At 39.4% G+C, this 229,546-nt stretch overlaps 4 protein-coding genes across 12 annotated transcripts; 3 read left to right on the top strand and 1 right to left on the bottom strand.

Annotated features, from left to right (window-relative positions):
* Positions 1–6,246: 6,246 nt before the first annotated feature.
* Positions 6,247–48,505, bottom strand: ift81 (intraflagellar transport 81 homolog). Its single transcript, XM_057830985.1, has 18 exons — positions 47,875–48,505; positions 47,702–47,805; positions 47,451–47,631; positions 47,278–47,367; positions 34,167–34,232; positions 33,748–33,858; positions 30,358–30,442; positions 29,985–30,148; positions 29,809–29,904; positions 28,449–28,595; positions 17,160–17,309; positions 14,497–14,625; positions 12,882–12,971; positions 12,315–12,401; positions 12,117–12,188; positions 9,288–9,373; positions 8,976–9,021; positions 6,247–8,858 (listed from the first exon to the last, which is right to left on the bottom strand). Exons 1-18 carry the CDS (start codon positions 48,016–48,018, stop codon positions 8,676–8,678), a joined length of 2,031 nt encoding a protein of 676 aa, XP_057686968.1. The 5' UTR covers positions 48,019–48,505; the 3' UTR covers positions 6,247–8,675.
* A 500-nt stretch (positions 48,506–49,005) lies between these two features.
* si:dkey-91m11.5 (PH_BCR_vertebrate and RhoGAP_Bcr domain-containing protein) lies at positions 49,006–132,309 on the top strand. Of its 3 annotated transcripts, XM_057830982.1 has the most exons (24): positions 49,006–49,290; positions 49,448–50,787; positions 90,763–90,932; positions 91,385–91,489; positions 91,650–91,835; positions 103,896–104,003; positions 104,203–104,263; positions 104,347–104,399; positions 104,484–104,624; positions 110,449–110,570; positions 110,718–110,883; positions 114,033–114,152; positions 114,316–114,391; positions 114,477–114,581; positions 114,676–114,750; positions 115,077–115,174; positions 115,304–115,435; positions 121,883–121,942; positions 122,122–122,231; positions 123,591–123,730; positions 123,838–123,972; positions 124,039–124,144; positions 127,873–128,035; positions 130,837–132,301. In XM_057830982.1, the coding sequence occupies exons 2-24, from the start codon at positions 49,461–49,463 to the stop codon at positions 130,924–130,926; spliced, it is 3,849 nt and encodes a 1,282-aa protein (XP_057686965.1). In that variant the 5' UTR covers positions 49,006–49,290; positions 49,448–49,460; the 3' UTR covers positions 130,927–132,301. The 3 variants fall into 3 exon arrangements, with proteins under 3 accessions (XP_057686965.1, XP_057686966.1, XP_057686967.1); XM_057830983.1 differs by lacking the exon at positions 49,448–50,787 and having other exon boundaries at positions 49,012–49,290; positions 130,837–132,299; XM_057830984.1 differs by lacking the exons at positions 49,006–49,290; positions 49,448–50,787; positions 90,763–90,932; ... (12 more) ...; positions 115,077–115,174; positions 115,304–115,435 and adding an exon at positions 118,538–120,513 and having other exon boundaries at positions 130,837–132,309.
* Positions 132,310–144,043: 11,734 nt separating this feature from the next.
* Positions 144,044–184,123, top strand: specc1la (sperm antigen with calponin homology and coiled-coil domains 1-like a). 3 transcript variants are annotated; one of them, XM_057831995.1, is made up of 16 exons: positions 144,044–149,813; positions 154,513–154,675; positions 157,036–157,171; positions 160,084–161,705; positions 165,974–166,181; positions 167,924–167,997; positions 168,168–168,343; positions 170,102–170,265; positions 170,690–170,811; positions 173,513–173,603; positions 176,136–176,225; positions 176,298–176,457; positions 176,576–176,678; positions 180,405–180,521; positions 180,608–180,667; positions 183,328–184,123. In XM_057831995.1, exons 1-16 carry the CDS (start codon positions 149,782–149,784, stop codon positions 183,415–183,417), a joined length of 3,408 nt encoding a protein of 1,135 aa, XP_057687978.1. In that variant the 5' UTR covers positions 144,044–149,781; the 3' UTR covers positions 183,418–184,123. The 3 variants fall into 3 exon arrangements, with proteins under 3 accessions (XP_057687978.1, XP_057687979.1, XP_057687980.1); XM_057831996.1 differs by lacking the exons at positions 144,044–149,813; positions 154,513–154,675; positions 157,036–157,171; positions 160,084–161,705; positions 165,974–166,181 and adding an exon at positions 166,623–166,964; XM_057831997.1 differs by lacking the exons at positions 144,044–149,813; positions 154,513–154,675; positions 157,036–157,171; positions 160,084–161,705; positions 165,974–166,181 and adding an exon at positions 167,279–167,428.
* A 5,802-nt stretch (positions 184,124–189,925) lies between these two features.
* adora2aa (adenosine A2a receptor a) lies at positions 189,926–211,225 on the top strand. 5 transcript variants are annotated; one of them, XM_057831979.1, is made up of 4 exons: positions 189,926–190,549; positions 196,122–196,244; positions 196,354–196,795; positions 209,441–211,225. In XM_057831979.1, exons 3-4 carry the CDS (start codon positions 196,458–196,460, stop codon positions 210,399–210,401), a joined length of 1,299 nt encoding a protein of 432 aa, XP_057687962.1. In that variant the 5' UTR covers positions 189,926–190,549; positions 196,122–196,244; positions 196,354–196,457; the 3' UTR covers positions 210,402–211,225. The 5 variants fall into 5 exon arrangements, with proteins under 5 accessions (XP_057687962.1, XP_057687963.1, XP_057687958.1 ...); XM_057831980.1 differs by having other exon boundaries at positions 196,314–196,795; XM_057831975.1 differs by having other exon boundaries at positions 196,122–196,795; positions 209,441–209,777; positions 210,019–210,324.
* The last annotated feature ends 18,321 nt before the right edge of the window (positions 211,226–229,546 follow it).

Raw genomic sequence — 229,546 nt, 5'->3', positions numbered from 1 at the left:
CATGTTTTTTTGCTCCCGATCCGATCCCAATCGTTTTAGTTTGAGTATCTGCCGATCCCGATATTTCCCGATCCGATTGCTTTTTTTTTTTGCTCCTGATTCAATTCCAATCATCCCGATATTTTTTCCCGATCATATACATTTTGGCAATGCATTAAGAAAAAAATGAATAAAACTCGGACGAATATATACATTCAACATACAGTACATAAGTACTGTGTTTGTTTATTATGACAATAAATCCTCAAGATGATATTTACATTATTAACATTCTTTCTGTGAGAGGGATCCACGGATAGAAAGACTTGTGACTTTGTATATTGTGACTAAATATTGCCATCTAGTGTATTTGATGAGCTTTCAGTAAATGATACTGTAGCCATGCCCAAATGCATGATGGGATGTGGAACCATGACTGTGCGTAGTGCTACCAATTGATATATCTTCTCTGCGTTGGGAAATAACATACGGTGTTAAGAAAAAGATCATTTGCTACCTTGCTTCCCCACATGGCTTCCCATGATATTTCTAATCGCAGGGAGAGGGATTGTAAGGCTTTAGCCAATTAAAAAAAGGTCTAAAGGCTGCCAAAATTCACTCTACTCATTATACGCTGCCTTTTATCTCTCTATATAGGTAAAACGGCACCATTACAGATTGAGCGCGACAATGCGTGAGTGGGTCGTGCAGCGCATGCGTTAATTGCGTTAAATATTTTAACGTGATACATTTTTGAAAAAATTAATTACCGCCGTTATCGGGATAAATTTGATAACCCTATCTTAAGCCTGAACTAAAGACTCTGGATGAGTGTAACGTTAAATACAATTAGAAAACAATTTAATTAAAAAATATATATATATTAAAAAAAGGTATGGCCGATATTTTTTTGCCGATTCCGATACTTTGAAAATGACGTGATCGGACCCGATCGATCGGGACATCTCTAATTTTAATAAATGTTTTTTAAGCACTTCAAATGTAATGATTATAATAAGTTTTAAACATGTTACTGTCCCACCAAATCTTGGAGTAAACACATATAAATTACAAACTGCTCAGGATCACTTTTAGCTTTGGATGTTTATAGCCGAAAACACAACACGTCCGGCTAGCTCGAACGTCGCCAAACACACACATTCCAGCACGCTCTCCCTTATCCCCCCGCCAGCTCAAGCACACACAGAGTTTGTTGGTTCCAAGGCAGGACTCACCACCCTTCATTGAGTGAGCCTACTCAAATCCTCTCACTTACACAAATTGAGATGCCACATCAACTGTTTAACAAGTTAAACGATGATTGATGCATGCGGCGCTTTGAAGCCCATGACTCTGGCGAGATCAAACACAAACATCAGTCAACATTGTTAACTTTGATAAGGAACTCCAGTACAGTGCCGCAGTGACGAACAAAGAGCAGGGAGAGGGAGGGAGGGAGGGAGTCAGAGTGAGACTACCCGATCAGCTCGGGACAGCTCATCGTTTTTTTTTTGTTTTGTTTTTTTTTTCGAAAAAAATTCCGCGATGGACTGAGGGCGCGAAGTTTGAAGCGCCAAGTAGTGAGGGATACCTCGACATATGATCGCTTCGACACACGATCTTTTCAAAATCCGACGTAAAATTTGACTCGTTATTTGTTTCTATAGCCGACTACATGCTGGAAATACCATTTATGACAGCGCAGCAGTTTCTTTGTTTTGCAGCAAGACGGACGCAAGACGGATTTTCTTGTGAGAGAAATCAACACTGGTTCCAAGAAGGTTGTTGCAGGTGGTGAAAAAAGGAAAAAGCTGACGCTTACCATTGAAATGAAGATGGAAATGATTGAAAAATATGAGCGGGCTGTGCGCATCCATGAACTGGCTCGACAATACGGCCGTAGAATGTCTACGATCTCGACGGTCCTCCTCCAACCTCCGTTCACCAGTCTTTATAAGTTAAGGTGACAATTATTTTTGTGGTAAAAATAAATCGCCAGCTTCTTCAGGTTTTTAATCATTTATTTCACAACTTGTGCAACACAACACACCTACTGTCCGCCGCAGTTGACACCAACAACAAATCATTAAAAGAGAAAATAAAATCTTTACCGCACCTTTCTTTCTGTCATGTCAGCCACGCGGTGCATTCAGGTACAGCCCGCAAAACACGTACCCCCCATTAGAACCTTATTCGTTACATTATTACAGGAATTATTATTATCATTATACAGTATTATTATTCCGATTTTTATTTATGATTTGTTTTGCTTTGAGTAATTGCCATTTGTAATAGTCCAAGCAGCATTTATTAAGGATTTAGTGTAGGTTTTCGGGCTTTGGAACAAATTAATGGAATTATAATCAGGGGTGCACATAATTTTTTTGCCCAGGTTCTCAGAGGAGGACCTGGAGATGTGACTTGGTCCTCATTGAGCTTGAGAGCCGACCCGCCTGATGCGATAAATTTATGACAAGCTTTACTTAGAGCCAATTAACTTTAATTAATTATATTAACAATTAATGCTTGATTAACATCAACTGGCACAACAAAATTGCCATTACTTTGAAGTGAAATGTAAAGAAATAAGAAGCACCAATTCAAAATAAAGGGCATTATGCGGCTCCCACATTAACTCCAAGCCTTTTTAAAAGTGGGATATCCTCCTCATAAGACCTCATTGAACGTGCATGTTTAGCTTTGTAAAATGCGAGCAAAAACACGTTTGTCAGTGCATGTCGCTGTTCATTACCTTTATTCCGCCACTTGTCCATAGGGCGAGTGGGGTCCTGTTTGACATCGATAGTTTGCTTAATTGCCACATGCTCTCTGTTTTTTTCGTGCTTTTCAAAGTTTGGATGGCTGAAATTCTTTGACCCTACATAAAATGCGCTGCTCTTATCGGCGACATTGGGGTTCTCACGGCACATTTTGTACCGCATTTCCGTGCGAGCATCATTTGCTTCTAGCCATGGTACCTCCTGTAGCCACTTTTCAGCAAAAGTCCTTTTTTTCGGTAGCTCCGGTGACGTCTCTGTCGTCTGTCTCTCTTTTGACGGGGGTGGGGGAACACGGAAGTAATTTAGTGATGGCCAAATGAAGCCTCATGAAGCAATGAAGCTTTGCAGCCAATTGGTTTGCACATGTAGCAAAGCTTCATGGTGCTTCATTTACCCTATGGCGCCATCAAGTGGTCTAGAAGCCCAAGAGGTCAACATTGTTAAGAATTCAATGGCTATTTGCTTAAGACAAAGATATGAATGTGCTTGTGTTAGTAATTTAGTATGTGAACAAAATACAACAAGTGCTAAGGGTAATTTGTTATTCATTTTTATTTAGAAATAATAGCTTTCCGACAGTGGCTGGCTTTAAACAGTTTCTTTCTTTTTTTGGAAAATATTTCACTAGCTTTAGAAAATATTCTTTCACAAGGCACAGATGAAGCTGGGGTGCAGAGAAATGTGAGTACCAGTTTATATAAATTTGGGTAGGTATTCTTTTGTGCCTCCCAGTACACTAATGGATTGTTCATTCTGTTAATGTTTGGTTCACATAGGTACACACACACACTCACATTTATATTAAAGTAGTTTTTCTCCCTTACCTTATTGAAAGCAATCAAATCAAAATGTTCCCATACGGGGGAGGATCGCTCTTTTCGTGCAGGTTCCATCGCAAGCAAAGGACAAGGCTCGAAAAAAGATTGCACTGGTTGCACTGTTGCGCACAGATGTAACAAGTACAGGAGCCCGAAATCCACAAAATGTGAGATAACAGGCGATCGCCATTGCGTTTTGCAACCAATTTATACCGTAGTCTGTCCTGTTTTTGCAATGTGCGCCAAACGTTGGATCACTTCCGAAGCACTCACGAGATTCAGCCGGCTGCCAGCCGCCGGCCACCGGCCGCCGGCGAGGCTTCCCACGTCATCATTTCCGGGTTTTGCCGAAATGAAGCGCGCCTCGCTACAAGCTTCGTGGAAACCCCCCTCCCATTACTCGACACAAGCTTCGGAACCTCGGCTCATTTCGTCCCATCACTAAAGTAATTACTCAGTGTGGCCTGCCTCTTCAAAATTTTGAGAAGTTATTTTCTCGTGTCCGCCGCAAATACAGTGGTCAGCCATCGGTACGCAAAAGCGTATGGAAGCCGTTGAGGGCCAGTGCATTTGTCTACGTCCAGTACGCATGCGCGCATGCGGACCACTTATGTGCACCCCTGATTATAATGTATATTCTTATGGGAAAATCCCGCTCGACCTACGACCATTTCGACTTACAAACAAGGTCCTGGGACGAATTAACTTCCTATGTAGAGGTACCACTGTGTAGCTCATTGCATGCCATTGATGGTGACGTCCATTTCATTTAAACCATGAAGACTGGCCTTGAATGTTTACATTTTAGTGCCGAAAGTGTGGAGGTGCCCACGAATAATTGTCCTCTAGCACTTAGCCCCCGCTGGATGGTCCACTCGAGGGGGTCCCGTACATGTTCATCGCACCCTGCCCCTGTTCACATTTGTTCCGCCACTGGTGCATGAAATTGTAAAATTGTCAAAAGACCAAAAAAATAAATCAATAGCAAAGTGCATACGTATTCTTCTTCTGGCAAAAGAACCTGAAAAATTGATGTTTATATTATAAGCCATCAAACTCCATAAAACAGAAGCAAGATTATGGTGGTGAATTATGCACATTATATATATTTATGGTTCGAATTTTGCACAAACCCACTTTCCTTTAATCAAGGGATTTTTTTCTTTTTTTATGAATTTCAGTTGCTGTTAGCTGAGCTGATGAGTCCCTCAATTCTGTCCATGTAACAACGGAACCAGGGCTGCAGCAATCGATTATTTTAGTAGTCGATGAACTAGTTAGTTCCAATAATTGAGTAATCGGATAAGGAACACAAAAAATAAAAATACTTGAGCTGAGTCTCAAACAGTATAAAAAAATAATAAATGAGGATATAAGTACAACAAACTTACATAGAAAAAGTCTGCTAACTTAAATGCTATAAAATGCTAACTTTTACTTTTTACAATGCTCTTAACAAATAGTTTAAACACATATTCTCACAAAAAAGCAAACAAAAATAAAAAACGGCTAAATATACCTATAAACTAAATTACGAAAGCATTAAAAATATGTTGGTCTTAACAGGAAGCAGCTGGATTCAGCTATGTGAAATGAGTTATATCATATTCACTGTTGCCACTAGAGGGCACTGTATCCACGCAAATCAATAAAACTAAATGCACTTTCAAAACAAACCATTACAACGCCACCTTAATTAAACGAATACTCGAATTTAATTCGAATCTTTTTTCTATATGAATTACGCGAGTTAAACGTAACTAAATGGAACGTAACCGGCGATTAAAAAGTTTTTTTTAATTTTTTTATAGTAATAGGTACAGGAGTAAAATGTCAATAAACACAAAATTAATACAATTAAAATGAATTAAAACCTAAATACACGCTGGTTATGGGCCCCAATAACACTCTTAAGTTGATTTCCCCCCTTTAATTTATAGTGTTTAACTTATTTGTCTGCCACTGACAACAATAGAAGTCAAATCCATTAACCTGGAAGGACTTGAATTTAATGCTCCTCTCTCAGTGGCAAGACATGAAGTCCATTTTGTCTGTGAAGACTGGAAGTGATTATCCACTGCTAGCCTCTCCCAGCCAAAAAGGATAGGACACCTAGTGCCGTCAATAGCAGTCAATGACTGCCGTATAAAGGGTTAACATAGCAGTATTGCTGATTGACATTTAGATAACCTTTTGCCCCAGTCGTGCTCTTCAGGAGCTATCATTGTATGTAACTTGACAGGGATGACGTGCATCATCTGTTGTCACAGCTCAGTAAGGCCCTTAGTCGAAGATGCTTTAAAAATAACACGATACTCCACAGTTGGACATCTATGTGCACGAAGGCTGTTTGGCACAAAAGCCTGATACATTGACTGTCATCAGAAGATTAGAAAAAGGATACCTCAAAACCTCCATCAAGACATTACTTGGAACATGAAACATAAGGAAAAAACAACAACAAATCAAGTTGCTAAGCACCTGAACTTTGTTCAGCAAGTACTTTAAATAATAGGTATGAACGGCAGTATCAAAAGATGACGTCTGAGCTATGACCGAGGATCAGTTCAAAGTGTACGTCCAAAAGTAGTACCAGTACTGCATGGATTGTTTTAAAAATTTCAGTCATAAATGTATTTGATTTTTGAACATTTTAATAGTAAGTTGCTTATTACAAAAGTCAAAGTCTAACATTCTTTTACATTATACTTAGGAACATGATTTTTGTTGACTTAGGTCTGACAATTTTTGAGTGCGAATCCAAAACTGTTGTGTTTTCTTAATCAGGGCAAGTTTTTTCCCCCTTATTGTACTTACCGTATACATATGTGTTAATTTTATTCAAAGAAATATCAATAAAAAAAAAAATCAAATATCGATATATAATGAAATACAAAAGAAACAAATAAGTGCAATGTTTACTTAACACCATTATGTTTTATAAAACATTTGGCTAGTTATGTGCATGTAGTAGTGACATACCAGCTAGGTACGCTGCAGAGAAAAAACTGACCTGATAGAGAAAAACTGAAATGTGTTTTGGATTCCACACTCTAATGTTAACCATAAACAGCTGTCAAAACTAAAACAACAGGAATGTTTATCAGTCAAAATAAAAATGATTACTTCACTACATTAAACAAACATGATGCATTTCTTGAAAAACATTAATTCTATCTGGCTACAGCTATCTCCAAAATTGGTGAGAACCACAGTCCAAGGTCATGTATTCCTGCTATAAATAGTGGACGTTGGCCAACGATTTGTGTGCTGCTATTGCTGTACACTTAGATTTAAAGTATATTGAAAGACAACAATGTATTAAAAAACCTAGTGGGAAGGCAAATAAATCAAACCATATCACAAAACATACTGCTGAGCGCCTCATGAAAGAAAACCGTAACCAACTGTTCCAGTTTTGATTTCCCATTACATTGAAATAGTGCTAGTAAGGCATTTTCATTACACATAAACACTGCTGGCCAAAAGTATTGGCACCCCTGCAATTCTGTCGGATAATGCTTAATTTCTCCCAAAAACGATTGCAATTACAAATGCTTTGGTAGTAGTATCTTCGTTTATTTTGCTTGCAATGAAAAAACACAAAAGAGAATGGAAAAAAAAAATCATAATTTTACACAAAACTCAAATACGGGCCGTACAAAAGTACTGGCACCCTTTTGCTTCTCTAACTTGTGTAATGAATAGCACCTGTTACTTACCTGTGGCACAAAACAGGTGGTGGCAATAACTAAATCACACTTGCAGCCAGTTAAAATGGATTAAAGTTGAATCAATCTCTGACCTGTGTCCTTGTGTGTACCACATTGAGCACGGAGAAAAGAAATAAGATCAACGAACTGTCTGAGGACTTGAAAAGCAAAATTGTGAGGAAGCATGGGCAATCTCAAGGCCACAAGTCCATCTCCAAAGACCTGAATGTTCCTGTGTCTACCGTGTGCAGTGTCATCAATAAGCGTAAAGCCCGTGGCACTGTGGCTAACCTCCCTAGGTGTGGGCAGAAAAGAAAAATTGATGAGAGATTTCAATGAAAAATTGTGCGGATGGTGGATAAAGAACTTCGACTAACATCCATACAAGTTCAAGCTGTCCTGCAGTCCGAGGGCACAACAGTGTCAACCTGTACTATCCGCCGGCGTCTGAATGAACAGGGACTCTATGGTAGGATACCCAGAAAGACAGGCAGACAGACATAAAAAAGCCGACTGGAGTTTGCCAAAACTTACCTGAGAAAGCCAAAAATGTCTTGGAAGAATGTTCTTTGGTCAGATAAGACAAAAGTAGAGCTTTTTGGGAAAAAGCATCACCATACAGTTTACTGGGGAAAAATGAGGCCTTCAAAGAAAAGAACACAGTCCCCACAGCAAACATCGTGGAGGTTCCCTGATGTTTTGGGGTTGCTTTGCTGCCTCTGGCACTGGACTGGTTGATCGTGTGCATGGCAAGTCTGAAGACTAGTAACATATTTTGCAGCATAATGTAGCATAATAAAGCTGGGTCGCCCTCAGAGGTCATGGGTCTTCCAGCTGGACAATGACCCAAAACACACTTCAAAAAGCACTACAAAATGGTTTGAGAGAAAGTACTGGAGACTTCTAAAGTGGCCAGCAATGGGTCCAAACCTGAATCCCATAGAAGACCTGTGGAGAGATCTGAAAATGGCAGTTGGAGAATCACCCTTCAAATCTCAGAGACCTGGAGCATTTAGCCAAAGAAGAATGGTCTAAAATTCCAGCAGAGCATTGTAAGAAACTCACTGATGGATAACGGAAGCGGTTGTTCGCAGTTATTTTGTCTAAAGGTTGTGCTACCAAGTATTAGGCTGAGCATGCCAATAGTTCCGGCCCATTTTTTGGAGTTTTGTGGAAAATGATAATGATTTAATTTTTTTCCCCCATTCTCTTTAGTGTTTTTCTTGCAAGCAAAATAAATGAACATATTACTACCAAAGCATTTGTAATTGCCATCATTTTCTGGGAGAAATTGAGCATTATCTGACAGAATTGCAGGGGTGCCAATACTTTTGGCCAGCAGTGTAGATTTAAAGCATGTGTTCATATATAAATTAGGTCAGCCCTCACAGCACGAGCCTATCCTCTCCTCCTTCTTGTATGACCTGACCAACAGATGCCTCATTCTGCTTTGTTATGAAGCACTGTCTCTTACACTCCATCAGCTGCTCCAAGTCTTGCCACATCTTCATCTGCTCCATGTTAGCACTGTGGCTCTCCCTCACCAGCTTCTGCTTCTCACGTAACTTCTGCAGTCCACAGTGGGAGAAAAAGATAAAAATGTTTTTATTAATCCTTTCAAACATCGAAGCTTATCTATCCACTGAAAATAATTTTCCAAGAAATTCGCAAAGTAAATAGCTCACCTTGCCAAGTAACTCTTGCTCGGCAATGTTCTTCATGTACGCTTCCCTACAAACAACAGTATCATTCACATGAAGGCCATAACAAATTTACAAGAGTGCACCCACTGTTTTCAGACTGTGGTTTCTCTTACACACTTAAATCATATTTTTGGTAGCATCATGAGTGGTAAGAAATTTCTCATGCATCTATATGTGGAATGAAATAATGAAATGGCAGAAGCTCAACTGACTGTGATGTAAGAGGAGCTCCCTGAGTGTACAAAAGGTCATTTATCTTGCAACTAGCTGGTCGGCTTTACACAAGGTGCTCACCTGATGGCTTTTTTTCTCTCCTGAACATCAGAGGACACATAGGCCTTCATCTCCTCCGCTGCGCGCTGTATTTGCATCTCAATAATCTGTGAAAGCAAGGAGGAGAATTAGAACCAGTTAAAAGTTTTTTTTCCTAGCTGCACTTGAGGCATGAGTCTCTGCCAGCTGCCCCAGTTCAAATGATGGATTAGACATTCAGTGGTATGAAAAAGTATCTTAACCATTAGGTATTTCTCACATTTCTGCATAAAATCACCATCAAATGTGATCTGATCTTTGTCAAAATCACACAGATAAAAAACTGTCTGCTTTAACTAAAAATAGGTAAGTGAACAATCCCATTTAATATTTCGTGCCCCCCCTTTGGCAGCAACAACTTCAACCAGACGCTTCCTGTAGCTGCAGATCAGTCTGGCACATTAATCAGGACTAATCTTGGCCCATTCGTCTCTACAAAAGTGCTGTAGTTCAGTCAGATTCCTGGGATGTCTGGCATGAATCGCTGTCTTTAGGTCATGCCACAGCATCTCAATGGGGTTGAAGTCTGGACTTTAACTTGGCCACTCAGGAATGTGTATTTTGTTCTTCTGAAACCATTCTGAAGTTGATTTACTTCTGTGTTTTGGATCATTGTCTTGTTGCAGCATCCATCCTCTTTTTATTTTCAACAGTCTGACAGATGGCCTCAGGTTTTCTGCAAAAACATCCTGATAACATTTTGAAGTCATTCTTCCATTAATGACTGCATGCTGTCCAGGCCCCGAGGCAACAAAACAGCTCCATATCATGATGCTCCCTCCACCATGCTTCACGGTGGGGATGAGGTGTTGATGTTGGTGAGCTGTTCCATTTTTCCTCCACACTTGACATTGTGTGTTACTCCCAAACAATTCAATTTTGGTTTCTTCAGTCCTCAAAATATTTTGCCAAAACTTCTCTGGATTGTCTAAGTGCCTTTTTGCGAACATTAAATGAGCAACAATGTTTTTTTTAAGACAGCAGTGGCTTTCTCTGTGGAGTCCTCCCATGAACACCATTCTTGGCCATAGTTTGATATATAGTTGGACTGTGCCAGTGATTTCTGTAAGTCTTTAGCAGACACTACAAGGTTCTTTTTTACTAGAGCTGTCAAACGATTAAAATTTTTAATCGAGTTAATCACAGCTTAAAAATTAATTAATCGTAATTGAACGCAATTCAAAACATCTCTAAAATATGCCATATTTTTCTGTAAATTATTGTTGGAATGGAAAGATAAGACAAGACGGATATATACATTTAACATACTGTACATAAGTACTGTATTTGTTTATTATAACAATAAATCCACAAGATGGCATTAACATTATTAACATTCTTTCTGTGAAAGGGATCCGCAGATAGAAAGACTTGTAATTCTTAAAGGATAAATGTGAGTTTGTATATTGTGACTATAATATTGCCATCTAGTGTATTTGTTAACCTTTTAGTAAATGATACTGTAGCGATTTAACTTCTGCCCAAATGCATGATGGGTGCAACATGCATGCATGACTGTGTGTGGTGCCCGCAAATGCTATATCTTTTCTGCGTTGTATGCAATACACGTCGATTCCTACACTATTTATAGTTATTGTGTGAGAAATGTCAATTAAAAGCACGGCTGCACTGATTGCTTGTATCTACTCCACTCACTTGATGCTGTCTCTAAGCACTGTATATAAGTAAAACAGCGCCATTGTAGGCTGTTTGCGGTAATGCGTAAATGGGTCATTCCGCGCATGCGTTATTGCGTAAATATTTTAATGTGATTAAGTAAACAAATTAATTATCGCCCATTAACGCGATAAATTTGACAGCTCTATTTTTTACCTCAGAGTATTCTGCACTGAACTCATGGTGTCATCTTTAATGGACGGCCACTCCTTGGGAGAGAAGCAACAGTGCCAAACTCTCTCCATTTGTAGACAACTTCTCTGACTGTTGATTGATGAACATCCAGACTTGTAGGGATGGTTTTCTATTATTTCCTAGGTTTATACAAATCAACAATCCTTGATCGCAGGTCTTCAGACAGCTCTCTTGACAGAGCCATGATGCACACAGACAATACTTCACGGCAAGACATTTCTTACCAGGTGTGTGTTTTATAGTGGGCAGGGCAGCTTTAAACCACTCATCAGTGACTGGGCACACACCTGACTTAAATTGTTTGGTAAAAATTGGTTTCAATTGCTTTTTAAGTCTCCTTAGGCAGAGGGTTCACTTAATTATTTCCCCCCTTTCTGTCATTGTTATCATGCTATACTCATTAAAATATGAACCTATAAATGTTTGGGAGGTTTTAGTTAAACTAGAATGTTTTTTCATCTGTGTGATTTTGACAACAATCAGATCACATTTGATGGTGATTTTATTTAGAAATGTGACAAATTCCAAAAGTTTCAGATACTTTTTTATACCACTGTATTTCACTATCAATGGCCGCCAATGACTTTAATGCACTGTGTAATTGTATGTAGCTCAATGTTTTTTTTTAGCTTGTGGCAAAATGATTTATTAGGGTGAGTCATTCCTGATGCTTAGCTAATTCAGCAGTGTTGAGCTGTTAATTTTACACAGTATGCCATCTTGCTTGCTAGCTATTTTACAAAAAAATTCATCCCTGATTTCTGCTTTGCACATCTTTTTAAATTTTCACACTCCAATATAAAGAGCACTTGTGCAAGTATTTAATTGTCATAGAAAGATCCATTGCAATACACAAGTCCGGTAGGATAGTACTTCAAATGCTCTTATTTTATGTTAATATGTTCACATTTATATGTGACTTATGCTCCTTATTCTTGCCTCTGACTTGCAGTTGATGTAATGATATCTATTTTCTTCCTGTGCTGTCTCCTCTCTCAATGATTTCACCTCCTGAGAAAAGGAATAAAATGAATGTTATTGTCAAATATGAGACAATCAGAAATTTTAGTTATTTAGAAAAAATATAGATAAAATAAATACAAATGAACATTTTAACACCATAGAACAGAACTATACCTGCTCCAATTTAGATCTGTTACTATCAAGACCAGCAGCACAACTTTCGTACTGGGATTTCTTTTCTTCATATTCCTGATTTAATACCTAGTGCATATGACAATAGATAGGATGTCAATATTTCACTCAAAAAGAGAAAAAGGTCATTTTAACACAGTGCAATAATAGTACCGCTGTAAACTCAGAATTACTGTAAGCATCTTGACCAACAACGTCCTCTTACAAAGTCTATTTCTGTCCTTAGGTTGCAGTATTTCATTGGTAGACCTTAGCTAGTGAAGCGGAAGATGGAACACATGTAGGAAAATTTAATCCTCTGCCTTTAGCAGAGCAATGTGGGGGGATTTCCCATCAAGCATTTTATTTCTGGATCATGTAAATGATTGTTCAAGTACCCCGTCACAGTAATAGAAAAACAATTGATATAGATGGATAGCAGAAATCTTCAATTGTGCAACACTAATTCATAATGAGACATTTTAACCTTTTGAAAAAGTTCTCTTAATTCAAAGGTTTTATAATGGATAATTGTCTCATGTAGTTGTAATTTCACACAGTTACACTCACCTGACACTGCTGCCTTAGTGACCTCAGCTCTTTGATAATTGGAGCAACAGCCGACTTCTTCTCCGCGATCATTGAATTCAATTGTTTCACCTATGAAAACATACAGTCGGAATAAGGATTTTAAAAAAATCTTTACATTACTATTACCACATTTGCAGTCAAACGTGATCAGTGCTTTGAACTGATAATATCAATAAATGGATGAATAAACATGAAACATAGACAGTTACTTTCAGATTAATCAAATGTAAAATGGCAACCTCTCAACTAATAGATCTATTGGTTAGGCCCATTAGGGTAAGTTCAGAATTTTTGACATCAGGCTTAATCTTTGAGTTATCGATGGCTTAATTAGCTGGTAGAGTTGATTTCAACAAATTCCGTGTAGATTGTTAGTCATTTGTTACTTTCAGGGCTCTGGAGTCTCTAAGCTAGCACGAGTCAATTAGGCTGACTTAGCATATCAATAAGAAACAACATATGCTCTAATGAAAATCATCAATGACCCATGTAATCAATAGTGTTGGCTATGTTTTCAGGATAAAGTTATTAAAACTTACCATTGCATGTCAATAACTGCAGTTTGAACAGAAACATTTGTAATCCAGCAGCTCTGCAGGGGAGCAGAGCGGAGTGATAACACACTGTTTTTTTTTTCACAAACGTTTTTTTTATGTCGTAACATGCAGCAAGTAACCAGTTTATATTGATCGTCGTTCTTCATAAGGAATTTTTGGAAACTATCTTTGCCCATTTCTTCTGTCTGTTTCCACAGCCTCAAAATGCACATTTGCCAAGTTGCCGGCCGTTAGTTAACTCAGCAGACTGATGCTGCATTCGAGGGAGGAGGGAAGTCAGAGTTTCCAACCTCCAATCTGGAAAAATATCATTAAAATGCCTCCACTATTTGATCGCTTACGAGAAGGCAGGAGGTCAAAATGTCTTATGATGGCCAAAATAAAAAATAACTTGTCGTGATCAGCCATGTTTGCTGTTTACATTCGCTTGGAACGCTTTGAGGTCGCAACTGGTTCCATCCAAGAGGGATAAGTCCGACTTCCTACATTCCTAGAATGCATCATGATCACGAGTGGCCGAAGCACTCCTCTCTATTGTGGTCGTATTACGCATGTAAAAAGAATAGTTTGCAGAATGAAATGAATTACGGCAGTTTGGTGACATTGTTTTGGAACAATGATCTGCATTTTGAATTTATTCAACTATGTTGGATCTATTTGTAGGTCTGTATGGTTTTTAGTGCCATGCTAAGCAGGCACCATTGACTCGCGTTAGCATAGCCACTCCGGAGCCCTGAAACTAACAAATAACTTACAAACTGCACGGAATTTGTTGAAATCAACTCCACCGACTAATTAAACCCCCGTTAACTCGGAGATTAAGCCTAATGTCAAAAACTCTGAACTTCTACTTTAATATTCTTAAAACATGCACGTCATGCTTCACCCAAATTTCAGGTTCTCATACTCTACACGTTTATTCCATAAGTTAAATATCCAGTATCTATCAAAACAACAACACCTTTAATTTGTCAAATTAATACATTTGGATTGCAAAACTTGATGAAATAACATTAGGAAATGTTACATAATGTTACCATTTCAGACATGTCATCCAATGTGCGTCCCTTCTTTTCATCTAGCTCACTCTTGATGGCTGACACCCTCTCTAGTTCTTCCTGGGTGTTACTGTAGCCAGAGATACCCTTCTCAGCTTCCACGGTTTGCTTCAAAAAGTAAAAGGGCAAAATGTGATAAGTTAATGACATAAAAAAGGCGTCAAAAGGCAGATACTACACAATTTACTATTGTGCTTGGTATCCTTGCTATGATTATGAATCACAATTTATTTTTATAACCATTTCAATTTCATAAATTAGGCATGGTGGTCAGTATAAAGACCACATGGAAGAGCATGGCGCTTGGAGTGCAGAACAGAAGAACAGCGAAGTTAGTCTTTCCTTCACAAGTTTGTTGTTTTGGGATATAAAAAAAAAAAAAAAATCAACTTGTATGGGGGGTTACCTAAGTACTTTAATTTTGGGGTTGGCTTTTGTGGTGGCAGGATGACGCATTTTTAGTTCCCTGAAACATTGTCAAGGACTTTGGATAACAACAAAAGCCAAATCTGAACACAAAGATACAGTGAACACAGCTCATTCTGAAAAGTGACCGTTTCATAGGTACGAGTATTCTGCCAAATGCAATTGAAATATTACTTGATATGTTTAACATGGGTTTAACTAATGATTGACCAAGCACACATAAGGGGTGTGATGTTCACAATGTGGTTAATGCATGTATTTCGACATAATTGGGTTCCTGTGCCTTTAAGAAGAGCTATCAGAAATAGTGTTGGTGTAAAATGTGGAAGTAAGTTAGTTGAAGTAAAGTTGTTGATGGAAGCAAAGGTGTGTGTTTCTTCTCATCTCAAATACAACAAGGGGACATATAGAAATTTGACAATTCATAAACATTTTCTTCATACAAATAAATACATTGCTGGAATACCTGGACAATCATCAAGTGTGAAATAATGAAATACTGTACCTTACTTGGTTTTAATTGATAATGTATTATAAAAAGTCTGACATGAACAGCTCCGCAGTCACAACTAAGTGAAAAAAATTTGGGGGTGGAATGTAATAACTAACTAACTAACTAGCTGTATAATACTTAGTCAACAAAAACAAACAGGTATAAAGCTATGCTATCCACCAGTTACGAGAGTTAACTCCAGCGTGTTTAGTGTGTCTAGTGGTGGTAAAACATGTGCTTTTTCTCTGTGGCAACTGTCTGTGTTGAGAAAGCGTGTGTGTATTATGTAAACATGATACAAGTCATACACACGTGCTTTATATGGAAAATTCTGTAGAATATTTCATTTATATTTTGGAATTTATTTTAACATTATACTTATGTTACAATTTGCTAATGTGTTTTGAAAAATAAAAATCCTGTTGGATTTTTTAAACCCAGATATCTAAAAGTAACACATTTTAGAGCTGTAATTGCAATACCGTGACACCGTGAAACCGTGATTTTTTTTGCTTAAGATCATCATTCCGACATGTAAAACATGTTTGCGGCAGGTGGCTGCAGAGGAGGCAATACCTCCAATATGATTTCACATTTATACAAAATTAAAGGTTAGTAAACACTGTCATGAACGTTTCCCACCAGCTAGGAGAGTTAACTCCAGCGTGTTTAGTGAGTCTAGTGGTGGTAAAACATGTGTTTTTTCTCTGCGGCAACTGTCTGTGTTGAGAAAGAGAGCGTGTGTATTATGTAAACATGATACGAGTCATACACGTGCTTTTTATGGAAAATAATTCAATTATTTTTGTTCTGACGGTAATAATGTTGAGCTGTGGCTATGGGTTTGCACTCACCTAAAGGACAGCATTAAAAAAAAAAAAAAAATTCTGTAGAATATTTCATTTATTTTTTTAAATTTTATTTTAACATTATACTTGTTACAATTTGCTAATGTGTTTTGAAAAATAAAAATCCTGTTCAATGGATTTTTTAAACCCAGACATCTAAAAGTAGCACATTTTAGAGCTGTAACTGCAATACCGTGATACCGTGAAACCGTGATATTTTTTGCTTAAGACCATTATTCCGTCAGAATCTCATACCAGCACATGCCTAGTCATGTGGTCAGACAGCTAAGTTTGTTCCACATCCTTTTCAACAGAACAAAAACTGAGCAGATGTCTGAAAACTGACAAAAAAAAAAAGTGATCATGGTTTAACAATCTTCCTTTCTTTTCCGCGCGGTCAGGTTTTCACCCATTCGTGCGCATGCAAACAAATCAGACCTTCTGTCTCCTTCTGTAGAGCAAGTGTTCTACTAACTTGTCACATCCAAGGGATGAGACTAAAAACTGTCATAGCTTAACAACTCCCAACGAGGGATGCAGAAAGAGCAGAGGTAGCAGATGCAACTGTCAGAAATAGCAGTTCTGCATGGCTTCTTTCAGACAGCCTATCAACAAGTCAGGCGCTGGGACCACAAAGAGGTGTGAAGCAATTTCCAGGAAGCTTCCAGCACGCCAATGTTAACACGGCCAGTGTGAATGGGGAGATCAAATGCGAACCGAGTCAATGTGCAGCACACTGAGTACAGTCACAAGTGCCATGCTCAAGGGCAATTCAACTGCGATAAAATGCAAGAAATTATGGACGTCTTGAACAAAAACAAACTGTTGAGTAAAGTTTGTGTTTCCCTTATCCCCAAAAGATCATTTGTAGTTACCAGTTTCTCTTGTACAGCCTCATGCCTTTGCTTGAGAATCTCCTCTGTCCGTTGGAGAACACCATACTCTGCTTTCAATTCTGCAATCTCTTGACGTTTCTTCTTGTATACAGTACCCTTGCTCCGCAGTTTTGCCACCAAACGTTTTAACTATGGGTGGAACAAAAGACAAGTCAATACATTTGGGACCAGCCAGGGGCCACGTTGATCTATTGTGTCCCACCTAGTGCTGCAACGATTAATTGATTAACTCGAGTAATTCAAATAGAAAAAAGCTGCCCTCTAGTGGCAACAGTGAATATGACACAACTCATTTAACTTGGCCGATTCCAGCTGCACCCCGTTAAGGCCAACGTGACTTTTTGTTTGATGTCATCGTGATGTGCGCATGTGCGATAGTCCCAACACAAGGACGTGCGATAGTTAAATTTTTTTTTTTTTTATCTGCTCTGCGCACAGCCTGCCTCACAGCTTTTTGTTCCTCACAGCCACTGTGGCAGTTGCTTATTAAAGTTAAAGATGTTGCTTGTTTTTGATCTTGCCAAAGAAGCGGACTTCACACCGCAGCAATGTTTCAATCGTCGTTTAGCTCGTTAAACATTTTCAAGCCATGCTAGAATGAATGTGTGTGTGTGTGTGTGTATGTGGGGGTGTGTGCGTGTGTGTGTGGAGACGTTCGAGACATATAAAATAAACGCCAGAAGTCATCATAAGGAGTTTGTAATTTCTACATGTCACTCCAAAAGTCACAGCCAAGGTAGGTAAACAGATGCATTTAATAAAGCCAAGTATTTTCTACTACAGTGCTTTATTCTTGTTTAAAAATGATTCGGTTAGACAGTTATGTTTAAAACTGACCATAATTATTACACTTGAAGTGCTTAAAAACCATTTATTAAAATATATATTTACATATTTTTTTAAACTCATACTTTGGGGAAAAAAGTGAGAAAAAACATGTCTTATATGTATCTCTCTCAATGCTAAATGAATACATTGAGCACACGCCCATAAAAAAATAAAATAAATTAAAAAAAAATAATTTAAAAAAAAAAAAAAAAGGGAGGGGATGGAGGGTGCGCTACTTCGCGGTTTTTCACATATCGTGGCGGTTCTGGTCCCCATTAACCGCGAAAAACGAGGGATCACTGTACACTGTGGTCATCCAAAGTCTTTCCAAACAGCTATTCAAGACATCTGGACAAAATATCTTTTTAGAAAAAAAAAAAAAAAAATTCAATATATTCGCAATATATGGCAACCCCCCCAAAAATTGCAACTATATTTTTTTCCAATATTGTTCAGGCCTAGTTTTTATGCATTTGTAATGTAGCTTATAGGAATATTAAGAGTTTTTTTTTTTGCGGGAATATGTGTTTGAACGATTTGTTAGAACATTGTAAAAAACAAAACAAAAAAAAACATTAACATTTTATAGTATTTAAGCTAGCGGACCTTTGCTATGCAAGTTAGCCAATTGGTCTTTTTTGTTATACTTGGATCCTTTTTTTTAAATTTTGTATACATTTCAGGCTGAACTCAGGTATTTCAATATATTTTATAATGAAAGTGCAATTCTGCAAAGTTTGACGAAACACTCGGGAATTTTATTTTGTATTCGCATTTAGCACTATTTTGAAAGTGCAATCTTAGCAAGCCTTTGTTTTACATCTCCTAAAATTTATTCTGCAATGCATTTAATGTTCCTAATCCGATTACACGATTATTCGCACTAACTAGTTGATAGATTAATCGATTACTAAAATAATCGACACCTGCAGCTCTAGTCCCAACCTTCAAAATCATGCAATTTTCTTTATTTTAATATGTAGTTTGTCCTCTTGGTCAACCGTATTACTGCTGTTACTGTCATTACCCCATATAATTTAAATCTAAAAAAAAAAATATATAAATATAAATATAATATAAAATGAAATAAAAACTATACAATTGCTCTGTAAACTGCATTAAACAAGACTTTGATAGGTAGTACTAAAGGTAGTAGATAGTAGAAGCCAGGATGTCTTCCAATTCTGGAATGACCCTAATATCTACAAAATAATTGTTTTATGTTAATCTTTTAGTTGGATATAACTGTTCAACGCCTAGATAAAGGTTAGGAAGGGAAGGGGTTTAGACAACAGCAGACAGGGGGCCCTAGGGCCCATGCCCTAATCTGGAATTGTTACTCGATCTGTTTCGCTCCGTCCAACAAATAACTATCTGACAATCACTGCTGCAAGTGGATGTTGAATTGGGCCCCACACAGTGTCTCTGTCTATCGGGACACAGTGAAGCTCCTCCACAATGAAGAGCAGCTATAAATGAACAAGGACACAGGAGAACAGTCCCAGAAAACACAGAATGTGCTTCATGTCCTTTGGGGACCCGAGAAGCTTGATGTAAGAGAGAGTGGGTGGGGGGATGGTTCAGAGAGTATATTCTATGTGTATTTTAGGACATCAAGGGCAGTTGTGGCTGAGAGAGGTCTTAACAGGGCAGAATAATACTCCATAGTGTTCTTAACAGTATGTTCCCAGAAGGTATGCTGTTACCAAATGAGCAGCTCACCAATAACACATTTGCCAACTCTAAAATGAAGAGAATGATACAAAATAGGAACAAATCAGTGCTATATTTAAGCAGTGTGATATGGTTTCTTGCTACACTTTACATGCGATCGCCAACCAGTGCGGGCTAGATGCAGGTGTCTCCAGTCGGTGGGCGGTAGGCGATGACACAACCAACAGAATGGAAAATACTGCTGATAAAGTGATCATCTCCACTACTGCTGATGGCTCCAACTATGGAGGGGTCTGATAAGCAGTGCTGGACAGAACATTTTCCAGTAACTTCACAAACCCATTGGATCAAGGGCCCTCTTTGTTACTACAAGTGATTGCTCGTACAACCAATAGAAATTGGAAGGGAAGATTGCAATCAACTGTTAAGCAATTAAAAATTAATTACACTAAACACTTAAGTGAATGTACATCTTTCCTATTTGTACATACACAACTGAAATGCATTTGAACACTTGAATTGATTTGGTAATGATTTGTAGTGAAATCGAGAGTTTGGTTAACAAGTTACGTTAACAACAAACACCTATTTAGCCTGTTGTTGTCCATTTTATTGTTATTACTATAATGTACAACCCCAATTCAAATAATGAAGCTGGAACATTGTGTTAAACATTAATGAAAGCAGAACACTCTACAATGATTTGCAAATCAAGTTTATGTATATTAAATTAAATATACTTCAAAGACAAGATATTTAAATCGTTTCATTTGACTTAGGATTGTATAATGTTTGTTCTTTGTCGCTGATCAAATGAAATTCTCTCCCAAAATGCAACCTCCTGTATGTACCCTGTGGAAAAAAATAATAAAAAGTTGCAAAACAACCTATTGCAGTCATACGCGGAGTTTGGGGGGGCAAAATGTCATTGCATGTAATTGACTTTCCAATAGAGTATATGATTTTAAAATTGACTGGAGTTTAGGGGGGGGGGGGGGCGAAAATGTCATTGCATGCAATTGACTTTCCAATAGAGTATATGATTTTAAAATTGACTGGAGTTTGGGGTGGGGGGGGCGAAAATGTCATTGCATGCAATTGACTTTCCAATAGAGTATATGAATTTAAAATTGACTATGCTGATAAAATGTTGTAAAGCAATAAATCAAACAACAAAAATGAATTATAAATGAACATTTTTTTTTTTTATAATGGGTCAAAATTAATTTTCAAACAGATCATGCGACTAGCACCTTAGAGACAGTCATTTGCTTTGCTTGGCCAAAACCACGTCAGGATAGAAGAAACAAGATGGATACTGTATATCAGGGGTCGCGTTAACCGAATATTTTCCGTCGTTGACCGATTTTTTAAAACGGTGATGGAAAAAACTGAAGTCCATCTGTCATTTTGACAGGTTGCAATTCACACCCCAGACCACAGGGTGGCGAGTGAGCATATTAATTAGCTATTGTCTCTCTTGATGCATGACGTCGTTGGCCTTACTCTGAAAAATGTCAAGGCAACTGAGTGTTCGAAGTTTCTTCAAAAAGCCCCAAAACGACGATGGTGTTAATAAAAGAGGTGAAAAAAGAGGGACTGCACAAGCGGGCACGCAATTCAAGTCCATGCGCACCAGGAGGAAAGTGTGAGACTAGGTTCAGGCCACAGCAGGTGAACTGTTAATTTCATTGTTCCATATGTAACCTCATCTGCTTGATGTGTGATGATGGCACGGTGTGGATTCTCTGTTAAGCTTGTTCGGACAGAATATTAATTGAAAATGAATGAAAACTAAATACTATTGAATATGTTGAAGCGGTATACAATGTTAAGAGTCTTGTTAGCTCGAATTGCTGTGTCCAGCCGCTGTGGCTCTGCTGCTCTCTGTGAACTCTCTATTCAAGCCGGAACGCGCGCGGCTCTTAAGTGTCTCTGTCACGTGACTGTGTCGTAGCCGGTAACGCGCTTGGCCAAATGGACACACAAGTACGGAAGCTGAATTATGCCAAACAAAGGGTCATCACAATGTCATTATCATCATTTTAAAAATTTAAGTGACGGGTAAAAATAGATTATGACCGGATTTTTATGACCCTGTCAGTCAAAATGACAGACAACGAAAAAGTGTAGCGCAACCTTTGCTGTATATTAGGCCTGAACGATATTGGAAAAAACTATTGCTGCGATTTTTTTTGGGTTTGCGATGTATTGCGATATTAAAAAAAATGTATATATTTTTTTTTTCAAGAAATTTTCACAAGATGACTTAAATAGCTGTTTGGAAAGACTTTAGATGACTCACCATCACCACAGTGTACAGTCATCCCTTGTTTTTCGCGGTTAATGGGGACCAGAACCTGCCGCGATAAGTGAAAAACCGCGAAGTAGCGCACCCCCCCCATTTTTTTTTTTTTTTGGTGGTGTGTTTTTTGTGCCCAATGTATTCAGATTTAGCATTGGAAAGAGACACATATAAGACATGTCCCCCCCCCAAAGTGATTTAAAAAATGTATATAAATAAATGGTTTTTAAGCACTGTCATAATTATGATAAGTTTTAAACATAACTGTCCAACCAAATCATTTTTGAACAAGAATAAAGTACTGTAGCAGATAAATGCTTGGCTTTATTAAATGCTTCTGTTTATCTACTTTAGCTGTGACCGTTGAAGTGACATGTAGAAATTTCAAACTCCTCATGATCACTTCTGGCATTTAAATGTCTCCAACGTCCCCACAGTACACACATTCATTCCAGTGCAGCTTCCTTGCAACTGTTTAACAAGTTAAACGATGATTGACAGATGCCCGTGTGAAGTCTGCTTCTTTGGCCAGATCAAAGCCATCGTTGTGCCGCAGTGACTGAGAGGATCAAAAGGCTGGGAGAGGGAGGGTAGGAGGCTGTGCGCAGACCAGAAAGTGAGGCGTATGTGGATCAAAAAAAAGAAAAACTATCGCATGTGCTTGCGATGGGACTATCGCGCACACGCACATTACGATGGCGATGTTTAAACGATATATCGTTCAGGCTTACTGTATATGTAATTTTTTTTCAAACCTAAGATTTCAAAGGCGACAACAACTACCGAGCGAGAACCAAGGATTTGAAGATGTGGACCATGAAACGCCGGAGCGCACCGCTAAAATGGTGAGCGCAGCGAGTTTCGGTTTGTCCCACTAAAGACGATAATTGTACAACAGAGACAAAACCGGGCGTATCATATTTAGCCGGCGACATCCTTGGCCAAAAGCCTAGCTGTCTGATGTAGAATTCCTCACAAAAATGATGGAAAAAAAAAAAAAAAAAAAAAAAAGCTCATTTTCAATGTATGATTATAAATATTCCTGGCTGGAATTCAGTCAAAAAGGATGCAGTCTCTTGTTTTGCCTGCCGACATTTTCAAACTCACCATGGTGAGGATTCGTTTCCCAAGGGTGCGAGTAACTGGAAAAACTAATTAAATTGGACAACTTAGCGGAACGCAAAAATCGGCGTCTGCTTCTCAAATGAAAAACTCACGTGCTCACACACGCACACACACCCACACGCACATAGCTGGGATGCCTGTATTTAGAAGCATGGGCTAAGCTACTAACCGAGCGTATATCTTGAAAGTTAATTTTGGTGCTGACACCGTGTTTGCCCCCCCCCCTCCTCGCCACAATAGTCAAACTCTGCCTATGATTGCAGTTGAATTTTCAAGTTGTGATGGAAAAATTACATTATCATTGAAAACTGGATTTATTTTAAGTAGCTAGAAGTCAACATTTTAGGTAAACTGGACTTAAGTAAGACAAACTCAAAATTCTAAAGTGAACATCCATTAAGTACTCTGAACTCAAACTTTTAAGTAGACTTAAGTTTTAGCACCGGTACATACAGAGTAAGTTGTTCCAAATGGGGATTGAACATGGGTTAGATAAAATGAGTTATGAATACACAAAATAAAAAGCTACTGAAGAAAACGTGAAAATATGTTGCGTCTACCTAAAATCTTAAATTATCATAATTTATTGGTTGTTTCGTTTGCTACAGTGTATGTTTTCTTCCTCTTCATTGTGCATTTTTAGCTGGTGCAACCAAAAAATACAGTAACTGGCATAACTTTTGTCAAAGGTTTAGACAGCAGCTACAGAGATCCCTCGCTAATTTGCGCTTCAAACTTCGCACCCTCAGTCTATCGTGGACTTTTTTTTCCAATTAAAAATTAATAAATAAATGCAGTATTTATCTAGCTGTCCCGATCCGATCACGCAGTATCTCACTCTCGCCGCTTTTCTTGGTCAGGCAGTGCACTGGAGTTGCTTATTAAAGTGAACTATGATTGTCAGATGTTAAGGTTTGATCTTGCCAGAGACGATTGCAAGTCCAAACTTCAAAGCGCGGCATACGTCAATCATCATTTAACTTGTTAAAGAATTGCTGTAGCAACTCATTGTAAGTGAGCAGCTTGAGCGGATTTGAGTGGACTCTGAAGCATTTAATAAACACAAGCATTTTTCAACTTTATTCTTGTTTAAAAATAATTCGATGGGACAGTACCATGTTTAAAACTCATCATAATTATTACATTTCAAGTGCTTAAAAAACATTTATTAAAATAAGGGCTGTTAAATGATTAAAATTTTTAATCGAGTTAATTACAGCTTAAAAATTAATTAATCGTAATTAATCGCAATTCAAACCATCTATAAAATATGCCATTTTTTTCCGTAAATTATTGATGGAATGGAAAGATAAGACACAAGACGGATATATACATTCAACATACAGTACATAAGTACTGTATTTGTTTATTATAAAGCTGAAACGAATACTCGAGCAACTCGAGTAACTCGAGTTTAAAAACTGATCCGAGTAATTTTATTCACCTCGACTAATCGTTTATTTTGACAGCTCTAAGCATCACGTTTTGCTCGGACTACTTTTAATGCGGGACAACGCGCTGATGTCACGTGCGTAGAGGAAGAAGCAAAAAAAAAAAAAACTTACTGCAGCCGACAACAGCTACAAACGACGCCGACGTTGCTAAATACTAGCCCGCTCATGCTACGTTAGTGGCAGGTAGCGTCCAATGAGTCTCATAGAGATCACATGTATGTTGAACTAGATGCGCAATGACAGACAAGGCCGCGTCTGGGCAGCGTTAGCAAACAGCCGCCATCTTAAAGCAGTAGAGCGCTAAACGCTAATAAAGAGCACTAAGCGCTAATATATAAGATTAACGTTACTGTCACTACTAGCTCACCTTACGTTAGCACTGCGGAGGGCTAGGTTTCAATTAATTAAGACCGCTTTCGATGCGTGGCTAACGTGTCTTACATACAGGCTTTAACATAACATAGCGTTGTGGAGTGATGAGGGTGTCAAATAAAAACTCAATAATGCTAACTATCAAGTTTAGCTCAGTAGTCATTGCTGAATAAAACACCAAGTAGCACTAGTCCCTAATGTGCTCCAATACAGCCTGTATCATACATTTATTTTGAACAGTGCAAAAACTCAAAATCCTATCAGGACTTACAGTTTAGACTAACTTAAAACTTAACTAGAACTTAAAAATGGCTTGACACAAATAGAAATTTAATTGAAAAACGTGGGAAAAAATCCTAACTTTTAAGTGATGTGTGTTATCTACCGTAAAGGCATTTTTAGGTGTGTGTTTATATATATATATATATATATATATATATATATATATATATATATATATATATATATATATATATATATATATATATATAATATATATATATATACTTTAAATAAGATCTAAAGGTTTTTTGAGTGAAAGCAGTGAATTAGTCATTTTTTCAAATTCTAGTTACATCTGAGATGCAATTGTTGGCTGTTTTCAACAATATACATAAAAAATAAAGACATTGATTGACTGAAAATGATAAAATGTCTTGTTTTCTCATGTATATCTATAATTGCTCTTCACCTAAAAATATATTTGTTTTATCCGATTACTCGATTAATCGATAGAATTTTCAGTCGATTACTCGATTACTAAAATATTCGATAGCTGCAGCCCTAGTTTATTATAACAATAAATCAACAAGATGGCATTAACATTATTAACATTCTGTTAAAGCAATCCATGGATAGAAAGACTTGTAGTTCTTAAAAGCTAAATGTTACTACAAGTTATAGAAATTTTATATGAAAACCCCTCTGAATGTTTTCAATGTAATAACATTTGTAAAATTTTCAAACAAAAAATAAACCAGTAGCCCGCCATTGTTGATGTCAATAATTAAACATTGCTCATGTGGTGCTGAAACCCATAAAATCAGTCGCACCCAACCGCCAGCAGAGGGCGAAAAAACACCAAAAAACACAAGCAACAAGTGGACATTACACTGTGCTATCATTTTAATCTGTTTGAGCGGGGCATGTGCGTTAAATGAGTCAAATATTTTACCGTGATTAATTAAAAAAAATAATTACCGCCCGCTAACGCGATAATTTTGACAGTCCTAATTAAAATATATACATACCCTACATAAACGTTTTTTTTAAATTGTACTTTGGCGAAAAAAAGTGAAAAAACATGTCTTATATGGATATCTTTCCAATGCTAAATCTAAATACATTGAACACAAACAAAAAAAAAAAAACCTACTTTGTGGTTTTTCACTTATCGTGGCAGGATCTGGTCCACATTTACCCCGAAAAACGAGGGATCACTGTATTTTCTTCCTAATACCAAAGTAATCTGTTAAGTTTCAATTTAAATGATGGAATGTCTCAACAATTGCAAAACTTCATAGTTGAGGCCAAGTTGTCTATCTGCTGCATCTTCGAACTGATGCCAGATTCAACATTTAAATGCTTGCAATGCAGATTTAATCAAAGAAAATTTCACCCTTTTCTGCCACAGTAGCGGATCAGAGGAGTCAAGTGTCAGAGCAAAGTGTATAAAAATGTGCATGGTCAACAAGTAATAACAGCATCCTCTCAGCCAGGGCTGCAGCCAATGATTTGTGGACTTCTGAAAAAAATACCCACTTTGGGCCTTGGAGAACACAGACAAGATCAGGGAACGGTCCTTGCTATTTTAGACAGGCTGGAAAATTGCCTGCCACATTTTGGCTTCAGTAGCGTTTTCATCTGCTGGTGGTGCTCTGGTTATAAACAACATTATAAATAGAGTTGATAGATCTGTCAAAGCTGTCATAGTGTATAAACCCCATTATGTTAGGTTGATTACTAGCCAGTTCCCTGTACTAGAGTACTGACACGAATTGGGATTCACTTGCCGAGTGCATCAAGATCATGTGCATGCATGGGTATGACTTTGGGCTCAATGCAGAGATCAATTTGGGCTTCATGGTGTGGATGCACCATATTACGGTATAGTGAACCTTTTTACTTTCTGTAAGCTTACAAATAAACAAAATGGTTTAGTTTGCCTGTCAGTATAAATCAGGACTATTCATAAAAAAGACATTCCAGCATGAAATTGGGCGTTCCTTGTCATGCCATAAAATAAGGAACAAACTTTACAGGCCTCCAAGTTTATTTAAAGTACTTCGTTGACATAAGTGAGTATATTAAAGATTTAGGGAAAGTGAGACTTCCAGGCATTTTTTTCAGTACCGTTTCTTGTCCTGGATTTTCTCAGTTGGATTCTATTTAAAGGTCTTTATGGGAATGTGGGGGCGAGTTGGGAAAAGGGATGAGTACTGTTAAGACACTAAGCAGTCCAAGTTTGGACAGGACTAGAAATAGCATTTTTTGTACTCTGTGGTTTGACTATATACACAAGAACAATAAAATGAGTCATTTTATCAGCCCATTCAAACATAACAAAGGAAGAGACAGTAGTTTATTTTGGCCATTGCTTGCGCAAATCTTCTCTCCCAAATTGTCTTTGAACATTGTGTGTGGCACTTAAAAAGTCCAACATTGACTGGATTTAATTTTGTATTAATTATTCTATTACGGCAGCAGGTATCGATTATTTAAGTACTCAATTCATCTATCAGTTAGTTTGAATAATTAGGTAATCGGATTACATACATGCGTTAATGCGTTGAAGAACAGATTTAAGGACATAAGTGTAGCGTCAGTGCTTGCGATAACATTTATTTAGGCTTGCTAAGTTTGCACTTTCCAAAGAACAATAAATGCAAATACAAAATAGTGTTTCTTCAAACTAATCGGAATTGCAATTTCGTTTCACAAGAGCAATAAATGCATTTAAAAATAAATTAAAATATCTAAGATTAGCCTCAAATGGTTTAAAAAAAATAATTAATGAAGGTCTAAATACAACAAAAGCAAAATTGGCTAACTTGCATAGCAAAAGTCTAGCATAAATACTACAAAATGCTAACTTTGAAAAAAAAATTTTTTTTTTTTTTTTACAATGCTCTTAATAAATCGTTCAAACACATATCCCCCCCCCCCCCAAACAGCTAAATATACCCCTAAACTAAACTGTGAATGCATAAACAAAAACTTACAACCGAATGTTGGTCTCAACAGGGAGCAGCTGGATTCAGCCATGTTAGACGAGTTATGTCATATTCACTGTTTCCACTAGAGGGAAGTGTATACACCCAAATAAATAAAACTAAATGCAACACTTTTGAAAGAAATCATTACAACGCCACTCTATTTAAACAAATCATTGAAGCAGAAAAATTTGTGTCGGAGCTGTTTTCTCTTTGAATTACTCGATTTAATCGCTTAATCTATGCAGCACTATATTCTATTAATCTGTGGCTATTGTGAACACATGCAAGAAGGTACCTCATCGCCCCGGATGACCTGTTCCCCATTGGAGGCCATTTCCTGGTTGGTCCTGTGTTTCAGCTCCCGCTCTGCAGCTGCTAACTCCTCCCTCGCTTCCTGAAGCTCTTCAGCTTTTGCTTCCTTCTTACGGATGATGATAGAGGCCTGAGCGAGTTACGTTACAATGAAAATAAAATCAGTTGTATAACTTTCAAGGATCAGTAGACAATATGAAAGCGTCAAAAATTTAAAATCCCGTGTTTTCCGGACTATAAGTCGCAGTTTTTTTTTCACAGTTTTGGCTGGGTGTGCAATTTATACTCAGGAGCGATTTATGTGTGAAATTATTAACACATTATGATATCATTTCACATGTTAGTGACACTGTGACACTGATGGTTTGGTAAACTTGTTAGCACGTTCTTTATGCTATAGTTATCTGAATAACTCTTAATAGCTATGGCCACGTTCGCGTTCTGCCTTTGGCAATGTGTGTTCAATTGTATTATTGACTTTTTTATATTGAAATTCATGCTTTTAGTTTGTGGCGCTTTCACGCCCAAGTGGGGGTGCACTCACACTTGTTTACGCGAAGAAGAGCGCTCACATCCCAGAAAAAGACAGAGAGCTACACAGTGTCTGAGCGACTGGGCGAGGGGGAGAGAGAGAAACATGGCTGCGAACCTACATTCATTGTTTATGCTTGTAAAATATCTCTACAGAGGCAACGCCTGTGTTTATCATCTTTTCTGTTGTTGTTGTGTGTTTTCCACCCGCGATCACTTAGAGCCAGTTGTGTGGTTGTTTGAATGATGTGCTAATGCTAGCGAACGGATGCTAACCGTTTGTGTCATTGCTGTAATAGCACCTGATTATTATTTATTTACGTTGATGCGAACCTGTTTGGTATCGAGGATGAAACTGATTTGTATTATTTCTATTTTTAGTTTCACTCTTCAAATGATGGTGTCATAACAACGGCCAAAATTAAGTCAGCAAATTATACGGATGTCCAGCATCGTCATTTGGGAGTTTAGCTCGCTGTATATCCAGGACCGAGCCGTAGCGTCCTGGTTAGGACAGTATATTCGCATTTCGTTGTTCATGCATCATGTAACCTTATCATACTGTACACTTATTCAGCATGTTGTTCTCTATTGTATTTTTATATTAAATTGCCTTTCAAGATGACATCTGTTCTATGTGTTGGATTTTATCAAGTAAATTTCCCCCCAAAATGCGACTTATACTGCGGTGCTACTTATATATGTTTTTTTCGTCTTCGTTGGGCATTTTATGGCTGGTGCGCCTTATACTCAGGTGCGTCTTACTGTATAGTCTGAAAAATACTGTAGTCAATAAAATCCTAAACAGGTACCTGCTGCCTGTAAAGGGTCAGCTTATCATCTATTGGGTCACTTCTCATCATTTTCTTCTCAATCAGCTGGTTTATCTGAGAGTCAACTTCTTTAATCTGCCGGAAAAACAAGAGTGACATCGAAGTTTATTGAAGGTAAAAGATGACAAACTTCACAGTAACATTTTGCGCCTGACCTTCTCTCCCAGCTCCAGGAGATCACCGTGACCCATGGCGGGTTCTGATGCCACTTTCTGAAGGTACTGAACAGTACGCCTGAGGACTTCCAGTTCTTTAGGGAGTTTCTCAGACACCATGTAGGAATTTATCTTGATCTCCTCTTCAAGCCTCTTCATTAAACCTTGGGAAGGCAAAGCTTATTGTGTTAGTAAAAAACGATTGCGTTAAGAAATTGAATATACACTTCTACACTTTTGGCATGCACCAACTATTGTTAGGAGGACAAGAATAAAACAAGACATTTTGACACTAGATCTTATTTTATAGCAGTTCTATTAATAATCCCATAAAACTGCACTGTGTCCCTCGACAGTAAAGAGCAATACTTACTATCTGGACTGGCATCAGCTGCAGCCTGTCTCATGTCCTTTAACTGTTGTTGCAACCTCTGCAGTCTCTGCTCTGCCTGAAACAGCTGAGAACAAGCGGACAATTACAACAACTGGCTGATGGAAAGATTGTACATGATAAATCATCTTAAGCTTGTTTTAAATGACCTAAAACGTATCTTTCTTCTTGCTTGATTTGATTGGATTGAAAGAAGAATACAAACAGTAAGATTAATTATGAATACATAAGGCAACATAATGGTTTTCAAAAGTGTATGTGGGGCACATTGACAGAAATAAGCAATTGTTGCGATTTATTGCCGTTATCCTAAAACAGAAGCTGGCTCAAGTATAAAACAAAATAAACTGGTGTTCTCAGCAGAATTTCTTTTATCTTTAATAATAGTGAAGCTGCATATAGTACATAACATTTTAGTCGCATAAGATTAAATAATGTTTGTGAATTGGGTGTAACACAGCCATTTAAAAAAAAAATTTGAATGTTAAAGTTTGCGTAAGCACTTTTTAGGAAAAATATTGGTACAAGCCTGTACAACCCTACAGCTATTTAACTAACAATTAGAGTTTGTGTATAATAGTCAACAATGTTTGATGCGCCAGAGTCTTTATTACAAACATTCTAGGCGTAACTTTGGATTATACAACCTGGACGTATGCATACCCTGCAGCCACAAAATTAGGCACTTTTGAGCTAAAAGGTACATCCTAAATGTTTCTATTGACGCCGTTGTTGCGATAAAAATCAAAAAGGGCTTGGCCAGGCAAAGGCCCTGATAGTTTTTTGAATGGTGTTTCTTCGGCGCGCCACACAGCCCAAACCGTTTGACCTACTGTCACTGGTCAAATATCAAAATAACAGGAATTTTCGCGCCACGCAGGGAATTTTTCGATTGACCCCCCCCCCCGCCAAATTTTTCGTTCGCCTGTAAATGTGGGTTTTTTGAGAGAAAAAAATTCAAATGTACGTAGTCCAACAATTTTTGACAAAAGTGCATAATTTACACATAAAAAATTCCAGAACGGTAAGGGGCATAAAAGTTGTATACAGAATTGAGCAAAAACAGCCATTTACGTCCAAATTTCTGATTCATTTTCAATGGCAGGAAAACATAGGTCCTTGTAATTTTTGACCATTGACCGTTAAAGCCCACTGACATTTAACTGTCGCCCAAGTATGTCGATGCCTTACTTGGGTTCGATTTTTTTTTTTTAACCTGTCCTGTTCAGCTGTTTGACACGGAGAATGGAAGTCTAAGTGCCCGGATAGTCTGAACAGTTTTAATGTTTCACATTGAGAGTCTGACATACTGCCTTTGTGATCATTCAACATACCTCATTTATTATGACAAAACAGCGAACAGGAAGGAGTTATGGGGGAACAAAAGAAAAGAAACACAAGAGAAGAAAGAGAAGAAACACAAACCACAACAAGAAATACATTGAACGCCTAACTACACTAACTACCAATATGTTGGTGCTATCGTCAGCTAAATGTATTTCCGGTTAACACCATGTGGGGGGGGCTGTTGACCAGGGAAAGAGGGGGAAGAAGGTGGGGGAGTCTATAAGCTAAGTGATAGAAAGGAGTCGAGTGTACACAAATCATCTCTGTGATCTAGAACCCAGTAATTGTGTGAATCCCTTGTGAGTGTAAGCCCGTTGGCGACCGACCCTACACTGCCCCAGCGCCAATCCAGGCACCGGGACCCCCCGCCCGAGCGCGCCCAATAACATCCAGCCGCTCGCCAGCCCCGCCGGGCACACAGCAGCCACGCAGACGAGCGGAGACGCCATGCGGGCGACGACATAGGGCTACGGCCCCCACCCAGCCAGCCCGGGGAGGGTAGGGCGGGACATGGGTTTTGGGGCAGCGCAGCCCATCCCTTCTCCCGCAGCCCAGCAAATGAGCCCCCCCCCACCCCCCGGAATCCCCCGCGCGCCCATCTACTGGTCCATTCATTTCTAATGGGATGCCATTGACAGCCATGTACGTCCAAATTTCCCATTCATTTTCAACGGCAGAAAAACATAGGTCCTAGTGATTTTTGACCATTTAGGACAGGGGTGTCCAAACTTTTTGCATAGGGGGCCAGATTTGGTGTGGTAAAAATGTGGGGGGCCGACCTTGGCTGACGTCCTTTACGCAGAACAATATATCTAAGCCAATTTTAGCAAGCCATTCTGCGTGTCACATTTGCTTTATTTATTTATTTTTTTTAATTGATAATTTCAAAAATCTCGCAACTAGCCTTTGTGGCGTTCTCTTTCGACTCTCGGGCTCTTGTGAAATACTGCTAGCTTCAAGTTGCTTCAATTTCTCGCTGCATATCTTCCCTGTTATCTTGTTGTACATGTCAGCATGTTTTTGTTTGGTAATATCGCCAAACTCTTTAACTCTTTAAAAACAGCGGCTGACTTTTTGCAAATGAGGCAGACACAGTTGTTGCATATTTTAGTAAAGAAAAAGTCCAATTTCCGCCTATCCTTGAAGCGTCGGCCATCGCAATCAACTTCTTTTTTTTTGGTGATTGTCGCCATTTTAGAAAATTGCAAGTACAGGGTCACACGGGGTAATGTTGCTTAGAGTGCTGCTGCCTTTTAGTGGGTAAATGAGGAGCAGCATTTAGTGTGTAAGCTACTTTATATGCTGGTAGCAGTACTGCTGACCAAATTATTAAATCTGTGTGCGGGCCAGATGTTATTGATTTTATGAAAGAGGCTGGGGGCCAGGTGAAATTTGACCCTGTGCCGCATTTGGCCCCCGGGCCGGACTTTGGACATGTCTAATTTAGGATGACAGCCTATTGACATTCAACTGGCGCTCAAGTACTTAAGTCAATGCCATTGACAGCCATGTACGTCCAAATTTCCAATTCATTTTCAATGGCGGAGAACCTGTGTAGTTGTGATTTTTGACAAAAAACATATCATTATAGGCCATTGACATTCAACTGGCTCCCAGGTAAGTCGATGCCATTGACAGCCATGCAACAGGACATGTCCCCCAAATGTCCCCAAATCAATAGGAAGTGACCATGATAGGTCTCTATCTACCACAGCAAATCCCCATCGTAATTTCTCCAGAAATTGCAGTTTTTAGTTTAACAAGGTTTTCTGTTGCACATCATTTAATAGCTAGCTACATTAAAGGCAAAGATCAGTATGAAATAAATACTTCTAACAGTATTCTCTTTTTGAATATACATTGTTTTTACAAGTTGGAGTTAAAGTGACGTAAGTAGTTTATACAAAACATTATAGTTTTTGTTAAATAAATGAGAAGGGAATATATCTACAATTGATAAGAAAGGTATTTAATTTACCATTTAATGAGGAAAAACGATGAAGAATTAATATTGAGAAAGTTTACTTGGTTCTTTTGTTCTTGCTTCTGGTTGGCCAAATGCTCTTCTCTCTTCTTTTCAACTCTCAGCTGTCTGGCTTGCTCCAGCATCTGTTGATGGTTGGACACTGACTCCACCTAGTGGAGAGATAAGTACACTGTTGGATATTTGTAAGGGCTCGTATCTGAAGGTGGCCAGCAGCTTTCAAAAATACACACGCAACATACTAGATCATGTTTCACCTTTTGGAATGACTTGGTTGTAAGATCAACAGCCCATTACTTGGCCGGCTTGTTAAAAACAACTTTACAAGGTGTCAAATCCCTGCCAAGATCTACTAAAGAAGCTGATAATATATGATTAGGGTTGGGTTTTCATTCCTAACACGTTCCTAAAGCCTTATGAGCACTACAAGAACAAATAGGCCGTTGGAACGGTGACTCACCCTCTTTTTCAACCTTTCCACACGTTTAATTAATGGGCCCTTCTCTTCCTCCATTGCACTTATGTCCTGTAAGGAAACAACAAAAATACTGGATAAGCTGTCCCATTCACATACAGTCAGGTTTGCATAGGGACGGTCGGGACAAAACACTACCAACTTTTCAGGATGCTCAACTCGTCCCCACCAACTTTTTAAGCAAACTTATTTGCATTATATATTGACTTCAGTTATATAGGTCATTTAGATTGTCGTCCCTTATGTTGTAAGGATATAATTGACCCTACCATTATTCGTGCTTAGTAGTAGTACGTTCACTATGCGTTATAAATAAAATGTATTATTATTACTATTATTACATTGAACCTTTTCACCTGCTTCATGTATCAGTCCATTTTCCCCCCTAAACGCACGTTTGATTGGCGGATGACTTGACCCCCCCCCCCCACACACACACACACACACACATCCACAGCCGCGACAGAAATACTGCATGTCACCTCCTCCGAAGACGAGGGATATTATAAGTTTTTTTCCCCACAAGCAGCAGCCACTGTAAGTAATGTAAAAAGACGTCAATGTTGTAAATATGGAGAACAAACCTCTAACTTTGCTACTGAAAGTCTGACCTGCATAAGAGTTAGCATAACATTAATCAGTGAAATTCTCAAACTCCAGGATGAAGCTGCTTTGGGAGAAATCTCCTCCTGTATGTTTTTTACTGTTAACGTTAATTATACTGTAAGAAATGTAGTGAACTAAGGTTTACCCCCTTCTCTCCAATTTTTATTTTTATCTTATTTATGTGGTCTTCAGGCAACTCAAAGGAGCTTTCATTTTTTTGTTGAGTTTGGCTGTGCTTGTGGACAAAAGCAGTAGTGTTTTACCTGAAGGAAGGCTCCAGTTTTATTAGGGCCCGAGCACTAGGCGTGCGAAGGCCCTATTGTAATGCAAAGGATTATTATTATTAGGGCCCGAGCACTAGACGTGCGAAGGCCCTATTGTAATGCAAAGGATTATTATTATTATTATTATTATTATTATTATTATTCTTCTTTCTTCATGGCAAATGAAAATGGCCAATTTGGAGGCCTGAACATGCACGAAAAGTCACCAAAATTTGCACATACGTGCAGATTCGCGTAAATTTCGATAATCTTGCGTCGTTTTGAAAAAATGTCAAAAAATGGCTCAGTGGCGCCCCCTTGACCCTTAAAATTTTCAAAAAGGCCTCTCCTCTCAGGTTTTCAACGTAGAGCAATGAAATTTGGGGAGTAGATACCTTATGCCTAACTGTTCAAAAAAGCCTCTTGCACCCATATTCCAAATCCAACAGGAAATCGGGTATTTTGGATCGAATGTGAAATTTTTTCGGTTCACAGTTGGAGTTTACGTTTGGAGGCTTGAACATGCACGAAAACTCACCAAAATTTGCACATACATTCAACTTTGCGTAAATTTTGATAATCTACAAAAAAATTTAACAAAATGGCTCAGTGGCGCCCCCTTGAAATTTTCAAAAAGGCCTCTCCTATTAGGTTTTTTCAACGTAGAACAATGAAATTTAGTGAGTCGATACATTGTACAAAACTGCTCCAAAAAGTCTCTTGCACCCATATTCCAAACCCAACAGGAAGCTGGAAATTTTGGGTCAAATGCGAAATTTTATCGATTTACATTTGAGACCTTGTCGCTGAAGGATAAAGTTGGATCGTCTTCAAAATTGGTCAGACTATTCAGGAGACCTATGAGATCTTAAGTTTTCAAAATGGTGTGTTTTCATTCAAGGGTCTGGCCTGGGCGTGGTCCCAAAGTCGGCCATTTTTAGGCAAAATACCAAATTCAGAAAATGATTAAAAACTCCGTGATCCAACGTTCAATCTTTTTCATTTTTAGCATGTTTATGAGATATCCCAGCCTGAACACGACTGCATTGAAATATTACCCATTAGGCCTGGCGCCCCTAGTGGAAACAGGAAATGGCCTTCTTTAGGAGACAGGCTCCTCCTCCAAGGGAAAAAAATCTATTGACCTCAAACCTGTTTCAGGGGAGCCTCAAGACATGTGTTCAGGTGCCTGATGAAAAATATTGAGGTTTCGTTGAAGCGGAGAGGTCCAAACTGGAAGTGAAAATGACCGTCAACAATTTGTCTCGCCAAAAACTTTGAACAGTCATAACTCGGCAGATATGCAACATATCTGCGCCAAACTTTCCGTGTTTGTTGAGAGTCATACCCTGAAGGTTCTTGTAGGGGTCATTTGCATCAACTCTACAGTGCCAACTAGTGGCGACAGAAAGAAGTTTTAAAAAAGGCCTTTCCTGTTGGGTTTTTTCAACGTAGAGCAATGAAATTTGGGGAGTAGATACCTTATGCCTAACTGCTCAAAAAAGCCTCTTGCACCCATATTCCAAATCCAACAGACAATCGGGTATTTTGGATCAAATGTGAAATTTCTGTCCATTTCTAGTACAGTTTACATTTGGAGGCCTGGACATGCACAAAAACTCACCAAATTTTGCACATACATGCGGCTTTGTGTGGATTTCGATAATCTTGCAACGTTACAAAAAAATGTAACAAAATGGCTCAGTGGCGCCCCCTTGAATTTTTCAAAAAGGCGTTTCCTATTAGGTTTTTTTAACGTAGAGCAATGAAATTTGGGGAGTCGATACCTTGTGCAAAACTGCTCCAAAAAGTCTCTTGCACCCATATTCCAAACCCAACAGGAAATCGGGTATTTTGGATCGAATGTGAAATTTTTATCAATTAACAGGGTGCACATTTGAGACCTTGTCACAGAGGGAATCAATTGGATCATCTTCAAAATTGGTTAGACAATTCAGGAGACCTATGAAATCTAAACTTTTCAAAATGGTGTGTTTTCATTCATGGGTCTGACCTGGGCGTGGTGCCAAAGTCGGCCATTTTTTCGGCAAAATGACAAATTCAGTAAAGGACTAATAGCTCCTTGAAACAACGTTCAATCTTTTTCATATCTGGCATGTATGTGCGGGATCCCACCCTGAACACGAGTGCATTGAAATATTACTCATTAGGCCTAGCGCCCCCTAGTGGGAACAGGAAATGCCTTTTTTACGAAACAGGCTCCTCCTCCAAGGAAAAAAAAATCTATTCACCTCAAACCTGCATCAGGGGAGCCTGAAGACATGTGTTCAGGTGCCTGATGAAAAATACTGAGGTTTGGTTGAAGCAGAAGGGTCCAACAGGAGAAGTAAAAATGACTGAAGCCATTTCGTCTCACCACAAGTTTTGAACAGTCATAACTTCTACAACATATCTGCGCCAAACATATCGTGCTTGTTGAGTCATAGTCTGAAGGGTCCTGTAGGGGTCATTTGCATCAACCCTACAGCGCCAACTAGTGGCAATAGAAAGTCACTCATTTTTTTAAATATATGTCCAGTTCTTTTCAGGTTGGTCATTGTAGTTTCAAGACCTTTTAAAATACTTATTTTACGGCCCATGTCCACATGTCTCTGTCTGTTGCTGTGATGACCCTTTATTCGCTCCTTTTTTGTAGTCCTCTGTCCAATAGGGGTTTTTATCTCTTAGGTGTGTGAATGTAAAGAGGCAACTTTCGCGCATGTTAGGTTCTAATGAGATGATTAGAGAGGACGATCTGCCACCACCCTGACCTGCACACTGTCCGAGTTGCATGACGTCCGAGTTGCGCTAGATTGCGAGGGCCCGTTCAGTCCTGCTTGCAGGCCTAGTTATTATTATTATTATTATTCTTCTTTCTTCATGGCAAATGAAAATGGCCAATTTGGAGGCCTGAACATGCACGAAAAGTCACCAAAATTTGCACATACGTGCAGATTCGCGTAAAATTTGATAATCTTGCGTCGTTTTGAAAAAATTTTTTAAAATGGCTCAGTGGCGCCCCCTTGACCCTTAAAATTTTCAAAAAGGCCTCTCCTCTCAGGTTTTCAACGTAGAGCGATGAAATTTGGGGAGTAGATACCTTATGCCTAACTGTTCAAAAAAGCCTCTTGCACCCATATTCCAAATCCGACAGGAAATCGGATATTTTGGATCAAATGTGAAATTTTTTCGGTTCACAGTTGGAGTTTACGTTTGGAGGCCTGAACATGCACGAAAACTCACCAAAATTTGCACATACACGCAACTTTGCGTAAATTTTGATAATCTACAAAAAAATTTAACAAAATCGCTCAGTGGCGCCCCCTTGAAATTTTCAAAAAGGCCTTTCCTATTAGGTTTTTTCAACGTAGAATGATGAAATTTGGTGAGTCGATACATTGCGTAAAACTGCTCCAAAAAGTCTCTTGCACCTATATTCCAAATCCAACAGGAAGTCGGAAATTTTGGATCAAATGCGAAATTTTATCGATTTACATTTGAGACCTTGTCGCTGAAGAAAATAGTTGGATCGTCTTCAAAATTGGTCAGACTATACAGGAGACATATGAGATCTTAAGTTTTCAAAATGGTGAGTTTTCATCCAAGGGTCTGGCCTGGGCGTAGTCCCAAAGTTGGCCATTTTTGGGCAAAACACCAAATTCAGAAAATGATTAAAAACTCCGTGATACAACGTTCAATCTTTTTCATTTCTAGCAAGTATATGAGATATCCCAGCCTGAACACGACTGCATTTAAATTTTACCCATTAGGCTTGGCGCCCCCTAGTGGGAACAGGAAATGGCCTTCTTTACGAGACAGGCTCCTCCTCCAAGGGAAAAAAATCTATTGACCTCAAACCTGTTTCAGGGGAGCCTCAAGACATGTGTTCAGGTGCCTAATGAAAAATATTGAGGTTTTGTAGAAGCGGAGAGGTACAAACTGGAAGTGAAAATGACCGTCAACAATTTGTCTCGCCAAAAACTTTGAACAGTCATAACTCGGCAGATATACAACATATCTGCGCCAAACTTCCCGTGTTTGTTGAGAGTCATACCCTGAAGGTTCGTGTAGGGGTCATTTGCATCAACTCTACAGTGCCAACTAGTGGCGACAGAAAGAAGTTTTAAAAAAGGCCTTTCCTATTGGGTTTTTCCAACATAGAGTGAGGAAATTTGGGGAGTTGATACCTTGTGCAAAACTGCTCCAAAAAGTCTCTTGCACCCATTTTCCAAATCCAACAGGAAATCGGGTATTTTGGATCAAATGTGAAATTTTTATCGGTTAACAGTAGGAGTTTACATTTGGAGGCTTGAACATGCACGAAAACTCACAAAAATTTCGACATACATGCGGCTTTGCATAACGTTCAATAATCTTGCAACGTTACGAAAAAATGTAACAAAATGGCTCAGTGGCGCCCCCTTGAAATTTTCAAAAAGGCCTCTCCATTTAGGTTTTTTCAACGTAGATGGATGAAATTCGGAGAGTCAATACCTTGTACAAAACTGCTCCAAAAAGTCTCTTGCATGCGTATTCCAAACCCAACAGGAAATCGGGTATTTTGGATTGAATGTGAATTTTTTATCGATTTACAGTGTGCACATTTTACACCTTGGCACCTAGGGAATTAGTTTGATCATTCTCAAAATTGGCGAGACTGTTCATGAGGCATATGAAATCTTAAGTTATCAAAATGGTGTGTTTTCATTCACGGGCCTGACCTGGGCGGGGTGCCAAAGTCGGCCATTTTTTCGCCAAAACACCGAATTCGGAAAATGACTGATAACTCCCTCATACAACGTTCAATCTATTTTAAATCTGCCATGTGTGTGAGGTATACCAGCCTGAGCACGACTGGATTGAAAATTTACCATTTGTGCCTGGCGCCTCCTAGTGGGAACAGGAAATGCCCTTTTTTACGGTGACACACTCCTCCTCCAAGGGAAAAAATTAATCGACCTCAAACCTGCATAAGGGAAGCCTTAAGACCTGTCTTCAGGTGCCTGATGAAAAATATTGAAGTTTCGTTGAAGCGGAGGGGTCCAAACAGGAAAGTGAAAATGACTGTCAATAATTTTTCTCTCCAAAAATTTTGAACAGTCATAACTCGGCAGATATACAACATATCTGCGGCAAACTTCCCGTGCTTGTTGAGAGTCATACCCTGAAGGGCCTTGTAGGGGTCATTTGCATCAAACCTACAGCGCCAACTAGTGGCAATAGAAAGTCACTCGTTTTTCCAATACATGTTCAGTTCTTTTCAGGTTGGTCATTGTAGTTTCAAGACCTATTAAAATACTTATTTACGGCCCATGTCCACGTGTCTCTGTCTGTTGCCGTGACGACCCTTTGTTCGCCATTTAAAGGAAATATTTTTTTTCAGAGACTCAGGCAGCTTATAGAGCCACAGTATTTGGCACACTTGGTCGAATTGGCCGAGTTAGAAGATTAATTTTGGGTTTTGAATAAGGGCTTGGCTGCACAGCTCAGTAGTGGCTCCTTTTTTGTAGTACTCTCTCCAATAGGGGTTTTTATCTCTTGGGTGTGGGAATGTAAATAGGCGACTTTCGAGCATGTTAGGTTCTAATGAGATAATTAGAGAGGAGGATCTGCCACCAGCCTGACCTGCACACAGTCCGAGTTGCGTGACGTCCGAGTTGCGCTAGATTGCGAGGGCCCGTTCAGTCCTGCTTGCAGGCCTAGTTTATTTTTGTTATTCCTTGACTGAGAATTGTTTTGTGATATTCCAATTTATTTAGACAGACCATTTTGAGTAGTATTAAGACAATTTTTTTTTGCATACCTGGATAGTTTGTATTCCTTGTGTATGTTAATTTAATTTGTGTTCAAATATTGCAATTTTAATTTGCTAATAAAATCCAGACTTTTACTCTGGAAGTTTTCAAAATGTTTCTTTAATAGTTTTTGACAACAAAGGTTTGAATCAAACGGTTTATCACCTGAACCAATACATATACACTGCAAAAACCCACCTCATTAAATAAAAGAAATAAATGACACTTAAATCCCTTGTGATCAGTGTAGACCTACTAGAAATAAGTGAAATTATCTGCCAGTGCTTCGAGTAAATTTTACTCGCTTAGATTTCTTGAAATAAGAAAAATAGCTAGCTGAAAATAAGCTTAACAGACTTATTTTACGCCAAAAAAGTTTGTATATTTAATCTAAAAAAAAAAAACTTAGAAAGAATAGATATTGTTCAAAACATTATTTGAAAGCATTTTTATCTTGATTTAGATGAAAAATGACCAACTTTTAGATGTCTGGGCTTTAGAAGAACAAATAGTAATATTTCCTTTAGGGCTGTCCCAAACGACTAATTTTCTCCCGATTAGTCAGCCGACTATTTTTACGATTAGTCGACTAATCTAATAATTAAAAAAAATTTTTTGTTGTTGTTGTTGTTTTGTTTTCTAATTTAGCAATGAAATTTTTGTTGACGCTTATCAATTCACAAAAAACATATTGGAACACTTAAATTATTTATTAAAGTACAAATAAACACGTAAATAACAATAATAAATCACAAATAAACAATGAGTTGAAATGCTGATAGAATTAACTAGTGTAGCATCTTGATTGAAAAGATGGTCTCTTAAACTGATGGTTTACAACTTTTATTCCATCCTTGATGTAATCACACTGTAAAAGCTATGGTGCACACAAATAAAACAACACAATTAGAAATTAACGAAAACTTTTCACCTTTTTCCTTTTAAACCTTATTTATATATCAATGAATTGCCTATATGAATTGCCTTTACCTTAATTTATTACCTTATCATTGACAATCTCTCCCTTAAGTGTAATCACTGTATATACTGTATATATTTATGACCTTTTAACCTTATATAATTTTCTATACTATAAAATTGGCTGGCAACCAGTTCAGGGTGTCCCCTGCCTACTGCCCCGAGTTAGCTGGGATAGGCTCCAGCACCTCCGCGACCCTCGTGAGGAAAAGCGGCATGGAAAATGAATGAATGAATGAATGAATAAAATAAACCATAACATGAAATAAACCTTTCAGTTAGCATTAAGAACAATACTAATAGCGCTTACAGGCCCATTGTCAATGAAACATTATTATTTAGTAAGGCGACAGCACCCTCTGGTGTACAAAAAATGAAAAAACAAAAAAACAAAATTACAAACTGGGTTACGGCGCTTGAGGTGTTTATTCACGGCCGACGTTTAGCCAAGCTTGGCATTGAAGAGACAGGACGGAAGAGTGTACGCTCCTTTGTTTCTTTGAAATAAGTCAATGTTTTGGACACTCTGGTGCGGTTTTTTTGGCTTTGTGCCGCATTCCCCGCTTGCATACAGAGCATCCGACATTCTGAACTTTCCGTGCATATATTTTTTTAACCCTTCATTAACCGTCGACGGGATGTTGTGCTCGTCGACGGATTTACGTCATCGATGACGTCGACTATGTCGACTAGTCGGGACAGCTCTAATTTCCTTAAAGTAAATATAAATTAATCTGACACATTAATCTGTTAACTAGCCTTTAACACTCAAAACAAAATGGAGAAAATTATTCGACTAGTTTTAAGAAAAATTATCAGATTAAGACATTATAAATTTGCAGTGTGAAAGTTAGTATAAATCAATACAGATTTTATTTTGTATTATTCATTTAGCCTATCATTTTTTCCCCCTTTTCTTTACTAATTTAGCAATTTAGCAATGAAACTTTTGATGATGCTTATAAATTCACAAAAACATTTTGGAACACTTAAATTCTTTATTAAAGTACAAATAAACACGTAAATAACAATAAATCACAAATAAACAATGAGGTCAAATGCTGATAGCATTAACTAGTGCAAAAGAATGGAATGTAAACAGATTCAGAACACCGACGTCGCCTTTACAACATGATTCATAACAATTCTTAAAAAAAATATCTAGCATTAATATTATAGCATACTACTATACATAATAGTAGTGTAATAATCATTCATTGCTAATCAGATTTTTCATAAAGGGTGTCATTTTAAAGCTATTCTTAGTGTAGAATCTGAATTCTGAAGTATGTAGGATTACCTCCGGAAATTTGTTATTTATATGACAAACATGACGTGCTTTTATTTTGAAATGTTCACCAGAAGTACGCTAAACTGCTAATCGTAAGCCTTACACTCCGCAAATAAAGCTCTATTTGTCATTACATGTAGTGTCAGTAATCATTTTTTTCTTCATTTTTTTCGTTTGCAAATGCTGTTAACCAGCGATTTTTCATTTTGAAGCGTCACCTTTTAACCGCAGGTTTGCTTTTTGGAGAAGACTGCCAATGTTTCATAGCAGGCTAAAGTCGATTGTCATTTTTCTCCATTAGCCTCAATGTAGCAATGCTAACGTTTGCAGTGTTTAATATAGATGTGTTTCCTTATTTTGTATGTCTGAATTTTAATTATACGGCGTGTTGATGACCCCAGTAAACATCTGTGAAAGGAACTGTTGTCTTATATGCCATCAGCACGCATGCACAAATGTATGCACGTGCCCGCGTGGCAATAAAGTGCAGCCGTGACAATTACCGTCCTCATTTTTATTTACAGTGCGATAAATGGATTCATTGCATATCACGACAGGCTTAGCTTCTTCTTCCTGCCTTTGATGGGTGCGGACGTGTTTTTCCTCCCTGCTGCTGCTTGCTGTTATATTCGTCTTCGTCAGTCAGTCTGTCTTTTTTTGTATTTCCTCTGTGGATCAGCCGCGCTGGTCTCTCATACAAAAATGGATGTGATTCTTTGGTCTATCAGCGCAATTGACAAGATTTTTTTCAACAAGACACGGTGCACCAGGAGAGCCGTTTTGCCTGGAAGGCACCTTTGCCGCTGGTTACGTGAGGGATTCATGGGATCACTGGAAACCATGAATCTTACTGTCCTGTCCGTGGAAGATATCGAGGATATTTGGCTGTTTGGCGTGATGGTTGTGGGGTTCCTTCTACTTGGCGTAGGAGGTGCCCTGCTATACCGGAAAGTTTCCAAGACGGCAGCTTTCAAGGACATCAACAAATTGACCACGGATCAAACTGTGCGATTCAAGGCATGGAAGACCGCGTGGAGGCTCGGACCGAGAACTGGCTCCGTGGACTCACGGTTCGGTCGGAGGAAGCAGGAGAAAAGTGGATACTATCTTGCGCCAGGTGAAGGAACTGTCAGAGCAGGTGACTGAACTGTTGATAAAGACAGCGACTATTGGCAATGACTTAAGGGACCTGAGATCTCGCCTACGCCATGAGGAGTGCGAATTTGACTGAAGACCAACAGTATTTGGACATATTAAATTACTTATTCGGCTTAATTTGATTACAATTTTCCTTTCCCTTCCCGAATTCCCTTATCTTCCCCCATCCCTTCCTTCTCCTGGGGAGAGCCATGCAGATGTTCCTATCTTTTGCCCTTGATCTCTTCCCAAGGCCGGTCGCAGGGCTCTTGCGACTGTTATTTTGTCTACAGACACATACAAATACTGATACACTGGCGCACACACACACACAACCTCCCCCACCTTCAGTCTGCCACCGCCTTTTTTTCACTATCACCCCCCCTCCCCCCAGCCATGACTGGTAGTTCTTTTTTTTGTACAAAAAAATCTTTGCACGTGACCTGTGCGTCGTGTCTTACCCATGCTATGTTGTATGATTTATGCGTGTCTACTTGTAATTTGCTCTGTAATTTCTGAAGAAGAGAGAGAAGTGGCGGCGCAGAACCAAGTTTGCAGTGGCCTGATGCTCACTCATCGAACGGAATTTCGTTGCATCTGTTGCCATCTTGTGAGAGCTGGTGTCAATGACAAATGAATCTCTGTATCTGAATCTTCAATAAAACATGTCGTTAGTTAGTTAGTTAGTTAGTTAGTTAGTTAGTTAGTTAGTTAGTTAGCTAGTTAGTTAGTTAGACTTACGATCTGCCAGCTTGTAATTGTCTTCTGTCGTCTTCCAGAATTACAACTGCGTGATGGCGCTTTAGGTATTCATTCATGGCCGACGTGAAGCCAAGCTTAGCATTGAAAAGAAAAAAATCTCCCGACCAACCTCCCTTAAAAAGTTTCTCCTCGGATCTACACAGTTCACGTAGGTCAACCTTTTTGACTTCAAAACAGCGAATTTCTCCGAAAGGTGACAGATTTTCATGCCTGATAGAATAACTTGCTTACATGTTATCATGTAAGCAATCTCTGTGAAGCACTATTTAGACAGAAATTTCTTAAAGGCCAAATGTGAAGTAAGGTTGGCCAACCATGTTTTTGAATAATGTCGATGGCTTAACAATTATAAGCATATTTTCGTTATTTTTTTTAACGCAACCCTTCCAGATTCTTTGTTTAACCCATAGCAACGCCCTTGACAACGAAAATGCTTTTCTTCGACAATCTTCGGAAATCTTCGGAATTGACGTCACACCGAGAACTGCGAGGGAAGTCCGCCATACACACAGTATTGTTGCATTGCTTCTTGGTAAAATGCCACGGCAGTGTGTGGCGATGTATTGTTCTCAATCTAAAGAAAAATTGTATGAGTGGCTGAAGGATAGCAGGGCACGTAAATGGACATCTTTTGTTCGCACTAAGCGAATGAATTTCACGCCATCATCGAGTAGTGTTCTCTGCTGCAAACACTTCGAAGATGCCTGCTTCCTCAACCGGTCTGCTTATGATCAAGGATTTGCCAAAAAGTAAGTGTGATTTTTGGATAGATGACTGATGACTTTGTCAAACCAGAGCTGCCAACTGTTGTGGAATGAACAGTAGAAGCTAGCGACGTTAGCCGAAAGCTAACTCGTGGCAATCCCCGATCATAGTTGTTGTTGCGTTCGCTAGCTTAAGCGTGTTTAAATAGTGCGTCATCTACGATTTTGTCCGAAAGGGTTAATCCACTGTCAATCGGGAAAGGGGTGTGGATGTGCACATAAGCGGGTCGGCGTCGCGGTAATTCACGGTCACGTTGCCGCAAGAGACACACACCGCCGGTGAGTTTGTGCACATTTATTTGTATTTGTATTAGGTATTTCCACCTTCATGCTTCAAACATTGCATTGCTTTTGGACGGTTCGGCGTCTCTTTCACGGTGATCGCATGATAGCCCAGGGGTCCCCAACCTATTCCACTAAGGCACACTGTGGGTGCAGGATTTCATTCTTACCAAACAAGATGACAACACTTTTTCCCCAATCTGGTGTTTTACAAGTGCAATCAGTTGATTGCAGTCAGGTGTGGCTTGTTTTAGCAGAAGCCTCATTGGTTCAACTGTCTCTGCTGGATCGGCTGGAACAAAAACCAGGACCCACAGTGTGCCTTGAGGACTGGGTTGAAAACCCCTGTGATAGCCTTCTAGTTTGTGTTTTACGAGAGCCGCTGACAGGTGACAGCTGAAAACTAGCGTGTTGGTTTAGCGTAGCCATTGAGTCAATCTCGCAGCGAATCAGCGAGCGGTGCAGGTCACGCAGTGAATCATGGGAAATGTAGTCTCGGGTCAACACTGAAGTGGTGCTTTGTAATCTGTTCGCTTGTGAGAAAAAACTACATTTCCTCACGCCATTAGACGCCACTTCTACAGGCTCTATCTATCGCTCCGCACAGCCTGCCGAGAGCCCCAAGCTGTGTTCGTACTGTTAGCTCCATGTGTTAATAAAGAAACAAAGTTGTCAGCACGTCGTGTGTTCGATACCTTTGTCAACAAAAAGCTCATAACAAGACACTATGCACGATCCGTTTAAGAGACGCTGGGACTGGAGAGCTGTGAGTAGTAGGGGGCGACGGGGTGAGATGAACGAGAAGCAAAACTTTGCGGTTGAATGTGGCGGCAGTCCGCTATTATTTTGTTTTCTTAATGTTGCCACAATAAAGTGGAGAAAGCCATCAACGACTCATCTCCTTCTTTCCCCCCAACGTTTTTATATTATTATTTTGTATGCACGAGAGCTGCCGGGCTGTTTGAATCATTGTTTGAAGGGCTTCGTATGGCGGCCGTATGGAGCGCTGCCATCGCTGTTCTCGGTGTGACGTATCACTTCCGGGTTCGTCCCCTTTCAGGCTCGAACTTCGGAAACGCGATTATTTTGTCAAATATACAACATATAAATTATTTTTTCATGCTTTATTTGTTGGACAATGTTTAATTACTTTAATTGTGACCCTATTTGGTATGTTATGAAATTACTTCACATTTGGTCTTTAAAAGTTGTACTTACCCTTCTGATTTCTGCTGTGGAAAAGCCTGATGTCCTGAGCTGCTCACATTCCTTATGACTGGTCTTAAATCCTTCCACCAGTTCTTCATACTAAGAACGTACATCATTGCATTGACGCTTTTGACATTGAGCTTCACACTCACACATTTAAAGTGAGTTTGGGTGCTAAATACCTGGTGATATGTATCACTGATAACGTCGTCCGCCAGGAACTCTGCGGGAACATCAAGTTTAACAAGAAAGCGAGCTAAATAAGCCCTCTTCTTCAGTTCTGGGACCCTCTGCAGCAGCCAATGCAAGATGGGATGGACAGCAGGTTTGCTGCCAACCACAAGACCTTGTCTGAAGCTGCTCCTAAAACGAAACATGGTATGAATTAGAAATTTCCCCTTTCGGGCAAAATAGTGCATTAATAAAAACTTACAGATCCGACTGGTTGCCAGGCGGTTTGTATTTCAGCATCCCAAGTAGAGCACACATTCTCTTCGCAGTTTGTTCGGGCATTTCCTCGCGAATATCAATAGCTTGCTGAAAATAAGACTTGATTTATTAAAATGGCCTGGCCTAACAACAGGCGACAAAAGGCACATTCCTTACCTTTGCGTCTACTTCAGCTAAAACGTCATTTAAGATCTGGAGCAGTTGCATCGGTTCCAGGGAGTCAAATGTGATGAGATTAAAGTTTTTCCTGAACGGGTCTTTGTTCAATTGTTCGACAATAAATTTGAGTTGCTCACTCATCGTGTCTCGCTTCCGGGCGACTTTATAAAGCCGCTATAAACCTTTGAATTTCTGCTTCTGTCGTTGGCTAAGCTAAGCTAGTTTTCTACGTCTGCCTCGAAATACAACTGGTGCATTTACGGGAAATAAAAAGGTCGGAATTTCTACTTTCAACCAACATTCGCTAAATACTGTTAGTATTTCTGTCTTCACAGACGTCTTTCAAGCTCAACATCATGCGTAAAACGTGTATGAGAATACAGTGCTTGTGCCTCCAAATCAATCAAGGGTTTATGAAATACAAGACTTGACTTCATCTCCACAAACGCACATATAAAATTATTCAAATACATATAATCCGAGTGTCACATAAATTAATATACCTCCACAGTATTTAAAAATGACACATGGTGTACAATAACAAGCTCTTATTTACTTTTTCGAACTATCCCTTCATCCATTTATCTGTCTACGCTTGTCCTCATCTTGGATTGGTGGTTGAAAATCCTGATTTTCATGTGAAACCAGAATGCATCAATATCACTCCGCGTTGGTACAGTTACCGTGGATACCTGAAAAGTGTTCCGGGTTGGTAGCCAACCGGATTGAAGCTTTAAAATATTTCAAAATTATAAATAAATCTCTAAATAAAGCACAAAGAGATATACACACATATGAACTGAATAAAAAATAAATATATAAAAATAAATAAAAGCTAACTCAACACTCATTTTTGTGAACGTGTGACTCAACTCAATGTTGTGTCCGTTTCAACTTTAAACGTAAGATGGCGGTGTTGACACCTGTTTTACATTTGCAGCACGATTTTTTGAGTATTAAATCTAATCCGTGCACAGCGTGATGTTGTTCCCGAATCACGCGGAAATGTTTCAGAAGACGATTATGGTGAAAGGTTACGTGAATAAAAGTTGTCTTTGCAAATGCAATTATTTCCCCACCCCTTCAACAACATCAAAGGCAGCTACATAAAAAAAAAAAAACTGTCTTTACTACACGCGTGGTTTTCTGAAAGTCTCATTTGTTAAAAGTAAAGTAAGCTTTGTATCGTATTCATTTTAACTTTGTTACGTGTATTCACACAGGGATGCCCCGCCTCTTCTGCTGCTGCTCTTCGACTTGTGGCCAAAACACCACCAGTACTGCGATTCTGTCTGACAGCGAACACAGAAGACGAAGGCTCTTTAGAGAATGAGCGTTTGAACAAAATACTTCAAGAAAAACTTCATATTTCTCGGACGAGCCACTAGGACCAAAGGAATTGGACAAGTGACTGTAAGTAAAGACTAAGCAGATTTTCTTTATTAAGTGAATGTGGATCCACAATTTTCCCAACGCACCATGGAGATTTTGAGACATAGAAAGTTAGGTTCACTGTATTATTTGCAGGGATTTTTGTCTTTAATTTTTTGTGACTAGTATTTGTCTACAGTAGAAGTACAACTATGGTTGAACCAGTAGGGTTTGTGGAGGCTTGGAAAGCCCAGTTTCCTGAATCTGATCCGCCATGTATGGAGTTGAATTCTATGGGAGATATTGAACAGGAGTTGGACAAATGTAAGACATCCATCAAAGAATTGGAGAAGGAAGTAAACAAAGAACGGTTTAGGATGATCTACCTGCAGACCCTGTTGGCAAAAGAGAGAAAGTCCTATGATGGCCAGCGATGGGGGTTTAAAAGGATTCCTCAGACAAGTGATGGAGACCTTCCCGCAGTGCCAGACATCCAGATGTCTCACAAAGAGGAAGTGTTAGTAGTACAGCCACAGACAGCACCTGGGAAGACAGGTAAGCGGTCCCCAGATACAGAAGGAGAGGTTGAGGTTGCCAAACAGAAAACCGGTGAGACACCTGCCCGGCAAGAGTCAGACTTTTCCGAATTCCCGGTAGGACCGGGTTCAGTGGCGGCTCTGAGATCCAACTTTGAGCGCATCAGGAGAGCCAACTCTCACACAGGTGGTGATGGCAGAGGGTTTTCGGTGACTGGAGGGCCAGACAAACCTTTCTACGTGAATATGGAATACCATTATGAACGAGGACTGGTTAAAGTTAACGACAAGGATGTCTCAGAAAAGATCAGCACACTTGGCTGTCAGGCCATGCAGATGGAACGCAAGAGGACTCTTTATTCTGTACCAGGGAACCTGTCAGCCACCACAGGGGACATAAACAAGTGCTTTCAGAGGGGCCGGTCCACGGAGGGGACATGCAGTTACACCGGGTCATATGACGAACCAGAGGTCACCCATCACTTCCTGAAAGATGGTTCCACTGGAGGGAAATCTGAGCCACAGCCAATTGAGTGCCAACCGTACACTAGCGTGTATGTTGGGGGGATGATGGCTGAGGGAGACACTCGGGTGATCCACATTAAAGACCACAGCATAGACGAGAACACTCACCTAACATGGCCACGACGCTCTTGCTCTCCCAGCGGCTTTGAAGACGACGGAGGAGGAGGATACACACCAGACTGCAGCTCCAATGAGAACTTGACATCAAGTGAGGAGGACTTCTCCTCAAGCCAGTCCAGCCATATTTCTCCCAGTCCCACCACCTATCCGATGTTCAGAAACAAAAGTCGCTCACCTTCCCAGCAGTCGTTTGACAGCAGCAGCCCACCCACACCCATCTCCCAAAAACGTCTGAAGCAGCAGGTGGAGGTGACCGAACAGATCAGAGGACATAAAGCAGGCCAACCTTGGCCCAGTGATGGGGAGTCCACCACATCTAGCAGGACCTCCCATGACAACAGTGTTCAAGGCGATCTGGGTAAGTCTGCGAAAGTACTCTTTGGGCTTTTTCTCTGAAACAATTAACCACATTAGTATTTGTGTTTATCATGAAATATTTAATTTAATTTTGGGAAATATTATTTCAGTGATAATGAGTCAATGAAGTACTATCATCTACAATATGTATATCAAACTTTCTCCAGAAAACCATTTTGCTGTTTGAATGGAGTCAGCAGGTCTGTCCATTAAGTTCACTAGTTCAGCTGGGTTGAATCTTGCTCACAGTCATACTACTTGAAAAGTACATTAATAATACTAATGTAGTATTGACTGTAGTTAATGTAAAGAAATAATACAATTTTAATAGATTCCACTCTTTGCTTAAAGTATGAGCAAATGACTGCCATTTTTCCAAAAAGTTTGTCATTGTTTTCCCCCCTTGATAAAACACTCAATAAAATATACAATGTTTCGGATAAAAGAAATATATTTTAACATTGAAGTAAATGTTACAAAGTGTATATATATATATATATATATATATGTACAGTGGGGACATTGGGGTGATCTGAGCCAGATGACCCACCCTTTGTATCTCTTGGTAACTGTACACAAGCTTTGTCATGTGATCATAAATCCAGGAAGACCCATAATTTCTGTCTTGCTTTGTTAAAGAAAAGCACATGGGATAAGAATGAGTGCTTATTTCAAACAAAAAATATTTTTCACTTTCAAAGTAAATTATCTGCATAACAGGTAATATAAGAAAAATTCATCAAGGTCAAAAATTATATATTGTACATCATTGACGGGTGCTGGTCTTTCAATGAGGGGTAGCTCAAACTGTGTCCGCCGTGTGAGTGCTTTGTGACGGTGGAGGGGCTCAGTGGCACCAGCTTGGTAGGGACAGAAACAAGACCGCAAGAAATCAAGTCTCTAAACACAAGCAGCTACAATAAAAAAAAAAACACCAGAAGTAAGCTCGATTTTTCGTTAGTCGCTTTTAACAAATTAAGTGTCGTGAGGATGATTATGAAAGTCTCTGGTTCAACTCAAAACAACAGAATGAAAATTGAAAAATGCCTCCCTACGACAAAATCAATGATTCGCTCATTTCCCTGTCAGTTAAAAAGGGATTCAGCCTCAGACAGATCATTCAATCATCATGCAGAGGACCAGAGCATCTGGGCCAGCTGAGCCCAGCCCACTGCCCATAGACCCCCAGGGACGCAGAGCGTACGATGGGCTGGATAAACCCAGCCTTGACTCGTTTGTTTCGCTGTAGTGGAACAATGTACTCTCAACTCTTGAGAACCACAACTTTCCACTGTTTAAAGCAGTGATCCCCAAACACCTGGCCGAGGACCGCTACTGGTCCTTTGTGCATTTGCTACCGGGCCGCGGAGACATAATAAATAATTTGTTAACATCCGCAATCTGGCCAGTGCCTCTTGACTAATCAGAGTAGAGGTTCGTGTACGCAGCCCTCTGGCGGTTGCCCGCCATTACTGGGGTGTTTGCACACCTATAGAAGCCAACCTCAATCAATGTAAACGGTAACATTAGCTGCTGTTGGTGTGTGCTGCGGGCGGCTACGTCTTTGGACAGTTTTTTTTTTTTTTTATGGGGAAAAGGCCACTTGCAGAGCCAGAAGAGGTTAGTCCGTTCTGCATAATATGTGGCTAAAAGCTAGCAAATGAGGCAACAAAAGCGAATGCACTGTGTGCATCATACCTCGTGGCGAACCGTATCACTAAAGCAAAGAAATCTTTGGTGGAACCAACCAAAAGAAAGATTAGACTCTCTTCTTTTAGCAGAAAAAAAAGTTCATATCTTTTTCCATTCTTTAGAAATCAGCATTAGAAAATAGCTTAGTTTGAGCACGTTTCCAATTTCTGATGAAAAAACAGAAATTGAGCTTTTTGTGAACGCATACATTTCAAACATAACTGACTTTAACACAGCTATTTTTTGCTTTAGTTACATCCCAAACATCTAAATAATGTTTTCCTTTTACAAAAAAACAAACAACAAGACAAATAGAGCTTTTGATAGCAAAGTAACAATTTATTTAGACATAACTAACTGAAAGATGAAATTGTGTTGGCCGCAACAGCGGGTTAAACTTTCCCCTCATTGCCTCCTGTTTCAAAAAGATGAATTTTTTTTAGTCTCTGCGGGCTCTGCTCGCGAGTAGCACGGATTGTACGGCATCTAGTGGTCCCGGTCGTTCTGCTCGGTCGTCCAGCGCCTGTCATCCAACGGTCGTCTTCCACCCTCTCCCCGGCTGTGCAGCTTGGCCGTTGGTAGCCGTTGAATAGGGTTGCGGGTCTTATCAAATGCGCTACTGCCCTCCAGTGGCCAATTTTATTGCTTTAAAATGGGTTTTGAGCTTTGTGCATTCTATCTGGGATACATGGGAACCTATAGATGAGATTGTGAAAAAAAACGCAAAAGACGTATATATACGTTTTTGGGACACTGAAGCAATTAAAAATAGAACGTATTTATACGTTTTTGGGAGCAAATGAGTTAATGTTCGTTTTTAGCTCCGTCATGTTATTTTATATTTACTGTAATTTTCTGCCACACATCTCGGGCCCGTCAAAAAAGGCCCACATCACACCGGTCCATGGTGCAAAAAAGGATTGGGACCACTGGTGTAAAGGACTGTTAGGCTGCGTGAATGAATGAAAAGCAAGTGGCATGGTAAACAGTGACGAGAAGCTGATTCTGAACAAGATTTGAGCACATTGTAGCGCATATTTAGTCGATGACATGTACACACAACAGTATAGATTTGATCTCTTATTTTTTGACATTTTGGGGGAAGCTGAGCTTCCCTTGCAGTCTTAAAACAATTGCCTTTGTTGTACATGTTGGTGATTTTGTAACCTATAAAATCATGTGAGTCACTTTGCTGAAAATTATCATGAATTTCCAAGCTCACCTGTTTTTTTCCCCCAAAATGGTGGGTATGGGGAAAATGGAGCCATCATTATATTGGCTTAGTCAACAGCCTTGTTGGCAATGAGGTGAGTGTCAGATTTCTCAGAAGGATCTGAGGAATCACTGGCAGTAAGAAACCCACCTTTGCATTCAAGGAAAATGATGATGCTTCTTTCTCTCGGAGTGATGTACTGAAAAAGTTCCCTTAACCTCAAAAGGCTGGAGGGACTGCAAGGCGGGAGCAACAGTTTGTGTTCCCTTACAACTGGAAATTGGAATATTGAATAGTTAGTCTTGATGTCATGGCTAAATTGCTTCAAAATCAATTGATTTGTTAATGGTAAGCAGTAAAAACACATATGGTTCATTTTTTTAAAGGTCATAATTTGTCAGAAATCGATCCTGAGAAGTTCGTTTAGTAGGACACATCCTGAAATAGAAGAATATGTTGTGATTCTGCCTCTGTGTATTTTTTTCGTTATGTGAGGGGCAACATAAGTAAAAAGTGGCTCATCTTACCCAAAGCTCCCCTACCAAACAAGCTTTGTAACAGCATTACCTTCAGCAATAAAATGTATCATGTCGCAGAAATATTCCTTTTTTTCTTTCCAGATAATCTGAAAATAAGTCTATGTAAACACAATCCTTTTGAAAATAATAAAAAAAAAACCTTAAGAACTGTTAGACCGCTAGACTCTTCTCATCTGATCCTTGTCTGTTGTAGAAGAGAAACAGCAACCCACTCACACTCATTTGTCATGCAGTGTTGTTAAAAGGCGTGAGCCAAGGAGACGGTAAGATATTTGTTGCTTGGATGCACATACCTCAAGCCAAAAATTGAGAACAAGCTGATAAATCACTGCTTCTGCTATATGTTTAAATCCGGTATAGGCGGAACATCACAACCCAGAAATAGGTAAACAGGCTTACTGTGAAGGCCACAATAAATAGCAGCACATTGGTTGAAAACGTGATAGTTTGAAGTTAAATGCAGGCATTTTAATTTATTGAACAGACACGATACAAAGCCTAAACATAACATATTGTCATCTTTTGTGGTTCCGTAAGGTCTGGCTTTTTTACGTCCCCTTTTCCATGCACTCGACTTGGAAGGAAGTGCTTGAAATTCCAAATGCGGAAGTAGGTTGCATATATAGCCTATGGGCACCATGTCTTTGGCTGTGTTCAGCATGAGTGACTCTGACTGCCTTCCACTAGACTCTCTCTCGTTATATGCAAAACAATGAGAAAATGATTCCACTCATGTTGTTTGAGTTTTAGCAGAACTTAAACTCAATTGGGGAAAGCTGCTAAATGGAGATGAAACAGGGGCGTTACCGGGAGGGGGGGGGGGGGGGCGGGGGGCTCACACACACGTTAATTCCAGCACGCGCTTCCTTATCCCCCCGCCCACGCAATGTGCAGACAGAGCCTGTCTGTTCCAAGGCAGCACTTCATTGAGTGAGTATACTCAAATCTTCTCACTTACACACAATGAGTTGCCACAGCAACCGTTTAACAAGTTAAACGATGATTGATGCATGCGGCGCTTTTGAAGCCGTGACTCTGGCAAGATCAAACACAAACTTCAGTCAACATCGTTAAATTTAATAAGCAACTCCAGTGCACGTGCACTGCCTGCCTGGGGAACAAAGAGCAGGGAGAGGGAATGAAATGAAATGACTGCCCAGCATACCAAATACAGCCTCGAATGTATTGTGGCCAGGATTATTATGCAGTTTATTATTATCATCATCATGATTCTGTTAACCTGCAGAGAAGGGAAATGTAATGAGATGACCTACAAAAGCTTGGCCAGGCTTGATGAAATGCATATTCTTCACACCATAATGAGCAGTAATACATTTTCTCCCCAAAGCCTGGTAATGAATGTTAATTCTTTGCAGCTTTAATCAGCTTTTTCCCAGCACAACACAACAGTGGGAAAATATTTTTTTTTACCATGTAATTGTCATAACTCGCAAAAACGGGAATTGATTGACATGATGCCTTGATCACTGATAGAGATTAAGAGACTTAGTATGTTTTTGTTTTCTTAAAATGACCCGTGCTCCTTTTCACCCCATTCTGCTTGTGGCCCACGGAGTGCTAGAGAATGCACTCAATGAAAGGCCATGACATAGGCAGTGCCTGCCCCCAGGCTCCCTAGTCACTTTGGCCTGGTCCACTCTTGAGTGTTTTTGTGTCAGCACACATCAGTGTTGTTGTCCTTGGTTCCGAGTCATTAACTTAAAGGGGTTTGTCTAGCGTGATAAATTTAGGGAGTCTCTTTTGTCGTTGGAGGTGGGAAAGGAAAATCCCTGACAACTCACTCAAAAAGAGGATTGAGTGGCTTAAAATGTGTCACACGGCTTCCAATCGAAATGCTAGCCATCAGTGCTTCCTGTTGTAATGCATGAACACAATAGCAGAATCTGTCATTGTTAGCAAGTATTGACTTGGTAACAATATAACAATTTTAAGTGGGATAAGAAGACAGTTTTGGCCAACTTGGGAATGTTATGGACAGAAGTCAGGAGATAGTTAAGGACTTTTATTGTTGTTGCTTGTTAATTCCCCATGTATCAAGGTTGAAGCCAAAAATTCTGCAATAAGGGATTGGGATACAGGAAATTGTTTTCCTCTGCCTCTCAAAAATTATCCAGCGCGGGTTGGATTAAGGCAGATGCACAGAATGTGTTGTTATATAAGGTGATCCAGTCCAAAGCTCTTCGACACAAAGCATGTGACAAACAAGCAGATCACGCGCGATCTAATCGGCGTGAAGTGTAAGCTAGCACGCCTCTGGGACCATTGCAATGCACAATACGTTCAATCTGGTTCAGCGTTGCTTCTCGTTCTTATTTGACAATCAGTGCTGCAAACTGGAGGCAAAGCAAACAATTCATTTTACATTAGAAATAACTCATTGGCTGCCATGGAGGGCAAAAGATGTCCAATCCATCTGAATTGGGAAAACTGTCAGTGAAGGATGTTTCAATGGCAGTCAATGAGTTTATAGTGGAAGTAGTGATTTTTACTATTCTTATTTTGAAAATGATTTGAGAGTCTAAACCTGATATGGTGATCCCTCGTTTTTCGCGGTTAATGGGAACCAGAACCCGGCGCGATAAACTAAAAACCGTGAAGTAGAGCACCCCCCCAAAAAAGTTTTTTTTTTTTTTTTGCGTGTTCAATATATGTATTCAGATTTAGCATTAGAAAGATATATATAAAAGATGTTTTTTCAGTTTTTTCCCCAAAGTATAAATGTATATATTTTAATGAATGGTTTTTAAGCACTTGAAATGTAATAATTATGATAAGTTTTAAACATGTTACTGTCCCACTGAATTATTTTTAAACAAGAATAAAGTAAAAAAAATGCTTGTGTTTATTAAATCCTTCAATGAGTGAGTCCATTCAAATCCCCTCAAGCTTCTCACTTACACACAATGAGTTGCCACAGCAACTGTTTAACGAGTTAAATGATGATAGACATATGCCACGCTTTCAAGTTTCGACTTACAATCGTCTCTGGCAAGATCAAACCTTAGTGTCTGTCAGTCATCATTAACTTTAACTCATTCACTCCCAGCTATTTTCACTGGTGCAACCCCCTCCGCTCCCGGCCGTTTTACTTGATTTTGACTGATTTTGCAAGGCCCACAGAAAATTCTGTTCTATTGCTATGTAAACATGGAACCCACCAAAAGAAAGATTACTCTCTTCTTTCAGCAGGGAAAAAAAGTTAGTTCATATCTTTTTCCATTCTTTAGAAATCAGCATTAGAAAATTGCTTAGCTTGAGCAATTTTCCAATTTCTGATGAAAAAACTGAGAAATTGAGCTTTTTGTGAAAGCATACATTTCAAACATGACTTTAACACAGCTACTTTTTGCTTTAGTTACATCCCAAACATCTGAATAATGTTTTCCTTTTACAAAATAACATGAACAACAAGACAAATAGAGCTTTTGATAGCAAGGTAGCAATTTATTTACACATAACTAACTGAGAGATGACGCTGTTGTGGCAGCGACAGCCGGGGTAAACTTTTTCCTCATCGCCGCCTGTCTCTGCTCGGCGAGCAGCACAGACCCAACATCATCGTCCGTTGCACTGGTGGTCCCGGTCGTTCTGCTCGGTTGTCTAGCACCTGGCATCCCGGGCGTCCTCCGGGTTGTTCTGCTCGGTCGTCGTCCGCCTGGCATCCTGGACGTCTATTCGGTTGTCTTCTGCTGGCGCCCTGGCCGTGCGGCCCGGCCGTTCGTTCCGTTGTATCGGGTTGCTGGTCTTACCAAATGCGCTACTGCCCTCCAGTGGCCGGTTTTATTGCTTTAAATTGGATTTTCAGCATTGTGCTTTGGAGCTAAGTTGAATCAGAACCCATAGATGTCTTTTGTGAAAAAAAAAAACGTAAAAGACGCCAGTGCACTGCCTGACCAAGAAAAGTGAGATGCCACAGCAACTGTTTAACAAGTTAAATGGTCATTGATGCATGCGGCGCCTTGAAGTTCGCTGTCTCTGGTAAGATCAAACCCAAGAATCTGTCAATCATCGTTAACTTTAATAAGCAACTGCAGTGCACTGCCTGACCAACAAAGTGCAGGGAGAGTGAGACTACGTGATCAGCTCGGGACAGTTCATCTGTATTTATTTATTTCGAATTCAGAAAAAAAATTTGTGATGGACTGACGGCGCGAAGTTTGAAGCGCGAAGTAACAAGGGATCACTGTACCTGACATTTGGAGAACTAATTGCAGTTTTAAGTTTTTTTTTTTTTTCAATGTTATTTATTGTTATTAAGTATATATCATTTGGATACGATTGCATAATGTGTAATTAGCATTTTTACCATACTTCTCTAAAGAAAACTGTAATAGTTTTTCTTTCCTTGCTTAACAAAACTATACTTACTAATACTGTACAGTTCTACCAATTATTTGCAACTTTACTTACTTTGAATTTAGCGCTTCGAACATAACTGAGTTGCTTCGACAACAGTTCCACTTTCTCACATTATACCCGAAGAAAACAAATTGCTAATCTGCACTTTAAAAGCATTACGTCTAACATTTTCCTTAAAGCACGTTGTTGCCTGTGTGCCACTCCACCTAGAAAACACTGTTATAGTCATGCCCTCAGTGCCACCTTTTTTTTTTCTAAATGTGTAGCCTGCAAGTCGGGGCAGCTCTGATTACATCACTCAGACGGTGCTGTTTTTAATTGGTGCCTTAAAAAAAAGGGTTCACCTTCTTGTTTTAAGAGTGTTCTGCTGGTAATGCCCACTGAACATTTGAGTGTTTTATTTATTCACAAACTGTTTCCAGGTTGGAAAGCTTTTAAACTTTTTTTGTTTCCATATAAGATGCTGCATAAGCTGTACAGTCCTTGTACATCCTTTCGTCCTGACCTTAATGTGTAAAATTAATGGAGTGTCCCAGCTAATGCACATTACATACTACTGGAAATCTTCATGCTACTGTGTTCTGCGATATTGCCCCCGTCTAAATAAGAATTAGTGCTGACAAAAAGGCACAGCTGTTTCACGTGAGCCTTGTATAATGAGTTATCAGATGTCTGGATTCACTTTCTGATGTTGTAACAGCATTTGTGCGCATGTCGCTGGATTAAGAATTACTGCACTTTTCCAATAAACTGGCCTTTGTTGTGGTTAGGCTCTTGCAGGGAGCAGTGGGAAAGCATTGTTGTTCTTTTTAACTTTATGTGAGAGTTGTGGCCAAAATGTACCTTGATCTTGTATTTGTGAAGACCATAAAATATCAATTTCTTTTTCCACGTGTGCTATGCTTTTGTTACTCAGAGACGCTTTTGGTTTTTTTTTCAGAGAGTGATTGTTGTAGAGCTGAAACGAGTACTCGAAGTTTAAAAACTGAGCCGAGTAATTTTATTCACCTCGAGGAATCGTTTAGTTTTGCCAGCTCTAAGCATGACGTTTTTCCCGGACTACTTTTAATGCGGGACAAAGCGCTGACGTCACGTGCGTAGAGGAAGAAGCAATAAAATTTTTTTTTAAAAAACTTACTGCAGCCGACAGCCGCTACAAACTACGCCAACGTTGCTAAAAACTACGCCTGCATGATGCTAGTGTGGTAGCAGGTAGTGTCCGATGCGTCTCATAGATATCGCATGAATTTAGTACTGGATGCGAAATGACAGACTCTGCCGCATCTGGGCAACTAGTAGACAGCCGCCATCTTTAAGCAGTAGACTTCTCATCGCTAATAAATATAACGTTACCGTCACTCGCTCACGTAACGTTAGCCCTTCGGAGGGCTAGGTATCTATTGATTATGACTAGGGTTGTTCCGATCATGTTTTCTTGCTCCCGATCCGATCCCGATATTTCCCGATCCGATTGTTTTTTTTTTTCTCCAGATTCAATTCCAATCATTCCCGATAATTTTTCCCGATCATATACATTTTGGCAATGCATTAAGAAAAAAATGAATACAACTCGGACGAATATATACATTCAACATACAGTACATAAGTACTGTATTTCTTTATTATGACAATAAATCCTCAAGATGGCATTTACATTATTAACATTCTTTCTGTGAGAGGGATCCACGGATAGAAAGACTTGTGACTTTGTATATTGTGACTAAATATTGCCATCTAGTGTGTAGTAGTGTTGGGAAATAACATAAGGTGTTAAGAAAAAGATCAATTGCTACCTTGCTTCCCCACATTGCTTCCCATGATATTTCTAATCGTAGGGAGAGGGATTGTAAGGCTTTAGCCAATTAAAAAAAGGCTCCAGAGGCTGCCAAAATTCACTGTACTCATTTTACGCTGCCTTTTATCTCTATATAGGTAACACGGCGCCATTACAGATTGAGTGCTACAATGCGTGAGTGGGTCGTGCAGCGCATGCATTAATTGCATTGAATATTTTAACATGATACAGTTTTTAAAAAATTAATTACCGCCGTTATCGGGATAAATTTGATAACCCTACCTTAAGCCTAAACTAAAGACTCTGGATGAGTGTAACATATTATGTCTGTAAAGTTGAATACAATTAGAAAACGATTTAATTAAAAAATATACTGTATATATAATAAAAAAAAAAGGCATGGTCAATATTTTTTTTGCCGATTCCGATACTTTGAAAATGACGTGATCGGGACATCTCTAATTATGACCATTGTCGATGCGTGGCTAACGTGTCTTACATACAGGCTTTATTTAATCTGTAAAAACACAAGGTGATGAGGGTGTAAAATTAAAACATAATAAAGCTAACTGTCAGTTTAGCTCAGTAGTCATTGCTGAATAATTAAATACCTAGTAGCACTGGTCCCTAATGTGCTCCACTACAGCAGGTATCATACATTTATTTTGAACACTGCAAAAACTCAAAATCCTATCAGTACTTACAGTTTAGACCAGGGGTGTCCAAACTTTTTGCAAAGGGGGCCAAATTTGGTGTGTTAAAAATGTGGGGGTAGAACAATGTATTTAAGCAAATTTTAGCAAGCCATTTTGTGTGTCACATTTGCTTCATTATTTTTTTTATTACGTAATAATGTCAACAATCTCGCAACTAGCCTTGTGGCGTTCTCTTTCGACTCTCGGGCTTTTACGAAATACTGCTGCTGTGAAATTAAACTATCTTCAAGTTGCTTCAATTTCTCGCTGCGTATCTTCCCTGTAATATTGTCGTACATGTCAGCGTGTCATGTTTGGTAATATCGCCTCACATTGAACTCTTTAAAAACAGCGACTGTTTTGGCCTTTCGCAGTCAACTTTTTTTTGTTGATTGTCGCCATTTTAAGAAAATTGGGAGTAAAGGGTCACACGGGGTAATGTTGCTTAGAGTGCTGCTGCCTTTTAGTGGGTAAATGAGGAGCACCATTTAGTGTGTAAGCTGCTTCATATGCTGGTGGCAGTACTGCTGACCAATTTATTAAGTCTGTGTGCGAGCCAGATAATATTGGTTTTATGACAGTGGCTGGGGGCCGGATGAAATTTGACCATGGGCCGCATTTGGCCCCCGGGCCAGACTTTGGAGATGTCTGGTTTAGACTAACTTAAAACTTAACTAGAACTTAAAAATAGCTTGACACGAATGGAAATTAAATGGAAACACGTGGGAAAAACACGTAGCTTTCATGTGATGTGTGTTATCAAGCGTAATTACATTTTTAGGTAAGAAATGTTTTTTTATAAGATCTAGAAGTTTTTTGAGTGAAAGCAGCGAATTTTTTGTAGTCACATCTGAGATGCAATTGTTGGCTGTTTTCAACAATGTACATCGAAAATGAAGACATTGATTGACTGAAAATAGTTCAATATTGGATTAAATGTCGTTTTTTTTTCTCATGTATATTTATAATTGCTCTTTACCTAAAAAAATGTTTTATCCGATTACTCGATTAATCGATAGAATTTTCAGTCGATTACTCGATTACGAAAATATTCGATAGCTGCAGCCCTAGATTGTTGTCTCCTGGTTTATGGTTATCTGGGCCAATTGTCAAGCTATAGACGGAGTTTCTGATTAGCTTAGGGGCTCTTTAAGGAGGCCAGCTCTCTGGTGGGTCTATATTGCCATAATTAATCATCATCATGGCTCCTAAATGCCAGTGGCAAAAGTTGTATGTAAAGCGGCTTGAAGATGAATCTAGCTGTTGGGACTGTTTTAGTGTTGAAGTAAAATAGTGAGGCTCAATCTTGATCGTGGGAAGGCAAAGAGGCTCTTGTTTCTCGATATAAAGTTATTTAAGTGATATTTTCTTTGGCATCCTTGCTCTGTTATTTATGTAAAAAACTACGTATAACTTCTGTGAATTGCTGTTTGCTACAATGTAATATGTAAAAATATTGTATTTTTATTTGTTGTTTACAATTCCCTTTTCTACGTTTTTACTGAGATCAGATAGAAATCACAAAAGAAAAATGAATTATGCATCACTGAGAAGTACTCATATGTGTTTGCCTCCCTAAAATACCCAGGGAGATAATAAGTCTGAACATCAAACAGCATACAAGACTGTGGACGGACTTTGGAAGACATGTTTGGCCTCAGTGTGCATCAAAAGAGTCGCTGTCTGCAAGAATTTACAGCGGGTTGTTTCCAAATTATGTCAGATGGAGAACATCGGGGTTTTCCCTTTCCGTATTCTGTACTTCACTCATACCCTTGAGGCTTAATGCTGTTCAAGCAGCTCATTACAAGGTCCTTGGACATGGAGTCAATAAATCAAGGCATTTTCAAAGTTGCTTAAATTGTACTTACATTAAAGTCAGGGTCAAAATGTAATAAAGATTTCATGGCATGACAAAAGCCATAATTTAATTTTCTATTCTCTTTGAATAGTTACTGTATACATTATTTAATTTTCTATTCTCTTTGAATAGTTACTGTATACATTAAAGATGTCCCGATCGATCGGCATCGATCGGGTCCGATCACGTCATTTTCAAAGTAGTGGAATCGGCAAAAAAATATTGGACATGCCTTTTTTAATATATATATATTTTTTATTCAAATCGTTTTCTAATTGTATTTAACGTTACAGACAAAATGTCTTACACTCATCCAAAGTAGATTTGGCTTTAAGTAGGGTTATCAAGTTTAACGCGATAACGGCGGTAATTATTATTATTTTTTAATTAATCACGTTAAATAATTAACGCATGCGCTGCACGACCCACTCACGCATTCTCGCATTCAATCTATAAAGGCGCCATTTTACCTATATATAGAACTAAAAGGCAGTGCATAATGAGTAGAGAGAATTTTGACAGCCTTTGGAGCCTTTTTTACTTGGCTAAAGCCTTAAAATCCCTCTCTCAGCAAGTAAAAATATCGTTGGAGGTAATGTGGGGAAGAAAGGAAGTAGTTGATCATTTTGTTAACACCCTATTTTCTTTCCCAATGCAGAGAAGATATATCAATTGGTGCCCCTACGCACAGTCATGGTTGCACTTCCCATCATGCATTTGGGCAGAACAGTTAAATGGCTGCAGTATCATTTACTGAAAGCTCAACAAATACACTAGATGGCAATATTTAGTCACAATATACATTTATCCTTTAAGAATTACAAGTCTTTCAATCCGTGGATCCCTCTCACAGAAAGAATGTTAATAATGTAAATGCCATCTTGAGGATTTATTGTCATAATAAACAAATACAGTATTTATGTACTGTATGTTGAATGTATATATTCGTCCGAGTTTTAGTCATTTTTTTCTTAATGCATTGCCAAAATGTATATGATTGGGAAAAATAATCGGGAATGATTGGAATTGAATCGGGAGCAAAAAAAAAAGCAATCGGATCGGGAAATATCGTGATCGGCAGATACTCAAACTAAAACGATCGGATCGGGAGCAAAACAACATGATCGGAACAACCCTAGTATACATGAATGAGTACCGGTAGTTACACTGAGTATACATCTGGTCAGGGTCTTATGATATAATCCACGGTAATTATGCATTCCAGCCTTTTGACACCTTTCTTGACTGTCATGTGTGTTAATAAAGGCTCTTTCTTGACGCGTTTGCCTACTGTATAAACCGGTTTTAGACCTAGTCTTTATACAGTGCTGGCCAAAAGTATTGGGACCCCTGCAATTCTGTCAGATAATGCTCAAAATTCTCCTCCAAAATGATTGCAATTACAAATGCTTTGGTTGTAATATTTCATTTATTTTGCTTGCCATGAAAAAACCCCAAAAGAGAATGGGGAAAAAAAATTATTATTATTTATTATTATTATTATCATCATCATTATTATTTTACACAAAACTCCAAAATTGGGCCGGACAAAAGTATTGGCACCCTTTGAAAAATCATCTGATGCTTCTCTAATTTCTGTAATTAACAGTACCTGTTACATACCTGTGGCACATACCAGGTGTTGGCAATGACTAAATCACACTTGCAGCCAGTTAAAATGGATTAAAGTTAACTCAACCTCTGTCTTTTGTCCTTGTGTGGACCACATTGAGCATGGAGAAAAGAAAGAAGACCAAAGAACTGTCTGAGGACATCGTTAACGGCAATCTCAAGGCTACAAGTCCATCTCCAAAGACCTGAATGTTCCTGTGTCTCCCGTGCGCAGTGTCATTAATTGCAGTGTCAGGCCCATGGCACTGTGGCTAACCTCCCTAGATGTGGATAGAAAAGAAAAGAAAAATTGATGAGAGATTTCAATGAAAGATTGTGCAGATGATGGATAAAGAACCTCGACTAACATCCAAACAAGTTCAAGCTGTCCTGCAGTCCAAGGGTACAACAGTGTCATACCCATACTATTCGTCAGCGTCTGAACGAGAATGGGACTTTATGGTAGGATACCCAGGAAGACCCCACTTCTTACCCAGAGACATAAAAAAGCCAGGCTGGAGTTGGCCAAAACTTACCTGAGAAATCCAAAAACATTTCGGAAGAATGTTCTCTGGTCTGATGTGACAAAAGTAGAGCTTTTTGGGAAAATACATCAATATAGGGTTTACAGGGAAAAAAACATAAAGCCTTCAAAGAAAAGAACACAGTCCCCCCCAGTTAAATATGGCGGAGGTTCCCTGATGTTTTGGGGTTGCTTGGCTGCCTCTGGCACTGGACCGCTTGACCTTGTGCATGGCAATATGAAGTCTGAAGACTACCAACAAATTTTGCAGCGTAATGTAGGGCCCAGTGTGAGAAAGCTGGGTCTCCCTCAGAGGTCATGGGTCTTCCAGCAGGACAATCACCCAAACCACACTTCAAAAAGCACTAGAAAATGGTTTGAGAGAAAGCACTGGAGACTTCTAAAGTGGCCAGCAATGAGTCCAGACCTGAATCCCATAGAACACCTGTGGAGAGATCTGAAAATGGCAGTTTAAAGAAGTTACCCTTCAAATCTCAGAGACCTGGAGCAGTTGAGCATTGTAAGAAACTAATTGATGGATACCGGAAGCGGTTGTTCGCAGTTATTTTGTCTAATATTTCACAAAATGAGCAGCAAAAGCAAAATGAACAGACGGGATGAGACGAGACAAGAGGAACACAAAAGTGGTATTCTGCCAAAATGAGCTACACCGACAAAACGTGCTACTCGAGGCGAATTTGACACACAAAGTACTACCGTCCACTTTCAGCTTGTTTTGTTTTGATGCATACAAGCAGAACATACTAAAGATGCCTTAAGAAAATACTTAAACATAGTAATATTAAAATAAGGGTGGTTTAAATACGCTACGTGACTAATGTGGTCAACAGATCAACAATCTGCTTTAAAGCTACCACAAGAAAACACAATGCTTAAAAGTATGAGAGGGAAACGCACGCAAAAAGTATTTGGAGGCAATGAAAAGGTAGTAAAACACTCGATAAAAACACAAATAGTAAGTACTCGAAGGCCTGTCACGATAACAAATTTTAATGTGCGATAATTATTCCCATAAATTATTGCGATATGCGATATTATTGCGCCCCCCCCCCCCAATTTTTTAACCAATTTACAATAACACAGTGAGAATACAGTATATATTAATAGATCAAGTACACCCATTTAAACGCGATAAATATTTACGCTTAAATTCAAAAATACTTTTTAAGAAATCACAACTAAAAACAATACACCATGCCTCTTAAGTAAAAAACAACAATATTGATACCACACAGAAACACATAATTAATATTAAAAAAAAAAAAAATTGCACTTAATAACTTAAAGTGCCTGTGACACGAAAAATCATGTTTATTTCATAATACACGCGGTATTTTATGCCCCTGAATGATATGGGCCGCTTGGATGTGTGTGAAAGCGATCGCTATTTTTATTTAGTTTTTTGAATCCCGCGCCATGAAAATGAGTGACTTCAGGCTTCGGTCTTGCATTGAGGAGGAGGGCGCTGTGACGTGTACGGCAGAAGACGCTACAGTGTACTGTTGTGTATGAGGACGAAGGATTCAGCTGATTTTGCGGATTAATACGTTTATTTTTCGCATCACGCCAGCCAAACGGCTGCAGAAAAATCATTCTGTATGAGGGAGAGGCGTATGCGCCTTTTTGGAGTTTCAAAAGGTTCCCATTCACCGTGGATATTTACTGTGGGACCATTGGACTTACGAGGAACTGAGTAAACATCTTGTTTTGTATTATGTCAAATACGAATACAGCGATTACAAATTAAACACTACAAACTTCCTTTAAATGAAGGACTACTTACGTTTGATCATTGATAGGCATAAAAAGCTCTCCTAATGCTCATTAGCAGCAGCACGTTAGCTGCACAACAACTCCAGCCACCCTCCTTCGGGGAACAAACTGTAAATTGCTCTCCGCCGGGCGGTTTGCCGATCCGCGAACACAATCGACGACCGGGTCGTCATGTCAAATAATCAAGGATAGTTATGTGTGATTTTCCGCTTCGAAGACTTTGACACATCACTCGGTTCGGGTTAGCATGTCGGCTAGCTGTCACGCCTTCTGGTTTGTTTACATTCTCCGAAGCCGGGGAAGGGAAATGACATATGTCCGATTTAGGTGTCATAAAATATCGTTCGGGAGGTGCGACAGTAAAGGTGAAGTCGACAGTTTTGACCATTATGGAGTAATTTTGCCATGTCGTCCTGAATAAATGCATTTTTATTATTTCATATTCCATTCAGCACAAGACTGTTATTTGTCATGACCATGCCATTTATTTAGCAATTTGGGAAAATACTTGGATAAAAAGAATATCCTGTAAAAATATTGAAGTTAAGAGACAGAAACAATGACATTTTGCTGCTCTCTTCGTCGCGTTTTCCTCGTTGTGAATAGTTCCCCCTCGACGGGCTGACTGGTCCTTCTCAAGCCATTTATATAGCTATTGGGGACAAATACTTGGGTAAAAAGAATATCCTGTAAAAATATTGGAGTAGAGAGACTGAAACAATGACATTTTGCGGCTCTCTTCGTCGCGTTTTCCTCGTTCTGAATAATTCCCCCTCAATGGGCTGAATAGTAAAACCGATGAGCCCAGTCTACCGCTGACGTCATCCACCTGTTGGGGACGCTAAAGCCCTATAATGGTAGGCGTGGCTAACCGGCAGATTAAAAGACTTAATTTCTCGTCATCTGTGTTTTGCTAAATTGTTGTATATAGTCGAATCGTCTTAAAATATGATACTAATTCACATAATAATGCCGTTTAAGACTTTTTTTCTCGTGTCATATGCTCTTTAAGCATTTAGGGAAATGAAAACTTTTCCCGTCATAGCTTCTGCAATGATGTTCAATAGGGATGCAACCATACAGTTAAGTCATGGTTCGGTACAATTTTTGATACTGGGGACACGATTTTTGATTTGATTCAATACATTTAATGCTCTGTAAAAAAAAAAATATATATATATTTTTTTGGTTTCGTTTTTTTTTTTTTGCTAACGTGCAAAAATTAAATTGCCATCATATAAACATGCATTTTAGTGCATAATATTTATTTGCTTACTTCTTACTGATCTGAAAAAATTTTGTATAAAAGTGCTGAGAACAATCTTTACTGTTTGTAAAGTGAGGCAGGGCACAATGTTGATTGCTACAGCTCTCTTAGCAGCTAGGTTTACTACATGAGAAAGACATCCTATTTGTGGTCCGAATCCATCTGTGTCACGTACTGAGTTAACAATATTTGCAACGTTATCTATAGTCACTGGTATGGATTGATTTGGCCTTCTTAACTTCCATTCAGTCATGACAGTTTAGAATTCATCGATGTAGTATATGGACTACGTGTCCCATAATCACTCTGGGCTCACGTAGCCAATGGCATGTTAGTAGCACATCTAGTTAGTCATTTCATGATGTCTAGTGTGTGCGCGCATTAAAAAAGTTAGCAAGCGCCGCTGAAGTCACGTCTGCTCATTACTACACAACACCAGTATATGACAATCGACTTTAATAAACAGGACAAGTTTGAAGCACAGCGCTCTTAATTTCATTCAGCTGTTCGTTGTCAAAGCGAGGTTGTTCGTAGCAGCCAAGTCGGTAACAATGTTTTGGCGGACTTCGTTGTAAATATCCGGCGTTGTGCCGTAAAAAAGCCGCCCCGCGTGAAATGTCACTCCTGACGGGAGCGCCCACACGTCAACAACACCGGCGTGCCATAGATGGTCCACAGTCACTCAGGAGCACTGACGCGGCCGGTATACGTTGAACAATAGGATATAATGGGAACGATTGGCTCTGGCGCTAGTTTTTGCTGGACCTGGAACGAAGATGCATTTTGCGCAGTTGGTAACGAGGAATCCTAATTTTTAACAGCACGTCTGCCGCACACGCATGTGCACGCGAGGCGATAAACCGCAGCGGAAAAATTACCGCCTTCATTTTTATTTGTCGCGCGATAAATGGAATTATTGCATATTGCGACAATCGCAGCTCGCAGCTTTTAACCGATGTGTGCATGTGATGGATGTCTCGCCAGGTAGGAAGGAATTGCAGAACACCGTTACTGTTCATCTAGTGACAGTGAGAAACTACGTCCTCACCCCTAGCGTCCATTGTGCGCATAAACCATGGCGCCCTCTGTCGGTCAAAAAATGTACTAAATATTTAGGTTTTTAAATCAATGGCAATATTTGATGTGTTTCTAAAAACAAATTTTAGTAAAAGAGAAAAAATTTGGCTTATTAGAGCCTACAAGTCTTTTAAGTCCGAGGTTCCCTTTAAGGTCCGTCAAGGTAGACAAACCTATCATTGTACCATAACACCAGCACCATAAGTGTAGTGGTTTTTGAAGCTAAAGAATGCAGCCCCACCTCTTCCTACCGTAAACGTTAGCCCACCAGAGGAAGTTCTGGTGGCAAGCCTGCCTCTGTGCAGAAGTGAGATACACCTGTTCCTCTGTGCAGTGTACAGTGCACACTAGTCAAAAGCTGGCAGGCCATCATGACAGCAGGTCCGGCATCGCCAGCTGCTCTCACAGTAAAACCTATGAATGGCCTCTTTTGTGCTGCCTTATCTGGAAACAAAAAAAAAGTTGTTTAAGAACTAAGCCAGACGACACACTGCTCACGAGCTCACCCACTTAGCTTGTTTACCCAGACACTTTGCCGTAGATAATTGAAAAAAATCCTCGGCATTTTTATGAACTTATGGACCTCCCCTGGCTCAGTGGTCCTCACTCAGCCTCAGTGTCTCTGGTCTTGTTGTCTCAGCTCCCCTCCTCGGTCACGGTCAAAGGGGCCTCTGTTGGTGGCTGGCAGGCAAGTGGTAATGGAATGTCTCAGTTGCTTGCAGGGTGTGTGGAGAAACTGTAATAATGAAATGTTAAGTGTGTTATGAGTTCACCTCTCTCATGACAACGTGACTTGTGTAGCTCGTTGCAGTAGTTGTCAACAAAGTTTGTTTTAGACAAATATGAGGTCGCTTGGTAAAGTCTATTTGTAGAGGATTCTCAAAATTCAGGAAAGATTGTTAGCTAGAATATTAGCTAAAATGTCGTGCGAGTCCATTTAAGGGGTCAGACAACACCTTTATCATTAGAACACAGCTGTAAGAATCTTGTTCAAAAATTGGAAGAAAAAGTTGTGTTTTTCTGATATACTAGTATAGTGGAGAAAAACAAGTAAAAGACAGTAATTCATGGGAAATGGCCACCCTTAATGCTGGCACACATTTTATCAATGCCGGTACTTTGATAGCCAATCAAATGTGAGCTTCCTTGATTGATTGATTCCCTTACTTGTGAGATCACTAATACACAGCGTCCCATGCGCCTGTGTTCTATTCTATCAGTGTTTATACATATCGGTATAGCTCTGAGAGATCGGCAACCCAAATTGTTGAAAGAGCCATATTGGAGAAAAAAAAAAAAAAACCAAATATGTTCGGAGCCGCAAAAAATTATAAGCCTTATATAAGCCGTATAATAAAGGCAACACATGCTGTATGTACAGTGGGGCAAATAAGTATTTAGTCAACCACCAATTGTGCAAGTTCTCCTATTTGAAAAGATTAGAGAGGCCTGTAATTGTCAACATGGGTAAACCTCAACCATGAGAGACCGAATGTGGGAAAAAAAACAGAAAATCACATTGTTTGATTTTTAAAGAATTTATTTCCAAATTAGAGTGGAAAATAAGTATTTGGTAACCTACAAACACAATGCGTACTTTTCTTCAATTTATTGAGCTCTCCAATCGTCGTAACTGAAATATACAAAATGAATTCATTTAAAACGTTGTACAATAGTATTTTTCCATGTGAGTAGCTTCAACTGATTAGCATCAAGAAAAAGTTGGCCAAAAACAAAACACATTTCCCTTTCAAATTCAAAATACAAACTAATTAAAACTTACAAAGACGAATGTTAGCCTAGGCTTAGCTGGAAGAACAACTTTGTCGAGGTTTTAAGTCTCACAACCGCTGAGTGAGAAACAAGCTTGATGTGGAAAAAAGGATAGCGTCAAAGATCGCTAACTGCGACAGATGATCTTGCCCTAAGCACAAATTCACCTTCGCTGGACGAGGGGAGGTCTCACTCCCAATATTTTTTTCAGATGAATGCATTTGCCAGCATATTGGATTTGGTGAGTAATGGTTTCAATCCTTTTCATATTTTGCTGTATAACAAAGTTACTGCCGTTTGATGCAACTTGCGTCGAACACTGCCAGAGCTATCCAAATCTCCAGTGAAAAAATAGCTCCCATTAAGTTAGCGTCAAGCTTGTGTATTTAACTGTAATATAAAAGAAAAAACGCAAGCTTCTTTCTGACATCGCTGTAATTGGTATTTCGGGGACGTGTGCCGCCTTTTTTTCAGTGCAACATTCGTGCACAATGTTAAACACCTAACTCGTTTAGCTTCAAAGTAAACTTTGTTTCAAATAAAACATGGCCAGCGCAAGGTATATGTGTCTGTGGTGCCTCCTGCAGATTACTGAAACACATTGTGTTTAGACAGAGCTCAATATTTTGTTGGGTTGTACAGTGTACCGGTGTTCGGCAATTCCTTGTTACGCGGTGAAACGTCCTACACAATGCTCAGCGCGCTTGCGCAAACGTTCGCACGCATGCGCACATCATTTAAAAGCGGCGAGTACTCACTATTTTTGTTTTTACTGAGTTTTTTATGACCTTTTCATTCCCTCAAAAATACTTTTTACATGTATTACCCTTCCATACTTTTAATTTGTTTTTTTGTGGTAGCTTTAAAGCAGTTGACCACATTAGTCACGTAGTGTATTTAAACCGTCCTTATTTGATATAACTACATTTAAGTCTCTCTTAAGGCATTTTTTAGTAGGTTCTGCCTGTATGCATCTAAACAAAACAAGTTGAGAGCACACGGTAGTACTTAGAGTGTCAAATTTGCCTCATATACAGTAGGACGTTTCTCCGATGTAGACATTTTGGCAAAACGCCGGAACATATGTCCTCCACACCGTTCTCACCTTTTTAACCCCTGACCCATTTTCATGCCTAAACAAGGTCTAACGAGGCTCCACTCGTTACCTGTAATAATAGCACCTGTTTTAACTCATTATCGGTATAAAAGACACCTGTCCACATTCTCAGTCAGTCACACTCCAAACTCCACTATGGCCAAGACCAACAAGCTGTCGAAGGAGACCAGAGACAAAATTGTAGACCTGCACCAGGCTGGGAAGACAGAATCTGCAATAGGTAAAACACTTGGTGTAAAGAAATCAACTGTGGGAGCAATTATTAGAAAATGGAAGACATACAAGACCACTGATAATCTCCCTCGATCTGGGGCTCCATGCAAGATCTCACCCCGTGGCGTCAAAATGATAACAAGAACGGTGTGCAAAAATCCCAGAACCACATGGGGGGACCTAGTGAATGACCTACAGAGAACTGGGACCAAAGTAACAAAGGCTACTGTCAGTAACACAATGCGCCGCCAGGGACTCAAATCCTGCACTGCCAGACGTGTCCCCCTGCTGAAGAAAGTACACGTCCAGGCCCGTCTGCGGTTCGCTAGAGAGCATTTGGATGATCCAGAAGAGGACTGGGAGAATGTGTTATGGTCAGATGAAACCAAAATAGAACTTTTTGGTAGAAACACAGGTTCTCGTGTTTGGAGGAGAAAGAATACTGAATTGCATCCGAAAAACACCATACCCACTGTGAAGCATGGGGGTGGAAACATCATGCTTTGGGGCTGTTTTTTTTGCAAAGGGACCAGGACGACTGATCTGTGTAAAGGAAAGAATGAATGGGGCCATGTATCGAGAGATTTTGAGTGAAAATCTCCTTCCATCAGCAAGGACATTGAAGATGAGACGTGGCTGGGTCTTTTAGCATGACAATGATCCCAAACACACAGCCAGGGCAACAAAGGAGTGGCTTCGTAAGAAGCATTTCAAGGTCCTGGAGTGGCCTATCCAGTCTCCAGATCTCAACCCCATAGAAAATCTGTGAAGGGAGTTGAAAGTCCGTGTTGCCCAACGACAGCCCCAAAACATCACTGCTCTAGAGGAGATCTGCATGGAGGAATGGGCCAAAATACCAGCAACAGTGTGTGAAAAGCTTGTGAAGAGTTACAGAAAATGTTTGGCGTCCGTTATTGCCAACAAAGTGTACATAAAAAGTATTGAGATGAACTTTTGGTATTGACCAAAAAATACGGTAAATGTTTATTTTCCCTGCAGTGCATCCTATAGAGAATGACGTGGCTACTCTGTTGTGCGATGACGCCTCAAGTTTAACTTCATTACAATATTCATGAATTAGAAGAATGTTGGTGTCATGTTTGTCCTCCTATAAAAAACAAAAACAAATTAAAACTAAACAAATATATTTCCTTCCCCCATCTTTTTTCATTTTCAAACATTTTTGAAGGGGCTCCTGGGAGCCACTAGGGCAGCGCTAAAGAGCCACATGCGGCTCTACAGCCGCTGATTGCTGACCCCCAGAATAGCTAAGCTTATGTCAAAAAATAGCTGTGATCATACAAACTGACACCAGCAGACTATTTGGTCATTATGGTGAGGAAGGGGGAGGTCAGTGAGCAATGTAATCAAACCATTTCATCAAGGGTCTTGCTGCATGGCTTTCAATACTATACATCAGAAGACTATCAAGCAGGAAGTTACAACTGTCAAGGCAAGACATACCAAATGTATGAACTATGTTCTTTGTGTCATTAGTTGATAGAATGTCTGTGATGGAATGAGGAAACATGCCTTAGAAGCCAGCAAAGGTAAAACTTGAAACTGTTTACAACCAACAAACTGAGCTAACAAGACACAAGCAAAAAGTTTAAGAATATACCGTATTGGCCCAAATATAAGACGGCCCTGATTATAAGACGACCCCCTCTTTTTCAAGACTCAATTTCGAAAAAAGACTTTTTGAACACCAAATTAATTTCTATACAGAAAATAATTACAGTACATTTGAAACAAATGATTATAACAATATATTTGAGAGAAAAAGCATGTTATTTTGCCTCATTCAAATCTTAATATCTGAACATTTAAATATGTAAACTAAAGTGCAATCACATTCGTAAATGAATGGCTTCTGGTTTTTGAAGTGAAAATAAACCGATCTATCGTGATAAAACAACAAAATTGCAATAACTGCATTAACCATCAAAGTGAAGTCTAACTGTAACTGTAGTCTTGAAGCAAATCTGAATAAGGAAAAACATTGCAATAAAATAATGCAAACTGGTTAAACTAGTAGCTGAGATCTGTCATGAGAGAACATCGCTTCAATGATATCTGGCGTCATGAATGCGGAGAGTAGCTGAGATCTGTCATAACAGAACATCGCTTCAATGATATCTGGCGGCATCTAGCGTCGTGAATGGGTATAATGTCTAGACCACGAATATAAGACGACCCCCTCTTTTTCAATCTTATTTCAATGCAAAAAACACTGTCTTATATTCGGGCCAATACGGTAAATAATGCTGTTATAATAGTGCATTGCATTTAACTCATTAGCTGCTATTGACGGCAATAGACGTCCAATGAATTTTATACATTTAATATGGGTTGGGCATCTATTGTAGTCAACGAGTTTATGAATTATTTGATTCCTTCATTTTTAGGAGTGAAAGACATTTATGCAGTACTTACTCATATAAACTTTAGTGAGTGAATTATCGTAAATTTTTGTTTTGTAATAGCATTGATGGATAAACGTTATCTTGCTTAATACTGTAGGCCACAAGTTTTAAACTGCAGGTCCAGGGGCCAGATCTGACCCTATTTTTTCTGGCCCGTGAAAGTAAATCATGTGATTGGAACTACTGTGCTCTGATGACTTCTTTTACGAAGCACATTATAGGCAGTGGTCTCACCACTTTGAGCTATTTCGACTCACTGATTAGTAGGTGCGCTGGGTTGGGCGGCCCAGTTACTAACCGATACTGTTCACTGACTGGCACTAATTTTAGGCTGGCCCACAGCAGATGAGGCACGTGCGTGTGGCCCTCGCCGCTTTTAGAGCCAGTCCAACCAACACTGATCTTTTGGCCACTTTTTTTTACAGTTTGTTGCAACACATAGAGAATTTACAGGCAAAATTGAGTTAAGTTTTTGTCAGATTCAATATTACTACTCGAAACATGCATTGCACAGTTTGTCTTTATGGACTTTGGAAATGCATTGTTATGTCTGACAAAGTGACAAAACCAAGTTTATTCACAAATTTGATTAAACTGGCAGCATCTTTGTGTTTCACGTGGAATCCCAGTTTTAATTTGAAGAAAACCTCTACTGACACTCAATGTTTTTGATTGTAAGATTTTATACTATTATATCTGCTGCATACTGTGAACTAAGGCTGTTCGATGAATCGATTTTGAACCGAAAATGACTTTTCAGGTTAAAACAATGTTAAAAACGTTCAAATCGTTACGTTCGATTTCCAAAACCACCATTTTGGTTTATCTAAGCTTCTTCCCACGAGAGCGCACCGTTTTAAACAAGAAGAAGAAGAACAACAACAACAACCATGGCTACTGGCGATTCTGCTACTTTTGCCCAGCCAACCTTGGAAACAAATTGCATAACACAATAAGTAGTGTATTATCTCATTATGTACTTGAAGTATGAAAGTATATGTGTGTGTGTTAGTGTCTGTTTGTCTCGCTGTGTGTGTGTCTGTCCCCGTCTCGTTTTCCAGTCCAGATTGCTGCTACTAGATTATAGTAACTAAAAGCATGCCATGTTTTTTTTTCTTTTAATACAATAATATATTTTGACAAAATGCATAGGTCTAAATTTGAAAATTTAGCTATATGCACATTGTTCATTGGCTTATAATCTGTTTGACCTGACGTCTTTTGTAAAGATGACGTGCTCATAAGCCTCAGTGATCATTCTGTTTGTTACATTCACTGGCATTAGAGTAGCATATTTTGTTTGTTTGGCAAGGTGATTGGCAGCTAGCACAGTGCTTCTCAATTATTTTCTGTTACGCCCCCCAAGGAAGACGTAAATGTTTCGCGCCCCCCCAACTCTGTCGCCACTGTAAATAGTACCATTTGTCTATAATATTACTATTATAAGTACGCCTCTGCCTCACACTTTTTTTCTATTAGAGAAAATAACAGAGATCAACTTATAAAAGTATAACTTTATTAACATTGTTTTGTTTGTAACAGAAAAGACTTAAAGCGCATCAATTTCCCTGAATTTAAAAAAAAAAAAAAAATCACATCCAAACTGTAAAAATACACTCAAGGTAAATTTTTGACCATTTGATACTGAAAAATAAAATCAGTAAATAATAACAAATTCAAATTGATTAGAAACATTAACTCATGAGGACAATATGCCCAAAAATTTGACCGAAAAAAACAAAACTGAATAGAAGAAAAAAAAAAAAAGTGTCTTTGGACAGAAGGTCAGTTTTTATTTTCGCTGCTCCCAGTATCACCTACAGTTTGCAATGATATGGGGTTATTTTGCACTGAGCATGCTAACAGTGCTCACTGGTTTACTGATATCAGACGGACAAAGCGGGACGATTGTCGGCAATATGCGGCATGTTTTCGCTGAAAAACAACCAAGCGGCTTATCAAAGAGATTGGGGTCTAATGTCTTTAAGTGGCGTCTTAACTGATTTGGCTTCCGGCTGTCCGCTATAATCATTTTTAGACACAGTAAACAGTAGTCTTTCCTCGTCTACCACTGTATTAAATGTCAAAGCCAAAAGGCAAACGGCCCGAAAAAAGCGCACTCTCGGAGGCCGAGGGAGAACCGTAGGCGAGGGCGGTCGTCGTGACGATCCCAAGCCGAAAATGGCACTTCTCGGGCGGACACGTGAGAACCGGAGAAGACAGTGGGTCGCTGCGTGAGTCTGGCCGGAAAACGGCTTTCGAAAACGCTGCACAGCTCTCCAGGTCTTCATGAGTCTCTTCCGTGAATCCATGTGCTCTTGCTTACTTCAAAAATACTGCGCGCACTTTGAAAATGAGAGCGCCACTGCCACTCACTGAGTGAGTGTGCAAGTACACTTTATTCTAGTACGGAAAAAAAAAAAAAAAATGTTCCCCGAGGTCACACGCGCCACCCCTGGCATCGCTCTGCGCCTGGGGGGGCGCGCCCCACTATTTGAGAAGTACTGACCTAGCATATTGTTATAATTGAGTAACAGATTTGCACTAATCATTGATTTATGTAATTAAGATCGTAGAGAAATGTGACGGCACATCACCCTGAGCTTGGCTGCCTACGTACTTTACCTGATTGACTTGATTGACTGGCTGTCTAGCTGGTTGGCAGACTTACTTGCTGACAGACTGTTTGGTTTACAGACTGACTACCTTTTCTCATGTTTGATTTTGTTTCAAATGGTATATGCTCTTTTTTCTTTCATTATTGCTTTAATTAAGAACAGACCCGGAGTCTGTTGTATAAATAAAATCCCAAGGGATTGTTCTGTGAGTATTAACAAAGCACTTTCAGTTCTAATAAAGAAAAATTAGTTTAAATCAAATGTATTCTAAATACAGTAATCCCTCTTTTTTCTGCAGTTAATGAGGAACGCGATAATCGAAATCCGAGAAGTTCAGGCGGAGCTTATTTACATTACAAAAAAAAAAAAAAAAAGTTTTGTTTTGTTTCTGTGTTCAATACATTTTCTTAGATTTAGCATTGGAAGGCGCTACATACAGTGGGGCAAATAAGTATTTACTCATCCACTAATTTTGCAAGTTCTCCCACTTGAAAATATTAGCGAGGCCTGTAATTGTTAACATGGGTAAACCTCAACCATGAGAGACAGAATGTGGAAAAAAAACCAAAATCACATTGTTTGATTTTTAAAGAATTTATTTTCAAATTATGGTGGAAAATAAGTATTTGGTCAATACCAAAAGTTCATCTCAATTCTTTGTTATGTATGTATGGTCAGCAATCAGCGGCTGTACAGCCACATGTGGCTCTTTAGCACTGCCCTAGTGGCTCCCAGTAGCCCCTTCAAAAATGTTTGAAAATGAAAAAAGATGGGGGAGGGAAATATATTTGTTTAGTTTTAATTTGTTTTTTATTGGAGGACAAACATGACACATTCTTCTAATTCATGAATATTGTAATGAAGTTAAACTTGAGGCGTCATCGCACAACAGAGTAGCCACGTCATTCTCTATGGGATGCACTGCAGGGAAAATAAACATTTACCGTATTTTTTGGTCAATACCAAAAGTTCATCTCGATACTTTGTTGTGTACCCTTTGTTGGCAATAACGGAAGCCAAACGTTTTCTGTAACTCTTCACAAGCTTTTCACACACTGTTGCTGGTATTTTGGCCCATTCCTCCATGCAGATCTCCTCTAGAGCAGTGATGTTTGGGGCTGTCGTTGGGCAACACGGAATTTTCAGCTCCCTCCACAGATTTTGTATGGGGTTGAGATCTGGAGACTGGCTAGGCCACTCCAGGACCTTGAAATGCTTCTTACGAAGCCACTCCTTTGTTGCCCTGGCTGTGTGTATGGGATCATTGTCATGCTGAAAGACCCAGCCACGTCTCATCTTCAATGCCCTTGCTGATGGAAGGAGATTTTCACTCAAAATCTCTCGATACATGGCCTCATTCATTCTTTCCTTTACACAGATCAGTCGTCCAGGTCCCTTTGCAGATAAACAGCCCCAAAGCATGATGTTTCCACCCTCATGCTTCAAAGTGGGTATGGTGTTCTTCGGATGCAATTCAGTATTCTTTCTCCTCCAAACACGAGAACCTGTGTTTCTAGTAAAAAGTTGTATTTTGGTTTCATCTGACTATAACACATTCTCCCAGTCCTCTTCTGGATCATCCAAATGCTCTCTAGCGAACTGCAGACGGGCCTGGACGTGTACTTTCTTCAGCAGGGGGACACGTCTGGCAGTGCAGGATTTGAGTCCCTGGCGGCGCATTGTGTTACTGATACTAGCCTTTGTTACTGTGGTCCCAGCTCTCTGTAGGTCATTCACTAGGTCCCCCCGTGTGGTTCTGTGAATTGTGCTCACCGTTCTTGTTATTATTTTGACGCAACGGGGTGAGATCTTGCAAGGAGCCCCAGATCGAGGGAGATTATCAGTGGTCTTGTATGTCTTCCATCTTCTAATAATTGCTCCCACAGTTGATTTCTTTACACCAAGCGTTTTACCTATTGCAGATTCAGTCTTCCCAGCCTGGTGCAGGTCTACAATTTTGTCTCTGGTGTCCTTCGACAGCTCTTTGGTTGTGGCCATAGTGAAGTTTGGAGTGAGACTGACTGACATTGTGGACAGGTTTCTTTTATACCGATAATGAGTTAAAACATGTGCCATTAATACAGGTAACGAGTGGAGCCTCGTTAGACCTCGTTAGAAGTTAGACCACTTTGAGAGCCAGAAGTCTTGCTTGTTTGGAGGTGACCAAATACTTATTTTCCATTCTTATTTGGTAATAAATTCTTTAAAAATCAAACAATGTGATTTTCAGTTTTTTTTTTTTTTTTCACATTCTGTCTCTCATGGTTGAGGTTTACCCATGTTGACAATTTCAGGCCTCTCTAATCTTTTCAAGTAGGAGAACTTACACAATTGGTGGTTGACTAAATACTTATTTGCGTGTACTCCCATTGTAAGTTTTGATGAGCTGTTGATGCCAAAATACTTCATATACCTAATTGGAAAGGGGTGGTTTATTTATTTATTTATTTATTTATTTTAAACTAAACGAAATTTGAGGAAACACTTACAAATGCTGATTACACCCTCTGACGGTCCTCCACAAAAAAAACAATACGGATTATTCATAATGCTCAATACACAGCACATGCACACGAGTTATTTATTACATCCAATTTATTGAAGCTGTATGATTTAATAAATTTCAAAACAGGACAGATTATGTACAAAGCCTCAACTAATAGCCTTCCGTATAACCTGCAAAGTCGTTCCCAGGCTAGGGAATCGAAATACGATTTGAGGGGAGAAAATGTATTTAAACTTAACTGTACTAGAACAACACTAAAATCATTTTCGATCCCCTACAGTGGTGTACAGCTTTGGGACAAATTAGATCCTGGAGTGACCAGCTCAGGGTCGCAGGCTGTTTTTAAAAAGAGGTATAAACAAATTTTATTAAACAATTAGGTTGCTGACTCAATCTAACTCTTGGTCATGATAAGAACTGTACAAAAGGAAAATAATTTTTGGGTGACAACTCTGAAACTTGTAAACAAAACCAAGTGTACCCACAACAAAGGAGGGTTAAAAAAAACCCAAAAAAACTCAAAGCTAGCAAACAGAACTCAACCAGACATCACCAGGACAGATAATCATTTGGCTCTGTAAGTGTACAGGCAGTTGACTTTTAATAGTAGTATTGTGACATTCTGTAAAGACATGGAACTGGTCAATTGGTCACTGAGTGCCCTGGACAAGATCTTCTCTACAATGCGATCTGAACCTGGACAATGCGCCTGCCCGGGAAACACTTTCAAGTCTGGATGTATGGAGGATAGCTGGGGAAAATGGCGGCCGCTGTGTCTGACCACACTCGAAGTTGAAGACATCAAGGATGTGTATCTTTTTGTTGCGCTGCTGGCTGCGATTCTTCTGCAGGGGCTTGGAGCCCAATTGATTCGTCGGATCATCATGAAAGTGTTGGAAAGCCAAAACAGATCAGTGGAATTGGCCATTACTGCGGCCAGCGCTATCGTCCGAGTGCACGCCAGCCTCAACAAGGCCTGTGATGACATATTACAGGTGAAGAGTGACTTAGTGGGCATCCAACACTGCCACAACCAGAATGGTAATGAAAATTACGACGGCGCTGCGAAACCTGGAGATGAGTGTTTGTCGAAATGCAGCAAGGAATGAAAACCGTGACGAGGATTAACTCGGCGAAAGGGAGTGGCGGACACGGCCTGCCATCGGTCCTCAGCTATTCCATATCTTCTGGATTGAATCAACTGAATGAACTAACCTCTGAATTATGAACTACTCTACTGGATTTAATCAACATAACAAGCACATCGCCGCGATCGACAGGGACTATTGGGAAAATGAACAATCAAGGGGAGGGGCAAAAAAAAAACACGTTGTCAAAAATTGTTATTCGATAATTTCTCCGTCCTATGGTATACTGGGGGCGGGATTCAATAAGCTTCGGCTTCTCCCGTCTGCCCTTTTCTTTTCGGGTTGAATTAAATGTAAACACACATGAATGCTGTATGTTTGTTTGGATTTGTCATGCCTGAAAGCAGGGCCGGCCCAGGCCATTTGGGGGCCCTAAGCAAAATAATGCCAAGGGGCCCATATTTTTGGCTCACCATTTCGTCACAGCTTACTGTGAAACCCATACATGCAATCCAACCCATACGTCCATATTTTTTGTATATTAATCAGATTTTGTTGCACTGCATACGTCAAACTTCTCACCCCAAATGATTGTCAGTACTTACAGTAGATAGCGCCAAACATTTTTCTAAAAGAGGAAAAGAAAAAAGTTAAGAACTTTTATTTTTTTTAAGCTTGAAATTAAGTATCAAAACTCACAAAAGTCAAATAAAGCAAACTGTAGTAAACAAAATAGAATATAGATTTTTAAAATTGCCAGATTGGGGGCCCCCTAGTGGTCAGGGGCTCTAAGCAGCTGCATAGTCTGCGTATAGACCCTACCCACCGACGTCACAAAATCACGTGCTCGCTGTATGGTTCCGCCCCCTTGTCCGTCATTTTGTGTCTGTATTATCAATGGTCTCAATTGATCGAGCGATTTATAATGCATTTCATGGAAGACCCGGTGCTTTCGGATGCCGTAAACTCACTTGATGCGTTGCATAAAAGGCGTTATGTGGAAAAGCTTCAGTTTATCCATTCGCCAGATCCATATTTGATGCCTAAATTGATGTTTTTCGACCCGCTGTCTCCGCCGTATTTGCCTGACATCTGCTAGCTACCCTGATATGTACAACTATCTTGTCCACACAACATCAGCCTATTCTCACGAAAGTTTGAAAAACTTTAAGAGCTTGGAGGCTTATAAATACTTCGATGCTGGTTGGGTGAAACAGGTCCTCGTCCACGAAAATTCGGCAGGAATCTATCTTGTTCTTGGAAAGGTGAGTTACGAAATTTTCAATTCAAAATCTTTTGTTATTGCAAACATCCACTGTCAAGTCTAATGTATTTCATGTCGTTTGTCAATGGAGTTAGGGCTTTTAATGTTTATATGGTTTAGCAATAGCACTCTCACTACATACATACGTGTATGTTTTCGGCGATTAGCCTAGCAATGATCTTAATTGTGGTTGTCAGCCCAAAACCCTCTAAATATATATTAAATGCATCTTACCAGATATAAAATGACTACTACATAATCTGTGGTAATCGTTTGGAGCCCAGTTTTCTCGTCGAATTGCAGCAGCCCATCTCGCTCTCTTCTCTCCGGGTCTCTCGGACTCCGGTAGAACTTCAAGTCTCTCCGTCTTCTCCGTCTATCTTCTCTGTTATTGCAACCGACCGCCACACACGCCTTCACCATTTTGATTATTAATGTTAACGAGCAGAAAAACACGTCGTAAATAGGAGGAATGTACGTAGCCGTAACAGGTAAACATGATGTGTTGACGGACAATTGGGCGGCACCAGTCAGGAGGAAGGAGTTGTGACGTGACGTGGGTAGGGTCTATAGGCTGGGCCGGCCCTGCCTGAAAGGAGAACTACAAACATTACCATATTTCGTAAATTTAATCCTCTCTTGTATATTTAACCTTCTGCCCATTAGTTAACTGGGTGACCAGAAAATTTAGTGAAGCATCCATTTGCTGTTGCGCTTTTATCATCTTAACCCCCATTACATTTTTTCTAAAGCTACATAACATTACATTTTTAAAAAATCCTCATAGGGGAATGTCTCTCCTTGGGTCATTTCTTGTTTAAATAATAATGTACAGTACTTGAATCACTAGATGTTTTATTTTTGAATGCATGCGAGAAGCAGAAGCCTCTCTCTGCATTACACACTGATCAATGACCTGTCAGGGCGCTGGCCTTGGCCTTATCCCGGCAGGCAAACAGCGGATTATGGATGCCACTATCCAGCTGCTGAACTCATATCAATAAACCTCTATGCCAAGTTTCATATTGGTTGAGTCCTATTTTATCTCAACTGGCTGAATTCCAAAATAGGTGATTGCAATGTTTTTGGTTACAACTCAAAAAAGGTTTATTGAGATGTTTGTGTTATCAGTGTACGGAATTAGTCAAAACCAATGTTCAATTTTGATCCAAATACTGATGATGATGTAGGACATTTTGGCACGGCAAAATAAAACCTAATCATTATCTGTGTGAGAGTGAATCTCTTGATTTTGTAACAGTCACAGATGTACATCTGTCACTGGTTGCTACCGAAGTTTATCTCCATGGATTAGGATTAAGGATTTATGATGTTTTTTGCTTTGTCATCAATAGCATAATCAAGAATTCTGACTTCATTTCTGTCGCAAAAAAAACCCCGCAACACAAGTTGCTGGTTCAGCCTCGGCGCCTTATTCATGGTATACTAAAAAAAAACAACAAAGTCATGTAGTACAAAAAAGACTGGAATAATCTAAAATAAATTGCAGTCATATGAAATTCTTGAAAAACGCAAAATTACAGAGTTCAGTTGAAGTCCGAGTCAAATAAAGCTTCCCTCGGCTCCACAGCTGGTGGGCTCAGCACTTATGTAAGATCATTAGAGAGTATTTATTACAGCTTTATTGCACGGTTGAAACCATTTTGTGCCGCTTTAGAAAGAGACTGGGAGGACATGGAACCTTCTATCCAGCAGCAGGATATTTAGAGAGACTCACTGGAGAGTGGAAACTGGTAAATTATTCCTTCGTGATATCGGATACACATCAAACATCAGGGAGTTATGTTGTATTTGTGAAGAAACAAAGATATTTTAAGAGTGTGTCAACCAAATTCCTGTGGGACGAATAAATGTCAAGGCTGTGATGTAAAAATTTGTTGCTGTTCAATTTGAAGTACTACTGGTTTCCTTTAGAGGGCCATTATGCCTGCCAACTATATAAATATATGATCGCCTCATTATTACATACACACAACCTAATTAATCTTTTATTGCAAACACTTGGTAGATAAATCAAAAATTGATGTGTATCAACTCACAAGGTAAATATTTACATTTCTACACATTTTCAATTTATTACTGAAAAATACAGATTTTAAAAAACTCATCCTTGCATTATTGCCAACAACTGGACTTTAAGCAACACTAGGTAACTTTTCAGTTTTGGTCGATTTTTGCGACGCCAGTGGACAAGAGCGGTAGTGCTTTACCTTAAGGAAGAATGCATTTCCCATGAAGACCAGTTCACACCCGCACAGTGTCGTAAAATGATCTCCCGGTTGCCTGCAGATGGATTAAATGACATTTCTCTTTCCAGCAGCTCTGTTAAGGTAATGAATCCAGTTGTGGCTAAACAAATAGAATATGATGGTTACAACCTTGTAGCTTTGGTTACGTATACACTAGGACAGACCTTAAAACGTGTGATTAGTTGGACTATACGGCTACACTAGTATGCCTATTAACCGGATTAGTTGTTAGACGGATAATTTAGGCGGGTAATATTACATGCCGTTTAATATGAACGACTGTCTCTGTACAACAATCGAATTGAATTTTTCTTTTATCCCAGACAATGCGTTTTAGGTTGTTTTATTTACTGACATGTTTCGGACGTGGAAGTAGTCAGCATCGTAAACAATGGAGGCGGACGATCACGACGTGGCATTCGTGCTCCTCTTTTCTTTTCCAAATATTTTTTTTAACATTCAAACTGCATCGCAATAATATGCTTCAATTCAGTGCCCATTTATGGTTGTCCCATCGCGGATGACGCGTAGATGAGCGTTTTTTACAGAGCTCGTCTCCCGTCTTGTCTCCGATCAGCTAGCTGCGGGGCTGGCCCCTCCCAACTCAATGCCATCCGAACACTAGAATATAAAAATGCGTAGAGGAAAATTAAACCCCGAAAAGTGACCTGCGTGGTACGCCCAGTCACAGAGGCGCGCGATCAGTTTTTTTCCATGACATTTCTGCCTGTCAAAACTGTCGCCACTTCCAGGATCGCCACTGTTATGCACAAGCACGCCTGGTCACGGCTTCCAGGAAATATACGCAGCGCCACACCATATGCTACTATTTATTATTTTCCAAGTGGTGAGAGCGCAACTGAGCATTGATTGTAACATCCCAAGTAACAATGTCGGGCTTATTTAAATCACAACTCAGCGACTGCTCCTAAAAGCTGAGAGAGCTCTCCCTTCACTCTCGCTCCTGCATGACCAATTGCGTTCACGAAAAAAAACAGTGATCACAAAATAATGACAGTGTAGAAGGTGTAGTAATTTTGAAATTTGCCGCCGGCGAGTAATGAGTTTCCGGTTCAGAGGTAAACTGCGTGGGCCATGACGTAACATACAGTGGGGCAAATAAGTATTTAGTCAACCACTAATTGTGCAAGTTCTCCCTCTTAAAAATATTAGCGAGGCCTGTAATTGTCAACATGGGTAAACCTCAGCCATGAGAGACAGAATGTGGAAAAGAAAACCAGAAAATCACAGTGTTTGATTTTTAAAGAATTTCTTTGCAAATCATGGTGGAAAATAAGTATTTGGTCAATACTAAAAGCTCATCTCAATACTTTGTTATGTACCCTTTGTTGGCAATAACGGAAGCCAAACGTTTTCTGTAACTCTTCACAAGCTTTTCACACACTGTTGCTGGTGTTTTGGCCCATTCCTCCATGCAGATCTCCTCGAGAGCAGTGATGTTTTGGGGCTGTTGTTGGGCAACACGGACTTTCAACTCCCTCCACAGATTTTTTTTTTTGGGGTTGAGATCTAGAGACTGGCTAGGCCACTCCAGGACCTTGAAATGCTTCTTACGAAGCCACTCCTTTGTTGCCCTGGCTGTGTGTTTGGGATCACTGTCATGCTGAAAGACCCAGCCATGTCTCATCTTCAATGCCCTTGCTGATGGAAGGAGATTTTCACTCAAAATCTCTCAAAACATGGTCCCATTCATTCATTCCTTTACACAGATCAGTTGTCCTGGTCCCTTTACAGGAAAAACAGCCCCAAAGCATGATGTTTCCACCCCCATGCTTCACAGTGGGTATGGGGCAATTGAGTATTCCTTCTCCTCCAAACACGAGAACCTGTGTTTCTACCAAAAAGTTCTATTTTGGTTTCATCTGACCATAACACATTCTCCCAGTCCTCTTCTGGATCATCCAAATGCTCTCTAGCGAACCGCAGATGGGCCTGGACGTGTACTGGCTTAAGCAGGGGGACACGTCTGGCCGTGCAGGGTTTGAGTCCCTGGCGGCGCATTGTGTTACTGACAGTAGCCTTTGTTACTGTGGTCCCAGCTCTCTGTAGGTCATTCACTAGGTCCCCCGTTGTGGTTCTGGGATTTTTGCTCACTGTTCTTGTTATCATTTTGACGCCATGGGGTAAGATTTTGCATGGAGCCCCAGATCGAGGGAGATTATCTGTGGTCTTGTATGTCTTCCATTTTCTAATAATTGCTCCCACAGTTGATTTCTTTGCACCAAGCGAAGAGTGAAGAGTTACAGAAAACGTTTAGCCTCCGTTATTGCCAACAAAGGGTACATAACAAAGTATTGAGATGAACTTTTGGTATTGACCAAATACTTATTTTCCACCATGATTTGCAACGAAATTCTTTAAAAATCAAACAATGTGATTTTCTGTTTTTTTTCTCCACATTTTGTCTCTCGTGGTTGAGGTTTACCCATGTTGACAATTACAGGCCTCTCTAATCTTTTCAAGTAGGAGAACTTGCACAATTGGTGGTTGACTGAATACTTATTTGCCCCACTGTATGAGACTGCTCCTTTCTACACGTGTAGTTTGCGCAAATGCAGGCGAACCTTGCAGAGGCGCGGGGGAGGGATTAAACGCACCTTAAACGTAAGTGTGGACAGGTATAAAAATAGTTGGCAAAATACCCTGGAGAAAACTTATCTGTCCAGTGTAGACGTAGCCTTAGTGTGGCTAACTCCCCTATGCCCGCTGACTAGTTCGGTAGTGAGGTGAGGGCGCATCATGCCAGCAAGTGAAAACCATGCCAATGTTCATTCTTGAGTATCCTTTAATCCTGGTAACCGCTTGTTTTTCCTCCTCGGACAAAACTTTTTGTGTCTTTTGTCGCTCTGCCACCTTTGCAGAATTCGCGCGAAAGCATTTACATCGACTTCCATCTTTATAATGAAAGGGGGAAGTGACATATGCCGTAAAGGAGTCACCACATTTGTACTTTTTTTTGTGCGGCAGGGCTCCTGCCACCCTCCTCAAAGTTAATTAGGGCCAATGAAAGAAGCGTCATTCAACTAGTTTTCAGTCGACGTGTCATCACAAATGTTATGAAAATGTTTTATAAATGTTGAAAAGATACCCAATGTTACGTTCAATGCAGGGCAGATTGTTAGTAACAATATATAAATCATCATTAATGACTTTTTAAAAAATTTAAATCAGCAAAATCAATCATCGCACAGGCATGAGTAAATAAAAAAAATGACCTCCCCGGCGTCAAAACTTTTCAAAAATTTTTTAAATCATTTTTAAAAATATATATTCCATTTATGTAAACATTGTTCAACAACCATTTAATTGATTTTAAAATGGTAATCAGTAAAAAAAAAATACTTGCAACATGTCAACTTCTATAAAAGTGACAATCTGAAATTTTGCTATTTTACCTAGAAACATTGATACGATGATGTGATGTCATAAAAGAACCTTTTTTCTTTAAAGGAAGTTCACAGAGGACAACAGATGATCAAGTTACAATAATAATATTAATAAAAATAGAAGACAAGGATAAATTATGGGAAAACCTAAATGTGTTGTGTAATTTTCTACAACAAATTACAATGACCTTGTGCAGAAGGTCTGTTTCCGCTACGATGCTGAAAATGAATTCCTGAATTTCCCGGACAGGGTTGGCTGGGCACTTCCTCTGTCCCCAGTCTCGTTACACTGAATTATTTGACATCCCTTTTCTGACCTTATCACAATAAAAGACTCCATATTATACTCCGTGAAACACTCAATTTAGTCATTTCACGCTGGATGTCCCATCTTGCAGATTATACTATGTATAAGAACTCGAATGAGATTGTAGTTGGCGCAGAGGCTTCTGATTGCTGGAGGATGTGTTATTCATCCATTGGCAGACTTGATGTATAATCTCTCTGAAACAGAGTGGCCTTTCACACAGGACTTCCCCTGTGTACTCGACCTCACTGTTGGCCGGTACTCATCTCTCTCACACAGTCAATACACTTCTCTCCTTATTTGTTGTGTCACAGAGCGTTTGTAGATGTCACTTTGTTAAATGTGCCTTGGTTTCCCAGGACTCTCCAGAGCGACTGTTTTATCCTCCCTTCCTTTCCGGAATTCTCTTTCCTGTTTGCAAGCTTTTTATGAGCTTCTCGTTGGAAACCTGTCACCGTTCTCAAGGATGCATGCTTGTTCTTTGCTTCTTGAGATTCCCTCTCATAAACAGCAGTCATGTCCGTGATGACATTGATAATTCTGAGTGGGGAAGACTTGGTGAGTCAAGGACAGCTGGCAGTAATTACAGGATGCAAGGTCCTAAATATTGGATCTGAACATAGTAGCCTATATAATATGCATGTGAATTCTGTCAGCCTGTTTCTTTCAAGTCTGACCCTGTAGACCAGGGGTCCCCAACCTTTTTTGCAACACGGACCGGTGTGATTTGGGCCTTTTTTACACGGACCGGTGTTGTGTCAAATTTTGCACCCTTATAAAATTTTGCTCCCATTTGTGGCGGTGAAAAAAGCCCTCTTTTATATTCAATTGGACTCTCAATGTTATCCAATGGTGCTAAAAAACTATTTACATCGTACACATACAACACGAAAATAGCGTAAATTAATGCTTAAGGACACGGCGAAGTTGTTAAGTGAGAGAGCTGCGTGCAGTTTTTGTGTGCAACTAACATGGCAAACGTAAGTTCACATTCCTTTCTTTAAAGAAAGTTTGTAGTGTGTACTTTGGAATCGCTGCATTCGCAGTCATTTTTAACGTTACGCGCATGCCAAATTTGTCAGAACACCGGAAATGTGCGGCAGAAAAATACAGCAAATATAAAAAAACATTTGTTTTTAGCCCCGTCGTGTTAAGTGCAGGGAAAATACAACTCGCCCACTTAATCAGTGGGAGGCCTGAGCTTGTTTTGATTGTTTTAGTGCTCTGCTAGCGATGTCAGTATATTCCGATATGACTTCAATGCAGAACCTCGGTAGAGTTGTTGTCTCAAATGTACGTATAAGGTCGCCGTGATTTGCGTCTCTAGAAGATGATATTCCTGTTGCACAAACATGCTCGAATCACTCGGTTTATTCACATGCGGGTCACGAATCCACTCCTTCGCTTTTGGTGGGTCTTTAGTGATTGGGAAGTAGCATACAGTAGATTCTGTTTCTTCGAGGCTGTAGGCTCATCTTCTGGCTCGTCAGGTTCCCTTTTCCCCGTAAAAAATATGTCCAAAGACGTCTGTTTTTCAGTCACTCTAATGTGGGGGCTAATTATTTCTGGGAACAAATGTGATGGGCGACGATCTACGTCATACGTTGTTATCGAGGCCAAGCGCACATAGATATACAAAACAAGATGTACTGCTAAAAGTCCAATCACTGCATTTCTATGATGACCTCCCATTCTGTAGTTGTATATCTATAGTAGACAGGGATATTGGTGTGTTAAGCGGCACAGGCCAAAGTCAATCGGCCTGGCCAGAACGCAGTCGTTAATAAATTATTTATTATTTATTCTGCGCGGCCTGGTACCAAATGCGCCACGGACCGGTAATGGTCCGCGGGCTGGTCGTTAAAGACCCCTGGTGTAGACCTTTGAGACAAAAGCAAGTATACGGTGAACTGTAGGTAATTTTGTTCACATTTGATTCACTTGATCTTGACCTGATGAACTACTGGACACCAAGGCAAACATAATCATTGCCTGTGTATTTCTTGTTTATCCACTCACCTATTTGATCTAATGAGAGTGATAAACTATTGTTGAGTTCCTTCTATACTAGTCCTTCACAAAAAAATAGCATATTGTGATAAAGTTAATTATTTTCTGTAATGTACTGATAAACATTAGACTTTAATATATTTTAGATTCATTACACACAACTGTAGTAGTTCAAGGCTGTTCAAGCCTTTAAATGTTCAGATATTAGGATTTGAATGAGGCAAAATAACATGCTTTTTCTCTCAAATATATTGTTAGAATCATTTGTTTCGGATGTATTGTAATTATTTTCTATATAAAAATTAATTTGGTGTTCAAAAAGTCTTTTTTCAAACTTGACTCTTGAAAAAGAGGGGTTTGTCTTATAATCAGGGCCGTCTTATATTTGAGCCAATACGGTAATTTTGTCTTCATGATCTTTTACTGTGTTTTATTACATTTTTTCTTAAATCTTAAATGGTCTGGTGATTTCAAAACAACTTGTAAATGTTATTAATACATGGCGTACGTTTGCCTCTGGTTTTTGACAGATACCGAAGCTTCGCCGTCATTTAATTATGACTTGGAACACTCGGAAGAACAGTCTTGTCACGATGCGCTCTCCCTCACTGGCTCTCCTCTCTCCTCACCTAAACTCCGCTCGAAAAGTCGATGCAGCCGAGACACGCAGTCATCTGGTTCCCTGGAGTCTACGCTGTCGGTACAGTTACTCTACTGTGCTTTTCTTACTAATGGGATAATGACCGTCAGTGGTGTTTAAATGTGCAAATAGATTGGATTTCTGGTGCTGTCAATGGCAGCCAATGATTTAAATTAGTGCCCTGTAAGGTTTTAAAAAAAGTCATAATATGTGCAAGATCACCAGAGAAATGAAGTCAATATGACAACAATCAGTAAACAAAACAAGTTAACATTAAATGTTAACGCCTGTTCAAAAAATATGTCCTGGTCAGGAAGCAAATGTATTTTCTTTTAAGATATCACACTGACTTAGCACATGTGGAATGACAACTCCTACAGAGTGTAATGAAATATGCTTTGTCCTAATGTTACAACAACATTTGTAGCAACTAGTGTGCTCTCATTTTGACACTTTGCACATCCATCAACGATATGACTGTTTTCTCTTGGTCATGTCCATGTTTGTGTCAGGTTGAACTTGATCAGGAAAAAGGTGTGGAGATGAGGAAATGGGTTGTCTCTGGAATCCTGGCCAGTGAGGAGACCTACCTCAGCCACCTAGAAGCACTTTTGATTGTATGTTCAACGCACACACTTGTTTCCCCATAGTTTAAGCCTTTAAATCAAAGATAATGTCCAGTTTTATCTATGTTTTGTATGAATGAGGCATGACTTGAATCTAAAATTCTTGTTTCCATAAAGTTGCTTAGTAATATCATGGCTTATGTTTTTAAAGCCCATGAAGCCTCTCAGGGCCGCAGCCACAACATCCCAACCAATGCTGACCATCCAACAGATTGAGACGATTTTCTTTAAAGTGCCAGAGCTCCATGAGATCCATAAAGACTTCTACGATGCTCTGCTCCCTCGTGTGCAAGACTGGAATTACCAGCAGTGTGTGGGAGACCTTTTCCAGAGACTGGTATGATATCATTTTAAGATTTGCCGTTTTCCTCCGTGTGACTTAAAATTACTGAATCGTCAACTCAAGCTTTAAATAGAAATCATACACAGAAGCAGGCGTGTGCCGGTATGATATTCTGACGGTATAACAACCTTAAAGAGCATACGACAGGAGAAAAAAAGTCTTAAATAGCATTATTATGTGATTTAGAATCATATTTTGAGACGATTCGACTATATACAACAATTTAGCAAAGTGCAGATGACGAGAAATTAGTCTTTTAATCTGCCGGTTAGCCACGCCTACCATTATGTGGCTCCAGCATCCCCAACAGGTGGATGACGTCAGCGGGAGAACGGGCTCATCGATTTTACTACTCAGCCCATTGAGGGGGAATTATTCAGAACGAGGAAAACGCGACGAAGAGAGCCGCAAAATGTAATTGTTTCAGTCTCTCTACTCCAATATTTTTACAGGATATTCTTTTTATTCAAGTATTTCCCCCCCAATAGCTAAATAAATGGCTTGAGAAGGACCAGTCAGCCCGTTGAGGGGGAATTATTCAAAACGAGGAAAACGCGACGAAGAGAGCCGCAAAATGTAATTGTTTCAGTCTCTCTACTCCAATATTTTTACAGGATATTCTTTTTATCCAAGTATTTTTCCCCAATTGCTAAATAAATGGCATGGTCATGACAAATAACAGTCTTGTGCTAAATGGAATATGAAAAAAAAAAAATGCACTTATTCAGGACGACATGGCAAAATTACTCCATAATGGTCCAAAATGTCGACTTCACCTTTACTGTCGCACCTCCTGAACGATAATTTATGACACCTACATCGGGCTTATGTAATTTCACTTCCCCGGCTTCGGAGAATGTAAACAAACCAAGAGGCGTTACAGCTAGCCAACATGCTAACCCGAACCGAGTGATGTTTCAAAGTCTTCGAAGCGGAAAATCACACATAACTAGCCCGGATCATTTGACATGACGACTGGGTTGTCGATTGTCTTCGCCGATCAGCAAACCACCCGGCGGGGAGCAATTTACAGCTCGTTCCTCGGAGTAGGGTGGCTGCAGTTGTTGTGCAGCTAACGTGCAGCTAATGTGCATGAGGAAAGCTTTTTACATGCCTATCAATAATCAAACGTAAGTAGTCCTTTATTTAAAGAAAGTTTGAAGTGTTTACTTTGTAATCGCTGTATTCGCCAGTTTTTGACATAATACAAAACAAGATGTTTACTCACTTCCTCGTAAGTCCCATGGTCCCACAGTAGTAGGGCTTGTTTTGGCCAATATCCACTGGTGAATGTGAACCTTTTGAAACTCCAAAAAGGCGCACATGCCTCTCCCTCATACAGCAAGATCTTTCTGCAGCCGTTTGGCTGGCGTGATGCGAAAAATAAACGTATTAATCCGCAAAATCAGCTGAATCCTTAGTTCTCATACAACAATACGGCTGTATAGTGAAGAGGACTCCTTCCTCCGTACACGTCACAGCGCCCTCTTTCTCAACTCGAAACTGTTGCCGAAAGTCACTCATTTTCATAGCGCGGGATTAAAAAAACTAAATAAATATAGCGATCGCTTCCACACACATCCAAGCGGTCCATATTATTCAGGAGCATAAAATACTGCGTGTATTATGAAATAAACATGCTTTTTCGTGTCACAGGCACTTTAAGCCAAAATATCATGGTTTCACGGTATCACAGTCTTGCAATTACAGCTCTAAAATGTGTTACTTTGAGATATCGGGGTTTTTAAAAAAAAAAAAAAAAACTTTTTTCCAATGAACAGATTTTTTATTTTTCAAAACATATTAGCAAATTGGAACATAAGTCTAATGTTAAGTTAAAGTGCGTACGACAGGATTTTTAAAAAAGTCTTAAATAGCATTATTATGTGAATTAGAACAATATTTTGAGACGATTCGACTATATACAACAATTTGGCAAAGCGCAAATGACGAAAAATTGGTCTTTTAATCCGCCGTTTAGCCACGCCTACCATTATAGGGCTCTAGCGCCCCCAACAGGAGGATGACGTCAGCAGGGTCATGGTTTCATCTGAATTAGAATTCAGCCCATTGAGGGGGAATTATTCAGAATGAGGAAAATGCGACGAAAAAGCCGCAAAATGTCATTGTTTCAGTCTCTCTACTCCAATATTTTCACAGGATATTCTTTTTATCGAAGTATTTCTCCCCAATTGCTAAATAAATGGTATAGTCATGACAAATAACACTTTTGTGCTAAATGGAATATAAGATAATAAAAAATGCATTTATTCAGTACAACATGGCAAAATTAGTCCATAATGGTCAAAACTGTCGACTTCACCTTTATTGTTGCACATCCCAAACGATATTTTATGCCAGTAGGGCTTGTTTTGGCCAATATCTGCGGTGAACAGGAACCTTTTGAAACCCAAAAAGGCTCACACGCCTCTCCCTGGTGCAGCAACAATTTTTTTGCAGCCGTTTGGCTGGTGTGATGCGAAAAATAAGCGAATTAATCCGCAAAATCAGCTGAATCCGCAGTCCATCTGCATGCTATAAAGCAATGCTGCATTGTGAGATGCTGACCTGGGGTGATGTCACATTCGCATTCGTCCCAAACCCGAGACTGAAGCCGGAAGTCTCTCATTTTCATGGCGCGGGATTAAAAAATTTAATATATAAAACAATCGCTTCCACACACATCCAAGCGGTCCATTTCATTCAGGAGCATAAAACACCGCGTGAAATATAAATATGCTTTTTGGGGTCATATGCACTTTAATATAAATTTGAAAAATAAAATTAAAATAAATGCAGTCCTTTCGGTGAACGTAAGCCCATAGCCACAGCTCAACATTATTACCACCAGAATAAAAAAAACTGAATTATTTTCCATAAAAAGTATGTGTGGACGACTCGTATCATGTTTACATTATACACACACTCTCTTTCTCAACACAGACAGTTGCCAGAGAGAAAAAAACACATTTTACCACAGCTAGAAACACTAAACACGCTGGAGTTAACTCTTTTAGCTGGTGGGAAATGTTCATGACGTATTTATTGGAGGTATTGCCTCCTCTGCAGTAGAGCTGGGCGGTAAACCGAAAATTTACCGTCACCGAAATTCTTCACGATGACCGACGTAATTTTGACCATGTCGGTAAATTCGGTAAATTAATAAAACAAGAAAATAGTCTTTTCATCCCGCTTTGACTCTGTGTTGTTCGTCTATGCTCATTCCCCTTTAAGAAAGCAGTGAATGTACTTACGTAGGGAGTCACGTGATCATCAGGAAGCCAATCAAACAGAAGCCCGGTAAGCTAACGCTAGCAGCTAATGCTACAAGCAAAACGTGATGGAGTGTGGCTTAAGGGAGGTTCGCCAAACTTTCACCCGACATTTAATAGACTCTTGGTGGCATCCAGACGGGCTTTCACCAGCTGTCCTCCCTTGTTCTCACAATTTCCGGAGATTGTGCTTTCAGTGCTTTCTACCGGTAGCCAGGCCACAGGCTAACGCTAGCCGCTAACGCTAGCGGCCGCTAGCGGCTAACGCTACAAATGAACGTGATGGAGTCGGATAGCGGCTCTAACCTTGTCAAAACGGCTGAATTTAATGAGTGGATTGGGCATGGACTGCATCTAGCAATTACTATGTCGCGTTATTTTGTATCTGACTGTGTGTGATTTCTCTGATAGCTTTTGTGATGGTAAAGCATTCAGCATAAAGCACAAATGGCCCCAGCTATTTTTCTGTATGTGTTTAATTCTGTGTCATTATTGCTATCATAAAATCTTAAGTGTTTCATTTGCAGAAGATCAATATAGCTTTAATGTGTGTCTGTCTGTCTGTCTGTTTGGGGGTTCATGTATGTGTGCATTTATTAAAAAATGCACTGGGGGGGGGGGGACCCTGAAACCATAAAGTAAACACTTGTATTGAATAATTATGTCACAGCAGCCATTAACAATAAATTGTCTTTTTGAAGTGTACTGTTCGAGCTGCAAGTCATTTGTGTTACAATGACATGTTTGCACAGGCATGTCGATTTTGACAATGTACATTGTTCAAGCCATACACTCTGTTATAAATGCTCATACTTGAATTCTTATTGTTTACAATTCATTTGTATAAACCTAATGTCTAGACTGCATGTACATTTGTTAAATATATCAAATTGAATGCTGGTAACTAAATCAACAAGAAACTGTTCATCTGTATTTCATGCATTGATTCATATTTTCAAATTATATAACAGTCCGCTTGGACGACTTTATCGTCATTTATCGTTATCGAGATGAATCTGCTCCATTTATCGTGATACATGTTTAAGGCCATATCGCCCACCCCTACTCTGCAGCCACCCTCCGCAAACATATTTTACATGTCGGTTGGCCCTCCTCCTCTAAGCAGTAGCACAGCTGACTCACTGACACTGAGCAATGTAGTAATGTAACATAAATATGCACAGTATACACAGCAAAAACCGGTGGGGGAGGGTTGAACCTTGCAGCTGCAAGCAAGGGATTTCTCAATGCATTTTTGGGACATAGAAAATAGCTAATACCTTAGGGACGGTATGACAGGTAATACCTTGAAACAGGTAATCGGATCATGTCTTTACAGAAGGAATATATCATAAATGGATTACAAAAGAAAAATAGTCAGGTAAAAACCTGTTCACACTCATTAGCCAAACCTGTTTTTTCTTTTCCTATGATGTCACATTCATAGAGAAAAAAAATACATCTGGAAAAAGAAAATTTGAGTTAATTCCTTCCTCAGAATGAAATTAAAACAATGAGAATTCTGTAATGGAATTCCTTAGTGACTTAAAACAACCAAGAGCTACCATAGACTTTACGTTTTACAGTGCACGTGAGTAGACTGCCTGGAGGCATTTTTAGCCCCATAAAAGCATTGCCTCACCACATGACAAGCAATAAAGAAAAGGTTCTACAGGAGGTTGGTGGAAAAGTGCTTATTTAGTCTTGGCACATGATGAAAACGCATTCATGTATGGATTTATATGTAGACACAAAACAAATCAGTCTCCTTCTCTCGCTTTGCTTTTTTTTTTTTTTTTTTCAACTTGGTAGGAATCGAGTTTAGTATGTTGCAGCACAACACAAGTTACAACGTGTATATAGCATGCTAGAACACAGCAAGTTTATTTTTATAAAACTGAGAAGAAGGCGTCTGACCTTTGTGAGGATGAGGAGTGTAGAAAATAAATGGGTGGAAGAACAAATCAAAAAATTAAACATTATTCGTCAGTGTCAGAAGTCATTCGAATTAGAGCAAATCCCTCATCGAGGGTCAGAACATCGTATTTTATTTATAGCATGCATGGTAATTTAATCCCTAATAATCCCTGTTCTCCCTGAATTTGCTTCCTTGCTTCCTTTTTAGAATGCATGTGATTGCTTTGTGTACATAATCTTTGTGCTGACATTTGTTCCCATAATGAGCCTCCTAAATCTGTGTTAATTCGACTGGAAGCATAATCAACTATTTATTCATTCTTGTACATTTATAATTTCATATCAGTTGTTTTAAAATATAATGAAAGATAGGAGAGAAGGATTGTTGTGGATTTTCACTTTGTGCCTTTTGAAGGCTCCCAAGAACAGTGTCAGTAACAGCTGTTTAAGCTGTTAAGTTATCTCTCAATATTCCTGTCATTAACTGCTACTGTTTTCCTTAATTTACCTGTTGGACGTCTCCTATTCAGTACAGTGCTTTGTTCTGCTACTCAACTTCTGAAATTGTTGTAATGGTCATGGAAAATGTTTGTGTTATAGTGCTGATTGATTTTCCATCTTAACTTGGTACTGTAGGTTTTATGCCGGTTGCATCTCTTCAGTAAAATCTACCTCTGTAATTGCGATAAAATTCTCAGAGAGAATGCAGAGATTATCACCCATATTTTCAGGATCAATAGCAATATTTAACGTATCAATTTTTGCCCAAGATAGTTTTAATTTTGTTTATTTACTGCAATTTTGAGTTTTCAACCGCTACTAAATCAATCAATCTTTACATCAGAAATGTAATACTTGAGGAATGCATGCAGAATCATCTTAATTTTAGTCAACAGAAGCAAATTTTGCATTTTTCCATATACAATCACAACTGATTTAAGTTGAATTCCGATGCCACTATTGCCTCAGCACGCCTTGCCGGGTATCTGGCCCTCTTCATTTTTAGATTGAAATGTTACATAAAATAAAACACGTAAAAGCCGATTTCTTTTGTATGGACGCAGAAATGTCTAAATTACCGGTACTATTTTTGTTTTTAACCAAAAACCATCAGTTGGCCAAAAATTACCTAATTATCCAAATGTAAAGTCATTGTGTAGAGATACAAAATCCAATATGGCGGCCTTCCAAAAAACAGCTTTTTAAATTGAAAACTGTAAATAAATGCGTAAATCCCAGAATTTCCATAGATATGAACGTGAAACAGTCCAGATTTTTGGTTAAAAGCAAAAAATGGGCAGTTATCATTCATCCATCCATCCATCCATTATCTTCCGCTTATTCCGGGGTCGGGTCGCGGGGGCAGCAGCTTCAGCAGGGAAGCCCAAACTTCCCTCTCCCCAGCCACTTCAGCCAGCTCCTCCGGCGGGATTCCAAGACGTTCCCAGGCCAGCCGAGCGACATAGTCTCTCCAGCGTGTCCTGGGTCGACCCCGGGGCCTCCCGCCGGTGGGACATGCCCGGAACACCTCTCCAGGGAGGCGTCCAGGAGGCATCCGAACCAGATGCCCGAGCCACCTCAACTGGCTCCTCTCAACGCGGAGGAGTAGCGGCTCGACACCAAGCCCCTCCCGGATGACCGAGCTTCTCACCCGATCTCTAAGGGAGAGCCCGGACACCCTGCGGAGGAAACTCATTTCGGCCGCTTGTATCCGGGATCTTGTTCTTTCGGTCACGACCCACAGCACGTGACCATAGGTGAGGGTAGGAACGTAGATCGACCGGTAAATCGAGAGCTTCGCCTTTTGGCTCAGCTCCTTCTTCACCACACCGGACCGGTGCAGAGTCCGCATCACTGCAGACGCTGCACCGATCCGCCTGTCAATCTCCCGCTCCCTCCTACCCTCACTCGTGAACAAGACCCCAAGATACTTAAACTCCTCCACTTGGGGCAGGATCTCATCCCCGACCCGGAGAGGGCATGCCACCCTTTTCCGGCTGAGGACCATGGTCTCGGATTTGGAGGTGCTGATCTTCATCCCAACCGCTTCACACTCGGCTGCAAACCGCCCCAGTGAGAGTTGGAGGTCACGGCTTGATGAAGCCAACAGCACCACATCATCTGCAAAAAGCAGAGATGAGATGCTGAGGCCACCAAACCGGACCCCCTCAACGCTTCGGCTGCGCCTAGAAATTCTGTCCATAAAAATTATGAACAGAATCGGTGACAAAGGGCAGCCTTGGCGGAGTCCAATCCTCACTGGGAACGAATTCGACTTACTGCCGGCAATGCGGACCAGACTCTGACACTGGTTGTACAGGGACCGAACAGCCCTTACCAAGGGGCTCGGTACCCCGTACTCCTGGAGCACCCTCCACAGGACTCCCCTAGGCACACGGTCGAATGCCTTCTCCAAATCCACAAAACACATGTAGACTGGTTGAGCGAACTCCCATGCACCCTCGAGGACCCTGCCGAGGGTGTAGAGCTAGTCCACTGTTCCACGGCCGGGACGAAAACCACACTGCTCCTCCTGAATCCGAGATTCGACTTCCCGACGGACCCTCCTCTCCAGCACCCCTGAGTAAACTTTACCGGGGAGGCTGAGGAGTGTGATCCCTCTCTAATTGGAACACACCCTCCGGTCCCCCTTTTTAAAAAGGGGGACCACCACCCCGGTCTGCCAATCCAGAGGCACTGTCCTCGATGTCCACGCGATGTTGTAGAGGCGTGTCAGCCATGACAGCCCTACAACATCCAGAGCCTTTAGGAACTCTGGGCGGATCTCATCTACCCCCGGGGCCTTGCCACCGAGGAGCTTACCAACCACCTCAGTGACTTCAACCCCAGAGATTGAAGAGCCCACCTCAGAGTCCCCAGACTCTGCTTCCTCAAAGGAAGGCGTGTCGGTGGAATTGAGGAGGGCTTCGAAGTATTCTCCCCACCGACTCACGACGTCCCGAGTCGAGGTCAGCAGTACACCATCTTCACTATACACAGTGTTAATGGTGCACTGCTTTCCTCTCCTCAGACGCCGGATGGTGGACCAGAATTTCCTCGAAGCCGTCCGGAAGTCGTTTTCCATGGCCTCACCGAACTCCTCCCATGTCCGAGTTTTTGCCTCGGCAACCGCCGAAGCCGCAGTCCGCTTGGTCAGCCGGTACCTGTCAGCTGCCTCCGGAGTCCCACAGGCCAAAAAGGCCCGATAGGCCTCCTTCTTCAGCTTGACGGCATCCCTTACCCCAGGTGTCCACCAGCGGGTTCGGGGATTGCCGCCACGACAGGCACCAACCACCTTACGGCCGCAGCTCCGATCGGCCGCCTCAACAATGGAGGTGCGGAACATGGTCCACTCGGACTCAATGTCCCCCACCTCCCCGGGACAAGGGAGAAGTTCTGCCGGAGGTGGGTGTTGAAGCCCTTTCTGACAGGGGATTCTGCCAGACGTTCCCAGCAGACCCTCACAATACGTTTGGGCCTGCCAGGTCTGACCAGCATCTTCCCCCACCATCGGAGCCAACACACCACCAGGTGGTGATCAGTTGACAGCGCCGCCCCTCTCTTCACCCGAGTGTCCAAAACATGCGGCCGCAAGTCCGATGACACGATCACAAAGTCGATCATCGAACTGTGGCCTAGGGTGTCCTGGTGCCAAGTGCACATATGGACACCCTTATGTTTGAACATGGTGTTCATTATGGACAATCCGTGACGAGCACAGAAGTCCAATAACAGAACACCGCTCGGGTTCTGATCGGGGGGGCCGTTCCTCCCAATCACGCCCCTCCAGGTCTCACTGTCATTGCCCACGTGAGTGTTGAAGTCCCCCAGCAGAACGAGGGAGTCCCCAGAGGGGGCACTCTCCAGCACACCCTCCAAGGACTCCAAAAAGGGTGGGTACTCTGAACTGCTGTTTGGTGCATAAGCACAAACAACAGTCAGGACCCGTCCCCCCACCCGAAGGCGGAGGGAGGCTACCCTCTCGTCTACTGGGGTAAACCCCAGCGTATAGGCACCAAGCCGGGGGGCAATAAGTATGCCCACACCTGCTCGGCGCCTCTCACCGTGGGCAACTCCAGAGTGGAAGAGGGTCCAACCCCTCTCGAGAGGACTGGTATCGGAACCCAAACTGTGTGTGGAGGAGAGTCCAACTATATCTAGTTGGAACTTCTCTGCCTCACACACCAGCACGGGCTCCTTCCCCGCCAGAGAGGTGACATTCCATGTCCCAAGAGTTAGCTTCTGTAGCCGGGGGTTGGACCGCCAAGGCCCCTGCCTTTGGCTGCCGCCCAAATTGCTACGCACCCGACCCCTTTGGCCCTTCCCACAGGTGGTGAGCCCATGGGAAGGCGGACCCACGTTGTCTTTTCAGGCTGTGCCCGGCCGGACCCCATGGGAAAAGGCCCGGCCACCAGACGCTCGCCTTCGAGCCCCACCCCCAGGCCTGGCTCCAGAGGAGGGCCCCGGTAACCCGCGTCCGGGCAAGGGAAACTTGGATCCTGTAATTTTCTCCATCATAAGGGGTCTTGTGAGCCATTCTTTGTCTGGCCCCTCACCTAGGACCTGTTTGCCATGGGTGACCCTGCCAGGGGCTTAAAGCCCCCAGACAACATAGCTCCTAGGATCATTGGGACACGCAAACCCCTCCACCACGATAAGGTGATGACTCAAGGAGGGGCAGCAGTTATCATTCATTTTACGTAAATATTTCAAGCTAAAGTTACGTGTATTGTGTATGAGGTTTTTCCCGTCCAGTCACTTAATTATTTTCACAACGTTTCAAAGTGCATGCATGGTGCTATTTTATATCATAATTACCTTCAATCCTCGACCAGATCACTCTTGAGACTCTCCTGCCTGCTTTATGCACTAAAACGTTTGTCCTGTTTCCACCTAAATCCGGCGTTAGAACGCAGGTTGTGTATGATTTTATCGCAGTGAAAGCTGCCATGACACTCTGCCTGGCCCGCCCCCCTACGGGAAGCCGTGGCACAATGTCTGATGGAGCTGTCTCGTCAACTGATAGTGAAGTCTATGTACCTGCTGCGTTCTTACCAGTAAGTTGTTTAACTAACATTAACTCATTGGCGGCCATTGATGATGATATACGAACCAGATCTGCCGTAAAAGATTTTACATTGACCACACAGTAACATGGCATATTACCAATTTTTCCAACACTGAAACCATGGAAACACATCAACAACCTTCTTAGTCTTATAACTGTTAATGTTGTAATAAATTAATTGGTTGGGTGCCATTGATCGCGATCCATTGTGACTGTGAAGGTTGGCAGCTATCATTCACTGCCAACAACTCCCATATTGCCATCAATGGCAGCCAATCAGCGGATATGTCTATGACCATCAATTGGTATATTTTAGAGCTGAAACGAATACTCGAGCAACTCGAGTAACTCGTGTTTAAAAACTGATCCGAGTAATTTTATTCACCTCGAGGAATCGTTCAATTTTGCCAGCTCTAAGCATCACGTTTGCCTGGACTACTTTTAATGCAGGACAACGCGCTGATGTCACGTGCGTAGAGGAAGAAGCAATAAAAAATATATAAAAAACCTTTCTGCAGCCGACAGCCGCTACAAACTACGCCGTCGTTGCTAAAAACTAGCCCGTATGATGCGGTGGCAGCAGGTAGCATCTGATGTGTCTCATAGATATCACATGTATGTTGAACTAGATGCGAAATGACAGAGTCAGCGGTGTTAGTAAACAGCCGCCATCTTAAAGCAGTACACTTCTCAGCGCTAATAAGATTAACGTTACTGTCACTCGCTCACGTAAATAACGTTAGCCCTGCGGAGGGCTAGGTTTCTATTATGACCACTGTCGATGCGTGGCTAACGTGTCTTACATACAGGCTTTCTTTAATCTGTGAAACATAGCGCTGTAGAGTGATGAGGGTGTAAAATGAAAATTTGATAAAGCTAACTGTCAATTTTAGCTCAATAGTCATTGCTGGATAAAACACCAAGTAGCACTGGCCCCTAATGTGCTCCAACACAGCAGGTATCATACTGTAACGTTGACAAAGAGTCACTCGCTTCGTTAGGTTGCAATTATTTCTTTTTTGGGAACTTGTGGAATGACATCAACAACAGGAAGGCACGTCTCTCGCTCTCCCGCACCTCCCTCACCCCCGCACGTCACTCGCTGAATTGAGGAACGCATGCAAATATCTCCGCCATATTATAACCTGATATGTTACAATACATTTATTTTGAACACTGCAAAAAATCAAAATCCTATCAGGACTTACAGTTTAGACTAACTTAAAACTTAACTAGAACTTAAAAATGGCTTGACACAAATGGAAATTCAATTGAAACACGTGGGAAAAACATTTTTAGGTAAGAGACATATATATTTTTTATAAGATCTAAAAGTTTTTGGCGTGAAAGTAGTGACTTGGTCTTTTTTTTAATTCTAGTCACATCTGAGAGTCAATTGTTGGCTGTTTTCAACAATGTAAATCGAAAATAAAGACATTGATTGACTGAAAATGGTTCAATATTAGATGAAATGTCTTTTTTTCTCATGTATATTTATAATTGCTCTTTACCTAAAAAATATGTTTTATCCGATTACTCGATTAATCGATGGGATTTTCATTCGATTACTCGATTACTAAAATATTCGATAGCTGCAGCACTAGTATATTTATTATTTTACTATCTACCCTAGTACATACTCTGTGGCAGTCAGTGAGGTAAACAGGCAGGTGATAAAACTATCATTCAGGATTTTAGTTCAACATTTTCCTGGATGATGCTTTAAATTATGAGCTGCTGACTATTTTTGATGGGCAATAGAATGAATCTAATTTGGATTCTCTGCATGTCCTGCAGGCCAGCCAGCTCGGAGTCTACCGGGCATTTGTAGATAACTATAAGGTTGCTGTGGCGACAGCAGACAAGTGCTGCCAGGCCAACACGCAGTTTGCACAGATATCTGAGGTATGTAATAACACTACACACAGCGGGAACTGCAGAAGTTGAGCGTTTGATGCAGCATAGCTGCTTGGGACAAGTGATGACGGAGCACTTCTTAGTTAAGAGCCACAGAAGCTCTTTGTAGTGGTGCTGATTGTTTTAATTATGCAATGCTTTAGGGAACTGCTTCTTATTTGATTCTGTGATTATGTCTTCCTGACAGAATCTCAAGGTCAAAAGCACTAAGGATAGCAAAGACCAGTCAGCCAAGAGATCCCTAGAGAGTAAGTATTGATTGAAAGGACTAGCACTCATATAATTCCGTATTGTGAGTCAGACCACTTTTATGCTGATTCCTCCTCTACAGCTCTTCTCTACAAGCCTGTAGACCGGGTGACACGCAGCACACTTGTTCTTCATGTAAGTCAAGCTGTTTTGTGTTAATATTGCGTTTCTTGAGTTTGACATTAAAATTCTTTTGTTTTTGCCTTTCTTTCGGTTTAGGATTTATTGAAGCACACTCCCGCCAGTCATCCTGACTATCCACTGCTACAGGATGCCCTGCGCATCTCGCAGAACTTCCTGTCCAGCATTAATGAAGAGATCACTCCTCGAAGACAGTCAATGACAGTACAGAAGGGAGAGGTTAGTTGAACAACGGACATGAAGTAAACAATATGTATATGGCGGAAAACACTCAGGTGACTGCTCTGAGACCCCCAATTTGGCCAAATTTAAAAATTGTCCTGTATGGATGTGTGATACATCATTGGAAAGCTTAAAATCTCTATTTTCTGGGGGGACAAAACTTTTGAACCGGATGGAATAATTAAAAATAAATAAATAAATAAAATAAACAGCAAAATCCTAACTGGAGGTGAGAGCACGCGAAAGCATAATTAAAGACGCCATGATTTTAACGAGATATTATCCCATACTTACACCTTTTCGATCCAAAAACTCCATGTAGCATGTATCACCGAGTGTCAAGACACAACTGTGAATGGCCACAGCTGGATTTTTGGGGGATTTTATGGGTGGAACATGGTAATACAACAAGGGTCGCAGACATCAAGGAGTGGTCGAGACGTTCTTTTTCATATATTTACCCTTTTAAATGTTTTTTTTTTTTTTCTCAATTTTTCTTTGTTTGGATCGATTAGTCATCATCTAAAATACTGGAGAAAATGCGACAGTCACAAAAAAAATACAATTAAGCGATAGTTATGAGGTAGTTATCCGTGACTTTTTTACAGACACCATTTTTTCATTTTGACGTAATTTGTTTAAAAGTTAAAAATATGCAAGTGAATAATTTTTTAAAGTCGTTTTTTTTTTTTAAACGAAATATTAGACATCAATTAATGATTCTAAGCTAAAAATGACAGATGTTTTGAATAATAAATTTAATTAATTACCTTCGTTTTATGGCTGGGTTGAAACAAAAGCGGTTGTGCGACGTCTGTAAACGGGGGTTTCCAGGGTAAAACTGACAAATTAAAAATTGTTCGGGGGCTTAATGCGCCATGAATCTGCTATGACAGCATATAGACATATTGTTCTGTCAAACACAACAGTTGTTTTGGCTTAAAATACAGCAGTTTCTTTTAAAGAGGAGTGCAAGAGCAGAAACTGCTTTTTCAGTCTTGTCTGTGTTTTCCACCATATGTATTCACAGAGCGTGTGTTGTGATAGTTATTAAAAGAAGAAAATGTATACTAAACACTCATTGAGGGATGGCGATAGACATCCAATACATTTTTACTGGGAGAGGCTTACAGCGAATGATAGTTGCCAGACAGCCCGGTCAAAACAAATTGGAAGTCCAATGCTGTCAATGACAGCCAAAGAGTTAAAAATGCTTAGGTTTGTCAGATATTTTCTGGGCTCTAATCTCATATCTGTCTCTCCTTCTGAAGGCTTTTTTTATTTAAAAAACCGTGTGCAGGGGATATCTAATGAAGTGTCCAGCAGGAATATGTAGCTACAAATTCACGTGTATGCATTCTATTTCATGTCGCTATGATTCATGGCCGTAGGTTTGGTCTCAACATAGATAGGGACGATATAACACCATAACCTGCATGTACACTTTTTGCTGGGTACGGGAGAAATAAAACCAAACAGGTTATTGAACGGGGGGTCAGGGCCACTTTTCTCACGAATATGAACCAAATGAATTGATAGGCGAAATGATCGAAGCAAAATAAATGTGTGTTGACTGTTACTAACTTTTATGTGTTTTGGTTAACGTGATACAACACTCGATTCAAACACTACGATTTCAAAAACTACTAACTACATTTTGAAGTGCAACTCCCTTTATAAAAGAAAACGTGGAGCTATCCAAGAATGAGTCCTCTTCTGGGGCGAATGGAGCACTCGTAGACTCAAACTAAAGTATTGTAATATAAAAGTGATATGGGGAAAAAACGATGAAAAAAATCTGAGATATCCAAGGACCGATCTACATCTGACGCATCCAAAGTACTCTCATGAAATTCTGATGTGTGATTTCATTTCACATTTTTTTTCATGTCAATTCATTTTCATGTCAGTGTCCCTCTGAAGTGGACCCATTCTTGGGATTTCCACTTTGAACCTTCCACATTGCATTACAGTAATGCACATAATGCAAACAATGATCCAAATGAGAGTCGGCTGACTTGACTTTGTTGTCGCTTGTGGAGGCTGGCCTGAACGCAGTGGTTTTGCAGGTTATTAAGTTCTCACAGATTAATGCTAGGCTAACTCTGATGCTGGTCGAACTTTTAGTAGCAAAATTAGTGGTGTTTCCCCCACCTCCACAACATTGACGTCTTTTTACCTTACTTAAAGTGGCTTGTGCTGGCCGGAAAAAAACCTGCTAATATCCCTTGTCTTCAAAGGGGGTGGAGGAGGCGGCATGTTGTATTTCTGTCGGCGAGGTTGTTCGTGTGTGTGTGTCTGTGTGGTGGGAGAAGGTTGCGGGAGGTCAAGTCATCAGCCAATCAAACGTGCATTAGAAGGGAAAAAATTGACCAGCAAATTCAGCAAGTGAAAAGGGATAAATGTGAATGTGAACATAATGAAAATTATTTACTTAATAATGGTAGGGTATATTGTATCCCTACATCATATGGGAAGACAATCAAAATTCCCCATATTACTGAACTCGTTATATAATGCCAATAAGGTGTCTTAAAAGTTGGTGGGGGCAATTTGAGCATCCTGAAATTGTTATGTCCCTACCAACCCTATGCAAACCTACACCCTTGCTATGATCATTATAATGGAAAATCCCCAAAAATACAGCACAGCGGACTATTTTTACAAATTAAGCGAACTGAATATAGTGGGCTGGTGCAAACAGTTTTTCAGCCGCCCATTCCCCCCTAATTTAGCTGATTTAGAGCCTTGTTAGTGCTCCCCTTGTTTGAATCAGGCTTTGTCTGTGACTTATTAAATGGAGGCAAAAGACAAACCTTTAAAGGACTATACAGCCAATTTGTCAAAATGTAATTTGGCACTGTGTTGCTTCTAACTGAGGCTAATATTAGCATGACATTACGCTAAATATTGATTCTGTTTATAGACAAAGGATTCAGATAGACTATACGAAATTCTTCCGCTGTTCCACTCCACTGTGAGTGTTGCCGGTAACTGGCTCAAAGTACAAGGTGTCCGGAAGCTCCAAAAAAGCTTGCCACTGACTCATCTAAGTCGTTCTGTTTTACTTGTGAAGGAAATGGAGCAAAAAGGAAGCTTGTGACTAACCAGTGCAAACACAGGAGGTGAGGGTCTCTCAAATGAGGAAGGCCTGTTGATTAGCCATGAATTCCCTCCCATCCTTCCCGGCTACACTGTCACCCCCCCTCCTCCAAGAATAACCTGAAAGGGCTCTCATTACTGAGTAGTCCGTTGTCCTGAGCATCTTGACCATGCTTGCTTAGTTAGAACTTATCTGATGCATGTGTGCCAACAGAGTTGAAAGTACACATTGAATAGTACTCAATTCTCAATGTCATTGAAGCCAATGATTAAAAAGGAAAGGGTGCACTAACAGCTGTTTTTTCCATTGGATTATTGAGCAGTTTCCATCCCCTTTGTGTCATCAAAGCAATAAGCGGATGTAATCCAACCAAGTTTTGAAACCAGGACAGAGTGGGGTGCCTCTTGTCGTGCATGGATTTCCTTGTTTTTGTCATAGCGCAGTTAGTGTTTAGTAACATAGTTTTACATGGGCAGTGTCACAATGTAAACAGCCTCCTCCCAGAGGTTAAAGTGCTGAGAGTTTACAGCCACGTATGCGTCAAACAAGAGCAGTAGGCTCCGATTATAAGATTCAGTACTCTAACGCAGCCAACATTTTGTTTGTATTGAACAAAGTAGGGATTAAATTGTGAAATTAGTTTGTTTACACAAACTGGTTTCAAGAAATTGCAGTTCTGTTTTTTATATAATTTGGTTAGTTTGTCTGTTTGACTTCCCGTTCCTTTTAGACATACCGTATTTTTCGTACTTTAAGTCCCACCTGAGTAAAAGTTGCACCAGCCCAAAAATACGCAATGAAGAGGAAAAATAAACGTACAAGTCACACCGGAGTATAAGTCGCATTTTTGGGGGAAATTTACTTGATAAAATCCAACACATAGAACAGATACAGTGCCCTCCATAATTATTGGCACCCCTGGTTAAGATGTGTTTTTTAGCTTCTAATATATATTTTTTAAAATTCAAATAATATGGGACCTTAATGGAAAAAAAGAGAAAAATCCAACCTTCAATACAAGTGCATTTATTCAGTGGGGAAAAAAATCCCACATAAAGAAATAATTATTTTACATCAAATAATGTGTGTCACAATTATTAGCACCCCTGGTGTTAATACTTTGTACGACCCCCTTTTGCCAACAAAACAACGTCTGGGGACTGAGATGGCCATGGAAGGAGCTTGATTTTGTGTCTGGTGAACCATTTCTGTGTAGATTTGGCCATATGTTTAGGGTCATTGTCTTGCTGAAAGACCCAGTGATGACCCATCTTCAGTTTTTGGGCAGAGGGCAACAGATTTTGATTTAAAATGTCCTGGTATTTCAAAGCATTAATGATGCCATGCACCCTAACAAGGTTCCCAGGGCCTTTGGACGCGAAACAGCCCCACAGCATCACTGACCCACTCCCATACTTCACAATGGGTATGAGGTGCTTTTCAGCAGCGCATCTTTCGTGGCACGCCAGACCCACTTAGAGTTGAAGCCTGGGACGGTGTACTTTGGTCAGATGAGACCAAGATTGAGCTTTTTGGCAACAAACACTCTAAGTTACTTTCACTTTGTTAGCTGTGGCGGACAGTAGACATGTTGTGTTGCACAAGTTCTGAAATAAATGATTAAAAACCTGATGAAGCAGGCGATTTTTTGGGGGGGGGCAATGTTACCACAATAATATTGTCACTTTAACTTGTAAAGACTAGCGAAAGGAAAGGGGGAGGACTGTCGAGATCGTAGACATTCTATGGCCGTATTGTCGTGCCAGTTCACGGATGCGTGCACCACGCTCATATTTTTCTATCATTTCCATCTTCATTTCAATGGCAATCTCACCTTTTTCGCTTTTTTCACTATCTGCACTAACATTCTTGGAATTCATGTTGATTTCTCTCACAAGAAAATCCACCATGGGTCCGACTTGCGAGAAAACAAAGAAACTGTGGCGCTGTCATAAATCGTCGTATTTCTAGCATGTGGTCAGATGTAAAAACAAATGGTGAGTCAAATTTTATGTCGGTATAAGTTTTAAACACTTTACTATCCCCCAAATTACTTACACACAATGAGTTGCCACACCAACTGTTTAACAGGTTAAACGATCCTGACGCACGTGGCGCTTTGAAGTTTCGGCCAACAAGCCACTCTGGCAAGATCAAACTTTAACTGTCTGTCAATCATCGTTTACTTTAATAGGAAACTCCACTGCAGTGCCTGACCAAGAAAAGCGGCAGGAGCGAGAGTGAGCGACTACTTGATCTGATCGGGACAGCTTTATAAAATACTGCATTTATTTATTTATTTTTTATTCGAAAAAAATCTGTGGTGGACTGAGGGTGTGAAGTTTGAAGCGCGAAGTACTGTACTTTGAATCATGGCAAACTATAATAATGTAATATCGACAAATTTCGCATCATTGTCCAAATAATCAATATTGAATCGCATCATCAAGAAATCGTCACAAAATGTTTTCTTTTTCCTAACAGTGCATAACAGGAAATATTTGAGAGGCACTGTATTAGAAGTTTACGGTTGGAATCGCCATTAATAGGTGTTTTTAATTTGTCATTGATTTCCTAAAGACCAAAGCACATGCCCTGTGAATACTATACATATACCTCAGTTGGCGGTGAATGAGTTAATATTTTTAGTCACTAAACATTGTTAGTCGTGATGATGTAACTTCTGTAGTTCCTGTAACAGTAGCTTCTTTGTGTCAGAATCGTCAACTTCTGAGGGACCGCTTCATGGTGGAGCTAGTTGAAGGTTCCAGGAAACTCCGTCATGTCTTCCTCTTCACTGACCTGCTACTCTGTACCAAACTGAAGAAACAGGCAGCAGGGTGAGTGAATCCGAGTCAACTCCTGGCCTCTAACTTGAATATTCTACTGGTTCACACTCAAGATAAAATTCTTTCTTGTTCAAGCTGCTAAAGTTCCGTAAAATGGACATTTGATACAAACTGTATGCACAATGTGTTCCATTACAGGAAAGGACAACAGTATGAGTGCAAGTGGTACATTCCACTGGTCGACCTGACCTTTCAGACCATTGAGGACTGTGAGTCGACCCCGATCCCTTTGGTTCAGGATGAGGAAATTGATGCAATGAAGATTAAACTGTCCCAAATTAAGAATGAAATCCAAAGAGAAAAGGTAAGGGCTCGCTGACAAAATGAAGACCTTGCTGTAGAGATGCCAGTCTGCTTTCATGCACTGCCGATGTGCTATTGAGCAAGGTACAGAATTGATGCCCCAAATTCAAGCATTTAGCCTTCTGACTCGCATTGGACACAAATGACTGGGAGGACATTTTACATCTCTGCTTCCAATTTTAAATAATCCACATACGAAACACTAAAATGTGCAATTTCTTGATAGCTTTACTTTTCCTGAGACCAAATCTTAAAAAAAAAAAAAAAAAAAGACAAAACAATCTTTGAAAATATTTTTTATGGGGATGTCCCCAATCTGATCACATAATTTAGGGTGACCATATTTTGATTTCCAAAAAAGAGGACACTCGGCCCAGCCTCGAGATACTTAAATTTTAATAAGAATAATAATGATGATACATTTTATTCATAACGCACTTTACATTTGAAAAAAAAATCTCAAAAGTGCAAATTACCATGGAAAAAAATAAAAAGACTAAGAATAAAAGAGTAGAAGCAAAAACAGACAAAAACACAGATAAAGTCAGATACAAATCAGATAAAAATAAGATAGTCAGATAAAATTACCCAGAGTAAGCTTTTTGAAAAAGGTAAGTTTTACTTGAAGTTCACTCAAAGATGCCTTATTACTTTAAGAAATTTAAAGTGTGCCTCCTCCGCCTGGATAGAAAAATTCAGTTTTATTTAAAAAACCCAAAAAAGTTAAACTATAGACACAAATTCAAATTCGCAGAGGTTACCTAAGAGGCTTTGTTATTCCTAAAATAATGAGAAAAAAAAAAATTAAAAAAACACTGGAATTAAATAGTGATTTTAAAAAAATGCCTCTTCTGTATTGGCGAATCCTTGAATCCAAACTAATAGCTGTCTTTTCAATTCTTACTGTACAAATAAATAATCCTAGACAGTGTTCGAATAATACCTCTTCTGTAGAAAATCCGGTTTTAACAAAAAGATCATTTCTCTTTCCAGTGAAATAATGTAAATTAAACCGTAGCCTCAAGACTATTACAGTTGTCGTTAATGAATTGTTATTCCCCCTCAATTATTATTGTCATTCAGTCTTCTAGATTGCATGCAAACAATAACTGAAATAAACTGACAAACACTTCAACCAGCATGTTTCCAAACGCAGCAGTTCAAAACTAAATATCCCATAATGCCTACCTAGCGCGGCTTACCTCACTGACACCTCGCACCAGCAGCCGAGGCTACCGGAGCAATACATTTAATGCTCCGAAACAAAAATTAAAAAGTTTTATTAATTTTTTTTAAACGTTTTTTATTTTTCTAACAAGCAAAAAAAACAATGCCATCATATAAACATACATTTTAGTGCATAATATTTGTGTGCTTACTTCTTGCTGATCTGAAGAAATTTTGTATAAAAGTGCTGTGAACAATCTTTACTGTTTGTAAAGTGAGGCGGGGCACACTGTTGATTGCTACAGCTCTTAGCAGCTATGTTTACCACATGAGCAATACAACTTATTTGTGGTCGCAGTCCATCTGTGTTACGTACTGAATTAACAATATTTGAAGCATTATCTATAGTCACTTGTATGGATTGATTTGGCCTGCTTTGCTTCCATTCAGTTATGACAGTTTTTAATTCATCGATGTAGTATATGGACTATGCGTCCCATGATCACTCTGGGCTCACGCAGCCAGTGGCATGGAACTTGGGGGAATCTAACGTAGCACACCTAGGTTGCTATTTGATGATATCTAGTGTGTGCGCGTGAGTGTTGTCGGGGCATTAAAAAAGTTAACAAACACCACAGAAGTCTCGTCTGTTCGTTACTGCACAACACCAGCATTTGACAATTTTGACAATAAACTTTCATAAACAGGACGAGTTTGAAGTACAGCGCTCTTAATTTGCCACTCATTGTTCATCATGTAACCGTGAGTTAGCTCTCTGTGTCCCTGGGTGTTAAGCTGTCTGGTGTCAAACCGAGGCTATTCGTAGCAGCCTAGTCGACAACAATATATTGGCGGGCATTACGGTACATACTCGCAAAGACAGTCTTTGTTGAATATGAACGAGTGGGGATAGCGTATTAGCAAACCCAAAATGCTGCCACACAATGGATCTGTACGACGTTGAAGCCAGCAAGCCGCCTCCTTAAACTTCTGGCTTTCCTCACGAGCAATCATCCTCGTGCGCTACGGCTCCCCCACTTCAGGCAGTTCGGGGGAGTAGTGGAGGGGGTGCTGCTTGTGGGAAGGGAGCCTTCTCATAGCTTTTGTTTTTTTCAAAGCAAAGTTGCGCCGGACATTATAGCAACAGAAACTTCAAAAAAAAGTTTGGAAAATACATTTTAGGAGCTTTTTCAATTGGGTTGAATGTTTTTGCGTAGTGAATCGAAGAGGGGGTATTGAAAGGTTCAATATAAAACCGAGTATTGTTGCATCCTTACCCCCGGACGCCCTGGACAGGATGTAAAAAGTGGACATGTCCGGGCAAAAGAGGATGTTTGGTCACCCTACATAATTAGAAATTAGGCCTGGTCATGTAAATACCCGGGGATCGGAATCGGGTGAAGAAAAATATAATTTAAAAAAGAACATCTACTAGTATTTATGTTCAAATATTAACTCATTGGCTGCAGTCATTCAGTCGCCCAAGTTTTTGAATGTCTTCCTCTTATCGCATGCAACCCTGTTCTGCATATTAACAGAAGAAGACAATTATTTTAATTATTAATAACTATCCTTATTTACATGTGTGTGTCCTCTTGTCAATAGTAACAGCTAGTTAAATGGCTAGCTTTTACAACTGAGAAAAAGATAACAGTTCGGCTTTCCAACCTTGCTAATATGATTATGCCAAATATTGCAAATAGCTAGTCAATTATGTAATGAAAAGTAAAGTTACCTAATTAAGCCTTTGATCCAGCAGAACCGTGATGGATTTTTTTTTTTTTTTTTCGTTTTTGTACTGGTGTTTTCTGGATTTTTCAGGTGTTAGGTGGTAACGAGTAGGTAGCAGAAAACCAGAGAATTGAAGGCTTTTTTTCTCAAGAATTTTAAAGCCGAAATGTCTTCTCTTTCTAGATTGAGCCATATGTGTATTCTGTAATTGAACTTTCTTGACGTATACTTCTTGCTTCTGTTTATTTGTAGAGAACTGCCAAAGGACCCAAGGCGATGGAGCGACTGAGGAAGAGGTTATCAGAGCAGGAGTCTTTGCTTCTCCTCATGTCACCAAACATGGCTTTCAGAGTGGCGAACAGGAATGGCAAGGTCCAGAATCTCCTCACTATTTCAAAATTTAAAGCGGTTTAAATGTTGTGATTTAGCTGCTCAAGTATTGTTTCTACTGTGTTCATGCTGCCATCTGCTGTTAAGAGCTTGTCATTGCAGCAGTTGACCACATTAAACCATAAAGTCGCTTTGGTCCCTTCAGGGCTTCACATTTCTGATCTCGTCAGACTATGAACGTGCTGAATGGAGGGAGACCATTCGTGAGCAGCAGAAGAAATGCAAGTTACTTTACTACTTGCATATAAAAATGATGCCTTAGTCCTTTTGTGTCCTATGTGAGGCTGTCTGAACTTTGTCTTCTAGGTTTCAAGAGCTTCTCTCTGACATCCCTAGAACTTCAGATGCTTACTAACTCATGCGTGAAACTCCAGACTGTCCACACTATTCCACTGACAATGAACAAAGATGGTGAGGTTTACCATAGTTTCTACTTTTTTAAACAAACTTGCACTGAAAGCAGTGTTGATCTAAAGCTGCGTACTCACTCCTGTTTCCAACATAGATGATGAATCTCCCGGACTGTACGGCTTCTTGAATGTCATTGTACACTCTGCATCAGGTCTCAAACAAACCTCAAGTGAGTGAAATACTCATGATTTTTTTGGCTTCTTTGTACAGTAATTTCTGCTGCATCTCTGAGGCTGTCATCTGGAAGAACAGCTGCAGGGACAAGTGGGATTAGTCAGGAACGCTTTGTACAACCTCACACATTATTTAAGCTTCTCACTGTTTGTTTCAACTCCAAAAGCCATTAATTGAAATGGTAAGGAGAATTGTAATAACACCACATGGGAAGTGTATTTATACAAACACAGTATGCATGCATACATAAATAAATAGCAAAATCGGTGACCATTGTTTTGCATTATTGATTTTTCTACTATGTCCTCTTGTACCTATCAGACCTTTACTGCTCTCTTGAGGTGGATTCCTTTGGGTACTTTGTCAACAAAGCCAAAACGCGCGTGTACAGGGACTCGACAGAGCCTAGCTGGAATGAGGTGAGACTTTATAGGAAGACATTTCTTGGCAGAGGGCTTGTTAAATAGATTTTTTTTTTCGTGCACTCATGTCTATGGATTCGGTGACAAAAGGGTCTTCACTGAGCTGTCTGCTTGCTTCCTTGTAAGGAGTTTGAGATTGAGCTGGAAGGCTCCCAGATGCTGAGGCTGCTCTGCTATGAAAAATCTTGCAACAAACCCAAGCAGAGCAAAGAAGATGGAGAGATGACTGACAAGATTATGGTCAAAGGACAGATTAAGGTAGGTTGATTTGAATTGCCAAAGTTTTTCCACTTAACAGGTGGATACTGTTATCAATTTGCGTTATTTGGGGGGGGGGGGGGGGGGGGGGGCAGATAAACATTCATATTATGCCACATTTGCTGAAGCAAAGAGATTCTAATGTTATGAACAAGAACAAAATCACCTAAAAATAAATTTTAAAAAAAAGTTAAATGGGTACATTACTTCTATGACTGATAGCTGTTAGTTGTTTGTAGTGGTGATTTGACACACTTATGAGTGTTTCCTACGTACAATGGTACCTCGACATACGATCGCTTCGACACACGATCTTTTCGACATCCGATGTAAAATTTGACTCGCCATTTGTTTCTACATCTGACGACATGCTCGAAATACGATGACATGACAGCACCGCAGACGAAAGCACGGCGAATTTTCTTGTGTGAGAAATCAACACAGGTTTCAAAAAGTTTGGTACAGGTGGTGAAACAAGGAAAAAGGTGCCGCTTGCCTTTATAAAAGAAGATGCAAATTATAGAAAAATATGAGCATAGGGTGCGCAGCCGTGAACTGGCTCAACAATACATCTCCACGGTCCTCCTCCGACCACCGTTTGCCAGTCTTTATAAGTTAAGCTGACAATTATTATTGTGGTAACATCGCCAAAGAAATCGCCAGCTTCGTCACGTTTTTTCTCATTTATTTCACAACTTGTTCAACACAAAACGCCTCCTGACTGCCAAAGTTGATGGTGTTCTGAAGAAAACATTGAAAGTCAAACTCTCAAGCTCACCACCCTTGGGCGCGGTGCGTTCAGGTACAGCAAAAAACGTTCGCTACAAAAGAACCTGATTTCTTTATATTATTCAGATTTTTATTTATAATTTATTTATTTTGCAATCTGTAATTGCCATTTGTAATAGTACCAGCAGTATTTATTAAGGATTTAGTGTAGGGTTTTTGGGCTGTGGAACGAATTATAATGTATTCCTATGGGAAAATCCTGCTCGACATACGACCATTTCGACTTACAAACAAGGTCCTGGAACGAATTAACTTCGTATGTAGAGTTACCACTATATTTCTAAAAACGTGGGAATACTTTATGAGGAAAACGCCATCCAATTTCACATCAGAAATAATACTGGCCAACAGTTTGACAATAAAATCTGTTGTTAGTCTGAATTTTTGGGTTGACTCAGTTTTTCCCTTTATCGCGTAACATTTTTTCCTCCTCACAGCTTATCTACTTGGTACTTACTAGTTGCACTACATGCACACAAAAAGCCATATCCTTTGTACAAAAAAAAATCAGCGTTTTGGCAGCCCTTTTAATTTTCATCTTAGATTTTTATCGTCTTTTGGACGATAATACTTATTAGTCTTAGTCATATTTTAGTCATCTCGAAATGTGTTTGTCTTCGTCTAGTTTTTGTTGACGAAAACTCAAGACTAATTTTGTCTAGTTTTAGTCGACGTTTACTAAAAATGTTTTTGTCTATGAAATAAATTTTTAAAAATACTCCAAAAATAAATAAATAAATAAATTTAAGGTTTCCAACTATTTCGAATGAACATTGACAGACGAGCACATATTGTAGCGTCTATCTACAAGGACAGTGCCAGCTTTGTGATAACACTCATTAGGAAAACAGTACCGTACATTATTTTCAATTAATGATACCCACCTGAACGTCACGACCTGTAATTAAAAAAAAGTTGTTCGAGAGTTTTACGCTCGCCGTAATGCGAATGCTATGCTAACGCTATGAGTTACATCTAGTGTGTGATGATCACTCAGCACTAGACATGTGCCGGTTACCGGTTTCACGGTTTACCGTGGTGTGAAAACGTCGCGGTTTCAAAACCACTAAAATTTTCCGTCATACCTTAGTACGGTATTCGCTATTTTTCATGTGCCAAAATGCAGCCGAAGTGGCTTGGTGCGGCAGCGCTCACCCTTCCCCTGTTTGTTGCCGTGAGTGTCAGTGACGCTATTCTGCTAAACAGCCAGCAAACCCCAAAACAAACCCTCCAAACACAAGCTGAAACCTTTCCTCAACAATATTTCCATTTTAACTAACTTATAAAACTAACTTATACATTTTTAACTAACTTATTAACTTATGAATTCTTTGTTCTTTTTAACACAAAGGCATGACATCATGTAGACTAGAGTTGACACAGTGGCTGAAAATGGCGAAACTTCACTTGAGCTTCTCTCCCTCAAAAAAAGTCATACAGTATATATTTTTAATTTTATTTAGAAGTGTTTTTACTTTTTTATAGCAATTATTTTGTTCTCGCTCTAATATTGAGCAACTTGAGCTGTGGCTGTGGGTATAGTCTTGGTTCTATTTATTTTAATTTTATATAAAATATTTGTTATTTTTTGTTAATTTATTTATTTTCACATTATATTCATGTTCCAATTTGCAAATATTTTCTGAAAAAAATCCTTTTCAATGGGAAAATGTTTTTTTTTTTTTTTTTTTTTTTGTAAACCCATACATCTCAAAATTTTAGAGCTATAATTGCAATACCGTGATACCGTGAAACCGCGGTATTTTTGCTCACGGTTATCGTACCTTCAAAATCTCATACTGGCACATGCCTACTCAGCACAGGCCTTTAAAGGCTAACGCAACATTGCATTTTCTCTCTGGCCAAGAAAACAAATCTGACCGTGTGTGCAAGCCTGCATGGAGACTGGAAATGACACCCTGATGTGTTGGGAAGGGGGGGGGGGGGCGCCGCACCGCGAGTTACACAACCAGACACTACTACGATGCAGGCAAACTGCACATAAAATGTCACACATTGTGAACATGTGAGGGAAACTTTTGCACATTTTTGTCTCGTTCTCGTCACGTCAGACGAAAACTGGCATTAGTCTTGTTTTTTGTTTTGTCTCCCAAAACACGTTTTTAGCTCGTGATCGTCTTGTCATCGTCATGGAAAAAAAGTGTTCGTTGACGTGTAAAATAAACATTGTAGCCGTTCTGTTTCTTTTATATTTCGTAGTATGTCAAATGTTATTTTTTTTTAATCAAGCAAGTATGTTAAGTACAGTTTTTAATGTTTTTTTTTCCTTTTTATGAAAATGGGGATCCTATAGTTCAAAAACTTGACATGGTAAAAAAAAAAACTGAGATCGGTTTTGGATTCCACCTTCAAAAATTTGTTACAAACAGCTGCCAGACCAAAACTAAAAAATATTGTTCCGCAAACTAACCTATTCTGAATGTCACAAATGAAAATACAGTGCCCTCCATAATTATTGGCACCCCTGGAAAAAGATGTGTTTTTTAGCTTCTAATATTTCTTTTTTATTCAAATAATGTGGGACCTTAATGGAAAAAAAGAGAAAAATCCAACCTTCAATACAAGAACATTCATTCAGTGAGGAAAAAAATCCCACATAAAGAAACATTATTTGACATCAAATAATGTGTGTCACGATTATTAGCACCCCTGGTGTTAATACTTTGTACAACCCCCTTTTGCCAACAAAACAAGATCTGGGGACTGAGATGGCCATGGGAGGAGCTTGATTTTGTGTCTGGTGAACCATTTCTGTGTAGATTTGGCCATATGTTTAGGGTCATTGTCTTGCTGAAAGACCCAGTGATTACCCATCTTCAGCTTTTGGGCAGAGGGCAACAGATGTTGATTTAAAATGTCCTGGTATTTAGAAGCATTCATGATCCCATGCACCCTAACAAGGTTCCCAGGGCCTTTGGAAGCGAAACAGCCCCACAGCATCACTGACCCACACCCATACTTCACAGTGGGTATGAGGTGCTTTTCAGCATGCGCATCTTTCGTGGCACGCCAGACCCACTTAGAGTGTTTGTTGCCAAAAAGCTCAATCTTGGTCTCACGGTGCCAATAATTATGGAGGGCACTGTACATACTGTACATACGGACCGCCAAGTTTGAAGTTTCAGTAAGGTTATAAAACAAAAACACATTTCTCTAAAATGAAAGCATTGTTAAATCTGCCTTTTATTTGTGGAAAAGCCTCATTGTGGTGATTTATCTGCTTTGCTGACCAGAGAGGCCTTTTTTGTCTAATCATGCCCGCGGGACGCGTTTGCTGTTCAAAAAAGAAGCGACGTGTGTGTTAGCTGGTGGGTCACATCAGCTTGACCTTTAATAGAATGTTGTGACAGAGGGTGGATTAGACTTTGGGTTGACCAAATGTAGCCGTTGGCACTGGTCCACGGTATACCGAAGGTAGGAAGACACAAAGCACTCTTTGATCAATTGGTGAAGGGATTTCCCTTTTATAGGATGAGGTGGGTTAGGACACAACATAGTTTTGAGGGGAAAAATTGTGCTTTATTAGAAATGGGAAAAAGTATGCATATTCACATGCTATAAAGTCATTACATTACAGTAGGTCATCTAAATCAACTTCTATTCTGAGGATTGCTTGTTACAATGATTCAGGCATCAGCTTTCTGCAATTAATTTCGTTTTTAACAGAACACTGTACAGCTACTCAATTGTGCAGAAAAGCGTCCCTTTTAGTTTCAATTGCCAAGCTGGCATTTAGCACTTACGACAGTGAGAGGCAACAGAAGGCGTGAGCACGTCGATAATGAGGGTAGGAGGGGATTCTAAGGTAATCTCTCCAATCCAACGGGCAAGTAGAACAACACAAAGGCAGCATGGTCAGCAGGCTGCATGGCTTTGTTCCTTTCTTTGAACCCCTTTGGAATAAGCACTCTGACTGCATAACAATGTATTTAGAAAGTTCGGAAAGGATTTATCTGCCTTGGCTTCTTTGATGAAGATTTTTGACAAGAGATGATGCATCAGTGCAAGATGGACCCGTTACTTCTGTTCTTTTGTCTTTAATTTTTAGTGTAGACTTGTTGTTGTCTTGCCTTATGTTAGCTAAAAGGACATTTGAGAAAGTTGACGGATTCATGCCAGAAAGGATGAGTGAGTGTAGTCCCAGTGAGGAAAGTGTGTGTCAGACAGTCTGTTCAGTGGAGGAAGAGGTTGATATGGCGCCCGGGAAACCCCCAAGTACGGGAAGCCGTCTTTGGGACAGAGTCCGTAGCAGTCTGCTAAGACCGAAGGTAAACATGCAAAGTCCATGGATCTGCATAACATTGTCCAAGTAGAGCAGTGCTTCTCAATTATTTTCTGTTACGCCCCCCCAAGGAAGACGTAAATGTTTCGCGCCCCCCAACTCTCTGCCGCCACTGTAAATAGTATCATTTGTCTATAATATTACTATTATAAGTACGCCTCAGCCTAACAATGTGTCCTTTTTTTTCTATTAAAGACAAAAAGTAACATAGATCAACTTATAATAAAGTATAACTTTATTAACATTGTTTTGCTTGTAACAGAAAAGACTTAACGCGCATCAATTTGCATGAAGTAAAACAACAACAACAAAAAAAAACAAACAAAAAAAAAGAGTCACATCCAAACTGTAAAAATACACTCAAGGTACATTTTTGACCACTTGAAACTGAAAAATAAATGTAATAAAATCAGTAAATGATAACAAATTCAAATTTATTAGAAACATTTACTCTTCAGGACAACATGCCAAAAATTTTGACTGAAAAAAACAAAACTGAATAGAAGTGGGGGGGAAAGTGTCTTTGGACAGAAGGAAAGTTTTTATTTTCGCTGATTCACCACAGTGCTCACTGGTTTACTGATATAACACTGACAAAGCGTGACGATTGTGACAATTGGCAATATTCGGCACGTTTTCGCTGAAAAACAATCAAGCGGCTTATCAATGAGATTGAGGTCTAATGTCTTTAAGTGGCGTCTTAACTGATTTGGCTTCAGACTCTCCCCAATAATCATTTTTAGACTCAGTAAACAGTGGTCTTTCCTCATTTCCCACTATATTAAAAGTCAAAGCCAAAAGGCAAACGGCCCGAAAAAAGCGCATTCTCGGCGGCCGAGGGAGAACCGTAGGTGAGGGCGGTGGTCATGACGATCCCAAGCCGAAAACGGCACTTCTCGGCCGGACATGTGAGAACCGGAGAAGACAGTGGGTCTCTGCGTGAGTCCAGCTCTGCAAGTCTGCATGAGTCGCTTCCTTGTGCTCTTGCTTACTTCAAAAATACTGCACGCACTTTGAAAATGAGAGCGCCACTGCCACCCACGGAGTGGATGTGCAAGTACACTTTATTCTAGTACGGCAAAAAAAAAAAAAAAATGTGTTCCCCGAGGTCACTCGCGCCACCCCTGGCAACGCTCTGCGCCCCCCTGGGGGGGCGCGCCCCACCATTTGAGAAGTACTGAAGTAGAGAAACACATTTTTGTTCCCCTGAGTGGTAACATACTAAATACATTCAAAATCAATGTCGAGGATGTTAAATCGTTTAACGCCAATTTATTCAAAACTATTTTTTATGATGAAAATTGAAAATAATACTTAGCACATGGACTTATTTTATTTGCATTATATTTTCACAGTTGGATCCACAAAACTTGCAAAACAAAGACTGGCAGAGAACAGTCATTGCTATGAATGGGGTAAGTCAGGCAAGACATACAGTATGTATAACACACTACCGCACAAGACGGCTTAAATTTGCCCTGACAAATGTTTTATCTCTACAAAAGCAGTTCTCATTTTAATGTTTGCAAGCTGACTTCTTTCTAAAATATGTAACATGCTTTTCTGTTCCTTGTCTCCTGCGTTATTTTTTTAGGTTCAAGTCAAACTTTCAATGAAGTTTACCAGCAGAGAGTTCAGTCTCAAGCGCATGCCTTCACGGAAACAGTCTGGCGTGTTTGGGGTGAAAATTAATGTTGTAACAAAGTGAGTTGCTCATCTGTCACTCATAAATCTGACAAATTGTCAAATTGGAGGCTGAAGAAGATGACATACTAGTACAGTATATTTTGTTCATTTTCAGTGAACACACTGTTCTGAATTTTAATTATTGGAGGCTGTGAGAATAATCATGGTGCTCAAAACAGCTTTCTTATTTTTTGATGCATCTCTTGCAATGCACTGCATCTAATTTTGGAGTAATTTGACTCTATGGTCAAATCAGACATATAAAAAAGGCCCAAATCAGCTTCCATTCAAATTGAACCAAACCACCAAAAATGATCATCAATGTCATTTCGTTCATTAACATTTCACTATGAATAAATAAATAGATATTCTTTAGTCCCCATTGACTCTCAAGCCCATAAAAATATCCAATGGTGGATTTTTTTTAACCAAAAACATCCCATTAAATAAACCAATGCAGTTATTGCATTTTTGCATATTCACATTTCACTATATCACAACAAAAATGAACATATTTACACTTTTGATGAAAAAGTCAAGTTTTTGACCAAAAGGTTCCCCAAATCAATAGACATTTACTAACCTGCATGAAAGCTTTCCCATGAAATTTCTCCAGAAATGTAATTTTCCTGTTTGATATTTTAATCTAATGTTGTGGTTGGTTAACCTGTAATTTTCGGACTATAAAATGCTATTTTTTCCCCTCAAATTGAATCACGCGGCTTAAGTCCAGTGTGGCTTATTTGTTGATTTATTTGGGATAATAGGCAGCACTTTATTTGACAGCGGCGTCAAAACATTGCCATAAGACCGTCATAATTATGGTATGACACTATCACGGGCATTAATGAAAGATTATGACAGATGTCATTAAGTGTCAACCGGCGAATTATGTCACGTACTCTATTTATGTCCTGCTCAGATCTCTTACATCCATTCAAATTGAGATAATTTGCCGGATGACACAAAATGACATATGTCATAAGTATTCATGAATGCTCATGGCAATGTCATGTCATAATTATGATTGTCTTATGACAATCTTATGGCGCCACTGTCAAATAAAGTGTTACCAAATACCAAAACTAGCAATTAATGAAAAAACTGGACGAGTAACTGAAGAAATAATTAGCACAGAACATGAATTTTTATTGTTTTTTTACATCTGTAGCGCTGCAATGCATGCTAGGAGGCATGTTAGACGATAACAGTGTTGACAGAAGGTGGCAGCTGCGGCTTAGTCCAGTGCGGCTTATATATGAAGAAATGCCGTTTTCGTGTCAAATTTTGTGGGTGGCAGCTTATAGTCAGTTGCACCTTATAGTCCGAAAATTACGGTATTCAGTTAACATTAGACTTTTTTGTGTTCTGTTACAGACGGGAACGCTCTAAGGTTCCCCTCATTGTGAGGCAATGTGTTGAGGAGATAGAGCGTCGAGGAATGGAGGAAGTGGGTATCTACAGAGTGTCGGGTGTTGCAACTGAGATCCAAGCTCTTAAGGCTGCCTTTGAATCTAGTGAGTTTCACTTCAATATTCAAAGATTGACTTGAAAATTGATCGGAACTGAAGACGTGACCTTTGTGCTTGGAGATTTATAATCAATTCTTCTGTCTTCCTAACAGACAACAAGGATGTGTCTGTGTTTATGAGAGACATGGATGTGAACGCCATTGCTGGTACGCTGAAGTTGTATTTCCGCGAGCTGCCGGAGCCTCTTTTCACTGATGAGTTATACCCCAACTTTTCTGGAGGCATAGGTCAGTCATGAATTCAACATTCAGTACATTCAGTATGTTTTCTAAAACATTTTTTTCACCTTGCAGCACTTTCTGACACTGTGGCCAAGGAGAGCTGCATGCTCAACCTGCTGCTTTCTCTACCAGAACCCAATCTGGTCACTTTTCTCTTTCTGCTTGACCACCTGAAAAGGTAAAGCACACTTGACATGTTGAGAAAATAAAAGGTGATGCATAGACTTCACTATCAGTTGACAGGACGCGGGACCAATCCGTAGAGGGCCTATTTTCAAAAACTTCAAATATTTTCAAAACCAAAGCCGCTAGCAACCTGAAAACAAAACAGGCACCTACCTTAGGCATATATGAGTCTCCATGAGCAGCGACATAAAAAAAAATTTAAAAGTTATTCCCTAATAAAATTCCCAATTTTTTTTTTAAACAAGTATAACAAAACTTAAAATGGCTATAAAATTCTCAAATTTTACGCTAGATGCACAAAAATCACCGAAGTCAGAGATAATCACCTATATTTTCAGGATCAATAGCAATTAGGGTTGTTCCGATCATGTTTTTTTGCTCCCGATCCAATCCCGATCATTTTAGTTTGAGTATCTGCAGATCCCGATATTTCCCGATCCGATTGCTTTTTTATGCTCCCGATTCAATTCCAATCATTCCCGATAATTTTTCCCGATCATATACATTTTGGCAATGCATTAAGAAAAAAATGAATAAAACTCGGACGAATATATACATTCAACATACAGTACATAAGTACTGTATTTGTTTATTATGACAATAAATCCTCAAGATGGCATTTACATTATTAACATTCTTTCCGTGAGAGGGATCCACGGATAGAAAGACTTGTAACTTTGTATATTGTGACTAAATATTGCAATCTAGTGTATTTGTTGAGCTTTCAGTAAATGATACTGTAGCCATGCCCCAATGCATGATGGGAAGTGGAACCATGACTGTGCGTAGTGCTACCAATTGATATATCTTCTCTGCATTGGGAAATAAAATAAGGTGTTAAGAAAAAGATCAATTGCTACCTTGCTTCCCCACGTTGCTTCCCATGAAATTTCTATTCGGAGGGAGAGGGAGTGCAAGGCTTTAGCCAATTAAAAAAAAGGCTCCAAAGTCTGCCAAACTTCACTCTACTCATTTTACGCTGCCTTTTATCTCTCTATATAGGTAACACGGCGCCATTACAGATTGAGTGCTACAATGCGTGAGTGGGTCATGCAGCGCATGCATTAATTGCATTGAATATTTTAACGTGATAGAGTTTTTAAAAAATTAATTACCGCCGTTATCGGGATAAATTTGATAACCCTACCTTAAGCCTAAACTAAAGACTCTGGATGAGTGTAACATATTATGTCTGTAAAGTTGAATACAATTAGAAAACGATTTAATTAAAAAATATACTGTATATATAATAAAAAAAAGGCATGGTCAATATTTTTTTTGCCGATTCCGATACTTTGAAAATGACGTGATCGGGACATCTCTAATTATGACCATTGTCGATGCGTGGCTCACGTGTCTTACATACAGGCTTTATTTAATCTGTAAAAACACAAGGTGATGAGGGTGTAAAATTAAAACATAATAAAGCTAACTGTCAGTTTAGCTCAGTAGTCATTGCTAGAATTAGAAAATTATTTAATTTAAAAAAAAAAAAAAAATTAAAAAAAAGGCATGGCCGATATTTTTTTGCTGATTCCGATACGTTGAAAATGACGTGATCAGACCTGATCGATCGGCACATCTCTAATAGCAATATTTAACATAACTGTTTTTTGCCTGATATAACGACTTTTTTTTTTTAATTTAGTTTTCAACAGCTAATAAATCACTCAATTTTCACACATCAGAAACCTAATACTTGAGGGAAGCATGCAGAATCATTTTAATTTTACTCAACAAAAGCAAAATGTGCATTTTTCTAAAGACAATCACAACTTATTTAGGTTGAATTCCACCATTTATTGTGAGAGATACAAAATCCAACAACGCGTCCGTCACAAAACAAAGACCTTTTTAAGTTGAAAATTCTAAAAAAAAAACGCTTAAGTCACGGAATTTCTATAGATATGATGGTAAAACATTCTAGATTCTTGGTTAAAAGCAAAAAACGGGCAGTTATCATTCATTTTACATAAATATTTCAAGCAAAAGCTACGGTAATAGTTGATTTTTTTCTTTTATCACAGACAATAGTTTTAGGTTGTTTTAATTACCTGACATGTTTCGGCGATTACTTCTGCCTTCATCAGAGACTCTCTGATCGGACTCTCCCAGACAATTGTTTAAGGTTGTTTTAATTGCCTGACATGTTTCGGCGACTACTTCCGCAAGGGACGGCTGGTCGCAAGGCGGAAATAGTCGCCGAAACATGTCAGGTAATTAAAACAACCTAAAACAATTGTCTGTGATAAAAGAAAAATTGAACTAATCTCTAAGTGTAGACAAACTGAACTCAATACAACTAAAAGTTACAGTATTTTGTAATCCAACATGGCGGCCGTCCCGAAACGAAGAGCTTTTTAAGTTGAAAATTCTTGTAAATAAATGCTAAAATCGCGCAATTTCTATAGATATGAACTAGGGCTGTATAAAATTATCGCGTTAACGCTCGGTAATTAATTTAAAAAATTAATCACGTTAAAATATTTGACGCAATTAACGCACATGTCCCGCTCAGAAAGTATTCTGCCTTTTGGTAAGTTTTACAGCAAGACTTTTTGTGCTGTCCAACAGCGAACTCTTGTGGTCGCTTTGCGACATGGTTTATTGTTTTCTTTCCAGTTCATTATGGCTGCACGACGTCTCGGGCTGATAATGTTGTGCTTATATGATCCTTGGACAAGATTTGTCCGTAAGTATGGTTGTTGTAAAGAATGTACATATTATATTAGTAAGCGAAATGTTATATTTTTTGTATGAGACGCTTTTTGTTTGTTTAGTGAACCTGTATAGCGTGCTAAGCTAACGTTGTTGCTAATGCAATGCTTGTGTGCTTTTTTTTTGTAGTTTTACAATGGTCTAAAGAGGACAATGGTTTGAGGCCATTTTATTAATAAATCAGATGAAAAAGGAAGAAGTCTAATTATTAAGGTGTCATTCACTAGCTGTCTAGCTTTGGAAAAAGTAGACGCTTCGGAGTGAGGACAGCATACACAGATTTAAATGACAGTAGAGTGAAATGCCCACTACAGTCCTTTTGTACCGTATGTTGAACGTATATATCCATCTTGTGTCTTATCTTTCCATTCCAACAATTTATTTTACAGAATATATATATAATTTACAGAAAAATATGGCATATTTTATAGATGGTTTGAATTGCGATTATTGCGATTAATTACGAGTAATTAATTTTTAAGCTGTAATTAACTCGATTAAAAATTTTAATCGTTTGACAGCCCTAATATGAACGTAAGGCAATCTAGATTCTTGGTTAAAAGCAAAAAATGAGCAGTTATCATTAATTTTACGTAAATATTTCAAGCCAAAGTTACACAAATTTTATCCATTGATTTTCTTTCACCAAATCACTCTTGAGACACTCCTGCCTACTTGTATTCAGTAAAACCTTTGTCATGTTTCCACCTAAATCTGGCGTTAGAATGCAGCCTGTGTTTGAGTTTATCACACCGAAAGCCAACTCAGCGTTCTGCCTGGGTCGGCCTCCCTACAGGAGGGCGTGGCGCAATGTCTGTGGGAGCTGCCTTGTCAACTGATGGTGGTGTCTATGGGTGATGTTACAGTGAGATTTCCTGTGAATGTTGTTCAAGTGATCATTTGAGAATGTGAACACTTTAGAATTAAGACATTGACACCAAACAGTATGTGTAATCCACAGACACAAAGGCTTAATACCATGTTTTTCTTCTGTTTAAATAGGGTGGCTGAAAATGAGAGCTACAACAAGATGTCGCTGCACAATCTGGCCACCGTTTTTGGACCCACTTTGCTTAGGCCGTCTGAGAAAGATACCAAAATCACGATCAACAGTTCACAGCCGATTTCCATGAACGACAGCTGGTCGCTGGAGGTCATGGCTCAGGTAGCACTTCCCAGTATAGAGTGAAACACCAACTGCTCGTGGATGTTTGTTTACTGCTTGACAATGTTGTTAATAACGGCGTTAGAGATTAACGGCGTTGGAGTATAACAGCGCTACTAATAGCGTTATTTTTGTCAGTAGTGAGTAATCTATCTCTTTTCCCGTTTTTGCAACGCCATTACCATTACTGAGGATGTGAAGTCGTGCGTTACTATAATTTGGTTGAATGACGCGAGAGATGTAGGAGAGACACGGAGAGAGCAGAGCGGGAGGGGGATGAGGGAAGGGGGTTGTGACACTGTTGCAAACACAATGCTGCGTGGCTCGGAGCGTTAGCATAGCATTCGCGGTCTCGCTAGCATTAGCATTTAGCGTGGCGAGCGTCATCTTAAACTCTCGGGCAACTATGTTTTTTTTTTTTTGTTTTTGTTTTTTTTTTACATACAATTACATACAATTCGTGATGTTCAGGTGGGTACAATTAATTGAAAATAATGCACTGTTTTCCTGTTGAGTATGCATTATCACCACCAACTGGGCGTTGTCTTTGTAGATGCTAAAATATAATGATAATTTGTTTTTGTTTTTTATTATAATAATAGTCACTTGCCCTAAACTTTTCTTGAATGACGTATCCATAAACCTTATGTGATTTTTTAAAATCAGAACAACTAGAGTAATGATAAAAGGGGGAAGAAATTCAGAGCCTCACCTGCATATTGAAAAATATATCTTTCTATCTGAGGGGTGTGACCGCGTGTGTACCTCGGTAAGGGGGTCACAGTTTGGTGCGTGTTCAGTACAAAAGGAAAAACAAAAAGGCTTTTTTTCCACAGCATTTGAAAGTTAAAGTTTGTATACCATTACACTCTTATACAGTGGGGCAAATAAGTATTTAGTCAACCACCAATTGTGCAAGTTCTCCCTATTAGAGAGGCCTGTAATTGTCAACATGGGTAAACCTCAGCCATGAGAGACAGAATGTGGGGGGGTGGGGTGGGGGGGTGGGGGACTGAAAATCACAATTTTTGATTTTTAAATAACTTATTTGGGGGGACTGAAAATCACAATTTTTGATTTTTAAATAACTTATTTCCAAATTAGAGTGGAAAATAAGTATTTGGTCACCTACAAACAAGCAACATTTCTGGCTGTCAAAGAAGTCTAACTTCTAACGAGGCTCCACTCGTTACCTGTATTAATGGCACCTGTTTTAACTCTATCGGTATAAAAGACACCTGTCTACAAACTCAGTCAGTCACACTCCAAACTCCACTATGGCCAAAACCAAAGAGCTGTCGAAGGACACCAGAGAAAAAATTGTAGACCTGCACCAGGCTGGGAAGACTGAATCTGCAATAGGTACAACGCTTGGTTTAAAGAAATCCACTGTGGGAGCAATTATTAGAAAATGGAAGACATACAAGGCCACTGATAATCTCCCTCGATCCGGGCTCCATGCAAGATCTCACCCCGTGGCCTCAAAATGAGAACAAGAATGGTGAGCAAAAATCCCAGAACCACATGGGGGGACCTAGTGAATGACGAAAAGAGAGCTGGGACCACAGTAACAATGGCTACTATCAGTTACACAATGCGCCGCGAGGGACTCAAATCCTGCACTGCCAGACGTGTCCCCTGCTGAAGAAAGCACACGTCCAGGCCCATCTTCGGTTCGCTAGAGAGCATTTGGATGATCCAGAAGAGGACTGGGAGAATGTGTTATGGTCAGATGAAACCAAAATAGAACTTTTTGGTAGAAACACAGGTTCTCGTGTTTGGAGGAGAAAGAATACTGAATTGCATCCGAAGAACACCATACCCACTGTGAAGCATGGGGGTGGAAACATCATGCTTTGGGGCTGTTTTTCCTGCAAAGGGACCAGGACGACTGATCTGTTTAAAGGAAAGAATGAATGGGGCCATGTATCGAGAGATTTTGAGTGAAAATCTCCTTCCATCAGCAAGGGCATTTGAAGATGAGATGTGGCTGGGTCTTTCAGCATGACAATGATCCCAAACACACAGCCAGGGCAACAAAGGCGTGGCTTCGTAAGAAGCATTTCAAGGTCCTGGAGTGGCCTAGCCAGTCTCCAGATCTCAGCCCCATAGAAAATCTGCGGAGCGAGTTGAAAGTCCGTGTTGCCCAACGACAGCCCCAAAACATCACTGCTCTAGAGGAGATCTGCATGGAGGAATGGGCCAAAATACCAGCAACAGTGTGTGAAAAGCTTGTAAAGAGTTACAGAAAACGTTTTGCCTCCGTTATTGCCAACAAAGGGTACATAACAAAGTATTGAGATGAACTTTTGGTATTGACTAAATACTTATTTTCCACCATGATTTGCAAATAAATTCTTTAAAAATTAAACAATGTGATTTTCTGTTTTTTCCCCCACATTCTGTCTCTCATGGTTGAGGTTTACCCATGTTGACAATTAGAGGCCTCTCTAATCTTTTCAAGTGGGAGAACTTGCACAATTAGTGGTTGACTACTTATTTGCCCCACTGTATAGGTGTTTTTTTTTTTTTTTTTAATGTAAAAATTGTGACCTATGTTTTTTTTTTTTTTTGAATGAAAAAGACAGTTCAATTCAATGAGTTAATATAAACATATTTGATGTGAAAGATGTTCTATGTGTAGAACATGAAAAGTATTGTCAGTTACTTTGCAGAGTAACTAATTACTCTTATTTTGAGATAACTGAGAACTCAATTACTTTTTGGGAGAAGTAATTTATAACTGTAACTAATTACTTTTTTATAGTAAGATTAACAACACTACTACTTTGTCTTCGTAGGTGCAAGTTTTACTCTATTTTCTTCAGTTGGAGAGCATTCCAGCACCTGACAGCAAACGGCAAAGCCTTCTTTTCTCCACTGAAGTATAGCAGTTTTTTTTTTTTAGATGGAATGATTGATGCACAATTTTGCCACTAAGTGGAGCCGTCACCTCACCAATCTGGAATGCGCATGAGAGCTGACCAACTGGTTTACCACCCTGCTCGACTGACAAATTGTATCTTATATTTTCAAAGTTTTTATACATGTTTCGTGACGGAATAATTTGCAATTCATCATCGGGCACTATTTTAACATATGGTGAATTTGTAACATTGTGATTGCTTTAACAACTTGTCACTAGTCAATGTGGATTGGTGGAATATAAAATGGATGTAGGTTTTCAGCTCTATTTGCAGTGTTTGGCCCTTATATGCTTGTGCCACGGATTCCTGCTGATAACCAATGAAGCAATCGGTTCACTTTGTTTTTTCATTTACCTTATAAGAGTTTCTGAAGTATGAGACTGAAATGTGCAGTTAACACACAACATGCAGGCATGTTGACAACAATTGAACTGGAAGAGTTTAGTTTTATTTGTAAAACATAAACGGTATATTTTAGTAGTGTCTTGGTGAAATGCTTGAAATATTTTTTCCCCCTTTTAATTAGATGTCAGCATTAATTTTTTTTTTTTTTTTTAAGTCCATTCAGTCCTTTGTTTTTTGACCCTACTAGTCTTGGTTTCCATCTGATTAATGTAACTAGAGGTGCTGTATTGGCCTTTGTAATTGCATTCCTTATTTGAAATTCTATCTTTACATTCCTGATTGCAACATTCTCATATTCAGGACTCCTGGGGTATTTAAAGGCCAATCACCCCTTAACAGTATTCATTTTAAAGATTTGTGAAATTGTACAGTGTTAAGAGTTACTTTTCCAAATTTGCTTTGATTCATGTTGAATACACAATTGCTTCTAGTGAACACTGACTAAACTGTATGATTTCTGTAAATAAAGAATTACTTGACAACCCGATATCATTGTCACAATGTGTGTTTTTAGTCAAATAGAAATAATTTAACTTTCATGTATGGTCTACTAGGGAACTTAATCCAGAATAAAATATTAAACCACTCTCATTTCAGTCTTTGGTGGTCCAATCGCTCTGGTCATGTGACATTCGTCTTTTAATCCACACATTCCTGGGAATATAGCGCTGAATAAAAAATGAGAATGAAAGCAAGAACAAGGAGGTTCATGTAATACAGTAAATAGGAATGTGTTGAAATGATTTAAATTGTCATGTTTGAATAATAAATCGTGAATTATTCATATTGTTTTAGCCTTTAAAGGTCAATCGTAATCATAGCTAATAATTAAAGGTGACCTGGCACCGAATTCCATCCCTCACCCCCCTCTGATTCGTGCATAAGAAAGGTAAAAATAGGTGGTTGAAGTTCATCCTGGTGGCTTGATTTCATTGCAATCACTTTTATGAGGCGAATACTCAATATTACATTTTCAAATTCAATCCTAGATGCTATTGACGGAACTGTACGCCAGATTCACTTTAACTGGGAGAGGCTTGCAGCCATCATGCTTGGTCAAAATGGGTTGGATGTTTAGCACCGCCAATTGCAGTTATAGATGTTCATTTAATCCCAGCCATGATCCATCCCAGTTCAAACGGATTTGATGTCTTTCACTGTCAGTGGCATTGAATAGGTTAACCCTTTCATGTACAAATTGTTACTTTAAATTTTTTTAGTTTTTAAGAAAGTTTTTATTACAATTATATAGGACGGGCCTCAAACGTGCAGCCAAGGAACCAATTTGTAGCAGCCCCATTTGACATCCAGTTGTACTATTAGTGTTGCCTGTACGTATTTTGCCGTGGGCAATAATAAAAAAAAAAAGAAAAAAAGAAAAAAAAATCAAAATAATTTCAAATAAAATGAATTAACGTAAAGATTCCTTTGGGAAAAAAATATTGAAATTATAATAAATAAAAAGAATTTGAAGAACACAAAAATACATGAGTAATATAAGATATAAATAATTCTAAATTAACATTAAAGCAATGTAAACATATAAAAACTAATTGTAATAAATTGTTAAAAAAAAAAAAATGAAATAATAAAGACATACTGTTCAAATATGTGTGGCCCATTATTTCATTGTATTTGCTTTTTGTTTTGTGACCTCACCTATCTTAACTTTGGCTGCCACTGACGGCAACAGACGTCTAATCCATTTGAACTTGGAGGGGGCTGCATGCAATCGAATGATCGCTTCAGGCCCCTCTAGTTGGAATGGAATGGATGTCTATTACTGGGTGACCAACAAAAATAGTTTGAAAAAAATACATTTGGGGCATTTTCAACACATTATATCACAAACCCAATAAAATTATATCGACACTTATGAGAAATTATGTAACAAATGACTAAGTTTTCATAGGAAAAGGCTTTACATTCTAGGTTACGTACAGTGAGGAGCAGAAGTATTTGCACCCCTTGTGATTTTGCAAGTTCACCCACTTGGAAAAGAGGTGGAGGTCTGAAATTTCAAACACAGTTGCGTTTCCACTTATAGAGACATAATCTAAAAAAAGACGACTTTTAAAAATAAGTTATTCGTAATTTACAGGGGTTCATTAGTATTTGTACCCCTGGGAATCAGCAATAATTATGACACTCAAAGAGTTTTCAGTCTACCTTGAAAAAAAAGTCAAACTTTACCCCATGAGTAACAACCCACCAACCACCCATTTCAGCTCAATATTGTCAGCTGTGCACCCCACAGTCAGCCATAATCCAACTGCTATCATGGGCAGGACCAGAGAGCTTTTGAAAGACACCAGAGAAAAAAAATGTTGAGCTCCACAAAGCTGAAAAAGGCTGTGGGACAAATGGAAAGCCGCTTGGTGAGAATAAATCAACACTTGCAGCAACAGTTAGAAAATGGAAAAGGCAAAACATGACTGATCATCTTCCTCGGACTTGGGCTCCATGTAAAATGTCTTCTCGTGGGGCATCACTCATGATGACAAAAGTTAAGGCTCAGCCTGGAACTACGCAGCAGGAGCTGGTCAATGACCTGAAGAGAGCTGGATGCACAGTTTTAAAGACTACCGTCAGTAGTACACTACGGTGCAATGGTTTGAAATCATGCTCAGAAGGTTGCCCTGTTGAAGCCAGTACATGTGAAGGCCCGTCTGAAGTTTGCCAGAGACCATCTGAATGATGCAGAGGGTTCATGGGAGAAAGTCATGTGGTCAGATGAGACCAAAGTAGAACTTTTTGGTGCAAACTTCACTCGTCGTGTGTGGAAGAAGGATGAGTACAATCTCAAGAACACCATCCCCTCTGTGAAGTATGGGGGTGGAAACCTCATGCTCTGAGGCTGCTTTTCCGCAAAGGGGACAGAACGACTGTATTGTATAAAGCAGAGGATGAATGGTGAAAATGTATTGTCAGATTTTGAGCCACAACCTCCTTCCTTCAGTCAGAGACTTGAAGATTGGTCGTGGCTGGATTTTCCAACATGACAATGATCAGAAGCACACAGCCAAGCTGACCAAGGAGTGGCTGCGTATAAATTATATCAAGGTTCTGGAGATGCCTAGCCAGTCTCCAGGCCTCAATCCAATAGAAAATCTTTGGATAAAGCTGAAACTTCGTGTTTCTCAACGACAGCCCCGAAACCGGACAGATCTAGAGAAGATTTGTGTAGTGGAATGGGACAAAATCCCTGTTTCCATATGTGAAAACCTGGTGAAGAACTACAGAAAGCGTCTGACCTCTGTAATTGCAAACAAAGGCTTCTGCACTAAATATCAGCACTGATTTTCTCAGGGATACAAATACTTATGAACCCCGGATAAATTACAAACAAATTATTCAAAAATCATCATCAATTCAAAAATGTGAAATACGGATTTTTTTTTTAGATTATGTCTATATAAGTGGAAATGCATCTATGATTGAAATTTCAGACCTCTACCTATTTTCTAAGTGGGTGAACTCGCAAAATCACAAGGAGTGCAAGTACTTCTGCTCCTCAATGTATGTGGCAAGGGCGTAGGTTTGGTCTTAATATTAGTAGGGACGATATAACAGCATAACCTGCACCTTTTCGCTGGGGACAGGACATTTAGTGTAAATGAGAAAACTGCAATTGTGTAAAAACTGGGCATGCATAAAAAATTTGGTTGTTACGACTTGTGGACTTATTCAAGCCTCTAACTATGTCATATGGAATATTCAAATTAGACTTTTGTTTTTTATATATATACAGCATAGTTACTTTTGCTATTAGGATAATGCTGCTATTATTGTCCATAGGGGGCATTAAAAAATAAAAAATATAAAAAACTATATATGTGTAGATAGGTCTGATGCCACTGAACATTTTGAGTGGTTGAAAGTGAAAAAATATTCAGAAATGACTTAGTTATCACATTTCAAAGGAAAAGCCATTTTTTGGACAAAATCACAAGAGTTTAGTGTAAATGAGAAAACTGCAAATGTGTAAAAACTGGGCATGCATAAAAAAATCGGTTGTTATGACTAAAAGACTTATTCAAGCCTCTAACTATGTGATATGTAATATTCAAATTAGACTTTTGTTTTTTATATATATACAGTATCATTAGTTTTGCTATTCGGATAATGCTACTATTATAGTCCATAGGGGGCATTAAAAAATAAAAAATATAAAAAACTATATATGTGTAGATAGGTCTGATGCCACTGAACATTTTGAGTGGTTGAAAGTGAAAAAATATTCAGAAATGACTTAGTTATCACATTTCAAAGGAAAAGCCATTTTTTGGACAAAATCACAAGAGTTTAGTGTAAATGAGAAAACTGCAAATGTGTAAAAACTGGGCATGCATAAAAAAATCGGTTGTTATGACTAAAAGACTTATTCAAGCCTCTAACTATGTGATATGTAAAATTCAAATTAGACTTTTGTTTTTTATATATATACAGTATCATTAGTTTTGCTATTCGGATAATGCTACTATTATAGTCCATAGGGGGCATTAAAAAATAAAAAATATAAAAAACTATATATGTGTAGATAGGTCTGATGCCACTGAACATTTTGAGTGGTTGAAAGTGAAAAGAATATTCAGAAATGACTTGGTTATCACATTTCAAAGGAAAAGCCATTTTATGGACAAAATCACAAGAGTTTAATGTAAATGAGAAAACTGCAAATGTGTAAAAACTGGGCATGCATAAAAAAATCGGTTGTTATGACTAAAAGACTTATTCAAGCCTCTAACTATGTGATATGTAATATTCAAATTAGACTTTTGTTTTTTATATTTATACAGCATAATTAGTTTTGCTATTCGGATAATGCTACTATTATTGTCCATAGGGGGCATTGAAAAAAAAAAAAAAAACTTTATATGTGTAGATAGGTCTGATGGCACTGAACATTTTGAGTGGTTAAAAGTGAAAAAATATTCAGAAATGACGAAGTTATCACACTTCAAAGGAAAAGCCATTTTTTGGACAAAATCACAAGAATTTAGTCAAAATAAAATAACGCCCAAGGGTTAATAAGACCAAACATATATTTCTATATGCTATATTTCTCACCAATATGAACCTAATTAATTGATAGGCTAAATGATTTATGCAAAATAAATCTATATTGACCTGTACTAACTTTCACACTGCAAATTTATAACGTCATAATCCAATTATTTTTGTTAATTCTAATCAAATAATTTTCTCCATCTTTTTTTCAGTGTTAAAGGCTAGTTATTAACAGATTAATGTGTCAAATTCTTCCACTTACTATAAGTAAATATTACTATTTGTTCGTATTGAACTCATACATCTAAAAGTTGGTCATTTTTTACATAAATCAAGAAAAAAATTAAAATATTGTTTTGAACAATATTGTTGAATTAAGAACATTTCTGACAAACAAGTTTTTCTTTTAAGATTACCGTATAGGCCCGAATATAAGACGGCCCTGATTATAAGACGACCCCCTCTTTTTCAAGACTCAAGTTTGAAAAAATAACTGAAAATAATTACAGTACATCTGAAACAAATGATTATAACAATATATTTGAGAGAAAAAGCATGTTATTTTGCCTCATTCAAATCTTAATATCTTAACATTTAAATATGTAAACTAAAGTGCAATCACATTCGTAAATGAATGACTTCTGGTTTTTGAAATGTAAATAAACCACTCTATTGTGATAAAACAACAGAATTGCAATAACTGCATTAACCATCAAAGTGAGGTCTAACTGTTGCCTGGCACGGCCAGACTGTTCTCCCTGTGTTTTTCAAACACTGAGAGTATAGTCTGGGACCCAGCCCATTAACGGCCTCTTGAGCAAGTACAAAATTAATCGACAAATCAGATTAGTTTATTTGCGTGAGGTGTTCTTAACGAGCTTCCCCGTCGGAACTCGTCTCCACAACAACACAGATGGCGAACAGGAGAGCCGAGAATATGTTCCAATCCACGGTAAAATCAGTTTTAAATGACCAAAAACACATCGACACAAGTCATTGACAACAGTCTGTCTCGCGCTAGCCATGTTGAATAAACTCCGCTCTCCTCGTATGTTTACTTCCGCGCGCAAGTCCCTCGTCCCGCCCGTCGCTGATTGGTCCACTCCGCTGTCTGTTTGCCGTGGCTTGCTCCGCCCTGGAAATTTTATCCGCTTAATGGTGGCCAGACTCAATAGCTGGAACAGCGGTGGCTCTGGAGTACCAGGCTAGTCTAACTGTAGTCTTGAAACAAATCTGAATAAGGAAAAACATTGCAATAAAATAATGCAAACTGGTTAAACTTGAGAGTAGCTGAGATCTGTGATGACAGAACATTACTCCTCAAGTTCAGCATTTGCTTCAATGATATCTGGTGCCATCTAGCGTCGTGAATCGGTATGACGTCTGGACCCCGAATATAAATTGACTTACACTTTTTCAGTCTTATTTCAATGCAAAAAAATTATATTAAAATTATATTCAGGCCAATACGGTAAATACTCAAACTTTTTGCTTGGAATACGTCCGTTAAGCTTATTTTCAGCTAGCTGTTTTTCTTTTTTCAAGAAATCTAAGCGAGTAAAATCGACTTGAAGCACTGTAGCAGTAACAAAATTAGTGGAGTGTTCCCCATCTCCACAACATTGACGTCTTTTTACATTACTTACAGTGGCTGCTGCTGGTGGAAAAAAAACTTTTAATATCCCTCGTCTTTGAAGGGGGCGGGGGAGGTGGCATGTTGTATTTCTGTCGCGCTGTGAATGCATGTGTGTGTGTGTGGGGGGGGTGTTCAGTCATCAGCCAATCAAATGTGCATTTGAGTGAATTAAAATGGACTAGCACATTTAGCGAATGAAAAGGTCTAAACATTATGAAAGTACTGTAATTCACTTAATAATGGTAGGCTTAATTCCATCCTTACAACATATAAGAAGACAATCTAAATAATCTATATAACTGAAGTCATTATATAATGCAAACAAGGTTACTTAAAGGTTGGTGGAGATAATTTGCACGTCCTGAAAATTTGGTAGTGTTATGTCCCTACCGTCCCTATGCAAACCTACGCCCTTGGATGTGGAGAGTAGGGTAGTCATTCCTGAACGCATTTTTAAAGTGGCTTTTTGGGAAATGTGCAGTGCAGTGCAGAGTCCGATGTGCGGCGTGATGCTGAGGTGATGCAGATGCAACCAGAAGAGGGTGCACAGGATCATCGAGCTGCTGTCAGCAGAAGCGAGCTGACTTCCAAAACTGATGCTGCTCTCCTGCTTTCTCGCGGTGGGATTAACAACCGGTGGACCACCGCCATCGCACTTCCATTGGACATTTAACAATCCACCAAACTGGAAAAGTAGAGGAAATGCAGGTACGAGCATCTTTTCTGTAAAAGTGGAGAGAGCTTCTTGTTTGCCGGCTACGCTAACATGGTTAGCTTCGCGATTGCTATAGCAGCATTAGCATTGCACAGTTCTATTTACGAATTGAGCTCAAATTAATGACAGTCTGTGCACTTTCAATTAGCATTTTGCATAGTGGCACAAAGCAAATTCTCGTGATTTTCGTGTTGTTCGCTTAAACAATGTGAAAGTAGTTTTTCTAACATTTATTTAGGTTTGCAGAACTACTGTGTAGCAAGAGAGAATAGCTTGCATGTGTTCTGAAAATATTTCAAAATAAGCTACTCTAGAATAATGCAAAACTATTTCTGAGGGAGAGAAGGTGCCATGTGTATTGTGCTGTTTGTTCATTTTCCGATTTTTAAGTCATTCATTAAACTCGCACCACTAAAATGTCATTCATTTAGAGCCATTTAAACGTTCAACTTTAGTTTTGATCCAAATTTATGTCATTGTCAGGTGTACCTGAACGCTTCAAACTAGTAAATTTGGAGTACGAAAATACTTTTATGACTAATATGCACATTTAGATCCCAACTTCCACTACTGTCTTCCTTGTGGTGTGTGTATAATTTCAACCACTTTGAATCATTCAGGTCCACCCAACTCTGTGACGTTGTGATATTGAGTCAGGTTTCTGTTAAAAAGTTTTGGGAGGTAATTATGCTTTGGTGCTTTTGTTTTGAAAGCCATTGTCTAAACAGGAAGCTAAATTACTGAAATTCCCTGCATGCCTGACCCTGTAGCTAACTCGCTAGATGGCGTTCCCACTTGGCTTTATATGGTCATTTGGCTTGAAACTAGACTTTTGAATACTGTGTTGACGATGGTGTATTATTGTTAACCAATCGTTATGAAAAAATGCATTTGAGTATTTCAATTAGACGTCTTTGACAAAGGCGTTAACTGTGATGCTAATGTTGTGGCTGTGGGTGTGCCTAGAACAAATGTGTACTTGTGCCCCAAATAAATCAGCAGGGGACTAATGTTGCTCGGGTTCCTATGTTTCTGAACTTTTCTGGTAGTAGAAATCATTTTTATTTCACTAACTGTTTATTAGCCTTTTTGCCTGCTTCAGAGGACATTTGGACTCTACCTTGATGATTGCTATACTTGCACAATGTGTATTTGTGTTTTCCAGGGACAAGAAACAAAAGACAAAAATTTAAATTTTATTTCCAGACAGCAATATGCTTTTTTGTTACTTCCTGCAGAGTCATGTATAGTTTATGTTTACATTGGTGCAGTGCAGGCTTTTGTATTACTAGTCAAGCATATCTTAGCATGTGACTTGGACATTTAATAGTGTCTGTTCTCTCTCAAGCAGGCTGTTGTCTGCCTTGTAAGGTTGTTTCTTTGGAGACGCCATCACAGGAAGCTGTTGTTATGGCGAGGAAGTGCCTCCTCGCTGTTTAAGCTTCAATAAGGAAAGAACGCAGCAGAGGGGTCTTTATGAGCAATTAGAACACTACATCATCAGCAGACCCTCATTTGGCTTTTTCCCGCTAATCTTTTTCAGTTGACTAAGTTATGAATAACAAATCTAATAGTGTACGTGATCGTTAGAGGTGGTAATCTTGGGGCACCTAACGATTCGATTACTATTTAGAGGCTAGGGTTTGATTATAAATCGATTATTGATGCACACCCCACCCCAGCTATTAGCTGCTTTTAATGTTTCGTACATTATTTACAAAAATTGTACAAAAATCCTCTCGGGCTTAGATAAACTACTATTTCAGTATCAGGTTAACAGTTCAAAACAGTAAAAAAAAAAAAACTCAAGTCCCCATTCTGTATCAGCAACTTTAAACTACATTCAAGTAATGTAATGTAGTGAATCAACCGTTAAAGTTGTTAAAATTGCTACCGAAATTCCACAATTTCCCTTCTGTCTACTTCGACATGTGAAAGTTTTAAACAGATGGATTCAAGTCAAGATATTTCCGATTTAGGAGTATTTTAGATCAAAAGTCAACTGCTTTAAGATGGCGGCTGTTTACTAATGCAGGAAAGTCTGTCATTTCGCATCTAGTTCTCTATACATGTTCTAATGCCGCCGTCGTCTGTCATTTCGCATCTAGTTCTATATACACTGTATGTGATATCTACCGTAGCATAATGTGGCCGTATGTTTGTAGCAACTAGCAACTTGGCGTTGTTTGTAGCGGCTGTCGGCCGCAGTCAAGTATTATTGTTTTTTTTTTATGTAGCGGCATGAGTTGAACATGATATTTACTCTCGGTCCGTTTCTCATTGCGTCCCGAAGACCGCGCTGTGTTTTAGTTCTGCTTTACCTGGTATAATTAAATAATCGGAATTTAGATGTTTGTGAAATCGTTGTCGAATCTTCCACGGCCGAATCGCGAATAATCTAAAAATCGGACATTTCGCACACCTCTACTAAACTGGCAATGCCGGTCATTTTGAAAAGGACAGTGGCCCCTGAAGGATATCGGTAACACCGCGCAGAGTTTTAGTTTTGCTTTACTTGCCATATTTCAATAATTGGAATATGGATGTTTGTGAATCGATCTTGAATGTTCCATGGCTGAGTCGCGAATAATCTAAGAATCGGAAATTTCGCACACCTCATTTAGTCTTAAGTGAACCCATAATACTGTATAGTCCCTTTTAATTGAAACAAAAAGTTTTTGTCAGCCACTTGTTGCCAACTAAGTCAAAAGCATAGGACAGATTTGAAAAAAGACAATGTATATAATGTAAATTTTATACATTAATACAGTGGCACCTCGACATATGATCGTTTCGACACATGATCTTTTCAGCATCCGATGTAAAATTTGACTCGCTTTTTTTTTTTCTACATCTGACGACATGCTTGAAATACGACGATTTATGACAGCGCTACAGTTTCTTTGTTTTGCCGGAAGACGGACGCACAGCGGATTTTCTTGTGAGAGGAAACACGGATTCCAAGATTAGTGCTGGTAGTGAAAAAGGTTATGCTGACCATTGGAATGAAGATGGAAATGATAGAAAAATTTGAATGTGGTGTGAGCATCCGGGAACTAGCTCGACAATACGCCCGTGGAATGTCTACGATCTTGACGGTCCTCCTCCGACCTCCGTTCGCCAGTCTTTTTAAGTTAAGGTGACAATTATTATTGTGGTAACATCGCCAAAGGAATCGCCAGCTTTGTCAGGTTTCTAATAATTTATTCCATCAACTTGTGCAACACAACACGCCTACTGCCCGCCACATTTGACTCCAGCAACAAAACATTAAAAGAGAAAGTCAACTCTCCACCACACTCCCTATCTCACTGTCACGTCAGTCCCGCGGTGCGTTCAGGTACAGCACGCAAAAAACATCTGCCACATTAGAACGCGATTCGTCACATTATTACAGGAATTATTATTGTTATTAGGAGTGGGAACCTCTTGGTACCTCATGATACGATACGATTTGCGATACAAAGCTCACGATAACGATGATCTGACGATATGGCGATACGACGATTATCGATGCGTTGGTCAGGAAATCATTCTAGGATATTCTACAAACAACTAATAAACAGAAAAACAAGCTTTTGCTGTTAATTGGTATGAGTTTATCACTAGTAGACGTCCAATCCATTTGAAGTGGGAGGGATGGCAGCGAATGAACATTCGGTACCATCCCTCCCACTTCAAATGGATTGAACGTCCAAGGCCGGTAGTGGCAGCCAACGAGGTAATTCTGGGCCATTTAAGGTCATTTACCTGTTGATTTTCAGTTACTTCCTTTTGATTTGGGGGTATTTTAAGGGCCTCTTCCTGTTTATTTTGACTTACAGAACAGGAAATAACCTGGGAATCATCCAAATGAATAGGCAGTGATTCAAACTCATCAGAAAATGACCTGTAAATGCCCTAAAATGAACAGCAAGTGCCCTGAAAATCGGACAGAATGACTGATTGCTCTGGTTTCGAATGAAGGAACGTTCCCACTCCAAATGGATTGGGTGTCGACCTAACTGAGACACTATTATGGTGGAAGATTTTGGTAGCAGCTTGTTGGTTCATTATTATTATTATTTTTTTTTTCGACATTGACACCTTTTCACAACGATATCTCGATTCATGGCAGGTCATATCGATAACCTTTTGGGATACAAAGGATCACGGTATATCACCATTTCGATATTTTGTCACACCCCTAATTGTTATAATATTATTCCGATTTTTTAAAATAATTTATTTGTTTTGCTATGTGTAATTGTCACTTGTAATCGTACCAGCAGTTTTTATCAAGGATTTAGTGTAGGTTTTCGGGCTTTAGAACAAATGAATGGAATTATATTGTATTGTTATGGGAAAATCCTGCTCGACATACGACTATTTCAACTTACAAACGAGGTCCTGGAACGAATTAACTTGATATGTAGATGTACCACTGAATGGAGAATTCCTGTTTATCGCTGTTCTTTTTCCGAGCGCATTTTAAGGCCTCACACCTGGAGCGTCAATTCAACTCACTTCATGCTAATATTGACTGCGGATGATAGAGAACTTGGCAAATAACAAAGAAGAAAGTAAAATATACTCAGCAAGACAAACTAGATGTTAATTTTTTGGATAGCCTTCTAGGTGGACTTTTAGGTGTCTTCTGTCATAGTCAAAGTAAGCTTTATAGTCATTTTCTTCATATGCACAAGTCATACAAGGAAAAAGAAATTGCGTTTCTCTCTATCCCTATCAAGGACACAGACAGATGAACATTTTGGCGAGACATACATACATTGGAACACAAACATGACTGTTAACAATTGACAGATAAAACTAATAATAATGATGATAATCATACAATAATAAAGGGATTAACAACAATTGAGACAGTACTATTGTTGTGTATTGCAAGGCCCAAGAAATTCTTATGAGGTAGTAAATTAACCCCTTCAGACCTAAGCATGCTGCTGAAGGACATGACGCATTCGCGTCTCTAAACTAGTGTTGCACCGATACCATTTTTTGGGCCCGATACCGATACAGATACCTGGCCGGGCAGTATCTGCCGATACCGATACCATTCCGATACCACTCTGTTTGCAAAAAAAACAAACAAACAAACAAACAAAAAAAAAAAAAATATTTATATATATATGTATATATATGTACGTATAAGGGATGCAACAATACAGTTAAGTCACGGTTCGGTACGATTTTCGATACAATTCAATACATTTAATGCTCTGAAACAGAAAATACAACTGTTATTATTATTATTAGGTTTTTTTGTTGTTTGTTTGTTTTTTTTTTTTGCTAACAAGCAAAAATAACAGTGCCATCATATAAACAAGCATTTTAGTGCATAATATTTGTGTGCATACTTCTTACTGAGCTGTAGAAATTTTGTATATAAGTGCTGAGAACAATCTGTACTGTTTGTAAAGTGGGGCACACTGTTGATTGCTGCAGCTCTCTTTGCAGCTATATTTACCATATAAGCAAAACATCCTATTTGTGGTCCGAGTCCATCTGTAACATGTACTGAATTAACAGTATTTGCAGCATTATCTATAGTCACTGGTATGGATTGATTTGGCCTGCTTAACTTCCATTCAGTCATGGCGGTTTCTAATTCATCAATGGACAATATGGCGTCGCTCTGGGCTCACGCAGCTAATGGCATGGGATCTAATGTAGCACATCTAGGTTTCTATTTGATCATATCTAGTGTGCGCGCTGCGCCGCTAGAGTGTTTTATGGCCACAGAAGTCACTTCTGCTCATTACTGCACAACACCAGTATATGACATTCGACTTTCATAAACAGAACGAGTTTGAAGTACGCCGCTCTTAATTTGCCACTCATTGTTCATCATGAAACCATGGGTTTGCTTAGTCTCCCACAGTCTTAACCTTTCTGATCCCATCGGCCCTCCAACAACAGGCGTTAGCTTACGCATGCTAATCGTTTGTGAATGCCATGTTAGATGAGCAGCGTAACATCCCGGATATGCGTTGTAGTTAACATCCTTAATATTGAAATCGAAGGTGTTAATTTCGTTTGGTAAATTCGAGACAAAGACATACAAATGTCATGCATCGGGATTTGGGAAGTTAGCTCACGTGGGGAGGACCGTACATTTGCGTCCAAGTGATGCCAGTAGATGGTATCGGCGCCCTAAATGTTGGTACTCGTCGATACCGATACCACCAATTCGGGCCGGATCGGCGCCCCCTGCCGATACTGGTATCGGTATCGGTGCAACTTTACTCTAAACCAATAAATACACTGAAATTAGTTGCTATTGTCACTGCTGGGAGAACAAACTTTACCCATCGAAATCAAATCATGAGGTTTGGCTTGCCCTTTTTGCCATTTTTGGGTCTTTGAAAATGGCTGACCAAACGCTACTTCAAAAAGGATAACGTAAAGTGCTAATTTCTCATTTAAAACACATTAACATTAAAAATAACCAATAAAAGCATGAAATGTCCGCGACCAAAAAAATTGCACTTTGTTCTGGTGTTTGTGCAGATTTTCTTTTTTCCCAGCAGAAAAAATGCGGGTTAATCATATGACAGTGTTATACCAATACCATTTTTGCCTCCTGATACCATACCTGGCTGTTTGGTATCGGCCCATACTATACTGTTTTTTGAAAAAAATATAACTTTTCAAACTTTTAAAACTAACTTACTTCATATTCACTTTAAATGCAAAACAAAAATTCGGGATGTCCTGATCCGATCATGTGATCGAAAATTGGGCCAATCGCGCAATTTTTCAGAGGATTGGAATTGGGTGAAAATGGGTTAAATTGGCCTGTCTGTGTGTGTATATGTGTGTGTGGAAGTCAGTGATGGTAGGCGAAGGAGGGAGGATTGAATTCTTAACTTGGCAAGTCTAATATTGATTAAAATCAGGGCTGTCAACAGACTTGCAGGGGCCCGGGACAAGAGACCATTATAGGGCCCCCCCACCTAGCCTTGCTACCGGCTTGTCACGACAACATACGCAGTACTTTTAACACTTTGCAAGCAATGACAGTGTACATTTTCAAATTATTTGAGATGGGCAGTTAACAGACCGTAATGTGATGTGACACAATATAAACAAACAATTTCCATCAATTGTTCCATGTAGGCTACAGTATAATACAACTGAGAGTTCTATGCCTGCCTGCCAAGTAACAAAACAGTATAACTAAACATCCTGTGCACCTCCACATCCCTGGGGTTATCAAAGCCCTCAAACAGTGATGCGCCTAGATTTTTTGACAGCAAAGTCATTTATAACATCTGTGAAATCCAGTTTTTGAGCAAGCTCACGCTCAATGGAGAGCTTAGCTTGGTTGTTAAAGTGATCCTCTAACTTAAATACATGCAGGCTCTAATAAACCACAATTGTTCTCTTGTACTAAAATATGTTGTTAGAAACACATAAAATGTTAAATCAGTGGCAATATTTTATAATATTTAGTCCATATTTTGACCGATAGTTGACGCCATGGTTTGCGGGCTCGCACTGATGACGTCAATGGGATCTTGCCAAATGTGTAGCGTGTTCAACAATTGCTTATTGCTGCCTAAACTCGCGAAGTAAAATGCCACGATGTGCTGCTTTTGGATGCAATTTCCAGTCAAATGGAAACAAGGGGAGTGAAGTGAGTGGTCAAGGTGGAATTATTATTTTTAGTGAATAAATGTGCATAAGTGGAAGGTTCTCCTCCTTTTTTGGTCCCTGTATGCACGTATCCTACCCACCACGCGTTGCAACTGGTGCCCGAACATGTATCCTGGATCCTCAGTCAAGCAAGGTCCCACCGCGTCTGCAATATTGGTTTCGGATCTGTCCATTGTTTTGATTCGTCGGTCCCACCGCGGCTTTTCTTATCAGTCTATTTTGTGGAATCGACGGCCTGATCGCGGCTGGAACATTGCCGTGGGATCGGTCTAATTCCTGGATCTTCGAGTGAGTAAAAAATGCGGATTTGGATTACTATTGCGATCTTTTTTTGTTGACTATTCTTCGTGGGAGTTTTCCCCAAATCATACTAAATAATTAAAGCACTATGGCACGCTACAGTGACGACAGTGACTGACGTGGACCTTACAACAATGTTGGAGTTCGTCAGGGAACACGGGTTTGCGTACTGCTGAGCTCCCCAGTGAAGAGTGGTCAAGGTGGAAATATTATTTTTTGTGAATAAATGTTCATAAGTGGACGCTTCTCCCCTTTTTGGTACTTATATACACGTATCCTACCTACCACGCGTTACAATGTACAAGACATGGATTACACAAGGTGTGCTCTTTGGCCTGTACTGTATGTAAAGCACACGACAGCTCTGGATGCTAACAATCTACATAATTATACTGGGATGTTTGAAAACGCAATATGCTTACCTTGAATATCTGCTAATAAAACCGGAGTTCCCAACTCTCTCGCTCCCAACCCGAGTTCCCAATAGCACTCTGTCGCTCTGTTGCCATTGAGACAGCGAGTGCATCACCAGTTTTGCCCAACTTTTGTCTGATCAGGTATTTGCTGCACGCATTTTTCCCTGAAGCTCGTCTTGTGAACGACCGACAGTGCTGTCCTGCTCTTCACTTTTCAGATCTGGTTCAAATAGGAAGGGTAGAACTGACGACATGTTGGGAAAGCTAACTATTGACACGCTGGAATTTTGGCATCGGGGCCAGTGACGTCACGCACTGCGACGTAACAAGAATGGCGACCTATCACTTAAAATAATTTTACAAACTTTATTAAAACAAAAACATCAAGAGGGGTTTTAACACCAAATTATGATAACTCATACTAACATTTATCTTATAAGAATTACTTGTCTTAAAAATAGAGGATCCCTTTAAGCCTGCCCTGTTATATGGTGGAGCATAAGGAGTTTTTTATTACTTTCATTTTACTGAAGGCTCGCTCTCCTCCAGCTACAGTCACTGGCAAAGACAAGAAAATGAGTAGCAGTGTGCTACGAGTGTGCACATGTGTAACAGTGTGCTTCGTATTAGCGTTTGCTATAATACACAGTGGGTTGTAAACCCAAGATAAATCCAGCCGCCGGACCAGAGTCTGTTCAGCCTCGCGCACCTGCTCCCCACAGACTAACATATATCCTTGATCTCCCATCACCTTCTCTCTCCTCGGCTCAACGCGAGCAGCATGTCTTGTCATACCACAGCTCAACAGGCTACAAACGGCCGGTGACAGACTCGAATCAGGCTTTGGTCACAGTGATCGCGAATGTAAACGTTGTGTTAGCGGCTGTTGTTCACTTACCGACATCACCGTCCACAGCCAACTCTAGCCCTAATTCTCTGACTTCTTGTCCCCCTTTTAAAGCATCATTTTTTTCTCGTTCACCTCTATGATTTTTATCTTTTTTTTTTTTTTTTTTTTTTTTCTCGGCGCACCCGATTTATGACGACTCGCCATGTTTAGAGTTTATAACAGTGACAGATTTTAATTTCCCGCTTCATGGCACGTATGTAGTGTAGCCTTGAGTGCGCCAGAGCGGGGTCAAACCATTCTCTGCTAAGACAGAGGGGGTGGGGGGACGTTGTTCAAAAAAAGGAAAAAATATGGATTTGAAATATTTTTTTTAAGTACTGTATTGACCCGAATATAAGACGGTGTGTTTTGCATTGAAATAAGACTGAAAAAGGAGGACTCGTCTTATATTCGCGGTCTAGACATTATACCCATTCACGACGCTAGATGGCGCCAGATATCATTGAAGCGAATGCTGAACTTGAGAAGTTATGTTCGGTCTTGACAGATCTCAGCTACTCTCACGTTTAACCAGTTTGCATTATTTTATTGCATTGTTTTTCCTTATTCAGATTTGTTTCAAGACTACAGTTACAGTTAGACCTCACTTTGATGGTTAATGCAGTTATTGCAATTTTGTTGGTTTTATCACAATAGATTGTTTTTTTTACATTTAAAAAACCAGAAGCCTTCATTTACGAATGTGATTGCACTTTAGTTTACATATTTAAATGTTCAGATATTAAGATTTGAATGAGGCAAAATAACATGCTTTTTCTTATATAGTTATAATCATTTGTTTCAGATGTACTGTAATTATTTTCTGTATAAAAATTAATTCTGTGTTCAAAAAGTCTTTTTTCAAACTTGAGTTTTGAAAAAGAGGGGCTGGTCTTATAATCAGGGCCGTCTTATATTTGGGCCAATACGGTATATATCAAGTAGAACATGATATTTAATCAGACAAGGATTTAAATAAAAAAATATGTGAATGTAAAGTAAAATAAATTAAGGGTCATTCAGGGGCCCCTATGGACCTGAGGCCCGGGATAACATACCCGGTTGCACCCCCCGCCCATCTTTCAACGAGCTTGATTAAAATATAAGTATTCAGACAGTATTGCGGCATGTGCATTACACTGAATTGTCACATCTATTATTTCTGTCTCAAGAATATTTTGATTGACCTGGGAGAGTTTTAAACTTCTGTCTGGCCCATCCTTGAACACCCTCTCAAGGTCATTGAGGTCTTTTACCCTTGCATTACTTTGAGGCATGGCAAATATGCTTCGAAATACTTTAATTATGATACATAAATAATTCTTTACTTTTCCCACATTTGTTGGATATTTGTGAATATTCACAATCTGAAAATTTCAAACACATTGCAGCATTTCTAATACATTGTACAGTGCATTTAGGTAAAATAATTAAAAAGTCTGCTTCTGTCCAAACTGCGTGACTTTTTAAATTCCCACGTCACGTTTGGTAGAAAGTGAAAAAAGGTTCAGAAGTTGTCTGTCCCATGAGGTCACAAGGATTATTCCCTCTGTTTGCACTGTAATCCCACACTCGCTTGTCAACAATATGGTTCTGTGTGACTTGCGAAAGTATTTAGTGTCAGCAAGAGTTGAACAATGTTTCCAATGCTTCATAATTTAAGCATGCTAGTTTTCCGCTTCATGTTCATCGTGTTTACTCTACATGTGAAGAAGTTCCCTGTGTTTATCTGTCCATGCTCCTTTGTTTTTTTTTCATCTGATTTACAATTTTGTTTCATTTTGTTTGCATGAGCCGTGACTCTACGAAAGCTTCCAGTCAGTGAGTCTTTTATTGTTTATTAAACAGTTCAAGCTGGTCACACAGTCTACTTTACAAAAAACATATTCTGCTAAAACAACCGACCATAGAGTCGGAGATTAATTGTTGAAGGGCTTCCTGTGTAATATAAATCACTTAAACACACTTTTTCCTTTCAAGAAGCTTTGTGCAAAAATACATCCAAGTCTGTGCTAAAGTACTTACTCTTTGCTTCCAGCTGTGTCCCAAATAACTTTTTGGGCTATCATGACATCAAATAAGGTTCTCCTCATACCACTACACAACAAAGTCCTAAGTTTTCCTGCACCACTAGTTGTTTTAACTAGGGCTGTCAAACGATTAAAATTTTTTAATAGAGTTAATTACAGCTTAAAAATTAATTAATCGTAATTAATCGCAATTCAAACCATCTATAAAATATGCCATATTTTTCTGTAAATTATTGTTGGAATGGAAAGATAAGACACAAGACGGATATATACATTCAACATACGGTACATAAGTACTGTATTTGTTTATTATAACAGTAAGTCAACAAGAGGGCATTAACATTATTAACATTCTGTTAAAGCGATCGATGGATAGAAAGACTTGTAGTTCTTAAAAGATAAATGTTAATACAAGTTATAGAAATTTTATATTAAAACCCCTCTTAATGTTTTTGATTTAACAAAATTTGTAAAATTTGCAATAAAAAAATTAACTAGTAGCTTGCCATTGTTGATGTCAATAATTACACAATGCTCATGTGGTGCTGAAACCCATAAAATCAGTCGCACCCAAGCGCCAGCAGAGGGCGACAAAACACTGAAAAACACAAGTAACAAGTGGACATTACACTGTGCTGTCATTTTACTCTGTTTTAATGGGGCATGTGCGTTAAATGCGTCAAATATTTTAACGTGATTAATTTGAAAAATTAATTACCACCCGTTAACGCGATAATTTTGACAGCCCTAGTTTTAACGTAACTACGGTCAACATATCAACCATTGCTGGATTTGCATAGTTTGTTAGACAAAATGTTAATATAATACAAACACCGATGTTGCCTTTAATTTTTTTTTTTCTAATAATGTGCATTCCTCCAATGTATTAGTGCCTGTCCTTTTCTGGAACTTGTCACCGTTACACATGATAACATGATAAAGCTTCCTCTCAGTCAGGACTTTGCTTAAACTAAGATGTCTTATGACATGGTGTGTTTGTCCTATATGTGCCTTTTAAAATGGCAACAGTTAGTCTTTTTCTTAAAGGTTACCAAACACATATAGTACGTTCATTATTTTAGTCGAGGATGGTTTTGTTCTTTTCCATCTCCACCAGCTGACTTTGCAAGTTCCTTTTGCTCATGGGCTAGTTAGTGTCTTGTCCTGTCTACGTCCAAAAGTACCATCTTTTCTTTTTGAGTGAGGTGTCACGAATCCTGGTAGACATCAGAACCCCAAAACATTTGTATGTCTGATATTCAAGCTTCGATTATTTTAATAATTCTTTAATCCATCTTAGACATGTGCCGAATACCGGTTTCAAGGTATACCGTGTTATGAAAACGTCACGGTTTCAAAACTGCAAAGATTTTCCGTTATACCGTACCTACGGTATTAGCTACTTTTCATGTCCCAAAAATGCGGAGAAATCCCTCGCTTGCAGTTGCAAGGCTCAACCCTCCCCCACCGGTGGTGCTCAGTGTCAGTGAGTCAGCTGTGCTATATGATGGCTGGAGGAGGTAAAACTCCTGAACTTTTTCCCCCATCGAAGAAAACGAAATCGCTGTTATGGGAATACTTCGGCTACAGAAAAGTTACAGACGGCCGCGGCTCAGAGAAGGAGGGCCAACCGACATGTAAAACATGTTTGCGGAGAGTGGCTGCCGAGAAGGCAATACCTCCAATATGATTTCGCATTTATACAAAATTAAAGGTTAATAAACACTGTCATGAACGTTTCCCACCAGCTACTAGAGTTAACACCAGCGTGTTTAATGTGTCTAGCGTTGGTGAAACGTGGTGTTTTTTTCTCTCTGGCAACCATCTGCTGAGAAAGAGAGTGTGTGTATATTGTAAACATGATACGAGTCATACATGCGTACTTTTTATGGAAAATAATTCAATTATTTTTGTTCTGATGGTAATAATGTTGAGCTGTGGCTGTGGGTTTAAGCTCAGCTAAAGAACTGCATTTATTTTAATTTTATTTAGAATATTTCAGTTATTTTTAATTAAAAAAAAAAAAAAAATTAACTGTATACTTATGTTCCAATTTGCTAACGTTTTGAAAAATATAAAATCCCGTTCAATAGTTTTAAACCTTTTTTTAATCCAGATATCTGAAAGTAACACATTTTAGAGTTGCAATAGTAACACCGTGTTACTGCGAAATAGTGACATTTTGGCTTAAAGCGGAAGTTCAGGATTTTTGACATTAGGCTTAAGATTTCAACAAATTATCGCTGACCCATGCAATCAATAGTGTTGGCTATGTTTTTAGGATAAAGTTATTAAAACTTACCTTTGCATGTCAATAATTGCAGTATGAACAGCAACATTTGTAATCCAGAAGCTATGCAGAGGAGCAGGGCGGAGTGATATCACATCAGTTTTTTTTCACCGCTGTTTTTTTAATGTCGTAACCAGCAGCAAGTGACCAGTTTATATTTTTTCTCCTTCTTCATGGGGAATTTGTATAAACTTCACTTTGCCTATTTCTTCTGTATGTTTCCACAACCTGTAAATGCACATTTCTACATGTTGCCGGCCGTCGGTTAACTCAGAAGACTGATTCTGCATTCGAGGAAGGTGGGAAGTCAGAGTTTCCAACCTCTGATCTGAAAAAATATCATTAGTAAGCCTCCACAATTTGATGGCTTATGAGAAGTCAGGTTTGCTGGAGGTCAAAATGTCTTTTGAAGACCAAAATAAAAAACAACTTATGGCGATCAGCCATCTTTGCTGTTTGCATTCGCTTGGAATGCTTTAAGGTCGCAACTGGTACACTCCGAGCGGGATAAGTCCGACTTCCCACCTTCTGCGAATGCAGCGTGAGAACGAGTGACCGAAGCACTCCTGTTTATTGGGGTCGTATAACGCATCTAAAAAAATAATCCTGCAGAATGAAATGAATTACGGTAGTTTGGTGTGACATTGTTTTGGCCGCGTGGGTGTCTTGAAACGATGATCTATGTTTTGAATTTTATTTGACTATGTTGGATCTGTCCGGAGATTTGTAACAGTTTTTTATTGGCATGCTACACCGGTACATTGACTTGCGCTAGCTTAGCCACTCCGTAGCCCTGAAACTAACAAATAACTTGCAAACAAAACGGAGTTTGTTGAAATAGATTGCACAAACTAACCAAAACCTTACTCGAAGATAAAGCCTAATGTCAAAAATCCTGAACTTCCGCTTAAAGGATATCATATCATCAGAATCTCATATCAGCACATGCCTAATATGTCTGTATATTTTGATGAATCTGATTAAATAATGACAAAAAATGTTCGTTATTGTTTTCCAAAGTAAACACAGCTGGTTGCAAATGTCTTAAATTTATTCACTCAAAAGTAATCATCAATCTGCTTTTTTAGCAGATTATAGAAATAGGATGGGGAAAAAATACTGTTGACAGGCTGATATTCTTAACTTTTGACAATTCGAAGTTAAATATAGCCTTTAAACCAGAGGTTTAGCGCCATCTGTTTTACACCACGAACTGGTTTAATGTGCTCATTTTCATGAGCTCAAAAGGCTACTCATTAAATGCAGGGTGCTTCCTAATCATGTGCTTAAACAATTTTAAAGGGTTCATTGCGTCATTTGTAATGTCACACGTATTATCAATACTGACTTGTTGCGATGAACCTGTACCATTGGTCTTGTCTATTGATAAGTTTCCCTTTTCGTGGAGGTCCTGGGCACGTTTGCTGACTTTGCAGTTTCCCCATTTGTTTTTCCACTCATCTTCATTGATTTGTGGGTTTATCTTTGGAATAACGGATCACAAGACCGAGACAAGTATCATGGCATTTCAAGAGGCACAGGCCAATGTAACGTTGGAGAAAATCTGGTCGTTTTTCCAAAATTAAATAAAGCATGTTTCCGACTCTATTACAGACATTACTGTATTTATTCTTTTTTGTATGGCCCAGTAACAGATTCCCATTGGACGGATACCGGACGTGGCCCGGTGATTGGGGACCACTGCTCTAAATGATTAGATGTTGAATCCTCTATCTGACACTGTTTTTGAAATAAATAATCACTACAAAAAAACAAGTTCAAACCGAACTAAAAACGTCCGGCTCTGTCTTCTGGCTAACTTGGAACCTACAAGCAACAATAAATCCACAATTCATTCATTTAATTAAACAACCCTGAGACAAAAAATAAATAAATTAATTAATTAAATAGGGCTCCGAAGACAAGATACGTAAACTCACAGTACATACATAGAACACACCTACTAAATTTCAGTCTAATCTGTCCATAAATAATGGATGACTAACAATTTCAGTTAGTGCCTCCCTCCGGGCGGTATAAAAAGACAGCACTTAAATTAAGCCTGCCGTCAGTTATTAATATAATTCTTCATTTTATAGGAATATCTTCCATGGAAAGAATTCCCATCCTATAGAAAAGTGCAGTAAATGCCCTATATTCTGACATGCATGACCTTTTATCCTGCCTTCCGTATGCGCAGACTGAGACGTAAATGTTTCGGCACAAGAAAACTCAGTATGAAGAAGTCAGTCCGGCCTGTGGGGAGTAAGGTGACTGCTGATCGAGGGAAGGCCGAGTCCGCATCCACCACTGGAACTGGAAAGCCTGCAGCCAAAACCAACAGTGCCGCACCGCTGCCGAAGGTAGGTATCCGTGACCAGAGGTGGGTAGAGTAGCCAAAAATTTTACTCAAGTTAGAGGAGCGTTACTTCAAAATAATGTTACTAAAGTGGAAGTAGTCATCCAAAAAATGTACTTGGGTACAAGTAAAAAAGTATTTGGTGAAAAGAATACTCAATTGATGAGTGAGTAATGAGTGACTCATTGTGAGTAACTGCTTACGATGTTTTTTTTTTTTTTTAATCTACAGTATATGAACTGTTATCATACTGTACTATATCATATTACATAACAACATTTAGCCAAAGAAATGAAAAAATATTGAATTCCGGCAAAAAAGAAAAAAAATACAGAAATGAAGCATCATTCAGCCAAAGAGCAGGCGTACCTTCTAGTGGGGAAAACATACTGTATTTCCTATGATAAAATTAAAATTTAATTAAAATTTTAGAGTTATGTTGACAGCAGCACTCTATGTCAAGTACAGTGGGGCAAATAAGTATTTAGTCAACCACTAATTGTGCAGGTTCTCCCACTTGAAAATATTAGAGAGGCCTGTAATTGTCAACATGGGTAAACCTCAACCATGAGAGACAGAATGTGGAAAATAAACCCAGAAAATCACATTGTTTGATTTTTAAAGAATTTATTTGCAAATCATGGTGGAAAATAAGTATTTGGTCAATACCAAAAGTTCATCTGAATACTTTGTTATGTACCCTTTGTTGGCAATAATGGAGGCCGAAGTTACAGAAAATCTGTAACTCTTCACAAGCTTTTCACACACTGTTGCTGGTATTTTAGCCCATTACTCCATGCAGATCTCCTCTAGAGCAGTGATGTTTTGAGGCTGTCGTTGGGCAACATGGACTTTCAACTCCCGCCACAGATTTTCTATGGGGTTGAGATCTGGAGACTGGCTAGGCCACTCCAGGACCTTGAAATTCTTCTTACGAAGCCACTCCTTTGTTGCCCTGGCTGTGTTTTTGGGATCATTGTCATGCTGAAAGACCCAGCCATGTCTCATCTTCAATGCCCTTGCTGATGGAAGGAGATTTTCACTCAAAATCTCTCGATACATGGCCCCATTCATTCTTTCCTTTACACAGATCAGTCGTCCTGGTGTAGTCCCTTTGCAGAAAAACAGCCCCAAAGCATGATGTTTCCACCCCCATGCTTCACAGTGTGTATGGTGTTCTTCGGATGCAATTCAGTATTCTTTCTCCTCCAACCACAAGAAACTGTGTTTCTACCAAAAAGTTGTATTTTGGTTTCATCTGACCATAACACATTCTCCCAGTCCTCTTCTGGATCATCCAAATGCGCTCTAGCGAACCGCAGACGGGCCTGGACGTGTACTGGCTTCAGCAGGGGGGGACGTCTGGCATGCAGGATTTGAGTCCCTGGCGGCACATTGTGTTACTGATAGTAGCCTTTGTTACTGTGGTCCCAGCTCCCTGTAGGTCATTCACTAGGTCCCCCCGTGTGGTTCTGGGATTTTTGCTCATCGTTCTTGTTATCATTTTGCCGCTACGGGGTGAGATCTTGCATGGAGCCCCAGATTGAAGGAAATTATATCAGTGGTCTTGTATGTCTTCCATTTTCCAATAATTGCTCCCACAGTTGATTTCTTTACACCAAGCGAAGAGTGAAGAGTTACAGAAAACGTTTGGCCTCCGTTATTGCCAACAAAGGGTACATAACAATGTATTGAGTTGAACTTTTGGTATTGACCAAATACTTATTTTCCACCATGATTTGCAACTAGATTCTTTAAAAATCAGACAATGTGATTTTCTGTTTTTTTTTTTTTTCACATTCTGTCTGTCATGGTTGAGGTTTACCCACGTTGACAATTAGAAGCCTCTCTAATCTTTTCAAGTAGGAGAACTTGCACAATTGGTGGTTGACTAAATACTTGTTTGCCCCACTGTACGTAGTTTTTTACGGTGCTTTAAAGATGCCACGTGTTTGAACAGGCCGGCGTGATCATAGAACGGCAAGCTTGAGTCGGATTGGTATAATGGAGTATTGTGATTATTGTTGCGGTGTCTCATTGGGGAAACTGGTAGCGCCACTTTTGGCATCCCTGGGAAAAAAAAAAAAAAGAGTAAAATCTAATATGTAGAATAAAGAGGACGACTACTGTTGCCCAAAGTAGCGGAGTAAGAGTAGCGTTTTTCATCACAGATCTACTCAAGTAAAAAGTATGGCTTAGTAAAACGAAGTAGTACATTTTTCTCAAAAAGTTCCTCAAGTAAATGTAACACGTTACTACTCACCTCTGTCCGTGACAGCTACAGTAATTGAAAAGCAAACTTGTTATTGTGTTCATCAGGTTTTTATTTATTTTATTTTTTGCCAACTTTTTTTCTCCCCCCAGGTGAAGAGCAGTGATGATCTTTTAGCAGCAATGGCTGGCGGGAATCCTGTTTCAAGTAATGCTGTCAGCAAAACTAAGAGAACCGCCTCAATCGGTACAACTGCAAACACAGGCGACAAGCAAAAAGCAGCAGCAGGTGTGTACTATAATGTGTCAGCAGTTTGTGTGCATAACACTTCCCATAGTTGCATGTCAATTGTTAGTTCAATATTCTAAACTCTTATGAATATTTAGCCTGGTCATGCTCTTGTTATGTTGATTCTCGAGACCAGAGGGCCTCTATCTTTCATTTTTATTACTTACTAAATCATAGTAATATTGGCTGTCAAGGAGCTAAACAGCACATCATACGTGTAGTCCCAAGTACACAGTAACAATCTTTTTTATGGCATAAAACCCCTAATGCCATTTTTACTGGTTTAAAATGAACTGAATGACAATTTAAATACCATGACTAGACATGTCATCTACCAAGAAACTGAGTAGCGCTGTAGATGTTGAAGAATTAGAATATAACTAGAGTGCTATACAGTTAGACGTTTTCTTTCTGTGAGCCCTGACATTTTTTGTCTATCCTTATTATGGTTTTGACAAGAGTTCCAAACGGCAAATAATCAGAAATCCGATTAAGAATGTCAAAGTAAACACATTTTTTCCTCCTTCAAACTTATAGGATACTTAGGATATACAAGGTCATAATATTTTGATGAAGCCATGAGGAATGATTGCGTTTCAAAAGTAGTAAGCAACCCACAATTTGATCCCTTGTAGCAAATTGATGCAACCCCACTTCTGCTAGAGGTATTACATTCAGCAGCTGGTATCTGATAAAACATGAAAATCACTCAAAAACAAGTTGTTTGGGTGTATTTCTGTTGTTGTTGTTTTTCTGGTTTCTCTATCCTTATGACAGGTCACACTGAATCAAAACTTTAGGGTGTAACCCTTGAAATGAAAGTTTCTGAGGTGAGAGTTTATTCAAAGATTATCTATTTTAGAAAATATCTTCCAAGTGTTTTTCTTATAAAATACATATTGCCTCCAGAGGGCGTCATATGACATTTTGACGGCTCAGATATGTTGTTTGTGGGAACTTTCCTCTTCTTTCGATGCTCACAAAACTGATGTCTAATGAGCTGCATTGTCATCTTGTTTGGTGTCCAGTGTTGTTAATCTTAACTTTAAAAAAGTAATTAGTTACAGTTACAAATTACTTCCCCCCCCAAAAGTAATTGAGTTGGTAACTTACTTACCTCATCGTAAGAGTAATTAGGTACTTTTCATGTTCTACACGTTATTACAATATAATTTCAGTGCTGGAACAATTAATCGATTAACTCGAGTAATTCGATTAGAAAAATTCAAATTACTGTAATTAAAGTGGCGTTGTAATGGTTTGTTTTGAAAGTGTTTGCATTGTTTTTTTGTTTTTTTTGGGGGTGGATACACTGCCCTCTAGTGGCGACAGTGAATGTGACATAACTCATTTCACGTGGGGCTGAATTCAGCTGCTCGCTTTTCAGACCAACATAAACTAAGTTTTTGTTTGAGCTAATGTTTTTTTTTAATGCTTTCGTAATTTAGTTTATTGGTATATTTAGCCGTTTTTTTGCGGGAATATGTGTTTGAACCATTTAAGAGGCTTGTTTAAAAAACAAAAAAAAACAAAAACTAGCATTTTGCATTTTATAGCAGTTAAGCTAGCGGACTATTGCTATGTAAGTTAGCCAATTGTTCTTTTGTTGTACTTAGATGCTCATTTATTTATTTTTTTATCTCGTTTGAGGCTCAGCTAAGGTATTTTAATTTTTTATGTTCCTTATCCGATTACGCGATTGTTCAAACTAACTAGTTCAACAATTGACTACTAAAATAAATGATAGCTGCAGCCCTAATACATTCAATAACATCTTTCACATCAAATATGTTTATTAACTGAATTGATCTTTTTCATTAAAAAAAAAAAAAAAAAAAAAGAAAAAACCGTAGGTCACATTTTTAATATTAGTATTGCTTGCCACGCTGAATGCTAATACTAACTAGAAAGCGAATGCTATGCTAACGCTCTGAGCCTTGCTAACGCTCTGAGCCACCTAGCCGATCATCATTGCGTTTGCAACGGCGTCACCACCTCCTCGCCTCCTCCTGTTCTGCTCTCTCTCTCTGCCAGGAAGCTTTGACAAAATCAGACAACTCGCGTTTCTTATAACCAAATTGTAGCGTTTCTTCACATCCTCAATAACGGTAACAGTGTTGTGAAGATGGGAAATGTAATTAATTATAGGGCTGCAGCTACTGATTATTTAAGTAATTGATTAATCGATGAACTAGTTAGTTCGCATAATCAAGTAATCTGATGAAAAACATAAAAAAATAAAATGAGAACCTGAGCTGAGCCTCAAACGGTATAAAAAAATAAATGAGGATCTAAGTACAACAAAAGAACAATTGGCTAACTTACATAGCAAGATGCAAAATGCTAGTTTTTTTTTTTTTTTTTTAAACAATCCTCTTAAATGGTTCAAACACATATTCCCACAAAAAAACTGATAAATATACCAATAAACTAAATTACGAATGCATTAAAAAAAACATTAGCTCAAACAAAAACTTAGCTTAAGTTGGTCTTAACAAGGAGCAGCTGGATTCAGCCACGTAAAAAGGGGTTATGTCACATTCACTGTTGCCACTAGAGGGCAGTGTATCCACCCAAATCCATAAAACTAAGTGCAAACACTTTCAAAACAAACCATTACAACGCCACTTTAAATGAACGAATACTTGAAGCAGCAAAATTTATTTCGATTTTTTTCCAAACAAATTACTCAAGTTAATCGATTAATCGTTGCAGCACTAATTAATTAGATTACTCACTACTGAAAACAATAATGTCCTTACAAACACCGTTATGCCCTAATGCCGTTATGAACAACACTGGTGGTGTCACCCTAAAATGATGGTAACCAACATACAGTTTTGTTTGTTTTTGATAGGCATGCCCATTTTATAACAAATGTTAAGAAGAATATGTGTTTTTCTCTGAACAAGGGTCTTCAACCAAGCGTATGACATCATCAACAACAAAAGAGCCAAATTCTTCACGGGACCGTCTTCGGACATCCAGGACGTCAGCTAATAGGAAGCAGCTTGTCTCAGGGATAGCAGCAGGTGATGCGGTCTCAAAACGCTCTCGTGGCCAGATCTCAACCGAGTCTGAGAGCCGTATGAGCAAGTCCAAATCAGATGGCCAGATCAGCGATAAGGTGGCATTGGAGACAAAAGTCAATGACCTTCTAGGTCTTGCCAAGAGCAAAGATGTAGAGATTTTACATCTTCGCAGTGAACTGAGAGACATGAGGGTCCAGCTTGGCATGGAAGGAAAGGACTCGCAGCCGCGGGAAGAGACAGAGGATGGTGAAAAGCTGCACGTCCCAGCTATCACAGCAGCTGATGTAGAGTCGACTTTGCTTTTGTTACAAGAGCAGAACCAAGCAATCAGAGAGGAGCTTAACCTGCTCAAGAGTGAGAATCGAATGCTCAAAGACCGTCTCAATGCGTTGGGGTTCTCCCTGGAGCAGAGGCTAGATGGCTCTGACAAGCTGTTCACTTACACGTCCCTAAGCCCGGACTTGGCAGCAGGTAGTGGACACAGTGAGGGTGGAGCAACCCTGACGTCCTCAGTGGAGGGATCAGCCCCTGGTTCATTAGAAGATCTACTCACGGCTCACCAGCATGGTGGCTCTGTGGACAATCTGGACAGTGAATCTAGCGAAGTATATCAGGCTGTCACCTCCAGCGATGATGCTTTGGACGCCCCTTCTGGAGCCTCCTCATCATCTGAATGCGAGTCTGCCCCCAGCAGAGAGCGTTCCCGTAGGGGTAGCAGTGGTAATGCCAGCGAAGTATCAGTCGCCTGTCTTACTGAGCGTATCCATCAGATGGAAGAGAACCAGCATAGCACCTCTGAAGAACTGCAGGCCACATTGCAGGAGCTGGCCGATCTGCAGCAAATCACCCAAGAGTTGAACGGGGAGAACGAGCGACTCGGCGAGGAGAAGGTCATCCTCATGGACTCGTTGTGCCAACAGAGCGACAAACTGGAGCTCTACGGACGACAGATAGAGTATCTTCGCTCCACGCTGGATGAGCATCACATTTCGTACGTCCTAGAGGAGGACATCAAAAGCGGCCGCTACATGGAGCTAGAACAGCGCTATGCAGACTTGGCGGATAACGCCCGCTTCGAGAGAGAGCAACTTCTGGGTGTGCAGCAGCACTTGTCCAATACTTTGAAGATGGCTGAGCAGGACAACGCTGAAGCTCAAGACATGATCGGAGCATTGAAAGAGAGGAACCACCAAATGGAGCGCGTCATGGACTCTGAGAGACAAGACCGGGTAGCCATGGCTGCTACGCTTGATGAATATAAAGCGGCAGTGAGCAGTGACCAGGTGGAGCTGAGTCGCTGCCGAGCCCAATTGGACCAAGAGAGGCAGAGGGTTGCTGAGCTCCTCTCTCTTCACACAGCTGGGGACAAAAATGACATCTGCCAGCTTTTGGAAGGTGCCCGACTAGGAAAGGAAGAGGCTGAGGCCAAGGCTGCAAAATCGCAGGATGAACTGGAACAAGCTCAAAATGACCTTGCCTTGCTACAGGACACTCTCAGTAAGGTTAGTGTAAGCTAAAGACAGTTTCTGGGACTTGATTTCATTGGCTACCATTGATGGTGATACACCAACCAAATGCTCTGGTGCTCTAAAACTAAACTGTTTTTTCATTGACCACACAGTAACTTTGGGATATTTCCGTTCACAAAACTCAAACTAAGGAGAAAAAAAAATGTATTGTTCAATGAGATTCTTGCGATTAACTGTAATTAATCACATTGTCATACACATAAATCAATAATAAATTTAAAATAAGTATTTACAGTAGCAATGGTCATACACAAATCTATCCTGACTTCCCTGTTCCTGTCCTATCGGTTATTAGATGTACAGTCCCTGACAAAAGTCTTGTCGCTTATCCATTTTGTCGAAACAATTGCTAATAACATGACTTTTAATTATTCAATTGGTTTCAGAAATTGCTCATATGAAAGCTAAGACCCTCCCAAATGATGTTGAATGTACAAAAATGTATTTGTTTCACTGAAAAAAGATGTATCATTTAATGAAGACAAAGGTCAAATTTTGGCAAGACAAAAGTTTACAGAAAGTAGTGTGAAAATTGAACAAAAATATGTTCCATAACATAAGTGAATTAAGTAGTGGTGCTGTGAGATCCAAATTGAATATTTTGTATGACTTCCATGGGCTTGAAGGACTGCATCCATGTGGTTCGGCAAGGATTCATACAATTTATTGATGAAGTCATCAGGAACATCAAAGAAAGCAGTCTCGCATGCCTCCCAGAGTTCATCAACATTCTTGGGTTTCGTCTTCCATGCTTCCTCTTTCATCCTACCCCAGACATGCTCGATGATGTTTATGTCTGGTGACTGGGCTGGCCACTCCTGGAGGATCTTGAATGAAGAATGCGATGGAGCACCATCCTGCTGCAGAATTCCTCCCTTTTTATGGTCAGGAATGTAAGAGGCAGCTAAGATTGATTGATATTTCAGACTATTTATGTTGCCTTCCACCCTGCAGATCTCTCGCACACCCCCATACTGGATGTAACCCCAGACCATGATTTTGCCACCACCAAACTTCACTGTTTTCTGAGTGAATCTCGGATCCATGCGGGCTTCAGTAGGTCTCCTGCAATATTTGCGGCGTGTATTTGTGGTATAATTCATCTGAAAAATCCCCCTTTTGCCACAAAACAGTGAAGTTTGGTGGTGGCAAAATCATGGTCTGGGGTTACATCCAGTATGGGGGTGTGCGAGAGATATGGAGTGTGGAAGTCAACATAAATAGTCTGAAATATCAACAAATCTTAGCTGCCTCTTACATTCCTAACCATAAAAAGGGACAAATTCTGCAGCAGGATGGTACTCCATCGCGTACTTCAATCTCTTCCTCTAGGCAAAGAAGATCAAGATCCTCCAGGGCTGGCCAGCCCAGTCACCAGACATGAACAGGATGAAAGAGGAAGCATGGAAGACGAAACCCAAGAATGCTGATGAACTCTGGGAGGCATGCAAGACTGCTTTCTTTGATGTTCCTGATGACTTCATCAATAAATTGTATGAATCCTTGCTGAAGCCCACTCACTCACAGACACTCGAAGGCGAAGGACGCATTTACTACGAAATCTGAAAGTCAAAAATTGTTATTCGATATTTTCTGCATCCTATATGGTATGCTGGGGGTGGGATTCAATAGGCTTCGGCTTCTCCCGTCTGCCCTTTTCTTTTCGGGTTGAATTAATTGTAAACATATATAAATGCTGTATGGTTGTTTGGATTCATGCCTGTAGGGGGGAAAAAAAAAAAAGCCATACAAAATATCAAATTTGGATCTCACAGCACCACTACGTAATTCGCTTATGTTATGTAACATATTTTTGTATTTGAAGTACATTTTTTGTTCAGTTTTCACACTAGTTTCTGTGGGCGACAAAACTTTTGTCTTGCCAAAATTTGACCTTTATGTCTTCATTAAATGATACATCTTTTTTCAGTGATACAAATATATTTTTGTACATTCAACATCATTTGGGAGGGTCTTAGCTTTCATATGAGCCATTTCTGAAACCAATTGAATAATTGTAAGTCAGGTAATTATGAATTGTTTCTACAAAATGGATAAGCGACAAGACTTTTGTCAGAGGGCGTATCCCCTTGGTAAAGGAAGTTACAATGTTACTTATAGCTAGGTAGCATATTTTGTAGTATATACTGTACTGTACAAGTAAGACAGTCGGAGTGAGCCTACATGTTTGATCCACCACTCTTAATGGAAAGCAATCTGAACTGATGCTGGGCTCTGCTTTGTATTAAGGCATGCTGTTCTCAATTGAATCTGTTCACAGAAACAATCAAGCAGACAAAAGGCGTAACTTTTTCCTAAGTGATGTTAATATGCGGTTAAAGTAAAATACGATGTTAACTTCGGAGTTAACCAGTTGACTTGCCCAACCTTATTTATTTCATAAATTAACCCTGTCACAATGGATTGCACGTCTACCGCCATCAATGGGATTAAATGAGTTCAAGGGGAACTAAACAATTTCTTTTTAAAATACCTACAGTGGAGCAAATAAGTATTTAGTCAACCACCAATTGTGCAAGTTCTCCTACTTGAAAAGATTAGAGAGGCCTGTAATTGTCAACCTCAACCATGAGAGACAGAATGTGAAAAAAAACAATCACATTGTTTCATTTTTAAAGAATTTGTTTCCAAATTAGAGTTTAAAATAAGTATTTGGTCACCTACAAACAAGCAAGATTCCTGCCTGTCAAAGAGGTGTAACTTCTTCTAACGAGGTCTAACGAGGCTACACTTGTTACCTGTATTAATGGAACCTGTTTTAACTCATTATCGGTATAAAAGACACCTGTCCACAACCTCAGTAAGTCAAACTCCAAACTCCACTATGGCCAAGACCAAAGAGCAGTCGAAGGACACCAGAGACAAAATTGTAGACCTGCACCAGGCTGGGAAGACAATCTGCAATAGGTAAAATGCTTGGTGTAAAGAAATCAACTGTGGGAGCAATTATTAGAAAATGGAAGACATACAAGACCACTGATAATCTCCCTCGATCTGGGGCTCCATGCAAGATCTCACCCCGTGGCGTCAAAATGATAACAAGAACGGTGAGCAAAAATCCCAGAACCACACGGGGGGTCCTAGTGAATTACCTACAGAGAGTTGGGACCACAGTAACAAAGGCTACTATCAGTAACACAATGCGCCGCCAGGGACTCAAATCCTGCACTGCCAGATGTGTCCCCCTGCTGAAGAAAGTACACGTCCAGGCCCGACTGCGGTTCGCTAGAGAGCCTTTGGATCATCCAGAAGAGGACTGGGAGAATGTGTCATGGTCAGATGAAACCAAAATAAAACTTTTTGGTAGAAACACAGGTTCTCGTGTTTGGAGGAGAAAGAATACTGAATTGCATCCGAAGAACACCATACCCACTGTAAAGCATGGGGGTGGAAACATCATGCTTTGGGGCTGTTTTTCTGCAAAGGGACCAGGACGACTGATCTGTGTAAAGGAAAGAATGAATGGGGCCATGTAGCGAGAGATTTTGAGTGAAAATCTCCTTCCATCAGCGAGGGCATTGAAGATGAGACGTGGCATGGTCTTTCAGCATGACAATGATCCCAAACACACAGCCAGGGCAACAAAGGAGTGGCTTTGTAAGAAGCATTTCAAGGTCCTGGAGTGGCCTAGCCAGTCTCCAGATCTCAACCCCATAGAAAATCTGTGGAGGGAGTTGAAGGTCCGTGTTGCCCAACGACACCCCAAAACATCACTGCTCTAGAGGAAATCTGCATGGAAGAATGGGCCAAAATACCAGCAATAGTGTTTGAAAAGCTTGTGAAGAGTTACAGAATACGTTTGGCCTCCGTTATTGCCAACAAAAGGTACTTTTGGTATTGACCAAATACTTATTTTCCACCATGATTTGCAAATAAACTCTTTAAAAAAACAAACAATGTGATTTTCTGTTTTTTTTTCTTCCACATTCTGTCGCTCATGGTTGAGGTTTACCCATGTTGACAATTACAGGCCTCTGATATTTTCAGGTGGGAGAGCTTGTACAATTAGTGGTTGACTAAATACTTATTTGCCCCACTGTATATATTGTTGGGTCAGACTCCGCACTAGCCAAAACACTGTACTAAGATTAATATGATGTTAATTTAGTTTAGGTTTGCTTGTCTTTAACTTAATTTAAGGTAGTGCCAAGAAAGTACATATTTTACATAATTAGAGTATGAACAAAGTCATAATTAACTCCATTCTTCTGTGTGAGCAGCTTGACAGCGAATACAGAGACTTCCAGCAGCAGGTGCAGCAACAAATGACAGAGCAAGCGCACGTGCTCGAGAAGCAGCGTGTGGAGCTGCAAGAGAAAGAGACCGAAATCGTTGACATGAAAGAAACCATCTTTGAGCTGGAAGACGAAGTAGAGCAGCACCGAGCTCTAAAGCTGCATGACAACCTCATCATCACCGACCTTGAGAGTAAGTGACAAAAAAAGAATTTTTCACAATGTGCTATTTCTAATCAAGGTTAACAGTGAGTGCGTGTTGATGATTGCTGAAATTACTGTTCGCCTTAATGTGATAAGATACACAATTACACTGTGTGCTATCTTTTCTTTCAAGTTGATACTTGGCTGAGTTTTTTTTTTTAACCTATAAAGCTTTAAAGATGTTGTCACTAGGGGTGGGAACCTCTGGGGTTCTGCAATATAATAAGAAAAACAAGCTATTTTCATCCTTCAGCTGTGAATTTAAATGAGTTTATCACTGGTAGACATCCAATCCATTAGAACTGGAAGGGTGGCAGTGAATGAAAATTTGTTCATTTGCTGGATTCACTCCCACTTCAAACGGGTTGGACGTCTATGGCCGTCAATAACAACCGATGAGTTCATTTTAGGGCATTTCAGGTCATTTGCTGTTTATTTTCAGTCACTTCCTGTTGATTTTGGGACATTTCTGGGTCACTTCCTGTTGTTTTTTGAGCATTTATGGGCCATTTCTTGTTAATTTTAGGTTGGAGAATGAGAAGGAAGAACTTCCTGTTCTTCAACCTAAAATCAACAGGAAGTGACCTGGGGATATCCCCAAATAAATAGGTGGTGACTCAAACGCAACAGGAAGTTACCTGTAAATGCCCTAAAATGAACAGAAAGTGACCTGTAAATGCCCCGAAACTCGGAAAGACCGGATATGAATGCTCTGGTTTGGTCCCAGTCTAAATGGATTGAGTGTCTAGCACCGTCAAAGGCAGCCATTGAGGTAACAGACACTATTCTAGTGGAAGATTTTGGTAGCAACTTGTTGGTTCCGATTCTTGGCAGAGCATTTCGATGACCTTTTGGGGTACAAACTATCATGATATATGACCATTTCGATATTTTGGCACGCCCTAGTTGTCACACAATTGTGACATACTTTTAAATGAGCAAGTTAAAAACAAAAAACGATTATTTTCTCTATTAACACTCTGTCCGTGAAACTGTTTTTCTTACATTATAAAATCCCGCTTTGATTGACAGTGAATGAAAAAACAAAGCACAAACAAATGTCTTTACACAATAAAGGGTTTTGTACGTCTAATGGCAACCTCAAGGAAGAGAATCATTATTTGGTTATGATTCCCTGATTGAATATAAACTGCTGTTTGTCTCGATGTTTAAACTGAAATGAGGAGTCGATTAACTGCGCAAGAATCCACAAAGAATGAAGCAAAAAATCTGGAAGTAATTTACGAACTTTTTTTTATAAAGAGTATTATACCATGTGGTAGAATGCTCTCAACGGAACACTCACCAAGACAGTTTATTGTCATTTATTGTTTATTGCAAAGAAGCATCTTGTGGCTACAAAGAGATAAAAGCTGTCCACATATTTCACATTATGTACTAGACTGAAGTTGTCGCTAAATTTTGAAGCTAACTGCAAATGAACACCACTCTGAAGCGGTCTTTCCTCTTAAAGGGTTTAGCATTTATTTGACAAATACTTTTAAGTGTACACTCACCGCACTGTGACATTCACTGCTCGGAGGTTGCGCTCACACTGGTAACACACACACTGGCTAAAACTTCTATAAAGAAATTGCTATGTCTTGCATCATGTAGCCCCATATGATGGCTTTGTTATCCCAACAACACTGTTATGTCCATGAGGCCTGATTAAGAGCTGTAGTCTGTGACCAACTCCTGAAGTGTCACCACTTTTTTTTTTAAAAACAGACTCTGTAAAAAAGCACCAAGATCAGAAACATGACATGGAACGAGAGATAAAGATCCTTCATCGCAGGCTCAGGGTAAGTCAGGCACGGCTAGCAACTAGCAAATCCACTTTAAAAACATGAAAGCTTAATTACAGAAAAAAATCTCAACAATAATGAAAAAATCCAAATACCATTGTGCAGGTGTATCTGTTTTAATGTTTGCGCAGTACCTAAATGATGTGAAATGTCACTCCCTGGCACAGGAGGAGTCGATGGAGTGGCGTCAGTTCCAAGCAGACCTGCAAACAGCGGTCGTCATTGCTAACGATATCAAGTCGGAAGCGCAAGAAGAGATCGGAGACCTGCGGCGCCGTCTGCAGGAGGCGTTGGAGAAGAATGACAAGCTGAGCAAAGAACTAGATGAAGTCAAAAGCCGCAAGTATGCTACAGAAAATTTTCTGACAGTTTCAGGCTTTTTTTGTGTTCTGTTACCATTTTTGCTATACAACAGTATGTAAGGGACAATATATATATACATATATATATATATGATCCCCACATACATACATACAATCTTAATTTCATAAATTTGTGTAATTTTCCAACGTCTGAATTAGGCATGTGCCGGTATGATCACCTTAAGCGAAAAATATCATGGTTTCATGGTATCACGGTATTCCAATTACAGCCCTAAATATGTTACTTTAAGATATCTGGGTTAAAATAAAAACTTTTCCATTGAACAGTTATTTTATTTGATAGATTTGAAGAAGATAAATTAAAAGAAAATAACAAAATATTCTAAATAAAATTAAAATAAATGCAGGCCTTTAGGAGAGCCTAAACCCACAGTGACAGTTCAACATTGTTACCATCAGAACAAAAATAATTGAATTATTTTTCCATAAAAAGCACGTGAAAATGACTCGTATTATGTTTGCATTATACACACACTATCTTTCTCAACGTTTTACCACAGCTAGACACACTATACATGCTCGAGTAATGGTTGTAGCTGGTGGGAAATGTTCATGACAGTGTTTACTAACCTTTAATTTTATATAAATGCGAAATCATATTTGAGGTATTGCCTCCTCCGCCCGCCGCAAACATGTTTTACATGTCGGTTGGCCCTCCTCCTCTAAGCTGCGGCCATCTGTAACTTTTCTGTAGCCGAAGTATTCCCGTACCAGCGATTTCGTTTTCTTCGATTGAGGGAAAAGTTCAGGAGTTTGACCTCTTCCAGCTATCGTGGAGACTCACTGACTCACTGAAACTGGGCAACAACCGGTGGGGTAGAGTTGAGCCTTATGCCCCTTTCCCACTGAAACTAGTGGGTCAACGCACATTTTTTCCAAGCTGATGCACCCCACTTGCAATTGCCATTTGGCACCTTTCCCATTGACAAAAAAAAAGTCGTGTCTTTTTTTTTTCCCTCACCCTTCTAACCCCCCACCCCTCCTTAGCCGTGCGTAAGGTTACGTGACGTCACCACGCTAAGATGTGCGTCGACAAGTGCGACCGAATTCATTCAGTTCAAGGAAGTAAACAATGCAGAGCAACATGGAAGCCTCCTTTCCGTTTGTGTTCTCTGTTTTCATGCTTTTTACTGCCCTCAAAATGGTTGAAATACAGCAAAGGATCAACACTCTGCTTGTGCTGAGGCATCGTAGGCGACGTGAATTTTGGTTTGAAATTGAAAGGAGTCGTGTAAGTCACAGAAGGAGGAGAAGAGCCTTTGTTTCACCTGTTATGGCATTATGTTACGCATCACGTAAGAGCCTACGTCACCACTTAGATTAGGATGTTGACTGTTGACCCGGGGTTTTGCTTTCACACTGCATGACGATCAGAACCGAGGTGATTTTAACGCGGGTCGCTTGGCGGGTTGATTGACACGGGTCGAGGCGGGTCGCTGCACCTTTCCCACTGCCACCAAAAAGCCGATTGTTAGTGGGTTGACATGGGTTTTTTGGCTAGTGGGAAAGGGGTATTACAGTTGCAAGCGAGGGATTTCTCCCTGCATTTTTGGGACATAAAAAAATCGCTAATACCTTAGGGACGGTATGACGTAAAAATTTGTCGGTTTTGAAACCTTGACGTTTTCATAGCACTGTACACCTTGAAACCGGTAATCGGCACATGTCTAGTCTGAATATGTTGTTGATATTTAGCTGAGTGTATTCCCAATTTCCAGGCAAGAAGAGGAGAGAGGCCGAGTGTATAACTATATGAATGCAGTGGAAAGGGACTTGGCTGCTCTCAGGCAGGGGATGGGGCTCAGTCGTCGATCTTCCACCTCTTCGGAGCCTTCGCCAACTGTCAAAACACTCATCAAGAGCTTTGACAGTGCCTCGCAGGGTACTGTATATGCAACCGAGCTACACAATTTGCCTTATAGTCTCTGTCATATTTTTTAAAATGTGGTACTGCTTCCAAAAACATACACTGTAAACAAAGGGGAAAAATGTTTGTTCAGCTTGACATTTCAAGTTAACCAAAATCATGACTTTTTCAACTTTTGATGGAAAACTCCTTAAAAAAACGTTGAACGCAATGTTCTGAGCAAATAGGACTTCAGTTTAACTAGTTTGAACTGAACATTTTAAGTATTTTACTCCAACCGGGGATTGATCTAGCGTCACCAACATAGTATCCCAGCGCACAGACAACAGAGCTAAACACCCGGGTTCATAGCTTTGGTGCCACAATGTTCTTTTGAAGGCATTGGGGGTAGTTTTAATACGTCAGTCCTTGCATTTTACTTTTTTCTTGTAACTTCCAGCACCAGCGCCTAGCAGTACTGCCACTGTGACTCCAACAGCACCAGCCACGCCACTACCACGCACCCCTCTCAGTCCCAGTCCAATGAAGACGCCACCAGCTGCTGCTGTATCGCCAATCCAGGTATGGAAGGAAAGCTGAAAGTCATATATGATTGTAACAAACCTATACATAACAGAAATCATACAAACACATGCCCAGAAAATGCTTGCTTGCTCTGATACTGCCTATATGTGTGTATACAGTGCTGCTCAAAAGTTTGTGAACCCCCTCAACATTTTGGAATTTTCTATTATTTCAACCTGATTTCCTAATCAATCAATTCAGTAGTTTTTTTTTTGTTTTTTTAACAGTTGTGTTGTCCAGACTAAATTAAAAAGAGTTTTCATCAACTGATGTAGGTGCAAAATTGAACTGTTTGGTCACAACCAAAACCGCCATGTCTGGCGAAAAGTCAACACTGCATACCACCAAAAGAACCTTCTCCCAACAGTGAAGCATGGAGGTGGGAATGTCAAGATCTGGGCTTGCTTTTCATCCTCAGGACCTGGACAACTCCACATAGTCCAGGGAATCATGAATTCTGAGGAATATTGTCAAATCCTAGAACATAACCTGACGCCATCTGTTTTGAAGTTAAAGCTTGGCAGAAGGTGGATCATGCAACATGATAATGATCCAAAGCATTCCAGCAATACAACCAAGGAATGGCTGAAAAAGAAGAAGATTCGTGTTCTGGACTGGCCCAGTCAAAGTCCTGACCTAAATCCCATTGAAATGCTGTGGCGGGACCTGAAGCGAGCAGTTCATGCCAGACGCCCATCAAACCTCTCTCAACTGACTGCGTTCTGCAAGGAAGAATGGGCAAAAATCCCCCAAAGTAGATGTGAGAGGCTGATTAGTCACTACAGAAATCGTTTGGTTGAGGTAATCTCTGCAAAAGGAGGCGCAATATCCTATTAACTGAAGGGGTTCACATACTTTTGCACACATGATATCTGAGTTTTTCTTAAATCAACCACTTTTGTTAAATAAAGAATGACAATATAACTATTTCTTTTGTTTCAGTCCATTATTTGGAATGTCAGTATTGTGGATTTGGGTATAACTTAACATTTAATAAGGTTATTTTAGTTTTTTTTACAAAAAATCTGACCATCGCTGTGGGGTTCACAAACTTTCGAGCAGCACTGTATATATATTGTCAAGAATCAACAAGTGGGACACAATCGTGAAGTGGAACAACATTTATTGGATAATTTAAACTTTTTTAACAAATAAAAAACTGAAAAGTGGGGCGTGCAATATTATTCGGCCCATTTACTTTCAGTGCAGCAAACTCACTCCAGAAGTTCAGTGAGGATCTGTGAATGATCCAATGTTGTCCTAAATGACCGATGATGATAAATAGAATCCACCTGTGTGTAATCAAGTCTCCGTATAAATGCACCTGCTCTGTGATAGTCTCAGGGTTCTGTTTAAAGTGCAGAGAGCATTATGAAAACCAAGGAACACACCAGGCAGGTCCGAGATACTGTTGTGGAGAAGTTTAAAGCTGGATTTGGATACAAAAAGATTTCCCAAGCTTTAAACATCTCAAGGAGCACTGTGCAAGCCATCATATTGAAATGAAAGTAGCATCAGACCACTACAAATCTACCAAGACCCGGCCGTCCTTCCAAACTTTCTTCTCAAACAAGGAGAAAACTGATCAGAGATGCAGCCAAGAGGCCCATGATCACTCTGGATGAACTGCAAAGATCTACAGCTGAGGTGGGAGAGTCTGTCCATAGGACAACAATCAGTCGTACACTGCACAAATCTGGCCTTTATGGAAGAGTGGCAAGAAGAAAGCCATTTCTAAAAGATATCCATAAAAAGTCTCGTTTAAAGTTTGCCACAAGCCACCTGGGAGACACACCAAACATGTGGAAGAAGGTGCTCTGGTCAGATGAAACCAAAATTGAACTTTTTGGCCACAATGCAAAACGATATGTTTGGCGTAAAAGCAACACAGCTCATCACACTGAACACACCATCCCCACTGTCAAACGTGGTTGCAGCATCATGGTTTGGGCCTGCTTTCCTTCAGCAGGGACAGGGAAGATGGTTAAAATTAACGGGAAGATGGATGCAGCCAAATACAGGAACATTCTGGAAGAAAACCTGTTGGTATCTGCACAAGACCTGAGACTGGGACGGAGATTTATCTTCCAACAGGACAATGATCCAAAACGTAAAGCCAAATCTACAATGGAATGGTTAAAAAATAAACGTATCCAGGTGTTAGAATGGCCAAGTCAAAGTCCAGACCTGAATCCAATCGAGAATCTGTGGAAAGAGCTGAAGACTGACTGCTGTTCACAAACACTCTCCATCCAACCTCACTGAGCTCGAGCTGTTTTGCAAGGAAGAATGGGCAAGAATGTCAGTCTCTCGATGTGCAAAACTGATAGAAACATACCCCAAGCGACTTGCAGCTGTAATTGGAGCAAAAGGTGGCGCTACAAAGTATTAACGCAAGGGGGCCGAATAATATTGCACGCCCCACTTTTCAGTTTTATATTTGTTAAAAAAGTTTAAATTATCCAATAAATTTTGTTCCACTTCACGATTGTGTCCCACTTGTTGCTGATTCTTGACAAAAAATTAAAATTTTATATTTTTATGTTTGAAGCCTGAAATGTGGCGAAAGGTTGCAAGGTTCAAGGGGGCCGAATACTTTTGCAAGGCACTGTATATATACAAAAAATAGACTCCATCGATTGTACTACATTTTCATTTTTTTTGTCATAAAGAAGGAATTGTGTCTTCTCTCTTTCAGAGACACTCTGTATCAACATCCCTATCAGCTGCCAAGCCACTCTCAGCCCTCACTGACAAGAGGACCAGCTATTCAGACATCTCCATGTCATGTCAGTTTACACTAAAATATTTTTTTAAATTTTTTTTATTGGGCTTCATGGGTTGCTCTCCAAAGTCTGATCTTCATGTCCTCTCGAGAACTGTGCAAACCTACAGGCATAAAACAATCTTCACAAATGACTACCTAATTGACTGATTTTAAGAGTTAAAAACTCATTTAATCGCAAACAACGTGATCTTTTTTCAGTCTTTTTTTTTTTTTTAAGAATTAATGAGTTATATGAGAAGCTGCTCCTGATGATAATGTTTACAATTTCCTTCCACTAGTCATCTTTTGCAAACAAAAGTGACACTGTCTGTGACATTGGTCATTTGATGTTTCCTTCCCATCATATACAGTTTGTGTTTCTGTGGTCAGACTAGTCTGACGCGTTGTGCATATATTTTTGTTTTTTTACCATGACTACATATACAGTGTGTCACAAAAGTGAGTACAACCCTTACATTTTTGCAGATATTTAAATGTATCTTTTCATGGGACAACACTGACAAAATGACACTTTGACACAATGAAAAGTAGTCTGTGCAGCTTATATAATTGTTCATTTATTTTCCCCTCAAAATAACTCAAAATATAGCCATTAATATCTAAACCCCTGGCAACAAAAGTGAGTACACCCCTTAGTAAATACGTACATCCCTAAATGTCCAAATTGAGTACTGCTTGTCATTTTCCCTCCAAAATGTCATGTGACTCATTACAGGAGTCCTGTAAGCATTGCTGTAGAGATTGAAGGGGTGGGGGGTCAGCCTGTTAGTGCTCAGACCATACGCCGCACGCTACATCAAATTGGTGTGCATGGCTGTCACCCCAGGAGGAAGCCTCTTCTGAAGACGGTACACAAGAGATGGTCTCATCAGACCATAGGACATGGTTCCAGTAATTCATGTGCTTTATTGACATGTCTTCAGCAAACTGTTTGCGGGCTTTCTTGAGCACTAACAGGCTGACCCCCCACCTCTTCAATCTCTGCAGCAATGCTGACAGCACTCGAGTAACGAGTCACATGACATTTTTGAATGAAAATGACAAGCAGTACTCAATTTGGACATTTAGGGATGTACGTAGTTCCCATGTGGTGTACTCACTTTTGTTGCCAGGGGTTTGGATATTAATGGCTATATTTTGAGTTATTTTGAGGGGGAAATAAATGAACTCTGTTATATAAGCTGCACACAGACTACTTTTCATTGTGTCAAAGTGTAATTTTGTCAGTGTTGTCCCATGAAAAGATATACTTAAATATTTGCAGAAATGTGAGGTGTGTGCTCACTTTTGTGATACACTGTATATAAATGGTGGTTAATTGTCTCTGCTAGTTTTAAAACATGTCAGTTCTTGGGTAGAAGATAATCTCTTTTCAAACCAACATCGTACAATATACAGCTGTACCTCGGCATGCGATCCTTTCGACATCCGTTGTAAAATTTGACTCGGCATTTGTCTCGACATATGATGACATGCTCGAAATACATCCATTTATGACAGTTTCGCGATTTCATTGTTCTCCCGCTAGACAGACGCAAAGTGGATTTTCTTATGAGAGAAATCAACATGGGTCCCAAGAAGGTTAGTGAAAATCATTGAAAAAGGAAAGAGGTGACGCTTATCATTGAAATGAAGAAGGAAATGGTAGAAAAATATGAGTGTGGTGTGCGTGTGAGTGAACTGGCTCGACAATATGGCCAGTCTCCTCTGACCTCCGTTTGACAGTGTCTATAAGTTAAGGTGACAAAAAAAAAAAAAAACGCTTTTTATTTCTGATTTATTATTATTATTGTAACATCTCACACTCTCGTCAGTCACATGGTGCTGTCAGGAACAACATGCAAAACACAACGCCACATTACAACCCGATTCGTTACATTATTATTATTATTCCTATTTGTATTTCTATTTTTTTTCCTATGTGTAATTGCTATTTGTAATTGTACCAGCAGTATTTATTAAAGTATTGGAGTAGCACAGGGGTGCTCATTACGTCAGTCGCGATCTACCAGTTGATCGCAACGCTAGTGTGGGTGGATTGTGAGCACCCTTATCATAGGTTTTTGGGCTGTAGAACGAATTAATCAAATTATAATGTATTCTTATGGGAAAATCCCACTCGACATACGACCATTTCGACTTACAAACCAGTTCCTGGAATGAATTCAGTTGATATGTAGAGGTACCAGTGTATATTTAAAAAAAAAAAAAAAAAAAAAAAACAGGATTCTGTATTTTATTTTGAAGTAATAAAACCAAACACAAAAGAATGAGACCATAACAATAACCTAGATGCTGTTATTTGTAGTACATACTGCTGTGTTGCTTAAAATAGCACACACTTAAATCCTTCTACTTATAGTAATGGCTTAAAGTGTTATTCTCTTAACGGCAATTAGACAAAGTTTTGATGTGAACATTTAATAGTGAGTTTCATTTGGCCCAGATGTTATTACCAATTGCTGCTAAACTAACAGTAAATGGAAGTCAACTTTTTAAGTCGCTTTTAAACAGTGTAATAATGTATTTACAGCTGAGCACCTTCTCCGAGGAGCCTCAACCAGTCGACCCCCTTCTGTCCTCCAGAGGGTCCCCAACATGGATTCCACTAAGTCAATTTCAGGTTGGATAATATATTTGGATAATACATGTTATGACTGTACATGCAAGTACAGTATAAATTTTCTCTAAGTAGTTTCCCGCCGAAGTAGTGAAGAGATAAAAAGAGACATTGCAGCCCAAGATGGAGCCTCTTCATCCTCACTAATGGCCATGAGTGCCACTTCCTCTCCGCTCTCACTGTCCTCCTCCTCTCCCACGGCCTCCGTCACACCCACGGCTCGTAGCCGTCTAAGGTACAACTAATTTAACTGCATCATATCAGATGACGGCATCTATAGTAGATAATTGTGGTCTACAAAGAAAAGGTCAGTAAGCGAGCACAAACAGATCTTTGTTGTTTTTTTGTTGCAGAGAGGAACGTAAGGACCCTCTATCTGCACTGGCTCGAGAGTATGGAGGATCCAAGAGAAATGCTCTTCTGAAGTGGTGCCAGAAGAAAACCGAGGGTTATCAAGTAGGTTATTGTCCTGAAATCACCCTATGTTATTAATGTATGAATATTTTTGTTGTTGATGAAATATTACTGCAGAAAATTACCGGCATAATTAAGACAAAAAGATGTATGATATGTTTCTGTGAGTCAACGGTTAAGTTTATTTATTTACCCTTTTAATGCCAACTGTCTGAAAAGCTCTTTTAATGATTTAGGGCTATATGAATAAATTTGACTTTATTCGACATTTATGTGAACTGATCAAAACATGTCTGCAATATTTATTAAGGTGATGCTTAACTTAGTTTAGTATTACCGTAGCAACTGAGACGGTTTGCAGGAAGTACGTTACATTGAACAAAGTGACTTGACAAAAAAGATGTCTTGTAAAAGGTCATGAGACAGTCAAATACAGTAAACAAATAATGTATTTGTGTGGTGATTGTGATCAGAAAATTACTAGTAAAATGTTTTTTTTATTCTACAAGCGTTTAACCCTTTCATGCTCGAAAAATGTTTTAATTAAATGTTTTATTACGGGATCTCAAACTTGTGGCCTCGGGGTCAATTGCGGCCCATGGGACAATATTTTGTGGCCCGTTAGTATAAATTTTGCGCGAACGTATTTTGTGATAAGCGGTAAAAGTAAATAAATAAATGATTGAGGAATCAATTTTTGTGAAAAAAAAAAATCTATTATTTCTACATTAATAATACAAAGGAGTAAATGCAAAATTTTAAAAAGCCACGAGTAAAAAAAAATTATAATTTGAATAAAATACAATTTTAAAAGTAAAAATCAATAAAAAAGTTAGAATAAAAATATGCAGTGATCCTTCGCTACTTCGCGCTTTAAACTTCGCACCCACAGTCCATCGCGGAGTAAAATGTTGTTTTTTTTTAAATTGCGATCACATAGTCTGACACTTCCTCCTGCTGCTTTTCTTCGTCAGGCAGTGCACTGGAATTGCTTGTTAAAATTAACGATTATTGACAGACGTTAAGGTTTGATCTTGCCAGAGATACTTGGAAGCCGAAACTTCAAAGCGCCGCATGCGTCAATCGTCGTTTAGCCTGTTAAACAATTGCTGTGGCAATTTATTGTGTGTAAGTGAGCAGATTGAGCGGATTTTAGTGGACTCACTCAATGATGCATTTAATAAAGGCGAAGCATTTTTCTACTTTATTCTTGTTTAAAAATAATTTGGTGGGACAGTAATATGTTTAAAACTTATCATAATTATTACATGTGAAGTGCTTAAAAAACATTTTTGTGTGTTCAATGAATGTATTTAGATTTATCATTGGAAAGAGATACATATAAGACCTGTTTTTTCAATTTTTTTCCCAAAATATATATTTTTAAAAACGTATGTATATGGCGGAAAACACTCAGGTGAATTGAAGTTCTGCTGTGAGACCCCCAATTTGGCCAAACTCAAAATTGTCCTATATGTACAGTATGTTTGATACGTCATTGGAAAGCTTAAAATCTCAATTTTCTGGGGGAAGAAAATTTTTGAACAGGAGGGCATTTAAAAAAAAATAATAATTTTTTTTAAACAGCAAAACCCTATCTAGAGATGAGAGCACGCGAGAGCAGAATTATAGACACCATTACTTTGACGAGATATTATCACGTACTTACCTTGTTTCGATCCAAAACCTCCATGTAGCATGCATCACTGATTGTCAAGAAACAGCTATGAATGGCCACAACTGGATTTTTGGGGGATTTTATGGGTGAAACATGGTAATATAACAAGAGTCGCGATGCAGAAATCGCAGACATAAGGGAGTGGTCGAGAGTTTCTTTTTCATATATTTACCCTTTTAAACATTTTTTTTTCACTTTTTGTTTGTTTGAAACGATTATTTATCATCTAACATATCGGAGAAAATGCGACAGTACCAAAAAAATACAATTAAGCTAAATCTGAATAAATACTTTGAACACACACAAAAAAATCTTTTCTTTTTTTTAGCGGGGGCGGGCGCTCCTTTGCAGTTTTTCACTTATCATGGCGGCCTTCTGGCCCTCATTAACTGCGAAAAACAAGGGATCACTGTACATTCAAATAAGTGTGGCCTCAGTGTATTTTGTTCAGGGATTTTTTTTTGTTTTAATCTCACATAGCTAAAGATGATAACATTTGATTAAATGTCCACTGTGGTGATCGTTGTCCCTGAAATGGTTAATGTTAACTTGACATTATGGATATAATTACTCATCCAAAAAAGGTTGAGGCAATTAGCAGATGTAATGATGCAATTACAGACTTCACCATTATCTGTTGCCTGTTGAGCCTTGGAAAAGAAACCAAAACATCACCACGTGACTAAAAGCTAATTTTTAAAAAATTATTCATGTGCCCCACCCGTGTATTTCGTGTTGTAATAAAGCAGTACTTCTCAAATGGTGGGGCGCGCCCCCCCAGGGGGGCGCAGAGCGATGCCAGGGGGGGCGCGAGTGACCTCGGGGAACATGTTTTTTTTTTTTTTTTTTTTTTTTTTTTTTTTTTTTGGCCGTACTAGAATAAAGTGTACTTACACATCCACTCCGTGGGTGGCAGTGGCGCTCTCATTTTCAAAGTGCGTGCAGTATTTTTGAAGTAAGCAAGAGCACACGGAAGAGACTAATGCAGAGCTGGACTCACGCAGCGACCCACTGTCTTCTTCGGTTCTCACATGTCCGGCCGAGAAGTGCCGTTTTCGGCTTGGGATCGTCACGACCACCGCCCTCACCTACGGTTCTCCCTCGGCCGCCGAGAATGCGCTTTTTTCGGGCCGTTTGCCTTTGACTTTTAATATAGTGGGAAATGAGGAAAGACCACTGTTTACTGAGTCTAAAAATGATTATAGCGGAGAAGCCAAATCAGTTAAGACGCCACTTAAAGACATTAGACCTCAATCTCATTGATAAGCCGCTTGATTGTTTTTCAGCGAAAATGTGCCGAATATTGCCAATTGTCACAATCGTCCCGCTTTGTCAGTGTTATATCAGTAAACCAGTGAGCACTGTGGTGAATCAGCGAAAATAAAAACTTTCCTTCTGTCCAAAGACTCCCCCCCCCCCCCCTTCTATTCAGTTTTGTTTTTGTTTTTTTTCGGTCAAATTTTTTGGCATGTTGTCCTGAAGAGTAAATGTTTCTAATCAATTTGAATTTGTTATTATTTACTGATTTTATTACATTTGATTTTTCAGTATCAAATGGTCAAAAATGTACCTTGAGTGTATTTTTACAGTTTGGATGTGACTTTTTTTTTTTTTTTTTTTTTAACTTCAGGCAAATTGATGCGCGTTAAGTCTTTTCTGTTACAAGCAACACAATGTTAAAAAAGTTATACTTTATTATAAGTTGATCTATGTTACTTTTTTTCTTTAATAGAAAAAAAAGGACACAATGTTAGGCTGAGGCGTACTTATAATAGTAATATAGACGAATGATACTATTTACAGTGGCGGCAGAGAGTTGGGGGGGGGGCGCGAAACATTTACGTCTTCCTTGGGGGGGCGTAACAGAAAATAATTGAGAAGCACTGTAATAAAGGAATGTCGTCTGACATATAAAACCGCTGCTTATGGTGTCATTGCTTGGCACAGATGGAATGTTAAAAGTTACAAGGCTGTATTGTTCCAATACCATATGCCTTACAAGGTTAATTCACCTTGTAACTTTTAAATTTGGCTACTGAGAAATGTTCGCTTGTTTATATTTTTTGTCGATCTGCTTCCATGTGTTTCAGAACATTGACATCACCAATTTCAGCAGTAGTTGGAATGACGGTCTGGCATTCTGCGCTGTGCTCCACACCTACTTGCCGGCACACATCCCTTATCAAGAGCTGAGCAGCCAAGACAAGGCAAGTATACTAGTAGATCGGAGGGCAAACCCAACCTTGAAATGTTGAAATAAAAATAGTTGGCGTGTCTTTTTTTTTTCTGACAGAGGAGAAACTTCACTTTGGCGTTCCAGGCTGCAGAAAGTGTCGGGATCAAATGCACTTTAGTGAGTTTTAATATGAAAAAACATTTTGCAGAAATGGATGTTTTGGACAAAAATATTTTCTTTTCTGTCACGAGAAGAGAATGGTTGTCACATGATTTTCATATAACATCAAGTCAAATCTACCAAGATACTTCATTGAAAAGCCTTCTAGAACAGAGACAAAATATATGGGCAAACTGGGAAACTGATAATGAAAACCCCTATTGACAGATATAGACGTCCAATCAAATTTTTAAAAGGAATAGACGTTAATTGCCGTCACTGGCAGCCAAAGAGTTAAGCAATGGGAGGTCACAAGAGATTCATGAAAGAAAACAGATTAATAAAATTCCCAGCGCAAAATACACTGAATTTATTACTATTTATTTTTTCAAATGTATTTTATTTAGAATTATATTTTTTACTACACATGGCTTTTAAAAAAAAAATTGATATATATATATATATATATATATATATATATATATATATATATATATATATATATATATATATATATATATATATATATATAAATTATTACTATTTAAATTTATTTTTTTTCTTGAAATAGATCCTTCAATTTATTTATTTCTAATGATATATACAGTGGTACCTCGGTATACGATCACTTTGACACACGATCTTTTTGACATCCGATGTAAAATTTGACTCGCAATTTCTTTCTGCATCCCACGACATGCTCGAAATACCACGCTTTATGACAATCTCACAGTTTCTATGTTTTCCGGCAAGACGGATGCATGGCGGATTTTCTTGAGACCAATCAAAATGAGTTCCAAGAATGTTGGTACAGGTGGTGAAAAAAGGAAAAAGGTGAGAGGCTTGCCATTGAAATGAAGATAGAAATTATAGAAAAATATGAGCGAGGTGCGCTCGTCCGTGAACTGGCTCGATTGTACTGCCGTAGAATGTCTACGATCTCGACGAACCTGCGAGCTTCCGTTCGGCAGTCTTTACAAATGTGGTAACATCGCCAAAAAATCGCCAGCTTCTTCAGGTTTTTAATCATTTATTTCAGATGTTGCGCAACACAAAGCAAAAAGTCCTCTCTCACTCTGTCAAGTCAGCCACGCGGTGCGTTCAGGTGAATAAAAATCGGAATAATTTTTATTCCGATTGTTATTTACAATTTATTTGTTTTGATCTGTGTAATTTATATTTGCAATAGTACTAACAGCATTTATTAAGGATTTAGTGCAGGTTTTCAGGCTGTAGAACAAATTAGTGGAATTATAATGTATCCTTAAGGGAAAATCCCGCTTGACATACGACCATTTTGACTTACAAACAAGGTCCTGGAATGAATTAACTTCGTATGTAGAGTTGCCACTGTACTGTATATCATTTTGCACATTGCAAAATACATGCGGGTAACACAAATACAAGTTGTCCCTGGGTTACAAACGACTTCTGTTCCTACGTTGGTGACGTAACCTGAATTTCCGCGCAAGCCGGAATTAACCTTTCAAGTACTCCTAAATACCCCCTAAATCCCAAAAAACTATCCAAAAACATGTATTATATGTCATATTAATAATATAAAGTATAAAAAAATTTTTTTTTAAAAGATACTGTCCTTACCATCAATGCTGAGAGGTGTTACTGTTACGCGACTAAAAACAAAAATAACAACAACAAAAAACGACTAGAGACTAAAGCCTCGTTCAGACTTATATCTTGCTAAATTCCCATGTAATGTGACGCGTGATTTACCCATGTCATGGCTTTCAATGTCTGAAAGGGGAGTTGTACCGGGTATTACCCGGATAGGACACTTTCAGACTTGTCCCATGTTTGCGACCGTCCTTAGCCCTCCCTGAACGGAGAGCGCCAAGGACGGGATTTTATAACCCGGGCATTACGTCATATTTGATCGGCAACAAAACAAGCCACACATTTTTAAAGATGGACGATGGACTGTCTCTTCCTTGGCTCTAAGATTATGCAGCGTCCCGGCTAAGTCCCGGACATTATACAAGGACGCATCCAGGTTAATGTATCAGTCGACCCGGATTAAAATGGCAGACAAGACTCCTGCATCATTTAGTTGAAATCCTAACTACCTGTACTTCAATTGGGTTTCAAATTGGGCCCGCAAAATATTGTTCCCTTGGGCCGCAAGTTTGAGACCCCTGTCCTACACAAATGTTATTTAAAAAAAAAAAAAATCATGCATGAAAAGGTAAATGAGTAGCACCAGAAGTTTTTTTTTATAACAAAGTTGTGCAGGATTTCAATATATTTAAAATGTTAACTAAAAGGGCACTGCTGCATCAGAATCATCAGGATCAAATACCTTGCTTTTAAATTGATCTCTTATCAGCAGTCTGATTGAAAAGAAATGGATAAAACATGCTTACTGTTCAAGATCAGAGTTCCACCTGGTATTTGGAATGCTGCACTTGACTGACTACAAATGTGTTTTTGATATGGACATGGACTGAAATTTTATTTGGAAGAAAATATTTTTGTTGAAATGACTTTTCAACATGTGGACTTAAACCATTCTTTCCCAACTTTTGTCGAACCAAGACAACAAATTTTACATGAGTGAATTGAAGGCACACCACACACAAAAATATCACAAAAAATACATCAGTTAAACAGACATTCGGCCAACAGTGACTCACAAGTCTGTTCTTTTAAATCCATTTCAGGACATAAATGAGATGGTGCACACCGAACGGCCAGACTGGCAGAGCGTCATGACTTACGTCACAGCGATCTACAAATACTTTGAGACCTGACGAGAATCTGGCACTACTGTTCGAGCTGGGGCGCACCTCAACCCCGACATTACAACTGTACCTCACTGGATACCACTTTCGCCATCGCTCGCATAGCATGTTCAACCTCTTCAGTAGTTTGCGACACCATGACTAGGTCTAAATTTGAAACGAAGATCACAGACATATTGCCAATATGCAGTAAAGCCTTGAAGTCAACCAAGTATGTACTGAAGAAACGCGCCTCGGTGCCTTCCGCTTGGATTTTCGTTTTGCAAGCAATTTTCTACACTTTGTTTGATCATTTAGCAAGCAACAAAAGTACAAGGCCCAAAGCTTCTCTACTTTTAGTATAAACATCTGCTACAAATATATAACATATCAGCACCCTTAGAATTCCCTTAAACCTTTGAATAGAACTCAGGCAGTTTTTTTTGCAGTATTCCAGATGTTCATATATGCTTCAGATGCCTTTGTTTGAAAGGGTAAAGTGCCTGTGTGATGACTGATGCTTGACACCAGCTCAGCTCCCATGAAAGCCAAAACCTGAAGAGTGTCTTTTCACTATAGCATGTGAAGATCAGGAGTTGTCTGATAGTGAACACGATGTTCGCTTTTTTTTTTTTTTTTTAACTTAAATAAGCTAGTTACTGTGTCGGACATGCTTTTATCAGATGGTGACTGTCTCATTTAGAAGCATAAGTAACAACACACTAATAATAGCTTATATCAGATAGTGACTGTCTCATTTTGAAGCATAAGTAACAACACACGAATAAGGGATAATTCGGCACCAATTTTCTTGCAGGAAATATTTAATGTGTGGATTTTAGTTTAAATTTCAGACCACGTAATATTTGGTTGTGGGCTTAGAGGTTTAATGTAATTGAACAATAATCGGAGAAAGTAAATACTCCATTGTTGTGAATGTAAATCTGTCCATATCTAGATCATCGGTCCACATAACTACAGAATGTGCAATGCATTTGACTGGTAACCACTCCCAATGAGCGTAAACTTTACAGAAAATGGATGGATATGAGGCTTTATAGGAGTTATGGCAATAAAATAAATGTTAGCAAAGTTGCAGGTAAGTTAATAATTTTCACCAAATTCTTCCCCAATTTTTCATTATTTTTTATTCTCAAAGTTTCAGAAAATAACTTCATTGTTTGTGTTTTCTCTTGATCTGCGCAGCCCTATTCAAGAAGAAAATCCACACATTAAATTATTTCGTTTTACTTTTTCAGTCTGAAATGTGAATGAAGTTAGCTCAACTTAGCATAGCAACAAACCTAATGTTTATACTCTTGGGAAACAAAGAGTTCGAAGTGCTAGTAGCGTACATTTGAGCTCTTTTGTGGTATCAGCACAAAAAATACAAGTACAACATCGTGTCTGAAGAAGTGCGTAAAGCTTTTATTTTTGAAGGTTTTGGTGAAGTCACACATGGAAAGCTAGCTATTTTACTTCAAGCTAATTAATAACACGTCGGCTTCGTTCTCCCATTTATGGGATGATTCAAAGATAGTTTACCATATTTACAAATAATCTACTATCCCTGTATGGTTAGCATGTTAGCAAACATTGGATTTTTTTGTGTGTATGTTAAACTTCCTACTGTGACTTAACATTTTACAGATGCTGAATATACATCGAGGAGGCATTTGTATCAATTGTGCCAGCAACATGATGGATGTTGTATGTCAATATTGCCTTCATTTACCTGGTCAATGTATTTATTTTGATGTTTCCTATCACTGTATTATTATTTTTGCTTGTAAGTAGGAATTCGTTACAAAGTTCTGCACATTTGAAAATGCTATCCGTCTTAGAAATCTACAATTCAGAACTAGAGTCGTAATACAATTCTACTAGTTGACACACATGCATGCGGCAGTCAACAGTTTAGCTTTTTCTGAGTGTGAAACTTGCAGTTTTCTTTCCCCAGCAGTGTGGAAAATGGATAATGTTGCCTCTTGAGTAACACTAATAAGGTCTTTTGATTAGATCAGTGTGTCTGGAGTGCATTACTGTATGCTGATTTTGGTTAGATGAGGCTGCCAGCTGGTATCTATAGCAATGGAGTTGTTTTCATCTAGCAGGCTTTGGCAAAAAAGCGCGTCACCACCATCTGTACAGCTGCATTTGACATCCAGTGATTTAGCACAAACTTTTGTGTATGTATAAATGTGTAGTATTTAAGTGCATTCGAAAGCTTTGGGGGTTATAAGCCAAGACTTTTATTGTGCGCTGCTTGAATCCATTGCTGAACTATTTGTGTTATTATTCCCACCTGGGTTATCTGGGAGTGACGTGAACAATTGGAGTCTTGGCTCCAAGTGGAATAGGTTTGCGCGTGCTTATTTAAATGATGAACACTAACACCAGAAAGGACACTACGATCCGCCTTACATGTTTTCTGCAACACGTTACATTGCGAGGCCTTCAATGTTCAACAGTTCTTTGTTTCTTTACTGAATCTGCATATTGTTTTGCTTGCCTTGGTTTACTTGAAAATTCTCTAAGAATTCCACTGAACCTAATATTTTTTGTGACTTCTTGTTGCCTATAAATACAATATTTTCTTTTCAGGTTCATACTTGGTGTGCAATCTTTTTTTTTCTGACGAAACACTTCTCACATTTGAGTGCCTATTGTTGATATGTGAGTGAAATACACAACTGCACAAAACACTGCATTATCAGATTTTTCATGCTGAATTGTTCTTATCAAACAGCCATTGTTATTATATTTATTTGTACTTAGGTCTGCTTGTTTGGACAGTTAAATGCATTTGCTGTTCACCACAACATAAGATTAATACTGAAAAAAACAATGAATTTGAACTAAGACAGTTCACAAAATTATATTATTTGCCATTTTGTAATCAGTGATCCCTTGTTTTTCGCGGTTAATGGGGATCAGAACCCGCTGCGATAAGTGAAAAACCGCAAAGTACGCGGACTTGGCAATTTTGGGGCCCTCTTCATGGGTGAGGGGTTAAAAAGGTGAGAAGGGTGTGGAGGAAATATGTTCTCGTACACTAGGGCTGCCCTAAACGACAAATTTTCTCCTGATTAGTCAGTCGACTAGTTTTACGATTAGTCGACAGATCTAATAATTTTCTTTTTTTTTTTTTTGCTAATTTAGCAATGAAATTTTTGTTGACGCTTATTAATTCACAAAACCTTTTTGGAACACTTAAATTTTTTATTAAAGTACAAATAATGTAAATAACAATAATTAATCACAAATAAACAATGAGGTTAAATACTGATAGCATTTACTAGTGCAAAAGAATGGAAAGAAAACATTCAGAACACTGACTTTCTTTCCAACATTATTCAAAACAATTCTTATTCTTATTATAGTATACTACTATATACAATAGTAGTATAATAATTATAATTATTCATTGCCAATCATATTTGTCATAAAGTGTCATTTGAAACCTATTCTTAGTGTAGAATCTGTATTCTGTAGTATTTACTCTACATATTATAATATTAATTCTGAGGTATGTGGGATTAACTCCAGAAATCGTTATTTATATGACCGCTAACCGAAAGCTTTACACTCTGTAAAAAACATTCTTCGTCATTGCTTGTGGTGTCACTAATAGATTTAAAAAAAATTTTCGTTAGCAAATGCTGTTGACTAGCTGTTGAGTGTTATTGCATGACTGATTGGAACTGTACTGCGTTATTTCGCCACAGGGTGTGCTGTCGTGTATTTTATGTTCGGTGTGAAAAAGAAAGTGAAAAGAGGCATTAGCGACCTGTTCTCAACTTCTCCCTCGCTCACTGCACTTTGCCTCTCAAGGAGACCATGTTTGCTCATGTGTTCGAAATAAACGCTAGTCGACGTGCAAAGTAGCAAGTATGCTGCAAAAATTGCGATCTTAGTGGCGTGAAAGACGCGGGAGAGCTAAGTGAAGCTAAGGAACAGCTAAGCGATCCTAAACGGAGCTAAGCGAAGCTAAATGGCACTAAATGAAGCTAAGCGACTGATACTCAGTCCGTCGTTGTGAAGCAATCCATTGTAGTGCGTGTGTGTGGGGGAGAGATAATATAAATGCAGCATTCAAATGGCTCTCTTTTTTGTTTTGTTATTTGTTTGTTTGGTATGCTGACATAATTATACATGACGAATAGTTGGGGATGCTGCTGGCTCCGGTGGCCCAAGCCCTTGCTCGTTGGGGCAAGGGCAGCTGGTTGGGGGCCCCCTACTGGTTGGCGGCCTAAGGCGATCGGCTACTTTGCCTGAATAGTATATCCGCCTATGACCGTAGCAGTTACTTTTCCCCTTCATTTTGAATCATGCGGCTTATAGTCCAGTGCGGCTTATTTGTTGATTTATTTGGGTTAATAGATAACACTTTAATACTTTAATTGACAGCGGCGTCATAAAACCGTCATAATTATGACCTGGCACTATCAAGGGCTTTACAGAATGCTTATAAAAGATGTCATTAACTGTCATCTGGCAAATTATGTCACTAACTCCATTTATGTCCAGCTTGGATCTTTTGCATCCATTCAAAAGTGAGATAATTTGCTGGACAAAAGTAAATGGCATTTGTTATAAGCATTCATTAATGCTCATGACAGTGTCATGTCATAATTATGAGTGTCTAATGACACTCTTATGAAGCTACTGTCAAATAAAGTGTTACCAAATACCATAACTAGCAATTAATGACACAACTGGAACAGTAACTGAAGAAATAATAAGCACAGAACATGAATTTTGATTATGATTTACATCTGTAGTGCTGCAATGCATGCTAGGAGGCATGTTGGACAACAACAGTCTTGACAGCAGGTGGCAGCAGATGTTGACTCTCCTCCACTAGGGAGCAGTGATGATCAAATGAAGCTTCTTGAAGCAATGATGGTGCTTGATTTGGTCTTATGGCAGTCTTATGATGCCGCCGTCAAATAATGTGTTACCAGTTAATATCTTTTGGTGTAAATATCCCATAAGAAAAAAAGCTGCTCAATTACACACAATGAGTTGCCACAGCAACTGTTCAACAAGTTAAGCGATGATTGACGCATGCAGCGCTTTGAAGTTCTGGCTTCAAAGTGTCTCCAGCAAGATCAAACCTTAATTTTTGTCAATCATTAACTTTAATAAGAAAGTCCAGTACACTGCCTGACCAATAAAAGCGGCAGGAGTGAGAGACTACATGATGGGATCGGTACAGCTCTATAAAATACTTCATATATATATTTTTTTTAATCGAAAAAATATCCGTGATGGACTGAGGGAGCCAAGTCTGACGTGTTTAGTAGCGAGGGATAACTGTACAACTGTTTACCATTTACAATTATAGGTACAATATTATTAGGCAAGCCAGTGCAATTGTATTTGTATACACCACAATTTAACACAAGGTCATTCATTCAAAATGCTTTACATAATTATTGGCTTCCATTGACCGCGATAGACGTCCAATTAATTTGGACTGAGACGGTTGATGGCGATCGTTCGATTGCTGCCAGCCCCTTCCAGTCCAAATGGATCAGACATCTATCACTATGTTAATTTATGAAATAACATTAAAGTTAATCCAAAAGTAGTAAGACCTGTTTCCTTAGTTTCAGTGTTACGGTGTGGCTAATGTAAAATTTAAAAAAAAACTAAATACCAGTATATGGGGCTTTGCCTTGCAAAAGCCCATACTCTATAGTACATGTACGTCTAAATTTCCCATTCATTTTCTATGGCAGGAAAACAAGTTCTTGTTATTTTTTACCATTTATCATTACAGCCCATTGGCATTCAACTGGCGCCCAAGTAAGTCCATGCCATTGACAGCCATGTACGTCCAAATTTCCCATTCATATCCAATGGCTTTTAGATTGCATTGACGACCATGTCCACAGATCCAATGAGGACTATGCACGTCCATGCCATTGACGGCCATGTATGTCGATTCTATTGATGCCAATGTACTTGGATTCCATTGACGTAATAGTAAGTCAATGCCATTGATGGCAATGTACGTCCAAATTTCCCATTCATTTTCAATTGGAAAAAAAATGTGTGCCCAAAATCAACAGAAAGTTACCTTATATCAACATTACGTTTGCCCAAAATGTCCCCAAATCAACAGGCGGTATCCCCAAAATGCCCCCAAATCAACAGGGAGTGACCTGGCATCTACCACAGCAAAGCCCCACTGTAATTTCTCCAGAAATTGCAGTTTCTAGTTTGTAAAGCAACTTTGGTTGGTCCAGCACTCAATGGCAGACAATGAGTTAAAATAAGCAAGACAATTAAAAGCAGCACGGTCAATTAAAATGGGAACTGAAATAAAAACACAAAAAGATTAAAGAAAAAAAAAGTTGTGGTATTTTTAGTCATACTGACTGTTTTTAAACAGGCCTTTATTACATAAGAATCATCTCCATTGAAGTATCTTTTCTTAGCTTCATGAAAGGTATTAATTGCTCACAGTATGTTTAAGGTCATCTGCGCTGTGAGCACCGTATTGCCTGTTTCGAGGCATTTATCAGAATATAAGTAGCAGAGATGAATCTCTAGTCATTTTGTTACTATCAAGCGTTCCAATCAATACCAGTAAACACTTTTATTTTAATTTTTTACATGTCTGTGCTTATTCTTTTTGCCAGTATATTTTTTTAGCATGAGGACACTCATGTTCTCAGCATAGATTGAAATCAAGTTTTGCTCTTTGTTGACAAGTCCATTAAGAATCTTGTAATCCATTTAAAGGGAATGTCAACAGACCGCATTGAGAGCCATTGTAAACAATCAGATGTGAAATGTTCTATTATGGTTTGCCGTCTACGGTAAAGCATGTCTGCATGAGTAGTCGCCCGTCTCAGGTGTCACACTCTAATGTGTGTCATCAAGAGATAGGCCCACATCTGTCCACGTAGCAGGCTTTTAGCTGCTCCTTCACTGAACAGCAAAAAGCCGCACACTGTATGCAGAGAGGGTGTGCCTCTTCTATTCGAGTCATAAAAAAAAAATAAAAAAATAAAAAAAAAGAGAAGAAAAAAAGCGAGTTATCGATCAGTAATATTCACACTGAGCACAGGGAAGCTGAGACAAAACAGGAGGAGATACAGCATGGTAACAGATCTCACTGACTGCTGTTGAACAAGAGCGAAATCAGGTAAGTTGTTTTTATGGATTGAAATATAAATATTTATCAAGACCAATTTGCACCAATTTTGTCATATGCATTTTGTCTACTATATATTTAGTAATTACACTGCATTTCCCCCCGTAGGCACCAATTATAACAAGTTTTATTATTATTAAAATTGAGAAAATTTTAAAGGCAGTGTTCAGGATATTTTATTACTATAATTTTTTTGAGGGACAGGCAAGACAAAGTACTCAAGTATTTGAGAATGCAAATGATAAATTTTTCACACCTTTGTTGCGGAAAAAATAATGTTTTAACTCGCACAAAAAATATGAAACATTGCTTAAAAGTGCAGCCACTTTCAGTTATACCCATACACATAAACACTGATAAGACTCAAGCACAGGTGTATTTGATAATGAGTATAGTCCCTTTCAATGCATGTGTTGCGGATTTGCAACAACTACATGGTCATCACCTAATTAATCCAAATTCATATTTTATGAGCCTTTTTTTTTTTTATTCCGAAGTACTATTTTTCCAATAACTAAAAGTGACTTAAAGGGATCCACGTATAGAAAGACTTGTAGTTCTTAAAAGATAAACGTTATTATAAGTTATAATAATTTATGATAATAATTTGATATTGAAACCCCTCTTGATGTTTTCATTTTTATACAATTTGTAAAATTATTTAAACGAGTACGTCGCCATTGTTGTTGACGTCACAGGGTGGTGACGTCACAAGGTTATGTTGCCAGACTTCCAGAGTAACTCTCTACTGACATAAACATGCCATCTGTTCAACCCTTTCAATTTGAACTTGAGAGGAATATTAATGAGAATGACAGCACTGTCGATATTTAACAAAACGAGCAGCAAAAGCAAAATGAACAGGAAAGACGGGATGAGTCGAGACGAGAGTAGGAAAAAAAAAAAAAAAACTGTTCTGCGAAAATGTGCTACACCGGCAAAACGTTCTAAAAGAGACAAATTTGACACCCAAAGCGCTACCTTGCGCTCTCAGCGTATTTTGTTTAGATGCATACAGACGAAAGATGCCTCAAGAAAATACTTAAACGTAGTAATATCAAATAAAGGTGGTTTAAATATGCTACATGACTAATGTGGTCAACAGATAACCCTAGCTACCATAAAAAAACACAATACTTAAAAATATGAGAGGAAAACATGTACAAAAAGTATTATGAGGCAATGAAAAGGTAATAAAGGACTCAAACACAAATAGTAAGTACTCGCCGCTTTTAATCGATGAGCGCATATATTGGACGTCTCTCCGCGTAGAAGGAATTGCAGTAGCCCGTTAGTATTCGTTGAGTAACAGTGACAATCTCCGTCATCACCCGAGTGTCCATAAAACATAGCGTCCTCTGTAGGTTAAAACATGTACTACATATGATAGATTTTTAAATCAATGGTGTTAAATGTTAAATGGTGTTATACTTATGGCAATATTCTATGTATTTCTTATAAGATATTTTAGTAAAAGAGAACAATTGTGGCTTATTAGAGCCTACAAGTCTTTAAGTTAAAAATTTGAGCCTCAAAGCGTAAAAGATGTCACGTTTGAAAGGTGGAAAAGCGCTATATAAGTATAACACCATATACCATTACCAGGAAGGGCGGGCAATCTGGGATAGTCTGATTTGATTGGCTAACATTGTTTTGCAATTGATAAAATGTGCGTTAACTGGCTTATTTATGTTTTTATCCACTATCAAACATCAGAAAAATGAAATTCTTTTTTTGTTCCCAATTTATTAAAAAGATTATTTCCACTGGGATGCACAAGATTTATTCTTCCCCTCTAACTGTGTTAGGGTGGCTAGCAGCCCTTTATCCCAACAGAATAGATGCGCCATAGCCCTGAGCAGATCACTAAATTCAACAACAAAAATCTGAAAAGAGGTGAAACTATTTCCTTTATATCCTGTATTGTAATTTAACAGAAAAACCAGACTTTTTTTTTTTTTTAAACAAGTACAAGCAATACCATGTCTAATGTTAAATTTTTGGGGGGTATATATTACATTAAAAACATGACTAGCAGCCCACAAATAGAGTCGAAGCTGCAGTTTGAACACAATAGCTGCAAAGGGAGGTGCGGTGAACCACAGTGAAATGTAGCTTTTGTTCCTTCTCACTTCCTATCGACATCTGCTGCTTGTTGCATCTCTATGCTCTGCAGTGTCAACCTTGTCTTGTCATGTACGAGAATGTTTATATCTGTATCTAAAGTACAAAGTAATGTAAAAAAATTAAGACACCGCATTGAATATTCAGTTCTCTATTAAGAAATGTTCACATATCAATGTCTGATCTTGTTTTTCTTTATATCTGGTAAAGAAAGTGATTTAATGGCAGGTAAACAACAAAAAATACCATTGTTTTACTCATTAAACCAAATATATAAACAAAAATGCATAGTGTAACTGAGGAAAAAGTTAGGACACCCTACCAGCTAATAGCTAGTGTTATCCTCTTTGGCTGAAACAACTTCAGTGAGACGCTTCTTGCAGCCATCTACCAGTCTCTAACATCGTTCTGAAGAAAATTAGCCCCACTCCTCAACACAGAATACTTTTAACAGTGACTGACTGTTGAAGTGAGAGAAAACACTGTGGTGAGATGAAAGGAACTGTCTTAAAGAGTATTACAACACCTGGGGAAATGCTAATATTCCATCATTTATCCATAAACGCATGCCTTTTGGATTCATATCATGCCACTTCGTGTAATTACACACATCGCAACATCAAGAAAATGATAGAAATTTGGATCGATTGTCAAGCTAAAACGACTGACGCCCGAGATCCCTGAAGCTAGCATATTGTGTGCATGATGTCACAACTAGGAAACACCCAGCTCAGCGGTTGGGTCCTGATAAAGTACTGAATGGCGGCGATGATGGCGGACAATTTTGTTTGTAATTGCAGCGACGAATCCGACGTAACGAATGTTCTTCTAATAGTGACGAGGAGAGTTATGAACCTTTCTTTGGTGTTTTGGGTTATCAATTTGAGCCTAAACGAAAGCCAATGCAGCCTAATGAAACGATCATTGAGGGGAGCAATCACACTGATGAAACACCGGCAACAGATCGTGTGGGAAACACCGAATGGTTTGTTTTGCATTTCTTTTTGTGACGCTGATACACCGTGACCGCAAAATAATGTATAGAATAATTATCATTTATTGTGCTATCATAGGTTTTTGCTCTGCCAACAGACACAAATATGAATGAGATTAAAGGATTTGTTGTATATATTTTACGAGCGATAATTTATACATGTGTCCAGTCCTATAGCCAATGCATGATATGTTTTTTATTATAAAAGAGTACTCACTCTGGCCATTTCGAGTTTGGCTGCTCCCCTCCTTTGCTTTGCCTGGGGTGGTGGGGTGGTCTCATCAGTGCCAGTCATCGTCCTCTTTCTTGGTATCTCAGGACATTTAGGTGGCTGCGCGTGTATGGTGGGCACCGCATCTGCTTTCAGCAGCAATTTCTTAGCAAAACCTGATTTAATTTGTCCATAGTTCAAATAGCTTTCGAGTGTAAAACGTGCACCACACAAAACCGTGCCGGAGGCTGGGTCTGCAAAATTAGCCCTCTTTGCACGGACAAACTTTACTCATTGTCTGCGTAGTCCAGCTCTTTTTCTCGGGTTCGGGAACTCATGGGTACTACATTGCGACAAATGGCTATTTGTACACCACATAGCACGATAGGTTTGAACCATTTTAGCAATTTTTTGATCAAACACGAATGCAACTCTCTCCTCGATAAACAATGATGGCACCTGACTCAACCTTTTGTTTCCTGGCTGTGACGTCACAGCCCCATTCGGCTGATTCCGGGCTACATTGGGAAATGTTCGTAATTTTTTATCTATTTTCGATAATTGGTCATGAATGTGATTTATTTTTTTGTTAACTTTATTAATATTTGTTATCTTGCCACATAACGGTTCTATTGATATCTCACAGCCCCTTAGTATTATAATTCTCTTTTAGCCTTCAGAAAGATGATTGTAGACGCTTATGAGTCTGGTAAGGGATTCCAAAAGATCTCAAAAGAATATAAAATCAGCCATTCCAGTGTCCGGAAAATAGTCTACAAGTAGAAGACATTCAAAACAACTGCCAGCATGCCCAGGTCTGGCTGTCCAAGCAAGTTCACCCCAAGAGCAGATCGTAAAATGCTAAAAGAAGTCTCCAAAAATCCTAAAATGTCTCCACGGGACCTACAGCAGGCTCTTGCTCCTGTTGATGTGAAAGTGCATGCCTCTATAATCAGAAAAAGACTTCACAAGTTTAACCTTCATGGGAGGGGTGCATTGAGGAAACCTTTGCCTTCCAAGAAGAACATGAAGGCCAGACTGAAGTTTTCCAGAGTGAATGTAAACAAAGACCAGGACTTCTGGAATAGTGTTCCTTAGACAGATGAATCTTTAAAATTGAATTATTTGAACACGAGAACAGAGGACATATTTGGCGTAAACCCAATACAGCATTCCAGGAAAAGAACCTCATACCAACTCTTAAGCATGGAGGTGGAAGTGGCATGGCTTGGGGATGCTTTACTGCAGCAGGATCTGGCCATCTCACCATCATAGAATCCACCATGAATTATCTATTGTCTATCAGAGGGTGCTTGAGGAACATGTGAGATCATCTGTGAAAAAAATTAAAGCTGAAGCAAAACTGGACCCTGCAACATGACAGTGACCCGAAACTGACTGAAAAGAAATGGAGAGTCCTGGAATGGCCGAGTCAAAGCCCAGATCTTAATCCCATTGAGATGCTGTGGGGTGACTTGAAACGGGCTGTACATGCAAGAAACCCCTCAAACATCTCACAGCTGAAAATATTCTGCGTTGAGGAGTGGGGCAAACTTTCTTCAGACTGATGTCAAAGACTGGTAGATGGCTACAGAAAGCATCTCACTGGAGTTAAGGGGGTAGCCCTAGCTATTAGGTGGTAGGATGTCCTAACTTTTTCCTCAGTCAGAATATGCATTTTTGTTGATTTGGTTTAATAAGTAAAACAATGTTAATTTTTGTTGTTTATATACAATTACATCACTTTCTTATCCAGAGATAAAGGAAAACAAGATCAGACATTGATATGTGAACATTTCTTAATAAAAACCTGAATATTTCAAGGGCTTTCCTAATTTTTTCACATGACTGTATGTATACAGTAAGGAAGCAAATCCCCATTTTAATGATGGTTTGATATCAATTCATTGGACAATGCTACAATACTTCCCGATATAGCAAAATTTGCCATGACTTGATTTGATTTAAATCAAGGGCCTCTGGCTGACTTAGGCATTGCTACCGGTGCAACACGAATTATAATACTGTGTGCAAAAGCTCCACTTTTTCATTTTATATATAGGCGAATAAATGAATCAAGTCATAGACAAAGAAATTAGAAAAATGCATTGAATTGTATAAGAGTTAAACTGTCATTTTTCAGCAGTTCTTGTGTAACACACGTGAAATGCAAGTGCAAGTTGCACACTTCCTTCATTATAAGATCATTTCCTCTTTCTCTACTCTACAACAAGTCAGTGCTCCATTGGCGTGCGTTGCTGGTATCATCGCACCCCCTCGAGAGATTCATGGGAAAACTCCGCAGAGGGGAAGGATCTGCGGGGATCTAGGAGCAGAGACGCTTTTGGTGGAAGAGGGTATATCTGACTTTGTCCCGTGATTAGAGACTTGGAGTTTATCTGCTTTTCACTCAAGCTTCTTACCAGATGGGAATGAGCCACAGCTTCTTATCATTGGTTTCTGAAGGTCAAAGGTGAAGATGCTGAGCTTACTGGTGGCCTGGCCGTAACTATGGTAGTTGAGGTGAGGCTTCCTCCCTCCTCGTTGGTCAAATTTCGTCTTTTCACATCATGCTGGAAGACCCCGCTATTTCTGCGCCTTACATGGTGGTGGAGTTGCTGATCGCCATCTTCTCAGTGCTGGGCAATGTACTGGTCTGCTGGGCCGTGTTCATCAACAGCAACCTGCAGAACAACACTAACTTCTTTGTGGTGTCGCTGGCCGTGGCCGACATTGCAGTGGGAGTCCTGGCTATTCCGTTCGCCATCGTCATCAGCATCGGCTTTTGCTCCAAGTTCTACGGGTGTCTCTTTATCGCCTGCTTCGTGCTCATCCTCACCCAGAGCTCCATTTTCAGCCTGCTGGCCATCGCCATGGACCGCTACATTGCAATCAAGCTACCTCTCAGGTCAGTTTGCCATTATTTCCAAGTTTAATGAACATATTGACAAGTTTATTAATACCATCGCGCATTATAATGTACCTTAATGCAGACTTGAATGAGAAAATTTAAAGCAAATCAACCTTTTTTTTCCTTCATAATACAATATAGAGTAATTCAATTTGGTCATTATCATGATATGGTTTTTTAAATTTTTTCTATAAACTATTAATTGTATTGTTATATTATTTTCTGGAATAGATGAAAATATAAATCAATAAAATGATTGAAAAAATAATAAGTTAATAAATAATAATAAAAATAGAAATAAACTGGTTATAGCCCCTCTATAATTCACCAGCATAATATTCAATATTAAAAAATATATATTTTTCTGTTCATGAATAAATAATAATAAATAAATAATAGTTTAGTATCCTAAAAATAATAATAATTATGATTAATAAAAAAAAAATCTTAGTTTTTTTGTCAGTGAATTCATAACATAACAGTTCTATATTTTATTTATGATTTTGCATAAGGAATGTCTCCATCCTGGTATAATTAGTATTACAGAAACATAAAAAATGTTATTGGTAATTACAAATTCTGTTAATTTAGGGCACTGTTCAGAAAAAAAGAATACATGTGTAGTCACTTGACTTCCCAAAAAAATTCACAAGCATAACGTTCAACCACATAAAATAAATTCTGTTCAGGAATGCAAGTAAATTTGGCATAGTAATAAAAAAAATAGTTATGTAATTTACAATTTTTTCGTTTTATAAAACAAAATGATAAAATAACGGTTTCATGATTTATGCTTTTTCGTAAGCCGTGTATCAGTACTATAAGCCGCGTTTTTTTCCATATTTTGGCCGGGGTTGTGACTTATACTCTGGAGAGAGTTACATGTAAAATTATTAACACAGTATTATATTATTACATAGACTTCACTATCAGTTGACGGGACAAGGGGCTTGGGGCCGATCCGTAGGGGGCCTATTTTCAAAAACATAAAAATTTAAATATTTTCAAAACAAAAGCCGCTAGCAACCTGAAACCAAAAAGGCTCATGTATGCCTCCCTTAGGCATATATGAGTCTCCATGAGCAGCGTTATCAAAAAATTCAAGGTTGTTTCCTAATAGTATAAAAATATATATTATAAAAGAACTTAAAATGGCTATAAAATTTTCAAATTTTACACTAGATGCACTCAAATCACCAAATGCAGAGATAAACACATATACTTTCAGGATCAATTGCAATATTTAACATATCAAATAAATTTTTGCCCAAAATAGCAACTTTATTTATTTATTTTTTTAAATTAATTTAGTGCAAATTTTCAACAGCTAATAAATCAAATTAAGTTTCACATTAGAACTTAATACTTGAGGAAAGCATGTAGTATCATCTTAATTTTACTCCACAAAAGCAAAATTTCCATTTTCCTAAATACAATCAAAACTTATTGCTTTTGTGTAGAGACAAAATCCAACATGGTGGCCGTCACAAAACAAAGATCTTTTTAAATTGAAAATCCTTATAAATAAATGTTTAAATAGCGAAATTTCTATAGATATGAACGTAAAAAGGTCTAGATTCTCGGTTAAAAGCATAAAAACGGGCAGTTATCATTCATTTTACGTAAATATTTCAAGCAAAAGTTAAGGTATTGCGTCATCCAACATGGCGGCCATCACGAAACACAGCTCTTTAAGTTGAACATTCTTGTAAATAAATTCTTATATTGCGGAATTTTTATATAAATATGAACATAAAACAGTCTAGATTCTTGGCTAATAGCAAAAAACGGGCAGTTATCATTCATTTTACGTAAATATTTCAAGCTGAAGTTAGGTTAATTTTTTCCATTCATTTGATTGTAATCACAACGTTTCAAAGTGCATGCATTGTGCGAAAAATATAATAATAACCTTGAATCCTCGATAAAAATCACTCAAGAGACACTCCGCCTGCTTGTATGCAGTAAAACATTTGTCCTATTTCCACTTAAATCCGGTGTAAAAACGCAGTTTGAGTTTATTACAGTGAAAGCCAACTCAACTTCTGCCTGGGTCCGGCCCCCTACGGGAAAGCGTCTGTGGGAGCTGTCTTGTCAACTGATGGTGAAGTCTAAGACACATATTATCATAAACTTGTTAGCATGTTCTTTTATCTATAGTTATCTGAATAACTCTTAATAGCCATGTTACGTTAACATACCATGTACGTTCTTAGTTTGATGTTTATGCGTCATGTAACGTTAGCATACCGTACACTTCTCCAGCCTTTTGTTCTCTATTCGATTTTTATTTTAAATAGCTTTTCAATATGACATGTCTGTTCTGGGTGTTGGATTTTATCAAATAAATTTCCCCCCAAAATGCGACTTCTACACTGTTGGACTTATCTATGTTTTTTTCCCTCTTCATTATGCATTTTTTGGCTGGTGCGACTTATATATAGCAATACAGATAGATAGCAATACAGCATATATCATGCTTTTTTAAATAATTCAGTGATTGCAAAGGAAGGGCTTCCGCATCAACAGTGTTGTCACAGACCACTTGAAAAAGTCATTTAATTACTGATTACGCCTAAAAAAAGTAATCTAGTTACTTTACTGATTACTTTATTATCAAAGTAACTATGTTACTTTAAAAGTAATGCATCAGTTTTTGTTTTTTACCAATTTTTCCTAACTTTGCCGCCTCAACAAAAGAATGACAACAGAAAAATTTAAAAGGGAAGATCAGAATTTTTCAGATAAGGCTTAATCTTCGGGTTAGCGGAGGTCTAATTGGTCGATGGAGTCGATTTCAACCACCGTTGACTTGTGCTAGCTTAGCCACTCCGGAACCCTGAAACTAATAAATAACTGACAAACTGCATGGAATTTGTTAAAATCAACTTCACGGACTGATTAAACCCCGCTAACTCGAAGATAAAGCCTAATGTCAAATATTCTCAATTTCGGGTTAGGGTTTCGGGGATTAGGTTTAACAACATATCAAAGCCAATGTAAAACAATGCAAATTGACTGCACAATAATCAACAACACAAAAATGAATTGCACAGTGCAATAAACACAAAGGTTGGTGGGGGTGCGGATGCGCGCGTGCACAACCCGGAAGTACGCCGTACACACACGTGGTCAATTTTGCCACAAAACGTGGCGGTAACTAAGCACTTTACACTCAGTAATACTTACAACACATCCCAAAGATACTAAATGAACACGTCACCTCAGAGCGTAAATGTGCAACATGAATATGATGTAGACAATGCTTGCAAACATGGAGGGACGACTTCCACCCGTTGCAACGGCAAAGCTAAGAAACAACTGCGCATGTAGAGAGTCCAAGTTATCGCTGGAACCCTCCAGAGTGAATGAAAAATACATTCATTCATGGACGAACACAGATCAACATTCCCTAGCACATCTCAACATGTGGCTGCCCTCGGCCTGAATGAGCACCCGCGCTGGCAGTCTGGCACATGACTTTACTGGCAACAGTGCGTGTCAAGTAGAATTAATGTCTATTGCCGTCACCGCCAACCAGTAAGTTAAAAAATTGAGATCACCAAGGTTGTAAATCTTACTTACAAAAAGTAATTAGTTAGAGTTACATATATCTTCTTCCAAAAAGTAACCGAATTAACCCTTTAACACCTGAGCCTATTTTGTCCGAATTTGTATGCCTTTGATGTTGTCTTTATGTTTCAAAGAAATTTTTCACAATGGTCTGGTTAGGTCCCTTTTTTTCAGGTCACCATAACCTTTATTTCCAAACAATTGTTTTCTTCACTGACCAATTATCATCAACATTTTGGACCCAAAAAGACAAAAAAAAAAATTGGGATAAAATTTGTAATATTGATGTCCTATTGACAACCAAACATGCTTGATGAACTGTTTTGAAGATTGATAAGATTTATTCAACTTGTTAGGATAAACATTCAACAGAAAAAAAAAGACTGAATAGTTTTATATTTGATAATTCAGCAGGTATAGTCATAAAACAGCAGGTATGGTCATCGGCTTGTTTGGCCTTTACAGAAACTATGGTCAAAACAGGTTATATACAGTAGATCAACACAATAGTGGGGGAAAAATACACAAAATATATCATCTAATCGAACACAAAAAGGGTTTGGAGGATATTATTAGGTTAGGTATTGCACCCATCACTTTATAAAAACTATATACATACACTCAAGCTTCTCGAACACACACGTCTATATACGAACTGAAAAGATTGATAGTGGGGGGGAAAAAATCAGATATAACATTGAAAAACAGTCTTTAAAAATATTGACAATAAACTAGTTCAGTTCAATTTTGTCACGCATGCCACTCAGTCTCATCACACACTATGTCACACAGCCGTTTCATCACACACTCTTCCGCCGTTTGCGCACTGTCACTCTTCTAACTCATCGACTGATACAAAGAAAACAACGATAAATTTGTCCCATTCTCTTCCTCGAGTTGGTGAAATAATGCATTAGCTTGTGCCAAATTTAGTTTTCATTCATTCATTCCGCACGTTTCAAAGTTGCTCGCTCAATCCAACCTGCCGTTGCTCGCTACCTCGCATTCCTCTCCCTCGGTGGCGCCTCGCTCGGCAATTAATAAAAAATGTTCACATTACATCCGTCCTGTGTGACCTCACAACGGCTCCTAGGATATGTATTCTTTCGTGGTGCTTTCGGTTTTGAAAAAGGACAAGAAATGATGGAAATATGGTCATGTTGTACACGTTATTACATTATACATTCTATTACATCTTTCACATCAAAGATGTTTACGGTATATTAACTGATTGAATTGAAATGATTTTTTCATTCATTAAAAAAAAAAGTAGGTCACACTTTTTACCTAAAAAAAATATATTTTTTTATTTCACCCGTATAAGAGTGTAATAGTATACAAATTTTAAGTTTCAAATGCTGTGAGGAAAGAAGCCTTTTTGTTTTTCCTGTTGTACTGAACCCGTACTGAGGTACATACTTAACCGTGACTTAATATATATAGATATATTTTTTAATATGCAGGTGAAGCGCTGAATCTCCTGCCTCCACTACCTTTGCTCTAGTTGTTTTGATCAAAAAACATCAACACACAAGATTCATGGCTACATGGTTCAAGTTTAGGCCAAGTGACTATTTTTGGTAATAAAAAAACAAAAACAAATTATTATATTGTAGCGTCTACAAGGACAACACCAACTTAGTGATGATAATGCGCACTCAGCATTAAAATAGTGCATTATTTTCAATTAATTGTACCCACCTGGATGCCACAGACTGTATGTAAAAAAAAAAAAAAAGTTGCCTGAGAGTTTACAATGATGTTCGCTACGCTAAATGCTAACAATACTAAGAACGCGAGTGGTTTGCTAACGATCCGAGCCGCCTAGCCAATCATTGCCACGTTTGCAACGGCACCACTACCCTCTTCCCTCCTTCCCACTCCCACTCTGCGCTCTCCGAGGATGCTGTGACAAAATCAGACGACTGGCATTTCATTCGACCAAGTTATAGTAACGCGCCTCTTCACAAGCTCAGTAACGCAAACGGCGTTGCAAAGATGGGAAAAGTAATTACCGTAATTTTCGGACTATAATGCGCACCTGACTATAAGCCGCCACCCACCAAATTTGACACATAAACAACACGTATTCATAGATAAGCCCCACTGGACTAAAAGCCGCAAATGTCCTCACTGTATTATAGAATATTTACACCAAAATATATTAAGTGGTAACACTTTATTTGACAGCGGCATCATAAGACTATCATAAGACCAAATGAATCACTATGAAGCTTTGAACCATTTGGTTGCAAAGTTTCAGTGCTTCAAAAAGCTTCTTTTGGTCATTAGTGGTCCCTTGGGGGAGACCGTTACCCTCCTGCTGTCAACATTGTTGTCACCCAACATGCCTCCTAGCATATATTGCAGCACTACAGATGTAAATAACAATCAAAATTCATGGTCTGTGCTAATTATTTCTTCAGTTACTCTACTCTTCCAGTTGTTTAATTAATTGCTAGCGCTGGTACTTGGAAACACTGTATTTGACAGTGCTGCCATAAAACTGTCATAAGACCATCACATCGGTTACTGTTCCAGTTGTTTCATTAATTGCTAGTCATGGTATTTGGTAAAACTTTATTTGACGGTGGTGCCATAAGACAATCATAATTATGACATGACACCGTCATGAGCATTAAAGAATGCTTGTAACAGATGTCATTTAGTGTCATCCGACAATTTATCTCAATTTTGAATGGATGTAAAAGATCCGAGCTGGACATAAATGGAGTTAGTGACATTTTTTTTGCCAGATAACACTGAATGACATCTGTCATAAGCATTCAGTAATGCCCATGATAGTGTCATGTCATAATTATGATGGTCTTATGACAGTCTTATGACGCCGCTGTCAAATAAAGTGCTTAAAAAGTGTTACCTACTAACCCAAATAAATAAAAAAATAAGCCGGACTGGACTACAGTGTATCACAAAAGTGAGCACACCCCTTTCATTTCTGCAGATTTTTTTATCCAAAATGTCATGTGACTCGTTACAGGAGTGCTGTCAGCATTTCTGCAGAGATTGAAGAGGTGGGGGGTCAGCCAATTAGTGCTCAGACCCTACACCACACTCTACATCAAAATGGTGTGCATGACTGTCACCCCAGTAGGAAGACTCTTCTGAAGACGGTACACAAGAAAGCCCGCAAACAGTTTGCTGAAGACATGTAAACAAAGCACATGGATTACTGGAACCAAGTCCCATGGTCTGATGAGACGGGCGGGCTTTCTTGTGTACCGTCTACAGAAGAGGCTTCCTCCTGGGGTAACAGCCATGCACATCAATTTGATGTAGAGTGTGGCGTAAGGTCTGAGCTCTAACAGGCTGACCCCCTCCACACACACACAAACACACTTCTTCAATCTCTGCAGCAATGCTGACAGCACTCCTGTAACGAGTCACATGACATTTTGGAGGGAAAATGACAAGTAGTACTCAATTTGGACATTTACGGATGTACGTAGTTTCTAAGGAGTGTACTCACTTTTGTTGCCAGGGGTTTAGATATTAAAGGCTATATTTTGAGTTATTTTGAGGGGAAAATAAATTAACTCTATTATACAGGCTGCACACAGACTACTTTTCATTGTGTCAAAGTGTCATTTTGTCAGTGTTGTCCCATGAAAAGATATACTTAAATATCTGCAGAAATGCGAGGGGTGTACTCACTTTTGTGATACACTGTATGAGCCCCAGGATGTAAAATGAGGGAAAAAAGTAGCTGCTTGTAGTCCGAAAATTACGGTAATTAGATTACTCACTACTGAAAAAAAACAACACAGTTAGAAACACCGTTATTAGCAACACTGGAGATAACCTTATAGTTATGAAATGAAATCTTCTACACAGCAAGTGGAGCAAGTCAGGCCAGAGTGACACGAACAAGTACTTGACGTTCATCCATCAGCGAAGACATTTGAAGTCACAATGGAGTGTGGCCAGAATTGTTGTTTACCCCCGAGGTTGCCTCTACCAGGAGCAATCATATATATTTGACTGTAATTGCTTCAGCAGATGAAATCAAATTTCTCCTCAAAGACATTAAGGTATTGTTGATGGGTTGACCTTCGTCATCATGACTCTTTGCGTTTCCTGTTTACGGGACACAAATTGACACATTTCACACAGCCGCCCCCACGTGACAGCTTCTCTTACAGGGGAGGAGGGCTGCTGTTGTTGCGACGTTGACATTTGCACTTTGACATCTGCAGAATGTGATCGAAACAAACCGACCGTTTCAGCTGCTCTCCCACACTGTGCGACATGCACCCTGAAAATAGCCTTAGAAGTACTTAAAGGCTTGTTTGTTTATCCCTTTTCCCCTCTTCAAGACCAGGAAGAGACCTTGTTCGGATTCGGACCAAACTTAGACATCTGGAAATACAGCGCTCGGCATTCCTTGTTGTTAGATCAGTGGTAGCAGCGCATTTGGCATGGAGGTATCCAACTGTGATCAGAATCAATATTTATCAAATAAAATAAGAAATAAAATCATTCCAATAAAATACAAGAGGAACTGATTTCTAATGTGTACAATTTGCTACAGACATACTTTTTTTTATACACAAAATATGCTTGCTTTAACAAATTATTATTATTGATGTCATGATCAGGGGTTAGTTTCCTTGAAATGTGATTAGTGTAGTTTTCAGACTGTAAAACGTTTTTTTGTTTCATAGTTTGGCCGAGTTTGCGACCCTGGAGCGACTAAGGTGTGAAATTATTAACACATTGTTATATGATTTCACATGTAATTTTCATACTAAATTGCAACTTTATATATATATGACATAATGTTTTATATATATATATATATATATATATATATATATATATATATATATATATATATATATATATATATATATATATATATATATATATATATATATATATATATATATATATATATATATATATATATGGGGATGGCGTGGCAGAGTAGTTGTCCCCCAGGGTACGATTCTCTGCCCTGATGAACTCACCTAAGTATCCTTGAGCAAGATACTGAACCCCACATTGCTCCTGGTGCTGCGTCACCAGTAGGTAGGTGTCAATGGAGTGTAAAGCGCTTTGAGTGCCTTGAAAGGTGGAAAAGCGCTATACAAGTATAACACCATATACATATATATATATATATATATATATATATATATATATATGTGTGTGTGTGTGTGTGTGTGTGTGTGTGTTAATGCAAACAAAACAAATACAGTACTTACTGTATGTACAGTTGTTGAATTTTTATGTCCGTCTTGTGCTCAGCTTAAAAATTAATTAATTGTAATTAATCGCTATTCAAACCATCTCTAAAATATGCCATATTTTTCTGTAAATTATTTTTGGAATGGAAAGATAAGAGACAAGACGGAAATAAACATTCAACATACTGAACATAAGTACTATAATTGTTTATTATGACAATAAATCCACAAGATGGCATTAACATTATTAACATTCTTTCTGTTAAAGGGATCCACGGATAGAAAGACTTGTAGTTCTTAAAAGATAAATTTGGGTACAAGTTATTGTAATTTTATACTAAAACCCCTCTTAATGTTTTCGTTTTAAAATAAACTAATAGATCGCCATTGTTGACGTCGCCGAGCGGGATGTCACATGGGCTCCCTGCCGTTCTTCCACTGTGCCTTTAACTACGTAAGGTAGTGATTGAAATACACCATAAGGTGTCAACGGCAAGTTTTAAATTAATTAGAGATCTAGCCAAGGCAAAGTCTGAGTAAGTTTTATGTGTATTTTGCATAGCTATTTTGATTGGGAATGCCAGTTCTCTTTGCATTGAGCGCTTTTCTTTTTGTGAACATAATTTTTTTGAGAGATAAGAATATTATTTTTGTTGTGCTTTCACTAAATGATACTGTAGCGACTTAACTGTTCCACCCAAATGCATGATGGGAAGTTGGGCAACCATGACTGTCAGTGGTGGCTGCAAATGGTATACAGTATGTTCTGCATTATGTTCAATTAGGCGTGTTAAGAAAAAAGATCCACTCCTGTCATTCTTCCCCACGTTGTTCGCCACATTACTTATATTTGTTGTAATAGAGTTGTCAAAGCTTAAGCCAATAAAAGGCGCGGTCCAATGAACGCGTGTGTCCACTCGCATTTCTCTGCCTTTTCCGCTCTCAATGTGCTAAAACGGCGTCATTGTAAAATGTTTGAGGCAATGCATGAACAGGTCATTCCGTGCATGCATTAATTACTTCAAATATTTTAACTTCATTAATTTAAAAAACTAATTAACGCCCGTTAACACGATAAATTTGACAGCACTTATATGCAGTATATATGTATATATATATATATATATATATATATATATATGGCGGAAAACACTCAGGTGACTTGAAGTTCCGCTATGAGACCCCCAATTTTGCCAAATTTAAAAATTGTCCGACATGTGTGATACATCATTGGAAAGCTTAAAATCTAAATTTTCTGAGGGAAGAAAAATTTTGAACAGGAGGGCTTTTTAAATAATTTTTTTTTTTAAAACAGCAATACCCCATCTGGAGGTGAGAGCACGGGAGAGCAGAATTACAGACGCCATGACTTTAACGAGATATTATTGCGTACTTACCTTGTTTCGATCCAAAAACTCCATGTAGAATGTATCACTGAGTGTCAAGACACAGCTGTGAATGGCCACAGCTGGATTTTTGGGGGATTTTATGGGTGAAACATGGTAATATAAATAGCAGTTTCTTTTCAAGAGAAGGGCAAGAGCAGAAACTGCTTTTTCAGTCTTGCCACATAGATGGCGGAAAACACTCAGGTGACTTGAAGTTCCGCGATGAGACCCCCAATTTTGCCAAATTTCAAAATTGTCCGACATGTGTGATACATCATTGGAAAGCTTAAAATCTAAATTTTCTGAGGGAAGAAAAATTTTGAACAGGAGGGCTTTTTAAAAAAAAAAATTTTTTTTAAACAGCAATACCCCATCTGGAGGTGAGAGCACGCGAGAGCAGAATTACAGACGCCATGACTTTAACGAGATATTATTGCGTACTTACCTTGTTTCGATCCAAAAACTCCATGTAGAATGTATCACTGAGTGTCAAGACACAGCTGTGAATGGCCACAGCTGGATTTTTGGGGGATTTTATGGGTGAAACATGGTAATATAAATAGCAGTTTCTTTTAATGAGGAATGCAAGAGCAGAAACTGCTTTTTCAGTCTTGTCTGTGTTTTCCGCCATATAGATGGCGGAAAACACTCAGGTGACTTGAAGTTCCGCTCTGAGACCCCCAATTTGGCCAAACTTCAAAATTGTCCGATATGCATGTGTGATACATCATTGGAAAGCTTAAAATCTCAGTTTTCTGAGGGAAGAAAAATTTTAAACAGGAGGGCATTTTTTTTTAAAAAGAAAAACTTTTAAACAGCAAAACCCTATCTGGAGGTGACAGCGCACGAGAGCAGAATTACAGACGCCATGACTTTAAAGAGATATTATTGCGTAGTTACCTTGTTTTAATCCAAAAACTCCATGTAGCATGTATGAATGAGTGACAAAACACAGCTGTGAATGGCCACAGCTGGATTTTTTTGGGGATTTTATGGGTGAAACACGATAATCTAACAAGGGTCGCGATGCAGAAATGGCAGACATGAAGGAGTGGTCGAGATTTTCTTTTTCATATATTTACCCTTTTAAACGTTTTTTTTTTCAATTTTTCTTTGTTTGGATCGAATATTTATCATCGAACATATCGGAGAAAATGTGACAGTAACAAAAAAAAACATCTAAGCAATAGTTATGAGGTAGATCACCGTGACTTTTTTACAGACACCATTTTTTTCATTGTGACATAATTTGTTTAAAAGTTAAAAATATGCGAGTTAAATATTTTTTGAAGTTTTTTTTTTTTTTTTTCTTTAAACGAAATATTAGACATCAACCCTAACTACAAGTTTTACTAATGATTCTGAGCTAAAAATGACAGACGTTTTGAATAATAAATATAATTAATTACCTTCTTTTAATGGCTGGGTTAAAACAAAAGCGGTTGCCCGACGTCTGTAAACGGGGGTTTCCAGGGTTAAAAGAACAACTTAAAAATTGTTTGGGGGCTTAATGTGCCGTGAATCTGCTATGGCAGCATATAGACATATTGTTCTATCAAACACAAAAGTTCCCTTGGCTAAAAATATAGCAGTTTCTTTTCAAGAGAAGTGCAAGAGCAGAAACTGCTTTTTCAGTCTTGTCTGTGTTTTCCGCCATATATATATATATATGTGTATATATATATATATATGTGTATATATATATATATATATATATATATATTTACTATTTTGCACTGTAGAAAGGACAAAAACGCCTATGATCACACCTACTGTCTCTGTCTTCAAATATAAAACTATTCAGTCTCTTAGCTGAATGTTTATCTTGTTGAATGTTTACGCTTCGAAACATTTTGTTGAGGATGTTTTGTTGTCAATGGGACATATTACAAATTTTGACCATAAAAATAGGGATTTTTTTTTTGTGTTTTTGGGTCCAAAATGTTGAATATAATTGGTCGATGAAGAAGACAACAGTTTTGACATGAAGGTTATGATGTCCTCGAAAAAAGGACCCAACCAGGCCATTGTTAACATTTTTCAAGTTAATCAAGTCAATACATGGCGAAGACTGCTGATCTGATGTGATATTAAAATTCTATGATTAGTACTCTATATTTACATTTACATGGAAGAGACAAATTTTGCAGAAAAAATATCCAGCAATAGCAAAAAAGTCCAGAAAATCACAACAATGACATGCAATAAGGGGCTTAATTCTGAATGATCAATGATTCTTACATTCTCCCGCATGTATCAGAAGCAGTACAGTAAAGAGAAATGGTAAAAAATATGGTGAATAGCCCTTTTGGAATAAACTAATAAGAATTCCATGACAAAAACATGAGAATTTACATTGTAAATGTAGATGTGCTTGAAAGTGTATAGGCTTTACTTTGAAAGAAAATCCTCACATTTCATTCACGTCTGATACAATGTTCCTTATCAGACTTTACTGTCTCCCTCTCAAGGTATAACAGCCTGGTGACGGGCCAGCGCGCACAGTGCATCATCGCCGTCTGCTGGGTTCTCTCTATCGTCATTGGCCTCACCCCAATGATGGGCTGGCACAAGATATCCCAAAAAGAAACCGGCAACTGCCCACCGGGACTCATGACGTGCCTCTTTGAGGAGGTGGTGGTCATGGATTATATGGTGTACTTTAATTTTTTTGCCTGCGTCATGATCCCCCTGCTGCTGATGCTAGCCATCTACCTGTGTATATTTATGGCGGCTCGTCGCCAGCTCAAGCTCATTGAGGTCAAGGCGGTTCATGGGGAAAAGTCACGCTCCACGCTCCAAAAAGAGGTCCAAGCCGCCAAATCTCTTGCCATCATTGTGGGACTGTTTGCTGTCTGTTGGCTGCCCTTGCACATCATCAACTGTTTCACTCTTTTCTGCCCCAAGTGTCAGCGTCCGCCGCTGTTAGTCTTGTACGTGGCCATCATCCTGTCGCACGGCAACTCTGTGGTCAACCCTTTCATCTACGCTTACCGCATCCGTGAGTTCCGGCAAACCTTCCGAAAAATAATACGGCGTCACATTTTAGGTCGGCAGGAACTGCCGGAGGGAAACACCTGTAATCGCAACTCACTTCACAGCAGCTTCACCGACTCCATCAGGCTCAAGGCCAATGGCCTCAGCTTCGACTTTGGCGCTGAGCGTGGCGATTCCGAAAACTCCGCTCGTGTCTCTCCTGTAGGGGGCGGTTTGTTGGCGGCATCCCAAACCCCCCTGTCACTCGTTGTCCCCAATGGTCCTAAAGTGGATGCCGTCAGACTGACTCAAACACATGTCTGTCATGGCGGACTGTATTTGGTGCCATCAGAGGGTGTGGAAGTAAATAAACCACAGAACCAGCGCCCCATCCAGGAGCAACCAACGATAAACAGGCAGAAAAGGGGAAGTAGTCCGAGTGAGCTGATGTCTTGACGCAAAATGAAGTCATGAACCACTGGTCAAAATGTCTTGAATAGTCCAAAAAGGAATTATTATTTGGGCCATTCCAAAATTGAAGGATATTTGGGCTTCAAAGTGCTTCTCTTAAATTATTCTGATTCTCTGCAACATAGTCATCAATAAAAGCTTAATCTTACAGATAAACGAAATGGTTTTCATTGATTTTTTTGGAGGGTGTTTACAGGAATCGGTATATTCACAGAAGGAGGTGGGTAGTAGCGTGCTACGTTTACTCTGTTACATTTACTTGAGTAACTTTTTGAGAAAAATGTACTTCTAAGAGTAGTTTTACTAAGCTGTACTTTATACTTGAGTAGATTTGTGAAGAAGAAACTCTACTCTTACTCCACTACTTTGGGCTACACTAGTGGTTACATTTTATCATTTTATTCAACCTATTAGTTTTTCCTTTTTTTTGCCAACAGTTGCACTACGACGTAGAGATGTCCCGATCGATCGGGTCCGATCACGTCATTATCAAAGTATCGGAATCGGCAAAAAAATATCGGACATGCCTTTTTTAAATATATATATTTTCTTTAATTAAATTGTTTTCTAATTGTATTTAACGTTACAGACATAATATGTTACACTCATCCAGAGCCTTTAGTTTAGGCTTCAGGTAGGGTTATCAAATTTATCCCGTTAACGGCGGTAATTAATTTTAAAAAATTTATCACGTTAAAATATTTAACGCAATTAACGCATGCGCTGCACGACCCACTCACGCATTGTCGCGTTCAATCTGTAATGGCGCCGTTTTACCTATATACAGTGCCTTGCAAAAGTATTCGGCCCCCTTGAACCTTGCAACCTTTCGCCACATTTCAGGCTTCAAACATAAAGATATAAAATTTTAATTTTTTGTCAAGAATCAACAACAAGTGGGACACAATCGTGAAGTGGAACAAAATTTATTGGATAATTTAAACTTTTTTAACAAATAAAAAACTGAAAAGTGGGGCGTGCAATATTATTCGGCCCCCTTGCGTTAATACTTTGTAGCGCCACCTTTTGCTCCAATTACAGCTGCAAGTCGCTTGGGGTATGTTTCTATCAGTTTTGCACATCGAGAGACTGACATTCTTGCCCATTCTTCCTTGCAAAACAGCTCGAGCTCAGTGAGGTTGGATGGAGAGTGTTTGTGAACAGCAGTCAGTCTTCAGCTCTTTCCACAGCTTCTCGATTGGATTCAGGTCTGGACTTTGACTTGGCCATTCTAACACCTGGATACGTTCATTTTTTAACCATTCCATTGTAGATTTGGCTTTATGTTTTGGATCATTGTCCTGTTGGATGATAAATCTCCGTCCCAGTCTCAGGTCTTGTGCAGATACCAACAGGTTTTCTTCCAGAATGTTCCTGTATTTGGCTGCATCCATCTTCCCGTCAATTTTAACCATCTTCCCTGTCCCTGCTGAAGAAAAGCAGGCCCAAACCATGATGCTGCCACCACCATGTTTACAGTGGGGATGGTGTGTTCAGGGTGATGAGCTGTGTTGCTTTTACGCCAAACATATCGTTTTGCATTGTGGCCAAAAAGTTCAATTTTGGTTTCATCTGACCAGAGCACCTTCTTCCACATGTTTGGTGTGTCTCCCAGGTGGCTTGTGGCAAACTTTAAACGAGACTTTTTATGGAAATCTTTGAGAAATGGCTTTCTTCTTGCCACTCTTCCATAAAGGCCAGATTTGTGCAGTGTACGACTGATTGTTGTCCTATGGACAGACTCTCCCACCTCAGATCTCTGCAGTTCATCCAGAGTGATCATGGGCCTCTTGGCTGAATCTCTGATCAGTTTTCTCCTTGTTTGAGAAGAAAGTTTGGAAGGACGGCCGGGTCTTGGTAGATTTGCAGTGGTCCGATGCTCCTTCCATTTCAATATGATGGCTTGCACAGTGCTCCTTGAGATGTTTAAAGCTTGGGAAATCTTTTTGTATCCAAATCCGGCTTTAAACTTCTCCACAACAGTATCTCGGACCTGCCTGGTGTGTTCCTTGGTTTTCATAATGCTCTCTGCATTTTAAACAGAACCCTGAGACTATCACAGAGCAGGTGCATTTATACGGAGACTTGATTACACACAGGTGGATTCTATTTATCATCATCGGTCATTTAGGACAACATTGGATCATTCAGAGATCCTCACTGAACTTCTGGAGTGGGTTTGCTGCACTGAAAGTAAAGGGGCCGAATAATATTGCACGCCCCGCTTTTCAGTTTTTTATTTGTTAAAAAAGTTTAAATTATCCAATAAATGTTGTTCCACTTCACGATTGTGTCCCACTTGTTGTTGATTCTTGACAAAAAAATTAAATTTCATGTCTTTATGTTTGCAGCCTGAAATGTGGCGAAAGGTTGCAAGATTCAAGGGGGCTGAATACTTTTGCAAGGCACTGTATAGAGCTAAAAGGCAGTGTTAAATGAGTAGAGTGAATTTTGGCAGCCTTTGGAGCCTTTTTTTAATTGGCTAAAGCCTTACAGTCCCTCTCCCTACGGTTAGAAATATCGTGGGAAGCAATGTGGGGAAGTAAGGTAGTAATTGATCTTTTTCTTAACACCCTATGTTATTTCCCAACGCAGAGAATATATATCAATTGGTACCACTACGCACAGTCATGGTTGCACTTCCCATCATGCATTTGGGCAGAACAGTTAAATGGCTACAGTATCATTTACTGAAAGCTCAACAAATACACTAGATGGAAATATTTAGTCACAATATACAAAGTCACATTTATCCTTTAAGAATTACCAGTATTTCTATCTGTGGATCCCTCTCACAGAAAGAATGTTAATAATGTAAATGCCAACTTGAGTGTTTATTGTCATAATAAACAAATACAGTACTTATGTACTGTATGTTGAATGTATATATCCGTTTTATTCATTTTTTCTTAATAATTGCCAAAATGTATATGATCGTGAAAAATTATCGGGAATGATTGGAATTGAATCGGGAGCAAAAAAAAAGCAATCGGATCGGGAAATATCGGGATCGGCAGATACTCAAACTAAAACGATCGGGATCGAATCGGGAGCAAAAAAACATGATCGGAACAACCCTAACTACAAGTTTTACCAATGAGACGTCGTAAATGTAATAACATGACTCCATTATACCAATTGGACTCAAGTTTGCCATTCTATGATCACGCAGACCTGCTCAAGCACGTGGCGTCTTCAAAGCACCGTAAAAAATTAAGTATTTGACATAGAGTGTTGCCGTCAACATGATTTGAAAGTGAGGATTCTTCTTCAAAGTATAATAATAACAGTTCAAATAGATTAAAAAATACCATTGTGGAAAAAAAATCTAATATAGTAATCAGATGATTACAATTTTACTCATTAATTGAGCATTCTTTTGGCCAAATACTTTTTTACTTGTAATTGAGTCCATTTTTTGGATGGCTACCGTAATTTTTGGACTATAAGACGCTACTTTTTTTCTCTCGGTTTGAATCCTGCGGCTAATAGTCCAGTGTGGCTTATTTGTTGATGTATTTGGGTTAATAGGTAACACTTTATTTGACAGCAGCGTCATAAGACTGCCCTAAGACCGTCATAATTGTGACATGACACTATCATAGGGATTAATGAATGCTTATCACAGATGTAATTAAGTATTATCCAGCAAATTATGTCACTAACTCCATTTATGTCAAGTGTGGATCTTTTATATCTATTTAAAAGTGAGATAATATGCCGGATGAAACAAAATTACATCTATATCATTATTATGATGGTCTTATGACAGTTTTATGGCAGCACTGTCGAATACAGTGTTACCAAGTACCAGCGCTAGCAATTAATTAAACAACAGGAAGAGTAGAGTAACTGAAGAAATAATTAGCACAGACCATGAATTTTGAATGCATGCTAGGAGGCATGTTGGACGACAACAGTGTTGACAGCAGGTGGCAGCAGAAGTTGACTGTCTGCCCCAAGGGAGCAGTGATGGCCAAATAAAGCTTCTTGAAGCAATGAAGCTTTGCAGCCAATTGGTTCTCAAAGCTTCACGGTGGTTCGTTTAGTCCTATAATGCCGCTGTCAAAGAAAGTGTTCCCGGTTCGTATCTCTTGGTGTAAATATCCCATAATACAATGACGACAGCTGCGGCTTATAGTCCAGTGCGACTTATCTATGAACAAATGCTGTTTTCGTGTCAAATTTGGTGGGTGGCGGCTTATAGTCAGGTGCGCCTTATAGTCAGAAAATTACTGTACTTTTACTTGAGTAATATTATTTTGAAGTAACTCTGCTCTTACTCAGAGGTGGGTAGAGTAGCTAAAGCATTTACTGAAGTAAGAGTAGCGTTACTTCAAAATAAAATGATTCAAGTAAAAATAAAAGTAGTCATCCAAAAATGTACTCAAATAAAAGTAAAGTATTCTGGGAAAAGAATACTCAAGTAATGAGTAACATTGTGAGCAACTGCTAATTTTTGTTATTTATTTATTTTTTTTAGACAATGGTATTTTTTTCTGTCAGCACAAACATATCTATATCAACTGTTCTTATAATGATATCGTGCAATAACCCATTACATAACCACATTAAGCCAAAGAAATATAAAATAAATAAATGAATAAAATCATAGAATTCCAGCGAGTGAAAAAAAAACAACATAAATTAAGCATTATTTGTCCTCTTGTGGAGAAAATAGTTCCCACTTTAAATAATGAATTCTTCCGTCATAGTTACTATTACGAAATTAATAGGATCAATTGTTCAGTTTTCCGTGGTTGATTGGTGCCAAATAAAATCGGGAAAGAGGCTTAAATCCATGTTTCGAGTCATGTCAAATACTTCCATTTTGTACGGTGCTTTAAAGATGCCACGTGATTGAACAGGCTGCCGTAATCGTAGAACGGCAAGCTTGCTTCAGATTGGTGTAATGGAGTCATGTGATTATTGCTGCGACATTTCATTGGTGAAATTGGTAGAGCTACTTTTGGCATCACTGACAAAAAAAAAAATCTAATATGTAGAATAAAGAGGAAAAATGTAACGACTCTTGTGTAGCCCAAAGACCAAAGTAGAGGAGTAAGAGTAGCATTTTTTTCTTCACAAATCTACTCAAGTAATAGTAAAAAGTATGGCTTAGTAAAACTACTCTTAGAAGTACATTTTTCTCAAAAAGTTACTCAAGTAAATGTAACGAGTTACTACCTACCTCTGCTCTTAGGTCAAATTTTTAGCAGCTCTACCCAACTCTGTTCACAGTATCACGTTTGCTAATCCGTGCTAATGCTAGCTCTCTCTTTGGAGTAAAACTAGCTGTTTAGCTATCTGTTACTGGTGACCAGGAGGACAAAATTACTTATGGAACAAATTAAAGATAAGTATATTTAAACTCTGAATGTTTTATTATTTTTTATGTGGATTATTTAAAATTTAAAGGGTGGGACGTACTGTAAAATGTCTCCAATTCTGGAATGGCTCATATCTGTCTTGATTCAGTTATCCATGCCTGTGACATATAGGCAGATCAATGAAATGCTCTCCCACTCTTTGACAGATGGTACATACGGTAATCAACTTGTGTATCCACTTGTTTTGCCATTTTCTGTTTGTTTTTGGTGGTGTGCAGTGAGACTTTGTATGTTAAAAATATCCCTCGGCTTAATAAAGGTCAGAGAACACTGCTGTAAGATACAAGTCAAGCTAAATGATTGAGGTTGAAGGCCAGATCTGGACTGGTGATGACTTTGTGTGGCCACTAAAGCAAATGAAGTGTGCCTTCCCATGTGTTTTGCAAATATAAAAATCAGCCCTTTGGGGATAAATAGCAATTTGGTTCCCACCACTTAGAGCTACAATTTGAAAAGAGCATTTTATAGACTGGGTTAGTCATGAGTTCATGACTTTTCACGCAACAACAACTGTCCTGCATGTGTTTGCAAACAACTTTTTCCCAATTTTACAAACATACTGGTAGCAGTTTAGCTTTCAAATATGATTTCAAACATTTCTAGACAGGACAAATGGTTAGGTTAAAGGGATCCACGGATGGAAAGACTTATAGTTCTTTAAATATAAACGTTATTATGATTTAAAATAATTTGATTTGGAAATCCCTATTGATGTTTTCATTTTTATAAAATTTGTAAAATTTAACTACTAAGTGGCCATTGTTTTTTATGTCGCATGGTTAAGCTGCCGGGCTTCCAGAGCATGTCTCTAGCGACATAGACGTGTCATCTGTTCAACCCTTTCAATTTGAACCCGAGAGGAACATTAATGAGTATGACAGTACTGTCGATATTTCACAAAACGAGCAGCAAAAGCAAAATGATCAGGAAAGACGGGATGAGACGAGAGTAGGAAAAAAACTGTGTTCTACCAAAATGTGCTGCACTGGCGAAACGTCCTACAAGAGGCGAATATGACACCCAAAGTACTACCGTGCACTTTCAGCTTGTTTTGTTTAGATGCATACAGACAGAACATACTAAAGATGCCTTCAGAAAATACTTAAACGTAGTAATATCTAATAAGGGTGCTTAGAATATGCTGTATGACGAATGTGCTCAACAGATCAACAATCTGCTTTAAAGCTACTACAGGAAAACACCATGCTTAAAAGTATGAGAGGGAAACACATGCAAAAGTATTTCGAGGCAATGAAAAGGTAATAAAAGACTCGATAAAAACACAAATAGCATAGCCTTCATAATATATTGACGGGACATGGGGATGGGGCCGATCAATAGGGGGCCTGCATTGTTGGCGTGGCCAGCAAAGCTGACCGAGTGGAATCACAGTCAAAGAGCTTTTTCTGTTGAACATTTTTGTGAATAAATGCTTAAATCCCTGAATTCTTTATAGTCAGTAAGCAAATGTAGCGGCCGCCTTATGAAAACAGTTTTTTTCGTTGAAAATTCTTGTGAATAAGTGCTTAAATCCCTGAATTCTTTATAGATATGGACATAAAACAGTCTCGATTCTTGGATAAAAGCAAAAAAAAACAAACAAACATGCAATTAGCATTTATATTACTTAAATATTGCGAACTATGATACTAGTCAGTGAGCAAATGTAGCGGCAGCCGTATGAAAACAGAGCTTTTTCCGTTGAAAATTCTTGTGAATAAAAGCTCAAATCCCTGAATTCTTCATAGATATGGATGTAAAATAGTCTCGGTTCTTGGTTAAAAGCAAAAAAACACAAGTAGTTAGCATTTATATTACTTAAATATTGCCAACTATGTTACTAGTCAGTAAGCAAATGTAGCAGCCACCTTATGAAAACAAAGAGCTTTTTCCATTGAAAATTCTTGTGAATAAATGCTTAAATACCTGAATTCTTTTCAAATATGGATCTAAAACAGTCTTGCTTCTTGGTTAAAAGCAAAAAAAAAAAAAAACCGTGCAGTTAGCATTTATTTTACGTAAATATTGCGAACAATGACACCAATGCCGTAGCAGCTAATTTCTCCCATTGATTTTTTTCACAATGTTTCAAAATGCATGCGTGGAACAAAAAATATAATAATTACCTTGAATCCTCGAACAAATCACTCCTGAGACAATCCTTCCTGTTTGTACGTATGTAGTACAGCTTTCATACTTTTTCAACCTAAATCCAGAGTTAGATCGCTGCGTTCATGTGCTTGAGGGTAACTCCTCTTAATGCCGGGTGTGGGCAGGCCCCCTACTTGAAGGCGTGGCGCAGTGTCTGACCCGTCAATATAATTATGAAGTCTATGTAAATAGTTAGTACTCGCTGCTTTTAACCGATGAGCGCGTGTGTTTTTGCAGTGAATTGCAGTAACCCGGTCGTATTCGTTGAGTGACAGTGACAATCTACGATTCTACGTCATCACCCCTACGGTCCATTGCACGCTTAAAACATTGTGCCCTCCGAAGGTCAAAACATGTACTAAATATAATAGATTTTTAAATCAATAGCAATATTTTATGTGTTTCTAATAACATATTTTAGTATAAGAGAACAGTTGTGGTTTATCAGAGCCTACAAGTCTTTAAGTCCGATGTTCCCTTTAAGACCTGCTGTGGATCAAAGTGTAGACCTTTTTGTGTCTTGAACACTGTTTATGTGCCCTTGAACAAAGGACTTGCTTTCATCCAACTCTCAATTTGTGTATCTTGAGTAAACATGTGGCTTGCTGGATGTTTGTGTGTTAAGAGTATAGGATAAGAATTGGTGTTAGCTTCTCTAAAATGTATTTATCACCAATATCAGAGGGAAAACAAATGTTTAATAACATTAAATATTTGTCCTGTGTTTTCATATCATGTTCATTAGCAGGATATCTTAAGTTATTTTGAAAATGTTTTTAATAAACACTGAATAATTAAATGATTATTGGTTTTATTGAGGGTGTCACAATACTGTCTTAATGTGTTCTTGTTGTATTTGCTTCGAAGATATTTAAATTCATTCTTTGTCGTCGTACTTTTTTCTCTACATTGTGTCGACTCAATAGATTTTCATTTCCACCTGGTCTCATTAGTCGTTCCCATGTCTTCTTCTCCAATGTTCTCCCTTTTGTCTCATCAGTTTGCTTGTAATTAATTCCGTTTTCTTTCTGTTCATTTATTGTTGTTGATGCTGTAGACGCCATGCCACATCATGTCATGTTTTTTTTTGTTTTATATATATATACTGTATATGGCGGAAAACACTCGGGTGACTTGAAGTTCTGCTCTGAGAACCCCAATTTTGCCAAATATCAAAATTGTCAGATATGCATATGTGATACATCATTGGAAAGCTTAAAATCTCAATTCTCTGGGGGAAGAAAAAATTTTCAACAATTTTAAACAGCAAAACCCTATCTGGAGGTGAGAGCCCGCTAGAGCAGAATTACAGACACCATGACTTTAACGGGATATTATCGCGTACTTACCTTGTTTCGATCCAAAAACTCCATGTAGCATGTATCACGGAGTGTCAAGACACAGCTGTGAATGGCCACAGCTGGATTTTTGAGGGGATTTTATGGGTGAAACATGGTAATATAACAAGGGTCGTGATCCAGACATCAAGGAGTGGTTGAAATTTTCTTTTTAATATTTACCCTTTTAAACATTTTTTTTTCAATTTTTTTCTTTGTTTAGATCAATTATTTATCATCTAACATATTGGAGAAAATGCGACAGTAACAACAAAATACAATTAAATGATAGTTTTGAGGTAGGTATCCGTGACTTTTTTACAGATACCATTTTTTTCATTGTGACGTCATTTGTTTAAAAGTTTAAAATATGCGAGGGAATTATTGTTTAAAGCCGTTTTTTTGTTTTTTTTAAATGAAATTTTAGACATCAATTAATGATTCTAAGATAAAATTACATTTTGAATAATAAATATAATTAATTACTTTCATTTTATGGCTGGGTTAAAACAAAAGCAATAGCACGACGTCTGTAAATGGGGGTTTTCAGGGTAAAACGGACAAATTAAAAATAGTTTGGGGGTTTAATGCGCCATGAATCTGCTATGATAGCATATAGACGTATTGTTCTATCAAACACATCAGTTGTTTTGGCTTAAAATACAGCAGTTTATTTTAAAGGGGAATGCAAGAGCAGAAACTGCTTTTTCAGTCTTGTCTGTGTTTTCCGCCACATAGATGGCGGAAAACACTCAGGTGACTTGAAGTTGAGCTCTGAGACCCCCAATTTGGCCAACTTTCAAAACTGTCCGATATGCATGTGTGATACATCATTGGAAAACTTAAAATCTCAATTTTCTGGGGGAAGAAAAATTTTGAACTGGAGGGCATTAAAAAAACAACAACAACAACAAAAAAAAAAGCCCTATATGGAGGTGAGAGCACGCGAGAGCATAATTACAGACGCCATGATTTTAACGAGACATTATCGCATACTGACCTTGTTTCGATCCAAAAACTCCATGTAGCATGTATCACTGAGTGTCAAGACACAGCTGTGAATGGCCACAGCTGGATTTTTGGGGGATTTGATGGGTGAACCACTGTAATATAACAAGGGTCGCGATGGAGAAATCGCAGACGTCAAGGAGTGGTCGAGATGTTCTTTTTCCATATATTTACCCATTTAAACGTTTTTTTCTTTTCTTTCAATTTTTCTTTGTTTGGATCGATTATCACCTAACATATCGGAGAAAATGCGACAGTAACACAAAAAAAAAACAATTAACCGATGGTTATGGGGTAGATATCTGTGACTTTTTTACAGACACCATTTTTTCCATTGTGACATAATTTGTTTAAAAGTTTAAAATATGTGAGTGAATAATTTTTTAAAGTCGTTTTTTTTTTTTTTTGTAAACGAAATATGAGACATTAATTAATGATTCTAAGCTAAAAACGACAGACATCAAACAACAGATGTTTTGGCTTAAGATCCAGCAGTTTCTTTTAAAGAGGAGTGCAAGAGCAGAAACTGCTTTTTCAGCCTTGTCTGTGATTTCCGCCATATATTAAATCTTTGTTATAATTATGCGTTTGTTAATTAAAAGACCACAACATTTTTTCCCAAGTCAGGAATAGTTCCAGCATTACATTGACTCCGTAGTCGTTGGGTTCATTTCCCAAATTAGATTTAGAATTACTGTAGAGGATCTGGTTTACTCATCCTGGGAAAAAGCATATTTAATCAGCCAGACTATCTTTGGAGCTCTTTATTTTCCCAGCGTTACTTTTAGTTCCCCTGTGAGTTCAGGTTAGAGGAGTCAGGGCCTACTTCTGTTTGAAGTGTTCCCTGGGGGGCTAAAGTACTTTTCAAACATTTACCACAGAGACTACCAAGGTCAACAGTTCCTATACTGAGCGGTTAATGATATGGGTAAAATTTATGTTATTTTGTAACTGTCGAGAAAAAAAGACAACTATGCCACAGTATGCTTGTTAAAACCATTTAAATTTCACTCTCTCCACCCCGTTTGATTTCAAGTCATGTTTTGTGTTTAGATCAAACCGTTTCAACACTGTGCAGCCTTACAAAATTTTTTGAGATGTGCCAATACACGCAATTGTTGACACTGTCATTCACGTCATGAAATAGTGCACATACTGTACATATTGTGAATGTGAACAATGACTGCAGTGCAGCCTCGCCCGTGCAACTCCCTGTTGAGTTCAACTATGAGAAACATACATGCTTTACAAGGCTTGCAACACTGACACCTGCTGGCTTTGTATGCAAACTACATCCTATCTTTGATATTTACAGTGCATGCCAAAAGTATTGGCACCCCTGCAATTCTGTCAGATAATGCTCAATTTCTCCCAGAAAATGATTGCAATTACAAATGCTTTGGTAGTAATATCTTCATTTATTTTGCTTGCAATGAAAAAACACAAAAGTGAATAACAATACACAAAACTACAAAAATGGGCCGGACAACAGTATTGGCAGCCTCAGCCTAATACTCCGGTACCCATCAATAAGTTTCTTACAATGCTCTGCTGGAATTTTAGACCATTCATCTTTGGCCAACTGCTCCAGGTCTCTGAGATTTGAAGGGTGCCTTCTCCAAATGGCCATTTTCAGATCTCTCCACAGGTGTTCTGTGGGATTCAGGTCTGGACTCATTGCTGGCCACTTAAGAAGTCTCCAGTGCTTTCACTGAAACAATTTTCTAGTGCTTTTTGAAGTGTGTTTTGGGTCATTGTCCAGTTAGAATACCCATGACCTCTGAGGGAGACCCAGCTTTCTCACACTGGGCCTTACATTATGCTGCAAAATTTGTTGATAGTCTATAGACTTCATAATGCCATGCACACGGTCAAGCAGTCCAGTGCCAGAGGCAGCAAAGCAACCCCAAAACATCAGGAAACCTCCGCCATGTTTGACTGTGGGGACCGTGTTCTTTTCTTTGAAGGCCTAATTTTTTCCCCCTGTAAACTCTATGGTGATGCCTTTTCCCAAAAAACTCTACTTTTGTGTCATCTGACCAGAAAACATTCTTCCAAGACATTTTTGGCTTTCTCAGGTAAGTTTTGGCAAACTCCAGCCTGGCTTTCTTATGTCTGTCTGCCCGTCTTTCTGGGTATCCTACCATTGAGTCCCTTTTCATTCAGACGCCGACGGATTACGGGTTGACACTGTTGTACCCTCGTACTGCAGGACAGCTAGAAATTGTTTGGCTGTTAGTTGAGCTTCTTTATCCACCATCTGCACAATATTTTGTTGAAATTTCTCGTCAATTTTTGATTTCCGTCCACATCTAGGGAGGTTAGCCTCAGTGCCATGGGCCACACTTATTGATGACACTGTGCACGGTAGACACAGGAACATTCAGGTCTTGGGAGATGGACCTGTAGCCTTAAGATTGCCCATGCTTCCTCAAAATTTTTCTCCTGAAGTCCTCAGACAGTTCTTTGGTCTTCTTTCTTTTCTCCATGCTCAATGTGATACACACAAGGACACAGGACAGCGGTTGAGTTAACTTTAATCCATTTTAACTGGCTGCAAGTTTGATTTAGTTATTGCCACCACCTGTTATGTGCCACAGGTAAGTAACAGGTGCTGTTAATTACACAAATTAGAGAAGCATCACATGATTTTTCAAAGGGTGCTAATACTTTTGTCCGGTCCATTTTTGGAGCTTTGTGTTAAATGATATAGTTTTAATTTTTTCCCCCATTCTCTTTTGTGTAATGATATAGTTTTAATTTTTTCCCCCCATTCTCTTTTGTGTTTTTTTCATTGCAAGCAAAATAAATAATGATATTACTACCATAGCATTTGTAATTGCAATCATTTTCTGGGAGAAATTGAGCATTATATGACAGAATTGCATGGGTGCCAATACTTTTGGCCAGCACTGTAACTTTAAATAAATTCAAGACAGCTGATTATAATTATAAAATAAATTACTTAGTGGTGAATAAAGTATTTATCTGTTGCCAGAATAAAGCAATGCTTTCTTTGAGTGTAATAACAGTTTGATTAATTAGCTGCCATTGACAGTGCTAGATCCATTTTGATTGGGAGAGGCTGGCTGTGAATTATTTCTGCCAACCCTCCCAGTCAAAATGGATTGGACGCCTAGCATGGCAATGAAAGATGAGTATTACCAGTTTCAATGAATTGGACGTCTTACATTTGTATGTGTGTAGGGGATGGGGGTTGGTAGTTGTCCATGTACATCCAAATGTCCCATTTATTTCTGATAGTACTGTATTGAAATTGCATTGATGCTAATGTACCCCATTTAGGTCAATTCACTTGATGCCAATGTACAGCGGTATGAAAAAGTATCTGAACCTTTTGGAATTTCTCACATTTCTGCACAAACTCACCATCAAATGTGATCTGATCTTTGTCAAAATCACACAGATGAAAAAACTGTCTGCTTTAACTAAAACCACCCAAACATTTATAGGTTTTCATAGTTTAATGAGGATAGCATGCAGACAATAACAGAAGGGGGAGAAATAAGTGAACCCTCTGTCAGGGACGCGGGCAGGCAGGCAGGTTGTGTGGACCCAATTGCAGGGAAACAAAAGCGGCAAGGCAGGTGAACTCAAAAAATGTTTAATGATATCTAACAAAAACACAAAGTACAACTGAAAGCACTGAGGATCAAAAGGGCAAGATTCAAACAAAACTTACTTAAATCGGAGGGACTGGTACACGAGGGCTTGGACCGGACTTGAAATTGACGTAGACATAGACGTAGACAATGACGCGACAAGGAGTGAACAGAAAATGGGAGCTTATATACACACACGCAAACAAGGGTTAACGAGACAACAAGGAACAGGTGAGCACAGGAGGATAGGCTAGGAGAAGGCACATCAGGTGAAATCAATGGGCAATCACAGGGACAAGTTACACTAGGAGAAAACAAATACAAAACCTAACAGTACCCCCCCCTCAAGGGACGGATCCCAGACGTCCCGATGAAAACAAAGTCCGAAACACGGCGAGAAGAAGGATGCTGAAGGAGGGAGCAACATTAGCCCGTCAGGGCTAGTCAGGCGGGCGTCCAGGACGCCAGACGTTGGCCGATCGCACGGGTCGATCGGGTAGGCGCTTGGGGCGCCAGACGTTGGGCGACCGCACAGGATGATCAGGCGGGCGCCCTCGGCGAGGTAGGACTTTGCCGTTCATGCCGCCAAGCCGTGGCAGGAAGCGGGGAGCAATGTCGTCGTCATCGTGAAGAGAGTCAGGCACGCAGTCGTCGTCGGAGTCGGGCGGACCAGGAACTGAGTCGTCGTCGGAGTCGGGCGGACCAAGAACTGAGTCGTCGTCGGGGTCGGGCGGACCAGGAACAGAGTCGTCGTCGGGGTCGGGCGGACCAGGAACAGAGTCGTCGTCGGGGTCGGGCGGACCAGGAACAGAGTCGTCGTGCGGGCCAGGAACAGATTCGGAGTTGTCTGCTGGCGTGACAGCGCCTGAGTCGTTGTCGTCGTCGTCTGAGTCGTTGTCGTCGTCGTCTGCTGGCTGCTCTGCTGGCGTGACAGCGCCTGAGTCGTTGTCGTCGTCGTCTGAGTCGTTGTCGTCGTCGTCTGCTGGCGTGACAGCAGCGGAGTCGTCGTCGTCTGCTGGCGTGACAGCAGCGGAGTCGCAGGAGTCTGCTGGCGGGACAGCAGCGGAGTCGCAGGAGTCTGCTGGCGGGACAGCAGCGGAGTCGCAGGAGTCTGCTGGCGGGACAGCAGCGGAGTCGCAGGAGTCTGCTGACGTGACAGCAGCGGAGTCGCAGGAGTCTGCTGGCGGGACAGCAGCGGAGTCGCAGGAGTCTGCTGGCGGGACAGCAGCGGAGTCGCAGGAGTCTGCTGGCGGGACAGCAGCGGAGTCGCAGGAGTCTGCTGGCGGGACAGCAGCAGAGTCGTCGCAGGAGTCTGCTGGCGGGACAGCAGCGGAGTCGTCGCAGGAGTCTGCTGGCGGGACAGCAGCGGAGTCGTCGCAGGAGTCTGCTGGCGGGACAGCAGCGGAGTCGTCGCAGGAGTCTGCTGGCGGGACAGCAGCGGAGTCGTCGCAGGAGTCTGCTGGCGGGACAGCAGCGGAGTCGTCGCAGGAGTCTGCTGGCGGGACAGCAGCGGAGTCGTCGCAGGAGTCTGCTGGCGGGACAGCAGCGGAGTCGTCGCAGGAGTCTGCTGGTGGGACAGCAGCGGAGTCGCAGGAGTCTGCTGGCGGGACAGCAGCGGAGTCGTCGTCGTCGTCTGCTGGTGGGACAGCAGCAGAGTCGTCGCAGGAGTCTGCTGGCGGGACAGCAGCGGAGTCGTCGCAGGAGTCTGCTGGCGGGACAGCAGCGGAGTCGTCGCAGGAGTCTGCTGGCGGGACAGCAGCGGAGTCGTCGCAGGAGTCTGCTGGCGGGACAGCAGCGGAGTCGTCGCAGGAGTCTGCTGGCGGGACAGCAGCGGAGTCGTCGCAGGAGTCTGCTGGTGGGACAGCAGCGGAGTCGCAGGAGAAAACAGGAGTGGTCGGCGCGGGCAAAAGACTGCGGGGAGTCGGCGCGGGCACTGGAACGAAGGCCAGACAGCGAGGCGCCGGGACAGGGACTAGGCGACGAAGCGCCGGGACGGGCACCTCGGGCAGCTTGGACGTTGGCGCGGGCACTAGACTGCGTGGAGTCGGCGCGGGCACTGGAACGGAGGCCAGACGGCGAGGTGCCGGGACAGGGACTAGGCGACGAGGCGCCGGGACGGGCACCTCGGGCAGCTTGGACGTCGGCGCGGGCACTGGACTGCGTGGAGTCGGCGCGGGCACTGGAACGGAGGCCAGACGGCGAGGTGCCGGGACAGGGACTAGGCGACGAGGCGCCGGGACGGGCACCTCGGGCAGCTTGGACGTCGGCGCGGGCACTGGACTGCGGGGAGTCAGCGCGGGCACTGGAACGGAGGCCAGACGGCGAGGTGCCAGGACAGGGACTAGGCGACGAGGCGCCAGGACTGGCACCTCGGGCAGCTTGGACGTCGGCGCAGGCACTTGACCGCGGGGAGTCGGTGCGGGCACTTGGCCGCGGGGAGCCGGCGCGGGCACAGGACTGCGGGGAGTCGGCGCGGGTGGAACTTGACTGCGGGGAGTCGGCGCTGGAGGAACTTGACTGCGGGGAGTCGGCGCTGGAGGAACTTGATTGCGGGGAGTCGGCGCTGGAGGAACTTGACTGTGGGGAGTCGGCCCTGGAGGAACTTGACTGCGGGGAGTCGGCCCTGGAGGAACTTGACTGCGGGGAGTCGGCGCTGGAGGAACTTGACTGCGGGGAGTCGGCGCTGGAGGAACTTGACTGCGGGAAGTCGGCGCTGGAGGAACTTGACTGCGGGGAGTCGTCGCGGGAGCCTCGGGAAGCCACGACGTCAGCTCAACCGCACACCGTCGGCGTTGACGACCACGCCGAGGCTTTTGCCGAGCGCCTTCAGGTGGCAGGGGCTTCATAATAGCCCCATTAGGCCGCAATGAGCCTGGGCGACCCCGCAGACCACCCCGGGGGGGTCCCCGATAGATGGCCCAACGGGACCCCAGGTAGGAGTCTCTGGCAAGGAGCTCCGAATGGGACACAGAGGTAGGGGGGTAAAAAGAAAAACGATCAGAGGAAACAGAGGCTGTGAAATCAAAATATGGGTCTGAATCAGAATCTGAGAATTGGAGATCATATAAATTATGATCCTCCTCAAAGACCACAAAATCAGAATCCAAAAAAACGTGGCGAGGCAGAATATAATCAGGGGAACGGGCGGATGGTCGTCGGCGTGCACGCCGGTGCCGGCTTTTTCCCGCTGGGTCCACAATTGATTGCGTCATTCTGTCAGGGACGCGGGCAGGCAGGCAGGTTGTGTGGACCCAATTGCAGGGAAACAAAAGCGGCAAGGCAGGTGAACTCAAAAAATGTTTAATGATATCTAACAAAAACACAAAGTACAACTGAAAGCACTGAGGATCAAAAGGGCAAGATTCAAACAAAACTTACTTAAATCGGAGGGACTGGTACACGAGGGCTTGGACCGGACTTGAAATTGACGTAGACATAGACGTAGACAATGACGCGACAAGGAGTGAACAGAAAATGGGAGCTTATATACACACACGCAAACAAGGGTTAACGAGACAACAAGGAACAGGTGAGCACAGGAGGATTGGCTAGGAGAAGGCACATCAGGTGAAATCAATGGGCAATCACAGGGACAAGTTACACTAGGAGAAAACAAATACAAAACCTAACACCCTCTGCCTAAGGAGACTTAAAGAGCAATTGAAACCAATTTTTACCAAACAATTTAACTCAGGAGTGTGCCCAATCACTGATGAGTGGTTTAAAACTGCTCTGGCCACTATAAAACATACACCTGGTAAGAATTGTCTTGATGAGAAGCATTGTCTAATGTGCATCAAGGTCGAAAGAGCTATCTGAAGACCTGCGATCAACGATTGTTGATTTGTATAAAGTTGGGAAAGGATACAAAACCATCTCTAAAAGTCTGGATGTTTATCAATCGACAGTCAGAGAAGTTTTCTGAAAATGGAGAGAGTTTGGCACTGTTGCTTTTCTCCCAGGGAGTGGCTGTCCACCAAAGATGACGCCAAGAGTTCAGCACAGAATACTCAGCGAAGTAAAAAAGAACCTGAGAGTGTCTGCTGAAGACTTACAGAAGTCACTGGACCAGTCCAATATCTCTGTGCACACATCAACTATACGTAAAACTATGGCCAAGAATGGTGTTCATGTGAGGACTCCACAGAGGAAGCCACTGCTGTCTAAAAAAAAAAAAAAAAAAAAAAAACATTGTTGCTTGTTGAATAATCGCAAAAAGCACTTGGACACTCCACAGACGTTTTAGCAAAAATATTTTGTGGACTGATGAAACCAAAGTTGAATTGTGTGGGAGTAACACACAAAGTCACGTGTGGAGGAAAAATGGAACAGCTCACCAACATCAACACCTCATCCCAACCGTGAAACATGTTGGAGGGAGCAACATGATTTGGGGCTGTTTTTCTGCCCCAGGTCCTGGACAACTTGCTATCATTAATGGAAGAAGGAATTCAAAAGTTTATCAGGATGTTTTGCAGGAAAACCTGAGGCTGTCTGTCACACAGTTGAAGCTAAAAAGAGTGAATGCTGCAACAGGACAATGATCCAAAACACAGAAGTAAATCACCTTCAGAATGATTCAGAAGAACAAAATACACGCTTGGAGTGGCCAAGTCAAAGACCCGACTTGAACCCCATTGAGATACTGTGGCATTACCTAAAGACACTGATTCATGCCAGACATCCCAGGAATCTGACTGAACTACAGCAGTTTTGTAGAGAAGAATTGGCCAAGCTTAGTCCTGATCGATGTGCCAGAAGTTATTGCTGCCAAAAGGGGGGAAGGCAAAATATTCACTGTGATGGTTCACTTATTTTTTCCCCCTTCTGTCATTGTTTGCATACTATCCTCATTAAAATATGAAAACCTGTAAATGATTGGGTGGTTTTAGTTAATGTACCTTATGCTTTTTCATCTGTGTGATTTTAACAAAGATCAGATCACATTTGATGGTGATTTTATGCAAAAATGTAAGAAATTCCAAAATGTTCAGAAAATTTTTCATACCACTGTATATGGATTCCATTGACGCATATGTAAGTCGATGCCATTGATGGCCATGTATGTCCAAATTTCCCATTCATTTTCAAGGGCATTTACATTGCATTGACCTGATATCACCAGGACATGGCTCCAAATCAACAGGAAGTGACCTGATATCACTAGAACATGCCCCCGAGTTGCTTCAATTAAATTATATATTAAAAAATATATAATATATATAATATATATAATATACATATATATATATAATATATATATAATACACACACGCACACACACACACACACACACACACACACACACACACACACACACACACACACACACACACACACACACACACACACACACACACACACACACACACACACACACACATATATATATATCCCAAAAAAGTGTTTGAATGCAAAAATAAAATTGAAACTCAAAAATATGCATGTGAAAGCTATTATTCTTTGATTGATTTTTTATTTTGATAGGAGTCAAGTTTTTAAAAAATTTTTTATTGAAGCAACTTTTTTGATTGACGTAATGTTGATTTGTGTTTGGGCAACAATTTGCTAGGACGCTTTTGTCTAAATTATTCAATCAAAAAAATAAGTTGCTTCAAAAA

The sequence above is a fragment of the Corythoichthys intestinalis genome, chromosome 3 (genome assembly GCF_030265065.1).
Source record: "Corythoichthys intestinalis isolate RoL2023-P3 chromosome 3, ASM3026506v1, whole genome shotgun sequence".
Lineage (NCBI taxonomy): Eukaryota > Metazoa > Chordata > Actinopteri > Syngnathiformes > Syngnathidae > Corythoichthys > Corythoichthys intestinalis.
This window is presented reverse-complemented; position numbering and strand designations above follow the sequence as displayed.

Coding starts and splice junctions, on each gene's coding strand:
- ift81 (XM_057830985.1), bottom strand. CDS start 48,018: ATGAGTGAGCAACTCAAATTTATTGTCGAACAATTGAACAAAGACCCG. Junction 30,149..30,357: donor AGCTGATGCCAGTCCAGATA/GTAAGTATTGCT, acceptor TGCCTTCCCAAG/GTTTAATGAAGAGGCTTGAA. Junction 14,626..17,159: donor AGGCTGTACAAGAGAAACTG/GTAACTACAAAT, acceptor TACTTTTTGAAG/CAAACCGTGGAAGCTGAGAA.
- si:dkey-91m11.5 (XM_057830982.1), top strand. CDS start 49,461: ATGGTTGAACCAGTAGGGTTTGTGGAGGCTTGGAAAGCCCAGTTTCCT. Junction 122,232..123,590: donor AAAATTAATGTTGTAACAAA/GTGAGTTGCTCA, acceptor GTTCTGTTACAG/ACGGGAACGCTCTAAGGTTC. Junction 128,036..130,836: donor CGCTGGAGGTCATGGCTCAG/GTAGCACTTCCC, acceptor TTGTCTTCGTAG/GTGCAAGTTTTACTCTATTT.
- specc1la (XM_057831995.1), top strand. CDS start 149,782: ATGAGCCGTGACTCTACGAAAGCTTCCAGTCA. Junction 161,706..165,973: donor TACAGGACACTCTCAGTAAG/GTTAGTGTAAGC, acceptor CTGTGTGAGCAG/CTTGACAGCGAATACAGAGA. Junction 170,812..173,512: donor CTGCTGTATCGCCAATCCAG/GTATGGAAGGAA, acceptor TCTCTCTTTCAG/AGACACTCTGTATCAACATC.
- adora2aa (XM_057831978.1), top strand. CDS start 196,458: ATGCTGGAAGACCCCGCTATTTCTGCGCCTTACATGGTGGTGGAGTTG. Junction 196,796..209,440: donor GCAATCAAGCTACCTCTCAG/GTCAGTTTGCCA, acceptor CTCCCTCTCAAG/GTATAACAGCCTGGTGACGG.